Source organism: Macrotis lagotis, chromosome 1 (assembly GCF_037893015.1).
Source record: "Macrotis lagotis isolate mMagLag1 chromosome 1, bilby.v1.9.chrom.fasta, whole genome shotgun sequence".
In the NCBI taxonomy this organism is placed as follows: domain Eukaryota; kingdom Metazoa; phylum Chordata; class Mammalia; order Peramelemorphia; family Peramelidae; genus Macrotis; species Macrotis lagotis.
The window spans coordinates 253,240,181-253,528,538 of NC_133658.1; the positions used below are offsets into that span (position 1 = coordinate 253,240,181).

Here is a 288,358-nt window from a genome sequence, read left to right on the forward strand (position 1 = left end):
TGTGTGCAAAGAAAGCATTGTTTAGATGTTCAGAAAGTCTTCCATGTAAGGGCTGAGAGAAAGTTTACCCACTCTAGGTTTTTGATGTCTAACACTCATAGAGCCTGTGGAAGAGAGTAGTTCTGAGTGTAAGGGAAACACCCAAGGGAGTATATGGGAGAAGATGAACACTTTGGGAATGTGAGTGAATTGTCAACCTTAAAAACTCAGCCTAATTGAAGATGCTGTGAAGGTACTGGAGGATTGGGGTGGGAGCGCGTGGAAGAGGCGGAGCCAGAGGTGAGGAAGGTGGTAACCACAAACTGCTACTGGAGAGACAGGGCGAGGAGGGAAGGGTTAAAAAAGAAAGAGCAAAAAAGAGGAGGGAGGAGGAGCCAAGACTTTAGAGGGTAGGGAGGGCTGGGCGAAGTAGTCTAACATAAGAGGGAGGGGAAGTTGTAGGTGTGAGTAAATTTACAGGTTGTTAGAAGTTTGAATAGCCGAGGGAGCAAGATCCAAAAAGAGCGAAGGAGAAACTTGAGACCCGGCCGCCAGAGCTTAGCTGGTTGGTGAGAAAAAGTTCCTAGGATTGCGAAGACCGGACCTAGGGCCAGGGCAGCCGGTAAGAAGGGGTATCTGGCTCATCTTGGGCCGGGGCGAAGGGAAGAAATCAAAGACTTCTCACAAATTTTAAAATGTAATCTGTGGATTTCTGTCCCGCTTCCCTTTCATCCCAAGTGGATAACCAGGGATTATGCTTTCAAGGGGTGGGCCAGGATTCCCCATCTTATGTAGCCCAGACTCGGTAGTGGATGAGATGAAATAAGAAGGGGATGGAGATGGAGCCATTATTCCCAGAACCCGAGCCTCTGTTCTTAAGATTGTGGGATCTAGAGAACTTCCAAGTCTCGTTGAAGTTATTCTGATTCTCTAAGGGGGTCTTCTTATGTCGGTCTCCTGAGAAAAATATGTTAGGTTTGAGGAAAAATAATGTTACAATTACTTTGTTTCGTTAATTCTTTATCCACTCCTCCAGGAATCTTCAAAGCAAACAAACAAAATTCTCTTTTTAGGGGAAAAACTCAAAGACGCAATATTTCCAGGGCAAATAATCCTTCCTAGGAAAACTTAAGTGTTACTAGAGAGATATGGCAATCGTTTAGTAATAATTATCTGAGGTATGAAGTCCTCTTTATCCCTCCATTGATTTTTCTTGGTGTGTAATGGGGAGATCTGAGTGACTTGTGGACAAAAAGCTTTGAGTATGGATGTATTAATTGAATGTGTTGTCTTTGTTTTACTGATTACATTATCTCTATTTTTCACCGTGCAAACCTCAAGTGTCCTTCCAATTAGATCAATCAACAAAGACCATAGATTCAAAGCACTGTGCTAAGTATCAGTGATACTAAGAGGAAAAAAACAAGAGTTCACATCCTAATAGGGGAGAAAGAATAGGCCAACAACTTTTAACAAGTAAGATCTATATAAATTGGAGGTAATCCCAAAGGGGAGGCATTAGCATTAAGGGAGATCATGAAGGACTTCTTGCAGAAGATAACATTTAAGTTTAGACTTGAGGAAAGCAACTAAGAAAGAGCAGATTCCAGGTGTGAGGGACAGCTAGTGAAAATTAACCAAATTGGATGATGAAGTGTCTTGTTCTAAAAATAGCAAAGAAGACAGTGTCTGGATCATAGAATCCTTGGGAGTAAAGATTGACAAAATAGGAAGAAGTCAAGTTGTGAAAGGTTTTAAAGGCCAGAGAGTTTTATATTTAATCTTGGAGACAGAGAAGGGGAAATTCATGAGAGCTATTTCTTTTATTTATTTTCACATTACTACAATAGGCTTGTTGTAAAAATAAACATAATTCCCCCTCCCCCCACAAAAATAGAGGAACTCCAAGAAAAACAAAGTGAGAGAAAAAGAAAAAAAATGAACTTCAGTCTGTATTCAGATACCATCAGCTCTGTCTCTGGGATGGATCACATTCTTCATAAATCCAACAGAGAAGTTGCTTCAATGTTTCTTTTTCCCCACAGTTGCTATTGCTTCATTCTATTCCTTCCCACTCCCATTTATTCTGTACTCTCTCCTTTCACTTTGTATCCTTTCACTTTGTATCTTCTATGAGAGTTTAGCAACAGATTGTACAGAATTAGAAGCTTAGGAAAAAGACAATGAGTTGTTTTTTGAGTTTACAATGTCTATAGGACATCCAGTTCTGAGATAACTAATAAGAAACAAGATGTGATGTTGGAAGTTTGTAGAGAGATTAGGTAGGGAACATACTGGAGTAGAATAGAAGAGATAGGCTCAACAGTACATATTGTATGGTTTGCCATAGCAAAGAGTTGGGGCATCTCTTTATGAGAGACAGGGCATGAGAGGACAAAATAGTGGGAGATTTCTGAGTCGTGTGAGATAAGGAAGGGAGGAACTTCTAAATAGGTTCAAATGTTTTTTAGTGAAACATGGGACAATATTCTCAAGGGTGGGGGGGGACTGGGGATGAGGCAGGCAGGAAGGGAGGAGTGGGTAGGAGCATAAGGTCTCAGTTCTGGTGGCAGGATTAATAGCCACTGTGGCTATGCTAACCTAATGTAATGCACATATAGAGCTGTGCATCTGCTTAACAGAAGGGGGAAAAGGTTCTAGTTTGCCTGAGATAAGATTTATTTCTTTGAGATTTTGGTTCTAGTTTCTCCAAAGCTAGAATAATATTACTTCCCATTATAGATGAATCTGAAAAGAAAACTGACACACATCAAGTGAGTAAAGTGGGATTTAAAGAGACAAGAACATGGTTCTCTTGCTCATTTACTAGCCTATTCCCTGAGAATCTCCAAAGCTGTCTCACTTGCTTTTCTTCTCCATCAATGCTGATGCTCTCTCATTGACATGAGTAAGGATAAAGAGAGGAAGGACTGGTTGTAGTGAGGCCTGTATCCTCAGGCCAGCTGGACTGTCCTTATCTGCAGGTTCTTGAAGGTATGAACTTTTGATTCCTTTACCATGCCTCTCTACCTCTCTAATAGGAATCTTGTCTGGGAGTTGAGTGTATTAGTTCTGGAGTTCAATGGACTTGGGAAGATTTGAAAAGAGCCTGTTTCCTGGTTTATAGAATAAATTAAGTCTCTTAAGCCTTGGAGGATCAGAATGAAAATGGCATTGAAAATTAGTTCTCAGAGAAATCTTTGCATCAGGCTGCCAAGTCCCTTCAAAATCCTATTGGAGGTTTTAGGTCATGGTGATAGTGATGATAATAATGGTGGCGGTGATGATTTCTCCTGACTGGGGGCCAGCTTGGCACTCTGCATGTTGTAGCATTTCTTCTTTTAGTAAACTCTAGAAATTGGGGGGGGGGGGGAGGAATGGAAGAAAGGACTTGTGGGAGGGAGACTTTGTCCTTCTTCCTATCTTGAGCAGAGCTCTGTGTCTTCCAGTCTAATGGCCTTCTTGCTTCTCTAGGATAAAGTGGTGGCCATAAGATCCTCCCCTTCCACATCTCAAGCAGATTGTTCCATGAGCACCAATTCAAGAGACATTTTAAGTGTTGGGGGTAAGGAAGCATGTCCATAGGAGAGGCTGCCAAGAGTTTGTCCTTTGACTTTTAGAGATGGTTAAAAGAGAAAATTTATTTTCTTCAAGTTGGAAAAATACCCATACTTGCTCCAAAATGAACTTTTACATGAAACTTAGCCTTTCAATATTAACCTTGTCTACCTCTGATCATCTTGTCCTTATCATCATTCTAGCTACCTTATGTCCTATACCTAGAGCTGTAATTAGTTATTGATTTCCATGTTTCCCACTATAAATTGTAGAGTCCTGTGTGTCTTTAGTTTTAATTCCCTTCCATAGCAGGGATTTCCCCAAGGCAGGGCCATGTTTCTACTCTCCTTCTGATGGGCTCAGCATGGACTAAGAGAGAGCAGGAGATGGTTCCTACCTCAAAGGAGCCATCTTCCCTTCCCTACATCCCCTTCCAAATCCCTCTTCAGACATCTGACTAATCCTGTATCCTTAAGATTTTGATTCAGGAAAGAAACTGATCCTGAAGACCAGTCACCTGAAGGACCTTGCTCTACTGCCAGCTGATCCAATGTTTCTGGTGCCTGAAGGAGCTTTAGCTAGAAACTCTGGCTATTTCATTGCCAGCTCCACCAACTTGGGACGAGAGATATTGCCCAGACTAAAGGGACTACTAGATGAACTCCAGAGCCAGCTGGATCTTCTTGTGGGCTGCTCAGTCTGTGCCAAGCCATTGGATGAGAGCACATATTTATGGCAAATCATAGATCATCATTGTCCTGGTGAGATCCTCCTTGCAAGAGTCAAGGGAACTCCTCCATATCAAGGGTGGAGGAAGGTTCGACGTAGGCCCATCTTCCCCAAACCTAGACACTATGAAGAGTGCCACTACTACAGACGCGGGACAGGGTGCAGGAGACATGATCAATGTACATTTGCCAGCAGCCCAGAGGAAGCAGCGGTTTGGACTTTTGAGAGGCAGAACTATATCCCCCGATTGTGGTTAAAAGCTGAAGTACAGAACCGCTCCTACCACCAGACCCTAAGGAATCAGAGAACAGTTGAGAAAATTTGGGCAGAATTTGGAGGCTACTTTCAGGAAATCTGTAAGGCCTGCTTTGAGAATTGCCCTGCACAGGTGACTCGATGGGGTCCAAACCTGGTGTGCCGAGAGCATTGGTCTTCTAATTCCCTTCTAGTACATGTGACAAGTGAAAACCAGCTAGTAGTGATCAGACCCAAACCCACGAGGCAGTTCTTACTAGAATATTGTATGGTTGTATCTCGAGGCCAGCCATGCCAGTATGGAGCCAACAATTGCATATATGCTCACAGTGATGTTGAAATGGCAGTGTGGGAAGCTGAGGCTAGTGACTACCTATTTCGCCCTGAATTGATTCAAACCACCTTGGAGTCTGCAAGAAGAACCAGTGTCAGTGGGGAAGATGGTGATGGTGATGGGAGTCCAGCCTCTTCAACTCATATCCAGTTGTACTGCCAGGCCTGCCATGTGGACTTTGACTCTCAAGAAAGTTTTGAGAATCATTGCTCCTCCCTAGAGCACAAATTGAGGGTGTCCTATGACCAGGGGGTCCTATGGAAACATCGGCCCCCCAATATTGGAGTCAGCGAATTCAAGTTGTGCCCCAGGTAAGGCACCAAAGGTAGGAAAAGAAGAGGAGTTAGAAGTTTTCTACTTTTCCTCTTGTTCTTCTTTATTTATTAACCAATATGAAGTTTCTATGTGCAGTACTGACTGGACTTAGATTCATAACAGCAAACCAAAAAATTCTGCAGTGCATAATTTACTTACACTCAGTCAATCGACAAGCCACCCTTCTGAGTATGGGGGTGGGGGGATAGGGGAGTTGACCAGTGTTGGAGATACAAAGGAAGACAAAACCACAAGGGTCTCACATTCTACCTTTTAAAAAAAATATAAACACCTATATGTGAACAAAATGTAAATATATATATATATATATATATATATATATATGAAGGTAAATGCATGATGTAAATGAAAGCTAATTCAGAGAGGAGTCACTGGGATGAGGGGGTGGGGTTGGTGCAAGGACATGCAATGAGGGGTGACAGGTGAGGGAGAATTGAGTCTCATCTCTGATTGCAAAAAGGAGAGGCACAGCTCTGCCTCACCTGCTATCCCCTCACCACACAACCCTGGGGGGGGGGGGGGCATGGAAGGAAGGGGAAGTAGGAGAGACCAGAAAATGCCTCTTGTATTGCTAAAGATGGGGGTTTGTAGTTTCACGGTGTATCTCATCAGAACAACTCTAGGAAGTAAGTAGGACAAATATTTTCCCTAATTTTCAGCTAAAGAAATAGACACAGAAAGGCTTCAATGACCTCAGAGTGCTTTCAGATGAAAGTCATCTTAAGGAGTCAGAAAGAGATGTGAAATTCAGCATGCTTTCTATTATATCACACGTGGAATCAGGCCACCCTGTAGTGCTGTTCCCTCAACCTCCAAGGTTCAGCTCTCCGGGGACAGACTGGATATCTTACCCACTTTTTTTCCTCCTCCCTCATCAAATCCTAGATTTTATATAATTAAGTGGACCAGCCCCCTCACCCCAAGCTCAGAGATCAATCCTGAGGGGAAACTCTACACTAATCATTCCTTATACTCGTTCCTCTTCAAACCAGAACATTAAGATAATAGATTTAGAGTTATAAGAGATTTCATAGGTCATCTAATTCAGTCCTCTCATTTTCCAGATGAGGCAACTGGGAGAAAATGATGGGAATTGCTCAAGGTCACATAGATAATAAGTCTCTGAGTTAGGATTTGACACCCTAGTTTTTCTGATTCTAAATCCAGTATGCTTCCATCTGACTGTTCTATGGAGCAACATGGGAGAAAGACTAGAGCAAGACGTTTGCTGCCCTCAACCCCCAGTTGACTATTCTCTTTGGGTTTTCCATTCTGTCAGACAAGATATCTGTCTTTATGGAGATGGATGCACCAAAGCACACTCCCTGGAAGAACTTCAAGAATGGATTCTTCGAACACTGACCCTCCAGATGAGGGAGGATTCGGCCTGGAAGCATGGACTCCTCTTCTTCCAGGACCAGTTTTTCCATGAATATCAGGACAGTGGCAATGAAGTGCTGGTGGTGAGTAGGGCTCAAGTAAGAAACTATGAGGAAGGATTTCAGAAGAGGGTTGAAAAACAAGAAGCATCTGAATTTGATTCCATGTACAGTTGGAGTAATGATCAGTCAATAGTATCTCTTCTACTAACAACTCCCTATGTCTGCTTCTCATCAGAAATCTAGGTCTGTGCGTGATATAGCCATTCACTGTGGCCAGCCCCTACAGAGCCAGGAAGACCACAAGAAATCACGACGCAGTTGGAAATTTATCATTCATTCCAAGGTTTGTGGCAAAGTTTGGGGGAAAGTATATGTGAAGTTTTAATCCTTGTCCTAGAATTTCAGGGGCTAATCTAACTCTGTCCTTTTAGTACCAGAGTTAATCACTCAAGATGTGAGGTTGCAGGGTAACCCTTGAAGGTATGACTGGAGAATTAGGGGTCTAGAAGATGTGGATCCTGACCTCGGGGGGGCAGACAGTAAAGGAGAAGCTATGGTGTGAGATCCTGTCCAGATTTTTGAGAGAAAGAAGGGGATGAGGAGAAAGGAAGGGCAAGAAAGAGAAGGTTATGGGGTGATGGATCATACTGCTGAAGTCACACCATCTTTTTCCCTACCCTCTCTGTAGGGCCGACGACCACTGAGACATGTGGCCCTCCTCAAACAACAAATAGGAGCAATGTTTTCCTTGGTGGGTCCTGGACTTCCACCAGGACAGCTTTATGCTCAAGGCTCAAAGTTCCGGGTGCATGGTGCTGCAGTGATGACCTTCCATGTGGAGGTGCATGTGGAGTGCATTGCCATTGGCCAGTATGATCAGTGGGTAGCCTTTGACTTTGGACGCCGGCCTGTCCTAGTCCAGAAGCTACATGTTCAAGTGGACCAAAAGGAGGCCCCTGAAATCCTGCCCTCCTATATTCAGGACCACAATTGTCTCCTGGAGATGACCCACTGGCACAGTGGGAATCGTTGTGTGGTGCCCTATGTGACCAGGACGGCTGAGCAGGTTAAGCTGCTAGCTAAGTACAATGTGAGCTCCCTGGAATTGGACAGCTACAAGTCGATGGCTTCAGCCAAGATCCCTATTACTCTGGTCAACTATCGGGAAAGGATGCACCAATTTTTGTATGTGGAAGAGGAGGCTCAGCAACAGCTGGTGGCCAGGTAAAAAATGGAATAGATAAATGATGGGGAGGGAACCAGAAGCAGAGAACCCAAGAAGGGGACAATGACAGATTTGTTAGCCAGAGACTTAGTTCTACCACTAGTTAACTATATGACCTTAGAAAAACCATGTCACTAGGGGCAGCTAGGTGGTGCAGTGGATAAAGCACCGGCCCTGGAGTCAGGAGTACCTGGGTTCAAATCTGGTCTCAGACACTTAATAATTACCTAGCTGTGTGGCCTTGGGCAAGCCACTTAACCCCATTTTCCTTGCAAAAACCTAAAAAAAAATATGTCACTGCTAGGTCATTTTGCTCATCTGTTAAGTGGGTATAATAATACCCAATCCATGTAGCTAAGAGAATTTATGAAATTCAAATGAATTAATGTATGTAATAAAAGAAAATGCATTAAAAATCCCTCCTGAATTCAAGAATTAAGATTTGACATTAGAGTATGGAGGGAGGGAGGGAGGGAGACAACCTATGGTGAGCAATAGCTGTCTTGAATCAGTTTTTCTACTGTTTCTTTATGATGGCCTTAGCTGTCTAGGATAATAAGTTACAGGAGATAAAAAGATGATACCAGACCAGAAATGTAGTGATGCTTGAGGGAGTTAGATGGGTTAGAAGAGGGCCAGAGAGGTGCAGCTCATTGTTCCCTTTTCTACAGGCTCAACCTTCAGGTGCAAGGTACATTGTCCTCCAAGATGCAGACTTTGGCAATGGGCTTGAGGTTTGAAGCACAAGGAAAGTCACTTATCAAGGGGAAGATTCCTTGCTCTCTGACCCCAGACACAGACCATGGCTCTTTGCTAAGCAGGGCTGTTAGCACTGCTTATGTGGCACCCATTCCTGCCCATGACAACTGTGTATATGAAGTTCAGGTGAAGATCAAGATCACTTCAGAACTAAACGTGTGGATCCTGATGCCAGCCCACTGCTGCTCTGCCTTGGGGCTTAAGGATGGAGATTCTCAGCTTATGGAAATACAGTTCCAAATCGACAGGATGGTATTTGGAATGTGGCATCAAGCCATTGATGCACTTTATGATGAGAGAGTAGTGTTACCTAACATATCTGCCTGTTCTTTGCCTTCTTTGATGCTGCCTAGCCAGGGAATCTTCTGTAATGCCAAACAGAAGCAGGCAATCTCCTACATCACAGGCACAGCCAGTGGGAAGAGACAAGTGCCTCCTCTGCTGATTTATGGTCCATTTGGGACAGGCAAGACTCACACCCTGGCCTGGGCTGCACTGGAGGTGATCAAGCAGCCAAACACCAAGGTGTTGATCTGTACCCACACTGATAGGTGAGTTGGACAGGGACTGGGGCAGGGACTGCCTTTTGATTATAGGTCAATTCAGTTCACATTTGTTAAGTGCCCACTAGGTAGTGTGCATACCCACAAATATAGTCTAATCTAAAGGAGTCAAGGACATTGTAATGTACTTTATGATACATTAGATATACAAATATTAAATCCAACATAGCTTTCTTATAGTCAATATATATACACAGATTCAGAATCACAGAATTTTAGAGGTAGAAGGGACCTCAGTGGCCATCTAGTCTTGCCAATAAATACAAAGGAATCCCAATGTGACATCTCTGCCTATAGCCACTGAAGACCTCCAAAGAAGACCTCTTCCAGGCTTTATAACTCATTTTTTAAATTCCATTCAAACCAATAAACATGTATTTAGCACCTACTACTGAGCTAAGCTCTGGGGGACTAATAAGGAAAGACAGTATTTGCCTTCAGGGGTTTTTCCCCAATCTAATGGGGAAGAAAACACACAAAAAGAAACTGAAAAGTATGTAGGGATGCTAGGGGGTACCCTGTTGTGTGGAGGTGAAACCAAGCAAAGCTGCTGATGAAAAGTGGAGTGGCTGAAAGTTAAAATCCTGTACTCTGTAAATAACATTTTGGTAGAGTTTAGTGCTGCACTCTCTAGTCTTACCATCAGAGATGAGAAGAGGCTGAAAGAGGGAGGAACATGTGGAATATCCATGGCTATGTTAACACTAAAGTGATGGGAACTGAAGTGCTCAGCTTTAAGAAAAAAAAATTTCCAACTCCCCTTCCCCATGGGACTGCAATTTCTGGACTTTGAGAACAAGCAATCCCTCCTCCTTTTGGCAACTTTTCAAATATTCAAAAATAACTATCATGGGGGCACAGTGGATAAAGCACCGACCCTGAAGTCAGGAGTACCTGAGTTCAAATTTAGCTTCAGACACTTAATTACCTAGTTGTGTGGCCTTTGGCAAGCCACTTTAACCCCATTTGTCTTGCAAAAAAAAGAAAGAACCCCCCCCAAATAAAAAAAAATAACCATCATGAAGTCCATTTGTTTTCATTTCCCCAGGTTATACAAATAAGGTTGATACAAGATAGATTGTGATTAGGGCAAAGGATAGCCATGAAAAATGGGAAAAGAAACATTCGTTTTTGGATATAGGTGTGAACAGGAGGTAGAATAGTCTTGTTGGAGTTAGAACCTAAAGAGGATCTTGAAGTGAGGGATGTTACCAGTTAATTGATTGATTTGATGATAGTAAAAAGCTCTTCAGGAGTGTGTTGGAGCCAGCTAAAACTAGACCAGCTTTCTAATTATTAAAAATTTCATTGTGAGTATGTATATACACATACATACACACACTCATACAAACATGTACATCCACACACACATCGCCCAGAAATAAGCAAAGCCTATGATGAATCAGGGCTTAGTTTTTTATTTGGTTTACCTAGATTTAAGAAAGATTTAAATGTTAACAATGCAGATTTAAAAATGTGTTGTATGTAATTCCTGCCTCCTCCCCAAAACTGTCTACCAGCAAAATCCAAATAAGTTTCTGATTGCTGGAGGTGTCTGAGTAGATTGATGACCACTTATAGAGAACCCTGAGAAGAAAAGTTTTTCTTGGTGCCTTTTCTTTTTACAGCCTTGCTATTCATGAGGGCTAGCCATTTGTCAACTGATCAGTGGCTCTATTCTATGTAGGGAACAGAGATAGGAGATGTTAGAGTGAAAACATGAAACAAAGTAATCTTAATAAAACTTGGAATACATGAAGATGAATAATAGGCTCATTTGATAGGGACAGGACAGATTGTGAAGAGCCTTCCTTGAATAACAAGATCAAGAATTGAAACCTAATTCAATGTGGAATGGGCAACTACTGGAGATTTATAAGCAGAGAAGTAATATGATCCTAGCTTTGCATTGGGAAGATTACCCAGCATGTGGCATAGAGAATGGATGGGAAAGGGGCCAGACTCTACCATCTGTAAATTCATATCAACACACAAAGTCTAGTTTGGAAGTTATTGCAGTAATCTGGAGAAATGAAAGAGAGCTAAATGAAGGGGAAGTGGTAGTAGAGAAAAGTTGGATTAGAAACATGGAGGAGGTAGAAGTTATATAGAACTTGACAACTGGTAGAGTCAAAGATGACTTCAAACTGGGAATAAGATGTTGGTGCTGTCAGTGCAAGAGATAATTTATGAAGAAGGGTAAAAAGGAGGAAATGATGGGTTCATTGTTAGAAATGTTCAGTTTGAGATGCCAGTGGGAAATACAGTGTGTCCATTGGATAGTGTCTCTGAAAAGTAGTTGGAGAGAACAGGTTTGCCACAAGGATTAGTATTATTATGCTTCAATTGAGACTGGGCTTAAGGTTATGGTCAGTGTAGACAAAGACAAGGGGATATGTTTACGTAGGAAATTAATTCCAAATTCTTTAGGGTATTGGGTTCTGAACTCCTAGCTCTATTCTAGGAAAGGAGTGTAGATGTTGCTGTTGGCATCGGATGATTGGTTTATGATCATTAATACTACTTTTCATGAAGTAGACATTTGCACAGAAGGTCACTTTTTTCTGCTTTTGTTTTCAATTGCTTATTTCCCTTTTCCTCTGGTCTAGTTTGTGATTTTTTTTTTAGAATATCACACAATCTAGTCACTGGGGTTTCCTAATCTTCATGGCCTTGGAACAGTGTGCCAGCTTCTATGTCCTTCTATGCTGATTGGCTAATTCTCTGACAAGAACAGGGACTTCCTGTAAATAAATCACTTTTTTACTTGTTTACTGCCCCTCTCTGTTTTTGAGCCATGCTTCTTGCCAAAGTCCATGTGACATGTTCTAAAAGGCTCTGGATTTAGACTCATATAAATTAAAAATCATCCACACTTTTTCAAGCCTCCATCCCCATGTTGGGTGATAGAGAGGGGGGTGTAAATGAAAATAAATTGGAGTCCTCTGCTGTACCTATACCAGATTGGACCTGGCCTGGATGAGGGTTGGACCAGAATTAGACCTTGCTCATTTTGACTGAGTTTAGACCAGCATTAATCCAGGTTTAGTCCAAGATTGGTTGGACAGAGGTAGAACCAGGATTAAATCATGATTAGACCATCCCTTAAACCAAGATTAGATCAAAGATGGACTGGTATAGAACAAGGATTTGTTCATCATTGGCTACAATTAGAATAGATGAGACTTAGTATAGGGCAAGGTCAAACCAGGATTAGACCAAGATTTGACTAGACCTGAACCAGAATTTAACCATGCTACCAGAAACAGACAAAACAAAATCCTTTCTTCTTTGTTTTTATTAGTTCTTTGTTCTAGGTAAAATAGCTTTTTATTTTAAAGGCCCTGATTTCTTTGAATAAGAGAAAAAAGGAAATTTTCTTTTTTCTTTTTTTAGGTTTAAGTTTTTTTTGCAAGGCAGTGGGGTTAAGTAGCTTGCCCAAAGTCACACAGCTAGGTAATTATTAAGTGTATGAATTCAGATTTGAACTCAGGTACTCCTGACTCCAGGGGCTGGTGCTCTATCCACTGCTCCACCTAGCCGCCCCAAAAGGAGATTTTCTTACTAGTATGGTCAAGAATGCCAGAAAACTTTGAATAACTTGTCCTCTAGACCTAGAAAGAGTTGATGACATCCATTTTCCCAACCTACCCCAGTAAAGGTGGTTCTAGAAGGAGAATATGACTCAAAAAGAGGAGTCTTTTCAGATCCAGTTGTTTCAGCCATTCCTTTCCACTTGGGGCAGGTCTTGTTAGCCCAGTTTTCCCAGGTGGTTCTGTATTATCAGTTCTTAATTTTCTACATCAGTAGACAGAGCCAGTGACACAGAAAATTCAAACTGTGGCTAATATACAGACTTGTTTGGAACCTATTGTCAAACTGATAGATAGGGGGTTCACCTTTCTCACAATGTTTGTTCCCCCCCAAGTCTGAGTCTGCTGTCCTGGAGTTCACCTAGACAGTATGTTGGAGATATCCTGGGATACAGTTTTTATTAGGGATAACCAACAAATTGGATAATTGACACTTGACTAATCAGAAGCAATAAAATTTCTAAGCAGTTCTGAGAGTGGGATTCCTCAGAATTCTTTTTCTGTCTCTGTCTCACCCCTTCTCTTGTCTCCTCTTCTTTCCCTAAACAGAGTACTTAGCACTGTGTGTAATAAATGTTTCTTGTCAGATGATCAAATTTCTCTCAACCACTTTGGACCTCTCCTTTGCCTCTCTGACCATCTATTTTGCATGATACAGTTTGTACTTCTTGGTTAAATATAATCTTCTTGAGGGAGGGGTTTTTTCTTTGTATTCTGAGTATTAATTTGCTTAGTCCCTTGAACATAGGAAGCAAAAAATATCTGTTTAATTGAATTGAAGGAATCCTGTGGCCTTACTCCTAAACTTCTTTTGTTTTTCCTCTGCAGTGCTGCTGATGTCTACATTCGGGAGTACTTTCACGTCTATGCCACAGCTGGACACCCTGAAGCCATACCCCTGAGGGTCAAGCACATTGAGAGTTTTTTCCATGAGACAGACCCAACCACACTACAGTATTGCTGTCTCTCAGAAGATGGGTGCTCCTTCCGCTTCCCAACACAGTATGAGCTTGAACAGCACCCCATTATTGTCACTACCACCACCTCATCCCAAAACCTTCATGTGCTACCTGGTTTTTTTTCCCACATTCTCATTGATGAGGCTGCTCAGATGTTAGAGTGTGAAGCCATAATGCCACTGGCTTATGCTACCCAAGATACACGCATTGCCCTGGCTGGGGACCACATGCAAAGTACTCCCAAACTCTTCAGTGTGGAGGCCAAGAAGTCTGCTGATCATTCACTCTTCAGTCGGCTATTCCAGTACTACCAGCAGGAGACTCATCAATTGACCTCCCAGTGCAGGATCACCTTCCATGAAAACTACCGTACCACCAAAGCCATCATTCACTTTGTGTTTCACAATTTCTATGGGGCTAGCAAAATCCCTATTGAGGATAGTGGAATCCCTGAACATCCCTGGCAATATCCACTTCTGTTTTGCTATGTGTCTGGTACTCCTGAGAAAGATATCTCAATGGCATCATGGTTAAACAATGCTGAAATAGTGGAGGTCATTAAGAGGGTGCAGGAATTCTATCAGGGTTGGGTCTATCAATGGGGCAACCCTGATCAGAAGCAAATTTGTGTTGTGTCTTATGGCTCTCAGGTAAGTGGCACCTCTTTTCTTCTCTGTCTTCTCTCTCCCAAAGGGATCATAGAATTTTGGTTTGCAAACAGACTTGCATTTGTCAATGTGTTCAAAATTTATATTGATATAATTTGTTACATTGCCTAATTTCTTCTAGTACACCTCTCCCTTCATGAGAGTCACTTCCTATAACAGACATTTTTTAAAGGGGGGGAAAAGATGAAGAAGAAAAAACCTCTGATAAAGCTAAGAAACAGATATGGGGTTTTTTATCTATAAATTCTCACTTCCAAATCACGATTGTTCAAATGTCCCCTGGGTACTCTGGGAGCCCCATAGTACTTCACAGGATTCTGGAGCTGTATGCATGTATAGGGATGAGGACAGAGGTAAGAGGAATATAGGGGAAGAAGTAATAATCTTTGAATCCTTTCTCCTTTGAAGAAAAGAAGAGAAATTTGAGGCCCTTCATCATAGTCAATGATTTGTTTTGATGTATGTTTCCAAATAAACATGCTCAAAAAGCATCATGTTCTAATTAAAGGCAGTATAAGAGTTCAAGACTTGTTCCTATCTATACTGGCTGTATAACCTTGGGAAAATAACTTAATCTCTCAGAGCTCTCTAGGTAACTAAGAGGAAATGCTAACCTGTTTTGGTAGAGGGCTCCTTCAATTGAGAGTTTCCAATACTAATGGAATCACAGGTCTAGTCCTTATTTTTTATAGACAAACACAGAAACACAGATAGTAGTAGAATGATTGTCCTTAGCAAATGCCTCAATAGGTCTTGTTCTTTATGATCACAAGTACCATTGTTTCTTAGGTGAGATTAAAAATACTGGGAGTTTGGTGGGGAAATCCCATGGCTCAGTAAACTGAAACTGGTGGAAACTTAGACCTTTTCTCTGATTAATTAGAGGAGATGGGATTTGTAAACTTTGAAATTCTCTGAAGAAGGTAACAGTCTTTTTATTGTACTGGGTAAGACTGAATAGGGAGGCAAAGTATATCATGATGGATTCTTCCCCTAGGAGAAGGCCCCAGCCACTGGCATGTGGTTCTGATGGAGTTGATATGGAGGCTGAAGTCTGGGTTTGGTCATGAAGGGTAGAGAGTCTTGAGAAAGGAGCTTATTCTGGGTTGAGTTCCCTGCTTGATCCCTATCATCCTGTTGGTCTGTTTCCCAGGTAAAAAGACTGAGGGAGGAACTGAGGAAGAAGCAACTGGGAGAAGTGGTAGTGGAGAATTTTGAAAATGTGCCAGGTGAGTATTTTGTAGCAGATTCATAAAATTGGAAGGTGATGTGTCTATGTCCCATGGAGGGGAGATGATGAGGTGTCTATTTAGCTATCCATTTAGACCCTCATTCAATGGCTGGTTCCTCTAGCTAGGCTCCTGAGCAATGTATGATGGGGGAACTATTTTCTAAGGCTTGGAATATTAAATCAGAAGACCTATTAAGGAAATGAAAAGAGAGGAGATAAAGCATTTATATGCGTCAGGCACATCAGGGTTTTTACAAATGTTATCTCATTTGATGATGAAGGATGGCCCAAGAGTCACTCTATTTGTATGTTTGGGGTGTTGGAGATCATCAGGATCCCTTCGCAGACCCTCTAAGACTGAGTCTGGCATTAGTTGCCACACCTCAGGTAAAGAGACTTGGTTGTGTTCTTTTATAACCACAGCAGGGACTTTTTGCCTTTCCTGATTGGAGAGATGTACACGTGTGTGTGTGTGTGTGTGTGTGTGTGTGTGTGTGTGTGTGTGTTTTCCACTTTAGCTAGAAGCTGAACATCGAGAGGCAGGGGATAAGAAATAGGAAGCAAGGAAACTCTGTTGGATCACACAATCTAGATAGCTCTCTAGATAGCTAGATATCTAGCCACCTTAATAACCTTTATTCTATAACAAGTAAGGACAAAACTTCTTTGGCACTATTTGGAGGACTTCCAGGGGTCAATCCAAGATGGTGGAGTAGAGAAAATACTCAGCTAACCTCTCTCAGTATTCTCCTCCAAGAAACTTTAAATAAATATCTCAAATCAAAATTTGGAGTGGCAGAACCAAAGAAAAAAGTCAGGGTGAGACATTTTTCCAGTCCCAAGACAACTTAGGCTGGAAAGAGAGATATGTGACATGAGAGATCATATGGATACAACATTGGTGGTGGGACTAACTGAAACAACAATAGCAGCAGGAGTTTTGAGAGATCTCAAGTCAGAAAAGGCAACCAGCAACTGGTCAGAAAAAAATGAAAGGGGATCCTTGTGGTAGTACTTGATGCAGGATTTGAAGTCCTATTGCCTATACCCACTTTTAGGTCACAGTTCAAAGTCAGAAAAGAACATTTTTGGTCAAGGTAGAACAGGGATTCTGAGGAACAGGATCACTTTCAGTAACAAAGGAGCAAGGAATCTGAGGAACTGTGTCTCTTGTATCCCAAGGAAGCAAAATCCCTGAGTAGTATTGAATGCAATCTCAAAATATCAGGGGCCCTTCCTGGGTAAGGATTAGAGGATAGACCAGGAAAGCAGTGACCACACCTCTCCCCAAATCGTATTACCGTGGAAACCCCCAAAACTCTCATGTTCTCAGAACTAGCTCTGAAAATAACAGTGTGAAAAATCTTGAAATTTGGTACAGTGACCCTCCGCTTTCCACACCAGGATCAGAGCCCAAATTTAATATGAATTCAAAGTCAAGAACTAGGCTGGAAAATGAGAAGAAGAAAATAACCTGATCAAAAAAATTACTATGGTGACAGGGAAGACTGGCATAAAAACTTGGAAGAAGTCAATGAAGTAAAGGAGCTATAAGCAAAAGCCTGAGAGGGAAAAAATGGGGAAATTGGATTCAAGCTGAAAAAAAATTTCCTAAAAGAGCTAAAAAAAAATTAAATTCAAAATGAAATAAGATTTGTAGAGGAAAATTTAGGTAAAGAAATAAAAATGAGAAAAAAATTTTGAAAATGCAATAGCAGCAAAAAATAAAGTGAAATTCCATTTAAAACAACTGCATACAATACACAATATTTGAAAGTCTACATACCAAGACAAATAGGGACTATATGAACACAATTACAGAATACTTCACACAGATAAAGATATATCTAAACAATTAGAGCCAGTCCCCAATTGATAAATGGTCAAAGTATATGAACAGGCAGTTTCTAAGAGAAGAAATAGTCACATGAAAAATTATTTAAATCATTATTGAGTCAAGAAATTAAAATTAAAACAATTTTCAGATAAAATTTCATACCTATCAGATTAAGTAACATGACATAAAAGAAAAAAGGACAAAAGCTAGAGGGAATGTGGAAAATTGGTTCATTAATGCTGTGAACTTATTCAACCATTCTGGAGAACAATTTGGAATTATACCCAAAGGGCTATAAAAATATTACAGATGCAGAAATACCACTACTAAGTCTGTATCCCAAATTGATCAAAGAAATGGGAAAAGGATTTATTTGTCCTTTATTTATAGCAGCTCTTTTCTATGTTGGCAAATAATTGGAAATTGAGGGGTTCTCATTGTTTGAGTAATGGCTTAACAAGTTGTATTTGATTATGATAGAATATCATTATGCTATACGAAATGATGAGCAAAATGGTTTCAGAAAAATCTAGGATAACCTATGAGTTGATTCAAAGACAAGTGAGCCAGAACCAAGGGAATATTATATACAGTGACAGCAATATTTTAAATATGATCATTTGTGAAAGACTTAGCTACTTTGATCAAGACTATGATGGACAATTCCAAAGGACACGATGAAAAATGCTGTCCTCTAGAAAGAGAACTGATGAATTCTGAGTATAGATTGAAGTATAGCTTTTTTAAAACCATATTTTAGAACTCAAAATTTTAGAAAGTGAATATTAAATTTCTTTGCACATATTTGGGAAATAATTTGGAAAATTTGCCTCTTGTAAAAATATTTCCCAAACATATGCAAAGAAATTTAATATTCATTTTCTAAAATTTTGAGGTCCAAATTCTCTCCTTTTCTCTCTTCTCCCAAAACTTGTGGTGAAGAAATATGATTATGATTAGACATGTGAACTAATGGAAAATATTTTCATAGCTGCCATGCTGCAAAAGAAAACACACACACACACACACACACACGCAAAAAACCCCCCAAAATACAGTATTTTATTTTTTCCCAATTATATATCAAAAGAATTTTAAGCATTCATTTTATAAGATTTTGAGTTCCAAATTTAGAATTCTCAATAAATTTAGAATTTGGAATTCTCTCTCCCTCCCCTCTTCCTAAAATAGTAATCAAGATAGCATTTTATTTTTCCCCCAATTATATTCTATTAAAATAAAAAATAAAATATATTAAAAAAAAAAAAAAAGGAAGTGGGCATATGTGAGAAGACTCTAGTTGTGGCCCAAAGCCAAATGTCTAAGAATTCTGGCTTTGGCTACTTCTTTTCCCTACAACAGGAAATGGTTCCCAGGGTAGTTTTCCCTACCTCTTCCATCCCCACTCTACTTGCCTTCCTAGAGTAATCTGGCTCCTCTACTTGTAGAAGTTCCTACCTAATCTAACAATGTTCTGATTTGGCTCTTCACCTAGGTCGTGAGTTCCGAGTAGTTATTCTCAGTACAGTACATACCCAGGACAGCCTTCTCAGCAACTCGGCCACCCACCTGGAATTCTTCAATGAACCTTGTATACTTAAGACAGTGATGACCAGGGCCCAATCACAGTTGGTTGTTGTGGGTGATCCCACTGCCCTTTGTACCTATGGACATTGCAGGGAGATATGGAAGAACTTTATCCAAAAGACATTTGAGCAAAACAATGTGCTTCCTGCACACCTTAAAATGAAAGATGTGGAACAAAGTTCCTTGCTGAACTTGGCTTGGCAAAATAGACAGACCCCTGGGGCAACAGTCAGGGAAAACTTCTTAGAAGAGGAGGATAACCAGCATACCATTACCTCCCAGGTGTCCGATGCTGGACGTAGTGGTGATGTCCCTATCCTGCAGGAGTTATTGAATAAAGGAAAAAATGTGGCAGGGAAAGTACCTGAGAAATAGTAGAATTAGGGGTGACTAGGTGGCGCTGTGGATAGAGCACCAGCCTTGGAGTCAGGAGTACCTGAGTTCAAATTCGGCCTTAGACACTTAATAATAATGACCTAGCTGTGTGGCCTTGGGCAAGCCACTTAACCCCATTGCCTTTCTAAAAAGAAAAAGAAAAAAAAAGGAATAATGAAATTGGCTGCTGGATTTGATATTCCCTCCATTATAAAATGTGTCAGTGTTGCAGGAATACTTATCGATTGAGCCCAAGATAGAACCTGTAGGAACTGTGTACTGATTAAGTAGACCTTACATGTTCCCAGAAACATAACTTAAAGGTTTCAATAATGGCAAGAAATTTGCCTCTTTGTAAATCTAGGGATTAGACACATATAGCATAACTAATGTTTACTAGATTATAACATACTCAGACTTAAAGCAGTCATCACTAAATACCCTCTCATGGGTTTCTCTCATACCTTCACACAGGTGACTTTACTAGTCTTGATTTCTTCAATGTAGCTGCCACTACAGCCACTTGCAGTTATATTTGATCTGGCTATGTCTGCCTGCTGAAACTTTAACAAAAGTGTCCATGTGTAAAAAATACTGCATATTTAAAAAAAATGGATTGTATAAGCAACGGTTTTCCCTGGTCTCAGAACACTACTGTACCAATGGATGTACCAATAATATCTAAATCATGAATACTCTGAAACCATGTACAAACCAGGTTTGTAATAAAATGTAAACAGTAAATAAAGACAGACCAGTTTGACCCATTTTCTGAAAGAGCTGTGATTCAGTTGCCTTTCCACAAGGAATACTGTATTTATTTCCCATCAGTGCTTACTCATAGTTCTTGTTACATTTTTTAATATCGTATCATAGAATATTGTACCAGTATCTTATAGTTTTATAAATATCTGCTGCTTTATAGTATCTGCTGAGTCTTTCAATTTAAAATAAAAGTTTTCATAACCAATGTCTCTTGGTTATTGAGGATCTCAAAAATCATCAGGTTTAATTGAAAATTCACTACCATATACTGTCAGTCTGTGCACTGCAGAACCTTTGAGATATATTAGAAATTCATTCATTAGACTCATTTTTCCAATTCAATTTCAGGCAATAAATAAATTTCACTGTATTTCCAGGCACTGACTGCAGTAAGGATACAAACAAAAACACATCTCTGCTTAGTGTAGCCCATATTCATGTAGAGTAAGGAAACAGAGAACTAACAGGGGATTCAGGAAAGATCTGTTGTACAGGTGGCCCTGGAAAAGAATTTTGAAGGAAGTGAGGAAAGGGAGCAATTCAGGTGTTTGAGACCAGTACCATACCATCTATACAGTTACAGAGGCAGAAGATGGACTATGGCAAATGGAGAACAACATCAATCAATACAATGAACCGTGACATTCAAAGGAATTATGATGAAAGATGTATCCCACCCCAAAGAGAACTGATGGATTATGAGTGAAAACTGAAATCTATTTTCTTTCACCTTATTTTTCTTGCTTTTTTTGGAAGCAAGGCTCATATGGAAATATGGCACACATGACTTCATACATATAAAGGATATAATATTTTCTCAATGGGTATGGTTCTTATTCTTTGTTATCAAAGAAGACCAAAATGATAAACACTATGTTTGAGACAAATATCAGTGTATCCAACTGTGGCTGATCAGACCAATACAAGCTTGGAAGGCACTACCACAGGTTGGGCACAAATAGTCCATGTGAACACCTGGGATGGGTACTCTAAACTTATTGATGTCATGTTTCCTTTGAGCTGCTTCAATTCTGCCTTCCTCAAAGAGTACAGCACCTTCTCTGATGAGGGCATACCATGCTAGATGGTCCTGTGCCAGTATCTCCCATGCTATACAATCAATTCTAAAGTTCTTCAATGAGACCTTCAGAGTATCTCAGTATCACTTCTTCTGACCCCCTTGTGAGCACTTGCCCAAGTGTACATCTGGCATTCTAACATTGTGTTCAACCCATCATAGTTGCACTCTTCATAGTAACTCTGGAATGCTAGGTAGTTTAGCTTAAGAAAGGACCTCAGTATCTGGTATCTTCTGCCAGGTGATCTTCAGAATCTTCCTAAGACAATTTAAATGGAAGCAAATCAATTTCCTGACATGACACTGGTAGGCTGTCCAGGTTTCATAAGCATATAGCAGCAATGAGGTCACGCATGGCTCTCTAGACCTTTAATTTGGTAGTCAGTAGAGTACAAGTTCTGCCCCATACTTTCTTTTGGAGCCTCGTAAATACTGAGCTAGCTCTGGCAATGCAAGTGTCAACCTCATTGTCAATGTGTACCTCCTTAAAAAAGGACACTGTGAACTTATCCATAGTACTCAAAACTTCTCCATTTGCTGTAATCAATGGTTCCACATATGGGCACCTTTGTTTTCTCAGTGTTAATTGTTAGACCAAAACACAAACACAAGCAGCAGAGAATCAATCTATACTTTGTTACATCTCAGCTTCAGAGGGTGCATTGAGTGCACAGTCATCTGTAAACGAAAGGTTGTGCACCAATGCTCCACCCATGTTGGTCTTGCCTTGTAGCCTTTTCAAGTTAAAGAAATTGCCATCAGTGCGGTAGCTGACCTTGAGGCCATGGGCATACTCATTGAAGGTGTTTGATAACATGACTGAAAACAACATGCTAGAAAGTATGGGAGCAAGGACACATCCTTGTTTTACTCCATTGGTGACTGGGAAATCATGAGAGCATCATCCATTATCCCAGGCATGCATACCATTATGGAACTGATGTACAATACTGATGAACTTCTACAGGTAACCAAAGTTTTGACATAATTTTCCATAAACCCTCATGACTTATGGTATCAGAGGCCTTAGTCAGATCTACAAATGTTGTATACAGATCTCTGCATTTTACCTGGAGTTGTCAGGCAGCAAACACCATATCAATGGTTCCTCTACCCTTTCTAAAGCCACACTTGCTCTCAGGAAGGTGACAAACATCCAGGTTTTAAGAATTACACTGGTTAATTCCTAATTCAAGGAAGGGGCTAGAAATGGTACCCTAAAAATTGTCTGCTTACCCAATGGCCTGATTACCATGGCAGGCAAGTGCAGTCAAGACAAAAAAAAATCTATGAAAACTCCTTCAAAGATTCCATTTGCCATCAGTGCATGGAACATACACACACTCATAGACAACACAAGATCCAACAGACATAAACGACAAACAGCAGATATGGTATCCAAATAGCAGCCCTGAGTGAAACAAGGTTGGCAAATGAAGGCCAGATTACTGAAGTTGGAACTAGATATACATTTTTCTGGAGTGGTTGAAGTGAAAATGAATACTGTGAAGCTGGGGTAGATTTTCAATAAAAACTAATCTAGTCAACATTCTGGAATGCCTACCAAAGAGAGTGAATGTCAGACTCATGACAATGAGATTGCCATTTCCAAGAAAGTTCCATGCCATCAGCATCATTGCCTATGACAAACCATGACAAACACTGATGAAATTAAAGAAAAATTTTATAAAGACCTGGAGACCCTTATCATCAATGTACCAAAAGAAGATAAGCTTATAATTCTGGGTGACTTTAATGCTAGAGTAGGCTCAGATTACCAAACCTGGAAGGAAGTCCTTGGGAGGAATGGAGTTGGAAACTGCAACAGCAATGGTCATCTTCTACTGCAGACTTGTGCATCTCATGACCTTCTCATCATAAACATTGTCTTCTGCTTACCTAAATGCAATAAAACTTCCTGGATGCACCCTCGTAGCAAACACTGACACCTTTTAGACTATGTGATTGTAAAGAGAAGAGACAAAGAGGCTGTGAGAGTGACAAGGTCAATGTGTGGTGCAGAGTGCTGGACTGATCACAAGCTCATCCTCTCTAAGCTAAATATTCACATTCAACTAAAATGGTGGCCCCAAGGCAAAGTGACTACTAGAAGAATTAATGTCAAGAGAATAAAAATGTTTCTCTGAGCAGGAACAGTTTATTACTAACTTGGAGGGAAAACTGAGCCAACGTACAGTTGACAACAGTGGAACAGAAAAGGAGTGTGCCACTTTCAGAGGTCTGGTATACAGCACTGCATTTACTCATTTGGGCCAGAACACTCACAAACACCAAGACCAGTTTGATGAAAATGATGGGGAAATACAGAGGCTGCTAAAAAAAAAAAATCTAAGAACTCCATGAGGTTTACCAGCAGGATAGTTCATCCATTTCTAGGAAGGAAGCATTTAATTCCATTAAAAGTAAAGTCCAAGTGAAGCTGAGAGATGCAAGACTCTTGGTTCAGTAAGAAGGCAGATGAAATTCAATTTTATGCAGATAGTGACAAACTAAAATGCTTTAATGTTGCCCTGAAGGCTACAGACATATAGTGCATCTCAATTCTTCAGTGCTAATGGATCCACATTGATTAACGATAAGGACTTGATCCTAGAAAGATAGGTTGAACACTTCTATAGTGTTCTTAACAATCCATCATCAATCAATGTAGAAGCCATTGACTGCTTCCTCAAGTTGAAGTCAATCAGTCTCTAGCTGAAGCTCTATCTGAAGAAGAGGTTTTGAATGCTATAAGGCTCCTTTCTAATGGCAAAGCACCTGGTGCTGATTCTATTTCAGATGAGATCTACAAGGTGGAGGGTCCATTGCTCATCCAAAAACTGACCGAAATTTTCCATGTCATGTGACACGAAGAGGTTATCCCCCAGGAATTCAAAGATGCCTCCATCATTCATTTCTTTAAAGGTAAAGGGAATAGATTGTCCTATGACAATCACAGAGGTATTTCTCCTTTAGTCCTTGCTGGTAAGATTCTTGCCAGAGTACTTCTCACTAGACTTGATCCTTCACCCTCAATGGATAGTGACTGGAGGAAGGGAGATGATTCAGAATTCAAAAATTTTAAATGTATGTTGGCATAAATTTTGATCAGGCAGAGAAAATCACCATTTTAAGGGCTCTCTTCCATAGATAACATCTAAGTTCCATCTCAGCTCAAAAGTAAAGAATCTATGTTTCTATTCAATTCTATTTAATTTAAATTTCTAATTTAATTCATATAGAATGTTTTGCAGTTCATCCTCCATTTGTTTTTTTTTTTTAGGTTTTTTTGCAAGGCAATGGGGTTAAGTGGCTTGCCCAAGGCCACACAGCTAGGTAATTTATTAAGTGTCTGAGGTCAGATTTGAACTCAGGTACTCCTGACTCCAGGGTCAGTGCTCTATCCATTAGCTGCCCCAATTCAACCCCTATTTGAAAAGAAATAGCCATCCCTCAAGGAAGGAAGTAAAGACAAGAGAAAAAAAAATCCAATCCAATACAGTCAATGAACATTTCTTAAAAAAAATTTACCTAATAGGGGCAGCTAGGTGGCGTAGTGGATAAAGCACCAGCCTTGGAGTCAGCAGTACCTCGGTTCAAGTCCAGTCTCAGACACTTAATAATTACATAGCTGTGTGGCCTTGGGCAAGCCACTTAATCCCGTTTGCCTTGCAAAAACCTAAAAAAAAAAATTTACCTAATATATGTGGATATATAAATATATATACATATATATATATGTATATATATACATACACACACACACATACACACACATATATGGCTCTGGACTCAGCAAAAGGAACACCAAGACAAAATGAAAAATAAATACTGCTCTCAAGGAGGGATACTGCACAGATACAAACTTACTTATCCATCAAATTGGCTTAGTTATCATTCTCCATATAGGAAATCCTATCTCCTGCCTCCATATCCTTTGTACAGACTTCCCTTCCTACCTCCATCATTTTGTATTGATCTTTTATATATTATATGAGCATGAATTTAGAAGGCATTTCAGAAGTCATTTGGTTCAACTTCCTCCTTTTACAGGTTAGGAAATTGAGACCCAAAGACATCAAGTAATTTACCCAAGGACAGATAGGTAAAATAGGTGCAGTGGATAGAGCTCCAGGGCAAAAGTCAGGAAGATTCATCTATAAGAGTTCAAATCTAGTCTCAGACACTTACTTGCTATATGATCCCGAGCAATTCATTTAACCCTGTTTGCCTCAGTTTCCTCATCTATAAAATAAAATAGAGAAATAAATGATAATCTACTCCAGTGTCTTTGCCAAGAAAACACAGATCACCTAAAGTCAGAAATTACCTAAATGCAATAACTTCTCTGGACCATGAATTTCTCCAACACAAATTGGGAATTATCATTCTGGGCCTGTCACCTCAGAGGATTTTTGTCTTGATTAAATATCTATCTTATCTATAAATACATACATATACAGATCTCTGTTTTGTTCCTAGCAGATAGAAAAATAAAAAAACTTGAGATTTAAATCAAAGGTCTCTGATTCCCAATCTAACACTCTTTGCATTGCACCACTCAGGACTTTGAACATCTATTTACTACACACACACAAACACACACACCTCACTAAGGAAGATTATTTTGACAGCTATATATATGGACATTAGAGATGTGAAGGAGTAGAATCTAAAAGTCCAACTAGGAGCCTGCTGCAATAATTCAAGTAAGAGAAGATAAAGGTGAAATAAAGATGATGGCAATGTAAATGGAAAGAAGTGGCCAGACACAAGAGATACACTATAAAGGGAAAATTAACGAGACCTGGAAAATGAATAATAATGATCACTCACATTTATACTGTGCGGTAGGAGGAGTATTATTATTCCCATTTTAAAGATAAGGACACTGAAGTCCAGAGAATGAAGTAAGTTGACAAAGATCACACAGCTGGTCAGTGGCAGAGTCAGAATTCAGAGTTACAACTAGAAGGAATCTTAGAGCTCATCTCATCCAATATTCTCATTTTACAGAGAAAGAAACTGAAGCCCCAAAAAAGAACTGTGTCCAGCATAATACAGAGTTAATGACAAATTTGGGAGAAGGGGGAGTTGAAGAGCAGGGCACTTAATTTATCAGTCTCTTCCCTCCTACTCCAATGCCAACTCTACTGCATGATTCTAAGGTCCTGAATCCCAGTCTGGTGCTCTTGCTACTCCAGTGAAGAGCAGCCCCATGGCCATGCTAAGGCTGGAGAACTCAGCTCTTTGTCAGCTCCTCTTACATTTGGCTATCAGTGAGGTTCTATCTGGGAGACTTGATTCTGACTGACTTGGACTCTGACTGAACTTCCCTCCCTCCCTATTCTTCTTTCTAATTACCACCATTGCCTTTGCTTCACATTTTTATTAGATTGGCACAAGAAGAGGCTTTCTCTGGGTCACGGACAGTAGCCACCACTTTGTGACAGATAGCTGTTGACCTATTCTACTCTGTCCAGACAAGCAGGGAGAAGAGGTGATAACAAGACTACAAGTGCACACCTAGGAAGACCCAGGATCAAATCCAGCCTTTTCCATCCTCCACACTGCTCTTCATTCTCAGGGGGACTGTGGACAATTACTGCTTTGGATCTCAGAATTCTTGTGAGCATAATAATAAGGTTGGACTAGATTGTAAGACTATAGATACAGAACTTTGTAATATGATCTCTAAAAGCTCTTTCAGTTTACAATCCTATGGTTTGATATTCCCTGACTCCTAATGACTTCATTACTTTATTGCCAACAACAGGTTTGGTTTTTTAAATCATAATTAAAATATATATCTACTGCACTTGGGTCACTGGCATAATATCAATAATTACTCTTGAAAAACACCAATAGTATATCATCTAGGGCATACAGAATGACAGTGATAACCTGAAGCACTCAGTGTAAGCAATCACAAGATAATAATACCAAGAGGGTTTTCCCTTTTGGAATGGAAATATCTTTTAGCCAAGGGTGAGATAACTGGAACAGAAAATTGGGCACTTTCTACCCATTAGGGACAACTTTGGTTCTATTCTTTGGTCAGGAAGACCTGAATTCAAATCTGATCTCACCCAGGGCAAGCAATTTAACCTCCGTCAGCCTCAGATAGGGCAGTTAAGTGGCACAGAATAGAGAGCACTGGTCCTGAGTTCAAATTCAAACTCTTGACACTTCTCAGTTGTGTGACTCAGGACAAGTCATCTAACTCTGTTAACCTCAGTTTCCCCAACTATAAAATGGAGGTAATAATAGTACCCATCTCCCAGGATTTTTCTAGGATAATGTTTATAAAGTATTTAGTACAATGGCTGAAACATATATGAAGTCTAACTTTTAGCTATTTGTTATTATTATTATTATTATTATTATTATTATTATTACATCCAGCCAACTCTCCTAGGAAGAATTTTCTTTTAAAACTTGAAGAGAGTGACACCATGTGGTTGAAGCCAATACTAAGTGACTTCTTATTAAACTTCTAGTTCCTGGTTCCCAAGTCTTTTTCACCTTAATTCCGCATTTCTCTTCCACAAACAGTTATTATATTCAAGACATTATACTCAGCATTGTAGACACAAAGCAGAAAAACTGTAAAACATATACCCAGATGAAAATCAGACAAGACAGAGAGTGATGAGGACAAAGGAGAGATGTTAAGCAAAAATTAAGACAGATGTGACAAGGTGAGACTACTTCTAGATGGGAAGTTGAAAGAATAATGACTCATTTATGTAGAATTAATGTATATGTTCACATAAATTTACATTATATGTATAAATATATGTATGCATATAGATGTATGTGAGAATGTATGCATGCAAATACATACATATATATGTATATGTATGTATTTATAGATAGATAGTTATTTAATCAAGACAAAAATCCTCTGAGGTGATGGGCCCAGTATGATAATTCCCAATTTGTGTTGGAGAAATTCATAGTCCAGAGAAGCTGAGATTCATCTAGGGTTTCAGAGTTGGAATTCAAACCTATGTCTCTATTGTCTCCAAGTTCATTAACTCTTTCCACTATGTCACCTTGCTTCTCAGAGTTTTTTTGAGAATGACATCTAGGGATTTTGTCGACAGGAATGGAAGTCCTCGATGACTTCAAGCTCTAAAGGTCTGAGATGCATCTAGATAGTCTAGATTTAGAGATTTAAGAGAATGTAAGAGTTAGATGGCTCCTTTGAATCTAGACCACAGAATGTCACAGCTAGAAAGCCCTTCAGAATTATCTAATCCAAATGCTTCCTTTGTTAGATTCAGAAACTAGAATCCTAAAGTCAATAGTGACAGAACTTGAACTAGAATTCAAATCTCTAACCTGATTTTAATAAGCAATTATAGTTACTTTGTCATTGGAAGACCTATTGAACTAAGACTGCCATCATCCATTTTACAATATCTGGGGCTTTTTCCTAACCAAAGTGTCTCATTTTTAGTCTGTTCTCATATAAAAGATCCTTTTTTTGCTTTATTTTAATTATCAGATCCTGAATATCTTCTCAATAGGATAACCAAAGTTGAATGAAGGCTCTTAAACAAGAGTTCACATAGTTTCTGTAGAGAAAGTAAGAGATAAAAGATATTTTCTGTTTTAGTTACAATTTAAATTCCATCTTTGACATTAAAACCTGAGACAAGTCACATTACCCTTCCTAGATATACTTTGATTCTCTGTGTATGAAGTTCACAGATCAAATTCATCAGTTTATAGTGAGGTAAACCTTTGTTTGAGGCTTTACATCTCCCTGTAAAGAATGTGGATTTACCCATCTGACCTCTTCTGTACTCCAAAAGGGAGATACTAGGTAGCAAAATCTTCATGGGAAAAAGATCATGTGGTCCCTGGAACCAGCAACAGACTAAAGTAATAACATGGGAGAAAAAGAGTCATACTTTACTTTTTTCTCCTAGTATAAATTATTTGGACAATTAGGTCCAATGAAAAGATGTCTACATTTCTAGAAACTATAAGTATATTTCCCTTCCATGCAAGCCCTCAGTGTAGTACCATAAAGCACAATGTTTACCTAGGTCTCTGAGATGAAAGTGAGACACATCAGAAAGTCAAAATTTGCCTCTCTAGAACCCCCAATACATTTTCCTTCTGGTGGAGTCCAAACCACAGGTGATTCTATGAGTCTGGAGAATTGCATGGGTCCTGGGAAGATAGGTGAGACTCACTTGAAAAGGGAAAAAAGTCAAGCAAACTATAAATGGACTGTTGTGAAACCTTTTTGTAGAGTTTTTTTGCATTCCCTATTGGATGAAAGACTGTGTTGTACCCATAGACATCATTAACTTGGAATACTTCTACAGGAGCTGGGAACCCTTTGACTCTCATCCATGAAGACCTAGACATGAACTATTCAGACTTCAGTCAGAGATTTCTCAAAGAGAATTCTGGGTTGAGGCAACATGAGCCAAGGAAAGGTATTCTTTGGGCTAACCTCAAGTGAATCAAATCTAAGAAAGTTAGTTTGCAATGCTTGGCTATGTGTAAATTGGGGAATAAAAATATACTTCCTACTTTTTTCTGAATTAAGTACTTTGTAAACTAAAAAAAAATCTATGTTGAAAACTGTCATTATTATGACCAGCACGACCAGCATATCTTCAGATAATAATCTACAATGCTTTCTTTTCCAGGTTATAGCCAATGGTTAGGAGTCTGTTATCCCATAATTATAGCTTAAAATGCTATTCCCTAAATGATTACCTTTCAATAACTCACAAGGTAGCTCAATTTACTTTTGCCTGCTCAAATCCTATCCTAGGATGCTAATCTTAGTAAGATTAGTCTAGTATACAAGGCTCTCCATTCTCTGACCATACTCAAACTTTTCAGTTTTATCACCTGTTACCATACAAGGGAAGTCAAAGTTTATGGGATTAGTTAGTAGCAGAGGCTGGCAATAGTCAACAATTAATGCATTTACTAGCATACTATGGGCAACAATCTTTCTCCTAGTCTAAGGCAGTTTGCTAGATATAATCTTGCTAAGCTGGAATTTCTGGGCTAGCATTTACAGGTTTAACCATTGCATTTCTGTTTATAATGTGATGGTTCACGGAAAAGGCAAAGAGAAAGACAAAGTCATATGAGAGTTCTTTGAGACTGACTGAGAGAACAGTTTACATAGATCTGACATTTGTAGATAGATTTCCCATAATGTCTGTATTTCTGCTCAAGGAAAAGTCATATATTGGGCTGACATAAGGTTTCCTAGATATTAGACAAAAAAAAATACCAAGGATTTGGGGATTGATGACTTTGTCACAAAGTCAATGATAGCTGCATCTTTTCCAACATTTTATCAGTATTTTCCTCATCTTTTGGGTGTACCTATGTCAGACAATGCAGATACTAATAATTCCCATTTTTCCTTAGCACAAATCCTCTGAGCTGGATGACTTTATATTGTCTATCCCCCCCCCCCCCAGTCACTATTTTGTAATCCCAATACAAACATTTTTCTTCCTCAGCTCTTGATCAGTTTTTTTTCCATTACCTGGAATGTCCTACTCTAAATAGTGACATGCCTACTTTTTGTTCAAGGATCATATTGTTTCCCCTTTCTTCCATGAAGCCTTCCTCTGACTAGCAATAATTATTCCTGTCCCTGAGCACCTAGGACTCATTATCTATATTAAGCAATCCATCATATGATACGATACAAAATTCTTGTATACATACTTTGTATTGTGACTTAATAATCTGTCATTTGACATTTTTATGTATTTACGCTTTATCTTAATAACTAGATTGCAAATTCCTTAAAAGTTTAGCACTTTCAACCTAAAAATTTACTTTCAACCTAAGACTCTTCAATTTAAAAATAGGGGCTGCTGAGATTTTAGTCCATAAGAAGGGAAACAAGCATTTATTAAGTGTTGATATATGTCAGGCACCATGCTAAGCATTCTACAAATATTATCTCATTTGATCCTCATAACTCTGGAATCTCCACTTTATATTGAAACTGAGACAAACAGATATTAAAGTGACTTTCTAGGGCCACACAACTAGTAAGTATCTAAGGCTGGATTTGAATTCTGAACCTCTCGATTCTGGGTACAGTGGCTTTGTCTAGTGTACCACCTAGTTGCTTGTTTCCTGGAAAGCCTAAAGTTGCTGGGCAATGTGTTTAAAATATAGTCCTAGACTAGAAATAATGAGTAGACATTTCAGAGTGATGAAGTTAGGCTTAACTTATGGGGGGAAATCATAATCAGAGCTATATAAAAACAGAACATGCTGTCTTGAGAAGTAGTAGGTTCACCTTTATTGGATATCTTTAAGAAAAGAATGGATGGGGGCAGTCAGGAGGCACAGTGGTTCAGTGGATAGAGTACTGGCCTTGGAGTCAAGCGGACCTGAGTTCAAATCCAGACTCAGAAACTTAATAATTGCCTAGTTGTCTGACCTTGGGCAAGTCACTTAACCCCATTGCCTTAAATGAATAATTTTTTTTTTTAAAAAGCCTATCCTGAAAAAAAGGGTAAAAAACATCACTTGTACAAAAATATTCACAGCAGCCCTGTTTGTGGTGGCAAAGAATTGGAAATCAAGTAAATGTCCTTCAATTGGGGAATGGCTTAGCAAACTGTGGTATATGCATGTCATGGAAAACTATTGTTCTATTAGAAACCAGGAGGGATAGGAATTCAGGGAACCCTGGAGGGATTTGCATGAACTGATGCTGAGTGAGATGAGCAGAACCAGAAAAACACTGTACACCCTAACAGCAACATGGGGGTGATGATCAACCTTGATGGACTAGCTCATTCCAACAGTGCAACAATCAGGAACAATTTGGGACTGTCTGCAATGGAGAATACCATTTGTATCCAGAGAAATAACTGGAGTTTGAAGAAAGACCAAGGACTATTCCCTTTAATTTAGAAAAAAATTTGATATCTTATTGTCTGATCTTGCTCTTATACTTTATGTTTCTTCCTTAAGGATATGATTTCTCTCTCATCACATTCAATTTGGATCCGTGTATACCACGGAAACAATGTAAAGACTGGCAAATTGCCTTCTGTGGAGGGTGGGGGGAGGGAAGTAAGATTAGGGGAAAAATTGTAAAACTCAAAATAAATAAAATCTTTATAATTCAAAAAAAAAAATTTTTTAAAAAAAGAAAAGGCTAGCCCTGCCTGTGGAGCAGACCAGTGTACATATAGCTCTTAGAGACCTTAGACAAATTATTTTTAATTATTATTTTAAATTATTATTTAAGAATTTATATATAATAAAAATATATTTATAATAATTAAATAAATTGTTGTTAAATAATTTTAAGTATTATTAATATTACTAAGACTCAGTTGTTTCATGCATGAAATGGAGATAAATTGATGCTAAGTAATTTCAGTAATTTTCTCTGGGATGGAAGAAGAATCAATAAAATTTCCTCCTTTTTACTTTTCCAGGGTTCTTTTCCTAGGAGACAAGAAGATCACCATCCATATTAGCAATATTTTACTCAAACTTCACTTAACAGAAGCACCAGAGACTGAAGATAAACTATAGCAAAAGGTTAACGTTTGCAAGCTTCTCAAAGGCAAAGAATTAGTCTATAATGTTTTATTTGTCAAGACTGAACCTTCACTAAATATTAGCTGCTGCACTCAGACCTTAAATGCCTCAGTAGAGGGTAGAGTTGATATTGAGTTCTCTAAAACTTTCCTAGTAAAATGCAACATCTGTCAGATTCTACCAATCTGAAAAGGTTTCAAGTATGGCTTGGTAATAGATATGTGTTTGTTGTTTGTGGATCAACCAAGCTAAGTTGAAGAAAAAGTTCATTGTCAGAAGATGAAATTTCTTTTCATCCTTCTAAAGAGAAGGTATGGAATAGTAAATAGAGTATAAGACTTGGAGACAGGAAGATCTGGATTCAAATCCCACCTCAGACCATTACTGTGATGCTGGGCAAGTCACTTAACATCTCTGTGCCTGAGCTTCCTCATCTATGGAACTTGAGGTGGGATTTGAAGAATTCTAATGTCCCTTCCACTTCTAAATCTATAATCCTATGATCTTATGAATTCATGATAATAGTTGTCTACTAATTTATGGAGGGTAGCTCCACAATGACTAAATCACAGATTCTTCAAAGTATGGAAGTCAAATGATATAGTGAAAGTTGATAGAGAGGGGTGGCTAGGTGGCGCAGTGGATAAAGCACCGGCCCTGGAGTCAGGAGTACCTGGGTTCAAATCTGGTCTCAGACACCTAATAATTACCTAGCTGTGTGGCCTTGGGCAAGCCACTTAACCCCATTTGCCTTGCAAAAACCTAAAAAAAAAAAAAAAAACCAAGAACGAAAGTTGATAGAGATTGTGAAGAGAATGCTAGATTTGGAGACAGGAAGAGCTGAGTTCGAACTATGCCTCAGGCATTTCTAAACAGTGCAACACTGAATAAATCACTTAACCTCTTTCAGCATCAATTTTCTTTCTTTCTTTTTATTTTTTTGGTTTTTGCAAGACAATGGGGTTAAGTGACTTGCCCAAAGAGACACAGCTAGGTAATTATTAAATGTCTGAGGTCATATTTGAACTCAGGTCCTCCAGACTCCAGGGTTGGTGCTCTATCCACTTTGCCACTTAGCTGCCCCCGGTATCAGGTTCTAATCCATAAAATGGGAGAAATAATAGTACCTACCACACTGGTTCATTGTGAAAATAAAATGCCATAATATCTATATTGTGCTTTACAAACCTTAAAGTGATATATATGAAAGTTAGCTAATATTATTGTGGCTTTAGAATCATAAGGGATCACAGGATAATATTCTTGGGGTTGGGAAGTTCTCCAGTCTCATTTTTTTTTACAGTTGAAAACTAAGGACCAGAGAAGAAATGTGGCTTGCCTAGAGTCAAAGAGCCAGTTGAAGGCAAAATCAAAAGAAGAACCTAGGCTTCCAGATTCCCAGCCCATTATTCTTTCTACTACAGCATGTCTCTTATCTACAGAAATTGACAGAAATAGTGAAGTTTCATGATCTAAGATCTGAAAATGTTTCCCAGTGACACCATATTTTTTCAGAAATATGTGTTTCTTTTTGTTTTATTATCAAGTGATCCAGGAAATATTTAACAATATTTCATTTCAAAAAAGCATGAGATCTGAGTTCAACCAATTATTCACTGAACATCATAGTTCTGTTCTGTATTTGTAACTGTCCTGATCTCCCACATTCCTTCTTATTTATCATATCTAGTGAAAACAAGGGGAGGAAGAAGCTGGAGTCAGGAACTGAGAGAAATAAAGTGTAACAATCTGATGCCATAAAGGTCTTGAAACAAGAAGTTTTTCAAGGAGAAAGGTTACACAAAATGAAATATGGGTAGTATCACCTGACTAGGCTTCTTTTTCTATGAGATGGAAATACTGATATTAGCTATACATTATCGAGCCATACCATGGGTGTCTACAGTTTTCACTGGAGCCAAGGATCCAAGATGATCTTGATGAAATAGTGACTAGTCAGATCAGTAAGCATCAACTCAAAACATAAGCAGGATTCAATTGGAGACAGAGTGAAAAAACATGAGAAGGACCTTTAGTCAAGATGACCAGGAGAAGAATCCAACTTACACACATTTTTACATAATAAGAACAAAAAAAAAGCAAAAAACATGCAATGATTAAGAAATACAAAAGGAAATTACAATAAGTACATTCATGAGGGGGGCAAAAAACAGGGACTCAGCATTAGAGTCAAGTGTGTTAGAACTGCCAGAATGAGATCCTAACATAAAGTCCCAATTCTGAAAGACTGAAAACATGAGTAAACAACCAAAGATAAAGAAATCCAATGGATCTAAATACTCAAACACAGAGGAAGATTACAGACAGGATCTTTAATAGAGTTATAAGATTTCTTAAAATTCTTGGAAAAGATAAAAACTTACTTTATATTTAGAGTTATTTACCTTATATTTAAGGTAATTCTAGTTAAGCCTATATTTAAGGTTTGTAAAGCACATTACAAATGTTATCTCATTTTATTCTCACTACAATTCTGGGAGGTAAACATTACTATTCCTTTTTTACAGATAAGGTAACTGAAGCAGATATAGATTAAGTGAACTGCCCAGGGTCATCTGAAATGGATTTGAATTTAAAACCTTCCTAACTCCAGGTACAGTGCTCTATTCCCTGTGCCATTTAGTTGATCATCAAAGAATTATCAGTCTACCTGAAAACCACAATCCCTCCCCTCAAAAGCCAAAACATTGTATTTCAAGAAAACATAAATGAGAACTCCTCAGACTTGTTAGAAGCAGAAAGTAAAGTAGAATGAATACACTAAAAGAAAGTTCCAAATGAAAACTCTCAGGAACATCGTAACCAAAATCCAGAGCTTCCAGGTCAAGGGGGAAAAAACTACAAACAGCCAAAAATAGAGTTCAAATACCAAGAAACCACAGTCAGAATATTATAAGACTTTCCCATCTTAACCATAAATAAGATGTTGTTGGTCATTTTAAGTTATGTACAATTCTTCATGACCCATTTTGGAGTTTTCTTGACAAAGATACTAAAAGTGACTTGCCATTTCCTTCTACAGTTTATTTTACAGATGAGGAACTGAGACAAACAGGCTAGTTTTTGCTAGGGTCACAGAGCTAATAAGTATTGGAGGTCATATTTGAACTCATAAGGATAAGTCTTCCCAATTCCAAGTGCTATATTCCCAGTGCCACCTAGTTGCCCAAATAAGAAGATACCTTGGAATATAATATAAAAGGCAAAAAATGAAAAGATCACAACCAAAAATAATCAGAATTGATTATAATACCACACAATGAGGGTGAGGAAAAAAATGGATTTTTAATGAAATAGAGGATTTCCAAGCAAGGAGAGGGGAGGGAGGGGAAGGGAGGGAAGGGGAGAAGAGCAGGTGAGGGAGGGGAGAGGAGGGGAGGGCTTAGGAGGGTTGGATTGGGGAAGAAAAGAAAGAAAGAAAACAGGAAAAGAGAAGAGAGGAAAGAAGAAAGGGAAGAAGGGAAAAGGAAAAGGTAAAAGGGAACAGGAAAAGGGGAGAATGGAAAAGGGAAAAGGAAAAGAAACTTGCAATTGAACTCTGGGCAAGACAAAGAGAACTAGTGGAACAGAAGCAGATTATTTCAATTATAGATAGTAGTGCTGATCACAGTTCACTTTCACTATTTCTTCCTCTCTGCAAAGGAGGAAAAAAAGAAAAAGTAAAGGAAAATACAATAGACAGAAAAACAAGATGAATAGTCATAACCATGCACGTGAATAATACAATCTCATCTATAAAGTGGAAGAATATAGCAGAATGGATTATAAACCAGAATCCAATAATATGCTGTTAACAATAAACACAGTCAAAACATAACCATTTATACAAAATTAAAATGAAAGACTAGAACAGAATTTATCATTCTTCAGATGAATTTCAAAAATTGGGAGCAGAAATTATGAACTCAGACAATATAACAGATAAAATAGATATGATTAAAAAGAAATATTCATGGTAACTACATTAAAGTTAGAGGAATAATTGAAAATAAAGTAATATAAATACTTAGTATTTATGCAAAGTATTTATCAAAATACTTGAAAAGTTCATTGATTTACAGGAAGTAATAAATAGGAAAACTATAAAAGGATTTGGCAAAGTACTTCTTCCAGTTTTGTATAATAAACTAGAATGAGTTTAAGTATCTAAATAGAATTTTAGAAATGTTAATGAAATTCTTGGTGATTACTCAATGGGAATAAAAAGAATATACTTATTCTCAAATGTGCATAGCACTTTTGTATAAATTGATAAAGTTTTGGAGGACTATAAAGATTTCACAAACCAAAACAGAAAGGCATAGATATTAAAATATCTATATAATAAATGTGGCCAGATTTACTGATGGCAATGTGTTAAAGTTATATTCAATAAAATGTCTTTGAAGAAATTATTAAAAAATTAGAGATTAAATCATTTAATTCTAAAGAATCAGTGGGTCAAAAAAGCAAATTTTTTTAAAAAATTGAAAAATTATTAAAGAAAATAACAAAGAACCAACATAGCAAAAGTTTTGACATATATCCAAAGCAATTACTTAGGGGGAAATGCATATCCCCAAATGTTAGCATGTGTGTTTGTGTGTGTGTGTGAAAGTTTGAAAGAGAGAGACAGTAGGAGACAGCTAGGTGGCACAATGGATAGAGCACCAGCCCTGGAGTCAGGAGGACCTGAGTTCAAATTTGACTTCATACACTTAATAATTTACCTATTTTTGTGATCTTGGGCAAGTCACTTAATCCCATTGCCTTAAATGAAAAATAAATGAATAAATAAACAAACAAATAAATAAATAAATAATGAGAAAAAGAAAGAGGTAGTGACACACACACATACACAGAGACAGACAGAGAAACAAAGAGAGAGAATAGATCAATGAATTGTGTATGTAGCTAAAAAAGTTAGAAAAGCGACAAATCAAGGAATCTCAAACACAAAACAGTTCAATTCTAATAATTAAAGATTTAAAAAAATTGAAAGCAAAAATATCCATTGAATTATAAATTAAACTAGGAACTTTAAAAAATACATAAAAAGTAAATTAATGAATTTGAATTCTTAAGAACAAAGCAAAATTGCTATTATCAAAAATAAGAATTCACAATAAAAGAAGATAAAGGAAAGGAAATTATCTAAAATCAATTTGCCCCACAGAGTGGATGGCTTAAAAATAGCTAAATGTTTCTATAAATATAAAATGTCCAAATTAAAAAACAAGAGAGTTCAAATGACCTACTTCAGAAAAAACTCAATGAGTCATAAATTAACTTTCAAAGAAAAAACTTACAGAATGAGATGGATTTACAAGTAAAATCCATTCAAAAATTCAAGAATATTAATTTCAATATTATTTAAGCTATTCATAAAAATAGTGAATTAATGGATTCTACCAAACTCCTTCTGTGATACAAATATGATCCTGACAAACTAAACTAAAAGATAAAGACCATAGATCAATATCCCTAATATATATTTTTGCAAAAAAGTTGAATGGAATATTTAAGAACATATTCATAAGATTATACTTTATAGCCAGATAGAATTTATATGTGGAAATCACCATATTAATTAAAAAACAATAAAAATCACATAATTATATCAGTAGATACTGAAAAATGTTTGACTAAATATAACAAACTATTTCTGTTTTATAAAATGCCAAAAAAGTTAGGAATAAATGGAACTATAATAAAGAAATGCTAGAATCATTTCTAACTAAAACAAGAGCAAAAATAAAGTTTCCCAGACAACTCCAGAAAAATACAATAAATAGAAATTGAAGCTTTAACTAGAGGCAGAGAAAAAACTATCTCTTTTCAGATCATATGATAATCTATTTAAAGAATTCCAAAGATTCAAATAGAAATTAAGCAAGAACTTCACAAAACTTTCAGAATTTAAAGTAAACCAACATAAATCAACAATTTTTCTGTAAAATATCAACAAAATCTATTCAGGAGAAATAGAAATTCCATTGTAAATAACTACAGAGTTTATAAAATATTGAAGAGTTTAACTACTAAAGCACAGCAGGAACTATCTGAATAGAACCACAAAACACTCTTTACAGAAGTAAAAACAGATCTAAATAGTTGGGACACCTAAATTATTAGCAGTTAGACCAATATAATAAGATAATATTACCTATGTTAATTTACTTATTCAGTGTTAAACTAATTAAATTATCTAAGAATTATTTTATAGAGGCACAAAAAATAAAAACAAAATTCATGTGGAGAAACAAAAGGTGAAAAACCTCGAGACATAATGAAAATAATTGAGAAAGAAGGGAAGTCAGTGATATCAAATCTCAAACTATACTAAAAAGCAATATTTATATAAACTAATTGGCATTGATTGAAAGAACAGAAAAAGTTGTTCAAAGGAACAAGTTGAGTACATAGGATGAAAGAGTAAATGAACACAGTAACATGGCATTTTGAAATTCAAAGACCCCAGTCAATTGGGCAATGACTTACTTTTCAATAAAATGCAGGAAAACTGGAAAGCAGACTGACAGAAATTAGACTTAGGTCAGCATTTCACACCATATACTGTAATAAACTTCAAACATATTACCAGGATTAAAAAGATTACATCATAAACAAACCAGAAGAAGACAACTTTCACAACTATGAATAGAGAAAGGATTCTTGACCAAATGAAGGATAAATTAGTAGAAGATAAAACAATCTATAGTAAGGTAAATTTTTAAGAATTTCTACATAAAATCTAGGTAAAATTAGTAAGGAAACAGTAAACTTGGAGAAAATGTTTACAGGACGTTTCTCTGATAAAGATTTAATGTTCAGGCTGTATAGAGAACTGATTTAAATTTATTAAGAACAAGAGTCATTACCCAAAAAGACTGCTATCCTTTGATCTTGAAGACACCCATATCAATCTCCTTAGTGGTGATGTAACTTGCACATTATGTTTACTATAGTGAGGACTATGTTGTACAAAGTCATCTCACTTGACTTTTACACAACCATATCACTCCATGGCCTAATTTGATAGGAAACAAGACTTCAAATGAGGATTTGAATGCTTCAGTAGTCTCTTGGCCTTGTTATGGTTTCCTCTCCTGTATCAGCAAGACACCTCAGCACTACTACAAGCACCAGAATATGAAATCTGACCACAGAATGGTGACACCATGGTATATCCAAACCTGTTTTTCAATGGACTAATCATGAGTGTTATCTTTCCTCACATTGATGAGCAAGGCACCTTGACATTTCAGCCACATTGGACTGTGACAACATGGAACATCCAAGTCTGACTCTCTTGGCTCGTTGTCAGTGTAGCCTTTCCTCTCAGACCTTCAACCATACTGCCCCCCAGAACCCAAAGATTTAGGTTTCCTAGAAGCTGCCTGGAGGATTATGAGAATAATCCAGCTAAGTGGAGCAGTGGATAGAGTACCGGCCCTGGAGTCCAGGGGACCTGAGTTCAAATCCTGCCCCAAACACTTGATATGTATTAGGTGTGTGACCTTGGGCAAGTCACTGAACTTCATTGCCTTGAAAAAAAAGGCAAAAAAAAGAATTAAAGTAAACTTAAGCAAGAAGAATCAGGAGAACAATTTATCTACTTCCTGGCTCAAGGTGATCAAACCAGCTCTTCTGATACAAATTTAGGAGCTGCTTCCACTTGTGAGGACTTGTAAGAGAGTAAAGATAACATGAGTAACACATTCTTTTTTTCTTTTTTTTTTCTTTGTTTTAGATTTTTGCAAGGTAGTGTGGTTAAGTGGCTTGCCCAAGGCCACACAGCTAGGTAATTATTAAGTGTCTGAGGTCAGATTTGAACCCAGGTACTCCTGACTCCAGGGCCAGTGCTCTATTCACTGCACCACCTAACGGCCCCTGAGTAACACATTCTAAACCTTTAAATGAATAAGACTAGTATTGCCATGCACAAAAGAAAAGGAGCAAGGGAATAAAGATAGCCAGCTCTGAGAGACATCAAGAGCTTGACATTTTACCAGTCCTCTTATCTTATGAGCATATAAATCCTGATCCTGAGTAGTATCACTGAATAATGTCAGGTAGTTGATCAATAATGTCCTCTTGCAGTTTAATAATAATAATAATAATAATAATAATAATAATAATAATAAATAATTTATATTTGCAAGGGACTTTGTAGTTTTCAAAGCATTTTTTAATCTCATTTATCAAATCCAATCTTGCAGTTTTGAAAGTTGGGCAGGATAGGAATGTTCATCACTCTCAGTTTTCTGAGATAGGGAAAACTGATGTGACTTGCTCTAATAAACTTCAGATAATAATTTACAGATTTGAGTGTAAAAGACATCTTCTGTTACCTTCTCTTAAGTTATCTTCTGCAGGGTTCTTTCAATTACATCATGATATTTCTCATATACTATTCTGTGTCTCATCCTAAGGGAGGATAAATACATAAAATATATGTGTTATTCTTTAAACTTCCCAGAACATAGTGTTATAAAATCCCATTGAATAATTGTAACTATTTCTCCTACATAATAGGAGAATATCAGAGCATAAGATAGCTAACTTGATAGCCTCAAGAGGGAGTAATGAAGATTGTATACTTTCCCATCTCTAGGAATCTTCTTCCCCCAGTGCCACAGAAAAGACCTGGGGTCAATGAAAATTGTAACAGAAACAATAATTCACATTTTCGAAACACTTTAGGGTTTACAAAACACTTCTCTCACTAAAATGTAATGAGTGATGACAGATATTATCATATTCCTTCAAAGAGTAAGAAACTAAAGCTCAGAGGAAGCAAATGATTTTTTTACAAATCATTCCACAACTGGTGCCAGAGTCAAGTTTTGGGATGCTAAATTCTATGTTCTTTTCACTTTCTCATGGCATTTCTCTTGTTTTAATTCTTTGAGAACCAGGAGGGAACTTCTTTAGTCCAGATGTTTAGGAATGAAGCATACTGGCAAAAAAAGTAGTTATATGTGATTAAATTATCATTTGCTGAGAAAAGAGCAAATCCTCTGGGGGCAACTAGGTGGCACCTTGGAGTCCAGAAGACCTGAGTTCAAATCCAATCTCAGATAAGAGATACTATGTGACTTAGGGCAAGTCACTTAACCTCATTGCCTTGCAAAAAATTCAAAATAAAAGAGCAAATCCCCCCCCCCTTTCATTTCTAGAGTTCAACAAAAAATGAATTCATTAGAAGAGACATCATCAAGTGAAAGGGTTGGTGATTTTTTTTTTTACCCACACCATGCTAATGGAGACCCCCTTGTTTTTGTGCTACCTGTGGTCTTTAGCAGAAGAGTTTACAAACAACCTGAAAATCAGGACAACTAATCTTCCTGAGTTCAAATCTGACCTCAGACACTTACTAGCCATGTGACCCTGGGAAAGTCATTTAACCCTGTTTGTTTCAGTTCCTCATCTATAAAATGGGATAGAGAAGGAACTAGCAAACCACTCCCAGTCTTTAACAAGAAAACCAAAAATGGGGTCACAAAGAGTCAGACACAACTGAAAATAACTAAACAACAACAAAGCATGAAAATGGGAATAAATAAGTGATATGAGATGCCAGATGACTCTAGATATAAACAAGCTATGTATTCCAGGGAATGGTTAGAGGAAGGATCATCAAAATAATAGTTATTTACAGATTACAAATAGATCACCAGCCATGTTCTGGGCTTTGGGACTATGAATGATGACTTCTAAGATTTGAGGGGAGAGCAACAGTGTGGTGGAAAAAACATCATACAGTAGAAAATGACCTTACTTAGCCTCAGAGTTGAACAGGACAGGTTTAAAAGTTATATGTTGAATTTATTGTATAATTAAAAAGAAAAGCAAGCTTTACATAACAGAGATTCTCAGTAAAATGTTTGTAAAATTCTCTCTATCTGTTCTATTACATAAATACAAATATATATATAATTATATATCATATGTATACAATAATATATATTATATACAAATGTTCATTTTATTTGAACTACTTGTTTTAGTTGGTGTTAAGTTCAGGTTGTTTTGTTTTTTTCAATTTAAACAGTGAAAAAAATGAGAAGGAGAAAGCACTGACTGACTTTGGATTTAGAGGACCTATGTCCCATGGGTCTCAGTTCCTCATCTCTAAAATGAGGACTATATAACCTCTAAGATCATTTCTAGTTCTATGATCCATTAGCAAGTAGCTCTGCTTGGCTTTGACTCCACAGCTTGTGCAGAGTACCCCTTGATGATGGCATCCTTTAAATTTCTCCCTTTAAGCTTCACGTATTAACTTCCACCTTTAGACTGTATGCTGGTTGAAAGATGGAACTATCTCCTTTTTTATGTGTGTCCCCATCACTTAGTGCTTAGGAGAGAGTAGATGTTTAATAAATATTTATTGAACTGAAATGATCGTGTAATCCAATAAACATTAGACTGAGCATCGAGATATCTGACCCTTTTTATGATTTACCACTAAGTAGTCAATAAATTCACATTTAGTACCCACTTTTTATGGTAATAACTGGTAAGCAGATGTGTGACCTTGAGCAATTAATTCCCCCTCTTTGGATCTCACTTTTTAATTTTCAAATGATGATATTGGGCTAGATGATCATTACATTTCTTCCAACTCTGTCATTCTCTGCTCTATAGATATGTAATAGAACCTGGTGGGAGGAGATCTCTTCTGTCCCACAGCACAGATAGTGTAATTGAGCTTGTTCAGATGGCTAGGTTATATATAGGGGCTAAAATTATGTGATTTGAGGGGAGCCAAAAATGTCTCTGTATCTCAATGACTTTCTACCACCTCAAAACTCACTAAAATATGTAGTTTCCATGTTACTTGAAAATCTATAATCTACATTATAGATTCATCCTTACCCAATTGACTAATTCTTCTCCAAAACTTCAAATATCCTGAAAGGAGTAACTTTAACTCGAAATTTTCTAATTTTTATCAAATTTCAATTTTCTTCAGACAGTAAGAACCTGAGGCAGCAAGAAATAACTGAACTGGGAGAGGAAGAGTAGAGCAATTCAAATTCACATACCAAATAAAAATGTCTTTGTATTGATCTCTTGATGTTGCCCTTCCCAATCCTATAACTAGAATTTCAATTAAAACAATCAGAGAGGAATCTACCTTCCAACTCCACAAATACCTGAATAAAAAGATACTCATTTCAGTGTCTGTCAGATATTAAGCACTGGGAATAGCTGTTAAGCAGATTTGTGACATTGATCTCAGCTTTTTCACTTGTCAAATGATGGTATTCATCTCAGTTGATCTCCAACATCCCTTCTAACTTTAAGCTTTAGTTGAAAGCAGCATTAAGACTTTTGGGTTAATACTTAATCCTATGTTGCAAGCAAATTTATGCCTATTCATCCTTTTGTCTCTTTACCACTCCAAGTAAGACTATAGAGTAATAGTCAGGTAAGAAGGAAAATAAGCAAGGAAAACAAACGAGGTGAAGGTTAAGCAAAGGATATCTTTTGACAAACTATGATTAAACCAAATAAAAAGAAAGCAAATTTTTTATTTACTCAAATCTATAAACCAATATTTCTATTGACTTCAAAAACAATTTTCCATAAAAAAATAACTTCACCAACAAAATGATCTGATATAGATTAGAACATTATTGGTCTTAAAAGAAAATTATTAAAATATATATTAATGGTTTCTAATCATTCTCAGATAGTGTCTGACTTCTGATATTACATTTCTGCTTAATTCTTCAAATGTCATCTTGAGCTCCCTAAACATGGATTTGGCAGACTTTTTACCTCTAAGAGGAAAGCCCAAGTTGAAAAGGAAGCTGAAAAAAAAATCAGTTTATCACTACAGCTATGTTCTCCCCAAAGTTCCTAATGCTATATTCCAATTTCACATTTTATTCAGACCCAAAAGTAACCTTAAAGAAAACAATAGTTCATTAATTTGACACTAAGTAGAGCCCAAGGGATAGCACTATTCCAGCTGGTTCAGAGAGAGGCAGGAATGTTATATGGGGGAGGAGAGGGTGACTAAAAGCCAACCTATAAACCAAACCTCAAAAATAGTATCCATCCTCTTCATATTTTGGGAGTGCCTATGAAATCTCTCCTGCAGGGCATGACTGGATGGCAGAAAGCCTGCTTTAACATCTCATCCAAAGGACACACCTTAAAGAATGCAGCACCCAGATCTCCATTCTATTCCAAACCCCACCCTGGACTTACAGCAGTGTCAGCAGTGGATATAAATGACTGAGATGAGGGCTGAAGAGTGATATTTAAAAAGCAAGATATCATCTTCGAATTTAGCAACGAAGCTGCAAAATATTTTTTTGTCTTCATAGCTAGATTTGGAGGTTTGGATTCAGAACCTCCACTGCTGGTTCAATATACAATCAGAGAACACAACTGAGGATCCAAAAAATCATGACTCTGGTTAATCAAAAATTATTAAAAGTTAAAAGAATAAGACAATTAACCTATCTTTCCTTAAGGTATCTGTTTACTGGATACATTCCACTCATCTTGGACCACAATACAGTCATTAGAGTGAAATTTACTGCCAGAATTACTATCTCTCATCATCGCTATTGTTATTATTAACCACTTTACATTTGCAAAGGGATGTGTAATAACTATAATTAAATTATTCCCTGAAACAGTCTCATGAGACAAGTTGGAATTGTGAGCTCTGTTTCACAGATAAGAGAAGGAAAGCATAGGCAGATGAGCTAACTTGTTGTGACAGATAGTAGAGGTCATCTCCTCTAACTCCGATTCTTTTAGAAAGGAAGAAATTGAAGCCCAGGGAAAGGTTCAATGACTTGCCCAAAATAATTTGAATAAAAAAAAAAAAGACAGGATTGAAATTCAAGTCTTCTAAATCCATATCTTGCAGTGTATCTATACTATAAGTGGAGATTAGGACTCACTGTCATTTTAATTCTAACTCATTTCAAAATTTTGCAGTCCAAATGAAAATTTTGTTACCAATGAAAAACCACTTTACAGATTTTTGAACATTGAACTCAACGGTCCTTATGATATCTAAAGCAATCTCTTCAACTTTATTGAGGAGAAAACTGAGACTCAGAGAGAAAAGGGGTCTTGATTAAGGTTAGAAAGTGACTAATTAAAATTGCAAAAAAAGGTAAATTTAGGCTCAGAGTCAAAACTTCTTTTTTTTTGTTTCTTAGAGTCAAAATTTAAAATGGGAGTGAGTGGTCCAGAAGTAAAATGAACTACCTTTAGAGGTGGTGATTTCCTTCTTCTTGAAGGTCTTCAAGAAGGGAAGATGATATCTTAGAATCATCAACATAACCACAACTTACATTTTTCTATTCCTTAAAGTTTACAAAGCATTCTCCTAACCCTAACCATAGGTAAATAAGATCTTATAATTCCCACGTTGTTGATCAACAAGCATTTATTAACTGCTTACATTGTGCCAGAGACTGTACCAGTCTGTGGACCTATAAAGGTAATGGTGAGTAGTTCCTGTTCTCAAGGAGTTTACATTTAATAGTGGGAGATAATGAAGGTACATATATAAGTATATATATACAAAACATAAAATAAATATAAGGCAATTTAAGAAGAGGGACTGGTATTTGAGAGGATCAAGAAAGGTTTCATGTAGGAGTAGCATTTAAACTGAACTTTGAGGAAAACTGGAAATTTTGAGAGATGAGAGGTGAGAGGCTTCTCTAGTCACAGAGAGCAGAGACAGAATTTCATGTGTAAGGAATGGTAGTTTGCTTATCGGAAGATTGCACAAAGGGAAATAATGTACAAAGATCCTGTGGTTCTAGGTTGTGAAGGACTTCAAATGTCAAACAAAAGAGTTTATTTTTGATTCTAGAAAAAAAATAGGAAGCCCAGAGGAGGAAACTATGACTCAGAGAAATTAAGTGATTTACTCAGTGTCATACAGTTTGGAAGTTGGAAGAGATCTCAACCCTTTAAGATCTGACAGCTCATAGAACACAAAATATGAGAATTGGGAAAATCTTTAGAAATCACCCAGATCTATCCTTTCAAATTATAGCTGAAGATATTGTGGCTCAGAAAGGTGAAAAGTATCTTATCCCAAGTCACAAAGTGATAATGTTCCTCTTGGTCCTACTCAGATAGGGATCATGGAATGAGAGTTTAAAGGAGCTCCTGAAGATGAGGATACCAAGGTCCAGAGAGAACAAGTGTTAATCAGGTAGTGTCAGAGGTCAAGCAAGTAGTAATGCCCAAGGTCTAACAGGTAGTTTGTGTCAGAAGTAGGATTTGAACTAAGGGTCTCTGAATCCAACTCTTACCAGATCTTGTGAAAGAGGCTGAAAGTTTCCCATGATGGGATTTGAAGTATCTCAATAGGGAAACAAGAAAAAAGCCACCGAGAATGTTACTGCTCAAAGGTGGATGGTATATAATGAATCAGTCATGTAAAGAAATGGGTTAGTTATTAAGGGCAAAGTCAATGGAGCCAGAGGCAAGATGCAAGGTCTGGATCAGGAATGAGTGAATAATGAGATTCAGCATTTAAGAACCAGTTCAAGGATTCAGAGAATCATGGAACCTCAGAATTGAAGGATATCTCAGCAGTCATCTATCTAGTTCATGCCATTTAAAGAAGAATCCCTCAAAAATATACCCCAGTAATTTTACCACCTTCATTTAAAGACTTCCAGTGTCAGGAAAACCAATAATTGGAGGTAATCCATTCTACTCTTGGTCAACTCTAATTGTTAGATATTTTTCCTGTATCAAATCCATATTTGTCTCTCTGTCACTTCTGCCCATTGTTTCTAGTTCTGCCCCTCAGGAGACAAGAGGACCAAATTCAATTACATAACACATGATAACCTTTAAGACAACTACCATCCCCCTTCCTGTCTTCTCTAACTAAATTTCACCCATTCCTTTACCCAGTCCTCATACAGCAGTCTCAAGGCCTCTTGCTATTCTGACACTGCTATTTATTAAAGTCTTTCATAAAATGTGCTGGAAGAAGTCAACACAATACTTCAAAAATGAACTGACAGGAACAGAAGAAAGTATAGTTGTCACCTAGATAGTTCTGAACACACAGATTTTCTTAATTTTATTTCTTAATTTTCTTGGCTGCCATGTCACATTGTTAATTTATATTGAGCTCACAATATATTAAACCTCCAGATTTTTTAAGTTAAAATACTCTCTGGACACATATCCCTTATCCAATATTTATAAAATTGATTTTTAAACAAGTATAATATTTTTATTTTCTCTACTAAATTTCATCTTTGTGTGAAATAGTATTTACAAGTCAGTATGCAAGTCAATAAAATGCAGCATGTTGTAATGGACAGAATATAGGACTTTGTGGAAGGAAGATATGAGTTCAAATCTAATTTAGATACTTTGGCTATAAGACACCCCCCCACAAGTCACAAAATTCTCTAAGATTCAGTTTCCTTATCTACAAAATGGAGATAATAATAGTATCTATCCTAGGAGGAGCAAATGAGATTGTATATGTAAAGGATTTTGCAAACCTTGAAATAGTATATGTGTCATCTATTATTAAAGTAATCATTATAGTCCATAATTCTAAACCAAGGAACTGAGAAGTATCCATTGATACCAAGAGAAGGATATCTCTATGAGGCATGTGGACTTCTGAATAAGATATATTTCCAACTTATGCTTATTTTATTCAAAAATCTTTCTTTGCTCAAATTTAACACAGTTCTAAGCAATTAATTTTTTATTTGGCTGAACAGTTAGTCATTTAACTTCAGGGCAATATATTGTATTTCAGATGAAAGAACAGAGACTCCCCTAATAATTGTTTAATAGCTCCAGGGGACAGAATAGATTCTGAGTTTTGGTTGTACTGGCACAAGAACCAGCATAAAGGAAGGCAAAACTGGGGTTAGATCCCACTACCCATTTTACACTCAGAGAGCAGCTTATTCTAAAAAAGATTTGATTCATACCAACTAAAGTAAAACACACTGAACTCCCTCTCTCTCTGCCACCTCAAAGTCTTTTTATATCCTGCCATCCAACATATTAGTTATCCTTTCTAGCTTTCTATCACATGCAAATTTGCCACCTCTGACTAATCACCCAAGTGATTAATAAAAATGTTAAATAGTACAAGGGTAAGGATCTCTGAGACACTACTAGATATTTCTCACCAAGCTTTAAGCAAGCACTTGTGAAGAGAAAAGCATAATTAAGTCATGAACAGCTAGTTAAGAAGTTAGTGTTTAATAATACAGTGATTTGACTTTTTAAACTACTGATTAAAATATAAGAATGACAAGTCCATGACCAGGGATGAGGGGTAGGTAGCTGAATATGATTGCCTGGAATTTTGCAAGTCTAGTCAAAAGAATTTTAAGCTGAAAAGAAACGGGCAAGATGAACACTGTCTATATATGCTCATTAAGAAAAATTCCACAGGGAATAGCAACAATGTAAGAATAGCAAAAATTCACAGGAAACAGCCCAAAAAAGGAGTGAACAATAAAAACCAATGACCTCAGTTGTTTAAACATTAATATCCAAAATATAGACAACAAGCAAAGAGAACTAGAAATTTCACTTCGAGGTGGCAAATTGATCTATACAGATATTAATAGTGGGTTAAAATTCATGACTAGAATATGGGTCTGGAAGGATTTAATCCATTTACAAGAAGTAGTCTTTGAGAAAATACAAGATCCAAGAAATAGAAACATTTGAGTAAAGTTCAATAGAAACCAAAAAACTTTTTTGAAGAGGAAGTAGATGAGTTGCAGAAATAGATCACAAATCTGAAATGCAGACATAGCATAAAATTGATAAGAGACTTCATTTATCCAGATATTTTCAAGAACTTTGTTCCAGGGGCAGCTAGGTGGCACAGTGGATAAAGCACCGGCCTTGGAGTCAAGAGTACCTGGGTTCAAATCCGGTCTCAGACACTTAATAATTACCTAGCTGTGTGGCCTTGGGCAAGCCAATTAACTCCATTTGCCTTGCAAAAACCCTAAAAAAAAAAAAAAACTTTGTTCCATTGACCAGCTGATAATTTCTTGATTTGGCTTGATTATAATTTTATACTTTTTCTATACCTAGTCACTATCATGGAAGAATTAGATGCTAAGTTCAGAATATGGGGAGTCTTAAGAAGAAATGGATGGGGATAGCTAGAAGGTGCGGTGAATAGAGCACCAGCTCTGGAGTCAGGATGACCTGAGTTCAAATCTAGCCTCAGATACATAATATTTGCCTAGTCACTTAACCCCATTGCCTTAAATAAACAAAAAAAATTTTTATTAAAAAAAGAAGAAATTTCAGAATTTATAACAAGGAAAGAGAAGAAAGTTAACATTTTCACAGATGTGCCCTAGATTTTGAGAGAAGTTCAAAGTGTTCAGAAACAGGATATGAAAGACCCTGTCATCATCTAAATTCTATAGAAGAGGGCAACCCAGGAGGGATAGGAAGTTCTCAGAATGAATTTCTGAAGACACCAAGAGAAATGACTCCTTGATGAGAAAAAGAATTGTCAAAAGAGGCTGATATTTGTACACAGAAAGCTCATCAACAAACTTAAATCTTTAAAAAAGACTTGTATAGAAGACACAAGTAAATATACAAGTAACAGAGGATGAACACAAAAGTGCATCTGTTCTTGTAATAATATCAGAATTGCTAAAACTTGTCATGAGTTGAATATAGCAAAGAAGACTAAGAATAAAAAGAGATTCTTTTAAATATATTGGGGAAGAGATCATCAAAGAAAGGTTAAGATGGTTGAGATGAGGATAAGCTCGATAAGAGAAAGCAGAGTTTCTATTCTAAATTCTAAATTTCCCTTCTTTAGATAATATGCCCAAGAAGATCATGCATAAGTTTAACAATGTTGAAGGATATTGATATTGTTGAGGATGCCTTCCTCCACAGGTTTAGGGTTTTGTTTTGTTTTTTTTTTAGGTTTTTGTAAGGCAAATGAGGTTAAGTGGCTTGCCCAAGGCCACACAGCTAGGTAATTATTAAGTGTCTGAGACTGGATTTGAACCCAGGTACTCCTGACTCCAAGGTTGGTGCTTTATCCACTACGCCACATAGCCACCCCCCACAGGTTTAATAGACTCCAGTTATATCATATATGAGAGTTTAATACAAATAAATACAAACTATTTGTTTCAAGGTTTAAAACTAAGGCAGTTGAAATGGATGCAAGCCAGTTTTATAGTGAGAACAAGAGATAATCTAAAGGTCAGACACCCATGAGATTTTAAAGAGATCTTTCTAGAGGAAGGGAATCTGAAGATTTACAAGAAAAAAAAATGGCCAAGGAGTGGCACAGGATAAGAAGGTTTGGATAGGCTGTGATTTGTATTTTTAGAAAAAATAACCACATGGGCAAGGTGCTATTGGAACTTAGAAAGTCAGTATGTAAAAAAAAAATTAAAATTAAATTTCTTTTTAAAAGTCAGTATGTGAGAACAAGGTATCAGATTATTAGAATTAAATTATAATAAGGAAGGAACCAAAGATCGTTTAGAGCAACCTATACCTAATGAATGAGTCCTATCTACTTCATTTTTGACAAGTAATTTTGCAGTCTTTCCTTGATTGCAAAATATAGATTGTAGAATTTTTAGAGCTGGAAAGGCTTTCAAAGATCATGTAATCTAGTGTTTCACAAACTGTGTACTGGAGAGTATTGAGGTCTCACACAATGAAAACAAGGGGAAGGAGATAAAACATTTTGCCCCTTTAATCATTAAATATGAATTTACATATATATATCAAAATGCTTATTATGTATAACAATGTTTTGGTATGAAAAAATACCTTAATTTCTTCTATTTTATTATATAATTTCACTAATTAGTCTTTCTCCTGGTAGGTACAATGGACTAACATTTAGAGATAACAGTGATTTGAAGGGAAAAGCATTGAACTAGGATAAAGAACAACCATGTTTGAGCCTCTGCCTCTGCCACTTTACTAAGCAGCTTGGGTCAAGAGTCAGAGAAACCAGTGTTCAAATCTGGCCTCAGGCATTTGTTAGCTATGTGACCATCAGCAAGTTATTTAACCTCAAATTCCACAACTGTAAAAATGAGGATCATAAAGAGCACTTGTCTCCCAGGGTGGCTGTGAAAATAAAATGAGATAATATTTATAAAGTACTAATTAGTAAATACTTAATGATTGTTTGTTCTTTACCCTTCCCTCTGTTATTACTGTTGTTCAGTATTGTTCAACTCTTTGTAACCCCATTTGGGCTTCTTTTGGGCAAAGATACTGGAATCATTTGCCATTTCCTTTAACAGTACATTTAACAGATGAGGAAACTGAGGCAAACAGGGCTAAGTGACTTGTCCAAAGTCACACAGCTAGTAAATGCCTGAGGTTAGATTTGAACTCAGGAAACTGAGTTTGGGTGCTCTATGCACTATGGCATCACCTAGCTGCCCTACCATTCTCTGAACCTCAGTTTTTGTATAATAAAGATAGTTATGACTGTGCTACCCACCAGACAAGGAAAGTGATTTGCAAATAAGCCAGGGAGATAACTTCCCAAACCACATTAATTTAGGAAATGATTATTAATCTTAAGTTCCTTGTTTCATACATGAGGATAACTGAGATCAAGAGAAGTTATATGACTTATCCATGAAAGCCAATTCTTATTCCCCAGAGGACATTTCAACAAAAGCTGCCAACAAAGCTTCATCTGTACTTAATACAAAGTATTTTTCTGTTGAGAAAAACAAAGATGCTCAAGCAAAACAATGAAGCATTTATGTTTGATTTAATGATATCAGAGAATTTCCTGGGAATAACAGCTATCCCTATCATGAATCTGCTGCAACTTTTGGTGGTCCTCCAAAGATAATTACAGAAATGTATTCAAATGTGAATTGGACAACAACATGTTTTACTCTATTCTTTAGAGAGAGTGAAAACATGCCTGCTTGAAAATGGTTCCTTCTGGTAGTAAGATGCTAAATCTTTCAAATCAGGTAAATATCTCAAGGACTAGCAATAGACAGAAGAGAGGAGGAGGTAAAGGCAATGATGACTTAAGGCAGTGATGAAAAATTCAAATTTGAATTTGGAGTGAGGGAACTAAACCATATATAAGCATCCCTATGGCCACATATTGACTTAGAAAACTACAAAATTACAATATCTACATTTTATTGTATTCTTATTTATTTTGTTAAATATTTCCAAATTACATTTTAATCTGGTCTGAATTGTACTCAGGAGTGCTATAGGCCTTGTGTTTATTACTTTTAGCTTAAGACATCTTCTGCCCTGGGACCATCAGGCACAAAAATCTCTATTCTATTCTCTCTCTCTCTCTCTCTCTCTCTCTCTCTCTCTCTCTCTCTCTCTCTCTCCCCCTCTCCTTCTTCCTCTCCCTCTCCCTCTCCCTCTCTTTCTTTCTCACTCTGTCTTTGTCTGTCTGTCTCTGTCTGTCACACACACAATACACATACACACACACACACACACACACACACACACACACACACACACACGCACTTGATTGTACTTACTGGAAGGACCAGCATGTCCTCCTTATTTGTAGAAAGTTACAAAAGTTACTCATCAGTGAACACTGAAATGGAGTATTGCTGCCTTCTTTTACCTATATCTTCATATTAAGTTTTATCTCTAAATAACATTATAGAGGCTCCAAGGCCCCCTTCTAGACCTGTATGTAAACTTTTAGTAATTGGTCAAACTTTCTCTGTTGCAAGGTAGGTGGACGCAAGCTCCAGATTTAAAACAGAAGAGGTCTGTCATCCTAGTTCCCACAATTCTGCCTGAAAGTCTCTTTTGCTCATAAAAGAGCAAAATTCTCTACTTAGAAGAGACCCAGGCTAACTAATTCCATTCTGCATTTAACTGAGGAGAAGATGATGGGAATTAGACTATGTAAGAAGCCCTTATTTCTTTCCACATTTATTAAGTGCCTTCTATATGCCAGACATTGTTCTAGTGCCAGGAATACCAATACAGAGAATGGAATGCCAGTTTTGATGATTACTATTTTAAAATATAATTTAAGATCTGAAAATGCCATTTCTCCTTCATTCTTACTGCTTTTCATTATTTCCCTTGATATTCTAGTTTTTTTGGTTTTTCTAAATAAATTTAATTATTATTTTATCAAACTCTGTAAAGTATTCCCTTAGTAGTATTATTGGTATAGCATTAAAAGTGTATATTAATTTTGCTAGTATTATCATTTTTATAATATTGGCATAACATGACCTTAAGCACTTAATATTCCTCTAACTACTTAAGTTGTTTTTATTTCTTTAATGAGGACTTTGTAATTTAATCTACACAAGAATTTTCTGTGTTTTGGGAAGTTGTTCCCCAGATATTTAATGCATTTTGTAGTTGTTTGTAGTGAAATTTCCCTTTCTTTTTTTCTTATGTTTATTATTTTCTAGAAATGCTTTTGATTTTTAAGGGTTTGTTTTGTAGCCTGAGGTTTTGCTGAAGCTATTGTCTCAATATCTTTGCTGATTCTGGGGATTTTCCAAGCAAACCTTTATATCATCTGAAAAAAAAAGGATAGATGAATTCTTCTTTACCTATCTTTATTCCTTTAATTTCTTTCTTTTGTCTAATTCTTTCAGAATTCATTTTCAGAATTTCCAGAAAAATATGCTTCACTCATTTATTTATTTGGAAAAGGTTGCACTATGTCCTCATTGCATATTTATTTGGGGTTTTAGAAAATTGTTCCTTATGGTCTCAAAAAAAAGTCTCTCTATGCGTATGCTTTTTAGGATTTTTTAGTACAAAGGTGTTGCACTTTGTCAAAGGTCTTTTCTGCAGTATTGAGATGATCACATCATTTTGGATGGTTAATGAATGATTTCTTGGATAAATCACTTCAATTTGATAGTATTTTGTTTAAAATTTTTGATAATATTAAACTAAAATTGTCTTTCTGTGCTTCCCCTCCCCCCCATTAGGCACTAAAACTACATTTGTCTCATAAAAGAATTCTGCTAAGTTTCTTTCTTTCTTGATTTGTGAGAATACTTTGTGAAGTACTCTGTTCTTTAAAAGTTCGAAAATTCTCTTGTGAATTCATCAGTCCCAGAAGTTCCTCCCTGTCCCCTTTGGTAGTTCTTTTAAAATTAGATCTATTTCTTTTTCTGAGATTGAATTATTTAAGATCTCTATTCAGTCTTCTGATACTTTTGAAGATATTCCTCTTTTTTTTAATTTTGCTATGTAATGTTCTGTATATTCTTCTGCTTTTACTGTGCTTTTTATCTTGTACATTTATTATTTTATTGATGTGCTTTTTCTGCTCTCTTCTTTTTAGTCAGATTGGATAAGGGTTGTATTTGAAGATTTTTCACTAATGGCTTGCAGAACTTGTTCTTTCTGAATTGAATTGTTAAATTTAACCACCATGAGTTTTGGAGTTTTCAGTCCTGGGTTGATTTGTTGGTGGGGTTTTTTTTCTGGAAGCAAATGGCAAATTTTTTCAATTGGAATTTTATTTCCTATGTTTAAAAGTTCTGAATAGTTTACTTCTATTATTTCCTTCATTATGTATGGTGTTATTTTTTTAATCATGTGATTCTGGGAAACTTTCTGGGAAATCCTTGGGCTGTCTCTATGCCTCCTGCTTTTGAGATCTATATGTTTTGCTTGCAAAGTAAACATATTTTCTCTCAATGCTATTGGGTTTTGTTTCTTTTCTAGGTTGTCCTTCTCATCTGTCAATTTGCATTCCCAATCTCTGGTTTTCTGTTTTGTATCTTTAGTGAAGCTTGCCATTGCAGATACAAGTTTTTTCTATTCTGCTCATTATTTTTGCTGTGCAGGAGAAAAATTTGCCAGCTCTCATAATTCTCCTTTCTCTTTTAAGTCACTCAGGAATATATATATTGTATTCCACATTCTCCTCATCATTTTCTTTTATTTTTCAGTATTTATTCATAAATGCATGAATTCATTTATTAGATCTAAAGACCATATTTACTTCTTTGTTACTGTTTTTTCTTGTTGATTTATCTTTTTATGTTCAAGGTTCTGACATTTTTTCTTCCTGAAATATTTGGTTCTTTCAGTCTTCTTTTCACCTTTATTTTTCTTATCACTTGCTTTATGATTCCTTCTGCTCTGATTGTGGTTTCCTTAGAGGCTAGATCTCAGTGTCTCAGCTTCCTCCTACAATGGCAGTTAATTCATAGTTCACCCCCAGATCACAGTCCCAACTGACTTTTGGGTGGTCAGATCTGACCCTAGGTGAATACTATACTTTTTCCCTCAGGTTTGGTAGAATGCTGCACAGTTCCCCACAAATAAAATGTCCTGTGCTGGCAATCTGTTCCACTCTTCTTCTCTTAGGTTCTCTGGCAGGCACCAGCAGTTTGGAGCTTATGTTCCTTGGCACCAGCAGTTCAGAGTTTTGCAATGCTGTGCTTCCAGGTTCCAGACCCTGACAGGTCTTTGTTTCTGAAGGACCTGGCTATCAAGGTCCAAGCAAACTTCTGCAACCTGGAGCCAAGGTCTCTCTGGACCTGGAAAGAGGGAAGTAGGAATGGGAAGCAGGAGTTAGTTTTGATTAAGTCTGTATCTCATCACTGCTCTGATAGTATAGCCTCTCTGTTGAGTGGGAGTAATGGGGGAGGTAGGGGAGGGGAGTTGAATGAGCTCAGAGTCAGTGATTATCAGTTATAAGATTTGAATTTTTTTTCCAATCTTCTTTTTAATTCTGCATGTCCTTGATCATGGAAACCACTATTGTTGCCTTATCTTTGGTTCATAGAAATAGAAATCTGTTCAGAAGATGTTTGAAAGGTCATAGAGATCCAAGAAAGTGTCTAGTCCACCATTTTGTTCCTTGCATGACCAGAACTTCCTTCTGATACATTATTATAGAAAACTCAAATGCAAATATAATAAAAAGCATTTAGCTTTTATATAGCATTTTAAGGTGTACGAAGCATTTACAAATTCTAATTTTATTTTCCCAACAGCACTGTAAGGTATGTGTCAATACCATTTTGCCTACAAGATAAAGACAGTGGTTTAGTGATTTGCCCAGGGTCAAACAGTAACTGGGGTTGAATTTGAACTCAGGGTCTGACTCTAGGTCCAGCACTCTATCCATAGTTCCACCTTGGAAGAATACTGGATTTAGAAACAAGTGCTCCATGTATGAGGCTTAGTTCAAGCTCTTAATTGCTTTGAAATGTTGAACAAGTCACTTCTATTTAAATTTCCATTTCTGTCCTATAAAATGGGAGTATTATTAATAATACTTGCACTTTTTTACTTTACAAATGTTATCTCATTTTTATACTTACAACAACTCCAGGAAGTGGTTGATCTAATTATCCCATTTTATAAATAATGAATATGAGGCAAAGGGGGGGCTATAGGACTAACCCAGGGTCCAGAGCCACTAAGATCTGAGGTAAAATTGTAAAGTCAGGTTTTACTGACTCCAAGTCCTACCTGACTCTAGCACTTTATCCATTGTACTACTGTCAATAGACATGCCATAGTGAATATTTTATATGACCAAATTTATAGTTATTACAAGAATATATGATAATATACAGAAGTATATGATTGCACATGAATAACTTTGCAAAGTGCCTTCATAAATGCAATATTTATTGAAACTGTAAAATATCTCACTGATAATTGTTTTATAGTAATTGACACCAATTATATATATATATATATGTATATATGTATATATACACACACACACACACATCCATACATCCATACATTAATATATCAATGCTGATGTCGGTGATCAGATGTCTCAGGTTAAAGTCAATCCCTCTCTAGCCAACTTCCAATTGAAGAAAAGCAAGGCAAAGGACCTGATTGAAATTTACAAGGCCAGGGTTCATTGCCCATATAAAAGCAAACTGAAATTTTCCAGTTTATATGGCAAGTGGAGGTAATTCCCCAGGATTTTAAGTCTGTCTTCATTCTCCATTGCTATAAAGGAAAAAGGAAATGGATTATCCTGTGACTATCACAGGAGTGTTTCTCTCTTAGTCATTGCCAGCTAGATTCTTGCCAGAGTCCCCCTTAATAGGCTGATCCTTCACCTGGAACATGATCATCTACCTAAGAGCCAGTGTGGCTTGGAAATAAATGGTCAAGGAATGATCAATATGATGTTTGTTGCCTGATAATTCCAGGAGAAATGTCAGGAACAGAACGGAGGTCAGATTAATGTTTATTGAGCTGAACAAGGCCTTTGATACTCTTAGTCATGAGGGCTTGAGAAGGCTTGTAGAAGATCATGGCAAAATTCGGTGACACAAAGAAGTTCATCAATATTGTACTCCAGTTCCACAATGACATACTTGCACAGGGTTTGGGACAATAGACAATGCTCTCTCTCTTTTCTAGTCAGCAATAGAGTGAAACCAAGACTGGATACTCACTCCTGTGCTTTTCAGCATGATATTTTCAACAATGTTGTTGGATGTCTTCAATGAGGACAAAAATGGAATCAAGATGATCTGCCATCCCTACAATAAATTATTTATCTTGAAAAGGCTAAAAGCCAAGAATAAAGTGGAGGGAGAGTTGATGCATGACTTTTTGTTTGCAGATGATCATGCACTTAATGCTGCCTCTGAGGCTTAGAAGCAACAGGGTATGGATCAGTTCTCTGCTACTTGTACTAAGTTTGGCCTATCAGTAAAACACAGGTTCTCCACCAGCCAGAAGCCCAATATTCATACATGGAAACTTGGGTTATAGCAATTGTAGATATATTGAATTCTGTGGATAAGTTCACTTATTTTGGCAGTATACTTTCCAAGGATGAACACATAGGTGATGAGGTAATATTCACATTGCCAGAACTAGCTCAGTATTTGGGAAGCTCTGAAGAAAAGTGTGGGAGAGAAAAGAAATTAGAATACCTACCAAATTGAAGGTCTAAAGAGCTATTATACTAACCTCATTGTTGTATGCCTATGAAACCTAGACTATATACCAGCACCATGCCAAGAAACTGAATTGCTTCCATTTTAATTATCTTAAGAAGATTCTGATGATTACCTGGCAAGATAAGGTACCAAACACTGAGGTCTTTTCTTGAGCTGAACTGCCAAGCATTCAAACTCTACTGCAAAGAGCACAGTTCTCATGAACTAGCCATAGCAGTTTGTTCAGATACAAACATGCATTTGCCTAAAAACAATTTTATAGAAAACTCACATAATGCAAGAATTCACATGGAAGTTAGAAGAAGTGATACAATGATACTCTGATGGTCTCTCCAAAGAATTCTGGAATTGATTGCATGACATGGGAGACATTAGCACATAACCATCCAACATGACATACCCTCAATTAAGAAAGCACTGTACTCTATAAGCAAAACAGGAATTGCACTAGCTCAAAGGAAATGTGAGATACACAAATTTAGAGACATCTCTAAATGTTCATAAGGACTCCTTGTGCCCAAACTGTGATAGAGTCTTTCAAGTTCATATTAGTCTGATCAGCTATATTTGGACGCACTGTACCTTGACTCTAATATAGTGATTTCATTTGGTCCTCTAGAGAATGAAGGACAACACAATTATATATAAATTTGTATAGACCTATGATTTTATTGCTATAGGGAGCTCATATTATGAGAAAATCCCTCCAGCAATTTATTTATCACTTGTGTTAGGTTTGCCTGGGGACTCCGAGAAGTTAAGAAATTGTTCAGAGTCACATAATCAGTGGGTGTCAGAGGGAGTATTTGAAACATACCTTTGTATATATATATATATATATATATATATATATATATATATATATATGCATCAAAATAACCCTGAGCATTATTAAAGGGTAGGAAAAAACCAAACCCTTTGTGAAAACTAGAATTGAACTTCAAGTAAAACTGTTTACTAATCTATGAAAAGCATTTGATATCTTTTAGGGGAGGCAATGACAGCAGACACTGATGAACTGCCAGTCATCTATAATTGTTTAGGGTCTGAACATGGGGTTTTATATTCTATATCCAATGCTCTTTCACTACCCTATGCTGCCTTTTAAATTTTACTTATTGGAGTATCTTTTGCAAAAATAATGGGAAAGGGCAGCTAGGTGGCGCAGTGCATAGAGCACCAGCCCTGGAGTCAGGAGCACATGAGTTCAAATACGGCCTCAGACAATAATTTCCTAGCTGTGTGGTCTTGAGCAAGCCACTTAACCCCATTTGCCTTGCAAAAAAAAAGAGAAAATAATGGGAAGAAGAGTGAATTTGAGGTCAGAAGATCTGTACTCCTTCCTATCTGTGTTGTAAGAATCTCTTGGAAAAGTAACATATCTCTCTAGACCTCATTCCCCTCATTTGTCAAAAAGGGGGGGGGATTGTTTTAAATGATCTCTTAAGGTATCTTCCAGATCTAAATGTTATGATATAAAGAAGCATCTCTTTCTTTTCTCCTCTGCAAAAATGAAATTATTCATTCTTTCTAGGCAAGACCTTGATCAAGGAATTTCTCTGATTCTCAGTTTTCTTACCTGAGAAGTAATGATAAGAATACTTATTCCTCTCAGCCAACATAAAATCACATATGTCAATGGTGGAAAAAAAATGAACAGAGAGAGAAGCATGACTATATGTTCAGAGATCTGGAAATAAAGTAATTAAAAAAGAGTTTAATTTGGAGTTTGTTTTGGATATTTTCAGGGTTCAGCAACTCTTCCTTGGATGTGTTTTTGGAATCTAATTCAGTCTATTCTCAAACATGTATAAGCTTACCTATAGCACTAGAAGGCTACTACTGTAATAGTAGTTAAAACACAGGCATATCTTCGAAAGTATATTATGGGTCTCCAAAGATATGCATTTTTGAAAATGAAACTCTATGGTGTCAATACTAGGAAAAGATCTATAGTAAACACTGACCCTAGCATTTTCAAAACAGTGGTTTTTATCAAGTAATAGCAAATGGTCTTCAACAGAATTCACCGTGTAAAACCCCTATGCAAACTTTGACAAGATGGTTAAGTCAGTGCGGTGAACTAACCTTTTTTGTGGTATAAATGTGGCAAACAAATGCTATCTTTTTCTTCCTCCTCTTCCTCTCTGCCCTCCCCAACCCCCCCAATCATTTTGATATGTCACACATTAGGTTCCCTTTTCTGTCTTCCTCTTCTTAAGGCCTCATTTCTGGAGAACTTCTTGGTTTCACTGCACTATCAGTTTTTATGAGAAATATTTATAACCTGCAGCAAGTTACAGCTGGCACCTCAACTGCTCAAATCTATCAACTTTCAGCAAAAGATTCTTTATATTAGTGATGCCAGGAGGTTCTTGTCTAGTCATAGATGTTCTGACATCGTACTGCTACTTGCTACTATTGCTCCCAATCCTATACAAAACAACTTAAAAGTCTTAGTGCTGTTTTAAGTTTTTAAGAACTTAATAATAAAAGTTTAAGCTTCTAATATCTTGGAAGTTGTACTAAGGCTGTTGATTAGCACTGTATAAGGAGAACAAGCATATAGATAGACCTTTGGTCGAGCCTTTTATTTGAACCTCATAACAATCCTATAAACTCATTGTTTATGAAATAGGGATAATAGTTCCTATAATATCTCGTATGAGGACAGATATTATAGGACCTATTATCCCTATTTCAAAAACAATGAGTCTATGGGTCACAGAAATTAAATGACTTGCCCTTTGGTTATATAACCAGTAAGTTTCAGAGGTAGGTTTTGAATCTAGGCCTTTTTGACTACAAGTCCAACTCTTTATTCACTATATCATCCTGTGTCTCATTACTATGATTATATTAGGAGACAGTTGATAGAGCCCTGAATTCAAATGTTTCCTGAGAAACTTACTAGCTGTGTGATCCCTGGCAAGTCTCATCTTCTATATGCCTCAGTTTCCTTATCCAGGAAATAATAATAATAATAATAATAATGGAGATATTATCCTTATGTCTCAGGGTTATTGAGGATCAAGTAAATTGACATCAATATTATCATCATCACCAATGTCAGGGAATATGAGGGGATAGGGAGACTTAAAAACAGGGAAGATCTAAAAACTATATATTAGGAAAATCATCAGATTGTGGTATGATGGAAAAATTTGAAGTGTGGAATAAGATCTAGTAAGATCTAATCCCAGGATTTATATTGATCGTAAGCAAATTACCTCAGTTATAAAATTAGAAGTTTGTTCTTGATGACCTCTGAGGTCTTTTTTACTCTAAATCTGTAATTCTATTGTCTTTCTGCTCAGTTTCCTCATCTATTAATTTAGGTTGTTGGACTATAGTATCTCTAAGATCTTTTGAAGCACTATTCTATGACTCAAGTTTCTACAGTCTATCAGGGATACCTACCAAAGGACCAATTACAATTGTACCTAGTATGGAAAGAGTTCATTCTTCAGTTCTTTTACTTGCAACTTTAGGTCCGGGAATACTTAGGTTTGGAGGGTGAAGGGAGAAGAGTAGAGCAAGGGATTTTGATAAAAATTTATTAACAATGTCTTCAGATATTGAAACAGAAAAACCCAGAATGAATTACATGGTGCCAAGAGCCAGATTCCTGCTGGCATTGATTAAGGAGAGGAAGGATGCTATAAGTGACTGCCAGAAGACTAGGTGGACTGCCATCATTCTAGAATGTCAACTACTCAAAGAATTTTTTTTAAGTTTTGACAGCTGGATCAATGAGATAGTGTTCAATAATCTGCCAGAGACCTGTTTCTCTAACATGCTATTAGAAAACCTTTTACTCTAAAACTGTAAATCTATTGTCTTTTTGCTCAGTTTCCTCATCCATTAATTTAGGTTGTTGGACTATAATATCTCTAAGGTCCTTTTCGTTTTTTTAGGTTTTTGCAAGTCAACTGGGTTAAGTGACTTGCCCAAAGCCACACAACTAGGTAATTATTAAGTGTCTGAGGCTGAATTTGAACTCAGGTACTCCTGACTCCAGGGCTGGTGCTCTATCCACTGCCACCTAGTCGCCCTCTAAGGTCCTTTGAAGCATTATTGTATGACAAGTTTCTGCAGTCTGTCAGGGACACCTACAAAAGAACGAATTACAGTTGTACTCAATATGGAAAGAGTTCATTCTTCAGTCTTTTTCACTTGCAACTTGAAATTTAAGTCCAGGAATGTTTTGAAACCATTCTTTTGTCTTTTAACTGACGCCAAATTACCTATCAGAAAATATCTTGACTGTGACAAGATAAAGTTGACTTGGTTTGAGAACGAACTGTTGATGAACAAGGCTCTTTGATTTGCTGCAAGCATGAGGTGGAAATAAGGGGAGGAAGGACCTAGCCAGTTAGGATGCTCCTGGAGTTCCAGGATTTGTTTTGTTTTTTTCTTTGAGGAAGCCTAATCTGAGAGGAGCAAATGCTGACTAAAGTAAGACACTACAATCCTCTGACCATTTCTCATCAATAAGAGGGGAATAATGCTTGTGCTATCTACCTCAGTGTGGGCAGGAGGATCAGATAATGTAGGTTAAGAGCTTGGTCAACCCTTATTAACAAATCCTCCCAACCCCTTCATTAGACATCTGTAAACAGATGCAGAGAGGTGGGTGACCTAGAGTCACACAGCTAGTTGGCAGCCAGGATATAACTAGAAAGCAGGTCTTCTGGGTCTCGCCCCTCCAAATTCGCTGCTTAGCAACCTACATCCAGTTTCTCTTCTCTTTTAAAAAAAAATAACTTAGCAATAGTTGACGGGTATATGACCTAATTTTCCCGCAGATGCTCTTGGAGGAATGGGTCTGGGGGCCGATCTCTCTTTTACACCTTGGGAAACTGAGGCTGGGAGAGTGGGAGGGCACGTGACTCACGTCAAGGTCACCCCGTGAGTCAGGGGGCTGTGCCAGGGCTTGAACCTTGGCTTCCATGTTTGGCACCCAGTCCCTCAGCCCACACGCTGGGGCCCGCGCCAAGATCAGACTGGGGCCAGAAGGCCCCCGGGGGGTCGTCTAGGCAACAGAGCGCGCGATCAGAAGCCAGCAGGCGAGCCGAGGACCACGGCGTGGGGAGCGGGCGCTGGAACGCGACGTCTCGCGGGACCTGGCGGAAGCGCCGCCCGGAGGCAGGAAGGGAAGCGCTCCCCCCACCCTCCGGGCCCTGCTCAGGCCCCGCCTCCCTCGGAAGTCCCCCGCGAGGATTGGCCAAAGGCCCGGGGCGGGGCCTGAGGCAGGCGCGGTGCGTACTTCCGGCTGCCGGGTTGACATGAGAAGATTCCACAGCGGTGGTTGAGGAGGCGGCGGCGGCGGCCGGTTCCCGGGGGCCGAGGGCTGAGGAGGGACTGAGGTGGCGGGGAGGGCGGCACCAGAGCTGGAGGAGGCGGTGGAGGGCGGCGGCGCCAGCGGCGGGGAAGACGGACCGGCGGGAAAGAAGGGCCAAGCCACACCCGCCAGCCTGGACGTCCTGGAGATGGAGAAGGAGTTCAACCAGATCGACGAGGCCGGCAGCTGGGCGGCCATTTACCAGGTGCGGGAGCGCCGACCCCGGGGCACTGGCTCCTCGGGCTCCGTTAGGCCTCGGTAGCCTCCTCGCCCGCTCTCGGCCCGGGGATGCTGCGGGGAGCAGACACGGACCCCGGAAGGGCTTCCCCCGTTCCCTTCTCCCCCAGCTCCTTACTTTTTCCGGCTTCACATCGGACTAGAGAGAATTTCATTTCCCCCCCCCCCAGCAAACCCTGACAGGGCCACCCCGGCGCCCCATCCCCCTTTTTTTGTTCTTGGAGGCAAGCGCTCTCTTCCCCCCACCAGGACCTAGCCAGCCTCGTGAGGCGCCCCTTTGTCCCTAAGGTTAACCTTCCAGATCCGCTCTCTTTAACTGTAAAATAGGGTTCTGTGTGGCCCCTCACTCCTCTTTGGGGTGGCTACGTACAATCTTTACGAAAAGCCCCTTTAGGCCTCGGATTTCTCATCGGTAGAAAATGATCTCCACCTTCAAATCTCATCTTCCCCGACCCCATGTTCTAGACACTCATTCTTTGTCCCCCGGGATTGATTCACCCCCAGTTTCAGGAAAAGGTTTGGATGCCAGGGTGCTTTTTCCATTATTGTCTTCCGGAAATAAGATAAATCATCAGTTTTCTCTTTACCTCCCCTTTTCACCATCTCTTCAAAGATTTGACTCAAAGATGACAGAACTCTTTCCTATTAGGGTACATAGAGGTGGCCTGTTGGTGCCGTAATTTTTGACATCACTTGCCTTAACAGACAAGGATGATAAAGGAGGAAAAAGAAAAATAGAAATTACTCTAATCTACACCAAATGAGGATGAGTTACACATCTGTAAGGCTCGGTATCTTATAATTGGTTAGTTCTGCTGAGATCTTGTCTTGTATGACCCGCTTCGGATATGGTGGTATATCAGTGAAATTGTGAGAAATTGTATTAGGTTAAGAATATAAAAAGAGATAGTTTTACCACTAAATGTGTGCTTATTATTTAATGTAATCATGTATTATATGCTAAAATAACATTTTGTTAATATTCAAAATGTTATCCTAGCATGATACAAAGTAAAGAGGGGTTTTGACCCTTTTTGTAAAGGAGGAAACTGAGGTTCAGTTAATCTTTATTTATTTGAACTTAAATTTTAAAAAAAATTTATATTCCACTGCTAGGGTTTTAAAATCTATTTTGAAATCCTCTTTTTGAAAAAAATTTTTAAGCTGTTAGTGACTGATAAAAAAAGCTTTTGGGCAGTGTAGAGCTTTTATTCTGATTTGTTTCAGCTGTCTTATTTGATATATTTTTTTTGTTTGGTCCTTGAAATATACAGTATTCATGAACTTGAGTTTATATTTTGCCAAGCTGTTGTAATCTCTGATATTCAACATGTCAAATTTAGATTTCTTTGTCTATTATATTTGTAAGATAACAAAATTCATTTTTATTGACAATTTCTGGAGGATGTTTTTAATAAGAGGAGGACTACAGTAAAACTCTTGCTTCTAAAAAGTAACTAAAGTTTGTAGTTGCATGTATGAATACAAGTGAATTTGTTTTTATAGTTGAACTCTTCCTGTCTCAGACCATAGTATCTTAAATTCCAAATTTTCCCCTGAAGTTTAAGTAGAGATGCTAGCTAGCTAACTTAGAAGGAAAGCTTGACTTTATATACCCCAAAGTGGAAATATTAAAGATTAACCATGCTAGCCCCTTAAAAAAGTGTTGTCATATTTCTTCTAGCAGAATTACATATGATTGCTTTAAAATCAAGATTGTCCAGCCAGTTTGCATTGCTGGGGATGGTTTCTATGCTCTTAAAAAAGCAGTCTCCTCTCTTACATTTACTTTTACTGTCCTGAAAATTTGAAATTTTTCTCCACTGCAAACTGTTAAGTTGTTTTTTTATTATAAAACCAAGCCTTTAAAGTGTTGTTTTAGGAAATGCTAGGATGTTTCCAAAAGAAGATGGAGCTGATCTTTTGAATCTTAACTGAGTCGGCAATTTTTTGTCTTTATATATTTACTGACTTTGATTATTTTCCCAAGAAAAGAGCATTTGCTAACAGTTATTGGAGAATCAAGGGATTTCAGATTTTTGTGGCAGTATATTCTTATTCTATAATGCTCATTAGTGCATGTGAAAGGCAGTCTGGCATATTAGTGAAGCTGGGCTTTTGAGTCAGGAAGATTAAATCTGACCTTACACATACTAATTGTGTAAAACCCCAAACAAATCACTATGCACCAGAAATCATTTTAGCCCACAAATTGCAGGTGGATGCTTATCTATACTGGTGGAAGAAATTTTCATGATGGAAGTTCCCTAATCTAATGAAATTATGGGTCTGAACAAAGCAGCATGCTTCTGTTGGTTTTTGAAAAGGTGTTTGGTTAATTTTTAGTTTTATAAGTAAGTACACTATCTTACTGTTAAGATTTGGTAACATTGTTGTATTCCTCACCAAAAAACAAAACAGATTTTCTACTAAAGAACAAAAACAGAGAACGGAAAAAAGGACTAACAGTAAAATAGGAAGTAGTTTTTCTTTGGATTCAGACTAATGTGACAGAGAACTCTTGCTTTGGCTATATTCAAGCAACAATCTTGTGCTAGTTCAATTTGGTAGAGTGTAAATAGTGCTTTGGAATTTTAAAAGTTGAACAACAGTACAGATAATCGATAAGCATTCACACTAAACAATTACCTTGTTGATAACTAGCATATTTAGGCAATGTTTAAAATTGATTCTTTAGCATTTAAGGAATTATATCACATTCAGAAAATACTATGCATTTTGTTCCATCCCTAGGGTGATTGAATTGGCAAGACTAGGGAAGTTCAAATAGGAAAAGAAACATTGGTCTTGGAATATGAGTTGAAGAAAGGTAGAGAAGGTCTTGAAGGAATAAACAATTAGTAAAAAAGATATCCAGTAAGATATAGTGCATATACACCTTGTAGAGTAATGAAATGGTTATTTCAGTTTAGTGTTTTTTTAAAAAATAACAAGTGTCTTAAAGACAGAATTTATTGCACATTCTAGGCAAGGTCATCCAGATAGCAGACTAACTATGTGTAGGAGAGTCAATGACTGATTTTCAGTTCAAAATCTTTATCTTAGTTGTGTCCACTTCTTCATGATCCCATTTGGGGTTTTCTTGGCAAAGATCCTGTTTTGCCATTTTCTTCTCCAAGTCATTTTACAGATGAGGAAACTGAGACAAACAGGTCACTTGACTTGCTCAGGATCACACAGCTAGTATGTATCTGAGGTCATATATGAACTCAGAGAAATAAGCCAGCCTTACTTTAGTCCAAGTACACTCTATCCACTGCGCCACCTAGCTGCCCTTATGACTGATTTAACTGTTAACAAAACCATATGTTAGTGTCTCACTAAAATTTCTTGATGCTATTATGTGCATCTGGCATGTGAAACTCCAGTGGAATGAGATATTAAAACTTTATGATACTGTTTGTTTAAAGAAAAGAAAGTAGTATTTTGGGGAGTGAACAGAAAAGAGTCTACACAATATGACATTTGTCATTCTATTAAAAAAAGAAATAAAAAGAAAATGAATAAAATAGGATGTTCTAATCATCTTCAGTGACTTATGAATTCTAAATGATATTTAGACTAGAACAAAATAAGAATTTTAGTTGTCCCTAACTTTGAAGATGGCATCAACACTTCTAATCAACAGAATTTGAGCTAACTGGAAGCACCAGCAGATACAGTGGAGGGGAGAATAACTTAGTGCCTTTATTCAGTTGACATCATTGGCATATTTATAGGAATGAATGCCTTGGTACATTTGAAAGTAAGCAACTTCTGCCGGTGGCTCCTTAGAAGCATTCAGAGGACAATGTTTATGAAAATCATTTTCAGTTATGATGTTGTCCTACTTTCCCTAACCCCCCTCACCCATGTTTTTCTTTTTAATATGAAGCCTCTTAAGCCCCATAATAATGCTCTTGACTTATTTGACTGCATATTTAAAAGCAAAGAAACAGAAACGTCCATTAAAGGTTTTAGATATATAAAGTGCTTTCCTGTCTAATATAGTATATGAGATTTTCCCTTTCCTATTTTGACACTACTCACTATAGGCTACAAAAGATATGACACAAGTAAGTGTGTGTATTGAGTCATTTCTGTTTTTGTGGAAACATAAACCTCTGGCATTCTCCTTATAATCCTGTTAAATTGCTTCAGAGTTTACACTAATTAGTTTCAGCAAGTAGGTTGCACAAATTCCATTACTGTGATATGTTCAGTGATGTTGGTAATAAGAGTTGATTTGATTTTAAGAAAAAAATGTACTTTATAATATCAAATTTAAGATTTTCAGGCAACATCTGTACAGTCTTTAGCAGTATTAGAGCCTGAATGTTAGATCTTCACCCTGGTAAAGAAGTAGTGACACAATGTAACGTGTTCCTACATCCTAATTTATTATGAGTTCAGAGCTAGCAGAGATATTAGAGTTCTAGATTTAGAACTAATGTAGACATATAGGTTCTCTTGTTCAGCCCTTCATTTTTACAGATGGAAAAAACTCAAACCTAGAGAGATTAAGTAACTTGGCAGAGGTTGTGTCAGCATTGTCAGCAGCAATCTAGTTCTCAGCCCCACTTCTTTAGTACTTTGGATCAGGAAACAGGCCCAGAAAGAGAAGTGGGTAACCACCCATAATATTGGCAGAGTCAATACTAGAACTCAGAACCTCTTATTTTTTGCAATTGTATTTTTCTAGGAGGGTTATTTCACAGAGTAACTTTTTTTTTTCCTCTTTGGGTGAAAAAGAAAATCTCATGTCCTATTTTTCATTTAGCATTCACAAATTTAATGGGCACTTATATTGTGTGAGATTCTGTGGAGGATACAAAAATATATAATGTTGATTTTTTTTTTAAAGAACTTTTGTATATGCAGTAGAGATTGAAAATTTGAATTGCTTGTTTTGTTTCATAGAAACCATCAGCAAATTTATACTTGGCTTGTGATGAATTTAACTGTCACATGGGAAGTGGAACATCTCAGTCTTTTTTATCAACTTCTGAATCATGCTGTGACTTTATGATGTTATTTTTAGATTTGGTCTCAATGTGCTACAGGGCTATGCACATAGTAGACTTAAAATATTTATTGAATTACTGGTGTTAAATCTATCTGTATCTCCAAAAAGTAGATATACCTTAACATTCCAAAGCCTGTGCTTTCACAAAACAATGATTTGAGAAACATTTCTGGATCCTTAGAATAAATAACCTTATGAATCAGTAGAGGAGTACAATCTTAAGTATATTCAAGATGATAATGTAAAAAGAATAACTGAAATTGGACTTCAGGAAGCACTTTGTAGCTTTCTTAGGCACCTGTGTAATATTATCTATTAAAGCAATTTGTGTTTGTTTCTTTGATGTACAATGGGAAACAGAGACTGGGTTCCATTCCATCTTATTTCCCCCAGCAGGTAGCATAGTGATGTATTTAAAATATTCACTGGAATGAATCAATGAAAAGGACACTGGATTTGGAATTGGGAAGCTTGACTTCTAGTTCTATCCCTGCCGGTAATTAACATGTGAACTTGGGGTAACTAACTTCCTTTCTTGAGGCCCCATTTCCTTATTTGTAAAGTGAGGTGTTAGATTACTTTGCCCAGAACTGAGCTCTTAAGTTCCTCTGTTTAGGGATATATGGTACACTGTAAGGGCCCTGAAACAATCCTTGCAGAATTGAAACCGTATTTGTCTTCTTTAGGAGGTGCTTAGGTTTATTCTAGTACTCAGAACTTATTTTTTATATTTTTTTATTTTTGCAAAAAGTTTCTAAACAAATATGGTTCATTATCCCTTTCAGTAAATTAGTTTTAGTAACATGAGCAAGCAGCATCACTTAGATAAACTTGTATGCATGACCTGTGTCTGTGTAGAATCTGAGTGGCTTTTCCTGTAAAAGATTGAGGAACTGATTCTTCAGAATTTACCAAAGACATCTGCTAGGTACTTAAAGAACAGTAAATTTACTTTGTAATTTTGGGAAAAGCTGTCATTTGACGTAAAATTAATCTGAAGAACATATTTTTGCAAATAAAGATCAGTTCCTAATAAGTGCCTATTAAAGATCATTCTCTTGGATTGTTCTGGTAGTAGAGCAAGTTATTCCCCATGGAAAGCCTTTACTTCTAATGTCACTTAAAAATCCAAAGTTTTTTGGTTGTCAGGGAGTAACTGCACAAGGCTCACTGCAGTTATTATAATGAGTCTCTTTGCATGAAAGCAATTCTGTTTTCAATTCCATGTGATTGTGATATTTGGTAAAAATCTAACCTACAAAAATGAGAGTTTGATTTTCCAGTCATCCAGTGATAGATAATATGGATAAAATTTAATTCTTCAGAAAAATCTCATCTAATAGATTAAGGCCTACAGGGTAAAGAATCTCCTGGCATATGAAGTTCACCAGTTCTTAGGATTTGATAGGAGGTCAATAATACCCCACTGTTTAGTCAGGGGTATAAACTTTTAAGTCTCTTATTTATATATCAGTTTGTTAATGTTCCTGATATACAGTAACTGAGGATGTAGATAGGTCCTTAACTTACTATGAAGTAAAGAAATTCAGTAGTACAGTGCATAGAGAACTGTTAAAGATCCATTTCTGTCATAATTATTGTCCTGGCAAGGACCTCAGCATTTTATGCAAATGTAATAGAAATGCAAAGAAGGTGCTGACTTAATGTTGGTAAAGGGAATTAGCTCACTGAGAGTATCGGTAAAATCAGAAAATACCTTTCTTGAAATAAAGCTGAGATTCTGTGTATTTCTATATTATATATGCTTTCTCATTTCAGTTGATGTCTCTTTCAAAGAAGAGAAATTTCTTATCTATGGTGTAGAAGGAAAGACATCTATTTTTAAGGACAAGTTAATAGGTTGTATCTTCAGTGGGTGACTTCCACTGGGTTTCCAGAACCAGTGACTTTAAAATTTTTAACTGCTACTTAGGGGCCAGCTAGGTGGCAGCTTGGTGGTGCAGGAGATAGAGCAAAGGCTCTGGAGTCAGGAGGACTTGAGTTCAAATATAGCATCAGACACTTAATAATTACCTAGGTATGTGACCTTGGGCAAGTCATTTAACCCCATTGCCTTAAATAAATAAAATTTTAAGAAAAGAATTTAAATGGTTTTTAGAATGTCAATTTCTTTAATTGATATATTAATTTATGAATTTTTACTACCTTTTTATAATATTAATGCTAAAATTTTGACCAGAATTTCTGTTTTACTGCTAATGTCCTTATTTTGTATTGCTTATGAATTATAGAGTATTAAATTCAGTCTTTTAATAGCTTCTGCTAAAGTTTTGGGGATTTTATTTTTCTCAAATTTTACATGAGGTATATCCTGTCTTACATCGCTTAAAAGAAAGTAGATATATTATTCTAAATATCTACAGTATTCTTGAGGCCAAAAAAATCATTTTTAATTATTGGGAGAGTAAATCAGCTCTTAATGTATCTTCACAGAATCAGAAAGTATGTTAGTTGTTAGCAATATTTGGCTTTTTTTTGTTAGGTTTTTTTTTTTTTTTTGCAAGGCAAATGGGGTTAAGTGGCTTGCCGAAGGCCACACAGCTAGGTAATTATTAAGTGTCTGAGACCTGATTTGAACTCAGGTACTCCTGACTCCAGGGCCGGTGCTTTATCCACTACGCCACCTAGCTGCCCCTCATGTAACTTTTAAGAAGCAAAAAACTTTTTTAAAAATTTTATTTATTTAAGGCAGTGGGCTTAAGAGTGATTTGCCCAGGTTCATTAAGTGTCTGAGGGTAGATTTGAACTCAGGTCCTCCTGATTCCAGGGCCAGTGCTCTAAAGACTGTGCCACCTAGCTGCCCTAAAGCAAAAGCTTTTATGATGATCTTAACCCCATGGAGTAGGGCTTCTGGAATGTGATGTTTCCTCCAACCAGACCCAAGGCAGATTTGTAGGTTCTTCCATGCTAGGATGGAGATTTTAATCATAGCAGGCCCAATGGATAAGCTATTATAGAATCAAACAAGATTTCTGTTGTGGACTAGGGATACCAAGTAGTTTGCTCATGGTTGCCTAGTACTCAATTGTTCCACAGCTACTTTGGCAATATTCTAGAATTTGTCAACACTTAGCAATATTAAGCTATGTTGTTGTGCAGTCATTTCAGTTGTATTCAACTCTTTATGATTCCATTTGGGGTTTTCTTGGTAAAGATACTGGAGAGGTTTGCCATTTTTTTGTCCAGATCATTTTACAATGAAGGAACTGAGGGTTAAGTGACTTACCCTGAGTCACACCATCTAATAAGTGTCTGAGACCAGTTTTGAACTCATTAAGATAAATCTTCCTGGGGGCAGCTAGGTGGCGCAGTGGATGGAGCACCGGCCCTGGAGTCAGGAGTACCTGTGTTCAAATCTGGCCTCAGACACTTAATAATAATTATCTAGCTGTGTGGCCTTGGGCAAGCCACTTAACCCCATTTGCCTTGCAAAACCCTAAAAAAAAATATAAATAAATAAATAAACAAATAAATAAATCTTCCTGACCCTGGGTCCAGTGCTTTCCTCTACTACATCATCTAGCTGCCCCATGTTAAGTTGTAACATGTAGCTTATTTGGGGGGGGGGGGGCTATAATATTATCCTTTTCCAAATTTTTCTGTGTGGTTCCTCATATCTCATCTAGTTTAACTTTTTTACTAATAGTACCAAGGACTATACACTTTATTATGTTTATATTACAAATTACCTTTTTTTTTTTTTGTATTGTATAGTGGCTTAGAGAGCTGACTCAGCAAGAATTGGCCTTTAAGACCCACCTTTGCCTTGCTGACTTCATGACCCTGGCAAGTCACTTAACCTCTCAGTGTTCTGGGCAACTCTCATTTTTGCCAGGAAATTTCAGGCACTTTGCCAGCCTGCAATGGTAAAGGGAATTTCCTCATCTAGGAGTTCCCCATATTGATGAAATCACAGGTTCAGTTCTTATCCATATTACTATTCCACATGCTTCTTTCCCTAATAATAATTCATTGTTCTCCTTCCATTGCTTTCTTAACTTCCAATAATACTTTTACCACTTATATCTTAGGACTCTCCTGAAGACCCTTTTATGAAAAAAGTTTATGACCTTGATTCTTTAAAATATGCACACAATTCTTGTTAATTCAGAGAACTGATAATTTTGTAGGTCTCTACAATAATAGTCATAATACTCATTTGCTACAATTTATAAACTAATCACCAGAGGATAGGTTACATACAGGTGTAATGACTTTTCAGAGTACAGTGATTTATAAAACTCTTCTGTGATCTGCCTTAGTAGGAGTGCCTACACAGAGGAAGTTGAAGGTCTTTGAAGTCTAATTAAATATTTCCTGAGATAATTCAAGTTTATGAAAGACAATTAAAGCTTAATTTTCTCCTGTAAGTTATTCCATGGTTGTTAACAATAGACTTATATATTTACACATTAGAGTTGAGAGTAGAGAATAAGGGGGAAAAAGAAAAATAAATTGATTTGAAAAAGAATTGGGGCAAAAATAAGTTATCAATTTTTATGGGTCTTGTTGAACAACTAAAATTACCAGAAATAGTTAATATTCTCACTACTTAAGTTTTACACAGGACATACTTTTTTTGGCTTATGAGCCAAAACAACTGTTCTCTTCTACATTTTTTTGATGTAGAGTAAGCTTTAGTCACATTAGTGCCAATCTCTTTCTAAAAACAAAAGTGGTAGAACTAGAGATAACTAAAAAGTTAAGCTTTCATCTCACCTTTATGTAAGTTACTTTAATGTGTGAGTTTGTAGGCTGATTTTTAGGTAGTAATGAATGTATTTGATTATGATTTGAGCTAATTTTAGCTTCAATTAGGTTGTAACATTTTAAAAAACACTGAAACTTAACATAGAGCATAAAAATCTCCACAATTCCTTGCCCAAGTTAAAAATTATTTTTGCTATATGTTATAAATTGGGCAAATATGCAGTCTGAGGAGCTTTAGCAACTTGCTACTTCTAAAAGATAGAAAAACTTCTTGTAGCCTTTGAAAAATGCACTTTTACTTAGGCATATAAAGACACCCTAACCATCTAACTCAGGTATCCCGAAATACTGATTCTAGTTGCTCTGCTTCTGACCTGAGGGTATTTCCTTGGTGAGAAAGGAATGGTGAAAGAAATCTAATGTTAAACTCCTTGCTCAGGATTTTGTCAAGGATTGTCATCATTCTTTATCCATTCCCACCACTTTTACTTTTTAAACAAGCAAAGACCACTCATAACCCCCACCCTTACCACCACCCTTCCCCCCATTCTAAGTTATGGTTGCATGGCACAATCTGTTGCTGTCTCTATAAATAAATGTTGAAGTTAGAAACCAGATAAAATTAAATTGTGTAAGGTTGCAAGAAGATTCAGTGTTCAGAGTGTAATAAAACATTTATACAGTAATTCTAAATGTATAATGTACAGCTGATTAAAGCATATTATCTGTGAGGCCAAAGATATGTCCCCTTTCCCTTTATTGTATATTTTTACATAAAGACCAGTTGTACTACACTGCTCCAATCACAAAGTTATTTTGCTAACATTCTACTAGCCATCTTGAACAAATATGCTAGTTGGTCACAGGAAGAATCAGGTCATTCATCACAACTCATTACCAGTAGGGTGAGGGCTTGGGGCTTGGGGGGAATGACTCTATATGCCCTAATTCTGGATAAATAGAAACATAATGTATTACATTATGATTACTCTGATCTAAAAAGTAGGACACATTTAAATTATTTCACATGACTTGCCTCAGTTAAATTACATTGTTGTTGCCTAGTTCTTTTTATCTTGGAAAGGTGTAAATTTTCAGATTCTGCATAATAAAAACTATCTTATATATGTTTGTGTATGCATAATTTTTATTACTTTTAAAATTAATTTTTTTATTCTAAATACTTAAGAATAAATGTTTAGTAATTTTGTGGCAACACCTCTCATTCTCATACTAGATTATGTTATATTCTCTACCCACCAACCCCATTCCCTTTCCATCTAATTTGTATTTGTTTACAACCATAAATTGGTCTATAGTAGGGCATTCAATAGTGTTTAGTAGAATATTGAAGCGATACATGATACTATTCATTTTTCTCAGTTCATTCAAATAACTATAATAAACTTCAACATAGCTTAGAGAGATACTATTGCCTTTATTTGTGGTAATTTCTACAATTTGGAAGAGATTAGAATTTCCTCTCAGGTTGTAGCTCTTGACCATGATTTAGTTTTCTGTTTCCTTTCACAACTTAATATTTTAAAATCAAAGATGCCAAAAAAATATCTCAAATATATTAGTGGTTAATCCTCTTTGTACAGCTTATTTGATGAAATTGAATGAAAGGATTTGGTTGGGAACCAGGAATCAGAAAGGAGGGGATAGAGTTGATGTAGAAAAAGGAAACATGGGAAAGTGGGATCTTGACAACAAAATCCAGGGAAAATAAATATGCAGGTGTTTATTTATCTTCTTTACATTGCCCCCTTAAGGATGTTTTGAAAGGGTTGCTATAATATTTTCCACCATAGGCAGCTTACTGTAATTGTATTTTGTCTTATGTTAATTTATTTCCATGAGCTGTTTTTGGATGGCTAATTTGAAAATTAAATTGGTCGTTTTATAAGTGAACTGGTAAAAGAAATTGAAAGACACTAAATAGGAGTGGTCCCCCCCCCATAATTTATTTATCTTTTGCTCAAAAATAATAAATGAAAGAGTATTTACTAATTACTGACTGATAGTCTCAGTCCTCAAGGAGTTTATATTCTATTGGAGAAGGAGGACAAAATAAATAGAGGAGTGGTGGCCAAGAGAAAATATTTTTGTCTTTTGTCTTTTCACTGCCATTGAACATTCATTTATTATGCCCTTTCCAGAAGCAGTAGTACTATTGATTAGATTACTGTTCCTAGTAAAAGAGATAGAAAACTCGAGTTGTCATCAGACAGAACTGTGGAGAATTTATATGAATGTTCTGTATAGTCGGGAATAGACCTAAAATTATTAAATTATTAGACATTATCACTAAGTTGTATTTAGGGTCAAAACTGGGATATACTGTTTCATTTATTCTTTATGACAGTTTTCTAAAGTACATAGAAGTAGGTTTATCTTAGTTAAGAACAGGAAGTTAGAATGAATAATAGATAAGGAAGAGTCTGTTGACACATCAGGTTGTATATTCTAGTTTGGCTTCACAAAATTGGAATTTTGTGCATCATTCTTCCCCAAAGTGGTGTCAGAAGCCCATAATGTTTTTGGTACTTTGAAGTGTGTAGTAAAATATTTTCCATATACATGTGAAATAGAAGAATTGAATCTGACTCAAAACTCCCCAGATCAGAGCCTCATAGGTAGGGTGCCTAGTCAATACAGCATCCTATTTTTTTTTTTTTGGTTTTTGCGAGGCAATGGGGTTAAGTGACTTGCCCAAGGTCACACAGCTAGGTTAAGTGCTTGTGGCCAAATTTGAACTCAGGTCCTCTGGTCTCCAGGGTCAGTGCTGTATCCCCCTGTGCCACCTAGCTGCCCCCAATACAGTATCCTATTAATAATCAGTACTAAAAGGTAAATGTTCTTAAGATCTGAGAATACATCCGACGTGTATTTATAATTTTCTTTCAGAAAATACTGTCTAGGGGCGGCTAGGTGGCGCCGTGGATAAAGCACTGGTCCTGGAGTCAGGAGTACCTGGGTTCAGATTACCTAGCTGTGTGGCCTTGGGCAAGCCACTTAACCCCATTTGCCTTGCAAAAAAAAAAAACCCTTAAAAAAAATAGTGTCTGACAGTAGTCACTTATATAGATCCTGTTATAGAAAAGCCATGAAGATTTGACAAAATGCATGTGTACTGGAGTAGAGGGCTTTTATTTGCTTTTGATTCAAGTTAGCTTAAGCTTCTTTTTTCCTTTATTTACTCTGAACTTGAGAAATAAAACAAGCATTTCCATAACAAAAATGGGATATAGAAAAACAAGATTGCACCTGAATCTCAGATCCATTATGTACAACTTGCTATTCCTTTCAGATGTACAACAGTCATTGTGTAACTTTTTTCCTTTCTCCCCCCCCCCCAACAAACTTTGAGATGGCTACAATTAGACATCTGTGTATATGTGTAAATACATATTATGTCATTTCTTCTTCTGGATTCAAACTGTAACATCCTTTATAGGGTCTTTGTGGTTAATTTAAGTACTTACAATAGTCAGAATAACTTGGTTGCTCCAAGTTCTTAAAATAATACCGTTATTTCTGCATACAATGTTCTTTTGTTTCTGCTCATTTTTTTTTCATTATTTCAAGGAGTTCTCTCCATGATTTTCTAAAATCACTGAGCTCATCATTTCTTATATCGGAGTAATATATTCCACCACAAACATAATATCACAATTTATTTAATCATTTCACATTTCACGGGTATCCCCATAATTTTCAGTTCTTTGCCACCACAAAGAGAACTGCTATAAATAATTTAAAACATGTAGGTTCTTTTCCATTTTCCCCAGTCATTTTGAGAAATAGACGTAATAGTGGTATTGCTGGGTCAAAGGGTATACACAGGTTAATAACTTTTGGGGCATAATTCCAAATCTCTCTCCAGAATGATTATTTCGGCTCACAGATCCCACCAACAATGAATTAAGGTCCCAATTTTTCCACATCCCCTCCAATATTTGCCACTTTCTCTATCTTATTATTTTAGACAATCTGATAGGTGTAAAATGATATTTCATTTAATTTTCATTTCCCAAATAATGATTTAGTGCATTATTTTCAATGACAATAAATTGCTTTGATTTCTTCATCAAAAAACTGTTCACATACTTTGACCATTTACCAATTGGGGAATGACGTTCTTTTTTTTATTTATTTTTATTAAAGATATTGAGTTTTACAATTTTCCCCCCCAATCTTGCTTCCCCCCCCCCCACGGAAAGCACTCTGTCTGTCTTTACTTTGTTTCCATGTTGTACCTTGATCCAAATTGGGTGTGGTGAGAGAGAAATCATATCCTTAAAGAAGAGAAGTCTAAGAGGTAACAAAATCAGACAATAAGATATCTGTTTTTTTCTAAACTTCATTTTTTTTCTCTTGGTTTATTTATCAGTATCATATTTGTTTCACAAAAGGAGTTTGGTGGGACCTCCTCTTTGCCCATTATTCCAAATAATTTATTTAATGTTAGAATTCGTTTGTCTTTTTAGTGTTTGATGGAATTCACTTGAAAATCCATCTGCTTTGTTGTGCTTTTTTCTTAGGAAAAAAGCCTGTTCAATTTCTTTTTCTAAAATACATCTATTTAGATGTTGTTTCCTTTTTTGATAATTTAGGCAGTTTGTAATCTTTGTAAATATTTTTCTATTTCACTTAAGTTGTTAAATTTATTGGCATATAATTGGGCAAAATAACTCTTTACAATTGCTTTGATTTCATTTTCTTTAGTGTTATATTCACCATATTCATTTTTGATACTAGAAATTTGGTTTCTTCTCATTTTTTAAATCATATTAACCAATGGTTTATCTATTTTATTGATTTTTTTCATAATACAAACTCCTAGTTTTATTTATTAAGTCACAGGTTTTCTTACACTGCTGCCCAGGGACTAGCGATGTTTGCCACTTCACTTGGACCTTAACTTTCTTCCCTGGGATCTTTCCTTAAGTCTCCTCCATTGGCCTAGAAAGACTACTGTTCTGTCTCAACTCTTGCTTATTCTTACCTGCTCTGAGGTCACCCTGAGGCTTTATTTTGTCTTGTTTGTAGAGGAAATCTGAAGAACTTGGAATTTTCTGATCTACTCAGCCATCTTCCCAGAATCCCCTTCAGCTTTTCTATAAAAATGTTTGTTCTTCTACAAAAAATATATGAAAGCTTCCAGGAGAGAAGCATCTTGATAGAATTAGGGACAGATTTTCATTTGTCACCAATTAAATCATTTAATTACAATTATTTAATAAATTCTTTTTTGTGTTATTCCTTATTTGTTTTCTTTTTTAAAATTTTTTAAATTTTTATTAAAGATATTATTTGAGTTTTACAATTTTCCCCCATCTTGCTTCCCTCCCCCCACCCCCACCCCACAGATAGCACTCCGTCAGTCTTTACTTTGTTTCCATGTTGTACCTTGATCCAAATTGGGTGTGATGAGAGAGAAATCATATCCTTAAAGAGAACAGAATTCTCAGAGGTAACAAGATCAGACAATAAGATACCTGTTTTTGTTTCCAAATTAAAGGGAATAGTCCTTGTACTTTGTTCAAACTCCACAGCTCCTTATCTGGATACAGATGGTACTCTCCTTTGCAGACAGCCCAAAACTGTTCCCAATTGTTGCACTGATGGAATGAGCAGGGTTGAACATCACTCCCATGTTGCTGTTAGGGTGTACAGTGTTTCTGGTTCTGCTCATCTCACTCAGCATCAGTTCATGCAAATCCCTCCAGGTTTCCCTGAAATCCTGTCCCTCCTGGTTTCTAATAGAACAATAGTGTTCCATGACATACATATACCACAGTTTGCTAAGCCATTCCCCAATTGAAGGACATTTACTGGATTTCCAATTCTTTGCCACCACAAACAGGGCTACTATAAATATTTTTGTACAAGTAATGTTTTTTACCCTTTTTCCTCATCTCTTCAGGGTATAGACCCAGTAGTGGTATTGCTGGGTCAAAGGGTATGTACATTTTTGTTGCCCTTTGGGCATAGTTCCAAATAGCTCTCCAGAAGGGTTGGATGAGTTCACAGCTCCACCAACATAATAAATTCTTAAAAAGGAATTATGAAATTAATAAAGTAGTAATAAGATATGGGTCATAGATCTAAATAACTGAAAGGGACTACAGAGATTGAGAAGGTTTGCAGTTTGAACCTTATGAAAGTCTTGCTCAATAGAGAAATGTACATTTATTGTAATGATTTTTGTAATGGCTATTACATAACCACATTGATAACTGTGTTTTTAATGATTCCTTCTGTCCAGTAGCTTGTGAAATACTTTTAAGGTCATATTTAAGCAATAAATGTGTCAAACCTAGGCGTTTTAAATTTTCAAATCAAGTTTATAAATTCTGTAGACTTGTTTAGAATTTTTAAAATTGTAAGGAACCTTAGAAGACCAACCATCTCAATTTTTTTTTATAAATGAAAATATTAAGGTAGAAAAGTTAAGTGACTCTTACAAGTTATATAACTGGTTAGTGGCAGAATGGGACTAGAACCAATGGTTCTTGACTTTCAGATCTGTTCCTTCTACTACATTGTATCTTGTTAACATTTTAATGTAGGCACCAAACCTGGCAGTTTTAAAGACCATGTGGGCAAATTTGGACAAACTTTTAGGATTCTTTAAGCTTTTTAAACTTTTCTTTGCCCCATAATCAAAAATTGAGAAAAAAATGTCACTTTTGTTTCTATTAATATTGCAAGTGAAGCACCTGTGTATACATTTGCTTCATTTTTTTGTGTATGTGTTTTTTTAAATCAATATCACCAAACCTTTCCTGTTTTTTCATTTAGATAAGGGTATAGTGGCTAAAAAAGATGTTCTGAAATTCTTTTATTAGGAAAATTGTCTTTTTTTTCTGTTTTTGTATTGATATAGTCATTTAAATATTGCAAGTATCTTTAAACTTATATAATTGGAAATAGATACTATGAAACAGAGGGCTAATGTCAAGATATTACATGATAGAAGAAATTAACATTGTAAGAAGGGAATGAAAAATGAATTTATTGCAAAATGACAACCTTTTAAAAACCTTTAACTTTAAATGAGAATTCTGGGTTTACCTTTGCCTTCAGATAGTTGACTCAAGGGTGTGAAAACCCATATAGGGGTTGGGAATGAAGAGTAGGTGATTTCATTGAGCTTTAGTATCTGATAAATAGTTAAGCAAAAAAAATGAGAATCCTTGAATTATTAAGTTTTATGGTAATTATGCTAGGTGTTAGACATTTTTAAAATGCTTATAAACTGAAAGATTTAATTTTAGGCAACTCTTAGTAGACAGAAGATGACTTTGTATGTCAAATTGATAAGTAATCATTAAAAAGGCATTACATTTTGAGTTTTATTAAATTTTTTATTTGCGTTGTATTAATGGTGTCATTTTCCCAAATCATTTGTAAGCTACTTGAAGGCAAGGACTATGTCTTCTATTTTATGTATCCATAGTACTCTTGAATGCTACATTCATGACTTTCAATAAATTTTGATTGGTTTTGTAGTGCAGGTATGTGTGTTTATAAACACTGATCCATTTACTACATTGAAGTTGTATGGGATTTTGTAGCCTCTATAAGTTATTCTTATTCTGATCAAATAAAATTTTAATTGTCTATTTAGACCCTATTACTCTTTCTGGATGTGCAGTTTATTAGGTGGTTTATTGGGTCTTATGTTCCAACCTGTTTTCCAAGTAAGAGAAATAGTAGTAGTGTGAAGTAATCTCATTGGTAGAAGCTTTTAAATTAGATATGAATTTTCTTTCATACTTATAGGAAGTTGAGAAATCTATAATAAGCAAGAGAGTGGTCAAGTACAAGAAGTAAAGATCTTGTCAGTATGTTATTTTGTGGTCAGTTTTGTGGTCTATTATAAAAATAAAAAATTGGACTAGAATGAAAGTTACATGTTTGCAGCTCTTAAGTTAGATCATTACTAATCTAGAAGGACTAAGTCCTCTGTTTTTAGAGTTTTGGAGTTTCCTAAAATTTGTGCCAGAGAGATTCTCCTGGCCATTTCCTACATACCTTAGCTTTTCCCCATCCCCTGACTTTTATATAATGTGAATGATACAATTACAGTTATACTTAACAGAATAAGCAAATGAAGGGGGCGGGAATATCTGATCTTCTTTTACTTAGTCTTTGGTATCACCCTGGTAAGAGATTGTTCATATGACCCAGGGGGTGTTTTCCTAGATTGCAACCAAAGACCATTGGTTAGAGATTGTGTTCCTTTTTTACTGTTGGAATATTTTTGTTACTTCTTTTTTTTTTTTAATTAAATTTCCAGTGCCAAGCACTAGAAGGTACATGAGTAATTTAATATCAAGGTTAATGAGTTTAAGTTTAAATGGAATAGATTCAGTTCCTCCTTATCCAGGACACAGGGCAACTCAGTTCAATTGTTCCCCCTCCCACTGGTTAGTATTCTCTGGCACCATCATAACTATGTGGTCATAATTGAATCTAGGTTGGTAAATATACACATACTTTATTTTAACTTTTTTAATTTGAATTCCAAATTTTCTCCTTCCTTCCAGCCCCTCCCCTACTCATTGAAAAGACAAGCATTATATTGGTTATACTTGTGAAGTCATACAAAACCTATTTCCATATTTGTTGTTGAATCATTTTAGTTGTGTCCAACTAAAGTCATTTTAGTTGTGGTTTTCTTCAAAAAGATACTGAAGTGTTTTTCCATTTCCTTCACCAGCTTCTCTTATTGATGAGGAAACTGAGGCAAAGAGGGTTAAGTGACTTGCCCAGGGTCACACAGCTGGTAAGTGTCTGAGGCTGGATTTGAACTCACAAAGATGAATCTTCCTGGCTCTAGACCCAGCACTTCTATCTACCATTGCCACCTGGCTGCCTCCATTTCCATATTTGCCCTATCTGAATGTATATTATTAATGGAGTCTTGATTTCTATTGTTAGATCATTATCTATCCTCTTTAAATGAGAATGTCTCCAGATTTGTCTCACTCTACATTCTGGCTTATTCCCATTGACTATTATGAGTTTACTTATTTCTGCATAAATGACTCTCCTCTCTGTTCTCCAACCACCTGCTGGTTGTCAACATCTCAAACCCATTTCTAAAACTGATACTGTTATCTTGCCCCCCCTCTCTTACATTTCTCTGTTTCTGTTGAGGGAACCACCATCCTTTCATGTACCCATGGATAAAATTTAGACAAATATGACCTTTTTCTATGCCTCCTGGCCCATGAATTCTGCTGGACTCCCCCACTCTGCCTGCCTTGATGTGCCTCCCTTTCCTCTTGCACAGCCAATAAGTAAGTTGCTTTGGATGTAAACTGATCTCTTCCAATCCAGTGGCCTCCATTGAATTCCAAATTTACTGGCATATTGAGTGCAGAGTGCAGAACTTTAATAGCATCATTTTTTAAATAGCTCACCTGAAATTCTAATATCTCTACTAGCTTCATTTTTAACTAATTTTTTTTTCTTTTACTTCACTTTCTAGAATGTCTAGCTCTGGATCAATAACCACACCATCATAGTTAGCGATGATACTAGTTCTTCTGTATATTCTTGCCACCTCTTTTCTACTTCTGCTAAGTCCCTATAATTTTTGTCTTTCATCATGCCCATTTTTTGCATGAAAATTCTAATTTTTTTGCTCTAATTTGCTTGAAGAAATCTCGTCTTCCCTAGTCTTTTGTTTTATTCTATACCTTTACATTTAAGAAAACCTTGTTACGTTGAGTATATCTTTCCCCTTCATTCCATTTTACTTTTCTTTTTCCTCAGCTATTTTTAAAGCCTAATTAAACAACCTTTTTGCTTTCATGGCCTTTTTTCCCCCACTGGAATACTTCTGTTGCTGTCTCCTGTAAAAATATTGTAAACCTCTGTCCATATCTACTATCTACTAGATCTAATCCCTTAAATCACTTTGAATTCATATTCATAAGGAATGTTATTTAGGTTTACCTAAATATATTTACCTAAACATTTACCTATACATTCTGTTGGTTTTTCCTACTTTCTTCAGTTTAAGCCTGAATTTTGCAATAAGAAGTTCTTGTTCTGAGCCACAATCAGCTCCAGATCTTATTTTAGCTGATTGTATACTATAGAACTTCATCTTTGACTTCAAAATATATAATCAATCTTATTTCAATATTGACATCTGGTAATGTTCACACGTAGAGTTGTCTTTCAGATTGTTGAAAAAAAGACTATACCACCTAACTGAAATAAAATTATCAACCAGATTTCCGTTTTCTTTCCAGGCTTAATTTATATTCTTCTTTTTCATTCATTCTGCTTTTCCAGTCAACCTGATTTACTGTTTTCCAGATTGAGCTTGATAATCTTCAGTCTTTGTACCTTTATACCAGGTGACTCTACCATCACCAGCTTCCTGATTCCAGAAATATGCTTCCTTCAAGTCTCAGATCAGGGGCAACTTCTAGCTTTTCTAGTTCCCCACCCCACTTTATTAATCTCTCCTTTCTCATATTGTCTTTAATTTACTCATGTGTGTACTTGTTATAACCCTCTCAAACTGTAAACTCTCTGAAGGAACTGGCCAGTTTTGTAGTCATTTATATCCTCAAAGAAAGTGCTTAATTTTTTGTTTTGAGCTGTAATGCACATTAGCACCAGAAAATTGAATGGTTGATGACAATTTCATCGAGTAAACTTGTATACTTGTAGGAGAAAGACACTCCTTCTTGAATAACTTTAGGGTTGGCCAGAAATACTTTTATGAAGAGATTTTGTTTGGCAGATTGTGAATTAAAGAAAATATCTGCTTAGTTGAACCCTAAACCATGCTCCCTCTGCCCACAACATGGGTTACATAAATAAACAAAAATTCCATTGGTTATCTTGAGATTCTTCCAATAAAGACATTGCTGTCATATAGTGTCATAATTTATAATTAAACCCTATCAACTTTAGGCTTAGTGGCAAAGAGATGAGAAGCGGGGTGGCATAATGGGTAGAATGTTGAATTTGCAGATGAATGTCTGTCCTTGATTTTTGGAATAGGCTACAGCATCAGGTAGGTGATACCATGACAAGCACATGAATTGGATTTGAGTGAGGCAGTGCTGTGCTAAGACACCAGTCTCACTTTCTCCTCCAGAGCCATCTGGGTTCAGTGGCCAGATCAGGACAGCTGGAGATGACCCTGTATAGAATGCAATCAGGGTTAAGTGACTTGCCCAAGGTCACACAATTAATAAAAGTCAAATGTCTGAGATCGCATTTGAACTCCAGTTATTCTGACTTGAAGGCCAGTGCTCTATACACTGCACCACCTAACTGTCCTTGGATTTGGAGAATGGAAATCTGATCTTGTAACTAGCTTTGTGGCTTTAGTGTAGTCCTTTCACCTTTAACCTCAGTTCCATCATTTGTAAAATAAGATTGTCCATAGTTCTGTTTTTGTGAATCTCATGAAATAATACATATAAACTGCTTTGCTTTAAGGCATGACATAAATATTGGCCTGTTGTCTCATCTATCAACAAACTTAACCTCTCATTTACCATCTGTTTGAATTATTCAGGATATATCCATATCTCCTAGCATACAACTCTGTGCCCTATATAACTTCTACTCTGTTATCAGTAGACTCTCTTGATAATCTGGAACTTTGAACATTGCTGCTTCTGCTCTTAACTTTAGTGGAAACTCTGTTCTCTCCTGAAGCCACATCCTATACAACTGCCTCTACTACAAATTCTTCTTGTTCACCCTCACTCATAGCAGTTTTAGGTGGGCCTGTGCCTTAGTCTCCCCATTATTGTTTCTAGACCAGTCTTTTGTCATTATATCTAGAAATAACCTTCCATCTTCACATTCTTAGTAGACTTTCCTCTCCCCTATTCTTTTTGTCTATATCTGAACTTCCAGGTCACTTTCCCAAATCTCCCAGTGATTTTAGAGACTGTCTTGTGGTCTTCATCTCCCCGTCCCCTGTTCTACTGTTTTAAATACCTTGCTTCAGTTTCTTGACTCTATCAATCTTCTGTATCCTTCTCTAATCACCTGTATGGCCACATATTAAATACCACCTTTCTTTGAGTCACTTTCAACAGTTGAAACTTTGAAATTCCAGTCTCAAACCACAATCTCTATCCTTTCATCCTTCCCATTTTCACACTTATTGTGTAATATTGTTTCCTTTCTTGTACATGGTCTTCAATATATTGACTCCTCCTTATTGTTATGGTCCCTCTCATGCATTCTGGCTTTTACCATTCAGCTATCAAAGTGATCTTCCTAAAGCACGGATCTGGCAATGTTACACCAACACTCCCCTGCAGTAAACTATCTTGGCTCCCCATTACCTCCAAGATCAAGTACAAAAATTCTCTGTTTGGCTTTTTAAACTATTCATAAACTGATCCTTTTAATTTTTTAGTCTTCTTACTCCTTATTCCCATTCACACATTCTACATTCCAATGCTGTTTCTCCTATATGAAACTCTACCTGCCAGTTCTTGCTTTTTTACCAACTGTCCCTGTGCCTGGAATTCTCTCCTTCATCTCAGCCTGCTGGTTTCCTCAAGTCTCAACTAAAATCTCACCTTCTATAAGAAACTTTTTTCCAGTTTCCTTCAATGCTAGTGCCTTTCATATGAGATTATCTCAAATTTAGTTGTGTCTGTACATGTGTATCTACAGTGCTTAGGATAATCCTTAGCACATACTTAATAAATGATTATTAACTTCCTGACTAACTTTGCTTCTCTTCATAACTGATCTTTGATGTCATGGGTGGCCAGTATAGTTTATGAAAAACTCCTTTTTTCCCTGATCTTTTCCTTCCCCCAAAACTCTAGTCATCTGTCATTTTGACCTGCAAATCTTCATTTCTTTGTTATCTCCACCATCTGATAATCTTGACTACTACATTTAGGACCTCTGAGGACAAATGTAGAAAAATTATGAAAATGAGCTAACTTTGCCAAAAGAAGCTTAAGTTACATTTAATTCAGTAAACAATTATTGAATGCCTACTTTAAGCACACCTTACTGTTGCTGAATTAGTCCTATTCTACCCTGCCTCCCTATTTCATTCCCTGACTTCTCCATTCTTAAGTGATCCCTCTAGACCTTCACATTTACTTCAGATGACCTTGGTTCCAACTATTTCATTGGGAAAATTAAGAACTTATCTTGTAGAAAGTTGGATTTGAGCTGTGGCTTGATGAAATCCTTGAAAAAACATTCCAAGCATGAGAACACCATTGCAAAACCAGAATGGAAAGATGGAGTGTCATGTTGGAAAGAGCAAGAAGTCTCATATTTAGGTTTATCTTTGTCTTCCCTCATTCCTCATTTAATCAAATTTTACTGTTTCTGCTTCTACAACAGCCTCCAGATCTGTGCCCCTCTTCCATTTTTGCAATTGCCACCTTAATATAGACCCTTCTTGTATGGGCTCAAAGAAAAAGCAAGATTCTAGACATCATCTGACCACCTGACCTAGTGGACTGGGCTCATATTGTTCGTTATGCTGGGAGTGCCCTTTGTGCCCCTCTTCACTTGTTGATTCCTACCTATGCCTTAAAGCCAAGCTCAAGTGTTCTTTCTTCTATAAAGGATTCACCAGTCCCTTAGCCCCCACATACCATTTATTTATACCTCTCTAAAAGTGCTTTGTCATGTAATGTGGTGTCCTATAAGTGTTTGCTTCTTTTCTCCCCAGTATAATGTCAGTTCTGTGAGGTAGAGAGATAAAACAGTTATACACCAGCTACTGTGTGAATCCCTGAGAACATACAAACAAGCAAGATGATCCTTGTCTTCAAAGTGTTTACATTCTAATGGAAAAGACAACAACACACTGAAGCTGGCGGATGGAAAGTGGTGGATTGGGAGGTGACCTGGCAGCTGACACTGAGGGGCAGAGTCCAAGACTTTGGGGATAGGGAGACAAATATATTGTTTGGAGTACAAACACTATCTTGAGGAAGTGGATAAGATAGTGTCTTATGTAAATATTGAATCTCCCCTAATTTTTTAGCACAGAAAAAATATACTTTTGCATTTGAGAAATTGAGAAAATAAATAATCCCAAGCTACTCTGACACATAAATCCATCATTTCGGCATCACTGATTTTTTCAGTTGTATAGCATCATTGGGAGAACACAGTCCTTGAAGAATAATCTCTTCTGGACTATTGTAAAAGTGCTGCAATTGATTTCCCAACTTCTGTTTTCTTTTCTCTTATCCATCCTTTCACATAGCTGCTAAAGTATGAGTCTGGTCATACAAATCCTCTGTTTAAGAATCTTTGAGTTTCCTATTGCATCAAACATAAATAAACTTAACTGGCCATTTAAAGTTATTCATTCTGTCTCCAGTCTACCATTCAAGATTTATTTCACATTCCTTTGCTTCACCCACTTTCTCTTCCAGTCAAATTGACCTACTTGCTGCTCTGATACTTCTACTTTATCTCCTCTATAAGAAGGCCTTTGTCATCCCAGTTTTTTTAGTACTTAGTCTTGAGCTGGCTGAATCAGCCAATGAGTTCAGGTTCCATAAGAAACAAAAAACAACTAGAAAACTGGTCACCACAAGTAGTCCTGCAGGGGAAGTTACAGACTTGGAACTCTAGCATGTGTACATGTGCATGCACGCGCACGCACACACACACACACACACACACAGAGTAATCAATGAGAGCGAGAGGGGAGTGGTCTGCATAGGAGGACAGATAATATCCACCCCCACTCTGTGACAAGGAGCGTTCTTCTCATCAGTGTTGGACCGTTCTTAATTACAGAATGGTGCTGTGCTGTTGAAGTCAAGGCATTTTATTCTCTCATAGGATCTTAATAAGAGAGGGGCTGCTCTAAGCTCTCACTTGTGGGTTTTTCTAATGATGCCAACATTCCCTTTAGAAAGCTGTTTAAATGATGCCATTTTCCTGCTGGCAAGACTCTTTCAATAGGAGTTAGATCTGAGCTTAACTGCCTGATCACTCCCTTCTCATCATCCTGTATTTACTTATTTATTCAAGTAAATATCATGTGCTATGTAGTAAAACTTGAAAGCAGGGGATTTTTTTGTCTTGTATCCTAATTCCTGTCATATTACTTTACACATAGCAAGAATGTATTAAGTGATTGTTAAATCAAAATTATGGGTGACCCAGAGAATAGTAAAGAGATACTTAAGTGGATTGTATCATACTAACAATGATGAGGCATGGACAAAATGGAATAAAATTAGACACCCCCCACCCCCACTGTTACTAAATGACATGGCCACCTCTTTCTTCTGGTATAACCCTTGAACGTGCTTTGGTATCCATGAACCAAGATTCAAACTCAGGTTGCCTTATTTAAGTTCTGTTGTTCTTCCTGCTATAGTAAATAGTTTTAGCATATTCTGTCTTTCCATGTATAACAACTTATAAACTGTCAAAATTAAAATTTATTTTTATTACCAAGTATGATGTGATTGGTATTTTTTCCTCTCACAGATTTCTGATATTTAAACTTCTGATTTGCTGAAGAATTGCAAAGATTAAATATAGCCTCCTATCTAAGGGCTTACAAGGATGTATTATAATAATGGCTTTTGCAAATCTTTTTTTCTGTAGGTAGTTCTTTAGAGTAGGTTTGCTCATAAAGAAAATTTTTAGATTTTTATTAGAAAAGAATCCAAAAAATAAAAGAATCCATAGTCACACAGAAGTTTATTCTTTGGTTTCTACTGATATTGAAACAGCCAGCAAAACTCAAAGAGTAAGAATTTCACCTTTATGATTCATTTTCAGAGGTAATTCTCAGAAATATATTGCAAGTAAACAGTTTGGGTTTTTGTTAGTACTACTTGTAGGAAAAATGAAAGGTCAAAACCATGAGTCTAAGAGTCTATCTATTGGAAGTGTCAAAATAAAAATGTAGGTCCTTCAGTTGTGATCTTATTGGTGGATGTGATACTCTCCCTAAAAGACTAGATCACAACTGTTTTCCTATTTCAACCTATGTCATCTTTAAGTCCTTCATAGGGTTTTCGTCATTTTGTGATTATAATGTAAGTCTGACAGGGCATCTATTAAGCATTTTTTAATGATACATTTCCTAGATGTGAAAAATATAAAAAAATAGAATAAGAATTAATATATAATTTTTTGCTCCTATTTGAAAATAACATTGTCTTACTTGCATCAGAATCTAGAATACTGTAGTCTCCTCAATAAGCTGATCTTTATTCCTAGTCACTTCAAATATTGATTTAAAAATCTTCATGGAGAAACAAAGGGATGATTTGCTATCTGAAATGGAATTAAAGTAATTCAATGAGTGTCCCCCACCAAGATATGTATGTTAAATGGGCAAGGCAAGTAGGCAAGAACATTAAGCTGGACTCAAAATTAAACTTGAGGAGGACTAGATTTAATTGCATTTGAGAAATTGTACGGTACTCTCATTGATTCCAAACTGCATAATAACATGACTAATCTTTATAACACTCTGTCCTCCATTTAGTATAAATTGATGAAAGGGGGTGGCTAGGTGGTGTAGTGGATAAAGCACCGGCCTTGGAGTCAGGAGTACCTGGGTTCAAATCCGGTCTCAGACACTTAATAATTACCTAGCTGTGTGGCCTTGGGCAAGCCACTTAACCCCATTTGCCTTGCAGATAGATAGATAGATAGATAGATAGATAGATAGATAGATAGATAGATAGATAGATAGATGGATGGATGGATGGAAGAAAATTTTAATTACTATTTTTTCCTAAATATTTTAATTCTGTAAAAGAGTAGATTGAACAATTCTGTGAAAATTCTTAAAATCCTGTACGTCAAATGGCAAGCTTGCTGTTCCTCATATGGCTTAAAACTTGTTTTTAAAGAAAGCTGTCATGTAGTAATATTGTAGCTCAAAATGGAATGTGTAATTTTTTAAAAATAATATCCCTTAAAGCACTGAAATTCTTAACCCTCTTTTGTGTCATCTTGGTACTCAGGGTAAGCACATGTACTCCTAACTCCTTATAAATGTATAAATATTATATGTATATACACATGTACACATTTAATTCTTGGACATCTGGTTTAAAAACCCCTGCCTTAAAGCTACACTATTGCATGGTATCCATCTTACTTGTTCCTGTAATAAGTGACCTCATAAATTTGCAGAAATAAGTATATGGATTTTTTTCTTTAAGTAGTTTTATTGGATCATTAAAGAATTGAAGCAGATTCTTTCAAGGGGAATATTTGACATCTTGTCATCAAGTCTTCAACAACTTCTGAAAATTGATCTTTTTTTTTTTTACAAAGCTTTTGCCATACTTTCCATTCTGTAAGAGGGTGTGTTTGTGTTTGTGTGTGTGTGCATGTGCACATGCATGCAACGTGCGCCAAGAGGATAAAATGATTAAAGAGGAAAGTTATTTAGAGATTGTGAATTTGTAGGGGAGCTTCCTGTAATCCCATTTTTCATAATTTGTCTTGGGTCTTTTATCTAATTTGTCTTACTCAAAAATTGCTATTTAAAAATTAGTATTTCTTGGAGTAATATATTTTATTTTACTAATATTACTTTTAGAAGATTTTTTTTATTTAATAAGATAAAGAGGTATAGATATTTATTTTCCATAACTTATAAGTTTGTTGATCTCAAGTTTTTCAAGTTAGAAGCGACCTAAGAAGCCATCTGATTCCCTCCTTCATTTTACAAGTAAGGAAATTGAGAGGGCAGCTAGGTGGCACAGTGAATAGAGTACTGGCCTTAGAGTTCAAAGTATCGGCATTCAAATCCTGCCTCATATCCTTGACACGAGTTGTGTGATCTTGGGCAAATCAATTAATCCTGATTTATATCTGGCCCCAGATGCTTCTGGAGAAGAAAGTGAGGCTGGTGACTTAGCACATCACCCTCTCACTCAAATCCAATTCATGTGCTTGTCTTGGCATCATCTGACATCATGATCTTCCTTGAGATCCAAGGACAAACATCATCAAGGAAACTGAGACATTGGGAGGTGATTTATCCAAGGTCAGACAGGTAGTAACAAGGGGCGAATTTTAACCCATGTTGTATGACTCAGAACAGCTCTTTCTACTGTATTATATTGTTTATTTTTATAAACATGTTAAAAGCAAATTATGATGTTGTTAAACTTTACTTTTGTAGTTCAATAATAAGAAATACTTGTTTAAAACTCTATATTTTATAAAGTTCTTCCCTCACCAGGCTGATTTGGGTAGTTAAAAATCATTATCCCCATTTTGCTGATTATTCTAAGTATTAAGGAGTTTAAATGATTTGATCATAACTTTAGGTCTGCTAATCAATATAACAAGGACTCAATCTCAGGTTGCCTTACTTATGTTCCATTGTTCTTCCTGCTATAATAAATAGTTTTAGTATATTTTGTTTTTTCCATGTAAAACAACATATAAACCTCCCAAATTCATTCATTTTAACTACAACTAAGGTTATTTGCTTAAACTGATTTGCTGAGGAATTGCAGTTAATAAAGATAGTCTTCTATCTAAGGGCTTAAAATGCTGTGATGTAATAATCACTTTTGAAAATCTTTTCCATTTTTTTTTTCTGTAGGTAGTTCTTCCATTTTCATCTATAATGCCTTGGGGGACAATTTTGTTTATTTGGATATCTTGCCAATCTTCTTTAAACCGGTTTTACCCTCCACTTCTTTCTGCTTTATGACATTATACTAACTCATAGTTATCCATCCTGTCAGATTTTACAAATGAGTTTATAGTCTAACCTATTTTCGCCTTTGGCAGCCATCTCTCTCCATTTGGCAGAGATTTGCTACTTGCCATTAGGTAAACATGACTAAACTGGGTTTTTGGTTGCCCAGTTGTGGCAGTTAATTTACAATGCAAGACAAGTGGAGGTAGAAATGGAAAGATTTGTCTACCAATTGTTTATGTTGGCTGAAGAGCCTGGGATAATGCCAAGGTTACAAGCCTGGGAGCCTGAAAGGATGTTTTTTTTTTGTTGGTTTTTTTTTTTTACCTTTGACAGAAATAGGGAAATTTGGAAGAGAGGAGGGTTTGGAGCAGGAAATAAGAACTGGATTAAAGTTCAAGATGTCTCTAAGAGATTGAAGCTCAGGGGAGAAACTGGAACTGAATATGTCTATCTAGACATAAACGTGTATATGTATATCTGTCAGATAATAGTTAAACCCATGGTAGCTGATTTGATTACCAAGAGTATGTAATTGAAGAAAATGAAAAGGCTTAAAATCACAGTTTGTGGACACAATATGTATGATTAAAGCAGTTTGGATCAGGTGATATCATTTCAAGGTCTGGTATAAGGGAAGACTTTCCCAGTAGTAGTGATAAACTTTTTCTAGGGTGTTTACATCATTTTTATTAAATCTACTTTGCAGCTTATGATACAGTCTATTATAGAAAGGCACAGAATTTAACCCAGAGAGAGGAGAGTATCCAGAAAGAGTAAGTAGTAAAAAAAGTGCTAATTCCTTTCTTTTTCTCACCATGAAGTACCTGTGAGTAACTTTTCCACTTAACTAAAACTACCTTGTTTTTTCTGGTTTGGTTTATAGTAGAATGTCAAGATCAATATGATTCAGCTCCTCTAGCAATCTGTCTAGTCAATCATTAGATAAGAATCTCGATTTTAGAATTTCATTTGTCAAATTAAAGTATATTTTGGTCATCATTGGAGGGTTTGTGAAAAGATAGGTACACTAGCATGTTGATAGAAGAAGCTGCAAATTCATATAACCATTCTGAAGGGCATTTTGAATACCCTTTGTCCCACAGATACCCATGTTAGGTATATTCCTCAAGAGCTTTGACCAAAAAAAAAGGCTCTCTATATATTAAAATAAATATAGTAGGGGCAGCTAGGTGGCATGGTGGTTAGAACACCAGCCCTGAAGTTAGGAGGACCTGAGTTCAAATGTGACCTCAGACACATAAAAAATACCTAGCTGTATGATCACAGGCAAGTCACTTGACCCCACTGCCTTCGAAAAAAATTAAAATAAATAAAATATATATAGTAGCATTTCTCGTGGTGAAAAAAATTTTTAAAGTAATAAATGCTCATCTTGTGGTACTCAGATTTAATGGAATATTTTTTCTGTAAAAAACAATTAGCATGGGGAATACAGAGAAACTTGGAGAGACTTTACAAGAACTGATACAGGGTGAAGTAAGAAAAGTCAGAAAAAAATATATGCTAATGACTACACCAATGTGTCTATAGAAAACAACTATCAAAAACAACACTTAGTGTAGTGTTGTGAAATTTAAGGAAGAATCATGAGCCCTTTCAGAATGGTTATTGTTCTGTTTGCTTAATTCATTCTGTATCAATTCACATGAGTCTTGTATAATCAAACAATTTTAAAAATATTTCCCCCAATAAAAACAATTTTTAATGTTCTTTTATTTTAAATTTTGAGTTCCAAATTTTATCCCTTTCTTTCCCCCTCTCTGGGAACAAGAAACAGTCTGATAAAGGCGCTCTCTCTCTCTCTCTCTCTCTCTCTCTCTCTCTCTCTCTGTACACACACACACACACACTTTATCAATTTTTACAAGTTGTTAAAGACTTGGCAAGTCACATATTTCCCTTGAAAGGATTTTCTTCATTCTTTAATGATCCTATAAACCACTTGTAGAAAAAAAATAATCCATATACTTATTACATGAGCAAGTCAAATGGGTATTCAACCATTCAACAGTGTAGCTTTAAGACAGAGGCTTTTAACGTGTGTGTGTGTGTGTGTGTGTGTGTGTGTGTGTGTATACACACATATATGTGTATATGTATATGTATAGAACACATGCACGTATATATGAGTGTGTGTATACATTATACATTTATAAATATTATTAGGAATACATGTGCTTATCCCGACTACCAAGGTGCCCATGACAGAAAAAAAAAGGGTTAAGAACTCCAGTGCTTTAAGGGGTATTATTTTAAAACAAACAAAAAAAAAGAACTATACACAACATTTCATTCTGAGTATCACTGCATGAGCATTTTTTAAAAAAAATAATAAGCACAGTATGCTTGCCATTTGACAAAAAGGATTCTTTAAGATCGGAGAACAATTATCAACATTAGTAATTGTTGCAACTTGAAGACAGTACAGTAGATAGGAATAAATTCCAAAGCCCTGGGTCTTCATCTTCAGCCAGAAGAGAAGTTCCACCACTAGGAAGTCCACATCACTAACTTATTCTTTGATTTCAAGCCCCATCAATAAAGCCAGGATATTTGGGAGAAGGGGGGGAAGGGCAGGTGAGAAAGATAAAATATAGGAGGTAATGAACACAGCATGATAGATCCAAGGTAGGACTCACTTGTATGAGGGATAAGAATTCAAAGACAGAGGACATCGATTTTGCCTACACCATTCAAGGTCCTGAATAACAGGAATTGGGGGAGTAGTACATTGGGAGATAAATTTTGATGGATATATTAGGCTTGCAATTAGGGAAAGACTGAGCAAGGGTATCAAATAAGCCTCTAAGGTTCTAATTAGAGGTAACATGATATGGTAGCTTCAATACAGGACTGGTTGCTAAGACAACTCTATTTTGGATCTCAGGTCTATTTCTCATCTCTGTCATTTTGAACTAGCGTAGTCCACCCTAAGCCCAGTTTCTTCATCTTTAAAATGAGGGGATTGAACTAGATCATTTGTAGTCTTTTCCAGTTTTGAATCCTATGATAAATACCATTCCAAAGGTTTTAAAGAATTTGGCATCAGTGCAAAGAGGCCAAAAGAAGAATCTCTTTTCCTCTGGTAATGCAAAGACTTTTGACTTAGAGTAGCATCCTTTAATTTTGTTGACCTTATGATTCCGGCAGACATTCTGTATAGCCATTCCTATAATTTTCTATTTACCTCCACTCTCACTTTTTGCTTATATGAGTTGAATCTTAGGTAGAAATAGTAAAGTCTGAAAAGTTAGGTATCTAAAGTGATGAAGAGCAAAATGAGCAAAATCTCGAGAACAACTTATATAATGATCAAATAATTTTTATAAAAAGAACATTGAAGGACGGAGCCAAGATGGCGACAGGAGAAGAACCTCTCTTAGGTGCTGTCTCTCTATATATAAAATTTCAAAACCTAACTAAATTTTCAAGAGACAGAACCCACAGAGGGATCCAGTGAGGCAGTTCTTCAGTTCAAGGTAACCTGGTAAATGGTGGAAAGGCTCCACTCCACAGGGTTAGAAGGGCAACTCGTCAGAGTGAAGGAACTTCAGCCTCCCAGAGGCATCCCCAGGGAGCCTGGGAGCTGCAACTCATGGCAGCAGGGGCAGTTTTCCGATCTACACCCCAGGGAACACTGGGCACAACTTGGAAGATCAGTTGGGGGGACCTCTGCCAGAGCAAGCCCGTGAAGCCCAACCCTCAGGGCACTCAGCGAACAGCTTGGTCATGGCAGCCCAGATCCAGGAAATGGAAGCAGGCAGAACTGGTAAGCAGGAGCCCCCCAGGCAACTGAGCCTTGAGTGCTTAGCCTACCTAAATTAGGGGAGTGGAGAAAGACTTCTGAGGTCTGTCCTCTGTACCTGGAACAGGACTCTGGTGCTCTGACCACATTCAGATCCTGATCATAGTATAGGCCCCACATAGAACAGGAGCCCCCCCCCCACCTCAGCCCCATGGTAGAGGGGTACACTTGTGGTCATTCATGGACCAGGAGGGAAGGCAGAACCTCACACATGGAGATACTTATGGGGGGGTCCCAATAATACTCAAAAGCTCAGGAAGCACCCCAAAACCAGGCACAGGCTGGGGAAATGAGTAAACAGAAAAAAAAAAAGGATCACTATTGAGAAATACATTGTCTATGATCCCAAGAAGAATCAAAATACTCAATCTGAAGATGAGGAAGTACAAACTCCTGCATCTAAAGACTGGAAGAAAAACATAAATTGGGCTCAGGCTATGACAGCTCAAAATAGATTTTGAAAATCAAGTGAGGGATATAGAAGAAAAATTGGGAAAAGAAATGAGAGAGATGCAGGAAAAAAACATGAAAAAGAAGTCAGAAGCTTATTAGTTAAGGAGATCCAAAAAAATGCTGAAGAAAATAACATGTTAAAAACCAGCATAGGTCAGATGGATAAAACAGTTCAAAAAGTTATTAATAGAGGAGAAGAATGCTTTAAAAAGCAGAATTGACCAGATGGAAAAACAAATAAGAAAGCTCTCTGAGGAAAACAAATCCTTCAGATGTAGAATGGAACTAAAGGAAGCTGCTGACTTTACAAGAAGTCAAGACATAATACTTCAGAAACCAAATAATGAAAAATTAGAAGAAACTGAGAAACATCTCATTGAAAAAACAACTGATCTGGAAAACAGATTTAGAAAAGATAATTTAAAAATTATTGGGATACCTGAAAGTCATGATCAGGAAAAGAGCCTTGACATCATTTTTAAAGAATTCCTTCAGGAAAGTTGCCCAGATATCCTAGAAGCAGAGGGCAAAATAGAAATTGAGAGAATCTACCCATCTCCCCCAGAAAGAAATCCAAAAAAACCAACCCCCAGGAATATTATAGCCAAGTTCCAGAACTCCCAAGTTAAAGAGAAAATATTACAAGCAGCCAGAAGGACACAATTCAAATATCGTGGCGCTGCAGTCAGGATCACATAGGACTTAGCAGTAACTACATTAATGACTAATAGGGCTTGGAATATAATATTCCAGAAGGCAAGAGAGCTCGGAATGCAACCAAGAATCAACTACCCAGAAAAACTGAACATCCTCTTCCAGGGAAAAAGATGGACTTTCAATGAACCAGGGGTATTTCAAATGTTCCTGTTAAAATGGCCAGAGCTGAACAGAAAGTTTGATCTTCAAATATAGGACTCAGGGGAAACAGAGAGTGGAGAAGAAGGGGAAAATATGAGGGACTTGATGATGATGAACTACATGTATTCCTATATAGAAAAATGATACTGATAATACTCATAAGAAATATCTCATTTAATAGAGCAGGTAGAAGGAGCTTTTATAGATGAAGCACAGGAGAGAGCTGAATTTGAAGATATAATATATATTGTAAAAATGGAGTCAGTGACTGAAAGGGAAATGTAATGGGAGTAAGAGAAAGGAGAGGTGGAATAGGCTAAGATATTTCATATAATAAGATTTTTTTTTATTACAATGAGCTATTGCAATGATATGGAAGAGGGGAAGGTGAGGGGAATAAGGGAACCTTTGCTCTCATCAGAGGTGGCTCGGAGAGGAAACAGCATATATACTCAATGACCGGGTATAGACGTCTAAAGTAAGAAGAAGAGAAGGGGGACAGGGGGAAGGTGGGGGGTGTGAGTGATGGAGGAGAGGGTGGACCATGGAGGAGAGTGGTCAGATAAAACACATTTTCTTTTTTACTTCTTGCAAGGGGCTGGGATAGGATGGCCTGTCTGGGACCACAGGGCTGGATGGTTTCTGTACCTTAGGGGTGGTAGGTGGACTCTGGGTCTCTTGGCCCCAGGGCCGGTAATCAGACTGCTGTGCCACTCAGCTACCCTACAGCACATTTAAGAAGAGGGACAGAATGAAAGGAGAGAGAAAATATAGTATGTGGTAGTAGGAAGGTATGAATGGAGGGAATTGCGATCAGCAATGGCACAGTGGAAAAATATGGAAGTAGCTTTTGTGATGGACTTACCATAAAGAATGTGATCCACCTGCGACAGAGCTGGTGGCATTGGAACACAGACCGAAGCACATTTGTTATTATTGTTGTTGTTGTTGTTGTTTGGGGGGAGTGCAGGGCAAATGGGTTGAGTCGCTTGCCCAGGGCCACACAGCTGGGTGATTATTGGGTGTCTGATGTCGGATTTGGTCTCAGGTGCTCCTGACTCCAGGGTTGGTTCTCTGTCCACTGTGCCACCTAGCTGCCCCATTATTATTTTTTAATTTTAATTTTAATTTTAATTTTTTTCCTTTATCGCTCATGAGGGTCTATATTTTTTTGGGGGGGAGTGTATATTATGTTTACTCTTAAGTAATATATAAAAAATCATTTGTATAAAAATAAATATAGAAATTTTTTTAAAAAAGAACATTGAAATATTTCAAAACTCTGATCAATAAATGATGTGATTACTCACCTTTCAACAAATAGTTGATAAAGAATGAGACATAAATTTTTAAATATTGGCATGAGATGAATACTTAATTTGTTACAAGGGAGGGTTGGGATATTAAAAGGGAAGGGAGGGGAAGGATGATAGCATTGGAAAGTGATAGGTTTTTTTTCCAAAATAAAAAAAATCAAAGCATTTAGAAAGTGCACTAATTAAGTTTATCTGTAATGAATGACATAACATGTCTTTTCTAATAGTTTTTAAGTCCCTTGAGGGTGAGTATTCTAACATTTTTTTCATCATCTCATCTTTAAAGGTACATAATATATTTAATATAATAAATATGTAAGCTTTTCTTGTCTTTTTTTTTAAAGGTTTTTGCAAGGCAAATGGGGTTAAGTGGCTTGCCCAAGGCCACACAGCTAGGTAATTATTAAGTGTCTGAGGCCAGATTTGAACTTAGGTACTCCTGACTCCAAGGCTGGTGCTCTATCCACTGTGCCACCTAGCCTCCCCTTCTCTTGTTGTCTTAAACATTCCAGAATATATTCTAATTTTCTTTCCCTGTAAACTTATTTGTTTTTGTATCAAATAGTTTTTAATTTAGTTTATAGTTTCAATTGGTACTTGCTTTATGGCAGACACTGGAGATTCAAAAACAAAATGAGTTCACCTCTGGGAACCTACATTCAGTGTTTTTGTAATTATAATCTGTGCATGTGTTTGCATGTATGTATTCAACATTAATCATTACTATTACCCTCTTTACCTCTAAGTAAATGGGGCTGGAAGGGACCTTAGAGGCTAATTTCTGAAATTCTCAATTTGTCTATAAGTGAAAGATAAAACAGAAGTGAAAGTAGTTTTAATTTTTAAGACCAGTTCACTTACAGGAACAATTCTGTGCTTCACTGCATTTAAATAATATTGGTTGCAATAAGTTTTATTGCCATCAATTACTGTAAATCACCGATTCATTTTATGCATATTGATTTCTTCCCAAGGTGAAATTTGTGCCAATAATGAAGTATAAATGATTTATTTCCTTATTTTTCACTTAAAATTCTTATGTTTTTCAAAAAAAAGAGTAACCTTGATAAAAGGTAACTTTTACAAAGTTATTTATCAATAACTTTTTTATTTGCTTTGTACAGAATCAGAAGATAATTAAAGCCTATCTCAAATTATCAAATGATCTTATACCACCATTTCACTTATTTTCCAGACTCTTAGTTCAAGACTCAACTTCATTTCACATTCTTTAAAGTTTCTGTGTAGGAGTGCTTCTCAGTAAGTTGCTTTCGTTACCATACATCATCAGTGTAAGATGATCTGTTTTCAAGTGAATCATATCACTATTTGCCATTGAAAAATTTGGTTCTAAAGCTGTACAAAGACCTCTGAGGAATTGAAAGTAGCTATTCACCACAAATACTGTACATGAAGTGGCTTTTATTCTTATAAATGTTTTGAGGTCACAACAATGGCTATAATTCCTTTGTTAGTATTTTTAAAAGTTTTAAAATCTTAAAATGACTAAGCATTATGGTTCTTTAAATCTAACTTCTTAAGTAAATTACAAATTGTAATGCTTAGTGTTCATATTTTATTAAAAATTGTAGCTTAAATTTTATTTCTTGGTATGAAAAAAAGACTCCAAAAATTTTCTTTCTCATCTTCTACTATAGTAAAGAAAAACCACTTTTCAAGATGGTCATCTATAAAGAAATCTGTGCATTTCTTACAGTCATTTTTAAAATGAGTTATGGTACCAATATTAATCATTTTAGCTTATGAATCATTGGTTTAGAGTTAAAAGGGACCTCAAAGTCTAGTCTAACCTTTTGTTTTCTATAAGAAGAAACTGAGGCCCAGGGAGGTTAAATGACATGTTAGAGGCCAGACAGGTAACAAGTGTCGATGTCAGGGAGTGATTTCAGAGCCTGAACATAAATTTCTTCTTTTAAACTTGAACTTTGTATAAAAGATTGGGTTGTCTCTATATCTGTACTGTTAAAAATTAAACTATGCCTGTGTCCTAAGGATGTCAGCTATGGAAAGAAAGGTCCCATATCCATCCATAATATTCCTAGCACAATTGGGGTATTAGAAATCTAGAAACAAAGCAAGTACCCATCATTTGGTACCTCCAGTGTCTAAATAATTGTGATATATAAATGCCCTAAGTAATAATGCATATGAACAATTCTCAGAACATTATATGAAATGATAGAATAAAGTAAGCAAAACCAAAACAAATATATACATAACAACTCTAACCAATGTAAATGAAAAGTTTATTTTTCTCATCACCCCCAAAGGAGATGGTAATCAACCAATAAAAAAGTAATAAGCACCTGTTATGTTGCAGGTACTGCAATGGGTGAGAAAAGAAAAACATCTAATTCATATAGTGCCATACTATAGAGGTATTTCAGGTTCAGTTCCATATCACCACAATAAAGTGAACCATATGGATTTTTTTATTTTTGTATATAAAATTTATGTTTATTATACTGTCATCTATTAAGTGTACAAAAGTATTATGTCTGAAAAAAGTACATACATAAATTTAAAAATACTTCATTGCTAAAAATGCCAGCCTATCTTCTGAGCCTTGGGTTACTTGTAATCTTTTTGCTGTTAAAGGATCTCATCTTCATGTTAATGGCTGTAAACTGATCCAGGTGGTGATTGCTTCTGAAGTTGGGGTGTTTGTGGCAATTTCTTAAAATAAGATAACAATGAACTTTGCCACAATAATTGACTCTCCCTTTCACAACACTTAGAAACCATTGTAGGGTTGTCAGTTGACCTGATTTCATTATTGTTCCCCATTAAGACACTTTTTTGAAAACTTTGGGAGCATCTTATTAAAAAAACTGGGAGCATCTTATACAATGAGTATAGATTTTTTTTGTATTTCCTACTTTCTTTGTGCTTGTCTTTGCGCTCATTGTTTTTCATTTGTTATATATTAGTTTATGTTTTGCCATGTTCTGCCCAGAAATGGCTCAGAATTCAAATTTTAAAATGATCCAGTTTGCAAGTGAATGGAAATCATGCTGCTAAACATCAATTTGGTCCTCCAACTGAGAAAGCAATCTGAGACTGGTTACTGGAAGAAGAAACCCCACTGAAAATGCCATGGCAGAAGAAGGCCATGAGAGGCAAGTCAGCAAAATGGCCTGATTTAGAGGGGGAATTGAAGATACGAATTGAAGAGCAAAGGGCATTTGGAATTCCTGTATCCACAAAGATGGTCCAACATGAGGCAAGAAGAATTTTCTGTTGAAAAAGAAGTTAGCGATTTCAAAGGAGAACACAGCAGGTGCTTCAGGTTCATCAAACGGAATGGACTAAACATGTGTATATACACCAGACTTGCCCAAAAGATGTCTGAAAGCTATGAGCAGAAGGTCCTTGAATTTCATGATAAATCAAACTTGATTTCATTAACTTTATATAATACATTTTTTTTTTCAAATTTAGGGCCCCCAAATTAAGGTGCATCCTATACATGGGGAAATATGGTATGTCAGGAAATGACATACCTGTCAGTGGAGCAGTCAGAACACAAGCATTTATCAGTTAAGTTTGACATGATTTGAGCATGGTTTGTGACACTCAAAACAATTACAGAAGCCACATCAAAAACCACTAATCACAGATTACTATAACAGGATAATAATATTGGAAAAGTTTGAAATGTTCCAAGAATTAGCAAAATGTGCATAATCATTTTAAAGTTTTTTTAGTAAGTAACATTAGTTATTTAATAGTAACTCACATTTATAAGCACTTGCAAAGTGCTTTATGTTTTTATTATTTCATTAGATTCCCACCACAATCCTTGGAGGGAGGTGCTCTTATTTCTCATTTAAAAATGAGGAAACTGGAGCTTGACAGTCACATGACTGTCCCAGGGTCATATAGCTATAGTTTCTGAATCAAAATTTGAATTCAAGTCTTTGTCACTCCATATTCAGCACTAAACTCAAATGGAAATGGATCTCTGCAGGTCACATTGTCAGAGAAAAAAAAATACAAATTGACATTTATGTAGAACATTTCCCAATTGCATTTTAATGTGGTTTGACCTGCACTCTGGAGTTTTGTGGAACCATGAGATTGACAGCTCTGCTCTAGTCACTAAACTTCCCCACTTTAATTATTCAGTAAATTGCCGCCTGATAAATAAATTTTTTTGTGCTCCAAACTGGGAGAAGATAAAAAGATAAATTAAAAGATAAATTAAGATACCATTCCAGTGTTTGAGTCAGTCTTAAAAGCCAAATATTATGTCCATGACTTTATATACAGGAATACAGAAGGAATTGTGATTTCTCAACATATGGTGAACTTTTTCAATTAGGTGTGACTTGGTGTCTCCTAGAACAAGTAAAGGTTAGATGTCTTACCCAAAATCACATGACTAATAAAAACCTGAAGCTCCCAAAGCATTAAAGGAATCAAATTAAGAGCCCAGCTCTTCCACTTAAATCAAGCTTGACCTTGTGAAATCACATCATCTGTCTGAATCTCTTTGTTCCTCTGTAAAATAAGGCATTTCAACTAGCTGACTGTAGGAACTTTAGGTCTAAATTGTGACTGTAATGAGTGTAAGTCCAGCCTTCTATCTATCATGCCATTATTCTTCTGGTTCCTTTCATATTTTTTAACTTTTTTGAAATAGAAATGAACTTATTCTGTATGTTCCAGATTTTTTTTCCAGTAGAAAACAAATTGTTTTATTCACTTTGTAAGGATTATGATATATGACAGGCTTGATGATTTCATATTTATGTTCTTCTCAGAGTACTATAATATGCTGTATCATATAAAAGCAAAAAATAAACTGGCAGAATTGATTTAGTATATATTTATTATCTATGTTCACCTTAAATAATTTTTAGGATTCCTCAGCCATTTATTTTGAAAAATATTCTACAATTATTCACATATTGAAATAGATCTGTGTTTACCTATTGAGTACTTCCTCCAGTAACACATATTTCAATACATTCATTCTTTTTCATCCTGAATAATTCTTGACCATGACCTCCACAGTTTCATCTTGGGAGGTTCACTTAATGTACTGGTATCCTTTCTCACTTTAATCTTGACATCCCAAGAATGATATATTCAGACTGTTTCACTGCTCCTGGATTGTTTGCATGTATTCAGGAATCTGAACCCTTTTGTTCAGCACTACATTCTAAAAGATTGTCTTTATTGTGTTTCTGCCTCTCTTCTTCCCTTGAGCCTTTTAGAAAAGGGGTTCTTTGTGCTATGGACCCCCTTTCCGAGACTGGTAAAGCCTATGGATGAGCCCCTTCTCAGAAGAATAATTTATTGCCTATATTCATAATGGAAAGAAATGCTAAGTTTCAGTTTGAAATTAGTGAAAATAAAGATGCAATTTCCCTTCCCCTCCCTATCCAAGTTCATATACTCCCTGAAATGTATTCAAGTACTCCTGAGGGAAGGAGGGGGAGGTCTGGACTTCAGTTAAAGTGCTTGGGGCCTGGATGAACTTATTTACTTATTTACTTCTAAGATTCAGTAGATTCCATAATATTGAGAAGAGCACTGAGAGAGGAACTAAACCCAGTGTATTCTCTTTGGTTTGCCTTGTTTTTTTCTTCAGATCTTCAAGCTAGAGTGTTGTATATTAATAGAACCCTAATCCTATTTTGGAATCTCTGTTTTGTTACACATTTTAGAACTATTAATTTTTTTTAAAGATTTTTTCAAGGCAATGGGGTTAAGTGGCTTGCCCAAGGCCACACAACTAGGTAATTATTAAGTGTCTGAGGTCTGATTTGAACTCAGGTACTCCTGACTCCAGGGTCCTCCACTGCACCACCTAGCTGCCCCATGAATTTTTTTTTTTTAGGTTTTTGCAAGGCAAATGGGGATAAGTGGCTTGCCCAAGGCCACACAGCTAGGTAATTATTAAGAACTATTAATATCTTATGTCAAAAATAAATATTGTTCCTTTTAGATGTGGTATAAAGACTTTTATTATTGGGAAGAAGGAAAGCAACAGTTGTGTGAATTACATGTTAACCAAAACTTTCTAGAGAAATATGGCTCCATTTTGTAATAAATTATACAAGAAAAAAAGAATTTTGTTAGAGGGTATGCTACTTGTCAGGAATACATCCTTACCATTTGAATAGATATGAATTTATGTAATGACAAAGAATTAGAACTGGGAGGGATCTGTAGAGATTATAAAATTCAGGAACTTTTACAGATAAGGAGATGGAGACCCCTTGAGGTTATGTAATTTGTTAATTTGGTTAGTAAGTTTCAAAGCTGCAGTGTACTTACCTCCTTGTTGAGTTGGATAGCTTTCAAATAAGTGTCTCACGATCGAGGCAGTAAAATATTCCACTGAATTTTAGAATAAGTAGACACAGAGAAATAGATTTAAATTAAAATTAAGAAATTTTTAGAGCTGTATATAGGACATTTTACCAGATTCAATTGTTCTTTCCCTCACCCTGCAAAAAAATAGCAAACAGCAATAAAAAGGAATCAGAAGTTTGAAATGTTAAGCTTTCTTCATTACTTAATTATATTGGGATACATTTGAATTATAGATAATGAATTACATTAATAACACATTAACTAAATTATAGGGCAGCTAGATGATACAGTGGGCAGAACACTGGCCCTGAGGTCAGAAGGACCTGAGTTCAAATGTGATCTCAGACATTAATAGCTGTGTGACTTTAAGCAAGTTACTTACTTAATCCTGCTTGCCTCGTATCTAGGGCAATTTCCAGTCATCCTAATTCATATTTGGTCACTGGTCTCTAGAAGAGTTACTTATTTTTATTTGGGCTTTTATCAGATAGGTTTATGTCTCTCTTACAGCAAAATCATAATTTGATGACAACCTGTTTTTAAGGAAAGAAAAAACATTACACATAGACATGGTTAGGATCATTTTGTCCATTTAGTAGTTTTAAAGTATTTTTATATTATAAGCTGTCATAAAACTCAAAGGACAATAATTTAAGAAAAATTTATTAAATGACATGTTCTACACTGCTGAGAACACAAACCTCTAAAGAGCTTATAGAGTAGAAAAGGATTAATGACCATAAAGCAAATTCTAATGCAAGTTAAAATAATATTTGAAGGTCTAAACAGCATAGTATATCCTCTTTATAACACATTGTAAATTTAGAATGTCATATAGTTCTATCATTTGCTTTTCTGTTTTATTTGTTTCTGATACCTTTAGCAAGTAGGGCAGTTAGGTGGCGCAGTAAATAGAGCACCGGGCTTGGAGTCAGGAGTACCTGGGTTCAAATCCGACCTCAGACACTAATAACTACCTAGCCACTTGGCCTTGGGCAAGCCACTTAACCCCATTGCCTTGAAAAATCTTAAAAACAAAAAAAAGAATAGAAAGTAGAAACTGAAAACAAGCAACTTAGACAAGTAAGGATTCTGGTTTTGTTTCAGTATGTGTGAGTATCCTTTTTAAAAAAATTTTAAATACCCCACATTTACCTGCAAAATTACATAGTATTGAATTAGAGATTAATAATCCTAAAACTTCAGGGTGTTTTTTTTTTTTTTTGACAGGAGGAGGTAGAGGTGTGGTGGAAGTAAAGGGTTATATACATATTTTCAACTTTTACCTTCACATTTCTTTGTTTTCATTTTCTTAGTTCAGACCTAGACCTCGGCATGAAGTTGAAGTCTTTGTAATATGAATAATTAGACTTTATGGTGCTATCCACTTCTTAACAGACAAGTAATGTAATTAAGACAAACCTTTTCAGACAGAAAATTTGTTTTGTTTCACTGTTTGCACGTTTGTTACGTGGGTGTTGTTTTTCTTTTTTCCCAGTTGGAGAGAAGGGTAAAGGAATGTTAGTCTCTCTCACTCCCAGAATCTCAGACAAGCAACTTGAAGGCCACAGATTAGATTTATTCTATTTTAAAAGAAAGCAATCTGGGTATAATAGAGGTCTACAATTTTGTGCACAGTCTCTTTTTTCTGTTCCTTCTGTATAGAAATGCACATTTTATTTGGTGCTTAAGTTCAAAATAAGCATGGATTTTTAAAAAATTAAATTTTACTTTAAAACATGTAGATATTTTGTTATAGAAATAATTTTAGGAAAAGAAATGAATATGTGTGTATTTGTTTCAATGTTCAAAATTAGGCAGATTATATCTTTTAAAATTAAAATCTCTGAACCAGTAGATATTTGCATATATTGATAGCATGACAATCTTGTATGTAAATTTATTGTATACATATGCATAGATACAAATGATAGCATACATTTTGATTTTCTTTTAAAATAAATTGAAAAAATTTGATGAGACTTTTGAAATTGTATGTTGACAGACTGAAATATCTTTTGTCTCGATAATTAATGAAAATATAAGTGAAAAAATTATTTTCTGATTATTACTCATGAAATTTAAATATCATGTAATGACTGATCTTAGATACCCTTAAAGGTTACTTCTAACTATAATTTTCTATAATTCTATGAACTGACAGTTCTGCACTTTACAGAAAAGTATTTTTGCTTTAATAAGTCACTTCAATTCCAGAAACATTTATTAAGTGCTTTTTATGCACAAGACAACTTCATGATCACCATGCTTTTTCCTTAAAAATTGTGACAGGGGCATCTAGGTGGTGCAGTGGATAGAACACTGGCCCTGGAGTCAGGAGTACCTGAGTTCAAATCCAGCCTCAGACACTTAATAATTGCCTAGCGGTGTGATCTTGGGCAAGTCACTTAACCCCATTGCCTTAAATAAAAATTTTAAAAAAAATTTGGATAACCATTTCACAGAACATGATAATGACTTTTCACAAATCATCTTTGCGATTCTCATAGTACTACCTAGATTTTTCCTTTGCCTTTCTTTATGCCTTGTATTATGGTTATTTGCATAACTGTTTTTACATCTGTTAGATTTTTCAGTACCTTGAAAAGTGATTCTGTTATCCATCTTTTTTATTTATCCTCTTATACAATGCTTTACAGTTTGTTAAATTTAATTGCATTTAGGTCTTGATTTGTAGTTATCCTAGTGACTTAACTACATTAATAATCTCTTGATATGAAGAAATATGCTTCAGATGAGAATAATACTTGTCATGTTAGCATCATATAACCTTTAGTACATTTTCCAAATAGGATTATGCTTAACCTCATCGTTTTTAAGATATAAATTTTATTCTTTCTAATTCTTCCCTTTCTGAATTCTTATATAGTCCCTCATGGAAATGATGCACACACTATAATATCACCATGCTAATTTTTTTGTAACTACACAAGCTTTTTTAAATTATTAAATTGTCTTTGGAGTAATTCATCATAAACTTCAGATTTTTCCCTCAATGTCTTATATTTTTATGCCCAAGTAGAGTAAGTAGCAAGCAACTTAGAAATTACTTGGGTACTGATAATTATTTACAAAGATTCAACAGTTTTATTAATTTATACAGGTCTTATTTTTTTCTGTAGCAATTCAGCACATCAGAACTTGTTTACCATCTGTTTAGAGGAAGTGGTCAGTTATTTAGGCATTTTTGTGTATTCATTGTAAAGAATGGTATAGTAGATAGCTGGCTTCTGAGCCAGGAGGATGTTGTTTTAAGTCCTGACTGTCACATATTGGCCTTTCGGCCCTCAACAACTCCCTTAACTTCTCTGTGCATCAGGGAACTCTCTAAGATTATAAATTGAAATGAAATGGCTGATCTACATGAATAGAAAAAATTCATTATGATTGTTCCTTATACCAGTGAATCACAAGTATAATCCTTGTACCCAATAGGGAGGGTACCAATTTAATAATTACTTTTTTGAGCTAGAAAACTTAGACATTTCAACTAGATGAAGCAATTTAATAATAGTTTATTGCAATATTTTAAAAAGTATATTTAATATGTTCTGAGTATATGTATATATAACTCATGTAATGTCAAAGATTTCAAATGCTGTTTGTTCTGTTTTGTAGGATATTAGACATGAAGCCAGTGACTTTCCCTGTAAAGTGGCCAAACTTCCTAAAAACAAAAGTCGAAATAGGTACAGAGATGTCAGTCCCTGTAAGTATTCATATCTTAGTTATTTTTCTTACTGCTTTACAGTTTTTTGAGTTTTTCCTCTTTAATATTGAATAGATAATGCATCCAACTACTACATTTATTAATATTCATCTTTTTTATAAAGTGATGACAACAACAGTAAGAATAGCTAGCATTTATATAGTATTTTAAGCTTTGCAGAGCATTTTATAAATGTTATCTCAATTTACCCTCACAGCAACCCTAGAAGGTAGATGCTATTTTTATTCCAAATTTACAATGAAGAAATTGAGTCTTAAAAAGATTAAATGGTCTTCCTGAATCTGGATCTACTTAACTGCATGAGCAGTTGCCTGTAGTAGCAGCACTCAGACATAATTTACTGCATGATAACTCATTTCTAATTGGGGAGTAAGCTAGTGCACATAAGTATTGAAGACAAACTGAAGACTGCTACCTTATGTCCTTAAAAACTTTATTTCGATTTTGATGAAAATTTCATATAACATTACTTTGCCAATTTTAGTTCTGTTGCTATTTTATCCTCAGTATGTGAATAAAGAGAAAGAATTAGAATGAACATATCCTAATGGTTGTTTTTGAAAAAATTTACTCATATCCCTATCCATTTTTTGCTGCCAACAAATATTTTGTCCATTGCAACTTAATTTATTTTAAATAAATCAATGATTTTTTTTCTTTGTGAGTACTCTTCACACAGGATTAGTCTATAAGGTCATTTTCCTCTGGTTAGCCTAATAAAAAAATCTTTCAGAATTTAACTAAAGCAAAAGACATATTTAGTCACTTGACCATACACAAACCATTCCAGTTTGGTAAGATTTGTGAAAGCCTGCACTTCATGGCAAGAACTTAGGGTCACAGATTCAGTTGAAAAACTAAATAAAATAATTAACAACTTTAGTAGAATTTCAGGATATAAAATAAAACCACATAAATCAGCAAACCAACAAAACCCAGCAGCAAAGATAGTGAGATTCCATTTAAAATAATTGCAAACACCTGTGAGTCTCCCTGCCAAGACAAACCCAGAAATTAACATGAACACAATTACAAAACACTTTTCACTTTTCACACAAATAAAGTCAGGTACAAGCAATTTGGAAAATCTTAATTGTTCATGGATAGCCAATATAATCAAAATGACAATTTTACTTAGTAAAATTCAGTGCCACACCAAACTACCAAAAAATTATTTATTAGAGTTAGAAAAAAAATGACAAAATTCATCCAAAAGAACTAAAGGTTAAGAATATCAAGGGAATCAATGAAAAAAAATGTGAAAGAAGATGACCTAACCAAAGCAGATCTCAAACTATTGCAGTCTGATACTGACTAAGAAAATAAGAGTGGTGGATCAGTGGAGTAGATTAGGTACACATTATAGTATATAGTATATGCATACAAAACTAGTAATCTAGTGTTAAATGCAAAGATCCAAGGGGCAGCTGGGTGGCACAGTGGATAGAGCACTGGCCCTGGAGTTAGGAGTACCTGAGTTCAAATTCAGCCTCAGACTCTAAATAATTGCCTGTGTGGCCTTGGGCAAGCCACTTAACCCCATTGCCTTGAAAAAAAAAATGCAAAGATCCAAACTTTGGGACAAGAGCTCACTATTAGACAAAAACTGCTGGGGGAAAAGGGGAAAACCATTTGGCAGAAATTAGATATAGATTATTTGATTATTTCACAACATATACCAAAGGTAAAGTCAAAATGGGTACCTGACTTAGACATAAAGGGTAATACCGTAAGCAAATTAGGAGGGCAAAGACTATCTTACCTGTCAGATCTATGGATAAGGGAAGAATTTATGACCAGATGAGATAAAGAATGTTACACAATGTAAAATGAATCATTTTGATTACATTACATTTAAAAGTTTTTTGCACAAACATAACCAAAGCAGTCAAGTTTAGAAGGAAAACAGAAAACTGGGGAAAATGTTTATAGCAAGTTTTTCTGATAAAGTCTCATTTCTCAAAAATTTCTCTAATAGAAGTTATTCCCCAACAGATGAATGCTCAAAGGATATGAAAAGGCAGTTTTCAAACAAAAGCACTTGCCCATATGCATACATATTTACATGTGTGTGTATGTAAATATGTGTATACATATATAGTGTATCTATACATATATGCTAGTTCCTAATCAGACATTTGAATCTGCTTCACTCTCTGTCTAAGTTTCTCCTTGACAGGAGATAAGAGTTTTAGGGACAACAAAATTGACTCTTTCATATCTTCTTAGGGACAATTTGAGGAATTGCTTGGGGCACAGATTTTCCTATTACTTGGAAAGATCAATTTTATAAGAAATCAAGGGGTCACCATCATAGCCTGGTGAGCATCAGAGGAGAACTAATTAGGTTGTATTGTATACAAGTCTCATTTTAATACAGTAGTAACTCTGAAAGGCTCTAGGAAAATACTTGGGTATTTTATCCTTTTTTTTCTGCCACTGATTGAGATTTGCAAAATGTTCAATGTTAAGACACAGAAAATTACTTCAAGGTTTTAGATCCTACTATGCACTAGTCTGAATTTGGGAATAATATTGGTTAGTTCTTCATAGTTGTATTTTAGTCAGTTTTCTCTCTTATCTTATTGATGTACATGCTCTATATTATACAATTTGACTCAGATAACTGTCCACATGTGAAGTAACCTTTTCAAATTGTCGCTCTCAAATTTATTTGTTTCCAGAACCTTTGTTTTGTTTCCCTCCCAAACTCATTCTTATTTTCTGAGTCAGGTGTTTCTTCTCCTCTCTCAAAAATAATAATTCTATTCTAAAGTGCTGTAAGATTTATAAAACCTTTTCCTCTTCACAAACCTGAGAAATAGTGAATATAGGTATTGACTCTTTATTTGCAGATGAGAAGGCTGAAATTTAGAGGTGTGAAGAGAATATCTTATATTCATGTCATCTGATTCTGAATCCAGTCTGCTATTTCATCTCACTGTCATTGCAGAGCTAATAAGTACATAGCTTCTTTCTCCTTTGCCTAGTAGTAGATCTTAAACATTGAAAAGAGCAATTAATTAGGGTTAGAAGGCCATTCACCTGAATTTGCCACAATTCCTGAAAAAGAACTCCAAGAAACCAGAAGGGGGGTCCTGCAGGTCCCTAGGCCAACCCCTTCATTTTACAATTGAATAAACAAACTGAGGTCCAGAGAGGTCTAGTATTTTGACCAACATCATATAAGAAGTGGCTGCCAGTATTTGAAGGCAAGGCCTTTGATTCCAAATCCAAATCCCCACACCATTCTGTCTCCAGGTGTTTGTGACTAGTAGGATCTAATAAATATTTATTGAAGTATGTTATGTATAGATTTATTATTTCTATATTCTTATTCTTCTTGAATTAACTTTCCTGTGTTCTGATTGCTTTTTACAGTTGATCATAGTCGAATTAAGCTACACCATGAAGATAATGATTATATAAATGCTAGTTTGATAAAAATGGAAGAGGCCCAAAGAAGCTATATTCTCACTCAGGTAATAAATGAAAACATAGTAGAAAAACAATTGTCCATTTGTTTGTTTTTCCCCTCCCTTGTTGTCCTTAACCATTCTGAGTCTGAATTTCATCATCAGTAAAATTATGGGATTGAACTAGATGAGTCCTAATGTTACTTCTAGCTCTGCTGTACCATGGTTCTTAGTGTTAGAATATAATCTTAACTACTTAGGGTATCCAGGTGACAAGGGTTAGGGGCTAGGAGTTTGAGTCAGAAAGACCTCTTGACCTTTACTTGACTGTGTGACTTCAAGCAAGTTACTTAACTCCTGTCTGACTCATTTTCCTTAGCTGTAAGATGAAGCTATATTAATACCTGCCTCCCCTGATTATTGTGAGATATTTGTAAAACAGCACAGTACCTTGTACAAAATGAATGCTTACTAGATTTTGGTTAAAAAATATTTAAATGATAATGAAAACATCATTAATAATTTTTTCTTAATGAAAATCACTTTAAGTTCCATTTCATTTTGGAGTTTTGGGATATTTATTTAAAATAATTGATTTCCTGGAATAACAGTACTTCTTTATGCAAGTGTATTAAAAAGAGCAAAGCAGAATTGCAATAACTCAAAGGAGATGTGAGATATGCACATTTAGAGACGTCTGCACTCTAAATGTTCCCAAGCACTATTATGCCTAACCTGGAGTAGAGCCTTCCAAGCGCATATTGGTCTAATAAGCCACAGTTAAGACACATTGTACCTTAACCCCAACTTAGTGTTATCATTTTGGTCCTCTTTAAGAATGAAGGTCAGGGGGCGGCTAGGTGGCGTAGTGGATAAAGCACTGGCCTTGGAGTCAGGAGTACCTGGGTTCAAATCCAGTCTCAGACACTTAATAATTACCTAGCCGTGTGGCCTTGGGCAAGCCACTTAAACCCATTTGCCTTGCAAACCCCCCCCCCAAAGAAAGAATGAAGGTTAACAACTACCTAGGTTGTAGACACAACCCAGAAAATCCACTAAAATATTGCTGTTATTAAGTGATAACTAACATAAGAATTTGATTATAGAACTTAATACAACCTTGCGATTTTGTGGAAGAGTAAACTGAGACTCAGTAAAAGACAATGGTTTGGTTAAAGTCACAAAGTAAATAATAAAACTGGATTAGAGTTTTGTTTCCCTAACATAGTCTAGCACTGTAATATACGATTCTTTTTCCCTTTATTTTATTCTTATGTAAAGTTACTATACACTCTGAAACTTTTGCCCTTTTAATTATATTACTTTATTCATTCTAAGTTCTTGATTCAATTTAGCAATCTCATTTTTTTAAAATGGTACTTATGCATAGATTCCATTATCTGAGAACTCACTTTTCTTTTTTTTTTTTTTTTTTTTTTTTAGATTTTTCAAGGCAATTGGGGTTAAGTGGCTTGCCCAAGGCCACACGGCTAGGTAATTATTAAGTGTCTGAGGTCAGATTTGAACCCAGGTACTCCTGACTCCATGTGCTATTCACTGTGCCACCTAGCCACCCCTTGAGAACTCACATTCTTAAAGAAGAAAAAATGTTATGTACAGAATATCCCAAAAGTCTAAGTGTAGTTTTAAGCTACTGAGACTTAAAGGATGATGATTTAAGCATTAGTATAAAAGATAAATTCAAGAGATTGGATGGAAGGCAGGAAAACCAATTAGGAAACAATTATAAATAGTGGAATGAAGACTACTGAGAGTGGAAGGAAGGGGAGGAGTATGAGATATGGCAATATTAATAGGACTTTGTACCTGATAGATTCTTACATTTTCTCATGCTACCACATTCCACTGAGATTATGTCTCTGGGAGTTAAGATAATACAATTAACACAAAGTTGAGAAGAGGAAAGAAGGCAGTGAATTTGATTTTAGCTATTTTGAATTTGAATGCCAATTAGACATCTTCAGAGAGAGAGCCAGAAGCATATTTCTTCCTTCAAGGCCACCTAAGGTACTACATCTCTGTAATCCTAACCACCTCTACCTCAACTGAAATATGGAACTCCAGTTCTGAGGAGAGTTTGAAAGTAGATAGATTTAGAGATCATCTTTAATAGAACTAATTGAAACTGTAGGAGTAAGATGGCCAAGAGTAACCATTTAGGAAGGAAGGAAACCCAAAATGAGAACTCTGATTCATTCATTTTAAAGAGGAAGAAGTATCAAAGAAGACAGATAGCAATGACCATACCAGTAAAAGGAGAGTCTTCACTGAAAGTGCTTTTTCCCACAAAAGCTAAGGAAAAACAATATCAGGAAGGATCTCATGATCAGGCTTCACATGCCGAGTTTGCAAGTTGAGGAAGGTGACAACAAAAGAGTCCATTTGATTTAATGGAAAGAAAGTTATTTGTAACCCTGAAGAGAGATGTTTTATTAGCCTGGGGATGGAAATTGCATTGCCAGGAAGTGAGTAAGTGGGTATTGAGAAAGTAAAGTCAGAAAAGGGGCCTATCCATTGAGGGCAAAAGGGGATATTTTTGTAGTATAAGAGAGACCAAGGATGTTTGAAGGTTGCAGAAAAAAGAGCCTGTTGAGAGAAAACAATAGAGGATACAAGAGAAAAAAAAATGGTGATTAATGGGATGTGATGAAGTATAGGACAAGAGTTAGCTTTGATAAAGAGAGCTACCCTTTCCTCTGAAAGCAGAGAACAACAGAAGAGAATGAATGAGGATGGTGAGAATTTTACAGAAGTAAAAGGGGAAAATGAGGAAAATCATTATGAATGGTTTTAATCTTTTGTGGAAAATAAGAGGCAGGTCCATGTGCTGTTAGATAACAAATTTTTAATGAATCAAATCATGATGTTTTCAGGACTTTCTTTAATAATGTTTAGCCATTTAGATGTAGGCATGGAAGAGATGGATAATAATAACTGATGTTTAGCAGGACAGGAATAACAAATTGAAGAGCTGCAGTAAGAACTTGTGCCTAGAACAGGACATCCGGACAGGAGTTAGGACAATAGAAATTTGAGAAGCGAACTAAGAGGGATAGGTTATCCCTTGGAAAGAAAACAGAATTGGTGAATTAGTGGAGGTTGTTGATTCTTTTTAGGATAAAAATAGAAAATTAAGTAGTTTGAAACAAGAGTGTCTCAGAGTCATTACTCCTTTCTTCTCTCCTTACCTTCTAGTAACAGAAGAGATCTAGACCTTGCTTTATTAGACCTTACCTCTCCTTAATGTTTACTGATCCTCTTCCTCCAAATATGTACTATAATGTCTCCTTTGCCTATGTGGTTTTCTGTGCATAGGATGCCCTCTCCTTCCTTCCCGAGCTTCAGTTCTTGAATATCTACCCATCTTTTTAAAATCAAATTCACAAACCATCTAGGTGAATTTTTTCCCCATCCTTTCTGTCTCCCCTTTGTCCCAGCTGATAATAACCAACTCCCTTCAGTTACCTATGGTATTTTATGTCCTTCCAATCTATTTATTATGTAATATTATGCAAGATAAGCATCTGTATTGGAACGTTCTCCTTAATTGTACTCTTTTAAGTTCCATGGAATAGGAATTATGCATCTTGCTCATTACTCTGTACTCTGCTCGTACAGAATGCACTTAATACTTTTTTTTATTAATTAATACTTGTGTGTGGTGTTGCCTTCATGAACTAGTCCCTTCCAAATAAAAAGCTTCCTTTTATTTTCTGTGTTGTCTTACTGTAAAGATAACTGTGGGACTCTGTTCCTTCTCAGATTTCTCCTAACATTTTAACTGAATCTTTTCTCAATTTTGGATACATATCTAACTCTTCCTTATTATAGTTGTTTGAATTTTCCTCCTCTATCCCTCACCTTCCTCTAGAAGCCCTACTCTTGATGTACAATTTTTTTTTCATTCTAAATAACTTTATAGAAGAATCACAGTACTTGAGAATTCTCGGTGGCCTTCTAGTCCACATATGAAAGGAATATCTACTAAAATTTACCCAATCTTCTTAAACTCATTCCTCCTTCTTGCCTTCATGAAAAACTTTTTGTTTAGAAGATAACTCATACCTGGCCACTAGCTCTAGTGTTGATTCCTCCTCTCTCATGTCCCCAAAGACCTAGGGCCTATAAAAGTTGCCATATTTTCCCTTTGCCAGCTTCTCAGCAGTCTTCTCCCTCCTCTCCTTTTAAGTTCAGTTTATATCATTCTATCCAGATCTTTTTATTGCTGCAGTCTGCTACCTTCCAGGTTTTTCTCCCTCTCTCACAGGGGTCAGTACTTGGCTCAGTTATTTACTTTGCAAACTTGAAAGCATTATATAGATGCTAGCTATCATCATCATCATCATCATTATACACTAACCCTTGATTTCACACTTGAGAATTTCAAAATTTACCTTGATATTCTCTCAACACCCCTAGAGTCTTAGTAACTCAATCTCCAATTCCTTGACATGCTTTTTTCACTACATGTGAACCACCTACAGGGTAGTCATAAATAGGTATTATCACCCTTCAAACTGAACCACTTCCTGAAACCCGAAATTCCCCTTTCATCAACTCTCCTTTTTTACAGTTGCCTGCTTCACTCATCTTAACCTGTTCAGGTTTTCTTTAAACTGCTCAGGATTTTATTATGGCAAAATATTGTTACACAGTACAGTATAAAATTAGTAAGAAAAGCCCATACAAACCAGGTGAAGTCTGAGAGAGACAGACAGAAAGAAGAAAAGGGCAGGCAGCCATGAGGCTTGGCTTAACCAGGCCACATGATAAGGCCCATGATGCTCCACATGGATTAATGAAGAGCCAGAGAAAGCCCCATCCTTCTGGATGGGAGCCCAGAAGAAGCAGAAGAGCTTGAAGGACTGACACTTCCTATTAAATACCCTACTATGGTGGGTTGGACAGAGGGTGGCACTTGGGGAATGGTCTTACACCTTGGGTCAGGTATCTTCCAATGGCAAGCTACATACTGGCCCTTCCTGTCCCAAGATGCCCGACCCCAAGTTCAACATGTCATTTCCTATCACGCTAGCATCTAGGCCAGGTTAACCTGTTTTTTATCCCCATCATAATCTTTAGTTCCTCCATTCCTCTAGGCTCTACCCTCACTCTTTTTCCTTCAAAGTTTTGTTTCACCTGATAGCTAATTCTTTCAGCTATGTACTTTCACTTTTGAACCCCTTGCTTCTTTGACCCACCTACTTCAGCTTTCTCATTTCTTACCCTGGATCAAGACCTCCAGTCATCTCTCTTCATCACTTCTATGCCTGTGCTACTGAATGCCATTTGAGGTCATACATATACATGCATATAATTGAACACAGCTGGGTCCAGTATGATATAATGTTCTCATTTCATCTGGGCCCTCATTGTTACATTGTAGTCCTTTTTTTCTTCCTTAATTGACAAACTATCACATGCTTATAGAAGCTATTTGAAATCTCGGCCCTCAGGCTCCTAGTACCACCCACTCTCTTCTGTCTCCCAGTAGATAACATTGCCTCATATCCCCCATCTCAGAATATACTACATCTTAACCCCTTCTCTTTTCTGCCTCTACTCTGAAGAAGTAGCTTTTTTTTCCTTGTCAGGGCTAACACTTTCCTTGTACTTTGATCCTATCCCTATCCCTGCCTCATTGTTGAACCTTAAATATGCCAACTGCTTCTTTGTCCCTAAACTTTTAATCAATTCTACTATCCCCCTCAATCAGTTGTCCTGTAACTGTTCTCTTCCCTTTCATTGCTGAACTCCTGGGAAGAATTGTCTGAACTTGCTACCTCTGTTTTCCTCACTTCATGCCACTGATCTCTTAAGTCTTAAGTGAAATGGGCCTTAGAATCCTTAGCATAGAAAATAGGTGCCATTTCTTCAAGGAGGAAAGGCAAAGCAGTTGGAGATAAAAAGAAACAGGATAGTATACTGTTACAAAGCCAAGGGAAAAGAATTTAAGAATTTTTTGATCAACATTGTCAAGTGCAAGAGAAAACTCCAGGATAATGAAAAGGGAGGAAACAGTTCATTTCAGTGATAAAGATATCATTAATATTCAGAAAAGTAACTTAAATAGAATATTAGGGAAAGATGTCAGATTGGAGAATTTAAGAAAGGGTAGGACACAAGGTTCTATTATATTAAACTTCTCTTAATGGGTTGGAGGCTGTCAAGCTATATATATATATGCTATATTGGGCCCAGAGCCATGCTGCACAATATAGAAAATTGTGGTGATTATTATGCTTTGTACAGAGATCCTATACTGGATAGGGACCAAGTAGCTATAATTGCCTAGCTACCTAAAAGTAGCCAATAGAGAAAGAGCTAGTCTTGGCAACTATCACTAAAAAGGGGCATAAAGATTTTTAATTCATCTTCCCTGCTCATTTGTTATCACCAGAGCATTTGGGGTGAGATTAGCTGCTTATGGACAATAACTATTTTCTCTTCTTGTCCTTAGCTCCTGAAATCTACTTTTATCCCTTTTAATATCGTAAAAGGTTCTATATTGTGAATTTTGTGATTTCCACCAGACTTTTTAGACTTTTTTTTTCTCTGCAACATATCTAGTGCTAGTTTATATTTATATCCTCAATTTAATACTCAGTGAGTATAATGAACAGGCCTGAAGTCAAGAAGACCTTGAGTTCAAATCCAGCTACAGACTCTTCTTATTCCTAGCCGAGCAGGTCACTTTAACCTCAGTTTGCTTCAGTTTCTTAAGCTACAATAAGGAGCTAATAATAGCTAGCACCTACCTCCCAGTGTTGTTGTGATGATCAAATAAAATAATATTTATAAAGTGCTATGTAAATTTAGCTAGCTATTATTATCATTAACAACAATAAATGTCACATAGTTGATGTTTGTATTTCTTTCTCAAAGAAGACCATGACTTCAGGGAGGTGATGTCATGACACACAAGTGAGTTTGAATACAAAGTCACCAACCTCACTCTGTCCTCCAGAGCTCTCAGGGTCTCATGGCCAAATATGCATCAGGACAACTGCAGATGGCCCTAGATGAGGTGGGAGACTTGACCTTTCAAAGCTAGATCCTCCCCAGGTCACAGTTGGTCTGAGGCAATATCCATTCAGTGATCTAGGTTAAATTAGAGAGAGAGGAGAGGAGAGGAGAGGAGAGGAGAGGAGAGGAGGAAGAAGAGAGGCCAAGAATGACCATTTCCTCCCTCCCCAAAAAAATTAAGCTGGAAGGTTAAGACCCTTAGGATTTCTCTGATTTAGGCAGATAAGAAAAGAAGCAAGAAGAGCATCTTTTGTATAGTTAAAAAAATCAATCAATCTGGAAGGGGAAGATTTTCAGGGTTTCTTGCCAAAATAAAGACAATCACTATTTACATTCTCTCTGAACCTATCTGGGCACAAACAGTGACCAACTGGGTTTAGCCTGAGATCCATTGTTGACCAATCTAGGAGAGCCAGGGTGATTTGGGAACTATAAACCCCAAGAAATCTTTTGAGCCCTTTGAGCAGAGCACCCACAAGAATGAGAAGAAAAGGAGGGAATAAGATAGGAGCTGTATTGCCCAAGTTGCCAGCAATGGAGCTGCTACTTTTAATCCCAGAAATTGATGTTTTCCTTTGTTCTCAAAGAAGACCTTGACATCAGGGAAGTGATGCCATGACATGCAAGTGAACTGGATTTAAGTGAAGGAGTACTAACATGACTCATAATAGACAAAAATAAATGCTGATGTTTTATGGAGGTCTAAGTAAGGCTTGGTTTCATTGATGAAGATTATCTTGTCTGTTGTTACATTTCATATTTGTAAAAATACCAAGAGCCTACTGCCATCCATATGGTGGCCCATATACATAAAGGACTGGTCCTATTGAGAGAACATTCAGTATCGACTAGCATTTCCAAACAGGAAATCAAAAAAAGTGGTTTCTTTATTAAATTAATTATCTCTAAATAAGTGCTATGATAACTTTTTTTTCTATATTATTGAAATTAAAAATAGAATAATAGATTGTGAATTCTGGGCCTTGAAAGGGCAATTTTATCTCTGACTCTGGATGGTGTTATATTGAAATCATTGTTTAATAGTAAAATATTAAAATAAGCTATTAATTTTCAAAGATGAAATTAATTTTTCAAGTCTGTATCTTTACACAGGGCCCTCTACCTAACACATGTGGTCACTTTTGGGAGATGGTTTGGGAACAGAAAAGCCGAGGAGTAGTCATGCTTAACAGAGTGATGGAAAAGGGATCAGTAAGTATGGATTTTACTTCTCTTCTGTAGTTGACATGCATACATAACAATAAAGTTTGTTACTACCATAATATTGTTCACTGGAACAGAAACTTTTGAAATCTTTGAACTCAATCAATTCTGAATCAAAAAAATATATACATCTCATTGAGTTATAAAATAGTACAGGCTTTTAAAATATAATCCAGGCTTCCTTTTTGTGATGATTAAGTAGTTTGCTTGTTATAAAGTGTTTTCTGATATCAGTGTACTGAAGTCTGAAATGGTGGAGAACCAGTTGAATTCCGGCAATTACCTTATCTAAACCAAACACCTACCTATATTCTGATGACATCTTTAATGTTGTTGTTAGTTATGAACAATTGATCTTCATTTATATTTTTAGTGGGTTTTTTTTTTTTTGCGAGGCAATGGGATTAAGTGACTTGCCCAAGGCCACACAGCTAGGTAATTATTAAGAGTCTGAGGCTAGATTTGAACTCAGGTACTCCTGACTCCAGGGCTGGTGCTTTATCGACTGCGCCACCTAGTTGCTTCCATTTGTATTTTAGAACAGAAATTTCTTCTACCTCCATCTTTTCCAACAGATTATCATCCTCACTCTAATCCCTACTTTTTTCCTAATCTTCAATCTCTTTACTATCTAGTAGCTTCTTCCCTGTCAGCTACATACAAGACCATGTCTCCCTCATTCTTAAACTTGTTAATAGCATCCTTAATAGCCATCATCCTATATGTTGCCTCCCTTTCTTGGCTTAACTACTTGAGAAAATAATCTATGCTAGCTGTCTCCAATTCCTCTCTTCTCACTCAATTCTAAACCCTCTGCAGGGGGTTTAAAATTCAACTGAAACTGCTCTCCAGAATTGTTAGTGATGTCTTAACTTACAAATCTAATGGCCTTTTCTCAGTCTTCATCCTTGAATTCTCTGCAAACTTTGACACTGTCAGTCACTGGCAACTTGGGTTACACAGCTCCTCTCTTTTCCCTTCCTTCCTTCTTTTATTTGTGGGTGTTTTGCCCAAAGGGTTCATAAGATTTCTTGGAGTTTACAGATCCCAAATCACCCTGGCTCTCCTATAAACTCTTTTCTTTCATGTGCTTTATGATAGTGCTTTCTTCTTACTTTTCTGACTGTTCTTTCTCAGTGTCCCCTAAAGTTCTTTCCTGGGCCTTCTTTTCCCCTCCATATTGTCTCACTTGATGCATCAACTTACATGAACTCAATGATTTCTGTGCAGATGATTCCCAGATCTGTATACCCAACCTAATCTCTTTTCTGAGCTCAAATCTCAAATCACTTTTTTGAGATATGCCACACACAGGTCAAACCCAACATGTTCAAAACAGAACCTTATTACCTTTCTCAGAAACCCTTCCCTTTTTTAAATTTGCCTGTCACTTAAGGGTGCTGCCACTTGAGTCTCCCTGCTTCACAACTGTGTCACCTTTACCACCTTACTCTAGTTTATCCTATATATCCCATCTGTTACCAAATTTCATCATTTCTTTCCCTGTAACATCTCTGCTATAGGTCCCCCTTCTCTCTGCTCACACAACCACCATCTCAGTTTAGGACCTCATCACCTTTTCCCCCACACAGATTACACTAATGGTCTTCCTGCGGTGATTTTTTCCAAAGTGCATGTGATTCCACCACTTAAGAACCTTCACTGGCTCTCTTTAGAACTGTTCATAACCTAACCCTTATACCTTTCTAGTCATCTTCTACTTGTTCCCACTTATCCTTAATACCACATGTTCTGTGATTCAGAGACACTGACTTTATTATTCTTCAAGTCTGACATTCCATCTCCCATGACTTTGCATTGGTTGTCCCTTGTCCAGCCTACTCTCTCATCTCATCTCTATTTCTGAGTTTCTCTTCTTTTAAGACCAAACTCAAATTCCACCTTTTATAGAGAACTTTCCAGGTTCCTACACCTGCTGATACCTTCCTTCACACTGTCTGTATCTTGAATGTACCTACTTATTCACATATCTTTCCCTGCAAATTGTGAACTCCTTGGGCCCAGGAACTTTGCCATTTTTTGTATTCCAGCACTTTACCACAATGCCCGATAGAGGCATGTTAAATATTTTTTTTGATTGACTAATAGTTCTGTAAAATTATTTGTTAAATAATTAAAATTTTTGGAGATGAACTATAGCATATCAAAGAGTATAGAGTGGAGCAATAGATAATTTAGTTATAATAGACTATAAGTGATATTTCATCCATCTCTGCACTTTTATGAAATAAAGAACAAAATCATGCATAAAACCCTAAATGTGATACCATACATTTTAACATAGTAGAATCAAATTAAGAAATAAGATACATATTTTCAAGCTGTGGATTTTTTTACTTTTTGTTTTGTTATTTAAAAGTAAGGTTGTAGCCTGTTCTGGTTCAGTGATTCTTATTTTACTTACTTCATATGTAAGTCTTCATATGATGCCTTAATGTCTTATTATGTTAATATATTTTAATTTATTCAGTTATTTATATTATCTGCAAGTCATTCTTTACATTCATTTCAGTGAAATGATCTTGGTCTACATTCTGACTGGATGAGGTTGAAGTTAAATAGTAATTGGATTAATCTTCAGGTTCTCTACTGTCTCTCTGACTTGAGAGCCCAACACCCAAGTTAAAGTAAGCTACAGAACAACCACAACTAATGGAACCATCATGACTCTAGGACTAAAGAGACAATATCTAGATGCATTTTCAAATACAGTAGTTTCTATAAGACCACAATTTTTCTTTGAGAAAAGCCCTATGGACTTAACAATTCAACTGGCAGCATCCTATTATGGTGTGATAATAGTGGGAGGACTAACTTAAAAAATGACTTTTAGGAGAAAGGGGTCCTGAAAGACTAATGTAAGGGGGAAAAAATGCACAAAAAGAAATTTAAATGTTAAAAATTTTAACACTGACACCAGATAACAGCAAAATACTGAGTATCATACTTCTTTTTGATAGTGCATATTTTTAATCTTTGCTTCTATCCACCTTTTATAGTAAAGTATTTATTTGTTGAAAAACATGTTTTTAGTTTTGGTTTTTTGGGCTTTTTTATTTGAGCAGTATGTCCTTGAAACAATTCTTCCTGTCAGGCAATTTTACCATTTGTCTTAAATTTTATTTTATTTGTCAAGTCCCAAAACCAGAGAGGGGAATAACAAATTTCAAATGTGATATAACTATTTGAATAAAAGCCCCTGAGGCAGCTAGGTGGCACAGTGGATAGAGCACCAGCCCTGGAGTTAGGAGAAACTGAGTTCAAATGCAGCCTCAGACACAATAATTACCTAGCTGTGTGGCCTTTGACCAATAACTTAACCCTGTTGCTTTGAGGGGGAAAGGGGGGGGGGAGGAATAAAAGCCCTTAATCTGCTTTATGATCAAAGCAAGTTGAATTTCCAGCTACTTTTGAAACAATCAGTAATAGCAAGCTCAAAACAAAACTAATTAAAATATTCTGATTTTCAGAAACATTTAGTTTGAAAATTATATTTCAATTTCCCAGTTGTCCTTTTAAATTGTAACTAAAGTAATTTAAGATTTGTAAATATGTTGGATTACTCATCTCTTGCTGAAGATTCAAGTAGAATATTTACTATTCTATGTTAAAATAGAATATTTACTATTCTATGTTAAAAAGCTATAAACAAATAGCAATTGGGGAATGACTGAACATATTATGTTATATGATATTATAATACCATACTTAAGAATTATTCATGAAAACATGGGAAGATATGTAAACTGATGAGAAACAAAACAGTCAAGAGAAAATACACAATGACTACAACAATGTATATAAATAAAACCAATAAAACTCAGAGAAAGGAGAATGTACAATGTTTGTTCTACATTATTTTAAAAAAAATTAAAACCTCATTGTTTCTGCCCAAAAGAAAATTAGAAAAATGAAAAGTGAGGTATAGTCAATCAGAATCATTCCATTAGTTGATTTTTCTTAACTATTTTTATGAACAGATATTATAGAGGGGGAAATAATCTTTATCAATAAGATATGTTACAAAAATAATATTTATTAGAAATGTATTTCAGTATCTTTTCAGTGTTTTTTCCTAAACAAATCTTCCAAAAGACAATAATGTAGTAGAGATTATTCTCGCTTTGTCTTTAGTCCCATCTCTCTCTCTCTCTTATACTTTGTTCAGTATTTAAAAGCCATGCACCTTATTGTTTCCTCTTCATATCTATTTTGGTTTGAATCAACCCTACATTCAAATGGCTAGATAGAAAAATTATATAGCTTAGAATTGGAATTTCTGGGTCAAAGACTATGAACAATTTTGTTGATCTTTGGGCATAGTTCCATATTGCACTCCAGAATGGTTGGATCTGTTCATATCACCACCAGCAATATATCAATGTCCCAATCCTCCCACATCCTCTCCAGCATTATTTTCCCTTTTTCTCATCTTAACCAATCTGATAGGTTTGAGGAGATATCTCAAGAGTTACTTGAATTTGAGTTTCCCTAATCAGTAATGATTTGGAGCATTTTTTCATATGATTATATATAACTTTAATTTCTTCATTTGAAAGCTGTTCATATCCTTTGATCATTTATCAATTGGGGAATGACTTGTAACCTTAGAAGTTTGATGCAATTCTCTATATATTTTAGAAATGAAATCTTTATTAGAACTCCTAGTTGTGAAGATTGTTTCCCAGCTTTCTGCTTTCCTTCTAATTTTGGCAACATTGATTTTATTAGTGCAAAAAGTTATGTAAGTTCAATAGTCCTTTTCATTCTCCTTGACTTCTTTGTGGCCTTTGACACCATGGATCACTCTCTCCTCCTTGATACTCTCTTCTCTCTAGGTTTTCAGGACTTCCAATCTCTCCTGGTTTTTCACCTAACTGCTCCTTCTCTGTCTCCTTTGCTGGGTCCTCCTTCAGATCACGCCCTCTAATCATAGGTGTCTCTCTAGGAGTTCTGACCTGGGCCTTCTTCTTCTTCTTTTTTTTTTTTTTTTTTTTTTTAGGCTTTTGCAAGGCAAATGGGGTTAAGTGGCTTGCCCAAGGCCACACAGCTAGGTAATTATTAAGTGTCTGAGACCGGATTTGAACCCAGGTACTCCTGACTCCAGGGCCAGTGCTTTATCCACTGCGCCACCTAGCCACCCCCTGGGCCTTCTTTTCTCCCTCTATACTAATTCCCTAGTTGGTCTTATCACCTATGGATTACCATCCCTGTGCTGATGATTGTCAGATCTACGTATCCTGCCCCAATCTCTCTGCCAACTTCCAGACTCACCACTCCAACTGCCTTTCTTTGTTAAAATTAAATCTTGTTCTGGTCCCCTGACAGTCCTCCCCCCACCCTCCTCTAGTCAATATAGGAAGTTTGTAAGTAACCAGTATAATGGGGTCAATAGCAGGAAGGAAGATTGCAAGGACAAACCTAGAAGTCATGTACAAACTGTCCCAGAGATCAAAGGAGAAAAATTTTTTAATTATATTTTATATCAACCAAAAATTACATACCAGTAATATTTGTTAAATCAGGGGAAGCCATCTAGGCTTTATTGTCAGGTCCTATGATATGTAATTCTCAGATAAACTCCAGCAGTCAACTGTAAAGATCACCAGATCACCAGATCACCAGATGGTGCTGATCATTTTGAGATGATGTGAAAAAATGTGTTAGCTTTAAAATTTTATTGACAATTTTTAAATGATTTGGATAAGTTATTGAAATAACTAATAGAGATCTCAAACTCTTGATCACACTGAGAACTCTTCCATCTCCAGCGGGTCCATGGTTACATAAATGATTATATACAAGGGTCTTATCTTCCCAGCTCCCTATCCCTTCCCCTATCACTACATGCTTTCCTTCACTCTCATCCCCATGCTGTTTGCCTTTCCTTTACCACTTGTCTCTGTACTTTCTGTGCCATTTTCCCCCTATACCCCCTGTGCCTTATTAAAGTGTAATTGCAGCCTCACTTCTTGCTGTTATCAATGTCTTTCCCAGCATCATCCAAAAAAACCAGACATGCCTGCCTGTCCTGTTCCCCAATTTCATAAATATCTTTTTTAAAATTTAATACTTTTTTCCATAATCTTGTCTCTATATAACTTATATCATTCACCTTTATTCCTCTGACCTTCCTCTTCCTTTATTTTTTTTTTTTAGGTTTTTGCAAGGCAAATGGGGTTAAGTGGCTTGCCCAAGGCCACACAGCTAGGTAATTATTAAGTGTCTGAGACCAGATTTGAACCCAGGTACTCCTGACTCCAAGGCCAGTGCTTTATCTACTACGCCACCTAGCTGTTCCCCTTCCTTTACTTCTGCTAGAATCTTATCTCAATAACAAAAATCCCTTCATGCTTGATCTCTTCTTTTCACATGTTTCATAATATGCTTATGGAAACTGTTCTGCAAAAGAGAGTGCAACCCTGACAGGCCTCTTCAGTATCCCTTGGACACATTGGATCAAATGGTAGAATTGGTATACTCTTTGCTTACCACTACCATTTCCAGAGCCTTCCACTATCACCATTATTTAACAATCTCTGTTCTTCTGGGATTCATTTTTTTTTCTGTGTATATAATCTTTATATTATAGAAGAGATTCCTGGGGCAGCTAGGTAAGTGGTGCAGTGGTTAGAGCACTGGCCCTGGAGTCAGGAGGACCTGAGTTCAAATCAGACCTCAGACACTTAGTAATTACCTACCTATGTGACTTCAGGCAAGTCATTCTTAACCCCATTGCCTTAAATAAAATAAAATAAAAAGTACAAAAAAGAAATTCCTTTATGTATTGGTTGCTCTAGATGGCCCCTCTTCCATTTTCTTCATTACTGTTGAAGGCGCAGAACAATCCAGGCTCACAAGCTTGTATCATCCTTGATTCTTCATTCACATTCACCCATTTATATCCATTCTCAGATTTCAACATTTCTACCTTCACAATATCTCAAGTAGACCCCCTTCTCTTCATTCATACAGCCATTAGCTACTCTAGTTCAGGCCTTCATCACCTTCTCAACTGGTCCCCTTGATTCAATCCATCTTCCATCCTGCTCCAAAGTGATTGCCCATTGCTTGTAAGACAAAATGAAGAATTATTAGCCTGATATTAAAGCTAAATAAATCTAGTGGTTCTGTTATATGTCTAAATACAAGCTGTCCCAAAACTCTTGGTGGTGTTTTAGGCCATAACTTATGTAAAATTTTCTGTCATTTAAAGCTCTTCAAAACCTGACTCATTTTAACTTTTCCAGTCTCACATTTTACTCCCCTTCAAAACTTCATGCCCTCAATCACCTCCACCATCTGCTTTCACTTTACACAATCTCGAACCTAGTGTTGTTTAAGGTAGCCACACCACCATGCTGCCTAAATCTGCTACAAATCTGTGTTGTTTAGTATCAGCTGGGCCTTCAGGGCTACATCTGCAAAACTTTTATTCATCTTCATTGATTCTCAGTACTATTCGCCTCTGAGACTATTTCAAACCTTCCCTTTGTTTCCTCATGCCCTCAGACTTTCCCTTCTTTATTATTCTTAGCAGATGTCCTTCCTACTTTACTTAGGAAATAGAGGCCACCTAATATGAGTGCCCTCTTCTACTGTGCTTTCTCAGACCCCTTTTCTTAGCTTCTCTTTCTTTATCCCTTCTCCAAAGAAGAGTTGACCCTTTTTACCTAGACCTGTCTCTTGATCCCATCCCCTTCCATTTCTTCCATGAGCTTGATCCCAGTGATCATTACTTCTCTGATCATCAGTCTGCCCTCATATATTGACTCTTTTCCACCTTGCCCCTCAGAATATACTGAGGTCTTTAATCTTCTTTGAACGCCATTGCCTCAGTTGGTCATCTAAAATCCTTACTTACTTTTCACTGTCACATAGTTAGAATGAATTCTCTATATTTGCTGCCTTTGCTTCCTTAACCCCTAATAATCACTTCCTTTTTTTGTTGTCTTTCTTATTGCAAGGCAATGGGGTTTAAGTGCCTTGCCCAAGGTCACACAGCTAGGTAATTAAGTATCTGAAGTCGGATTTGAATTCAGGTCCTTCTTACTCCAGGGCCAGTACTCTATCCACTGCACTACCTAACTGCCCCTAATGATCATTTCTCAACCCTTTCCATTTATTTTCTGAATCACCACATAACTGACATTACTCTCTCCAGGGTTACCAGTTATTTAACTATTAAAATCCAAACCAGCCTTCCTGAAGCTTCATCCTCCCAGACCTTTCTGCTTTTTGTGAGGGAATGGAGTAGGTGCCATCACCTCTCTCTTCCTGGATATTCTTCTCTTTTTTTCTCAGTTAATGTGACTCTGGTAGGATGATTATCTATTCCCTTGACATGAATGTTCCCCAAAGCTCTGTTCTGAACTTTATTTTCTTCTCTCTTTACACATATCAGCTTCCATGGATTCAAAAATATCATTCACACACACACACACACACACACAGAGAGAGAGAGAGAGAGAGAGAGATACATATATCCCTCTTCTCATTGCTGAGCTTTAGTTACACTTGGCTACACATTGCTAATCCCCAGCTATTTTTCTCTCTTGAATGTCCTGAAAGCATACTAGACTCATTATCTTGCCCCTAAATTAGCTCTTTGTTTCTTTTGAAGGATCACCATTCTTCCCAGTCATAGTCTTTAACCTCAAAGTCATTCTTGACCCTTTCCTCATCTTTATTTCCCATTATTCTATTAGCTGTCATCTCTTAGAAATTTACCTCCATTATATGGCTCACTTATATTCACTTAGTCACGTGATTATCACTTTAGTTCACTCAGCTAGCATAATAATCTTCACAAGACACTGTTGACTTTTGCTATGCTTAAAAACATTTTGTGATTTTTCTCATTTCCAGTAAGATAAAATGAAAATTCATTAACCTGACATTTAAGGCTCTTGTGTCTTCCCAATTTTATTTTTACAACTCCCCTTCAAGATTTTCTTGTGACACATTTATTGTCATTGACAATTGTCACATGGAAATACTATCACATGGATATCCACTCATTTATTTCTTAGAGGACAAGGTTCAGTTTCATCTACAATACATGTCTGCCCTTTTTTTCTTTCCTTAATATATAGTTATCAAAATCAAGAAGCAGTAATCATGTGAGATGTTTTTTTGAAGTAGTTTTTGTAACTAGTGAATTAGAGCAAGAAGAGCATTCCATGCTATTATGGATTTGAAAGTGTTCTCAGAAATATATATCATTTCTTAATACTAACAGTTGTTCCCAAACTCTAAATGATAGACTTCACAAGTTTTAATGTCACTTTACTCAGATGAGTACATTTACTGTCCTTCATATTTGGTACAGACAATGATCGTTATCTCTGCGGGGGCCTGTCTAAAAAACACTAACATGATTATAAGAGAGTTGTTGTTTTTCTTTTATCTTTTTGGTTGCAGCCTCTCTGAATTTCTGCATCTTCTACATTACTATAACTCCTCAGTGCCTTTCTCAAAAGAACTTTCCCATCTCATATTATTTCATCAAGTTGATGTTTTTGCCTAAAGTTGGGCCTGAATGCAGTCATAGCATGATGTATAGATTACAGAGTTTGAGACCCATTATTTACCAGTTACAATTTCAAATCCCTAACCTGTCCAACTTCTTACCTTGTAAAATGTGTAAAATCCATCATAGGGTTGATATGAGGATCAAAACAGATGTATGTAAAGAACTTTATTGTTACATAACTTCTTTACTTTTTAACATTTCTACCATCTTACTTTCAGTTGCCTTGGTTTGCTCACCTTGGCAGACCTCTTATGCTCATCTATTCTTTATTTGGGCTTCTTGGTTTTCTTTTTCCTTATCAGTTAATCAGCCATTTAACTGTGTCTTGTTGCAGTAATAGAATGTTTTATGTTTTATGTTTTCCGCTTACTTTTGGTCCATGTTTACTTCAGTGATCTTGCAACACAGTCAACTTCTTTTCATATTTACTTCAGGAACAAAATCTGCAGAAAAGCTCTGATAACTCTTGAAATTATACTGATCCAGGAACAAAAAGAAACAAGCAAATGTAATAATTTGCTAAATTCTAAAGTGAACTATTTGTATCTTTAAAAACCTAAATATAACCAAAATAATTGAAAGGCGGTAGAAGAAAATCTAGCAATCTGGTTCTAATCAGTATTTTCCATATTTTCCAAAACTGTTGATCAGAGTGCTCCAAGAAAGTCATGCACAACTGCATCATTGTGGTATGCAGAAATTTTGTATTCTTAAAGGTTTTGATAGTACCAGCTTTGACAAGACCCAAGACTAAGTTAGAAAGGCTTTGTGAACAAAATAATGATGGATTGTGTCATCCAAATTTATTTGGAAAGGTTCATCACCTGAACATGGGGAAGCAGGTGATTAATTTATTCAAGCACAGCAACCCATGGAGACTTATTAAGATATAGAAATGTTCCAATTTATATTGGGGTAGAGGGGCAATTCTCATTCATATTAAGTCATGAACTAAAGAAATAGGTTTTGACCAGTATGTGATAATCATTTTCTAGATTGAGCCAAAACACTTAAATTCTTTGTTATATTTAACGCCATGGTGTTTTTAACATATTCAAAACTACTTTCATATATCTTTGCTTTTTTATCCTAATCTTAACCTATTTCTCTGAGTAGAAATATTTTAACAAGAAAATCTGAAGCCTTTGTTTCCTTCGTATAACTGTAGACTAAAAACACATCTCTAAGATTCATTCAATAAGCCTATGTGTATAAATCATATATGTTTTGTGTATAAAATATCATGTGCATCAAGTGTATTAATCAAGAACAAAAGATTATGAAATCTGGATCCTGAAAATCATTGATCTTTGGGTTTAACTTAGGAGAGAGCTAAGACAATTCATATTGTACCTTTTTTATTTTAAAAAACAAATCAACAAAAAAAGAGCTTAATTGCAGTAATGTAATGCTGTTTTCTCTTCTTCTCAGTTAAAGTGTGCTCAATATTGGCCACAAAAAGAAGAAAAGGAAATGATCTTTGAAGATACAAATTTGAAATTAACATTGATTTCTGAAGATATAAAATCATATTATACAGTACGCCAGTTAGAATTGGAAAACCTCACAGTGAGTATGAAATAGTACTTAAGTACTCAACAAGAATTTATTAAGCCCCTACTGTTAGGTGCTCAAGTACATTCCTGTCCTCAGGAGACTTATGCCTCCTAAACATCTTCAGCAGAGACAAGGTGTACAAATAATGGTGTCTCTAAAATATATACAAAGCAAATTCAAGATAATTTTGAGGAGAAAGGCACCATCAACTGAGAGGACCAGTCAGTTACCAGGCATTTATTAAATGCATATGTCATGTACTGTTAAGCACTGTTGAGAATATAAGGATGGACAAAACTTCATTCTCCTTACCTCCAAGGACCTCATGTTTTAATAAGGGAGACATATAAATACAATTATGTTTGATATATTTCCACTTGATCTGCAGACATTGTACCTGTGAGCTTTAAGTCATCATCTGTTAATTTGTATTAAATAAATTTTTCACATTAAAAATAAAATTTAAGTAGAGAAAAGAAATGAAGGAAAAATAAAGAAAATGAGGATCAAAGCAAAAATGGTCATGATTTCAGTTACTTTCAGTCAAACTCTCAAGCTCCTGTATGTGCAAAATATTGTTAACAGGATTGTAGGGGAAACAGGAGTTAAGATGTAGTCCCTACCCTGGGAAGACAAGTTCTAAATTCAATAAAAGTTAAATGATGATACAGTAATTAATAGCTGTTGGAGAGAATTCCAAGGATGAATCTTAAATTCTATTACTCACTGAGTAACCTTGGACAAATCACTTAACATTTCAGCTTCCCTCCCCTTAAAATGAGGTACTTGAACTGAAAAAGGTCTAAAGTTATTTACAGTTTAAAGCTATGATTTCATGATCTAAATTAAAGTTCAATTTGGAATACTTAGTTTGAGAAAAGTTTATGGAGAAAGAAAAGCTTGATCTGGGCCTCAAAGGATTGTTAAAATTTGGACAGATAAAGAAAAAGGAAGAAATAGTGTTGGGAAACATATGTAATGTACACCAGAGTTTTGGTATCATACTTGTTTTTCTTCAAATTATTATTGTGTATATTTTCTTGGTTCTGTTCATTTTGCTATGCTCTTAGAAATTGAAGTGACTTTCCCAAGGTCATGCAGCATGTTACTAATAGAACTACAACCTAAGTACTCTAACTTTTGAGTCTAGTGCTCCAAGTATCAGGGGAAAAAATGAGAGTGAAATGAAATTTGCACCTGTTAAAGTGAAATTTTTTTATTTACTCTGATGTTCCAAGCCATGATAATTAAAAACTATACAAAAGTTAATATTTCTTCTGAGAATTAAAGCTGGTCTGAAACTGGAATTAAATAATTGGAATTAAATAGAAATTGTTTTATATTTACCACTTATTCTATTGGAAAGACTTTCTGTTCTGAGTATCTCTGCCTAAGTCGTAGCCACAGCTCACATTACTTAACCTTTAAGCATCCAACTTTGCCTCCAAACTGAACTGGACTTCTATTTACCATCTCATAGTTCCATGGGTCATAGCTTGTGTGTGGACTGCATCCCTTCATATCTCTGCCTTTCAGAATTCTTATTTTCCTACAAGGTTTAACTCAGATGTTGCCTCCTCCATGGGGTCTTGCCTGATTCTTCCAGATGAAAATACCCACTCCCTCATCATATATTCTAAAAGCACTTTGTATGGACCTCTTTGCCTTCATTATTACCTACTCTGCATTGTATTTATCTGTGTAGATGTTATATTCCCTGCCCTAATTATAACAACAATAAAAACTATATTTAAAATGCCTTAAGCTTAAAAAGTATTTCTCCTGGCATATAAACTCCTCTAGAACAAGATTGTTTTTATTTTTTATTTTTATCTTTGTATTCTCTAGCACCCAACACATAATAATCCCTTAATAGATGTTCGTTGAATTGAATAGTGCTAAGAATTTGACATTTTATTTTCCAGACTCAAGAAACTAGAGAAATCCTCCACTTTCACTATACCACATGGCCTGATTTTGGAGTCCCTGAATCTCCTGCTTCCTTCCTAAACTTTTTGTTTAAAGTTCGAGAATCAGGATCCTTAAGCCCTGAATATGGACCTATTGTTGTACACTGCAGTGCTGGGATTGGGAGATCAGGAACATTTTGTCTAGCTGACACATGTCTCTTGCTGGTAAGAGATCTTTTGCTCAACTTATTGTGAGTGTCTTAAATACTTAATTATTGGATACTCTTCTCCAAGCACTTTTCCTTTTTGTGTCTGTTGTCTTCTTGGTTTGGTGGTTTGGTGGTTTTTTAAACTGTGTTAAAAAGCACATTTTTTTTTCCATGTAAGCTTTTTACTGAAAGCATCCTGTTCGTTTCCCATAACAGAACAGCATCTCATCTCAGTCACATAAATTTGATGTCATTCCCCAACTGCTGAACATCCCCTTCAATCTCCAACTTCTGCTCCCAGGAAAGAGTTGCTTTAAATATCCCTATACATATAGATTCTTATACAGGCATACCATATGTGGCACAGAACCTTATAAGTCACTTAATGATTATTAAATTATATTTATAATATTTCTTCTGAATAATAGTTATTTTAAGAGAGTATGATTTTGGCAGTTTTTATTTTTCTTAAAGACATCATATTCTTAGCCACATGGATAAGTAGATTAATTTTGGTCTCTGTTCTCATATTTGTAATTTTAAAAAATACTCAGTTTTTAAAGATTAATTCACTTTCCCATTTTTATGCCACCTAATTTTCTGTGTTCTTTCTATTTTGATACTGAGACACTTAATTCATAAACTATAGTTAAATTATCATTGCATACAATAAGTCATTTGAGAGTTTGTATGGGGCAGATCATTACTCCCATTTTGACTTTTAGATGGACAAGAGGAAAGATCCGTCTTCTGTAGACATTAAGCAGGTGCTTCTAGAAATGCGGAAGTACAGAATGGGGTTAATCCAAACAGCAGACCAGCTGCGTTTCTCTTATCTGGCTGTTATTGAAGGAGCCAAATATATTATGGGAGACTCTTCTGTTCAGGTAAACACCTTCTGACCTTTGGAAGAATTTTGAGAGATTATAGATCTTTTTCTCCATTTGCTGTCTGCCATTAATACAGTGAAAAAGAATTTACTTTGGCAAAAAGGTTTATTGCTGTAAAGCTTGAAATGACTCTGAACTTGACATTAAAAGGTTTATTTAAAATAGTCAACTAAAAAGACAAAAGCTGCTCCTAGGAGAGCTTATGGGCAGTCATCACAAATAGATCTACCCTTTGTATAAAAGAATCTTAAATACACTGAGTTTCACTAGATAAGAAACCTTCATTTATGTAAGTCATATGGGAGCTATTGGCCAGGAAAAGAAGCTTCCATTTCGAAAGATAAATTTTATTTTCAATTTGCTTAAGTGGTATTATGAAACATTGAGACAAGGGTTTATTTTTAAGCCCAAATGAAAAAATCTAATCTTAACATAACTTTTAATTACCGATTAAGGAGCAATGGAAAGAACTCTCCAATGAGGATCTGGAGCCACCTCCAGAGCATACCCCCCCTCCACCCAGACCACCAAAACGGATTTTGGAACCACACAACGGAAAATGCAAAGAATTCTTCCCAAACCATCAGTGGAAAATAAATGAGATGGAAGCTAAGGAACAAGATGGCCCTGTTATAGAAGAAAGCATAACTTCCTTAACTGTACCACTGACTGCAGAAAGGTAATTGAGCATGAGGGACCTTTGGGAAGGAAATATTTAAGAACCACAGTGAAGTGAAGGTTGGGGAGAATTTTTCTTCAGTCCAGTAAGGTGTGCAGGAAGAGTGGCTGATCAAACAGAGCCATTCAGAAGTTATTACTCCCCTGCTCATAAAACATAAATTCACTTTAGGTACTGCTTTATGCTTTTCTGAAGCTAAATTCCTAGTAGCAGTACTGTAGATACTCTTTCCAACTGATAACATTGTTTGAAGTCAGAAGCCTGGGAATCATATTCCAGCTTTGCCAGTTACTGCCTGTGTGATTTTTTTTCCCTCTCTGGGCCTCCAGTTCCTTTGCCTATAAAGTAGCAGGTTTGGACTAGTTGGTCTCTTAGGCCCCTTACAGCTTTAAACAAGTTGGAAGATCTGAGTGTAAATCTTGAGCACCACCTTCAGTCTCATAAATAAATGAAATAGTATTATTGGTTATACTATTGATTATAGGTTTCCTATTAGGTTCAGCTCACCAAAGGATTGACCTTCATTTGACACTTTGAGAAACCTTGAAAAGTTTAGCACTTACTAAGAATGCTAGGTGTGAGCTGCACATAATTGAGGCATTCATACCTGATTACATAATCAAACTATATTAATCCTCTGATATTACAGAATTCCACTAACCTATGTTAGAACTTAGAGATTTATGATAGATAGAATACCAGATTGGCACAGTAAGAAAATCCTAGAAAAAATATTGGATTGAGGATTTTTGGACTAGTTATGTATCTACTGGGTCTCAGTTTCACTCTCTGTAAAATGATGAATTTGGATGAAATCCTCTCATTTCTATTCAGTTTCTGAAATTTAAGATTCTTCTGAAATATATTCTTGACTCCTTTGGACCTAAGGGGAATACATTTGATAACCATAATTCCCAGGTGTCAGTATCACTGTAATATAGCTACTAATTATCTCTCTGGAACAAGGTAATAGAATTTGGTTAAGGAACAAAGGATCATTACTAGCTAGATATTTACTTATTTATTCCAAAGTTGTAATGAGTGCCTGCTTCTAAATTTCTCTTCACTAGTCAAGACACTGGAGTTAGAAGGAGAACTGTTAGTGAACATCAGAATGCCGCATCCACCAAAGAAGAGCTATCGCCTGAAGAGGATGAAGACAACATGGCAACTACCTGGAAGCCCTTTCTAGTCAATATCTGTTTGTTCACTGTCCTCACAGCTGGAGCTTACCTCTGTTATAGAGTATGTTTTCATTGATGGACCTGTTGGCAAGATGGGAGTGTACAGAAAAAAACATCAGTTGGACTGGTTTCTAATTCAGTTCTACGAAATTAACTGAGTCATGTCTCAGAATAAACAGATCTAAGGTTAAAAGTCTGGAACTTTGGTAGGGCTAAAAGAGAAAATTAATTGATGCACTAGGGTTTAAATAAGCCCTGTGGTCCCAAGAATAAAATAGTTGAATCTCAGGGCCTTAAAATATTCAGGACTAAGCAGAGAAAATGCCAAATAAGTCTCTCCTGTTTTTGTTTCTTTGTTCATTTTGTTTTTTAAAAGAATAATAGAATTACAACACATTGTTGTTTTTAACCTTTTTGAAAGACAGTTCTTTGTTTTTTTGTTCTATTTCTGAAAAAGACTTTGCAAAAGTAAAACTTGCTTGTACTCTCCAAGTGTTGTAACCGAATCTGCGATTTCTATTTGATTTCCCAGAAGAACCTGAATCTTTTTAAGAATGTCATTTGCTAAGTGGATGGGAGGAATTCAGTCACACATGTTCATACTGAGTGGTAGGCAGTGCCTGTGCTGGTTATCTGTTGAAACATAACATTCATTCCCTTTTTACAGGATCTTGACTAAAAATGAAGAAGAAAAAAGTCACAAACCCAGGTTCTGCATTTGCTCAGGGTATTCCTCACCACTTCCTTTTCCCCCCTGCCCCCACCCCTAATTAGAAATAGTTAAATTTCTCAATTGGTACTGTTAAACTCAACCTGCACATGCACCTGCCTGGATTATTCCATCCCCTGTTTGTTTGTTTACCTTTTTTCCTTGCAGGGGTTCAGGGAGACATGTCCACCAGCATTTTAAAAACCTCTATTAGTATTTAGAAAGACAAGTCTTCACCTGATTTGGAATATAGATTGCAGTTTTCTTATAAATACACATTGCAATGTTGGCTGCTGTTTAAAAAAAAGAAAAAGGGACAGAAAAATGCTCTAGGATTCACCTCCAACACCACAAACTATCATAAAACAGTTAAATGAATGTAGAGCCTGTTCCACAGCAGCCATTGGAAAGAGTTTTAAGAGGTCATCAGCTTCTAGACCTCTCTAAAGGAGTCAGATCAGTGACTGAGCAAGATGCAAGCAGTTTTGCTTTGACTTTGGGGTTGTTTTTCTTTGCTTTAGAAAACAGATTTCAGTAATGGCTTTATTTTGGCTCGACTCTTTTTGCTGTGAATGTTGTCAGGTGGCAAAGGTGGGTGGGTGGTGAGTCTTGCATCTCCACAGACACCTAGGTTTTGGGCTTAGTTCATTTGATAAAGAATGATTTCATTCTACTTCCTCTTCTACAGCAACTCAGAAATTTGATTCTGCTCTACCCAAATGGCAGTCTCTGCTTGTAGAGCCAGCAGCAGAATAGCAAGAATAAAGGGTTAGTAAGAGCCATGAGTTAGGAGAAGTTTGCTCTCCCTCATGGTCTTTGTTTTTTTTTGTTGTTGTTGTTGTTGTTGTTCTGCCCAGGCCCCAGCCATCTCTCTCTTTTCCCCCATATGTACAAGAGTCCAGTTTCTCAAGGAGAATGAAAGTAAGTACTATGTGGTGGTGCAGATAAGGGGAAGGGGCAGGATAGAGTACTTATAGTTAGTTGCAGTAGCCAGTCCAAGACAATAGATCTTGATCTGCAATGGTGCCACTGATTGGTGCTTTTTAATGCATCCTAGTCATGCAAGCACTTAAACACCATTTTCAGCCAACCTTTTATGGAGTATATTGTGTAATGAATCTTTTCACTCCATATTTATTTTCCCCCAAAAGGTATCCATAGCTCTAGCATTTTCCTAAACTAATAATGTGTTTAAAAATTTTTTTTAACATCAGCCTTGCCTCAAGGGCTTATCAGAAGTACAATAATAAATCTTCAGGTAGAGCTGGGAACATAAGACATACCTGATAGGCTATGGAATCCATCCAGTACTTGAAAGGAGGAAGATTGTGAGCAGTCATTATTGAGTAATAATTGTGATTTTCATTAAAAGAGATATTGGGATATGTTTATAGAACAATGGTATCATAATATATAATGAACATTTGTGTATTTAAGAGACAGTATGTGATTACTTTGTCCCAGTTACTTTCCCTATCATCTGGTAGAGTGTTGTTCTCAAGCAACATTTTCCCCATTTGTATTAGAATGCATGTAAGATCGTCTTGTGTCCTGATTAAATACCATGTGCTTGAAGGTGAAAGAACTTATATTTCTGCTTACTCATGTGCCCACACATACAGTCAAATTTATATTTGCATGATCTGGTTGTTAAGTGACTGTGGTTCACAAGGCTATTGCTGTATATGTCTTCATTCAGCAATAGATTGATAGATATTTATCCAATAACAGATAGTTGCCTAATTATTAGGCTTGACTTTCTATTCAGTTTCACTCAGTAATCCAGTTTATCAAACTTTACAATTTACGTCAACTGAGTAGCAACTATACTACAGACATTCCAAGTGTATGATAAGCCCTAATCACACCTCATCCACTAATCATCTCAGGCAGGCAGTCTTCCTGCTGACCTTTGACAATATCATTTACTGTTCCAAATTCAAAAACACATCTTAAGCAAACCAATATTTGGAATAAAAGCTAGGGAAAGAACTGAGCATTTGATGTTTGCTGTGGAGCACTCTAGCAAACCAAATCATTTAATATGGGTGGTCTGTATACAGTTAACTGCAGTATCTTTCATGTTGGAAAGTATTAATTCTAGTCTTGGTAAGAATATCCCATCCCACCTCACCCTTCTCTCTCTTTCTCTTACATACACACATACTCTCTTCTCTCTCTCTCTCTCTCTCTCTCTCTCTCACACACACAGACAAACACTCTCACCTGTATTAACCCTTTACATTGATTCAATTATACTTGGTTATTTCTTTGAAGGAAATCATAAGGTCTTCATGTTATGACTTTAATTTTGTTAAATGGGGGAAGGGGGAGAAGGGAGGGGGAGGCGGCTGCAGCTATTCTGCTGGTCTTTGCCAGCCATTTCACATTTTGCCTTTGACCTGTTGGAGGATTTCTACTGAAATGAGAACAGCATAAAATAGCCCTACAAAACATTGGTGAGGTGTGTCTAAGGCTTATGATGCCAAACTGTAAGCATCTTTTTCTCAAGTCCTGTATATGTATGTAGTAGTTCAGGTGTGTATATACAGCAAGTAGAACTTCAAAATGGGTGTATTGGTTAACCGCCTCTTCTTGGAAAATGGACAGTTATCCATTTTGTTAAACGTATGTTAGAAAGTTAGTGAGCTGCTAATGCTATATGCCTTAAGCAAATATTTACTCATCAGGTCTTTCTTTTTTTACCAATGGCCATAGAATAATACCATTTTTACAAAAATAAAAATCAACAAAAAAGCAAAATGTTTTGGTATAATACATTTTAATGTATCTCTCTGCCTCTGTGTGCATGCGTGTGTGTTTGGGGGTGGGGGTGGGGGTGAGTGTGTGAAAGATTCTACAATGACTACAGGTTTAAGTAAAATTGTACAGTTTTACAACTTCCCATGCAAATAAATGATGGGTTCTCATTTTAGTTGCAACAATAAAAGTTTTTTTTAAAGAACATGCATTTGGGCTGCTTCACATTTCTTTGTTAAGGGAAGGGCACCTTGCTGATCTTCTATGTCGAAGTGAAGCACATTCTTCTCTTAGGTACAGCTATGGTTGCCTAAAAGTTCATCTCTACAGGCTACTGCAAATGCTAAGGTGAGTTCAAGCTGTTTTGTGGACCTTTTTTTAAAGGACTGCTTGGTGGGAATGTTTTTGGCTTTATCCTATAGACAAGTTAGAGGTAGAAAGGACCTTTGAAACAATTTAGTTCATTCATTCATTCATTTAAAAAATATTGTGTGTGTGTGTGTGTGTGTGTGTGTGTGTGTGTATGTGTGCCTACTGTCCTGGGACAAGTCTGGACATAATCTGGTCTCATCTTCCAAGGAAATGTTGCCCAAAAACATTAAGTGACTTGCCCAACATTTCAAAAGCAAGCAGTATCAGAGCCTCATTCAAATATTGACCTTCTGAAATGTAGGTTTTTTTCTCTACATTATAACAATAAAGAATAATATATATATATATACACCTTCTTTTCTCAATGTATGAAACAGCCAGTAAAGCTCAAGCTCTACTATCTTAAAAGGGCAGATCCCTTCTAAGTATCAGTTTATTATCTGTAAAATGAAGATTTTGGACTAAAGCTCAAGCTTCCTTCTAGATTTAATATTTGGCCCTCTGTAAAATGGAAATGGATATACAAACAGTGCTTTTACAGTTTGGTTATTTTGAAAATACAGTAAATATGTATTTAGTTGATAGAAAAGAGAGCTTGCTGAGCCAATGAAACTTTTCCCCCCATGAGGAAACAGCTGGTGTTAGTGTTTTTCTCTGCCTTGCTTTCTAGGAAAAAAATTAATTGAATAACCACTTTAGGATTTTTATTTTTTTAATGAAAAACTTTACAGAATTGAATATGTAAAATCACAAAAATAAATATCCAATGAAAATAAAATCACAAAGTATATACAGTGAGATTAACTGAGGTTCCAAATGCTTCTGTTGTGGAGTTTCCAAGAGCCACTGTTCCTTGGAGGCATTTACCAATACACATTAGTTCTAGGTATCAAATTTATTTGGATTTGGAGGGGATTTTTTTTTAAATACAAAAAGTTTTCTTCTTTGTCTTTCTTCAAGAAGCCTATGCTACCTCTCTCAAGACAACCAAACAAACTTGTAGGTTCAAAACCAATTCAACTAACAGCTTGACTGATCCCTATTGGAATTGTTTTATGGAAATTTCCCTTGACATTTTTCTTTTGGCCTTGTATCTTTAATGATATAATTAATATAGCAAGAATATGCTTTATAAATAATCTATATAACTATTGCAGTTAAGATTCTACTCCGGGACGGCTAGGTGGTACAGTGGATAGAGCACCAGCCCTGGAATCAGGAGTACCTCAGTTCAAATCTGGCCTCAGACACTTAATAATTACCTAGCTGTGTGGCCTTGGGCAAGCCACTTAACCCCAATTGTCTTGCAGAAACATTTAAAAAAAAATTCTACTCCAGCATCTAGCAAAAAGGAAAGCAGTCAAACATCTTTGGAAATGATTTTCTGTTTTTCAGTATTAGATTGCTATCAAATCAACAGTTTCTACCATGCCAGCTGTACCAAGACATACCCTGTCTCCCCTACTCCTTTGCTTGTCAAGGTCAGATTGACTACTGCTCAGCACCTAACAATTCACCATCCTCTCAGCTTTTTACTGTACTACTCTTTTGGACTTGCATTTTGAGGCTTTGAATTTGCTGTAGGTCAGAAGCATCCTTTGCATCCTCAAACCAAGAGAGCTTTTGAGAAAGGTCATTCAGGTTCTTTACCAAAGGGTGCATTCCATATCTGTGTGCTGATTTTTCTCTATTCCTGATCAAAATTTTGAGCTTAAGTTTTTGTATGTCATTGGCCATATTCCTGCAAGAAGCAGGAGTATACATTCCTGGACTCTTCTAAGAAGGTTTGTGCTGCAAAAACCAGAGGCCCAACTGCCCAGCAGTGCCAATACTCAATCTTCACGTGATGGGACATGAAAGAACAGATTCGGAATCTGGGCTCAGCCTGTGGGGCTATTTAAAATACTGTAATTTCAATATCTGCCTCCTGGTATAAGGTTTCTCTGACTTCAGAACAAATTCTATCCATCTTCTCAAAAGCCAAACGTCCTTTTTCACCTGCATATATAAGATGATGTGTCACTGATAAAAACTTCAGTACTCCCATCCTCAGTCTTGTTTTGTTTCACCCTCACCACCCCCAAAAAAACCATGTTCATCTATAACAAGTTAGGGGTTTTGATGTCTCTACACCACATACATAGGACAGGGATTGAGAAGCTTTTGAGTCTTAATCCTTATCTCAAAATGACTTTGAAGGACAATTAAATTTTATGGGGAGAGTAAAGCATATTCCTTAATCTGATAACTTCAAAACAGTTGCCTTAGTAAAAATACTAATAATAGTTAAAAAGTCATCACTGCAACTACATTATTCCCATTACCTAGTTGGTATTTTTTAGCAACCAAATCATAAGAAACTTGTGGTGAAATTCAACAGTTGAAAGGTAAATGGGTGTAGATTACACCTGTGTGGCTTTCTACTATCTCCCTGCCCCCCACCCCACCCCAAGAGCTCTTGGTACCCTTAAGCAGAATGGAAAAGCTTTAAGCCTCCAAAATCATCTACTTAGTAGATTAGTTTTACCAAATGATAATGTTGTCTCCCGGGCTGCTGTCCTCACATCTTCCAAGTCAGACTGACATAAACTTGCAATCTGATCGATACTTTCCATTCCCTAGGTGAACAAAAGAAACTTATAAAAAATAGAATCAGTTTTTAAAAAAATACACAGGCTATAGATTACTTTCTGTTGGAAAGCAGGGAGGAGACAAATGTAAAACAAAACCTTGAATACTACCATTGTATGTTGTTAGAAAAATATATTAATTAAAAATATATTTATACAGGCTTCTGTGTAATTTGAGGTGTAGATTCAGGTAAGTCCAGCAATCCTCCTCTATGAGGGCTTTTGAGGACAATTACTATTGAAAATTTCTACAACACTGTCTTAAGAACTGAGCTGATACCAGGGCTGTTAATGGTGACAAAAGCTCAGTGTTTCTTCTTTATCAGACCTTTGGAAGTGTCTAGTCAGTTGAAGCTTTACCTGTATGTCCTTGGCTATATTAATTTCTGAACATCTAATGAAAACCCCCATGAGACAGGCAAATCTCTCCTACAGATATTCCCTAGGATTCCTCCCTGTTCACCTAATGACCAATTTAAGGCTACAAGATTCTTCAGCTTTGTCATCTGCCTTCTTGTTAACCAATTTTAGATAATAAGGTGGTGAGAATTAAATGTGAACATTGTAAAGCACTTCCCAAATAGTAAGCACTATAAAAATATTAGTTATTATAATCCTGGGTTGTAGAGAAAACAATGGCATCATAAGATGCCCCTCAACTCTGGGCCCCTATTTTCTCCTCTCTAAGAACACTGACATCAAAAGATGCCCCTCAACTCTGGGCCCCTATTTTCTCCTCTCTAAAATAACATAATCCTGTCTTTCTCCTAAGTCTAGGAGGATCCAAGGACAAGGCAGATCTCAAAGTGTTTTCTGTCATGTAAAAATGTAAACATCAGCCTCATTACCATCTCTCTATTACTATTACAACAGGGAAGCAAGTAACCAAGATCATTTCCAGGGAAGCTGTTTTTCTGTTGGTGTATGATTTAATTACTTTGGCATCATCTCATTCACATTCTCTGTCAGCTGTGTGAGATTCAGGCCATCCCAGTGCCAGAAACTCCATGGTATCTGCTCCCTCTGCTGGTTAACATATAATAATAGATTTGTACAAGGTCAAGAATCTTCCATCTTTTGGTTCCTTCAGAATCTGGATCTCCTAGAATTTAGTATTTATTCATGTTCCCAAATTCAACGGGTTAAGTTCTTAATGAGATAAGAAAAGAGCTTGAAGTGAACCTTAGAGGGACCTTGGTCCCCTTCTTAAAGAACTCTGGGATACTTTGCTCAAGTATTTGTTGTATCCCAACCACTTTGCTAGGCAAGTCCTTGCCCTGGAGAAACTTCAAGTATGATAACAGTCACTATTGTTACTAATAACAAGAACTGTGGTTTATATGACACTTTGAAGTTTTGTCCAGTGCTTTACAAATATCTCATTTTATCCTCACAATAACCTTGGGAGGTAGATGCTAGGCAAATTACTTTCCCTGATCTCAGCTAATGTTTGCGACTTCCCAATTCAAGATCCAGTTCTTAATCCACTGAGCCATTTAGATGCCTAGAATCAGGAGGTTGCATATTCATCTATAGATAAGAGATTTGTGCAGGAAGGCATAGCAGCTGAGGGGAACCTAGTCAGGAAAATGTAGGATGGAACTGACCTGTGAAAGTCAGGTGAGGAGAACCAAGGGAAGGAGGGAGAACAGAGCTTTCCAGGCCCTGAGCAGCTAATGCAAAGGCCAGGAGAGGGAGGGGTAGAATACCAAGGAAGAACCAGTTCTAATGAAATAATGTATCTTCAGTCCTTAAAATGCTATTGATTACCACAGAGAATACTCCCAAAAACGGAGCCATTTTTCCTTCTGACTTCTGACAATCCCCAAGCAGTAAAGAAACTAGATTTACTTACTTTGAGATATTTTAGAGCCAAACATGATGCTTGCTGAAGTTTTGCATCATTGTCTGAGAGAGTACTAGTGTAGAAAAGGAGTGCCTAAAAAAATAAAGAAAAAGAGTGCCTAGAAAAAAAGTAGGATTTTTGTTGGACTACCAAAAGAAAATCCACTATTGTTTCACTATCAAATACCTGGTCTAGAGCTTTATCAGTTGGGTACAGTAGATAAGAAAATAGTTTATCCAAACCTTTTAGAGTAAGTCAATCCTTCCCCCCTCACCCAGAAACCATGATCTAGAATCTTTGAGCCAGTGACACATAACACATGTTCATTAATATGTTCAAGGTTTCCTTGAAATTCTTGCCCCTGGGAGATCTTGCAGTGCTGAGTCAGACAGATTGTCTCTAAGAGTCCAATTTCATTTTTGTGGTGGTGAAATTCTGTTAATCCTTTAGCCCACTCAATAAGAACATCAAGAAGTATTTCTAATTGTTACTGAAAGTTATTGAAAGACCAGAGGAGTCAAGATTTTAGCTCCTGAGTATGGTGTATACAGACTATAAAAAGTCTCTCAGCAAACCTCCTTAACAGCCGAGCCACCACTAAGAACTGATAGGGCCTGCAGTGGTTAGAATACAAAGGAGAAATCTTTGCAACTGGGAGTTGATGTGGAGCTTTTCATTGGAAAAAATTTGTTTTTGTTTTTGCAAGGCAGTGGGGTTAAGTGACTTGCCCAAGGTCACACAGCTAGGTAATTATTAAATATCTGAGGGCATATTTGAACTCAGGTCCTCCTGACTCCAGGCTGGTGTTCTATCCACTGCACCATCTACCTGCCCCTATTGGAAATATTTTCAATAGAAATAGCCTCCTAGCTCTTTCTCATCATTCCCACCCAAATTCCTGCTTCCCAATTAGGGAGAAGCATCAGAGAGAAGGGAGTTAACCCAGAGGAAACAAACTGCTCTCTGCAAAAAAAAAAAAATTGGCCTGAGTCCATAGATACCTTTACACCAATCATCAATTACCCCTTAACAATGGAAGGAGCAAGAAGTTAAATTCATGTTTAGAAACATAAACCACAGCTTCCCATGACCTACCAAAGAAATTTAGTTCCCTGACAGGCCTTCAAGAACCTCTACAATATGACTAACTTAAATTTCACTGTAACTCATGCTCAGAATAAACTCATTTTCACCTTCAAAACCTAAGCCCCTATCTCCCCTCATCCAATTTCTCATAGCATGTTGCCTGGAGGGCTCTCTTGCCTCTATCAAAATCTATACCTTGCATCATACTAATTGTTTACACATCATATCTTCCTCTTACTCCATTGGGCAATGAAAAGGGTTTGTGCTATTTTTCATCCTTTTATCTCTAGCCTCCTAGCGCAGTGCCTTTCATGAAGCTGACATTTAATAAATGTCTGAAATCAATTAAATGAAACTAAACATAGCTTACAGGAAAGATGAACACCAAGAAATAGTATTGTTTCTATGTATCATGACATTTGTCCTGTTTTCAAGGAAGTCCATGACATTGGGGCTTTGCATGAGGGGGAGACTGAGCTAAGTCATCAGTCTCACTTTTTCCTCCAGAAATATTTAGTGGCCAGATATGAATCCATATGACTGGGAAATGGCTATGAATGCAAGGGTTAAGAGACTTGCCCAGGGTCTCACAGCTAGTAAGTGCCTGAGGTCAGATTTGAATTCAGGTCCTCCTGACTCCAGTGCCAGTAGAGTGGCACCATCTAGGCTGGACCTAGTAACAGCCAGACAGGTAGCAAGGTTGAACCCTGAGGATAAATCTTGATGGCTAATTTTCCTCTGAGTCATGATTTGCCATTCCACTATTAGTCCTCCCCACTAATATTTAGAGTCCAAGATAATAAAAAATCATTCTGCTTTATTTCATTCTCCACCCAAATAGCCCACTTCTTCCTACTTCAAATCTAATGCAAGGTAGCACCCATTTTTTTAATAAGAGGCAGAGCCACAATTCAAATCCAAGGTGTGAACTTGGACAAACAACTTTTGAGCTTTTTTCTCCACTTAACAAACAGTTGATTATTCTCCACATGCCCTCAATCTTCTGTGCCCCCTCCCCAGAAAAAAAAGGAAAAACAAAACTCTCATAACAAATAGTGTCAAGGAAAACCAATTCCCATGTTATCTATTGGACAAGTCACTCAACTTTTCTAGGTCTCAGTTTCCTAATTCTTTAAAATGTAGGAATTGGACTACCTCTAAAGTATGAATTGAAGGTCCCTCTACCTGGAAAGTATATGAATATGCCTCTGAGGTCCCAGCCACTTCTAGTGTTATGACTGCCTGTGAGCAACCGTCTTAATATCTTCCTCATGAACATGAGTACCTTTTCCCGAAAGCTCCTATTTCCAGCTGCATCACAGAGACGAGCAACTGCTGCTTTTCGAACCCGGTGGTTATCATCTAGCTGCAACAGGGCCCATGTCTTTAAGGTCTGGGGCAGTGGCTGGAGCTGACCCAATCTCTTTCCCTTCAGCTTTTTTATTTTCTTTAGTCGTCCCGAACACTGCAGGTCCTCAAGGAGTGTGACTAGGGACAGGGAGTGGAAAAGTAAATAAATGTTCATAATTCCATGAAGTCAAGATAACAAAACTGCACTTTTATGTTATGTGATTGTTTGCCTACTAATAATTAGGAACCATTTCCAGAAATAATTCATTCTAGAAACAAGCTTCTTATCACTGCTGCATACTGTGTCTAGGGTTTGAAAAGCAGCAACATTTTATCAATGGTTATTTCAAAAATGGTTATTTCAAAAGTCAAGTGCACTGGGATGGCTCTTAACTGCAAAGATGATGACCAACCCACCCACCCACCCACTCTCAACCTACCCCAGCACTCAGACTAATTTTGAAGAATTGTTGGACTAAAGATGAACTTTATTTGAATTCCTCTCTGTATTCTAGAGACTAATGACAACATGTGGCAAAGAGCCGGAAACATCGGTTCAAGTAACTTCATTTCTCTGAATTTACCTTCTCCATAAAAGAATATAGTATCAGGAAAAACTGTTGTTATAAATTTGAAGTGCTCCTATGGTCTTTGAACTTGGTTCAAGATCTAATTAGAGGTGATCTTTCAGAAAGAATGCTAGAGAGGAAGGAAAGGACCTTTTGGGATTTAGTGAAATATTCATTGTTTCCTAATTATTAAGAAATGTGACCAAACTCAAGGGTCAAGGCTTTTCAGAGAAAGTTCTCCATTGTTAATGTATTTCTTTAATAATGAGGTGGATGGTAATTGCTAGCCACTGTATAGTACCTTCTTTGGTGAGTTGAGCAAAGTGTTTCTCCAGATCAGTAACATTTTGCTTTTGTAAGTATCTCTGAAACTGGAACCAAGTGAGGAGTTCTTCTGAGAGGCCCCCAGAGGAGAGCAGCCCACTGCAGCAGATCACCTGCTCCAGTAACCTGTGACACACTTGCCCACCAACAGCAGAAAAACAAAAGAAATAAACTTAGGTTCGAAATGCTTAAATCTAGAAATCTAAGGGAACACCCACTTTCTGAACTCAGGATCATCAAATATTGGAGCACCAAGAACACCTCCAATATTGGTCTTCCTAGCCTTTGAATATAGGTGATCATGGAAGAGGGAAGGAAGTGGGGCAAAGGAGGGATGGGGAGAGGCGGGGGGAACCCAGACAAAATGGAATCACCTAAAACTTCTAACGAATCAGCTCAGTTCCTATTTACTTCTATTCACAACTTGATAATACCTCTTTGGTTTCCCAGCCCCGGAAAGAACAAAATGGAATCATAGAATTCCAGAATCAGATAGTACCAATACAGTTCAGATAATCCAACCACTCCTTCCCAGTCAGGAATTCTTTCTATAAACATCTAACAAAAGTTTCTGTTTGAATAGTTTCTGTGATATAATGGATCCTACTTGACAAGGCATCTCATTCCATTTCTGGATATTCTCCCTCAGAGGTAGGGAACTGTTTTGTTTTTTTTGGCCAAGGGTCATTTGGATATTTGATACCATTCATCTGCTATTTCATTGTCACCCCTAACAAGCTCCTAGATTTATTGGATTTCAAGTCCTGCCTGCGGTTGCTGTGAGTGGACTTTCCTGCCCCTGTTCTATTTGTTAGGAAAGATTTTCTCTATCTGGTGCCAAAATCTATTTCCTTATAACCTCATGAAGAAAAAAATTCAGTCCTTCTCTGATCTGATAGCCTTTCCCATATTTGAACACCAGAATTATGCCCTTATTATAAGTAAGAAGGCATGCAGAATGGAATACTAAATATCTTCAGCTGTCCTTCAAAATAGGTATGCTTTATGGTTATTCATGTACAGTTTATATTAGATTACTTTCTGCCAGGGGAAGAGAGGGAAGGAGGAAAAGGTGAAATTCAAAACCTTGCAAAAAAAAATGATTGTTGAAAACTACCCATGCATGTAGCTAGAAAAATAAAATATTTTAAAAAGGAAAAAAATATGCTATATACACTCCTCCTGTCCCTTTCTCCATGCCATATTCATTTTGATGCCAGACACTCCTGGATGATCCGTGTACTTTAAAACCCTCCATCTCTTGTCTTTGGACATTTTCTCTAGCTGTCCCCCATACCTGAGATGCCATCCCTCCCCATCTGTCTAATGATTTTCTTGGTTTCCTTTAAAAGCCAAGCTAAAATCTCATCTTCTAGGGGAAGCCCTTCCTCAACCCCTCTTAATTCTATTGCCTTTCCCTTTTTTAATTATTTCTTATTTAATCTTGCTTAAATCTTGGTGTATTTGTTTGCTTGTTGTCTCCCCCATGAGACTATGAGCTCCTAGAACATGGCTATCTATTGCTCCTTTTTGTATGCCCCATATACAAGTAGGTGCTTAATAAATGTTTACTGACTGATGATGATGATTCTTGTCCTTCATTCTTGAAGAAGACCATGATATCAGGGAGGTGGTGCCATGACAAGCAACATAAATTGGATTTGAATGAGGAGGGAGTGCTTTGCTAAGTTACCAGGCTCACTTTCTCCTCTAGAGCCATCTGCAGTGGCCATATATAGATTAGTATGACTGGAGATGGCCCTGGATACAAGACAGTCCAGGTCAAGTGACTTGCCCAGGGTCACACAACTAGTATGGGGCAAGTGTCTAAGGTCACATTCGAACTCGGGTCTCCTGATTCCTGAGCCAGTGCTCTACCCACTGTGTCAGCTAACTACCTTTCTAACTTAAGAATTCCACGTACTTCCAAAAGGTGACTTTTCTAGCTAAGTAGGGAAAGCTATCTCCATTCATCACTCTCTGAAAATATTTTACACATAGATTAAAAAGGAAACAAGATAAGTCTTTGGTCTATAAATTTCATGACCACAAGTTTTGTTCCTTGGAATGGCCTTGCTAATAAATACAATGAATTTCTCAGTAGTGATAGTGTCTAGATTAAATTCTATACTCTGAGATACAGGGAGGTAATACAGTCCTGAGAGATGGTGGCACTTTGGCAAAGGCTTGTACTCAAAAGTCAAAGAGTTCAAGTCCAGTCCAGCCATTTACCAGCCATGTGAACTAAGCAAATCATTTTAATCTCCCTAGGTCTCAGAGCTGGAAATCCCTGCCCTGCCTAGCCCACAAGATTGGGATAGGACATAAATGTGATTATATGGGCAAAAAGCACTTTGTAATCTAAAAAGTGCAATTCAAATCATTGACAAGCCTTCTGGTTACCTACCTCATCCAGGGACCTCACTCTTTCTATACCTAGATGAATTTTTTTTGGAGACAATTGGGCATAAGTGACTTGCCCAAGATTGTACTGGATTTGAACTCAGGTCCTCCTGACTCCTGGACCAGTGTTCTATCCTCTGCACTACCTACTCTATCTAAGTTAATTTACCAATGGTTAGCATACTTTCATTTCCAACTACTCTTCTTTCTTTGTAATAACTGCAACTGCTAAAGAACATATGTCCTCCCTAAAATCAACTAGTCACTTCTGTATTCCCATCCTATACTACTAATGTCTAACTCCAGATCTTCCTGCCCCTGCCCCTGTTCCCTCTGGAATCCTGGTTCCATAATTAACAAACTTGTCTTCAAGGTGTGTCACTCTTTCCATCTTCTTGTACCAATTATAACCCAACTCTCTCTTGAAGACTGTTTTTCTTTATATCTTTTTGAACATTATTGCATTTATATTCAGACCCCCTAAATCACTAGTCTTCATCAGAATACTTCTTGTTCCCCATTGCTACTTTCAAACTTTCTTTTATAACCTTCATTCAGCAACATCCCTTTTTTTTGTTTTTTGCAAGGCAATGGGGTTAAGTGACTTACCCAAGGTCACACAACTAAAGTAATTATTAAGTGTTTGAGGCTGGATTTGAACTCAGGTCCTCCTGACTCGAGGGCCAGTGCTCTATCCACTGTGCCACCTAGTCACTCACTAGCAATATCCCTTCTTTTAAGATTCATTTAATCCAAATTTATTACCCAAGTCAAATCCTAATAACTCTATTACCCTCTAGATCTACCCCCTCCTTTCTCAATGAGATAAGTGACTAGTTCATAGTCTTCCTATCCTTCTCAACTTTGTCCTTCATTCTATGGCAGAGGTGTCAAACATGTGGCCACATTGTGATGTGCAACATTCTGAAGTACAATTCAAGCGAGAATAAATTGTCTAACAATTTATAATTTTAACAAATTTAACGATTTAACAAAATAGATAAAAACACATAAGAACATAGATAATGTTAATAAATGGTTTTAATCTGTTATTTCATATAGTTTTCAGTCAATATACTGCCCATGGGGATTTTTATGTGTGGTCATTGGCCCCAGTTTCTATTGAGTTTGATTCTATTGTTCTGGGGCATTTTAACACAAACATTGTTGTTCCCTCTAATATATTACCTTCCCAGTTCCTCAATCTATTCAGCTCCCACAGCCTACTCCTATGTTCCATCTCAGGTATAAACAGGAATGGTCATACCCTCCTTTTGGTTATGTTACATTCATGGTCCAATTTCATTTTCAAGAACTCATAATCTTTTCATCTTTCCATTATACCTTATTCACAGTGACATCAAATCCCTCTGTCTCTCAGCACTATCCCATACCATCACCACTACTCTGACCAAATATGACTCCTCAGTAAATCATTTCAATTCTACACTGTACTCTTGAATCTTTTGCTCTATTTCCCTATCGCTGATCACACCTTATCAAACTCCAACTTTGGATTACTCCCACCATCTTTCCAGATTGAATCAGCTTTGGTACTTTCACTTTATCAGAACCCTCTGTCCCTCTTATTGGAGGGCTGGAGGGTGGTGCAAGAACTCCTCTTAAAGCATCCAAAGCCAAACTAACTTCATCTCTCACCAACTATACTTTCTTGACTGGACTTCATCATAATCAAAATTCATCATCCCTTGAGGTAAATCAGTTTTGGTTCTCACACCTCATCAGTATCCTCAGGACCCACTGACCCTCTAAAAAAAGTTTACAATTCTAGAACAGAATGGGAGAAAATCATATAATTGCATTGATTGGGTTTATTATAAATTTATATGAAGTCATCTCAACTGAACCTTGATTATAATAAGACAAACCCTACCACTCTTCTTTGATTGGTTCCCTAACCCATGCAACAGAGCAATTGTTCCAAACTTTTCCATCTCTCCTCAAATACCTTATAATATTACCCTGACCCCCACCAAATTTCTCTGCTGAGAACCTCATATCTCATATTTTATGGAAACAATTCCAGTCATTACTCAAAAGTTCCTCCCTTTCTCACCTTGTAATTAATCTCTCTTATATCCCACTATCTCTTCCTATACTCCAGTCTGAGGAGGAGAAAGCCTTCTGTTTGCCAAAGTCAAGAGGATCCCATCCTCTCCCTTTTCTCTGGCAGATTACCTCACTATTATTCTCTCTCTCTCTCTCTCTCTCTCTCTCTCTCTCTCTCTCTCTCTCTCTCTCTCTCATCCTCACTCCCTTTCCATCTACCAGATCCCTCCCTTCTTTCTACAAACATCACCAGATCTGCTGCATCCTTAAAAGCAACAACAAAAAATGGTCCTCAATACCATGCTCTCCAACTGGCATCCTTTATATCTTTTTAGCTAAATTCCTTTAAAAAGTTGTCTGTGATTGTTGTCTCCACTTCTTTCACTCTCTTAAATTCTCTCTAATCTGACTTCAGAGCTTATCATTTATCTTTAACTGCTTTCTCCAAAGTTACCAATGATCTCTTAATTGCCGATTCTAAAGGTCTCTTCTCTATCTACATCCTTCTTGACTTCTCTTAGCATCTGATACTATTAGCCACCTTCTCTTTGGGTATTCTGCATCTGTGACTCTATCTTCTCTTGGTTCTCCTCCTCCTGTCTGGCCACCCACTCATTCTCCTTTGCCCATTCTTCATATCATGCCAACTAACCTGGGGATGGCTGCCAATGCTTTGTTCATTTTGGCTTCTCTTTTTATCTCACTTAGTGAGTTTATCAGTCTCTGAGCATTTAATAATCATCTCCATGCAGATGATTTCCAGGTTTGTATATCAAACCCTGATCTTTCTCCTGACTTCTCAAATTCAACATTTCAAAAACAGAACTTATTATCTTTCCTTCAACCCAAACATCCTCTCTTACCCATTTCCCGTTGCTGTTAAGGGTGCTATCATCCTCTGTCATCTAGGCTCAGAACCTCAGCATCCTTGACTCCTCCTTCTCACTCCACATAGACAATCTATTGACAAATCTTATAGTTTCCTTCTCTACTACAATTCTTGTATACAGCTCCTTTTCTCTATTAAAACAACCTCTACCATAGTTCAAGCTCATATCACCCTCTGCCTGTATTATTACAATAGCCTTCCCTTTGGTCTTTACTGTCTCAAGTTTCTCCCTACTTCAATCTAGCCTCTATTCAGCTGCCAAAGTGATTTTCCTAAAACAAAGATCTAACAATGTTACCACCCCCATACTCAATTAGTATCAGTGGTTCCGTATTCCCACCAGGATCAATGACAAAGTCTTCTGCTGGCATCCACTACCAAAACCTTTCCTGTCATACTTTTTTTACATTTTAATCCCTTTCACATATTCTCCAATCTAATCATTCTGGCCTGGTTGCTATTCCTTACATAGGACATTCCATCTGTCACCACTGACTCTTCCCCATGCCTGGAAGGTTTTCCCTCCCAAATTCCAACTCTTAGATTCTTGGTCTTCATTAAGACTTAGCTCAGTTATGACCAAGGAAGAGATGGTGAACATCATTAAAAACAAACTAGACAATTTTGATTACATTAAATAAAAAAAGCTTTTGGACAGACAAAACCACTGTAACCAAGATCAAAAAACTGTAGTAAATTGGGAAACAATTTTTACAACTAGTATTTCTGACAAAGGACTCATTTCTAAAATACACAGAGAATTGAATCAAATTAAAAAAAAAAACCCAAGCCATTCCCAAATGACAAAAGGTCAAAGGATATGCAAAGGTAATTTACAGATAAGGAAATCAAAGCAACCCATAATCATCTGAAAAATTGCTCTAAATCACTACTTTTAGAGAAATGCAAAACACCACCTCACACCTCTCAGACTGGCCAATATGGCCAGAAAGGACAATGATCAATGTTGGAAGGGATGTGGGAAATCTGGGACACTAATGCATTATTGGTCAAGCTGTGAACTCATTCAACCTTTCTGGAAAGCAATTTAGAATTATGCCCAAAGGGCAACAAAAATGTGCATACCCTTTGACCCAGCATTACCACTACTGGATCTATACCTTGAAGAGATGATGAAAAAGGGCAAAAACACCACTTGTACAAAAAATATTCATAGCAACCCTGTTTGTAGTGGCAAAGAATTGGAAATTAAGTGAATGTCCATCAATTGGGGAATGGCTTAATAAACTGTGGTATATGTATGTCTTGTAACACTATTGTTCTATTAGAAACCAGGAGGGATGGGGATTCAGGGAAGCCTGGAAGTATTTGCATGAACTGATGCTGAGTAAGGTGAGCAGAACCAGAAGAACATTGTACACCCTAACAGCAACATGTGGGTGATCAACCTTGATGGACTTGCTCATTCCACCAGTGCAATCAGGGACAATTTTGGGCTGTCTGCAATGGAGAGTACCATCTGTATCCAGAGAAAGAATTGTGGAGTTTGAACAAAAAAACAAGAACTATTACCTTTAATTTAAAAAAAAGGTATCTTACTATGTAATTCTGCTATCTCTTATACTTTATTTTTCTTCCTTAAGGATATGATTTCTTTCTCATCGCGTTCAACTTAGCACAATGTATACCATGGAAACAATGAAAAGACTAACAGACTGCCTTCTGTCAGGGTGGAGGGAGGGTGGAGGGAGGGAAGCAAGATGGGGGGGGGATTGTAAAATTCAAAGTAAAATCTTTCTTTTATAAAAAAAAATAACAAAATAAACAAACAAAATAAAAATACTACCTCCAGAAAGTGACCTTTCTTGGACCCCTCAGTTGCTATTTGTGTTTCCCTTAAAGGTTTCCTTCCATCTGTTCTATTATTTACCAAGTATATTTTCATTAAAATATGCTATCTCCCCATTAAAATGTAAGCTCCTTGAAGGCAGGGGCTATTTTTGCTTTCTTATTTTGGTATCCTTAGTGCTTAGCACATGATAAGTGCTTAATAAAAGATTATTGCTTGATTGAAATACAAAGAATTACCTATCTCAAGCTGTCCAGGATATTTCCCTTTAATTTTGTGCACAAACATTTTTTTTAGTTGATTTTGGAATTTTTTTGCTGAGCAGAATAGGATTCCTCCTGATTCAGTGCATTCACTCCACATCTTCAGATACCTCTTCTTCTTCTTGGCTTGGGGAATAACTGTAAAACCAGATTTGGAATCATTAATTGCTTGGAACTCTGGCATTACTTGAGGATAATGTTCAGGAAAATACCCCTGAAATCAGTCCTCACTGGGGCCAACCCCTACTATCCACATAAATATCCTGCAAGCTCTATTGATCACTCGTGGGAGAACTTTCTGAGAGCATCCTCCAAGGACAGGGCAGCCTCTGACCTCTTCTCCATGTCAATAACTTAGCCTTATAGGTTTTTAAAGTCTGGGGAGAAATAATTATCAGTTCTCAAAGATGAATAAAGATAAGGCTTCTTTCTCTAACTTCATTATATTCCCTAGTTCTTATAATATCCCAAGTTCTCTAAAATCAAAAGGGGACAGTGGAAACTGTCTAGATCTATTATCTGAAGACTTGGGCTTGAGTCCCCACTCCATCATTTACAATCATTTCTCTAAGACTACATATATATGTACCTCGTACATCCCCTTGGGTGATGAAGGAAGTGATTTGTAAATCTAAATGCACAATGTAAAGCCAAGTTTGTTCTGAACTTCTCAAATACTTTCTCCCTCTGACTAGAGTTTTTCTACTCAAAATGAGCACTTAAGTATGTGATTTCTTGGGCTTTTGAAATTTTATGGACAAAGGGCAAATTGAGATTTATTTAATTTGGACATGTCCAATGGGGGGAATCTGTTTTTCTTGACTGTACTATATTTGTTAATAGGGGTTTTGCTCTTTTTTTTCTTTCCCAAGGGAGAAAGGGGGAGTAAGAAAAGGCAGACTTTTACTGATTGAAAGAAATGCAAATTTAATTTTTTTAAAAAGTTAAATACAAAAGAAATTCTATGAATTATAAGATCTTTTTTCAAAGTGTCTTATTTACTACAGATATAGCTCCCTTGCAGAACACATTAGAGGCATCAAAAACAAGCAGCCAGCTACAACACTCCTAAGTGCTGCCCAAACCAGATTAAAATGTCATTGGGAAATACTGAACAAAATAAATAAAAATATAGTTGAACATAGATAAACTTAACACGTGGTTTTCCAAATCAGTATATAGATAGCATCAAGGGATTTGAATGCACATTTTTAGTGGCCCTATTTCTATTTGAGTATGACACCACTGATTCATATCATGCTCTCTGATAGGATTAAATAAATTTTTCTTATTATTACATATAAGACCAATAACACTAACATTACCACCACTCTAGATCTAGAAGGTTAAGGTGGCAAAACAGTAGCTTCAGAGTCAGAAAGCCTGTCTTTGTGGCATCATTTAGCATAAGACCTTAGGCAAGTTACACAAGAATAACAGCTTATATTTACACAGCATTTTACTGTGTACAAAGTATTTTCACAAGTGACAAGCTCCAAGGTCACCCAGATAGTAAACAGTTGAACTATGCTTCCAGTATAGACCAACAGGCCTGGTGATTTTACTACTATGCCCCTGGATTTAAAAGATGAGCCCTTCCACATCACCCCGTATCCCCCACAGTTTGTGAGCAGGCAAAGAATCTGAGGCTACATACGCTCATCAGCAGACGTAGCATTCCTGACCTTCTCCACATCGAGAACAGATAGCTTCTCCAGAACCTCTTTCTGCTGTAACACTTCTTCTAGAAGGCTCTCTTGGACCAGTCTTGACAAGTTGGGGCACAGCAGTTTCTAAAAAAAAAAGGCACAGGTTGCCTCATGAACAGAGCTAGTAGAAACCCATTTGAAATCCTTCATAGTCATTCTTTGAGAGACCTGGATTTACCCTGCTAAAGTAATCAAACTGATCTTATTCCTTAGGGTAGGCTGGCTTGACTTTTTAATCATGAATAACAGTAATAATAATAATAATTAAAAGTATATAGGATTTGTGTAACACTTTAAGGTTTATAAATGTTATCTCATTTTATTCTCCCATCAGCCCTAACAGTAGGTGCCATTATTATCCTCATTTTACAGATGAGGGACTAGAGGTAGGCAAAGGCTAAGTGATTTTCCCAGCTAGGAACATCTGTGACAGATCCAGGTCCATTGCTCTGGCCACCTGCTGCCATTTTAGATATGAAATGATCAGTACAAACTGAAGAAGGAAATTTTACATTGTCCTCAAAGGAATCTGGCACAACCTTGGAAGTCATCTAATATGCCTCTGTCTTTGTACAGATGAGGAATCAGGTCCAGAAAGGTGACTTGGTCAGGGTGCAGAGGCAGTTAAGTGGGACCACAATCTGGGTAATACAGACCTCTCATTTCTTGAGTACCAAACCAAACCTCTCCCCTTCCCCTCTAAATGATAGAACTGTGTCATTTGTTGTCCAAGTACCCCCTGATAATCCTTTTTATTCTTGACTGTACTATAATGCAATAAAGCAACAATCCTTTATTAAGCACTTACTATGTGCTAGCTAATGTGTTAAACACTAAGCCCATTGTACGTGTTTCATAAACGCTTGTGACTAGGGATCCTTCCCATTCTACCCACTTGGTATTAATAGTTGGTGGCCCTGAGTCTGTAAAAAAGATCTTTACCTGTAAAAGAGCTTTGCAGACATGGAGATGAACCACCAAAAGCACATCTAGCTCATGAATTCCTGCTGTAAGTTCTTTGGTAGATGCTTTCAGAGACTGAGAAGTGCCATCATTACTGAATTGGATTGTGAGAAACTGGTTATTATTTGAACCATCCCTCCCCTCCCCTATATTGTTTGTATTACAGAATCCAAATCTGGGCCCCAAGGGTCTAAACTGTCTTTGTAGATATGTGTTTACTAAATATAGAATACTATCTTGGGTTTTGAGAGAGAGAGAGAGAGAGAGAGAGAGAGAGAGATTTTCAGTTGGGAAGCTAGAAGTTGATAGGTGAACCTATATAATATGGAGGTCTCAAGGGGCCACATAGTATGATGAGAAGAGAAGTAAACTTAAATTCAGAAGACTTCAGGTCAAGTGCTAGTCCTGCCCCTTACTACCTCTGAAGCTTGGATAGTCATTTCTCTTTGGGCATCAATGTCCTTATTACATGAATGTCAGATACTAATATTCTGTGAGTTTAAGATTCAAACCTAACCAGATTCTGGCTGTTTCAAAAAAAAAGGCAAAAGAAATAAACACATTGTACTGGGCCTTATACATAGCTGCTTAATAAGAATTTAGATTGGGGGCAGCCAGGTGGCACAGTGAGTAGAGCACTTGTGCTGTAGTCAGAAAGACTGGAGTTCAAAACTGATCTCAGATGCTCGATACTTAATAGCTGTGTGTCCTTGGACAAGTCACCTAACACCACTGTCCAACAACAAAAAAAGAATTTAGTTGTATGTTATAAACTCAAAAGCAGAATACTAAATGAGTAAAGACCTTAGAATTCATGTACTCTATTACATTCTACAGAAGGAGGAAAGAGGTCCAAAGAGAAGTGGTTTGCCACACACTGAGGGAGGGATGAACCACCAAAAATCAAAACATGGACAATCACTGCTTTGAACTTCAACACCTTTATCTCCTGGACACATTGTTCTGAAGCTTGGTCATGGAAGAGGCTGATGTCAATTGGGCAACAGATAGATTAGACAACAGAAAGAAAATCAATTAGAAATGAAGTTCTAAGACAGGAGAAGTCTTCCCTGGGGTTGGGATCTACTCACTTTATGCTGTGGGCTTGGCCACTGCCAAACAGAGAAAGCTCATCTGGGTTGAAGTCAGCATTTAAAAAGTCAAAACTTTCCAATATGGTCTCCATCAAACTCTCCATGGATGAATGTTCCTGGTTAGTGACCTTGGGCTATCAGGAAATGGGCAGGAAGAAAAGACTTAAGAGCAGTATCTACGTAGTAGACCAGTAACATTATCTGGCAAGCAGACTGAAATGAGGGGGGCCAAAAATCTCCCTATGCAAAGTACAGTGAGCAAGATCTACTGGCTAGAGCCCTAACAATGAAAGGACCCTTAATGATTCCTTCCATGAAGAACTGTACTTGTCTGCCTAGGATGGTTGAATTGCAAAGAAAAATACACAATAGGAATGGATTTCTAATAATGCTTTATAAGGCACCAGATTTACAAAAGACCCAGAAGACAGTCCTGATATTTATCATCCCTACTTTACTGATGATGAAACAGAGACTCAGTGAGGTATCCTGCCCATGACCACACAGCTAGTAAGGGCCAGGGTCAGCATTTGAACCCAGCTGGCTGTGATGCCACTTCACCTCTAAGAAAATAAGTTGTACTGGATGGATGCAGCTCCTCTCAGCATTTCAGAGAGCTAGGGACTGGCCATGGACAATGCTATCTCCATAAAGAGGGAAAAAAACAAAACAAAACAAAAACCCCTATGGAATCCAAACGAACACTACATTCATTTTTAAATTCCTCTTATATATTTCTTTTCCATCTCAAGGTTTTCTTTCTTTTTCCTTAATCCTAATTCCTCCTTCAAAAATTACTAATCTATAAACATGTTAAACACAAACAGGTATATATAATATTCACCTGACTGCTGCTGCTAAAGGGAGGGGAGTAGGAAGGCAGGGTGAAAGGAAATTATGTAAGTTAAAAATATGCATAAAAACTTTTGTAATATGTAATTGGAAAACTAAAATAAAATATCAATGGAAAAAAAAATAAGTTACAGAGGAGCATCAAATTGGCAGAGGAAGGGCTACTCCCTCTCCCAATAATATCATGATCTGGTCCCTATTTCTTACAGTTTATTGAATGCTTTCACAGCATTTCCTTCAGGGCAGGGGCTGTCTTTTGTCTCCTTTTGTATCCCCAGTGCTGAGCAGCTGGTTGAGAGTAGGTGTTTAATGTTTATTGCCTGATGCTCATTTAATCTTTATAACAATCCTATGAGATAGATAAGGAAGAAATTATCATCCCCATTTTACAGACAGTGAAACTGAGGGGAAAAAACGACTTGCTCAAGCCAGTAAGTGGCAAAGGCAAAGCTAAAACTTAAATCTCCAAAACTGGTGTTATTTATAAAACCAGGAGTTAATCTGAAGTTATCTTTGAGAGTTAGTGTAACTTAGGAGAAATGGCCCAGTTAGAATGATAATGATGATGGTGATGATAAAGATGAAGATGATAAAAAAAAAGACAGGGTAAAAGAAAGGGTCCTAAATTTGGAGTCAGAAGACCCCGGATTGAATCCCCAGGAATCTTAAATCAATTACTTCCCTTCTCTTCTGCAAAATGGAGATGTCACTACTTAGCTCAACTCCATCATAGGACATTTAGGAAAACAAATGAGCTTCACTACTTATTCCTTGGGTTGGAAAGCCTTCCTCTTGCCTTGTGTCCTCATCCTTTAAGGATTAACTCAACTTTCTCCAGGAAGCCTTCTTTGTCTGCCATGGATTGTCGCTTCACGCTGCATTTTTTTTCTGCATCTCTCTAAAATACTTTCCTTTTTAAATTTTTTTTACTTTCTATTCTCAATTCCAAATCCCCTCCTCCCCCATTCCTCTATCACTTTCCCACTGAGAAGGCAAGAAACTGGAGACCCACCTTTTGGACTTTCTGTGCACTAGTTAAACCCACTTACATCCTATCTCCCAACAGACCATAAGCTTCATGATGACAGAGCTGCTTTAAGGGCTGACTGCCGTAGTCCCTGCTCTCCCCTTCAATCATGAGCACAGTGTCCTATATGCAGTCGGTGTTTAATAAGCGTTTGTTGTTGAAAGGAATGAGATAATTGAAATGAAAATTCTATGTGCCCCTAAAGCACATATAAATATGTTGCCTTTATTGTTACCATCAGTAAAACAAGTTATACCTTTAATCGATCCCTGAGGCAGAGAACCTGGTACTCTAGTTCCCGAAGCTGCGTCTGCCTGGGATTCATCAGTTTAAGTAAATCTAAGACCTCCTGCAGGGGTTTCTCCACAGACTGGATTGTGCCATCCCTTGTGTCTTCAGGCTTCGCTTTCCCCAGCTTCCCCAGGTTTTGCTGGCTGTCAAACATCACACCTTCTTGGTGCAAGGAGTTCTGCAGCAGGCTGGAGCTGAGCAGCTCCATTGGGTCATTGGTTCCAAAGGTGAGTTGGCTAGGGCCCACCACGTGCCAGTCTCCAGCCCCTGGAGATGTCTTTGGCAGGACCCCCTCTGAGCATGGAGCTGAGGGTACCTGTTGCTCCTCTCCTACAGAAACATCAGGACAAGGAACCAAGAGAGGAAGCCCTGCATCTGAGGTAGAAGCTGAGGTCCCCATTTCTGTCTCTCTGGGGTCATCTGAACTGAAAGAATCCACCTCAGTCATCTCTGGTTGCTCAGTGCTCTTCCCCTGAAGATGCATACTCAAGTCACTATCGGACAGGTAGTTCAACAAAGAGTGAGTGGGGGGTCTATTCTTCTGGCCTTCTTGGCCTTGCTGTGGCTGCTGGAAGAGAGACTGGGAAAGGGTGAATACAGGCTTCAGGAACCAGAGAAATGCATCATCATTGCTACTTAATCCCAATACCAATAAATACATAAAGGTAGAATATCCAATATACTCCTTGAGAGGGTAACATTATGACCCAAAATGTGTAAATGGGTTCTAACTGATTAAAAAAAAGTTCTGTCCTTTATAAAGTTTATATGCTTGTCATATTTAGGTCAAAGATCTGTGATTACATCAGAGTAGGTACCCCCATGATAGATGACAAACCTCTTTGATTTAGGAGATAACATGATTGTTGAGGGTTCTGCCAGCTGACAAATTTGTCATTCTGCAACAATGCTGGTGATGGAGGGAGCTTCTCTGGGCTTTAGAGGAGACACAGTCCCTCCTCAGACTAATGCTTGAGCCTTTGTTCTTGATATGGGAGTTTTGCATTCTTCTGGCAAGGGTTTATAGATACCACAACAAGGTAGTGGGTGAAGAGGAGTGTCTTATGGGAGTTCCAAAGGCTCCCTCTCTAATAAGCAGAATATCCGGCTAACCAGAACATTCTATATTGTGCCTCTATGTGCTTTGCTCATGGTAGATAATAAATGTTTGTTTAATTAACTCTCAACTCTCCCAGGTAATTTATTTCAATTTATGTAGCTTGCAATTCATTTCCCAATCTACCATCTTAGGATAAGGAATCTATAGTAACACACCCTCCTCAATTAATGTCTCCTGTTCCTTTAATTGGGAGGTGGGTAGAAATTCCCCCCAAAATTATTTTCTGCTTGTGTCTCCATAGTTTGTCCAAGTTTAAATTTCTCCAGGCTTTTTTCTTCCCACAAAGAAACACATTACCTATTTCTGGCAAGGTTTCTCAGTAAACATTTAATCAGAAAGAGTGGATTAACTTTAAATCTGGCAGATTGGTGGGTGAGTTTGAAGCAGGACAATCCAAAATGAAAGTAGAGGCAATATTATCATTGGAAATAGTTTTCTACTATAGCAGTTTTATTATTGTCCCCCAAAAGTAAAAGGAACCTAACTAATGAAGGAACTAATTAAGGAATCAGTTATTAACTTTTGGTCTGAGTCCAACAAAGGTAGAAGGTAAAAGAAAAAGACTGAATCACAGAATCTGAGTAGGATAGGTACTTCAGGGTCACCTGGTCCAACTTCCCAGTTAGTGTGTAGAAAGACCCCACCCCAGATAATCCTCCGGCTTCCACTTTAACACCACTAATGACTGGTAATGAATTTCCTTTGTGAGACAACCCATTCTACTGACCGACAGTTCTAATTATGAGGTTCTTCCTTATATTAAATCAAAATTTGACTAGCTGTAACTTCACTACATTAATCTTATCTCTGCCCTCAGGGATGAAGCTCAACAGCAACAGGGTTCAGTAAAAATAACAGCAGGTCCAGACCTAGAGTCAGGAATTCAAATCTGACCCCAGGCAAGCTGTATGACCCTGAGCAAGTCACTTAACCCCAATGGCCTCCAAAAAATAGGGTTTTTTTTAAACGAAGGAAAGAAAACAGTACTAGATTTTAAGTCAGAGGACTTTGATTCAAATTAGCCAGTTCTGCCACTTACTATTTGGGCAATTCACTCCATCATGCCAGGTCTGTTTTTTCTGTCTGAAAAGTGATGATGTTGGACTAGACAAGAGGTGTCCATCTTTTAAGCTTTTCTGGGCCTCATCTCCCAACAAAAACTTGTCAATGGTCACATATAGAATTGCTTCCACTGGGTGATGTGGCCCAGAAGAGCTAAAAAAGTTGGACATCCCTGGACTAGAGGGTCTCAAAGGATCTTTTCAACTATAAATCTATTGTTCTATAAGACTGTTTTCTTTTTTTCCATTGTGATGGAAAACAGCAGTAAGAATTGTGCTGGTTTAAAAAATGTGGAGTAGGGAAATGCTAGGCTGGCAACATTCTGAACTCTGATCTTTTCCATCCTCAGGGTTCGGATGACCACAGCTGCCTCACTGTTAGGAGGATTGGAACTGGATTAAACTGCTTCATCACCAGCCAGTACTGGGAAGGTGTTAGATAAGGGTACTAGGCTAAATTGGGAGGGGAAGGGGGGAGATGAAGGTTAAGGGGAGGAGAGAAATAGTCTCAAATACTCACAAGATAATACTTTTCCCTGAAGCTTGGAGTATTTGGAGGTGTCCAAGTATACAAGGAGCCTTTTCTGCTTCCCACTGAAAACCTGCAGATTCCAGGGGACATCAAGAAGCTCTCTGTGTCAAAGGGGCTGGGAAGGCAGAAGAGAGAGGTCTGGGTGTTAGCCAAGCCTCAGGGACATCTCCCTTTGCAAAAAATGAAATAAAATAAAGATATTACTGGGATTTTAATGTTTCACAGAAAACCACAACAGGCCCTTTTGTGCTTGTTTACCTGTGTTCTACTGGGGCCTTCCTCTGACACCACTGTTGGAGTACTGGTCTACCTTGGAGGTACAATTTCCAGATAATTAGGTTTCTTGACAGCACCACTGAGTGATAGGTGAATAGAGTGCCAGGTGTAGAATGAGACACAAATGAAGAAATGTGTGTGTACTTGACTGTATATTTATTAGGTTGTTTTCTTTTTTCAGTAGTGATAAGAGCTTGAAAGAAAAATCTATTTTTAAAAATTCATTAAAAATGAAATTTAATTACTTTTAAAAGAAAGAAAAACTGCTCTTTTGTGGTAACAAAGTAGATATTCATAAACTGAGTAATAGATAAATAAACTATGGCACATGAAGTGAAAGGAATATTACCTTACTATAACAATGACTATGATGACTATAGAGAAACATGAGAGGACCTATATAAACTGATGCAAAGTACAGAAGAGCCAAGAAAATACAATACACAACTACTTTAACTATGAAAATAGATTGCTTGCCTTTTTAAGGAGGGGGAGGGGTGGGAAGGAGGTAGAGAATTTGGAATTCAAATTTTTTTTAAATGGCTGTTAAAAATTTGTTTTACATGTACTTGGGAAATATTTAATGAAGCAAATGTAAGTATGTGAAAATGAATACTACAAAATTTCAAAAAAATAGTTTAGCCCAAAGAGGAAACATAAGAAAACATTTCTTCTCTCTCCTTTACAGAGGTGGGGAAAGGAGTCATCCCATGGGTAAAGAATATTATATAATAGTCAGGGTTTTTAAGAATGGATTGGTTGGATTTTAAAAAACATATAATAATGAAATTCTTCATTATATGGGATGGTTGTCTGGGAAAGTAGAAAGGGAAAATAAAAGGAGGAAATATAGGTGATGTAAAAACAAATTAATAAAAATATTTTTTAAAGAAAAATGTATGCAAGGCAATGGAAGTTGGTGGCTCCGTGAACATACTATGCTCAGACCTTTCAGTTTTGTGGTAACCCACACTTTCCCATGCCAGCTCTTGGGTCAAATTCATATCAGTTCCAATATCCAGGTCTTGGGTGGAAGAAAAAATGCTCAACTATGAGACTATGGTCCTAAGCTGACAAGAACCTGAAGAATCTAGACATGATGGGGCAATTAATTGGCACAGTAGTTAGAGCACCAGCCTGGGCAAGTCACTTAACCTTGGATGCCTTAAAAGAAAAAAATAATAATCTAGACATGAGGAAGAGACTATCGAGCCCTTACCAGTGGGATCTGGGAAGAGGATAAAGCTAAACAAGTCTCTGCCAGCTAACTTGGGATGGTGGAAATCTTTTAGATTGAATAAATGTATCATAGTGGAACATAGGCAGCCCTGAGTTCAAGAGCTGAGACCACTAGTGGAAAAGTATAGAAATAGGAGACCAGAGAGCAAGCAGTCAATTTTGTCATTTCCTTCTCTTCGGTAAAATCAAGGGGTTGAATTAGATCAAGAGTTCTGGTGAAGAAGTAGGGACAAATCTTTGAACCTGGATAGGAAAAATTTATATCTTTATTTTCACTAACCTTTGGTTTCCTTTTTAATCTCATATGTTTTATTTTGTGCATTTAAGAACTTTAATTCTTAAGAGGCCTTAGGCTTCACTAGAATACCAATGGACATTTTGTCCAAGAATGAACCCAAAAAAGGTTAAGAAAGATGATCATTGGGGCAGCTAGGTGGTACAGTGGATAGAGCACCAGCCCTGGAGTCAGGAGGACCTGAGTTCAAATCTAGCCTCAGATACTTTAATAATTGCCTAGCCATGTAACTTTGGGCAAGTCACTTAATCCCATTTCCTAAAATAAATAAAAATTTTAAAAAAGTAAGATGATCATTTCTCTGAGCCTCACTTTCTCAGTCTTCCAATTTCCCTGGTTTCTTTTGAGATTCAGCTAAAGGACTCTGGTACTCTAGTTTCAACTATAGGGCCAGCTCTAGGTATTTGCCTCTGTGCCTCAAAGCACCAGCTCTGACCCAGAAGACTACTCCCCCCACATTCTTTTTTTTGTTTGTTTTTTTTAGGTTTTTACAAGGCAATGGGGTTAAGTGGCTTGCCCAAGGCCACACAGCTAAGTAATTATTAAGTGTCTGAGGCTGGATTTGAACTCAGAGACTCCAGGGCTGGTGCTCTATCCACTGCACCACCTAGCCGCCGCACCCCCCACACACACACACACTTTTTTAAAGGTATTGTTGCTTTTGGGGTCCCCTGCAATCCTGCTCTGGGGATTAGCTTTACAGAACCAGATTTGTTTCAAAGACAGATAAACAGTTTACTGAGTGACCTAGGCCAAGCCACTTAAAATGAATTGAAGAAAATGGTAAACCACTCCAGTATCTTTGCAAAACAAAGATGTGACTAAAAACAATTGAATTGAATGATTATTGAGTGACAGGAGAATGGACAGGCATCACGCCCTCCAAGAAAGGGCTTCTGATGTCATGGAGCCCATCCCCACAGCCTCATAAGAACACCCTCTGCAACAGACTTGGGAAAGCATCTTCAACTGAAAGCAGCCCAGGACCACGTTCTGCTTTGCCAGAGCCCTCTAAGGGTTGGAGGCTTTTACATCAAACCCAGATCAGCATCTGTGGCTCCAAGGGCTGCTGGTTTCTAGTTAGACTTTCTACCACCAGGCAGACCAAGTGTCAGGGGGTATGCCAGGAACTATGCCTGGGGTTATGGGGGGGCATGGTGTCAGGGCACCGTGGAGGGTGGGGAGAGTGCTTTGCTTGGCTCAGAACAGATGTTGCCAGCCGCTGAGACACACCAACCGTAACTGAGACTAAAGAGTGCCTATCAATCCAGGAGCCTGGGCACCAGGGCTGCTCTGCTTCTCTCCTCCCTGATGAGCCTCCTCCAGCCCTGAACCACTCCTCAGGGTTCCAACTCAAAGTCCAGCTCCTCAGGAAGCCTTCCTGGACACTGCAGTCCACATCCATCTCTATCTATCTTGTCTGCATCCTTCAGAGTCAGCCTTGCAAATCAAATAACAAGTAAACAACTGTTCATTTTTCAAATACCTATCACTCTACTGAGCAGTGGGGTTATAGAAACAAAAATGAAACCCATCCCTGCCCTCAAGGGGCTCATGGTCTAAGGGGGAGACAACACAAAGTAGATATCATTGGAAGTATAGTGGTACCTGGGGTGAGAGGTGGGGGGGGTACAGGAAAGGACTCTCTCGGAAGGTAATTGATGGAGTGAAAACCTGAGGGAAACCGGGGGATTCCAAGAGTGAAATTGTGGAAATGAGGAAGAACACCACATTCCAGGTCACTGTAGATGGGACACAGATCATATGTGAACAAGGCTCGAATCTCAGTGCCAAGAGATGAGGAATGTGCAAGAAAATTAAGCAAAAGAAAATGAATGGGAATATGAAGCAAAAAAAAAATGTGTGGGGGTGGGGTGGGGTAGATGCCATTAAATATAATGGTGCTTTAAAAAGAATGCAGGATAATGAAAAGCTTCCCAGACCACTTTTACCTGTGATGGGAAATAAAGGGAAAGAAGAAGAGGTCAGAGCCACAACTGCTCCAGGGTAGGGAGGAACAAATATTGAGTGTGAGTGGGGAAGGGGCAACATCCAAAAGCAGAATAAGCAATATATGCAGCTACCTTTTGGGCAGTTCATCTCTTAAACCAGTTTACTCTTCTATGAAATGAGAGGGTGCATGGAGGTAGGCTCTTTGGGTCCCTTCTAGCTCCAAAGTAATATGTCTTTTTGGTCCAGACCTTTGATTTTATTTGTGTCAGAATTCCCCCGATTTGGAAACTCCCTGAACTAATGAAGATCTTCAGTTGTTCTTCAACTTCAAGTCCTAGAGAGCTGCCTCTATGTGAGTTGAAGGAACTTGCAGTGATGGCGGCAGCATGTTGGAAGGAGGGCCAGGACCCAGGGATTCCTCACTTCAAGGCTAGCTCACCTACCTAGCTATCAAGCTCTTATCGTTCTTTGAGCTTACCAGCTGAAAATCTATACAAAACAGCCCCAGCTTTCAGAGATCTAGACATATAAGACACGGAGATCCTTACACTCATGGATCTATATAGAGTCGATCCTCAATGTTCATGCAATTAACCTCTGCAACTTCAAATTTACATGCTTTTATTAGCAACTTCATTTTTGATTTCTTGTGGGTAAGCACACATAATCTTGGCTATGCTCAGAAAAGAAAACAAAATAAGAGGCACCATGTACAAGTTTGTAGTGGCAAAAAGGAGGAAAGTCTTCATAAAAGTATTTGTGAATCCACTCCAGAAAGTGCTAAAGTAACCTCTCAAGTGGGTGTGATGACTGAATTGGAAAAAAGAAAATGGAAAAGCGGCTAGGTTTGTGGGTAAATGGATGGTGGTCAGGGGCCTCGTGGGGAAGAACTGACCCAAAGAGAGTTCCTGCTGACAGATGAATGGGGGAGTCCTTCCAACATGCAACCCCTGGCCCTCTTGTTGCTTCCCCTCTCCCCTGCAGTGTATGGGTTAGTTTTTGCTTACTGTTTTAGGAAAAGCACATACCAGAATTAACATTTTGTTATGAGAAGTTACATGCAAAAAGAGCATTTTCATCAGCCTCTAACAAAAGAATATACTTGGTGGTTGCAGGAACCCAAGTCCCTATTTCCTATAAGTTTAACATAAACATTCTCTTTTACTTTCCTACCATTATCTAGTATCTAGTACTCACACAAAGTTAAGGACTAGTTATATATACACACACAGACACACACACACACACCACAGACATAGACATTTGCCATTTCCTTCTCCATGGATTAAGGCAAACCCAAAGGTCCCAGTTCCTAAGTGTCTGAGGCTGGATTTGAACTCAGTTCTTCCTGATTCCAGGCCCAGCCTTTATTCACTATATCACCTCTTCAGAATAGAAACAGCAGTTAGGAGACAAGAGCTCCCTGGGGGGAGGAGGAACTGTTTCTAGAAGAGAGAAACTGTTTCTAGCCCTTTTTCCCCTAAGAAGGAATAAATACAGTAAAGAATCACCTGCTGCTCAGGAGTAAATGCAAGGTGTGACCACTCCTGGCCATCCCAGAATCAGCCCTAGGGTCATGTCCCTGTCCACTGTAGCAGTGTAGCTGCTTGGCAGGGGGCCAAGACTAGGCCCCAGCCATGCCCAAGAAAGAAGGCTGAGGTCAGGGATGATGCCTTCTTCAACCCACCCCTCCTGCTGCTGTCTCATGTGAACTGTAGAGCCAGGGATCAGGGCCCAGCATGGCCCTCCAGCTCTTAATCTGGCTAGATGCTTTTGAGATTTTATTAAATATTATGATCATAACAACTAGATTTTAGATCCAATGAATACCCACTTCAATTAGACAACTTCTCAGCCCTAGTTCCCTCAACTGTGAAATGAAATCAAATTAAATAACCACTTGTATTTATATAGTACTTTAAGGTTTGTGAAGTGCTTTTCATACTCTCAATTGATCCTCACAACACCATGGGAAGGAGGTGTTATCATCATTTTACAGATGAGGAAACTAAGGTAGACAGATCAAGTGACTTGCTCAGGATCACCCAGCCAGTCAGTGTCTGAGACCAGATTTGAGTCCAGGTTTTCCCAAATTTCTTCCTGAACACCTAATTACCAATAACCAATTTCTCTCTAAGGTCCTGGCCAGCTCTAAATTCCATGATTCCCCAAGCCTTTTCTTGCCCTGGGGAGTTCACCTTGAATCACCAACTCAGAATGCTCTGGCAAAGTCTCCCTGCCCTGCTCTGTGGGGTATTCCCCTTTGATAATCCTGAGATGGTGTCAAAACTAGTCCTGTGGGCATGAGTAAGTTCTAGAAATCACAGTCTGCCCCTGTCATTGAGGAAAATGTAGCTTAAGGAGAGAGAGGGAATAAAAACAACCAACCCTGAGATGGATGTAAGAGATCTTGGTTTAGGTCCTGGACAAGTCATTTTTTACCTCTGGGGCGTTAGTTTCTTTGTCAAGTGATAACTGAATTTCCAGCCTTGTAAGTCTTATGCTATTTGATTTAATCACTGCAATCTAATTCTCTCTAAAACCCCAATCACCTATAAATTATTATTTGGAAACTTTCTCTTGTCCAGGACTGGGTCCTTTTCACTTTTTAACTCTTTTAGGTTTGGAGAGCACTTTAAATGTTATTTGATCTTGACAACAACCATGTGACATAGGGGTTTTTATTTGTCTCCATTTTACAGATGAGAAAACTGGAAAGAGGTTAATGCTAGAAGGACCAGATACATCTATTAACCTAAAAACTTGCTTAGTCCTATAAGTGTCAGAGACAGGATTTGAATTCAGGTCTTTCCAACTTCAAGTGTAACACTCTATCCACTGTACCATTTAGTACAAGGGAAAAGCACAAGCAAAATGCTTCAAGAAGCATTAGGTAGTACAATAGATAAAGCACTTGTCCTGGAGTCAGGAAGACCTGAGTTCAAATCCAGCCTCAGATGCTTAATAATTACTTTGCTGTGTGACCTTGGGCAAGTCAATTAACCCCATTGCCTTGCCAACAAAAAAAAAAAGCATTAGGTTTTTTAAGTAAGAGAAGCTAGCATACAATCTTGGTAAGGGACCTGAGAAGAGAAAGATGGTCATAGACCTGTTAATAACTTCATGATGTGACCTTGAGCAAGTAGCAACTTTTCTCCACACTTCAGTTTCTTCATCTCCAAAATGACAGGGTTAGATTAAAATGATCACAGTGGATGCCTACTCTAACCCATTCTCAAGTAGGAATCTTTTATACAGCAAAATAGTGGTCATCTACCCTCTACTGAGAGCTGCAGGGATGGAGAGCCACTACCTCCCAACACAGATCTTTTTTAGGAATTTTCTCCTTCCATGGAGCCAAAAACAAAGCAAAACAAACAAACAAAAGCAAACAAAAAATACCCAATTCATTTCCACCCCTTGAGACTAGTTCCATTTATAACCAAGCAGACTGATCCCTCCCTCCTCATACCTGCCCTTCAAATACTTGGAGGAACAACCTCACATGTCTGGGACTGAAACGTCCCCAACCACAAAAGGTTTGTCTGTCCTGGCCTCTAGTCCCTTCATTGGCCTGGGTGCCTGTCCCAGGACAAGGTCCAGTTTACCAATGACCCTTCTAAAATATGTCACCCCAAAATGAAAAGCAAGTGCAATAGGACTCTGGTGGGTACAGAGGAAAAGGACATTACCTCTCAGTACAAGCCACAATCACATTTGTGCTGGATGCTCTTTCACCCTTGACTACAACTGATCTTGCAGTCTGCTAGATTTCCAGATTTTCCTCACATTTATCTAACTTCATCCAGCCAGAAGCCTGTAAAACAGAGGCTAAAAGCACTGGGTCCCTTTATCTGCTCTTAGACAGTTTAACTAGGCCCAAACTGAGACATGCACTTTCACCAGATGAATGTCTTTACCTAGGGGAATTGATCCAGGCCTGGTTAGAAATAGGAGGGCTAGCTTCATGTAGGGGAAAAAACTAAATTTTCTCTGCAGAAGGAAACTGAGCCACAAATTACCAAAAAGACACCAAAATGAGACACCAGGATATCTTTTTTGTATTGTTTTAAAAAGTATATTGGGCGGGGTGGCTAGGTGGCATACTGGATAAAACACTGGCCCTGTAGTCAGGAGTACCTGGGTTCAGATCTGATCTCAGACACCTAATAATTACCTAGCTGTGTGGCCTTGGGCAAGCCACTTAACCCTGTTTGCCTTGCAAAAAACCTAAAAAAAAAAAAAAAAAAAAGTATATTGGGGGCGGCTAGGTGGTGCAATGGATAGAGTACCAGCCTTGGAGTCAGGAGTACCTGGGTTCAAATCAGACCTCAGACATTTAATAATTACCTAATTGTGTGGCCTTGGGCAAGCCACTTAACCCCATTGCCTTGGAAAAAAAATCTAAAACAAAAAAAGAAGTATATTGGTCAGGTCTAGCCTGACCTTTGACTTTCCATATGTGAAAAAGCAACTAAAACTTTGAGGACAGGAGTGGAGGGAGAATAAAAGAAATTTTCATGCTTTCATTCTATCCCTTTTACCCCATTCCTGCAAGTTCTTGCCCCTGCCCAGGTGTTACTATTCCAATAGTCTTTCAATTGGAGCAGATGAGGTTGAGGCTAGTCAGCCAAGGCTGGAATCCTTTGCTCTTCTGCCCAAAGTAAAGCAGTCTGGAAGCTGGGGGGGGGGGGTGGTTGGGAGAATGTGCCACCCACCCACCCACCCATCCCCATCATCGCAGCCATTTAGATGTAAGTTGTCTCTCCCCAGAGTGAACAGCAGATGAGGCTGCCATGTGTTAGAGGGCCACAGGAGGGAGCCACCAAACCCCATCAGAGACCCAAGGCTGAAAGCTTTCAGAGCCTGGAGGCTGGTACCTTGGGGTCCAAGGAAGGCCAGGCAGGAAGATTTTAGTCCAGGGAGTCCATTCTGTGGACAGATAGAGCTTTCAGGGTCCTACCTGGGGCCAGGGAGCATTTTAATTCCCTTTTGTGGGGATGATGGGGTACAGGTTGGGAGAAGCTATACTCACTTCCAGGTAACTTCCAGTTGCAGCTTAATAGTCCCCAGTTCAGTGATATCCACAATGACGGTCTGGGGCCGAGTAGTGAAGAAGTCCTCGAGCTCACAGGTCACTGTGCCAACCAGCAGCGTGGACAGGCCTCGAAGCTCCATGACCTGAGGGGAGATCCACCAGCCCTAGTCCCCAGCATCCTCCCAGAGAGGGCTGGGATGCAGAGAGAATCAAGGACCCACATGCCAGAGAGAAGGAAGGGTGATCTGGACCAGCACTTGGGGATCCACTCCCAACAACATGGAAAGTTTCCTCTGCCCAACCAGGTCAGAGTAGTAGAGAAATCAATCAATGTTTATTAAGGGCCTACTATATACCAGGCCCTGTGCTAAGTACTGGTGAGACTAAAGGAATCAAAAAAAAATCATCCTTACTCTTAAGGAGCTTACAGTCTAATGGGCGAGACAGTATAAACAGAAATAGAAATAGAAATATATATGTATATATATATATATATGCAAAGAAAGTTACAAATAGGAGAAATGGGAAATACTTAACAGAATGAAGGTACTTAGAGACTAGTCAGCTCAATCTCTTTATTCTACAAGACTGAGAAATAGAGGTCTAGTAGATTAAGTAACTTGCCCAATGTCTCAAGTAACAGTTAACAGAACAAGGATTTAAATCTAAGCCATAGGATCATAGATTTAGTGCTGAAAGGGGATGTAAGGGACCAGCCAGTAAAACTCATTTTCATAGATTTTACTGGAAATTGAGTTATCCCAGGGAAGCCAAGGGTTAAAGAGGTAAGAGGCAAGACTTGAACACACATCCTCTGAATCTGTGCTCTCTTTCTCCCCCTTACTATAGTGCCTTTTGGGTTTTTTTTTTTTTGGCAAGGCAATGGGGTTAAGTGACTTGCCCAAGGCCATACAGCTAGGTAATTGTTAAGTGTCTGAGGCTGGATTTGAACTCAGGTCCTCCTGACTCCAAGGCCAGTATACTCTATCCACTTTGACACCTAACTGCCCCACCAAGCTGCTTTTTGACATCAAATCCAGTGATGCTTTAAAAAAAACCAAACATGTAGGTTGGTTTTTGTTTGATTATAATGCATAATATTTGTGTTTTGTAACACAACTTTTCATTTGTTTGCTTATTTCTTCAAGTATTGTTTTGTTTTTAAAAACCTGTAGATACTTGGTAGTTCTGACTTTTTGGATTTTCTAGGCCTGTTTCTGGGAAGAATACTGGGGAAATCGGCTCCCTTATGGTATCTCCCTCCTCCATCTTTCTGTAACTCCATTGAAAGAACTCTGAATTGACCAGTAGTCTTGCCTATTTAATGTTTAACAGAATCTAGCCCATTATCATGTTTTCATCAGGGCTCAGCACAGGAGGAAGAGAAGAGAAGGCAAAATGGGCAGGTGGCCTATAGGAAGGCTAGAATATTTAATTTTCTTTGACCCTTCTCCTATGAGACAGTTTCTCTAGTGTTCATGATAGCAGGCAACATTTAGTTAGCACTTACAGGTATTCAAACGTACTTTACACTTTTTGCAAAAATTGTGAGTAAGGCAATATTGTTAGGCTAATTGATGATGAAGAAACTGAGCCTGAGAAAATTCAGTGACTGCTGAGAGTCAGAGGGTTACAGAGCATCTGTGGTAGAATTCAAATTCTGGTCTTGATTCTAAGCCTAGCATCTGACTGCTAAACTTAGTTAACTTTAAGGTTTTACATATTTTATCCCATCTGATCCTTACAACCACAATTCCTTAATCAGCCAAAGTCCTCTTACCAGTCTGGAATTTCTTCTTGTGTCTTTGTGACGACCAGAAAGATAATCCAACTCAGCTTTCTGGGCACAGAGGTATTCCCTGAGAGGCAGAACATAGAAGAGAAACAAGATTTAATCCTCTAAATGAAATGGTCAGAAAGAATTTTAACAAGTGAACAAACTATGGGAAAACAGTCACCCCTCCCCTTGCCCCTCAGCCCACCTCCCACCCCAGTCTTACTTAAGGCCTCTTTTCAAAGCTTCAAATATCCTCTTCACTTGCTGAGGCTTGGGGTCCAGGCATGGGGTCCCCTTACGCAACGTGGCATACACCTTGGAAGATTTCACAGGTATTTTTGATCTCATCGAGTTTTTGTTGAGAGACTTCCTATAGGAGGAAAGGATACCAGCCACACAGAAAGGTCAGCGCTTACAGCCAAAGCCACAACAGGCTTTCCTCAGCTCTGTGCTCCTGAGGGGCCAGGGTGACAGGGAAGGAAGCAGATGTGGAGGCAGCCAGTGGGCTAGCCACCAGGGACCGGGGAATTCTCAGGTCCAGCTTTCAGAGCACTTTGACACACATCACCCTCAAATGAGATGACAGATCCCGTGAGATAGATGCTATCTCTATTTTGCAGATGAGGAAACAATCTCAGAGAGGGTAAGTTATTGATCTCAGCAAAAGATACGGGGCAGGAAGAACCCATAGAGATCAGCTAATCTGTTGTGGAAGAAACAGAGGCCTAGATAGTTTGAGTGACTTGCTCAAAGTCACACAAGTAGAGAATAGCAAGGCCAGCATTCATATCCTGGTCTGCTGGTTCCAAATGCAATATACTTAACACTAGCACCTTCTTTCTTGTTGTTTTGTTGTTTTTCAGTTGTGCCCAACTCTTTGTGATATCATTTGGAGTTTTCTTGGCAAAGATACTGGAGTGACTTGTTATTTCCTTCTCCAGCTCATTTTACAGATGAGGAAACTAAGGCAAACAGGTGAGTTGCCCGGGGTCAACCAGCTAGTGACTGAGGACAGAGTTGAACTTGGGTCTTCCTGAATCCAGGCCCAGTATGCTATCCAGGTACTGATTAGCTGCCCTATACCTCTATAGATTCAATAACCACTATGGACCTAATACATCGACTAAAGAAACCCTAACCAACAAGCAAAGACATATTTCTTAAGCCCCTCAATATTCCTAGACCTAGGCTGAGAGCTCCCAAAAATGAGTAAAACATTGTCTCTGTCTTCAAGGAGTTCACTAGCTAGTAGGGAGAAAGAAGACAGAAGTAATTACCAAAGAAGACAGGGTAAAAAATAAGGAGGTATCAACAAAAAAGTCAAAGAAAGTTAGCGAAGGAGGAGCTCAAGGCAGACTAATATCCCATAGGAAGATTTCCTAGAAGATGTGATACTGAGATGAGCCTTGAAGGATTTGGGGGGAGGGGGCAGGAGAGACTCTTTCACTCACACTCTCCTCAAATTCAACCCCCCCCCCACACACACACACACATCTGAGGATTTTCTTGATAGGGAAACAAAATTAAGTGGAACCAACTATGGTGGTCTCAATGTGGAGTCTGACCTTTTAGAGTAAATGATCATGAAAACTTTTGAATGTTGGAAGGGGCAGAAATGGGAGAGAAAGTAGTAAATGTGTATTGGCTCTTCTAACTTTAGGGATCTGGTGCAGAACAGGAAACAGAAATTCAATTTTCATCTGAAGTGATTATAAAGCAAATCACACTGCAAAGAAAAATCATAGGATTATCGATTGAGAGTTGGAAGGGTCCCAAGAAGTCATCTAATCATTTTATAGATGAGGAGTCAGTTTCAGAAAAATTAAGTGATTTGCTCCAGGTCACTCCAATAGACAGCATTAAAGCTGAATTTGAACCCAGGACTTAGCACTTTTTTCCACAAAATCTCTAAGAAATAATCAACAGCAGTAGCAGCTTCAAAGACCCAACTGCTGACTTGCTTAAAAGCCCATTGCTACAACATTCAAGCTCAGCCAAAGAACTAGAATGGTCTGTTGTGATTAGTGGTAATGAGATCTGACCTATAAAAAAAAAATCTAAATTTCTTCAATAATTCAAGACCCTGGGGAAAGCAGTTAGATATTTATATTTTATTTCAGCATCTTCCACTAGCTATAATAGACACAGCCAAGTTTCATGAGATCATAACAAGAAGGGACTTTGGGAATTATCCAGAGACCCAAAAGTCTAACCCCCTCATTTTAAAGGTAAGAAAACTGAGTCCTAGAAAGAGAAGTAACTTGGTCAAGGTCTCACAGGTAGTAAATAGTAAAACTGGGATATATGAACCTGGGTGTCTGAGCTAACAATCTAGTACTCTTTCCAATGTAATAATTTTCTCTTTCTCCTAATGCAGTGTATGTGTGTACATAAATGCTTTTTTTTTACATGTGGAAGACAAGAGATTATGAGTTTCACAGTTTACATACCTCAGCACCCCCTTAAGAGGCTATCCACCCTCTTCCTGTCAATATGTACCTAAGAAGTTTAAAAGTCAAAATAGCTGGGCTATTCACATTTCCAGATTAGCAAGATACTAGGCATACCACAGGCATAAATTTTCTATTTGCTCAATAGACTGGAACTGATCTAATCTAGAGGAGAGCAAGTCAGACCACAACTCAGCCAGCCAGAGACTGCTCTGAAAGCCCTTCAGAAAGGGCCCAGCCAGTTCTTAGGCTCCACAGTCACTTTGAAAGTCCTTGGGCTGTTTTGGTACAGGTGGGAGGATAAGAATCACACACACATACAGACAGGCACCCTCCTACTGGGGTCATGGTCACTGGCCTTCAAGTGGTCATTTCCAAAGATTTCCCCCTTGAAACAAATTTCCTGGCTTGAGGGAGGGGATAGACCTAGCAAATATTACACACACACACACACACACACACACACACCAGAGAATGCAAACTTCGACCAACCTTTTGGAGCGAGATCTCCGCAAAGTAGCCATCTTAATTGAGAGACTGAAGGCTCCAGTAGCTGCAGAAGGTGGCAGTTTCCTCCCCAACCCAGACACGAACGGAGAGGCTGAATCCCAAGTAGGCCCAGCTAGGGCACCTTTAAGTTCAGAGGCATGAGAGGCTAAAAGTCCCCACCGCTGTTGTTCCTCAACTATAGGCACTTGGTACTAATGATCAACAGCTGGCTGCCCAGTGCCTAGCCATCCTTTCTCTTCACCAAAGACATCCTTCAGTCTCCTTCCCCAGCTTGGATGCTGAGCTCTGGAGGAAGAATCAATCCTGCCCCTGCCTCCACCAGTGTGGGAACTCCAAAGACTGAGCTTGTCCTGTTGCAAGAAATGGTACCCACTGCTCTTCTGAGCAGTCACAGGAACCAACCCAGCCCATGATCAATATGTATTTGTGGGATAATTACATGTTGGGAGACAGGCTGCATGTCTAATATGTGTGTCATGCCATCTTGTATTGTAAGCAAGCTACTGGAGGGTGTGGATGTTCCAAGGAGAATCTAGCTTCAGTAAATATTAAACAACAGACTGCCAGGCTCAGGGAAAAAAGCCAGATAGAAGCAGACAGAGAGACAGATCCACATACAGACATACATGCTTGCACACTTCCCACCCACTCATCACAACTTCTGCCCCTTGAATGGTCCCTGTACTTCTGAGCCCAAATATTTTGGAAAGTCTCATTACTGCAGGTCCCCACTGCGTAACAGACATCTTTAGAGTGAGGGAGGTGCTCTCTTTTGTCACTGCCCTCACCCTGTGAAATTCAGGAGCTGCTTGGGCAGGTTTTATACCAATACCTAGTCTCTCCCTCCCCTTAAAAAAAAAAATCCATATCAAGTAAAAAATGAGCAAAGTGACTGCTAATATCTCCAACCACTACTTGTGTCTATGCTATCCACATGATGAGTTGCTATTTTGCTGGGGAATGACAATGAAGAGATTAAAGGCAGCCTTGTCAATTGACCCAGGTGAGATCTCTTATTAGTATCATCAGAGATTTAGAGATAGAAGGAATCCCAGAGTTCACTGAGTCAGTCTGCCCCCCCCCCTTATTTTACAAAAGAAGAAACTATAGCTCAAGAATTCCCTAGGGTCACACAGCTAGTACATATGTGTGTGGCAAGATTCAAATTCAGCTCTTGTTGAATGAATTCCTCTATTAACTATCCCATGGAAAAAAAACTTCATTCTATCAAAATCTGTATCTATGTTTTGGGAAACCTTAGCTCCCCTTTCTAAATTCTTGCTTCTAATACTGTCTTCCTAGATCTCATAGCTCTCCAGCATTATAATTCATCATCAGTCCTGGAGAAACAAGTTGGTTTCAGTCACTTACAACTTTAATAATAATGGAAGGGAGGGAAAATATTTATTAAGTTATTACTATATACCAGATACTATGCTAAGTGATATACAAATCTTATCTCATTTGACCCTCATAACAACTCATTTTACAGTTGAGCATACTGAGGCAGCTAGGTGTCACAGTGCAAAGATGGCTGGGCCTGAAGTCAGGAAGACTCATCTTTCTGAGTTCAACTCTGGCCTCAGACACTCACCAGCTATGTGACCCCAGGCAAGTCACTTAACCCTGTTTGCCTCGTTTCCTCATCTGTAAAATGAGCTGGAGAACAAAGTGGAAAACCATTCCAGTAAGTCTGCCAAGGAAACCCAAATCGGATTATGGAGAGACAGACATGTGAAAAACAAATTACCAACAACAACAAACTGAGGCAGACAGAGGTTAAAAGTAACAAGCTCAGGATCACACAGCTAATAAGCATCTGAGGTGAGATTTGAACTCAGGTCACCCCGAGTGCAGAGTTTTACTAACAATGTCACCCACCTACCTCTGTAAGCAGATTAGAGAGTTAATTTCTAAGGCAAGAAGACTTCAGTTAGGGCTCATTTCTTACATGTAAACTTTACATGTAATAAATAAGAAACCTGGGTAAGTGACTTAAACCTTTCAGTGTCCCCAAGAAAATGAAGGATCTGCATTGGTTGAGGGAATTTCCTTATTTTGAGTTCCCTGTACTCATGAGATCACAAATCTGGACTAATGATATAACAATAATTGGTATTTAAGTCAAACTAGAAAGTTTGCACATCTCAGTCAGCTTCCTGTGAACCCCTAAGATATTCTTCTGATGCTTCATGGAAGTGACCATGGCCTCTAATAGGTCTATCATGGAGGGCAACTCCAGTATGTCTAACCAAGCTAGCTGGACCTTAACTCTTTTCCAAGGTTGCCAACCATGCTAAGTGCAAAATGGCAGGCTATCCAGGCTAAAGTTAGCAATGAATTTTTTTCAGTCATAATAATTCACGAACAACTATTTAATTAGGGGTGAAGAGAGTTGAGTTCTTGACCCTGGGTAGCGAGGGGAAAGCTCACACTCAGGAAATTAGAAATTCTTAACAATATTAAAGAAAAAAGTGAAAGTAATTCTGGGGGCTCCCACTTTCAAGAGAATTTGCAATTTTAAAAGTCTTATATTTGATAGGGCCTGGAACTCCTTTAGTGCAGAGCAGAAAAGGGAAGGATTAGAGGAGAAGGAATATAAGGAGACCCAGAAGCCTTCACAGTGACTACTTCCTCACCCTGCCTATCTCTCTCCTGACCCACAATCAATTCTCTAAGTTGGCTTTGGCAGCAGGAGTCCATTTCAGCCAGGTTAGGTTACCTGGTGAAAGAGAAGCTGAAGGCAAGGTCTGTAATTGAATGCTTAGATCATTCCTGCCCTCCCAGGAGAGGCAGAAGTGCCAAACCAGAGGGTCTCCGGGAAGCAGAAGACCTATAAAAACAAGCCATCTCTTCCCCACTCTGTTTCCTGTTTCACTGCTGAGGAGGTTAATGAGCAGCTCTTGCTGGTCAAATAGCTCCATAACCTTCAAGGAGTAAAACAAAATGATCTTGGGGAAGAGACTAACTGGAGAGTGACAAGGTCATTCAGGAACCTAAAGATCCCTCACATGAATGAGGGAATTTTTTTTTTTAACAAATATTCTCTCATTTGATCCTCAGGATATCCCTGGGAAACTGATGTTGTTATAATCCCCATTTTAGTTGGGGAACTGAGGCAGAGATGAAATGACTTGTCCAAAGTCACATAACTATTAAGTGTCTGAGGCTGGATTTGAACTCAGGAAGATGAGTCTTCCTAACTCCAGGCAAGGCTTCACCTAGCTGTCTTCTTAACAAAAATGGAATGAACAGCTCAGGAGATAGTAACTTGGTTAGCTGTCACCAGAGGTCTTATAGGCAGAAGGTAAATGAACACTTTTAGGGATGCTAGAGCAGAGATATTTTTGTTCAATTATGGTTGCATCAGGCATCGTCTAAGATCCCTTACAACTCTGTGTATCTGGGACCCCTGGCTCACCTAACCCAGCCCAGTAATCTGGGAGAGCCCTGGTTTGTCCTAGAGGTCTGATCTGAGACAGCCCCACAGCAGCTACCCTCTGGCATCATCCTTATTTCTGCCCTTCCCCAGCCCCAACATCTTGGACTTACTATGCATACACACACCACACACACACACTCACATATATTCCACACATACCTCTCTACACACACTCAAATACACTCATAATCACTACACACACCACACATACCCTACACTGACACACACACACTCACACACTCCACACTTATACATACACATACTATATATATATATATATATATATACCAATATACCACACACACTCACCACACACATATCAGACAAACACATACTTATACACAGCCCATGCTCAAACACACACACCATACACGCACACTCACATACACATATCACACACACACACACACACACACACACACACACACACCTCACTCTCACAATTCCAGTTTTATAAACTTCTGCCTCATCTTACCTACAATTTCCCTGCCAAACTTTCCATACCTGGTTACTAACTAGTTATCGCCATGTCCCTCTTTCAGCTCCTTGTTATGCATTGTCTTTCTCCATTAAAATGCAATTAACTTGCAGGCAAGGACAGTCATGTTTTCTGGTATTTGTATTCCTAGAGTTTTATATAGTGCCTGGCATAAACTGCTGAAGAAAGCAATCTTTGTCTCTGACTCTGTCTCTGTCTCTGTTTTTCTCTCTCTGTCCCTCTCTCACTGTCTTTCATTCTCTCTTATCTTACCAGGAAACTCTAAACTTCTTCATCCAGTTCTAAAGGTGAGGAAGTTGTTCCCAACTTCCATATTCAAATGTGCCTATCCAGAATTTTGACATATCCATCAACTGAGGCCAAATGAAACAAGTTTAAGCCAAAGGGTATTTAAATATGCTTGCATATATCTGCCATAAACTACACAAAAAATGTCAATCCATTTTCATGATCCCTGTTTCCCAAGAAGTCATCAAGAAATTATGGGTTGTTATTTTTTTCCCCTCTCTCTTCTCTGTGCCCCGCACCACCACCTATTATCACTGGAAACAATGGCAAGAAAGTACAATCAACAGGTAATGGGAGAAGTTATCCACAAACCTTGTGGCTTTCAAGCAAGGAGGATCATTATCAGGAATGATCAGGTTTGTACACAGACTACCATTTCCCTTGGTCTTCAGGGAAGCTTTCCAAGGTCCTGGAAGCACAGAGAACTCTGGAGTTCATGGATGGAAGAGGTCCATATGGCTCTTTAGTCAACAGTAATTGCATTGACCCTCTCAAAAGTCTGAAGACCTGTACAAGCTGCAAGTCTCCTATTTGCACCAGATCCACAGTCAGACATTGACTTCAGAGGTTAAGTCTTGAGGCTTATTTCCTGGCCATCATCCACTCTGGTCTCCCAGTCTAAATACCAATTTCCCTATCTTCCTTGGTATATACCAAGTGGTATGATGACTTCTAGAAGTCAAGAAACATGAGTTCTATCTTGGCCAGGTTGCTTCTATTCTCTGTTCATCATATGTAGATCTGAGGGCTGGTCTCTAAGGTGACTTAACAGAAAGACTTGGAAGCAGGAAGACCTGGGTTTGAATCCCAAGTTCTTGAGTCTCAGTCTCTTCATCTTTGAAGCACCTATCTCACAGGTCTATTTTTTTAGATTTTTCAAGGCAATGGGGTTAAGTGGCTTGCCCAAGGCCACACGGCTAGGTAATTATTAAGTGTCTGAGGCCAGATTTGAACTCAGGTAGTCCTGACTCCAGGGCCGGTGCTCTATCCACTGCACCACCTAGCTGCCCCCATCACAGGTCTATTTTGAGGACTGAGTGAGATAATATATATTGTTTTATAAAGCTTAAAACACTAAATATATATATATACACATAAGCATATACATACATATATATAGATATATATAAATACAAGTACACACACACACACATGCACAGGGAAAATGTAGGAATTATTGAGGTCCCTCCCAGCTCCAACATTCCAGATCTTAAATCCAAAGGTCACTTTTAACTCAAGAGATTTCTAAGTCCACACAAGCTTTCAAATTATATTTGCCTAAGCCTTGTGATCAACTCTTCCAAACCACATCACCCAAGGCCCATGAACAAGTCAATAGAGCAGAGGCAGCCTCAGATTCCTCACTCCATCCCAGTCCCATAAGCTAGCCCCTGAATATTATTGATCTATAGGTCAGCCTTCCAGGAAACAAGAGGAAGGAATGATTTCTTTGGCAACTCTTTCTAGGCAACTGGATTTCAGTTCTTGAGGTCTGAATTCATTTGCATCAGGGCCTGGAATTCTTCTCAGTAGTAAACAAAAAAGCCTCATTTCTGTATAGCACTTTATAGTTTATGAAATGTCTTCCTCACAATAACCCTAGGAGATAGGTAGTACAAGCCTTACTAACCTCACTTAACAAATGAGGAAATTGAGACTCAGATAGGGAAATGAATTATCCACAATCATAAGTGAGGGGCCGGGGCGGCTAGGTGGTACAGTAGATAAAGCACCCGCCTTGGAGTCAGGAGTACCTGGGTTCAAATCTGGTTTCAGACACTTAATAATTACCTAGCCGTGTGGCCTTGGGCAAGCCACTTAACCCCGTTTGCCTTGCAAAAAAAAAAAACCTAAAAAAAAACAAGCGAGGGGCCCAGTCAGGACTCAAATTTAGGTTTTCTAATTCAGTGTGGTTGAACTTCAGCTTCACTTGATTCCCCCAGATTCTTTTCAGTAAGGCCTGGAGGGTTTAATGAAAAACCATACTTGTTTCTTCTCAACCCCCAATCTCCAGTGGAGCTTCTGAATTTTGAAAATGGAGATCACACTGATCAGACTTTGAGAAATGAGACCTATCCATAAAGAATCTTGGAGATCGGGGAAAGAAATTTTTTCCCAAAGATTGCTTCTCTCACCCTAAAGGATATAACTAGGATAACAGCTTCTGAGCCTCTTTTGCTTACCAGACTTTCTAGAAATGCTTTGTTCTGAGTGTCCATTGACTTGATTTTTTTTTGTCTCCCACTGACACTCTGAACCTTCTCCAGGCTGGCCAGCTAATGACTGATCTGGAGAAGAAGGGGCTGCTCTTTCCTCTGATAAGGAGATATGCAAACATCTGTGAGGATGGAACTCTTTGGGTTCCACATGTGTGTTCATTGTCTTGTAATAAGCCTGGTTCCTCAGAGGACATGGCAATTGCTTGCTGATACCTCTATCCTAATCTTCCCATAAATTTCATAAAGATGGCTCCCCTTCTCTGTGTTCTTACTCCCCTCCAGTGGTAAAAAGGAATAATTTTATCCTACTGTTAAGTCCCTTCTCACCCTGACCCCAGCCCCATCCCTAGAAGATCAAACTGAACTGGAAGTCAGAGACTTGGGATTGAGTCCTAGCTTTGCCACCAATTTGTTACATGATTTTGGACAAGTTTGGGGAGGGGGGGTAATAGTTTTCTCATCTGTAAAATGGGGATAATAATCTCTGCATTATCTTATTGAGCTATAATAAAAAAAAAAAAAGAAAGGCATGGGGGAAGCTAGGTGGTTCAGTGGCTAGAGCACTAGTCCTGGAGTCAGGAGGACTTAAGTTCAAATCCAGCCTCAGACACTTAATTATTACCTAGCTGTGTGACCTTGGGCAAGCCACTTAACCCCATTGCCTTATAAAAAGCAAAACCAAAAGAAAGTCAAAGAGGTCTAAAAACTTTAAAAACATTTATTACAAATTTAAGGAATAAAAATCTGAGAAATTGTAGATTAAATTAAAATTACTGGGATGGGGATGGGGGTAGAGGGTGAGGTATGTGATATAGACCCAGTGATTGGTGCTTGGCTCTGGCTAGGAGGTCAGGAGAGGTGAAAATGGCAGCTGGATGACATTCCTCAAACATCTGGAGGGTGAGGAAGGGGAGAAAGACTACCCATTTTAAGAGGCCTTGCACAAGCTCCCAGCCTGGAGTATTGCTCAGGGAGCTGAACTATGTGAGTGGGTGGGACTTACGAAATCTTCCTGCTTTGCACGCTGCTGAACCCGGCAAAGGAGGAGCTCCTGCCCATGGTGCCGACATCCCCAGAGGAGAGGAACCTCACCTTCACCGACATAATCTCCAGCTTGGAGTACTGTCACCTGGAGGGAGGGGGGAGGGAGGAAAGAAGAAAAGGGGAATGTGAGGACCAGGCAGGACTGAACCTTCTAGATCTTGGAGACTGTGAAGACTCTAGGTCTATTTCTGAGATTTCAGTATAACAGTCACCACTGCAACCACCATCTGACCAGGGTGGGGGTGGGGGACCTCTGAGCAAGGGCATTGTCTCTCCTATGCAGCAGACCAGCTAGACCCCTCAATCTGCTTCCAGCTGCCCTCCTAACCATAGTTTTCTACCTCTCCTTCTCCTCTAGTTATCCCTCCTTGTCCCTCAGCTGACTCCCTGCCCAGCAAATGGCCACATCCTTTGGGATATCTTTGAAAAGGTCTGAACAGAAGGCAAATTCCAAGTGAGAGTTCATCCTCATAAAGTGGACAGTCAGGTCTCAAGTCCTCAAGTCACTAAGCTTGAAGAGGCCTTTAACAATCATCTTATTCCCCACCTTCCTACCCCATCACCTCTGAAGCAACATAGTATAATAGATGAAGAACTTGACTTGGATCAGGAAGACCTGGATTCTAATCCTAACTCCAACATTTACTAATTGTGTAACCCTGAGCAAGTCACATCCTCTGTTTGCTTCAGTTTTTTTCATCTATAAAATAAAGGGATTGGACTCAGTATCCTCCAAAGTCCTTTTTGCCTCAAAATCTAGGATCCTTTCACCATTGTGGAGGTGGTTAGACAGCACAGCAGATAGAGCCCTGGACCTGGGGTCAGGAAGACCTGAATTAAAAGCCTTCCTCACTTACTTGGTGTTTTACTCTGGCAGGTCACTTAAAACCTGTTTACCTCAGTTTCCTCATCTGTAAATGGATGGGAGAAAGAAATGACAAACCATTCCATTATCTTTGCCAAGAAAACTCTAAATGGGGTCACAAAAGTCAGACAGGACTAAATCAACTAAACAACAATAATGAAATCACCAGCAAGGCATTGAAACCATTCTAGCATGAGAATGATCTTCTCTCTGGATCAACAATTTGGACATACCATTGCTTCCCCTGGGAACAAATCCCAATGTCTGTAGCATTTACAAAGGGAAAGTTATTTTGAATATTAAACACAAATCTTTCTGTTTTCATACCTTTGCCCCAGTCTCTACTTACTATGTCAAAAGTTGTCATCAGAACAAGCAAAATAGATTCCATCTTTCCTTACAGCTCCATTGCCCCAAATGTTATGCTCTATAAATTACTCCCATGTTAGACTAATATTGATGCCAACATGCCATTATCCACATGTACAATATGCTGATTCACAGTATGCTTCATTAGATCAGAGATAAGATGATACATATTAGAGAATCTAAGAGGTCATCCAGCCTAAAAGTCTCATTTTTACAGATGAGGAAACTGAGACCCAGTCAAGTGACTTATCCAAAGTCACTTATGTTAAGGTCAAAGATTTTTTTTAGGTTTTTTTTTTTTTGCAAGGCAAACGGGGTTAAGTGGCTTGCCCAAGGCCACACAGCTAGGTAATTATTAAATGTATGAGACCAGATTTAAACCCAGGTACTCCTGACTCCAGGGCCAGTGCTTTATCCACTATGCCACCTAGCTGCCCCTAAGGTCAAGATTTTAACTCAGGTGCTCAGACTCCAAAGCCAGTGATCTTTCTACCAAGCTTTTATTCATTCACTCATGTGTCTGTCCTAGTCTTCGACTTCTACCTATCCACCATCCTTCCAAACTCCATTAAACTATTCACCTTCTCTATAAAATAATAATGATGATGATGACAATAGTTCAGTTATAGAGTGCTTTAAGGTTTGCACAGTATTTTACAAATATTATCTCATTTGGTCTTCACAACAACCTTGGGAAAAAGAGATTATTATGATCCTCATTTTACAGATGAGGAAACTGAGGCAGACTGACTCCAGATCCAGGTGCTAACCTCTTCTCCTCCTGGGCTGCTTCAATGTATCTTCAGGGACAGAGTCAATGTTGCAATGAAATATGATATGTGTGTGTCTATGTGTCTGTGTGTGTGTGACAGACATGTCAGGAATTATTCAACTAAAAGGACAAGAGAAGTTGGACATCAGGGCCTGCCAGAGGAGCTTGAAAACTTGTTTGTCCAGACAAAATAGCAAATTTAGCAAACTGAGATGTTAGGACAAGTGACAACAGAAAAAGTGCTGGACCGGAGTCCACTTGACCTCTGCCTCAGTTTCTTTAACTATAAAATGAGGATCATAATGGCAAGTCGAGCAACCTGAGATGGCAAGGGCACCACAGTGGAAAAAGCACTGGAGGCAGAAAGACCTGAATTCACATACAGCCTCAGACCACTTGCTAGCCTATGTGGGAGTCACTTAACGTTTGCCTCAGTTGCCTGAATTGTAAAATGAAGATCATAATAACACCTCACAGTACTGTGTGGATCAAATAAAGTGTTAATTGTAAAGTATTTGGGGCAGACTAGGCAGGTAGTAGATAGAGTAAGGGGCCTGGAGTCAAGAAGACATCTTCTGAGCTCAAATTCAGCCTCTGACACTAGCTGTATGACCCTGGGCAAGTCATTTCACCCTGTTTGCCTTAGTTTTCTCTTCTGTAAAATGACAAACCACTCCAATATCTCTGCCAAGAAAACTCCAAATAGAAACATGAAGAGTTGGACACTAACAAATATCAGAAATAAAAAAGCACTTGGCATAATGGCTTGTTCCCTTCTCATTCCCTTGTTCCTTTCTTGGGTCAGTTCCACAGCCTGATGGTAGTTCACATTTGACCCCCAAATTCCTAGCCTCCTACTAGCCCTCAGGATAGGGTTGTGCAGACTAAAGTCTTGGCTCTAGCCATGAAAGGCTCCAGACCCATATCACTGACCCCCCCAACACCTGCATTCTTGTACAATTCTCTTCTTTGCCTCCTTCTTACCCAGGAAAGCCCCAACTGGACCTCCTTCCCCTGTCTAGAAGGCTTTGATCAGCAACATGGAACCCCCTACACCACAGCACCCCCCAGCTTCCATCAGTAAGACCACTGTAACTTTAAAGCCCAAGGGATGTTGTCAAGTAGTTCAGTCACTTCATTTTAGAGAGCAAGGAACTGAAGCCCAGAGTGGGGAAATGACAACCAAGTACACTTAGGAGCAACATTGGCCTTTCTAAACTTCCACACTACCCCCACATTTATACTATACAACACAGTGCTATCATCTTTTTCTATTTTCTTCTATTCCACATGTTCTAGAGCCCTAGGTCTGGAGTCAGGAAGACCTGAAATCAGAGGCCTCAGACATTTTCTAGCTCTGTGACCTGGAGCAAGTCATTTAGCTTCTATTTGCCTTAGTTTACTCATCTGTAAAATGAGGATAATATAGCACCTACTTCTCAGAATTGTTGTGAGGATCAAATGACAATATTTGTAAAATGCTTAGGACAGTGTCTGGCATATAAGCAGACCATGTAAATATGAACTATTATTTTTATTTGGTGCTCAACTAAATTTATTTAACCCCATGCAGGCCTGGAACTACATCTTTTCCTTTTCTTTTCTCTATAATAGTACTTGGTATTATGCTAGATAATAATAATAACAGTATTATTAATCAATAATAATGTGAATGACAAGCTGCCATAAGCCCTTTAAAAAATTTGAAAGTTCTTTACACATACCCATAAAATTTTATATTGTTTCATTGGAGACTCATAATAATCCTCTAAGGTAAGTATGTGGTAGGAACACAACAAATGATGACTGAGTTTCTCTACTTAGAGCAGTGACCACACTGAGTAGGCCAGGCCTTATGCGTAAAAAGGCAAACATGAAATAATCTCTGTCCTCTGAGAGTTCCTATTTCTTATCCACTCCAGTAACCTAACAAGATAGTGAAGAAGGCTCAGACATGGTCATGTCTACTAATGTGTTTTCAAACCAATAGCTTAGGGGGATGGGAGAAAAAGAATAACCTAATAGTATCTTCTTGTACTCCTGCTATTCCCTCTGGCCTGGCCCCCTTCTGCTAAGAGAACTAGCTATCAGTCAATATCAGGCCAACCATCAATTAAAGCAGTCACTGGTTAGCCTAAGGCTGATTGACATTTCAGTCAACTAGTGACCAAGAAGGGAGGTGTCTCCTTCCTCTAAATTTGTATGTGCCCAAAACTATTTCTGGGCATCACAGTATAAAATTCTTATTTATGATCCTGTGGCAGTAGCTTCAAATATTATACATGGGAGATGTACACGGTCCATCCTTTTCAATTCAACATATATGTGTAAAGGCTAAACAGTTGGCCCTGAAGCCAGGAAGACCTTGGTTCAAGTCTCATTTCTGACATCTATTAGCTATATGACCCAGGATAAATCACTTATCTAGGTTTGACTATGTCACACTTCCTTCCACAGCTCCCCCCTATCCCCTCCCCATCTTCAATAAACTCAAGTAGCTTCCTATCACTTCCAGGATCAAATATAAATTCTAGTTCCCTCCTTCCTTTCCAGTCTTCTTATACCTGCTTACTTCCACATATTTTCCTGCTATCCAGTGACAGTGACCTCTTTGCTATTTCTCACATTAAGATACTCCATCTTTGCACTCCAGTTTTCATTGGCTGTCCCTCATACCTGAAATTCCCACCTCATTTCCACCTCTTGAACTTCCTAGTTTTCCTATAGTCGCATCTAAAATCCTATCTTATGCAAGAAGTCTTTCTAGACCTCCTTCCCCAGTTCCTTATTTTCTCTGGAGCCAGAAATATAGTCCATGGCAAAGAACTCAGTTATAGAATTAATGGATGGTAGATTGGGACAGTTTCACTTGATACTGTAAAGACATAAGAATCCCCTCTGTGATTTAGGGGCTGAATTTCAAAGCCTCCGGACTTTGTCCTTCAATAGGTGGTTCTTACTTCTCTAGCCTAAGTCTCTGCCCCAATTGACTTCTGAGTGGTCAGACCTGTCGCCAACTGTGTCTGTGCTCTTTCCCTTAGTGGAGGAACCCCCTCACCCTATGAACAGATGTAGGGGTGGGTTTGATGTCAGAGGAGGGTTATGTCCTTGGATCTACTAGTGCAGCCTCCAGTGGAAGGTGAGGAAGGGGTGCTAAGAGAACTCAGGGTCAGTGTCAATTCCTGGATTTCCTTTTTTTTGAAACCTTTTGAATTCTTGAAAACAGCTGAGGTTGCTTTATCTTTGCTACATAAATTCTGTTTTGGAGAGTCTTGAGAGGTTGTGAGGATCAGAAAAAATGTCTGGTCTGTCATCTTGTTGTTCATGTAACCCATAAATCTTCCAATATCTCTTTAAGCTAATATCTTTTCTTGTTTGATTATCTCCAATTTAATATATACATTAGGCATATGTATTACATCATGTTATTTATATACAATATAGGATAAACAATATATTATTTATATGACAAATATATTTCTTGTATAACAATAAATCTTTTGAACCTAATTGCTTGCATATTATCTCGCCCTATTAGACTGTAAACTCCATGAGAGCAGGAACTGTTTTTTGCCTTGCTTTGGCAAAAAGGTGCTTTTTGGTTTTGTTTTTTTGGCTTTTTGGTTCTATGATTTCTGTCAACTGATTGATAACCTTTCAGTGACTCAAGCAATTCAATGACTGTAGAAATATAAATTGCAGAACTGCAGGTTTGTATTGAAGAGAATTTCCTCATAGGAAGCTCCTCGTATTAGTGAAAGCACAGTGAACAAAAACAAATTATTAGACATCTAAATTTCAGGTACTTCTCTTCCTTGTCTTTGCTCTATCTCATTCCCTTGAGTGTCTGAGATATGAAAAGGCCTACATTCTTTGGGGCTTATCTTTGTCCTCCACTGGTTCAGCAGCTCTGCTAAGAGAGCTAGGTACAAGGCTGCTCTAAAAAGCTGTTGCAAATTTTCTCAATTTTCCATCCTCTGGAGAGGGTTTATTTGATTTCCTCTTGGGGAAGGAGAGATTAGTTGGATTGAATGATTTTTCCTCTGATATCATTTCTGTTTTGACCTGTGGGTCCAACCCAAACTCTTTCACTTTAAAAAACAAAATGGTTCCTCAGGCTTTGGCCCCAAAGTACCTTTTCACCCCTGGAAGGAGGCCTAGGCAGTCTGTGAGGGTGGGAACCAGTTGGGAAGGGAAAGTCATTTGCAAAACAGGTTCAGGGCACTCCCTGCCCTCGGCCTTCCCTTTTTGGATGACTTTCAGGGGAGTTTTTGATAGCATCCTTTTAGCCTATTCTGCTGCACAAAGGTTTTTTAAGGCTTCAAGGAAGATTTGAGGGAGAAGAGGTTTCCTTGACTGATGAAAATCTCTCCTTCCTCCTTCCCCAGCAGTTACTAAAGAAGAAACATCAAACCATTGCCAAATGAGCCTTTGGCCCCAAAACAAAAGTTTTAGGGGAAGCTGAGTCCTGATGGCAAGTTTTGAGGGGAATCGGGGTCTTGTATCTCAAGGGAAAAAGGGGCAGTTGACCCTACTTCCCAGAGACTGAATGAACATCACTTTGCTGTGGCCATCTAGCCAAGGGTGAATATGAGCCATAACTGACTGAAAAACACTCAATGGTCCAGCTAAGGTATAGTACTGGGGGAAAGAGGAGAAAGAGGAGAGAGAATCTTCTGAAGTGGACCCTCCCCAATTCTTAGTTGGGGAGGGGACAAGTTGGGAGCTCCTTAGGTTGGAAACGTGGTGGAGTAGGGAAAACATGCTGCTGCCCAATCCCACAGCCGGGCCTCCGTGCTGCATGCGTTTCTAGTTTACGAACTTTTGCATGTGTTGGAAACTTTAGGCCTGGCGCCCACGGGCTCTTGGAGAGCTAAAACACTTCCTGAAGTTCAGCTGCTTGGCAAGAAAGCACCCCCTTAGTCTCCCCCTCCTCCTGCTTTGGAAGGAGAAGCTGGCCTGGAGCAGCCTAAGCTCCAGCTGATTCCCCCCCACACACCCCATTAACTGTTGCAATCAAACCCCTGGCAGGCAAAGCTGACAAAAAAAGGTTTCTCACTGTAGCCTTGGGTCCTTAAAAATCTAGTATTCAATGAAAGCTGGGGCAAGGAGGCAAGGGTGCAGGCTTGATGAAAAGAGTCAGTTAAGAGCCAGACTCCATCACTTAAAGCCATCTAGGAGCCATAGAAATTCAGAGTTGACAGAAATCGTAGAACCAGCAGGCTGGATCATCAGAACTGGGAAGAACAGCAAGACCCAGAATGCCAGAGATAGAAGAGACTTTAAGATAGGTGATATTTGAAACAAGGAACACAGAATGTCAGGGCTGAGGGGAACTCTCGAACATAGAGTGGAACAGAGCATAGGATGCAGAATTTCAGAGCTGATACAGAACTTAAAACATAGAAATTAAGAGTTGTTTGGAAGCAGAATGGTTCAATGGAGAAAAATAAAGAATGGATTAGGAGTCAGAAGACCCAGGGTCAAATCTCACCTCTACTCCTTCTAACCAATGTGACTTTGGCCAGTGCTTCATCCCTCTGGAACCTTGGGTTTCCCATCTTTAAAATGGGGGGAGGGGTGGACTAAGTGGTCTCTCATACCCCTTCTATCTCTAACCTGTGATCCTATGAAAGAAACCTTAGGCCATGGAATATATAATTTCAGACATGATAAAGCCTGTGGAGTACAGAATAGTCAGAACTAGAAAGATTTTACAAACCCTGATCTTTTTTTACAAACAAAGAATCTAGAGCTGAGAGAAGGGAATTGAACTGGAAGAACATCTCAGGGCTGCTACACCCCTATTTTTTTCTACTATAACACACTAACTTTAGAGAAAAGGGCATCTCCATAGTTTTCTATTCAGCATCCCTGAATTGAGAGAAACATTAACATGCCTCCTATCTTCCCCACTGTCCTGAACAGCAAAAGGGTATAAAACATGCAGCTTCCCAAACCTTGACCCGGTGGCTGGAGCAGAGCCAGCTCAGCATTGATTTCCTGATGTCAGCCGGCTTACTTGATGCTTCCTCTCTGGCCTCTGCTTGGTGGGGGAGCAGGGGCTCTAACTGAGGCAGGCTTTGGAAAGCACGCTTGTGACCAGTCCAGAATAACCTCAGAGGGGGGCTGGGGAGGGGGGGAGGTTACATCAACTGCACGTGCTCCTAAAAGAGAAAGCATCAGCTGAATGCATGAGGCTTCTGGCCCATTCTCTTGGGCCAGATCTGCAAGGGAGTCAAGGGAAGGAAAACAAGCTTCTTGCTGACCCAGCCAGGGACCTCTGCAAATAAAGAACCCTGCAGAGTCTGTGGAAGAGCCATACAAAGCATTTGCTGGCTGCTTCTTCCCCAAAGTCACTGTCCTGAACTCCTCTGAGATGCCACCTGGGGAAGGAGGTTGGCCCAGCTCAGCTGTGGCTGGCACCACTCCCTTACAGACCCGTCTGGGCCTCGGTCTCCAAGTCTTCAGCTCTTTCCTTCCTCCTGCCAGATAACCTGCAATTTCAGAGGTGGTGATGTTTCTAAGTTTAACACTGCCTCCTGGGTCTGGGTGGCTCTGCTGCCTGATTCCCTCATTTAGGGTTTGTTTTAGAAGTTCAAATACAACCACAGCTGAATTTACTTGCAAGTCTTTCCAAAATAACTTTTCAGTTTAGAACAAAAGGAAACTGTAAAATAACCCAAGATGAAGAATGTGAGTCTGGGAATGGTATTATGGTCCTTACTTCAAGGCTGCTCTTGGAGAATCACTGAGTTGAAGAGGTCTATTAAAGATCAGGGAGGCCAAGCCCCTCATTTCATAGATGAGGAACCTGAGACCTGGAGCTTGGGAAGTGGCCACAAAACTAATGATTAGCAGAGCAAGTCTTAGAGTCCAGATTTATTGACTCTAAAGGTTCAGAGTTCTTTCTCCAAGGACCTGCAAAGTCTTGGCTTATACTTGACTCTAAAGGGAAAAATACTAAAGAGCTCAAAGACATCTTAAAGGTCACAGAATCTACCCACCATCCTCATTTTATAAATGAAGAAACTGAAGCTCGGATGAGGGGTAATGAGGCTTATCCAAAGTTCACAAAGAGAAAGAATCAGGATTCAAACCCCCTAAATCCTCTTATTCCAAATGCATTGCTCTTTTTACTACACCTCACTGGTTTGAAGCCCATTAATCTAGTAATGACCAAGTTTACAAGAGGGACACTTGGATGAGTTTACCTTATTAGCACTGCTATGTCAAATTCAATTACAACTAGGTTGAAGCCACCTCCATTCTGTTTACTTAATCCAAAACTAGTAACAGTACATATTAAAGAGAGTTCAGGTTTCTAGGGACTTCTAGAAAATAATACCTCACATTTCTAGAGGAATTTTAGGCTTCCATAGCCTCTTCCTCCCCAGTAAGGAGAATCAGGAAAGTCTGTGTCCCTATTTTATGGATGAGGAAGCTAAGACAGTCTGAGGAGGACAAATCTGGCACTGGAAGGGAATCAGGATTCAAATCCAATACACTATTATATTTTTTTGAGTTAAAAAAAATCTTCATTTATACAATAAAGTAGACTACAATAATTGCAAAGGTCTTTTCCAGCTTTAAAGTCTTGGGCAGTTTCTTGGGCAGCTAAAGGGTGCAGTGGATAGAATGGCTTAGAATCAGGAAGACTTGTTTTCCTGAGTTTAAATCTGACCTCAGACATGTACTAACTGTATGACCCTGGGCAAGTCACTTAACCCTGTTTGCCTCAGTTTCCTCATCTGCAAAATGAACTGGAGAAGGAAATGACAAACCACTCTAATATTCCTGCCAAGAAAACCCAGAATGGGATATGAAGACTGTCGCAACTGAAATGACTGAACAACAAAAATCCTATGATTTTCTATTTTGGAGCCTTAAGTCTAACCAAGGTCTCTGGATTCCAAGCCCAAGGCCCTTTCCACTATCCAGGAGAAGTTCTATGATTTAGACCAGAGGAGACCCCCAGATCTTGACTAATCCAGATCCCTCATTTTTCAGATAAAAAAACTAATTCAGCTCAGAATTCCTGAATTTAAGTGATTCATTGACCTCAGCCTTCCCCAATATCAAGGGATTGCAGAGGAGCAAGTACTCTCCAAACCCAAAATTTCAAGACTCTCCAAAGTATTAAAAATTACTATCTTAAAGGAGGTAATAAAGAGGTGTATGGTGGTTGTGAGCAGGCTGCATTATAAAACAAATAAGAAAATAGGGTGAAAAATATCACACAAAGAGATGCAGATGGGCTGGTCATGTGAGCAAGAGGGAAGGATAAGAGGTGGAAGCAGATGTGTTTCAATGATGTCCTTGAAACATCAGGAAAAATAGAAGAAACCTTCCAGCATGTTGGGTGGATTCCCAAGGATTATGGGAGGAAATATCTAAGAGCCACACATAATGGTCAAGAAAAGGTGTGTAAAAATCCATATCATTGGGAGAAACATACAAATATGTATATTTGTGATTTAAAGAGGAAACTCACCCAAGAGTTTTTATATTTTAAATTGTTAATATTTTACATTCAAGTTTTGTTAGGCTCCCTGAGGGCAGAGACTGTGTCTTTTTTTTTTCCAGTCTCTCATCCCTAGGACCACACTTTGCAGTTCTTTTTTAGATCTATGATTTCATCAGTTTAAGGAGCCCACCCACTAGAGAATTCATCTCACTGATGCAAATGAATAATTGCTTTGTGATTTAATATCTTAGAAATCTGGCCAGGGTACTGAGAGGTTGCTCCTTCATATTGATCCCACAATTAGTATTCCTAAGAGTTGAATTTGTACCCTAGTCTTCCTGACTCCAAAACCCTTCCTCTCATCTTACCTATATTAGATGCTTAATAAAAGTATGTCACATTTGGAAATAGAACTAGGAAGAAGCTCTTGCTTAAGGCAAGTAAGTTAATGACCATTGATGGAAATCCAAGGCAAGTTATCCCTTCAGTGAAGGAAACATTTGAGGGTAGAGGGATGAACATCCTATGCTCTTCAAATTGGACCTATACATATAAGTAATCCCCTACTTTACTCTTGTTGAGGGTCATTAGGTCAGGGGTAGGGCTGAAGATGTTGGCTGAGACAGAGCAAATGAATCACATTTTCTGCCCCTTGGAAAAACTTGTGGTTTCCTGAGGATTGCCAGTTAGTTCTCTACCCCCACCACTATTATCCAGGAACTGAAAGTCTTGTTGGGACTTAACTTCAAACTCCCTGAAAACCAGATTGTGGAAGTGAGGGATTGTGAGAGAATGCACCTCTTACCTTTCATTTACTAAAAAACATAAACAAACCTCCAACAGAGATGGTGGCCCACTTTATCTATAGCCCCCCCCACAGTAGCAAAGGTTTAAAATTCATGACTGACCTTTGACACCTATCCTCTACAAAGTAAATAATGATTAAAAACAACAAGAACAAAAACAAGAATTCCTTACATATCGATAGTACTTTCACATATATACTCATGCAGTTCTTAGAGAAATCTGTAATGTATAGAACTCTACAAGGTTAGATCCAAAACAGACTTTAAATCATAGAACACAACAAGCATGTCGGAGCTGGAAGGGACTTAAGAACATTGATAGGCCCTTAGGACAAGGAATATTGGAGTTAAAAGAAGATAAGAACTTAGGATGTTAGAACACAAAATGTTTTTAAATATCATGTAATAAAGGTAGCTAGGTGGTGTAGTGGATAAAGCACCGGCCTTGGAGTCAGGAGTACCTGGGTTCAAATCCAGTCTCAGACACTTAATAATTACCTAGCTGTAGCCACTTAACCCCATTTGCCTTGCCAAAAACCTAAATAAATAAATAAATATCATGTAATATGGCACTCTCATTTTCAGATGAGGAAATCAATTTTCAGAGAAGGGAAGTCACTTGTCTAAGATAATATAGCTAGTTCAATAACAAAGTTGGGTCTCAAAGCCAGGTCTCCTGATTCCCAATTTCAGTGTTTCTTCCTAAAGTCTGAATGAATTTTTCAATTCCTTTTCTTTTTTTCCTTTTTTTTTTTTTGGTTTTTGCGAGGCAGTGGGATTAGGTGACTTGCCTAAGGTCACACAGCTAGGCAATTATTAAGTGTCTGAAGCTGGATTTGAACTCAGATCCTCCTGACTCTATCTACCTAGCTGCTCCCAATTCCTTTTCAGAGTATTACTAGTACATATGGAGGAAGGGAGGAAGAGTTCTCTTCTAAAAAAAACTTAAGGATGAAGGAAGGAGAGAATAAAGGAGGAAAGAAGACAGGAAAAGAAAGAAAGAATAGAAAGGAAAAAGAGAGAAACAAAGGAGAAACAAAGAAGAAGGACAGAAGAAATAAAGAAGAAAAGAAGGAAGGTTAATGTGAAGGAATATACTAGGTACATAGGAAGAAATTGCTAGGTAAAAGTGACATTGATTTTTCTAAATTATTTGGGACATTTTAAAAAACTATATATGAATGTCCTGATAATTATTCCTAAGGAAAGTAACTTACACTTATCCTACCACTAATTGAAGCCTAGGTGTTTTCCTTCAAGAGAATTGAAAGAAAGGAAGTTTTTTATGAAGACGAGTCTGATTGTCCTGCCTATATTCTCCCCCTGACTTGAGAGAGAGAGAGAGAGAGAGTGTGTGTGTGTTGCAATTGGTGAGGGGCTAGAAGGACAGGCATCTGATGGTCTCTCCACTAAATTTGCCTAGGAATTGTTTTGGAAGGTTTCCATCCATGAGTTGTCTTTATAGGCTGTATATCTGGAGGAAAGCTGGCCTGAACAATTCTAGATCCCTAGCAATATATGAGGCCCCTCCGGTCAATTTTTATTGACCAGATTGTAGTAAGAATTCATGAAATTAGTCTATTCCTCTTCTACTAATTGACCTCAGTTTCTTCCTCTATAAAGTGAGGGGTTTGGTCTAGATGATCTCTAACTTCTCTTTCAGCTTTATGATCTCATGACTCACTGATTCTGCCCCAGATCCTAAAATGAGCCCTTGTCCTGATGCCAATCTGGTACAAAGATGCCAACAAGTCCTGAGCTCCAATGGAGAGTGTGGTCCAGAGCCAGACTGTGTGTCTGTGTCCTGGGGACCAAATAGCTAAGAACACAAAGGCTCATTAGCAGAAAATGGGTCAGAAGGTGATCATTTTTTTTTCATCCATAGTAACTCATAAAGATCATCTAAGCCCCAGAGGAGCTGTAGTATGTGTCAAAAAAGAGACTGATGCTGAATTATGGATCCTTGAAGTAATGAAGCAAATGACCGGGGAAGCACTCCTATCCTAGGCTTTCTGTATTTTAATGATAGAACTGCCCCATGAGACCCAAATGGGATTTATAATGTTAGAATGGAATGATCACAGCTTATCCAATCAGAGATTTAGAGCTGGAAAAGACCTTCAAGGTTATCCTGGCCAATTCCCTCAGTTCCAGATGAGGAAATTCATGAGATGTTAAGTGACTTGCCCAAGGTTAACCAGTAATTAGTCAGAAATAATATTCATACTCATGTCCAGGGTCTCTTCTCACTGTACCACACTGACCTCCAGTTCCCTTTAGGCCTCTAAGTTAAGTCTCCTGACTCAATGTCACACTAGTTATAGAGAATACAGGTGTAAAAGAGAAGGATAAGACATGGTCCCTGCCCCTCAGAGAACGCAGTCCAGTTAAGGAAATAAGACTTATATACAAAAAAAAAAAAAAAAAAAAACAGAAAGCAATACCAGTTAGCATGCAATTAGTACTATAATATACCATATAAAGAGGGTATGTGCTGGAGGTGAAGGTCAGAGAATCAGAGCTGTGTGGGGAAAACTTCATTGAGATGGACCTTGAAGGAAGCATAAACAGGATAAGGTATTCAGGCACTGAAAGGGTGATGAACAAAAGCACATAGATCAGCATGAACTAGGTATGTGTGGAGAGGACAAAGAGAAAGGACAGACAGCTCCAATCCCCATTCCTGCCAGCCACCAGGTCTGGATCTAATTAATGCCCTCTCTACCCTGCCTCTTTTTGTTCTGGAATCTTTCTCTGTGGGGTCTTTCTATAGCAGGAGGAGGAGGGAAGCTCCAGACTGTTTTCTTGCTTTAAGTCCAATACAGACAAGCCACCAGCAGAATCTTGAGGTGGTTTTAATTATATTTCTGGCATATTTAGTACAGCTTCCCTTAACTTCATCCCGGAGGAGTAATGCCATCCGATTCCTAGGGAATGGGTAGCAAGGGGTTTGAGGGGATCATGAGCCATAAACATCAGTCCTCTGAGGTACCTAAGGACTTAACCTCACCAACAGACCACAAGGAATCTCTGGCACATGGTTGGTGTTGACAGAGTAGCTACCAGCCAGGAGGAAAGCTAGAGGGGAGACCCAGATAACAACAGCAGCAGAAAGGGTAGCATACCTCTCTTTTACACAGTAATTGATACTTTTCAAAGCATTTTCACATTTATTATTTCAAAATGTTAACAGCCCATATGGAGAATGTGGACTGGCACAATTAGTCCTATTTTACAGATTGGGAAACTGAGGCTCAGAGAATAGGAAGCAGTACAACAGTCTGTTCAGGGAAAAGGGTTGAGTTTTTTGGGAAAATGGAGTTTAGTTTAAATTCTATTACCTGTGCTCCTTTGGGCAAATTCTATCTACATTTTATGCCTCAATTTCCTCAACAGAAAATGAAGGGATTATTCTTGGAGATCTCTTAGCTCTCCAGTTTTGTAATTCTATTACTTTCCTAATAGTAGCAAGGAAGTGGAAGACAAGACTAGAATCCAAGTCTCTAGAACTAGGCTTGATATTAATTCTATTGCTACTATACCACCCTGCCTCCTTACCCCAAATGCTGGGGAAAGAAGGGAGGGGGAGGGGAAAGCATCCACTCACACACCTAGGGTACATTCCAGAGATGAAGAAGGGAGGGCCCTTCCTCCTCATCCTCTTTCATCCTCTATTCTTCTATCATATGTGATCTCCAACTACACTCTGGGCAGGTGATAAGGTAATGCTCATCTCTCGTGCTTCCCTCTTAGCTCTGCTTGTGGCTATTCTGGTCCAATGATGGGGAAGCAGGCAGACCACAGTTAACAAAGGGGCTCTTTTCTTCTCACGGAGGGTGTGCCTGCCCATGAGAGGAATGATGTGTGGACTTTCTCCAGCCCCTGCCCCAGATGATCATCTCCAATTTCTCCTATATACAGCTTGGTTATTCATTGCTGTTTGCACATTGTCTCTCCCATTGAACAGACTGTAAGGTCCTGGAGGACAGGGATTGTCTCTTACCTTTCTTTTTATTTCAAGTGCTTAGCACAGGCTAACACAAAACAAGCATTTTTTTAATCAATCCATATTGATTTAAACAAACTAGACTTTGCTAATGTGATCTTCATCCACACACACATACACACACACACACACACACACACACACACACACACACACACACAAATCTGGCACCCTGAACTTTTAGAATCAAGCCCTGGGCAATAGAATATGGCAGGCTCCCCACACCAACCTCTCTTAAGATTTCTCTGGCCCGGGTGTCTATAACTGCCAAGCTAGTTCCTGTTAACTAACAGAGTTTTTTAATGAGGGAGGAAAAATGCAAAGACTCAAGGAGAGATAAACCATCTGTTATTCCCAATGTAAATTATTTACAAGTGACAAATCAGTCCAGCTTGCTCTCCTCATTTCTTTTTCCTCTAGCAAGATGTGCTTGGTCACATTCTGCATGATTTCCTTTCTCTCCATTTATCTTTTAGAAATGGCGGCCTACCCTTAATCTGAGTGTACAAGTCCCCTTTTCAGGCAGAAGGGTTTCTATTCATTGTAGCTAGGAAATTTAACTCTTTACAATATTTCGCTCCATACTCAGCAACTCCTATACCAAGCTATACTGTCTGGGAATCCCACCTTTACACTAAGCTGGACATATGGAATTTTCAACTTGTAGCATTGATCAAAAAGGGAGATGGTTGATTTTACGTAAGCTAAAGCTTTGAATTTAAATGATTTTTGGATTAAAAATATGAAATATGTGAGGAAATGTGATCCACTAGCAAAGTGATATTTCAAGCCTGGCTTTGTCATTCATTGAAAGTATCTTAACAAAAGGAGGTTCTCAAACAAAATTCTTAAGAGTTTGGACTGTGAACTCAGGATACTCAGGATTGAAAATCCCTCTGTCCTAGAAGTATGAAAGAGGTAGTCTATAATGAAAGGGAAATCATAGGATCATTGACTCAGCACACAGTTCCTAGCATAATAGGTATTAAATAAATGTTTATTGATGAATTGATTTAAAGTCAGAAGGGATCTTATATGTAATCAGACTGAATCCTCTTATTATATCCATTGGAAACAGAGGCACAGTGAGATCAAGTGTCTTTTTCAGTTTCACCTAGCTAGTTCATATTTCAGGTGGGTTTCAAATTCCTTCCTTCCAGGGCAATTTGGGTGGCATAGTAGATAAAATACTGGCCAAGAAATCAGGAAGATCTAAGTCCAAATCCAACTTCATACTCTTATTATAGCTGTGTGACCCTGGGCAGTCACTTAACCCCAAATGCCCCAAACAAATTCCTCCCTTCCAGACTCCAAGTCCCAGTGCTATCTAGAGGTCAAAGAATTTCAGTGAAGTACCTTGGGCAAGTCATTTCCCTTCCCCTGTGCCTCCGTTTCCCCATTTATAAAATGATGGAATTGGACTAACTAACCTCTAATGTTCTTTGTACCTCTAAATTATAGTATTGTATTATCTCTTTAGGAGAATCTATCAAACTCTGCAGACAAGTATATTCTCTTCTGTCCATAACTTTGAGGAGAAGATAGGGCAGGGTATAACCAAGCCTCCACAGCATATGTGGTATTATAATTCAGCTCTCCTTGCATTTTACTGTTTTGGGTTGTTGTTTTTTTTTTTGCTTAATAAGGTGACCTTTCACACAGACCCAGTGGCAAATCCCTGTAAATGTTCCTTTTAAATGACCTGATTTGGAGAACTTGCAGGGAAGCAGTCCCTGGTGACTGGGTCTTGTTGGAAACAGATGGCTGCCCCATATAAGTGAAGTAACAAAGGCCAGCCACAAGTTTGAGATCAAGATCTAGACAATCCTGAGGGCAGAAGGCTTGGGAAGGAGATCAAAGTTTTAGTTCTTTGCATTAAAGGGAAAAGTTCATCCATTATCAGTTAACAAATTATAATTATTAAGCACATGCCCTGCAATAAGGCACTGTGACAGTGCCAAGGATGATACAAAAGAAATTAATCAATGAGACCTGATCCTTACCAGCTAAGGACATTATAGTCTAACTAGAGACAAGACATATATATATATATATATATATATATATATATATATATATATATATATATACAGCTAATCAAACATACCATCTCTGCAGGAGTGTATTCCTTCTTTAAGCATTTAAATTTCCAATACTGTATCTCATCTGAATCTTGTCATAATTGTGAGTGTAATGATAAGAACTCATTGAAATATTGTTTGGGGGAGGGCAGCTAGGTGGTGCAGTGGATAGAGCACCAGCCCTGGAGTCAGGATGACTGAGTTCAAATCCGACCTCAGACACTTAATAATTACCTAGCTGTGTGACCTTGAGCAAGTCATTTAACCCCATTGCCTTGCAAAACCCAAAAAACTTTAATTTAATTTAAAAAAAGAAATATTATTTTTTCTTGACAAATGTAATACACAGAAATATTTGTAGCATAGTGAATAGTGAGCTGGCATCAGAGCCAGGATGACCTGGATTCAAATCCAGTCCCTGGACTAGATATGTGATCCTGAGTAAGTCACAGACATGAGGAAACAGGCTCAGAGTTTTTGGTCTAGTTCCTCCTGCCCAAAACCTCTTGGGTTTAATTCTCTAGGGAAAGGATTAATAAGGAATTCTGAAATGACTTTGTCATCTCCCTTTACTTCACCTGTTCAATCAAAGACTTGAACTATATATGTTTTTGTTTTCACTATCAGAACAGGAAGTCTAGATGGCATAGAAGATAGAACTCATTACTTAGAAGTCAGTCAACAATAATTATTGAGTATTAATTATGTGTCAGACCCTATGGAAACAAAGGCAAAAGCATAGTCCTTGATCTCCTCCTCAATGAGTGGATACAATGTAAAAATAATGATGTACATACAAAATAAATTATTTGCAAATGGAAGATTATCTCAGACAGGGGATTTGGGGAGATATTAAGAAAGATCTATTATGCAAGGGGATCTGAACTAAATCTTGAAGGATGTCAGGAAAGCCAGGAAGCAGAGAGGGAAAGGAGAAGGTAAGAGGAATAGCCAGTGAAAAGGCACAGAACCAGAAAATTGAGTGTCCTGCTTGAGGAACAATAAGGAGACTAGAGGAGCCAGATCAAAGAGTTTAAGTAAGGAAGTATAGTATAAGATGATGAGAGTTAGGAAGGGACCTAGGAAGGGACCTAGGTTAAATGTCATTTTTATAATGAGTCCTGGAGGGCAAAGGGAATCACTAGAATTTACTGAATAATCGATAGCATGATCCAACCTGCCCTTTGGGGAGATCACTATGGTAGCTAAGTGGAAATTGAATTGGAATTGATAGAAACTTAAAGCAAAAAGACCCAACAGAAGGTTATTTCAGTAGTCTAGCCATGAGGTATGAGGGCCTGAACTAGGCTTATGTCTATATGAAGAGAGAAGGAGTATATATGAAAGATGTTGTGAAGGTAGAAACACCAAGATGAGAACAGATATAAGGGGATGAGTGAGGTCAAGGAATCAAAGATGACACCAATGTTGTGAAAATTGGGTGATCAGGAAAATGGCACTTCCTTCAATAGTAATAGGAATATAGAAAAATGTGGAACTCATAAATTTGCAAATAGATGAATGTTGAAAAACTACCATTGCATGTAATTGGAAAAATAAAATAAAATTTCAATTAAAAAATAGTAATAGGGATGGTAGGAAGAGGGGAGAGTTTGGAAATAAAGATAATGTCTTTCTTGAACATGTTGAATTTAAGATGTCTAGGTGACATTAAAGTCTAAGATGTCTAAAAAATAGTTGGAAATGTAGAACTGGAAATAAGGAGAGATGAGGGCTGGATATATAGCTCTGGGAATCATTTGCAAAGAAATGATGTTTGAACTTATGGGAACCTATGGGCTCATTAAGCATCAAAGTATAGAAGAAGAAGAAGAAGAAGAAGAAGAAGAAGAAGAAGAAGAAGAAGAAGAAGAAAGAAGGAGAAGGAGAAGGAGAAGGAGAAGGAGACAGGACAAAAATCAAAGTTAATAGTCATGCCTTGAAGTTGAGAAAGAGCAGTGGCAGAGAGAGGTAGGAAACTGGGAAAGAGCAATGTCTCTAAAACCTACAGAGGAGGAACATCTAGGAGAAGAGGGTGGTCAAGCATTAAAGACTGCAGAGAAGACAAAAAGGATAAAGACTGAGAAAGCCATTAGATTTGCCAATGAAAGATCCCTGGTAACAGTAATCAGAAGGACTGAGTTAAATCATTGAAAAATATGGATAATGATAAAATACCTATTTCAATGGGCTATTGTGAGAACTAAACGAGAAAACTTGTAAAACATTTTATAAACCTTAAAGTGCTATGTAAATGTTATTCATTCTTGGTATAAGGAAGTAAAATTGGACACTGAGGCAAAGGAATGTAAACTAAGAAGGTAAAATTATCCTGGTTTTCCCTGCCCAAGTAACCCTGGAGTCCTGGTTTACATATATTTGCATACTTCATTTTAAGTCTTGAGCAACATTCACAATCTTCTTTGTAATGTTCTCAAGGCCCAGAAAAATTTAACCAGGCAGGAAGTGAAGTTCTGTCCTTAAAGTGGAGTCAGAAAAGAGTTAGATTTGTTTACTTTCTAAGGTGTGTGGCTCTAGACAAGTCACTCTTTGACTTTCCTTTTCCTCATTTATCAAAAAGGGATGATAATCCTTGCACTGTTGTCTCACTGGGTGATTGTGGAAAAAAAAGTGCCTTATAAATTTTAAAACATCATCAACTATTGCAATTAGTAAAGCTCAGAAAAAGCAAGCTTGGGGCAGCTAGGTGGCACAATAGTTAGAGCACCAGCTCTGGAGTCAGGAGGACCTAAGTTCAAATCTAGCCTCAGACACTTAATAATCACCTAGCTGTGTGACCTTGGGCAAGTCATGTAACACCATTGCCTTGCCCCCCTAAAAAAACCCACCAAAGAAAAAGTAAAAAACTTAAGAAAAAGTAAACTTGCAAACTTCTTAGGGAAGCATACCAAGAAGATGCATTCCATCTTCTTCCCTTCCCTCTGGATTTTGTAAAATGGCAAAAAACAGACACACTCAGGAAAAAGACTGAAGTTATTCAGTGTTCTTAAAAACATCAAGATGGATTAGGCAGCCCCAGATGCTCCATCTGAAATGGATTGGGTGAGACTGCCAAAGTAAGTGTCTTCTCACAGCAAAATGTTTATTTCAGTTCTTGGAAAGTCATTTCTTTGACAGTCTGTATATGTCTTGAGTAGCTTTCTGGATCTCTCTAGATATAATAATTTTTTTAAATCAACTTTATGTTGCATATACACACCCTGACCAATGTTTAACACATAATTGGTGCTGTCAGATTATTACAACAGAGGAATAGATGAATTAGTGCTTAAAGGGAACTGAGAGATTATCTGATCCAACCCCATTATTTTATAAAAGAGGAAAATGAGGCTTAGGAAGATGAGGTGATTTGCCTAACCAAGAGATCTCAAAGCCAAATGTCTCTTTTTTTGTTCACTACATGAATAAAAATAACTGAGTCTGTGGAAAGCCTGGTGTTAGAGGCCACATGACAAAGAATGAAGAATGCCAGTCTTAGGCTCCTAGATTTAGAGTACTCTAGTCCAGGGCTTCTTACATTCTTTTGTTTTAATCATGGGTTCCTTTGCCAATCCAAAGAGAATAATGGATCCCTTCTCAGAAATTTTTTTTAAAAATCCATAATCGAAAGAAATGCTAATTTTCATTAGAGTTAGTGAAAATAAAGATATAATTTTTCCCCTATTAATTCACACAGATTTCTTGATCCATGATCCATAGATCATGTATACTACAAGTCAATTCCCTCAATTTATAGATGAAGGACTGAGACCCAGGGAGATTAAGTGATTTACTCAAGAAAAGTGAGTAAGGACTGATATTCAAATCAAGGCTTAGAGTTAAAACAGGTTTCTCTGACTCCAAATCTGGCCTCTTTGCCCTTGTACAAACTGCTCCCTAGTCAGAAGAATTGAATTCAGTCTTGGTTCCAATTATAAACTGTGTGACCTTGAGCAAATAATTTTGCCTCTCCAAGTTTCTTCAACTGAAAAATGGGAATATTTATCTCTAAGTCTAGGGGAAAAGTTAAAGAAAGTATGTTTCAAACCTTAAATAGACAAATTTAAGGGGTTTTTTTTTTGATTACTGCATTTTTCACAAGAAGCATATATTTTGAGAGGCCCTTCCCACAAAAGGAAACATTCTTTTTTCCCTTACTACCTCTGGTATTTAAAACTCCTGTGTATCCTGATTGCATAGTGGCTAACACCACAAGCAAGAAGTTTTTGGGTCAAGAGTCCTCCTTGCCCCTCCAGAGCTACCAGCATAATTAAAACAGACAGCACCTGAGATCTGGCCAAAGTCAAAAAGAGCTCAGGACCATGAGTTCAGAATTCAATTCTAAATATAACTTCTGCTAACTTTTCTGTGGTTTTAAATATGATGAAACAAGTTCTTCCAGCTGAGGTGATACTGTGGCTGCATTGTCTAGAAGATGATACATTTATCCTGGTTACAAAGGGTTGAAATAATGCAGCACCTATTCAAAGAAATGTTGCTACATGTTAGTATCAGCTTATCCAGGAAAGATTCTGGACTTTCCTAGCTTCCTACTGGTGCCAGTTACCCAATACAGGACTTAACTAGCAGCAGGGAATTTCTCAGGGGAAATTAAACTTAGTCTTGCCTCAAACTTCACTAGGTGACAAGGCTGCCACAGATGACATTTTCTTTTTCCTTCCTCCTTTCCTCCTTCCCTCCTTTCCTTCCGATCCTTCTTTCCTTCCTTCCTTCCTTCCTGAAATCCCAGATAAGAGATTTCCTCTATCAGTTCCAAGTGACACGTGTTCTACAATTTGTTATCTTAGAAACTGAGCACCTAGGACCACATAGCTAATCTCTTTTGGATGGGAGACCTGAATCCAAGTCTCCTTGACTCAGATTAACTGTCTAGGGCAGTTCAAATAAACAAATAGCTAGCCAGATAGTTAGAGAGCACTCAGAATTTGTAATCAGGGAAGTCTTGAGTTAAAATCCTGTCTCAGACTCTTAGTATGTGACCTTGGGCAAGTGATAACTACCATAATACCTATTATACCCCAGGTATTGTAATAAGTACTTTTAAAAAATATGACTTCATCTGATCCTCAGAACAACCTTGGGAGGTGGGTGCTATTATTATCTCCATTTTAAGAAAGGGGAAAACTGAGGCAGGCAGAGGTTAAGAGACTGTCTAAGGACCCATGGCTAGTTAGTATTGGAGGCTAGATTTAGACTCAATTTTCCTTCCTCCGAGGCTAGCACTTTCTCCACTGTGTGGACCTATCTGCCTCAAACCATGTAACCTCTGTAAAATGGGAATAATAACAGCACCTACCTCCCAGGGTTGTTGTATGGATCAAGAAAATTAACAAATCTTAAAGAATTAAATAAGCTTTAGCTATTTTCATGCTGAATTATCAATATCTACTACATTACATTTTATTACATATCATATCACTATCTCACAATAATATATTATTGAATAATAGGCAATATATTTTATTATAATATGCTGTCAAATAGTATAATAATATATTTTCATATAATATATTATTATATAATAGACCATATATATTTATTGCATTCTTTTAATGGACATCTCATGTCAACATGCAAGATGATTGCCCTATTGTATTCTGTCCTGATAAGACCACATCAAGTGTTGTGTTTTCAGTTCATATTAGAAAGTATACTGTTACGTTGGAATGTATACAAAACTGCCTAACAAGAATATCATATACAAGCAACAGTTGAAATGATTGGGGGTAATTAGGTTAAAGAAAATTAGACTTATGGGTACATGATAACTGTATTTAAATATCCAAAGAGCTGCCCTATGAAAATGGGATCAGGGGCAGGTAGGTGGTACAGTGGATGGAGCACTGGCCCTTGAGTCAGGAGGACCTGAGTTCAAATCCAACTTCAGACTTAATAATTGCCTAGCTGTGTGACCTTGGGAAAGTCACTTGACCCCCATTGCCTTAAATAATTAAAAAAATTTTAAGAAAAGAAAAAGAAAATGGGATCAGATTTATTTCATTGGCTCTAGAGATCAGGACCACGGCCATACCAGCCTGAACACATCTGATCTCAGAAGCCAAGCAACATCAGTTAGGGCTGGTTACTTGCATGAGAGACCACCAGAGAATGCCAAATGTTGAACGCTTTACCTTAAAAGGTAGCATGGTAGAGTGGGAGACAATATGCACAATGTAAAGAGTACTGGATTTGGAGTCAGAGAAGATGAGTTTGAATTCTTGCTCTGTCATTTATTATTAATTAAGCAGGCTTGGGTAAGTCATTTAACCTCAATTTCTTCATTTGTAAAATGAGAGGATGGGAAGTCTTATATGAACTGCTGCAAAGTGAAGTGAGCAGAACTAGGAGGACATTGTACACAAAACCAACAATATTGTAATGAGAAACAACTATGAAAAATTTAGCTATTCTAATTAATATAATTGTCCAAGATACTTGCAAAGGAGCCAAAATGAAAAATGCTATTATCCACTTCCAGAGAGAGAAGTCCAGATAACTCTGACTGCTGACTGAAGCATCCTTTTTTTGGTCACTTTATTTTTCATTTCTGTGTGTGTGTGTGTGTGTGTGTGTGTGTGTGTGTGTGTGTGTGTGTGTGCATGCTTTCTTTTGCAAAGTATCTAATATGTAAATAATTTTACATTAATTTTATTCCTTAATGTATAATTAATATTATATTGTTTGCCTTCTCAAGGGGCAGGTGAAGAGTTCAGGTAGGAAGAGAATTTAGGATTCAAATTTTTTAAAAAATGAATATGGGGCAGCTAGGTGGTGCGCTAGGATAGAGCACTAGCCCTGGAAGCAAGAAGACCTGAGCTCAAATCCTATCTCAGACGCTTAATATTTCTGTAGTTGTGTGATTTGGGGTAACTCATTTAACCCCATTGCCTTGCAAAAACAAAAAAAATGAATATAAATCCACCTGAAAGAAATCTCAGGATGAAAACTTATAGGAATATCATAGTCAAGTTTCAAAGCTCCTAGGTTAAGAAGAAAATATTACAAGCAACAAGAAAAAAAATGCAATTTAAATACCACAGAGCTACAATCAGGATCCACAAATCCTAGCAACCTTTACATTAAAAGACTGTGGGTCTTGGAACATATTTCATAAAGCAAAAGAACTGGGGTTGCAACCAAAAATAACTTATCCAATAAAGTTGAATATAATCCTGAAAAAAAAAGGATATTCAATGAACTGAAAGACTTTCAGGTATTGGGGAAAAAAGAGTAAAATTCAATGGCAAGTTTGACACAAGATTTAGGAGGAAAGTAAGGTAAACATCAAAGACCCATTTAAAGGACTTAATATGGTTAAATTGTTTATTTCTTATAAATAAAATTTTCAGTACTTGTAAAACTTCCATCATTAGTAGGGTAGTTTGAAAAAAAGACTTGGGCTGAACCAAGTATGATGAGTTGATTTTAAAAAATAAAACTGAGTAGGGAGAGGTAAAAAAAAATGCAATTTTCTCATACAGGTGAGAACTTAAAAGAAGAATGGAAGTGGAGGGCTTAATTGGGTTAAAGAAGGAACAATATAAACATCTAGAAGAGTATGATAGTCTTCTAAATTTATTAAGAAATAAAGGGCCTGGGAATAGGATAAGGGAGGGACTTTTGAAAGGGTTTGTAGATTAGGAATTCAGGGGTGGGCATAGGAGGTTAAGGGAGGAACTTTTCACAACAATAATAACTAAACAACAAGAAGATAGATTAAGGAATAGGAGGGGCAAGGAAGTGGTTAGAAGTAAACCAGATGAGTAAGGAGGGATAAGCTATCCACAAAATAGAAAATGATAGCAGAATGGATTAAAAAAATCTGAATTTGACAATAAGTAATTTTCAATAAATACAATTAAACATGAGAGATACAAAGTTAAAATAAAGGACTAGAGTAGAATTTATTATGCTTGAGTTGATGTAATAAAAAGTAAGGGAAGCAATCAGGATCTCAGACAAAGTTAAAACCAAAATCAATATAATTAAAAGAGATAAACAGAGAACATACACAATGTGTTACCAATTTTATTCAATATTACTTTTAAAATGCTATCATTAGCAATAAGAAAAAAGAAATTGAAGGAATCAGAATAGGAAATGAAGTAATAAAGTATTTCTTTTTGCATCATTAAGGATTCAACTAAAAAAATTAGTTGAAACAATATTTTTAGCAAGGTAAAAACAAACCCACATAAAACTATCAGCATTTTTATATATTACCAACAAAATACTGCAAAAATAGAAAGCAAGAAATAATTCATTTAAAATAACTGTAACAGTATAAAATATCTGACAGTATACCTGTCAAACAAGACCAAGGAACTCCATGAACTTAATTGTAAAACATTTTATATAAATAAATATATATTTTATATAATTTGTTTATATATATAAAATATATAATAATATAATTTATATAAATATATATTTTATATAAATATGTTGATAGAGTCAACATAATAAAAATGACAATTTCACCTAACCAATCTATTTATTCATCCCAATTACTAAAAAATTAATTTAACTGAGTTAGAAAAATAAAAACATGGAATATATTACCTATCAGATTCATGGATGGGAGAACAAATTATGAATAACAAAAGAGAGCACTGCGAAGTATAAAATAGTTTTTATAATATTAAATTGAAAAGTTCTTGTACAAATAATTGTATCCAAGACTAGAAGGAAAGGTGAAAATGGGGGGGGGTTTCATAGACAATTTCTTAGAAAAAGGTCTCATTTCTCAAATATATAAGAACACAAGTCATTCTCCAATTAATAAATGTCAAGGATATAAACAGGCAGTTTTTCATTGAAGAAATAAAAACTATATATAATCATATGAAAATACTGTAAATCATTATTGATGAGAGAAATGGAACTGAATATAACATATTAAAATAAGAAATGCCCTTCAATTGAGTAATGGCTAATTGGTATATGAGGAATAGTGTATGATTATGATGGAATGCTTTTGTGCTATTAGAAATGATGGGCTGGATTTTAGAAAAATATGGAAAGACTGTCATATGGAGAAGATGCTCTCTACCTCCAAAAAAACCTGTATAATTAGAAGTTTATAGTATATATATATATATATATGAGAGAGAGTGTGTGTTTATAACCTTCTTGGGAAGGAGAAAAGAAATTTAATAGTGCATGGCAAAGAACAAAAGCATACAAAATCTGCATAGATTTGAAAATAGCATATAGTATTTATTACACCATTATTTAAGGAAATAATCTGAATTGGAATTTATGGTTTTATAGTGAATCCTTTGTGATCTGCTTTACACATGAAAATTTTTTCCCCTTGTTTTATATTAAAGTTTAAAATGAATAATTTTTTTTAAAAAAAAAAGAGGAGCAGCTAGATGGTGAGTATAGATTAATGGACCTGGAGTCAAGAAGAGCTGAATTCAAATCTAGCTTCAGATACTTGCTAGCTATGTAACCCTGGACAAATCATTTAATTCCTATTTACCTTAGTTCCTCATCGGTAAAATTGAGACAGTAGAGAAGGAAATGACAAAGCACTATAGTATCTTTGCTAAGAAAACCCCATGAACAAAGTCCATGCAGTCATGTAGAATTAGACATGACTGAACAAGAAAATATCTTAAAATGTAATTGGGAAACCTTTATATATATAAATGTGTGTAAACATATGTATGTATGTATAGATACATATATATGCATATGCACACACATATATAAAATTATGAGGTTTGACTAGATGGCCCCTGAGCTCCCTTAGAGCTTTATATTTGGAGTCCTATGAACTAGGAGCAATGGGTAGAAAGTTTGCAAGGAGGCAGGGTCCAAACAAAACTTTGTGACACCTAGATCTGCCAAAATGGTTACATGTATCATTTTCCTTGTACTGAAAGTATTCCCATGGAATTTGAAGAAGTGTTATAGAAGAGATTCTCTCTTTGGGGATGATGCTGAGTAAGGCTTAAGTGTTTTGTAATTAAAATATTATGGGAGTAATTATGAATAAGGCTAAAGTGTAGCTCCAATGAAATGGGTTTAGAGGGTATTAAACAAGGTCACGACCACCTAGCTGCGAGCCAAACCTATACTTTAAAAAAAAAAAAAACTGCTAACCTAGGGGCGGCTAGGTGGTGTAGTGGATAGAGCACCAGCCCTGGAGTCAGGAGTACCTGAGTTCAAATCTGACCTCAGAAATACCTAGCTGTGTGGCCTTGGGCAAGCCATTTAACCCCATTGCCTTGCAAAAACCTAAAAATAAAACTGCTAACCTGTCACCAGACAGGAACTTCCAAATTTTGGGTCCATCTTTAAACATTTTATTAGGGGCCACCAACCTAACTCTATCCAAAGAAAGAATTTAGGATCTGAAGTTCCACAGTGCCCTACCCCCTGCTTCATCCATCCCCAATGACATGCTCTTTTTTTTTTTTTGACATGCTCTTTTTTTTAATGAGGGCAGAAGGGTTTGTTTTTAGCCACAGGAACACACTGTCCCCCGGACGAACTCTTCTTAGTTTTAGAACTACTGTTATCAGACTCATTCAATGACATCCGGGCCAGAGTATCTGTACAAAGTTATCCCCATAGCCAAGTGACACTGAGGTTGAATGCAGGATGATGAGAAAAATGGAAGGGGAGGTTGGGGTGGTGAGGAAGGGAGAGAAGGTTGAGCAGAAGCCATGTCTGGTATTTCCCTTGTATTTCTATGGCACAGTTTGACTAGAACACTAATTAGACCAAGCATCTTCTCATGGTCTAGGTCAGTTCTAAACACAGACAGAATCATCTACACAGTGAGAGGGGACAGGCAGATTCCTCCTTAAAAACTCTAGCCCCAAATGCTGTAGCATCTAACATTCTGCCTTTAGAGAATTATTCTTTTGGGTTAAGTATTTCCTTTCCTAGAGCACAATTTGCAAGTATTTTAGGGATTACCGACTAGGTGCTCAGCTCAGGAGGGAGAGCGAGACTTCTTGGAGAACACAGTCCCTACTCTCATTCATTTATTCACAAAACATTAATTAGGTGCCTACTGTATGCAGATCATTGGGCTAAATACTGAGGAGAGTACAACAGTTCTGGAAGCTTATAGTCTAATATCCACAAATAAAGTAGATCCATAAAGGGCTGGATTTGGAGTCAAGAAGACCTCAGTTCAAATCCTGTCTTGGATACTAGCTGTGTGACTGAGTAAATCATTGAATTGCCACCTTCCTCAGTTTCCTCATCTGTAAAATGGGGATGATAATATCATCCCTGTGGCGATCAAATGAGATAACTTGTGCAAAGTGCTTTGCAAACCTTAAAATACCACATAAATAACATCAATATTTATTATTATATTGCAAAATAAGTACATGATTCATAAACTAAGGTGCTATGTGAGGTTAGAAGGGAAAGCTTAGAGAAGGGAGCGATGAGTGAGGGCTGGAGTAATCAGGAAAGGCTTCATGGAAGAGGTATTCACATAAGGCTTTGAAGGATAGATGTACATAAGCCAAGAAGGTAATATTTTTATTTTAAAATAATAATAATAATGATGGCTATAGTTGAACAATGATGGTTAATTAAACACAATGAAATAAGACTGTCATAAGAAAGAACACATGAACATTCCAAAGAAAGAAAAACAATGCAGAATAAAGAATGCAGAACAAGAAAAACAATACACAACTAAGGCTAAATTTAAAAAAAATATTTTCAAAAATAAGGATAAGAATTGCATCTGTGATTTCATTTGTAAGGAGGGCAAGGTAATGAGTATTTTTTAAAGCAGTTATTTATATTGCCAGCTACTGTGCTAAGTGCTTTATACATTTCTTCCCAATTCTCTTTACTAAAGTCGGATAGCACTTTTTCTTCAATTTGTCATTTTACAAGGTTGCCCTGAGTACCAAGAAGTGACTCTTCCAGGGTCACTCAGTAGTATATGTCTAACGAGAGTCTTAAGCCAAGGTCCTTCTGACTTTGAGACCAGCTATTATACCACAATGCCTCAAAAAAAAAAAAAAGGACAAAATTAGGGTAAAAACATACAGAAGAGAGTACAAAAGGGGGTATAGAAACAATGTTATTATTCTGTTAAAATTTATTTTTGGGGGGGGGCAGCTAGGTGGCACAGTGGATAGAGCACTGGCCCTGGAGTCAGGAGTACCTGAGTTCAAATTAAATCTCAGACCTCAGACCTCAGATAATTATCTAGCTGTGTGGCCTTGAGTAAGCCACTTAACCCCAACTGCCTTGCAAAAACCTTAAAAAAAAAAAGAAGAAAAATTTATTATTTTGGGGGGCAACTAGGTAGTGCAGTGGTAGTGCACTGACCCTGGAGTCAGGAGGACCTGAGTTCAAATCCGGTCTCAGACATTTAATAATTACCTAACTGAGTGGCCTTGGGCAAATCACTTAACCCCATTGCCTCAAATAAAAACAAAAAAATTAAAATTTTATTTTTAAAATTAACAAATGTTTGTACTGTTTCCTATTTATTTTTATTTTTCTCTCACATGTTAACAAAAAATTTTTTGAAGTCAAGGATTTTTTGAAGTCAGGGTTAAATGATTTGCCCAGGGTCACATACCTAGTAAGTGTATGAGACTGTATTTGAACTTTGGTATCCTAACTTAAGGAGCAGTGCTCAATCCAGGGAATCATCTAACTGCCAGAAACAAAAATTTTTAGCATTCTTTTTTCCAAAAATTTGGGTTACAAATTCTCTCCTTCTCTCCCCACCCCTCCTTGAGAAGGCAAACAATTTGATATCGATTATGCAAGTGCAGCTATGCAAAATATTTCCATATAAGCCATTAACAAAATTTTTTAAAAAAATGAATATGCTTTTTAAAAGAGAAAGGAAGAGGTAGAAAAGGGGTCAGATTTTTTAGAGACTTTCAAGCAGCTTGGAGAAGGTATAGCAAGGCATTTTGATCACTGTAAGTTAACTAGATATCTAGAGGTTTACAGGTCTCAAATCACTCTGGCTCTCAATGATTGGTCAACTATGGGTCTCTGATCAAATCCTACTAGGCCTTCTCTGGATCTTAATTGGCTCAGAGTGATTGTAAATAGTAATTGTTTCTGTTGTGACCAGAAACCCTGAGGGTTTTCCCTCCAAGATTTTTTTTAACTAAATAAAAAAGGCTATTCTTTGCTTCACTTCTTTCTTAACTTCCTTTAATCACTGAATGGCCATTACCTCAGTCAAATTGAGACCTTTTAAATACAGCCCAAAAAGGTCAAGATCTTCCACTGCATCCAAGTCCATGTCCAGTCATTCTGATCCACATCTGGTCACTGGACCCAGATGACTCAGAGGAGAAAGTGAGTCTGGTGACTTTACCTAATCCTTTCTCTCTTAAATCCAGTTCACTTACATGTCATAGCTTCACCTCCCTGATGTCATGGTCCTGTTTGAGAACCAAAAAACAAAAAGCATGCAGGAAGGTATGATGGGAAAAAGTTCTGGACTGGTATCAAAGGGCCTAGCTTCAAATCACAGCTTTTGCTCCTTAGTACCTCTGTGACCTTGGAGTAACTCACTTAATCTCTTAGGTTCTCATTTCCTGCCTTTGCAAAATGAGGAGGTTAGACTAAAATCCTGTTTTCTTAATCTTCTGTGTGTGTCATGGACCCTTCTGGCAGTCTGGTTAAGACTATGGACCTTCTCGGTATAATATTTTAAAATAATTGATGGAATGCTAAATTTCAGTTAGAAATTGTGGAAAATAATGATGTAATGTTTTGGGATCCCAATTAAGAGACATTCTGAAATCTATCCAAGGATACCAGATTAAGAATGCCTAGACTAAATTATCTGTAAAGTCCTTTCTAGTCCAAATCTATGATGCTATGAAATTTGATCCCATGAAAATAAATATGTTTGTCTTCTGAGACCCTTCCCCTCTCAACCTCAGACCCTAACAGGGATTTTTCAGGGTTCTATATATTCCCAAAGGCTTCTAACTTTCTAAATCTGCTGGCTTCATCAACATATCCAACCCTGGAATCTTGAATGAGTGTCACTAAAGGCAGATAGTACATAGAGCAGTAGAAAAAACTCAGGTTAAATTGGAGACCTCTGTGGCTTATTTATTCAATAACACTGTACAAGTCATTTAAACACTTTGAATCAAGCAAACCAGTACAGGCAATGAAATAATCTGTACTTGAAAATGTTGTATTTTAATGGAGAGAAAAAGTATATAAAAATTTATACAGAATAAATATAAAGTGAATAAATAAAAATATATAAAGTAGGTAAATTCAAGGTATTTGGAGGGAGGGCATTAGAATTTGGGGAACTTTGAAAGGTCCTAATGCAGGAGGTGGTGCTTGACCTGGATTGTAAATAAAAAGAGGGACTCTATGAGGCAGAGGTAAGGAAGCTATTCCAAACATGTAGGATGACCAGTGCAAAGGCATAGAGGCACAGGGGATAGATTGACTGTGTATGAGAAACAGAGAGAAGGCCAATTTGGCTGATTTGCAGGGTGTGGGAGGAACAGTAATATCCAATATGTCTGGAAAGATAGGTTGGGGCCAAATTATATAGGGTTTTATATTTCAACTGTGTTTCTGGTAAACAACATATTGTATTTTGCTTCCTATCCTGTTATTCTTTTCTATTTAATGAATGCTAATCTTTTTCACATTCATAGCTATGATAATTATGTATCATCTCTCCATCCTGATCTTTTATACTTTCTCCATTATTTGCTTCCTCTCTCTTTTTTATTCAGAAGAGGCTAAGGATAGAAGAATGTGTTCAGTTCCTTCACTCTATGCTTGATGCAATCTGCTTCTGTTCTTTTCTTTTTATCTTCCCTGCCCTAGGTGGCTATACACTTTTCTTTCATTCTCTTTAAACCCCTTTTTGTGATCTCTGCTCCAGGTTAAGATTTGCTAGCTTATCTCACTTGTAATTAATCTTTCACTAAATCAAGCCTACCTCTTAAATTGCCCTTTCCTCTCTCCCCATTCCTCCCTTTTGAGCCGAATGTGTTTCTATATCAAACTATTTGGGTAACAGGGACATATGGTGAGGAGGTAGCAGGTGAGGCAGAACTGAGACTACATATGCTCAACTCTTCCAATCAGAGGTAAGGCTTAGCTTTGCCTCACCTACCACCCCATCATTGCAGTTCCCTGGAGATTAGATAGATAGATAGATAGATAGATAGATAGATAGATAGATAGATAGATAGACAGATAAATAGATGTATATAATATTTATATAACATATATGTATATTCAAGTGATGCCTGTTTCCACCATCCCTTCCTTTCTCCTTATCTGTAATATTAATCATAGCTATTATTGTTCTGTATACTTGTATTCCTTCATTATATGAGATAACAAGTTCCTCCCATTACTTCCCCTTTCCCCCCAATATATTCCTTTCTCCCTTCCTTTCCTTTGTTCTTTTAAGGTCATCAAAATATAACAAGAGGGGCAGCTAGGTGGCCCAGTGGATAGAGCACAAGCCCTGGAGTCAGGAGTACCTGAGTTCAAATCCGGCCCCAGACACTTAATAATTACCTAGCTGTGTGGCCTTGGGCAAGCCACTTAACCCCATTGCCTTCCAAAAAAAAAAAACAACTAAAAAAAATAGACAAAAAAACACAACAGGAGCATCTCCCAGGACTTTTGTCTTATTTAAATCCCTCTTTTTAAAAGCACTGCTTCTCCATTAGAATGTCAACATTTTATCCTTGAATAGTTCCTCTCAACACACATTTACATTTTTTTATGTTCTTCTTGATTCCTATGTTTATAGTTCAAAGTTTTTAATGTAGCTTTGGTCCTTTCATCAGGAATCCTTAGAAGTCTTCTATTCCATTAAAGATCCATTTTCCTTCCTGCACTCAATTTTGATGACTAAGTTATTATTGTGGGTGAGCTTATATCCTTTGTCTTCTAGAATATCATATTCCACGCTTTTAGCTCAGAATGCTAAATTTTATATGATCTTGACTGTAATTCCTTGATATATGAACTCTTTTTTCTTACTACTTAAAAGATTTTTTCTTTGACCAGGAAGTTTGGAATTTTTGTTATGATTCCTGGAAATTTTTATTTTGGAGTTTCTTTTAGGATGTAATTGGCAGACTCTTTCTATTTTTACTTTGCCCTCTGGTTCTAACAGATCTGGGCAGTCTTCCTTCATAATTCCTTAAAATACAATATCCAGGACCTCTTTTTTTGGTCATGACTTTTATTTAGTTCAGAGAATTCTAAATTATATCACCTTAATTTGTTTTCTAGGACAGCTTTTTTTTTAGGGTTTTTTTTTTTGCAAGGCAATGGGGTTAAGTGGCTTGCCCAAGGCCACACAGCTGGGTAATTATTAAGTGTCTGAGGCCGGATTTGAACTCAGGTACTCCTGACTTCAGGGCTGGTGCTCTATCCACTGTGCCACCTAGCTGCCCCATAGGACAGCTTTTTAAAATACAAAATGTTTTACATTTTCTTCTATTTTTTCAGTCTTTTGACTTTGTTTGAATGTTTCTTATAACAAACTTTTGCTTGTTCCATTCAGATTTTCAAGGAGATAGTTAAATGGTTAATATTGAATGCCTTATGCCAAACTAATAATTCCTTCCAAGTCTTTCCTCAAAACTCTCATATGTTTTGCTTTGAAGTTTTAATTGTAGACGTTTTGGAGCTTTACTATTTTCTTTGGGATTTATGTCTTGGACATCCCTGGTATCATGATAACTCTTTATGGTGGGATTCCTTCTTGTTTATTCATTTTTCCATCCCTATTTTTCAGATTGGTACTATACTCTGAGCACTTCTGAAAGGAAGTTCAGGAGCTTGTTTAGTTCTAATTGTTAGTGTTTTGTTTTTAAAAGATTTTAGGGCCAACTCAGAACAGGAAATTGTAATCATTCAGTGAGTCCTAAAAAGTCTAATCCAGGGTGAAGTCTATCACTCCCCCCTTGATCTGAGTTTTATATGATACTAGCCCTGGTTTGGGTCTAGGAGACAAAACTACATATTTGCCCCTGGTTGGAAGACTAATGATGTAACTGGCTCAACTCAGCTCATTAACTAACTGGAAGGCTTGGTAAGTCTATAGCAACAAAACTGCAGGCTCCCCCTTGGTTTGAACTCTCTTTCCTGGTCACTCAGCTGGAGGCCTCAGTTGATGTTCATGTTTACTGTATGACTCCATGATCCCACCCCAATGTCACTGCCACATAACTGCTGCTCACTTCCATTCCTGATCCTGACTCAACATAGAGCCTCAAGTCATGTCTGAGCTCCCTTTTACCTGGAACATAATTGTAGGTCAGTCCTATACGTATTCACAGGTCCCCTCTTAATTCACACCGGATCCTCAACCTAGCTCTGAGTCAGAGGCATAAGGGCTGGAGGGTCCCTATTTCTGGCCAAGCCTAGTACCTGATGAATCTATGACTATTCCTTGGCCTGACCCAGAGCCACACATCAACCCCACACTTAGCCACAGATCCCCTCATTAATTCTTATTGGACTGGATCGACAGCCCATCTCCTGATGACTACTTTGGGCTGGAGCTTTCTTCAGATCGCTGCTGGGAGGGCGAGTTCATAGGAAGAGCTAGGCTCTACTGCTTTTCTCTTCTCCATTCTCTTGGCCAGTCTCCTTGTTTGGGGATTTAAAAGTTAAACACAGGAGTTTACATTTTATCCTAGAGGCATTAAAGCTGAGGGCTGATTAAGTAGGGAAGTCACAAGGTTAGATCTGTGTTTAAGGAAAATGACTTTGGCAGGAATGCGTAGGATGGCCTGGACTGGAGAAGCAGGAAAACCCACTCGGAGACTGTTGCAATAATCCAAGCAAGAGGTGATAAGGGCTTGAACCAAGGTGGGTGCTGAGTGAGCAGAGCAGTCTCAGAGGCAATGGATGTTGTAAAGGCAGAAATGGCAATATTTGGAAAATGATTTGAATTGTGGAGTGAGGATGAGGGAGGGAAGGATAATGCTGAGGATGCAAATCTGGAAGACCAGAAGGAGGTTGTGCTCTTGATAGAAATCAGGAAATCTGGAAAAGGAAAAGTTTTTTTTTTAATTTTTTGGAGGGATGTCTGTGTGTGTGTGTGTGTGTGTGTGTGTGTGTGTGTGTGTGTGTGTGTGTGTGTGTGAAGAAAAGGGAGAAGAATGAGTTCAGGTTTGAACACATTTAGATGAAGCTGTCTCTAGGAGATCCAGTTTGAAGCATTCAATAAGATAAGGAATAAATGATGCCAGGCTGAAGAGAAACACCACTCCATCTCTGTTCGCCAGGCTTTTTTCCCTGGCTGTCTTCCATAATTCAGAGGCCCTCATTTCTCATCTCCTGGCTTCCCTGGTTTACTTTAAGTCTCAGCCCAAATCCCACCTTCTGAAAGAAGAATTTCATAGTGTCCCCTCCCTTCCCTCCAGGATCCTTCCTATTGCAATATAGAGGTCTAGCTACAGCTTTTTGCACACTTTCCTCTGTTCATGACAAGAGTTGTATTTTTCCCTTTCTTTGCAACCACAGTGCCAGCACATGGTGAGCTTTTAATAAGAATTTATTTAAGAAGTCATCATTTGGCACAATAAAGATATCTAACCTAGTTGCATGATCCTGAGCAAGTTACTTAACCCATCTGCCTCAGTTTCCTTAGCTATAAAATAAGGACAAAAATAGGACCCATCTCTAAGGGTTGTTGTGAAGATAAAATGAGAGAATAGTTGTAAAATGCTCTGGAAACCTTAAAGCACTATATGAAAGTCGACTTAATTATCATTGCTGAATAACTGATGAGCCAGGGCTATACCAGGATTTATACAGAATATTGATCTGGTAGTCATCTGCATTGAGATAGTGTTATACCCATGGGAGTTGATAAGGTTTATATGAGATTGTAGCAGAAAAAAGAGCCTAAGACAGAGCATTGGGGAACAATCATAATTAGGAGCAAAGTACTTCAATTTCTTCTTATGAATAATGGGAAAAAATAATGGGGAAAAATAGTATCCACCAAGTCTAAAGTGCTCATATTGAAGGTTTACAGAGCACTTTACAAATAAAATCTCCTTAGCCTCACAATAATCCCCTTCTCCCTTCCCCAAGGGAGATGCTATTATTCCCTTTCCCTTGACTCAGAAACCAAGTCAGAAGCAGAATTGAAGTGACTTGCTGGAGTAACATAGCAAGTATATGTCTGAGGACAGATTTGAATTCAGTTCTTCCAGATTTCAGGTCCAACACTCTAACTACTTGACCATTATTAAATCAACTAATGAATATGACCCTGAACATCCTAGTCTACAGTAGCTTCTTTCTATCTTCTCAACTCTTGAAGTAATACTGTCCCCTAATATTTACTCAAAAATTATAAACTGCTTTATAATCTACCTTTTTTTGCTGCACACTGCCATGTATTTTCTATTACTTGTATATTTAATTTTTTATGCTTGTCTCTTGTCACCCCAACCAATCTGTAAGAACCTCAATTTATTCTTCATTCTTTAAGATCCTCCACTATTTCTAGCACAGAACTATATATATATATATATATATATATATATATATATATAGAGAGAGAGAGAGAGAGAGAGAGAGAGAGAATAAGCATTCAATAACATTTTTTCTTCTTTTTTGCAGGGCAGTAGGGTTCAGTGACTTGCCCAAGGTCACACAGCTAGGTAATTATTAAGTGTCTGAGGCTGGATTTGAACTCAGGTCCTCCTGACACTAAGGCTGGTCTGCCCCTCAATATTTATTAAATGGAGGGATGATATGACACTATGCTTATTCTGTTTCTATTGTATATATTATTATGATATTATATTTATTTTCTTTCTGTTATGTGTATACTAAAGCAATTTCACCAGACATTCTACCCACTATGCCCTAGATAAAGTAGGCATTTACTAAACAGTATGAAGACTCTTTGAGGTCAGAGAAAGGCAATAAAAGCATGTAATGGAACAATATTGGACTTGGAATCAGAAGACCTATATATTTGAGTCCTGTGAGCTATGAGTCCAGGAAGTCACTTCCCCTTTCCAATTCCTCATCTGTAAAATAAGAGGGCTATACTAGATAATCTCTAAGATTCCTTCCTGCTCTCACATTCTATGTTCTAAGGTCTCTTCCTACTCTATATTCTTTAGTCTAAAGTTCTTTCAGTTCTGACATCTATATTCTAAGATTATTTTCTGCTTTGAATTTTTCTCAGTAATTTTCTAAGGTGACAAACTATTGGTCTCAAGTTTGAGTTCCAGATGCTGCAAATTGTATGGAACTTACACTTGCCTTTGTTTGCACATAAAGAAATTATTCAACTCTTCTATCCTGTTAATGTATCCTCCATGGGAAAGAATAATATTGTAAGCAAAAAAAAAAAAAGTTTGAGAACCACTGAATCCACTCTACCTTCCCAAGGACCTTTCTTGCTCTGTCACTCTAATGTGAACTATAAGGACAAAAAGATGCTGCCTCTTCTTTCTAGATTGTCTCTGTTACTATCCTCAGGCCAGGGTTCTGGACCTAGTAAGTACTAAAGAAATCCTTCCAACCCATTTTCACCAATTGCTTTCTTGAAGAGAAAGGACCTAGACTTTTGACTTCTCTCAGGCTCCAAGTATGTTATGAAAAGTAGCAGCTGTCTACAGTGGAATCTCTACTGTGAGCTTAGACCAACTGATCAGAGTCTGAATTATACAAAATTCCATATCTAGAGATATGATTTCTCTCTCATTACATTCAACTGAGATCAATGTATACCATGGAAACAATGTAAAGACTAACAGAATGCTTTCTGTGGGGTGTGGGAGGAGGGAAGCAAGAATGGGGGGAAAATTGTAAAACTCAAAAATAAATAAAATTTTTCTAAAAAAAAAAGATATTGCAGGGTTAAGACTTAAAAAGATTCATCTAACCCAATCCCATGATTTTACAGAAGAGGAAATTGAGGAGGCTTAGGAAATTAACTTGTCCAAAATCACTGGCCTATTTAGAAGCAGAGCTGAGATTGAAACAGGCCTTCTATTGCTATTCCAATATTCTTCATTATATTTTATATTTTTTATATAATATAATGTTTTTTTAATTAAAGGTCTTTGGTCTTTGTTCAAATTCCACACCCCATGTTGCTGTTAGGGTGTACAGTGTTCTTCTGGTTCTGCTCATCTCGCTTAGCATCAGTTCATGCAAATCCTTCCAGGCTTCCCTAAATTCCCCTCCCTCCTAGTTTATAATAGAACAATAATGTTCCATAACATACATTTCATTATACTTTAAACTCCCTTTAGAATTTTAATTCTAAATTCTCTAAGTTTCCACAGAAATCACAAACAACTTTACTGGACACTGCCCTCTCCTAGTCCTTGTCTTAACCTATCTGTCAGTTTCTTTTTAGTCTCTTTGCTTAATGTTTGTTAGCTTGCGGGTGTCTCATTGGTTTCTGTCCTGTTCTCCTATTCTTTTAGACTTGGTGATATTAACGCCAATGAATTCAATTTTCATTTCTATACTATTAATTCCCTAATTTACCTATTCATCCCTAACCTTTATACTGAACTCAAATTTTGCATCTCCAAGTACCTATTGAGCATAATGAACTAGGGCTTCCCAGACATATTAAATTCAAGGTCCAAAACAAAACACATTATTTCCCCCCCAAAAGCCTCATCTCTTCTTAACAATCCTATTACTGCCAAGGGGACCATCATCCTCCCAGTCACCCACACTTGCAACCTAGATATATATGCTCTCTTCTCTCTTCTGGCACTGCCACCATCTCAGGAGCAAAGCATCCTATGCCCAGCCTATTGAAATAGCCTTCTGGTTAGTCTCCCTGACACAAGTCACTTCTGATCCCAATCACTCCATCATTCACTTATCAAAGTAATTTTCCTAAAACTCAGATCTGCCTACATTACCTCAGTAAACTCCAGAAGTTCCATATCATCTCCAGGATCAAATATAGCATTCTTTGCTGTTCAAAGATATTCATAATTTGTCCCATACCTTTCCAGTCTTTTATATGTTACACCACCCCCTACATAGCTGAGTCCTATGACACTGAACTTCTTACTGTTCCTCAGAAACAAAGAAACAAAAATTAATGTATTTAGCTCCAGTCAATTTCTTTTCTTTGTTTAAATTTTGATCAGCAGAGATCTCCTTTCTTACCCTTCTATCTCAATTGCCCAAAACTTGAGAACTAAAGAAAGTTAAATCCTTTTATTAATAGGTGTCATCAATCAAAACATTAATCATATTAAATTTTTTTTGTTTCATTCTGTACTCTTACATTCTTCATCTACGATGAAGTGGTTCTGTATCATCATTAGGACTAATGTATCATCATTAGTCCTCTGGAATCATGATTTATCATTACACTGATAAGAGTTCCTAATTTGTTCAAAATTATTTGCTTTTACCATATTGCTATCATTTCATAAGCTGTTTTCCTGAGTCTGTTCAATTTGTTCAGTTTCAGATTATATAAATTTTCCTAGGTTTCTTTGAAACCATCATCTTTATCATTTCTTATTATTTAATAATATTCTGTTACACTTATATAGCATTATTTGTCATTCATTACTCATTTACAAGCACTCAGATTTTCATTCTTAATCATCTCAGAAAAGCTATAAATATATTTGAACATCCTAAGAATCTGATTTGCTGGAGACTAATATGCCCTTAATCTACCTTCTCTTTAATTCCCCATCCTCCATTTTCTCCCATTATTCTATTTCTTTATTAAATATATTTCTGTACCTATTTAATGTGCCAACTGTATTTATTCTTCTTTTAACTAGTTCAAATGAAAGAAAAGTTAAAGTGTCAGCTCCTTCCTCATCCCCTTCCTCCTTGTTTGAATAGATGTCTTTTTCTATTTCCAATTATATGCCATATTTTCCCCCAATTTTCCTTTCCTTCCCATCCTCTAGCAATATATCACTCTTCCTTTCTCTTTACACTCTTCTCTCAAGATCATCAATGATCATCATTCTCAGCCTTGTATAATTACCTCTATGATCCCTGATAATAGGGCTCAGAGTTGATGCATGTGTCATCCCCCTATATTACATTGTAAGCTATTTATTCTTATTTAGTTCATTGTCATTGTTTTCCTTTTTATGTCTTTTAACTCTTGTGTCAAAACTTGAAACTTTCTCCAAAGTTCTGTTCTTCTCATCAGGAAAACTTGGAAGTTCTCTATTTAATTAAATATTCATTTTTTTACCCTGGGGCACAGTTTTGCTGGCCAAGTTATTCTTTGCTGTAAGCCTATATCCTTTGCCTTCTAAAATATCATATTTCAGGTTTTCTGTTTCTTTATAGTGGTGGCTGCTATCCTGTGTGCAATACTGACTGTTCCTCCTCAATATTTGAATTCTTTCTTTCTGACTTGTATTTTTTTTTAACCTAGAAGCTCTAGATTTTGGCTGTGATATTCTGAAGAGTTTTAATTTTGAGATTTCTTTCAGGAGATGACTAATAGTTTTTTTTTTTCTATTTCCATTTTGCCCTTTGGTTCTAAAATATCTGGCCAATTTCCTTTTTATATTTCTTGAAATGTGAAACCTAGGCTCTTTCTTTGATCATGGCATTCAATCTCTCTTCAATCTATTTTTAGCTTACTTTTTTTGTTATAAGATACTTTCCATTTTTTTTTTACTTTTTAAGTCTTGATTTTTAAAACATATTTCTTATTGTCTCCTGGAGTCACTGGCTTCCATTTGGTCCATTCAAATTTTCAAGGAGTTTGTTGTTTGGGTGAGGTTTTGTACCTCTTCTGCCAAACTATTAATTCATTTTCCATTTCCTTCTTCTATTGCTGTCATTTTTTCACTTTTTTCTTCAAGCACTCCTATTTGATTTGTAAAATAGTTTAAAAAAATCTTTTTTAAAGTTCTTACTTCATCTCTTCCTGAAAATCTGGTTGAACTTGACCCAAGCTGATAGATGACATAGTGATGTTTTGGAGTCATTTTCTTGTTCTGCATTTATGTCTTAAGCATCCTGCCACCATAACAACTCATTATAGCTCCTTTTTTTGTCTGCCTATTCTTCCAGACTATTTCTTGACTTTGGTTTTGATATTAGAATTTGATTCTGCAATACTTCTGGAGGATAGGTCTGAAATGAACTTGTTGATGCTTTTTTTGGATATCAAGTGTTATATTATTTCAAGAACTCAAAGCTAGGTTGGAGATCTACTACAAGTTTTAATGTTTCTACTTCCAGGACTAAGTGCGATTTCTGCCCTCTTAGTCTAAGCTCTGCAAGTTCTTGAGTTGGGACTTGATTAAAAAGCAAAATGAGAATACTGCTGGATCAATCCCCTATCAGTTAACTAGGACTACTGAGTCAGGGTGATAGACCTGCAGACTCCAATTCCTGCCTTGGTTATTCTTCTCCAGGCTGGATTCAATCCTAGAACTACATCTGTAAGAGGTGTTAGAGCCTCAGGTTGGTATCTGTCAGAAGTTGAGGTCAGTTCTGAAAACTTTCAGAGTACATACAAAGTAAATATATAAATATATATATATATATATATATATATATATATAAACATATATATATAATCTAATCAAACATTAGATTAATAGCTAAAATCAGAGTGGGAGTCTTGATGGCTTCCATACCAATCTAAAGTTAGAGAGGCTCTGAGGTACCATCTAACACCCCTCAGACTGGCCAATATGACCAGAAAGGATAATGATCATTGTTGGAAGGGTTGTGGGAAATCTGGGACACTATTACACTGTTGGTGGAGCTGTGAACTCAACCAACCTTTCTGGAGAGCAATTTGGAACTATACCCAAAGGGTAACAAAAATGAGCATACTGATCCAGCAATACCACTACTGGGTCTATACCCAGAAGAGATGATGAAAAAGGGTAAAAACATTATTTGCACAAAAAATATTTATAGCAGCCCTGTTTATGGTGGCAAAAAATTGGAAATCAAGTAAATGTCCTTCAATTGGGGAATGACTTAGCAAACTGTGGTATGTGTATGTCATGGGACACTATTATTCTATTAGAAACCAGGAGGGACGGGAATTCAGAGAAGCCTGGAGGGATTTGCATGGACTGATGCTGAGTGAGATGAACAGAACCAGAAGAACATTGTACACCCTAACAGCAACATGGGGATGATGTTCAACCTTGATGAACTTGCTCGTTCCATTAGTGCAACAATCAGGGACAATTTGGGGCTGTCTGCAATGGAGAATACCATCTGTATCCAGAGAAAGAGCCGTGGAGTTTGAACAAAGTTCAAGGACTATTCCCTTTAATTTAGGAAAAAAAACAGATATCTTATTGTCTGATCTTGTTATCTCATATACTTTTTGTTTCTTCCTTAAGGATATGATTTCTCTCTCATCACACTCAATTTGGATCAAGGTACAACATGGAAACAAAGTAAAGATTGACAGATTGCTTTCGGGGGGGGAGAGTAAGATTGGGGAAAAATTGTAAAACTCAAATAAAATCTTTAATAAAAAAATAAAAAATAAAGTTAGAGAGGCTGATTACTCTAGGGCTTTTTTGCCCTCTAGGAATACTATGATCCAGCCAAACTGGCCTTCTTACTTATCCTAATAGATGTTTCCATGTTTGGAATGCACTCTCTTCTCACCTCTGGCTTTTACATTCCCTTGTTTCTTTCAAAACTCAGATCAGATACCAACTTTCCTGATCCATACAGCTGTTTTTGCCATTTCCACTCTCTAATCCTCCCAAAAAAGTATCTTGTGGAGATTTGATGGATTTATTTTGTATATTCCTACATGTATATATATGATGTCTCCCCTGAAAGAATGTAAGCTCCTTGAGGAAAAGAACTTTGTATCCCTAGCAACTAGTACAGTGTTTGGTTACAGTAGTCATTTAGTAAATATCTGTTGATTTATTAGGATTTGAGAATGAATTCACCCTTCCCGGGCATTTTCCAGAGCTCAGAATACCTCTCCAGTCTTCAAAGGGCTCAAAACAACCAGAAAATTCTAAGTGACCTCAATTTTTCAGTCCAAATTCATTTAATCTTTCTAAAGAAATATCCCCATCTAAGACCCAACATGGACAATTAAACATTCTGACAAATATTCCTTTCTGTTTTCCATGGACCCACATCTTAGAATTCAAGTCTTAAGATCACAGAATCATTGATTGAGGACTAGCATGGACCTTAGGAATCTTAGTTCTATACCACCACTATCACCCATTTCACATATTGGAAAATGAGACTCAGAGAAAAGAAATAATACATAGTGAATAAGTAGCACAATCTTGCAACTCAACCAATGGCAGGATGAAACTTAGTTCCTACACCATGCTGTCTATATTGAGGAGAGTGCCTAGGAGAGGAAAAGACTCAAATAAGTCTTTAACTGGAGGCATAATGAATAGGATAGATTTTATTCTGTCTTTCTGTCTCCATCTGTTTCTCTCTCTCCTCTCTCTTAGAGACTCTCTTGTTCATTTTTTCAAAGGACAAAGTTATTAGTCTAATACCATACACATATAGCATTTACTTGGAGATAAAAATCCATGAAGTCTGATTCCAAATCAGATGATCTTTTCCAGTGTATATTGGAATTATATAATGTGTACATTATCTGTATGATGGATTAGGTATGATTTCTACCTTCTTTGCATAGATCAAAGTACCACAGATCATTGATTTAGAGCAAGAAGGAACCTAATGACCTATCTTTCCAAACACTTAATTTACAGATGAGTAAAATGAAACCCAGAGAGAAATGAAATGTATTAGATTACAGAGATAGTCATAGTAGAACTAGGATTCAAGTTCAAGCCCTCTTTTTTCAAATCCCATATTCCACTGTGCCATGCTAGACTCTTTAAAACATGGTAAGTAAATGTCGCCCAGAATTTTATTGCTTCAAGACTAGCTTCAAAGTGAGCCTCAAACTTAAGCTTGCTAATAACAGTTATTGGGCCTTTCCATCTGAGTAAGACCTATCAGTGCTTATGTTCCTTTGTCATAATCTTCAAAACTTCTGATCCAAGGATGATGCCCTAGATTTGGGCTTTACTTGAAGAAGGTAATATTATTATGTTATTATTAAATTATTAAGATCATGGGAGAGATTAAATTGCCTAATAAAAGGACAGCCCAAGAAGGTGGAATAGGAGTCATATTCACTGGTTCAGAATTATACTGGGACAAAGATGAGAGGCTAGTGATATTCTGCCTTCCCTCCACTACTTTTCCATTACTCCCTTGGACTCTGGTCTGTTAAAATTCAGGTCAGGTAAGGCAGCCAGTGCAGAAGGATACATGAGATCTGGCACTTAACCTTTCCAGGAGTTGCTAAAGTATTTAGCTAGAATAAACTTAAGTTCTTTTCTAAGGCCTACCACAAATATGTTCAGGGATTTTTTTAAAAACTCCCTGCTAAATTGGGCATATTTAACAAATAAATGGGCAAAAATAAAATAACCTCAGATGAAATGGCATTAAATCATAATTCAAAGGAACATTAGAAGTCATCCAGCCTAATTCCAATCTAAGCAGAAATCCCCAGTATGTGATCATAAATGTAAGAGCAACATAAAATGAGCAACCTGAATTAAATAAATGAAGAAACTGGTCTTAATTCTGTTAAAATATAAAAATTCAGTAGAATAATTAAAAATAATATCTCTGGGGCAGCTAGGTGGCGCAGAGGATAGAGCACTGATCCTGGAGTCAGGAGGACCTGAGTTCAAATTTGATTTCAGAACTTAATGATTATCTGTGTGACCTTGGGCAAGTCACTTAACCCTATTGCCTTAAATAAATAAAAAAAATAATATCTTATAGAAGTAAATGGAGGTATATTCCGAGGGTGGACACGGGATAGCTATTAGACTTAAAAGAAGAACTGAAAAAGATACCCTCAGATCTGTTCCCTTCCTCTTCAGCTGACATGTAGAAGACTATTGCTACAAAATGAGACATTTACAGACAGGATGTCCCTTTACCATTCTGATTAGCTTCCTCTAGACATTCTCCAGCATGTGAATGTGCTCCCTAAATCATTGCAGAATGAAACTAAGTAGGGGTGGCTAGGTGGTGCAGTGGATAGAGCACCAGCCCTGGAGTCAGAAGTACCTCAGTTCAAATCTGGCCTCAGACACTTAACCTTGGGCAGACCACTTAACCCTGTTTGCCATTGTAAAAACCTAAAAGAAAAAAAGAATGGAACTAAGTATTGCAGATATGATCAGAAAAAGTGAAATATAACAGAATTTTCATCTCCTTGTTCTAAGCTGTTATACTTTTCTTAATGCAATCCAAGCCTGAATTCACCATTTTAGTGGCTATATCACACTATTGGTTCACATTGAATCTGTAGTCTACCAAAACTCTCAGATCTATTTCTCACAAACTACTATTTAACCACATTTCTCTCATCTAGTACCTGTGAAGGCAATTTTTGAACCTAAAATCAGTCCAATCATGCCAAGATAACTAATCTATAATATTAAACATTCTCAGAAACTTCAGAAAATTAACCCCTCAGCTATCTGTATTGTCAGACTAGAGGTTGAGGGTGGAAAAGATATAAGATTTTAGCCATCTTAAAATATGATAAAATATTTAAAAAATGGAAGAGATGTTCTAACCCTACATGTACCTGCATAAGAAGAAGTCCCTGCTGAAAATTTCCCCACAATCTCTTTCCCATATATAGAATGCTCCTCCACTTTTACTTTGTAGTAGGTCCTTAGCCTCCTACAAAGTTCAATTAATATTCTTCTATGATGGGCGGGGTGGGGGGGATGTAGCTGACTAAAGGTTTGAGTGGAACATAAAAGAATTCATGTAAAAGATCAACTCTGACCCAGAAGAAATTGCAAACAAAAAAAAAGTTTATTTAAGTATTGCTGTGATTAGCAGAAGTTAAGGAAAAGAAAATCTAAAAGCAGGAAACCACTGATCCCTAAGCAATCCAAACAACCTAAACAACTTAAGCAGCTATGAGAAGATGAGCACTAAGGAAAAATATAGAAGCAAGAGAGGTTATGTGGGGAATCATGCTCCCCCAGAGCCAGCAGCCTCCCAAAGGAAGAGGAGCAATGGGGATAAGTAAAGAAGGATATAGGGGAATTAGAGATTATTTGGGGGAATCATGATTCCCCCAGAGCAAGATACCTTTCAAAGAAAATACTTCAATGGAGGACTGAGTGAGAGAACTTTTAAAGAGGCAGGAAGATAAGGGCAGTAATGCAAAGAGTAGAGATGAGGTAATTAGAGATATATAGATGAGTTATAATAGGTTAAAGACTTAATCCTTTCAGGCTAAGGAAGGGATCCATTGTTTTATTGAAAGGGGCTTGTTTTGTACGAAAGAGCTAGGGATTTACCGGGAGTCCTTGGAAGGAGGGGCAAGACATTTTACTAAAATTTCTTCTCAAAGCTTGGACAATGGGATGGGGAGGGGGGAGGGGATCAGTGCTAATATAAGGTACATGGTCAGTGCTGAAGGAATAAATTATAAAACATATTTTTCCATCCAATATTTCCTCTACTTCAATGAGAAGTCTGTTTTTATACCCCTGTTGCTGATGCCCTCTCCTATTTCATACTTCACATTATCTTAACTGTTTACTATTCCAATAGAATATGATTCCATTGAGGACAGGCACCATTTGTTTTTTCATGTCTAACTTTGTATTTCTATAGTCCAGCCTAAGACCTTTCACATAATAGGCACTTAATAAATGTTTGTTGAATTGTATTGGAAAGTTACTGTCTTCCAAGATAACCCATTCTTCTTTTTTGGCTACTTTTAATTGTTAGGAAAATTTTCCCCTACTGTAGTAAGAACTGACATCCTTGAAATTTTTGTATGTTGCTCTTAGTTCTTCCCCTCCTCCTGCCCTGGCAGGGTGAAGCAGAACCTGACTATGCTCTCCCTAAATTTTCTTCCTCTAAAACTGAAAAAGGGACCTCACAGATCATATAGTACAACCCTCTCATTTTACAAATGAGAGAATTCAGGGCCCAAGGGAATTAAATGACTTACCCAAAATCATATAGCAAGTGCCAAAGACAAAATCTGAAACTAGATCCTCTGAATCTAAAGCAATCCCCTTTTTACTGCCCCACCCTGCTGGATCTAAGTTTTTTTTGAGCTCCCTTAATACAGAGGTCTATCTCTTTTGGACACATGCCAGTTTGTCAGTGTCTTTTATAAAATGAATTAATCACAATACTTAATATCTGACCTGACCAAGAGATAGTTTACTGAGACCATCACCACCCTCATTATGGGCATAATTCTTCTACCAAGACAGTCTAAGATCATATTAGTACTCATAGCTACTGTGTTATACTATTAACATATTGAGCTATAGATCAGTTAGATCACCAGGTTCTCTTGGTGTTGTCTAGCCACAAAAAAACATGTACTTATGCAGTCAATTATTTGAATCTAAGTGTAGAATTTTCCATTTATCCCTAATAAATTCCGCAGTAAAGATCTCTTGTAAAGAAACTCTGCTTTGAAAGTCTAATCAAATCCGAACTAACCAATCTCCAAAAGTTTGATAAAGCATATTACCCATTTCTTGAGAGGTGATGTTTACAATGTTTAAAAGCATGTATTTTTAGTCACAGTCATTATATGGAATCAGTTTGTTAGAATATATTCTAGGGTTTTCCCACCTTTTTTTTCTCTCTAAAGTGCATAAGGGGAAAGTGGAATTAGCAAAGGTTATATCAGAGAGAGTGCAAGCACCATGGAAAGATTTTTTTTTTAAATGCATGGAAGAAAAATGGGGAAAATAGGAAAGAAACACCAATATGTAGGATAGCTTTGAAAGTAACATGCAGAATTTAATCTGAATTTTTTAAAAAAAGCAAATGAAATGAAATAGAGACCCAGTTTTACAATAGAATTCTCTTTTTTTATACTCTTCTATGTTTATGTTCAAAATAAAAATATTACAGAAAAATAGAACAAAAAAAGTTTGTTAAATTAAATTGTATTGGACTTTCTCCATAGAAAAAATATTTCCAGGTCTATAATACACAATTAAAATGTGCAACATTGTAAATTATCAAAGATGACCTCTTTTTCTTTAATTGGCTCTTCTTTCTCCAAAGAAACTGCTTCACTGAAATGGTTTTTACCAATTTGTCCTGAGTGAATCACTTTTCAAGGGGGGAAAAAGTTTTTAAAGATTTAATGGTCTCTTGGTGGTGAATAAATCACATCTCAGTAGAGTATTTTTCCAATGTGTTGTCTCAAGTAGAGACTCCTAAAATGCTAGCAGATGTAGGGAGTGAAATGTGCAACCACCAACACACACACTCACACATGCACACGCATATGCATACACAGAAACACATGCAAGTCAGCTAACCACATATGTGAGAGATGTACAAGGAGAATGATTCAGGGCTCAAAATATGAGCACAATTTCAAATTTGCCACTATGAAGATAGTGACTTTTTAACAATGCTCCAAATTGCAGATGTTCTCTAGGGGAAACATCTGTGGGTGTGTGTTGGGGAAAGAACATTATCTTGGAGACCAAGATACTTTTCTTATCATCTACCAGGATTCAAAGTACAGTCAATTTTCAATGAACTCATGATGTAATCTGAGATTATTCACAACCTCTGCCTCACCATATCACAGTTAACTTGCTTACCTACCAGAAGGTGAGCAGGGAAACAATTGCTAAAGTTCAATAATCTGATTTCCTTGCCAATATTGAGCAACTCTGATCATAGTTCTAGTGAGGACGACTGAAGAAAGGAATCTTGCTGTTGCAGAAAAAGTCCTTTGAATCAGGACCTAAGTTTAACCTGAATTCTGTCACTATGTGGCCATCAACAAGATACCTTAACTTCTTTTGTGCCTCAGTTTCCTCATCTGTAAAATGAAGCTAATATTACTTGCAGTACTAATCTCATGGGATTGTTGTGAACAAAGTACTTTATAAAATGGAAAGAACCCTCCATTTCTCCTTTTTAAAATGTGAATCATTACAAATAGTGTAGGTTTCAGTATTACTGCATTCTTTTTATTTTCTTTCTTTTTAATGATTTATTATAAAATAAAGTATAATGAAGTAAGAGAAGAGAGATAAATTTATTTTTTTTTAGGTTTTTGCAAGGCAAATGGGGTTAAGTAGCTTGCCCAAGGCCACACAGCTAGGTAATTATTAAGTGTCTGAGGCCAGATTTGAACTCAGGTACTCCTGACTTCAGGGCCAGTGCTCTATCTACTGCACCACCTAGCCACCCTGAGAGATATATTTAGAAATGAATATCATATGAAAGTAAAAAATTGTAAATTTTTTTAAAAAATTAAGCACCACAGAAATGTGAAATGTATTTAAGGAAACCCATGCCCTTCCATAACAGAAATCAGGATAGAAATGCTTGCCAAAATGCTCATACATTTAAAGGTAATTATTTCCCAATTTCCCCATATGAAAGATCTACTATGACCATTGTATGAAAAAAAGAGGGGCTAGAATGAGTTTCAGTGCAAAGAGTGCTGGACCTGGAATTAGGAGAACCTGAATACAAATCCAGCTTCAAACACTTAGTAGTTATGTGATCCTAGGCAAGTCATTTAAACCTCTGTTTGCTTTAATCCACTGGAGAAAGAAATGAAAAACTCTAGTATCTTTGCCAAGAAAACATCAATCAACAGTATTGGTGGCCCACAGTCCAACAGAATCACAAAAGAGTTGGGTATGCTTGCATGACTGAATAACAAGGATGAAGGATGGGAATGCAATAGAAGTTAGTGTGGTATATGGGAGTGGAGAGGACTCTCAAAAACTCAATGCTAAGCATTCAACCAAATAGCAGCAATAGTCATACTGGATAGTGTGAGTAACAGCAATAACTGTAGTTGTAGTCAGCATCATCGTCATCATAGACAAGAAGGTAGCAGGGTATAGTGATTAGGGAACTGCCAAGATTTGGGACATATATTTGCTAATTACTAACATCTCAGTATTTTAGGACAGAGAGGCCCAACTCAAATAGAGTTCGAGTCAGATCTATGAAAAGGGGAAGCATTTATGATCAAACAAGAGATAGAGAACTTTCATAAAATTCAAAATGGATAATTTTGATTAAATTAAACTAAAAAAGGTTTTGCAGATGTAAAATCAATGCAACCAAGATTAGAAGGAAAGCAGCAAGCTAGGAAAGAATTTTTGCAATGTTTCTGATAAAGCATTCATTTTCAAAATATAGAGAACTGCATCAAATCTATAAAAATACAATTCATTCTCCAATTGACAAAAGGTCAAAGGATATGAACAGGCAGTTTTCAGATAAAGAAATTAAAACTATGTGAATCTAAATCTCTTTGATTAGCAAAATGCAAATTAAGACAACTCTGAGGAACCACCCTCACCTATCAGATTGGTTAATAAGACAGAAAAGGAAAATGATAAATGTTAGAGGGGATGTGGGAAAACTGGAATACTGATGCTGGTGGAGTTGTGAACTGATTCAACAATTATGGAGAGCAATTCGGAACTATGCCCAAAGGGCTATAAAACTGGGCATACCCTTTGATCCAGCAATACAAACTACTAGGTCTGTATCCCAAAGAGATCATGATTAAGGGGAAAGGATCCTCATTGACAAAAATATTTATAGTAGCCCTCTTTATGGTGGCAAAGAATTAGAAACTGAGGGGGATGCCCATCAATTGTGGAATGGCTAAATAAGTTATGGTATATGAATGTTATGGAGTACTATTGTTCTCAAAGAACTCACAAGTGGCCAGGTTTCAGAAAAGCATAGAGACCTGCAAGAAATGATGCTGAGTGAAGTGAGCAGAACCAGGAGAATATTGTATACATTAACAACATTGTGAGATGATCAGTTATGATGGTAAAAGCATCACAACCTGCATTGGTGGAGGGATTCCCAACCTGAGAGTTCTTTAGAATAGTGAAATAACTGATCAAGTCTCTCTCATTTCTGTGTCAGGATTTACAAAGTACTTTCCTCTCCTACTAAGAGGTAGATAAATTTACACATAACATAACTGAGGTTCAGAGAGGTTAAATAACATTTAAGAGTCATAGGTCAGGATTAGAACTAGATCTAAAAACTCTAATTATAGAACTCTTTCACCTACCACACACAAAGTAGAAAACAGACTGAATCTGGAATCAAATAAGCATAAAAGAAAGTATTCCTCTTCCTTCTACAAGAAGATTCACAAATAAGAATTCAAAAGCCTATGGACTCCATTTCTGGGCAAGTAGACCAACCAACCTCCAGGTGTGGATACAAATATATCACCTATGAGGCAGTCAGACCACACCATTTTTACCTTAATAGATGTTTTTCTTTTTAAGGATAAGGATCCATTAATAAAGTTTTTCTACAGTTAATTTCTACAATTATAGGACACATTAACAATGAGAATTATCAAAAAGTAGAATAGGGTGCTTTGAAAGGGCTCTCCATCCTTGAAGGTCATGAAGCAGTGGTTAAAGAATAAATTACTATGGATGCTCTACTACAGATTCTTTTCATGTATAGGTTGGACTAGAGGGCCACTGAAGCACTTCCAATTCTCAAATTCTAGAAGGGACCTGAAAATATGGAATGGCAGATCTGGAAGATATCTGTAGAATATAAAATATAGAAAGTTAGAGCCTGAAAAAACTTACAGATCACTGTGTCCAACACCTTTTTTAGAGATAAGGAAAATAAGACTCAAGAAGCTTAAATGACTAACCCAGAGTCATATAACTTAGTTAATAGGGGAAATCAGACTTGGATCCAGGTCTCCTGGATCCCAAGATAGTGGTCTTTCACCATACCACAGAAAAATGTCCACAATCCCTTAGCTTTCTACTCCTCTCCAATCATAGTTAGGAGCCACTAGACTGGAGCCTGTGTTCAAAACAGAGCTCAAGATGGAGCATTCTGCAGTAGTCAACTTCTCTCCACAGTCAATTACGGTGAGCAGGCCTCCCAGATCATTTTTATAGCATTTCCTGGAGTAATGACAAGGCAAATGGAATGATCCACAGGACCCTTTCATCACTAACAAGCATGTCCAAAGGGCAAGGAATGGGGGGAAGGGAGGAGGGAGAAAAGATAAATCATGTGGGTTTTTTCCTTAAGATTTTTATCCTTGAGATAATCAACAAAATTCACAACTCCACTCATGACATGTTGGTGTTGAGAACACTGTACTAAAGCTGAACTAATTGGCAACAGAAATGGAATTTTTTTCCAGAAGTGTAAATATTTTTTCTTATCCCAGGGAATTACCCTTTGGATTAGGTATTCCAGACATGTTCGTGTATAGCTATATACTACAGACAATCTCACAAAGAGGAAGCCAAAGAAAGCTCTGCATAGTTATGAAAAGAATGAGAGTTCTTTCTATAACATCTTCCTTATAGTATCAAAGGGCATATGTTCTTATTCCCATGTCACCAACAAGATAGCTGAGGTTCAGAGGGTTGAAATTTGATTCCACTAGTAAGTTCTATCTTCTACCTGTGTAACCTCAGGCCATTCTTTTCTTGTTTTCTGTAAAATGAAGAGGGTTGGACTAGATAACCTCTAAGGGCCCTTCCAGACCTCAATCTATGACTTTGCAGGCACAGAGCACAAACACTGGTTCTTTCCAGTACAATACTCCTTCTCTAAAAGTCTTTTATTTATTTGTTTGTTTGATTGTTTTTATAAGAGGAAGGTCTTTCAGTCAAATACCTAAAAGACTTCTAGTGCTTTAAAATACTTGTTCTTTTTGAATAGTTGGTAAATAGAAACAAAACTCCACCCCTGAAACAGCAGCATGATGATGATGATGATGATGAAGAGGAGGAGGAGGATGTAGTTTCTCATGCTTTGTGTTCCATCAGGCCTCAGAATGTGTGAACAGATATATCAAATACTTGGGATATAGCATAGAGGCTTTTAGTATCATATTCTTTCTTATGGATTGAAAGGAAATACTGGTCTAGAAATCAGGAAATCTGATGAAGAGTTCCTGTTTAGCTATGATCACAGAATCTCAGAGTTGGCCTGGGGTCATCTGGTCCAACATGCCTCCAGGAATATTCTCTACAATAAGTGGTTATCCAGCTTTCAGTTTAAAACTTTCATTGATGGGGAACTCAGTATACCCCAAGGCAGTTTGGTCTATTTTGGGACCTCTCTAATTGCTAAGGAAGTTGGATTTTTTTCACATTGAGCTGAAATTTGCTTCTGTTGGTGTGTTATACTGGTACATTGTTCCTCACGGCAAGCCACACACACACACACACACACACACAGACGCACGCGCATGCGATACATATGCTTCCCTTGGAATACTTTATCTGCCTTTGGTCACGTTCAAACACCATTACAGAGTTTGTAGACAGCTTCCACCAGTTTCTGATGACACAACATTAAAACTACATTTATTCACTATTTGAGGCTACTCTTACTTTGAGGAAGCTCCCATTAGGGTCCTACAGCAGGACAGCACCTAGCACAGTGTCCCACTCATTGTGGGTGCTTAACAACTGCCGAAGGACTGATTTGATTGTTTGTGAATTCTTTGAGTCAGTTATCACATCTGTTCTCATTTATCAAATAAATGTTGTGGGTTTGAGGGACCAGAAATGTAGACTGGATAATGGAAAGGGCTAACTAAAAGAAAGAGTTAAGGGCAAGCTGCTGAAATTGCTATGCTCAAGGTGAGTCACGTAACTAATGTATTGCTCTGAGAAGTCAGAGAACATCTAGCACTAAATTAATCTACCAATCCACTCGAATAAAGAACTTTCTCTATGTTGGGGACAAGAGAAGAAAGTACCAGGAACTGAGAAAAAATACAGACTTTTAAATCTTTTCAGTGGACAAGACTGAAATTACATTGTCCCTAAATTAACATTAGTACCCACTCATTAATATTCTTGAAATTATACCACTGCATCCCAATGAAGTCTCCCAGAAAAATATTCTCTTCCTCTAAGTATTCAATGGCGCTTTGAGAGTAATACAGTGTTATAATCTACATTTTACAGCAGTAGAAACTGAGACTCAGAGAGATAAAATTGCTTGCCTATAGTTTTAATGCTAATAAGTGATCAAGCTGGAACTTTTACCATGGTGATAGATTTCAATTGATAGAATGCTGGAAAAACAATATATATACCATAGATTCTTGACCATTCTGAGATGTGGACCTCCCAATTGCAACTCTGTTTACTGATCTATAATGCCTCTCTAAAGGTATTCTAATTCCCAAAGACCATGTACCTTTCTTTGAGGGATAGTTAGGTGCTGAAGTGAATAGAACCCAGGCCTAGGAGTCAGGAGGACCTGAGTTTAAATTTGACCTCAAGATACTTAATAATTACCTACCTATGTGACCTTGGGCAAGTCACTTAACCCTATTGCCTCCCCAAACAGAACAAACAAAATTTCACATGCCTTTAAACCTGATTTTGATTAGATCTGATGAGCACAGAGAGAGAGAGAGAGAGAGAGAGAGTGTGTGTTCTCCAAAAAGCAAACAGGCCTTTGGTTTGCCACCTGGCTGAGGGAGGGAAAGGGAAGTAAATTAACTTATACCTCCCCACAGGAGGCATCCAATAAATATCAGTATAAATGATAGGAATAGGGCCCAGAAAATTCTCCTAAAGCCCGAGATTTATCCAATTAGTCATTTAACCTTTCTGAGTCTTGATTTTTCTCATCTATAGGACAAGGGTAAGAAGTGAACCCTAAAATCCTGATCCCATTTCTCATCCTCTCCTGTTTAATAGGTACATATGTCTTATTCCTTACTGGTAGCCATGGACTACCTTGTTTTAGAAGTTCATTGAAAACCGTTGAAGCTAGAAGATATATTGCTCTGAGCCCAATGAATTGAAGTCCAGAGAAAAGAAACCATTTGTCAAAAGTCACAAAGTGAAGCAGTAAATCCAAGTCACCTAACTCCTTCCCTCCCTTACCATACTGCCCCTTCAGTCACCTGACTTCAGAATCTCATTCTATCTCTGTAAAGTGAGAGGGCTCGTTCAAATACACTCTTTAGGTCCCTTTCAGTTCTATTTCTTCACACCTAAAATATGATTCTTCTGTCTTTGGAACTATAGATATCACATGTAGGATCATGAAAACTCATGTTAATGCATGGATTCCAGAAAGATCAAGATATGGAAGTTACCTAAAATATTTTACAATTCAGTTTTGTCCAGAGGATCATTTAGGACCAAGATGATTTAAAACAGATTTCTGAAAGCACTAAACTGAAGTGGAACAAAATTCAATAGAGGCATGTGCCACTCCCCTCACCCACCCTGCCTCCTCCCCTATCCATTAAAAGCCTGCCCCAACTCAACAGTAAATTCCAGCAGTCCCTAATCCCAAACCCAGTGGATGAGTCCTCTACTCCCTCCTTTTGATTCATCATCTGCATAGGCAAAAGTCAAAGGAAGATCTGGTTGCAGGTTTTCCTTTAAGTGCTCACCCGTTGGAGAAAATGTTTACCCCCTCTCCTTGGTGATACTCCTGGAGCATGACTATTCACCCTAAGCCCCAAGTCAGGGCCTTTCACCTTTAGAACTCCAGACAGATAAATGTTCTAGAGCTACTCCTTAGCCCATCTAGAGGTTCCTTAACAAACGCCTTCCCCCACCTCCTACCCAGCGCTGTATATGAACATGCATCGATAGGCAAACAAATCCATATTCACCATTGAGCAAGTCTGGCCTTTCAGGAAAATGTCAATCTCTTTTTTCTTCTTGTTTTCCCCCCTATTGTTGCAATTAGGTGTCAAGTTTCATCTTCACAGCGCTCCCGGGGATTGGTGATGACTGTAAAAAACTGCCTAAAAACCAAAGCAACGGTCCGTCTAGGTTGGACTGCCGGTCTCTTGGCCAGCCGGAAGCCGGGTCCCCCCTCCCCGAGCCCCAACACCCCGCCACAAAGCCGTCTCCCTGATGTAGGAGCAGCCGGAGCTCTGCAGGGCGCTGATAGCGGCCGCGAGCGGGCTTATCTGCGCGGGCGTCGGGGCGGCCAGCGCGGAGCCGGGGGGGCTCGCCCTGCCGGGGGCCCTGGCTCTGATGCCGCTAGCCTGCCGCCTGCCCCGTCAGTGTCCCGACCAACCTCTGCCAGGGAGAATTCCACGCTGCTCCCCGGGCAGGCCCCCCACCCCCTTCACTTCCCATCCTCCCCCCCCCCATCCCCACCTCCCACCCTCCACCCCTCATTCTGGCAATGGGACTGGGAAAATTCAGCTAATTTAAAGTACACGCAGAGTTTGTGGTCATGTCCTGAACCCTCCACTATTAATCACAGAGCATCTGATTTCTGCTTTGCCTCAGAGGGGGGGACTTGTAACTTTCTGTTTACTTGATTCTGCACCAGGCTGCAAGCTAATCACAAACAGACTTGTGCACAGCCTTCCCCTCCTGGTCCTGGTCTCCTCCTCCCACCCCCACTGAAAACCCCCTCCCCTCCCTCTCTCATCCAGCTCCTTTCCTTTTTCTCTTTGCCTTACCACTTTCTTTGATCCCTCTTATTCCTCCCTCTCCCCCATCCTTCACCCTTCCTGCTGCCCTATTCTTTGTCCTTACATCTTTCAGTTTCCCCTCCGTGATCCTCTTTGCTTTCTTCTTTCTCCTCTTATCTTAAAACTTTACTTCATTCCCCAGTCTAATCCCATTTCTATTTTCCCCTTATTCCCCCTTTCCTCAACTTGAGTTGTTTGTATGCCCACCTGAGTCATACTTTTATACCTTTTCCTTTCCCTGTTCTTTCTCCCCACCCTCCCCCACTCTCCAGCTTCCCCTTTATACCTCTCACATATCCCAGGGCCTCAATTTAGACTAAAGCATTCTCTTTATTTCTGTTTTTCTTAAAAGTTCAATTATTTTGAGTTTTGTTGTTGTTGTTTTTCTCATGCCTCTGTCACATTCTTTGGGCAGCTCCTGAAAATTTAATCTGGGTTTCTGAGTTGAGATCCAATTCATGCATTATTAGGCTTATGTCCCCTTTTGTTCCCTTGCCTGAACCTCTCTGTATCTCAGCTTTCTGATTTAGTTAAAAGATGGAGCCACCAAGAAACAAAGCTCTCATTTACTCCCTGGGAAGTTGGACCCTGTTGATTCAAGAGCCTTATGCTTCTAGAAATGAATTCCCCTTTCCATTAGGCCCCTGCATCTCCAGTCACTTTAGAAATATGATCAGGTACAAGTCAAAACATGGTAATAACTAACACCACTACCCTTTCTCCCCCTAACTCTTTTTCTCTAAGAATACTGTGCACCCCACACAATGAAAGCCTCATTTCCTAGATTATGCCTCCTTAGGCCAATTTGAGCAGCTTATATACATATACATACACATATATGGTAAGTCAACTCAGAGATAAACAGACATCCCATGTAACTTACAGCATGAATAACAAAACAGGGAAGTGTTACTGTAAACATGCTATCTGTTTATATTACTTCTTTGTCTTATACATAAGATTGGGCATATGCTTTGCTCTGGGAGTGCCTATACCAATGTAATTCTTAGAGAGAAAGGTAGAATGATGTAGCAGAAACAGTTTGGAGATCTGAGTTTTAGCCATGTCAGTCCCTAACTATTAATTGTGTCACCCTGAGTAAGTCATTTCCTCTAAATAAATAGTATTTCCTATAAAAAGAAGGAATTTAACAACCTCAGTGATTCTGTAAACCTAGGAATTTGACAAGGGCAGGGAAAGTGAGTTGTTTTATAGGTGACTTATCAGAACCCTGCTGACATAGGAGAGTATGTTTTATATTCAGCTGTAGAGGGGTAGAGATGAGGAGAAAAGAATGAAAAAATGAAAGTTGACATTGACAAATTTCTCAGGTTGAAATGTGGTTTCAGGGGAAAATACCAACTGCCCCCTAATTAGCTATGTGACTTTGAGTAAGTCTTTTCTTTTTTTCTTTAATTGTTTAAAAATGTTTTAGAATTATTTTTTTCCAGCTACATGCAAAAACAGTTTTCAACATTCTTTTTTTGGTAAGATTTTGAGTTCCACATTTTTCATCTATTCTCCCTTCCCTCCTCTTGATAGTAAGTAATCTGATATGTTATACATATATCTGTTAAACAAATTTCCATATCAGTCATGTTAGAAAAGAAGAATCAGAACAAAAGAGAAAAAAAAAACATGAGAGGGGGAAAAAAATAAAACAAATTTTTAAAAGTTGAAAATTGCATGCTTTGGTCTACAGGTTCCATAGTTCTTTCTCTGAATGTTGATAGTATTTTCTATTACAAGTCCTTTAAAATTGTCTTTGATCATTATACTGCTGAGAAGAGCTAAATCTATCATAGTTGTTTATCAGAAATTATTGTTAATTGAGTGAGTCCTTTCTAATGTAAAAGAGAGTATAGTATATTAGAGTTAGAAAAGAACTTAGAGGTCTTCCAGTCCAACCACCACATTTTATAAATGAGAAAACTGAGGGAAGAGAAGTGACTACTTTCCCAAAGTCACATAATTATTATGAAGAAATCCAGAAATATACCCCAAGGCTCTTGACTTAACAAACAATATTCTTTCTACTTTGTAGTTTTCACTTTCCATCACAACTGCTTTTTTGGACATTTCCATAAGCATCTCAAACTCAGCATACCTAAAATGGAAGTCAGTCTCTTTTCCCCAAATCCATTCCTTTATATTACAATTTTTTTATTTTTGCAAGGCAACCAGGATTAAATACCTTGTCCAGGGGGCGGCTGGGTGATGAAGTGGATAGAGCACAGGAGTCAGGAGTACCTGAGTTTAAATCTGGCCTCAGACACTTAATGTTTACCTTGCCTTGGGCAAGCCACTTAACCCTATTGCCTTGCAAAAACTAAAATAAAAAAATTAACTTGACCAGGGTCACACAGCTTATAAGTATCAAGTGTCTGAAGCTATATTTGAACACACATCCTTGTGACTCTAGGGCCAGTGCTCTATCCACTGTGCCACCAAGCTGCCCCACAGTGCTGGATTTGAATGAGGCAAAATTGGGTTCAAACCTTATCTCTGATACTTTTCTTCGTAAGCCTAGACAAGTAGCTTAACTTCTTTCCACAATACTACTCTCTAGATTTCAGTTTCCATCACCTTTCAGACATTTCCTTCTGGAGATCCTGCAGGCAATCCAAACTTAACATTTTCAAAACAAACTTATTCTTTATTGTCAACATTCAATCCATTTCCAAACTTTCCTATTACTGTCATGACACCATTGCCCTCTGAATCACCCAGCTATCATCACAGCTCCTCACTCATACTCATCCCACATTTCAAATCAGTTCCCAAATCTTATCTATTCTACCTTTATACCATCTCTCACATGCATCCCCTTCGCTCCATGTACACTGCTACCCACCTAGTTCAGGCCTTCATTGCCTCTAGTCTAGCCTATTAAAATCATCCCCTTTTTTTTAAAGGAAGATTTTATTTATTTTGAGTTTTGCAATTTTCCCCCTATTCTTGCTTCCCTCCTCCCACCCCCCACAGAAGGCAATTTGTTAGTCTTTACATGGTTTCCATGGTATATATTGATCTAAATTGAATGTGATGAGAGAGAAATCATATCCTTAAGGAAGAAAAATAAACTATAAGGGATAGCAAAATTACATAATAAGATAATGTTCCCCCCCCCCCCAAATTGAAGGTAATAGTCTTTGGTCTTTGTTCAAACTCCACAATTATTTCTCTGGATACAGATGGTTTTCTCCATAGCAGATAGCCCAAAATTGTCCCTGATTGTTGAACTGATGGAATGAGCAAGTCCATCAAGGTTGATCATCACCCCCCTGTTGCTGTTAGGGTGTACAATGTTCTTCTGGTTCTGCTCATCTTGCTCAGCATCAGTTCATGCAAATCCCTCCAATCTTCCCTGAATTCCCATCCATCCTGGTTTCTAATAGAACAATAGTGTTCCATGACATACATATACCACAGTTTATTAAGCCATTCCCCAATTGAAGGACATTCACTCAATTTCCAATTCTTTGGCACCACAAACAGGGCTGCTATGAATATTTTTGTACAAGTGATGTTTTTACCCTTTTTCCATGATCTCTTCAGAGTATAGACCCAGTAGTGGTATTGCTGGATCAAAGGCTATGCACATGAAATCACTCTTAACTGTACTCCCTGGCTCATCTGTTTCCCCAATTCATTCTCCCTTCCATTAAAACTACCAGAGTCATTTCACCAGAGATAACATAGTTTAATACAATGGTAGACTGGGTCTGGAAGAGTTACATTCACATCAGACTTCTGATAGTTACTAATGGCATGACATAAGTCAAATTGTTTTTAGTTTCTGCATATGTAAAATGAAAGGATTGAACTCAGTGACTTTTAATGTCTTTTTAGCTGCAAATGTTTGCTCCTATAATGCAGATCTGTTCATGTCACTCCCCAATTCAGTAAACTTCAATGAGTCAGCATGGCACTGACTCTAGAAACCTTATTATTCTTTATACACAGGACTTCTTTCCTGATTCCTCTCTGTGCTTTGCACTCACCATACCCCAAGCTTAGCACTTATTCTCCCCTCACTACTGCCATTGAAATATCTCGTTTCTTTTTAAGAATTATCTAAAGTGCCACTTTCTATTTTCTGAAGTCTTCCCTGACCTCTTATCTGCTAGAACTCCAAACCACCTTGTACATATTTTGTATATGCCTGGATATGTACATGTTGTCTTTCCCAAGAGAATATATGTTCCTTTAATGCAGTGACTATTTCATTTTTTCTTTTTATTTCCAACATCTAACACAGTGCTTGGTACCCAGTTAGTGCTTTTAAAAAGTGCTTGGTTACTGAAAAATTGATTGATTGATAAAATTAGAGTATTAGATGAGATGCTCTCTAAGGTCTCCATAATTCTATATTTTAGATCTTTTTTCAGATCTGATATTTGATAATAATACATGAAGAAAAATCAAAAAGAGAATTTTAATATTTTTCATAGGCATCTCTAGGAATCATTGAGCAGCAATATAGTGAAAAGTACAAATGGACTTGTAAACAGAAGATTTATATTCAAGTACTGGTTCTTACCCTTACTACCTATATCTGATCTAAAGTCATTGAATCTAAGTCTCCTCATTAAATAAATGTGTGTACAATCTTCCCCTAAGGAATATTCTATGGAAAATTCTTGGTAAACCTTAAAATGATACAAAAATATGAGCTGTAATTACTCTAGCTCCAACCCTTCATTTCATAGATGAAGAAATAGAGGAAATTCATTGAGGGGGAAGCATTTTTCCCAAGGTCATACAAAAAATAAGAAGCATTTACCTTTAACATATGTAGTGGGGTTTGGGGAGATCAAATATAATTATATATCACTTAGGTAAATGGTCACCTCCCCCCACCCCATTCTTATCCCAGGACCTTAAATAACCAAGGAGGTATGTTCTGATAATTCCCAACTAATATAAAAATTGCAACATTCTTCCCATTAATTAAACAATTAATTCTAAGATCCCTACTTCATTTTATTAAACATTATTTATTTAATAAATTGGAGAAAATGTTTTCTCCATAAGCATTTGATCATCTTTTTCTCCTTATCAAACCTTCAAACTGCTGAGGCTTAAACATCATCATTATTGACTAAGCTATTTATTAACAGTATAAAAAAAAAGGTAACAAAGAAGTAAATAATTACTTAAAATATATTTGCTACAAGAAAAAAATAACAGTTAAAGTTGTCTTTAACTACTTAATTTTAACCACTTATCTCTCAAATCTGGAAACAGGGTCTCACAATTCTATTCTTTCAGTTTAGCAATTTAAATCTTTTCTCAAGAAGTCAGAAGAAATAATTCTCTTGGGGCAGCTAGGTGGCTCAGTGGATAGAGCACCGGCCCTGGAGTCAGGAGTACTAAAAAAAAAAAAAAGAGAAATAATTCTCTTCATGCTTCTTTGAAAGATAAAAAAGTTAAATGTAGTTCTTTTACTCTTTAGTCATAGTATTACATTCAATCTTTCTTCTGTCATGACAAGTTTTTTCTCCAATATTTCTCTAGAATATCAGTTAAAGTGCCAGTTACTCAAGATTCTATTGCTTCTTGAAGATACAGTAACAATTATCTTTTATCTCTGGGGAGAGTTTATTGATGCTGCTATTACATATGCATTACTACATACTCTTGTTACTATATCTGAATACATCATAATATTTATAGTTTCTGCAAAAGAATGTTAGCAACAGTTTGGTTCACAAATTATATTTTTTATAAGTTATTAAGAATATAGGCTTCAATTTGCCTTGTCTCTCCATTATACAAATGGCATGGCTGTTTTCAGCATTTTAAAGCATATAGAAGATTTATAAGAAGGTGGTAAGGAGGGTGGTACAGTGAATAGAGCATTGATCCTAGAGTCAAGAAGACCTGAGTTCAAATTTGACCTCAGACACAATAATTATCTAGCTATGTGACCTTGGACAAGTCACTAAACCCCATTGCCTTAATAAAAGAAAGAAAATTTTAAAAAGTGGTAAGAAAAAAATTAGGTTTAAATCAAATTTTCTTTATTATGGTTTTAGAGTTGAAAGGGCCCTTTGAAATCATTTTACATATTGAGGAAATTGAGACCCAGAATGGAGGAGTGCCTTATCCAACATCACACAGATGGTAAATGTTAGTGTTTGGATTCAAACCCAATTTCTCTGATTCCAGAACCTATAATCTTTCTACCATATTACATGCCACAAAGAACAGTAATTCAGTAGTTGGAATTTAAATAATCTCTCACATCATTACCTACAATTTCATGGACTGTACTTCTATTAGTTTATATATAAATAATCTCTTAGTTTGTTATCTACCATTTCATGAACTGTACTTCTATTAGCTCATATGGATCACTTTGTAGTTCTTCCTCTCAAGTTCTTCCTACTCAAGACGCTTGTTTAAAGAGCACAGACAGGATTATTATCTTGAGCAAATGATAACTTCTAGTATCCACAAACCAATAAGGGAGAGCAGCCAAACACACAATAATCAAATGTCTGAGGCAGGATTCAAAAATCACATATTCCAAATTTAGATCCAATATTCCATCTGCTACATCGCCTAATTATACTGCTCCATCAGTTGTGACCTTGGACAAATCACAATACTTCATAGAACTGGAAGGAGCTTCAGAGAACACCTAGTTAAACCTCTTCATTTTACTGATGAAGAAACTGAGGCTTGAGAATCTGCCTAAAGTCATAGAAATAATAAAGATGAGAGGCAGGTTTGAATCCAGAGCATTCTTCCCACCATTCTTCTCTGCTTCTTAGAACCTCAGCATTCTCATCTGTAAAATTATTAGCTGGAATAGGCAAGCCCAAGTCTAAATCCTTTGATCCTTAATGTTCAGGCAAGGATTCAAATGCAGATCTCCTGACTCCAGATCCAGCAATCTTTGGACTCCAGAGTAAAGCCTCTTATAATCCTATGGAATCTCATGGTCCCATTTTGGAGAAATACGGACTTGATATCAGAGGGTGTGGAGCCTGTGCTGGTATGTCTACTTCCATTTGATTAAATGCAGTTCTTGAACTTCTATGAGAAGGAATGATTAGTCAAGAAGCCCCTGCAGTATATTGCACATCCCTTAAAGGGGTGAGCCCTGAGGGGCACAGTGAAGATGTAGGCTGGTACTACATGTGTATTAGAGAGGTTTAGAACCCTATAAAGAGAAAAATGAATGAAGCTATTATTATTATTCTATTATAATTTTTATCCATAGGTACACAAGATACAGTCTCTGAGATCTGTTTACTTAACGGCTGTTGTATTGCCCTGGAAGATTAACTATTCACATGTGTAAGATATTTCAAAATTTACAAAACACTTTCCTCATGATCTAGTTAAGTGATGAAGCTGAGTCTCAGACCCAGGTTTTGTGTTTTTTCCTATATTGCGCTGCTTCTTTAGCAGGAGAGATAAGAGTTCTAGTCAAAGTGGCTCCCTCCAAAATCCATTCTCTTCCTTTCCATTCCTCAATTCTTTTTACATGCTCCTTTTACATTTTCAAAACACTGACTCATTTCTTATTGCATCTTAATCTTGAAGTACCCATGAAGGAAAATGATTTGGCAATGGAAAAATGGAGGTCTGAGGTAAATTGTCTTACCTAGGGTCACCTAGGTGAATCAGAAAGAATTCAGGTCTCCTGACCCCCTCATTTCTTTCCATTATTCCTCAATGCTAAAACTTCTGTACCTTGGAGGCATTAGATATAGTGGGCAAAGGGATACAAGGCTAGACCAGAAGAATCCTTGACCTAAACTCATTATTACAAACAAGAGGAAGCAGCCTGCTGTAGTAGTCAGAGTACCAAACTTAGGGTCAGAAAACCCGGGCTCAAGTTTCAGCTTCAACACTTTTAATTTTGTTAATCAAAGTCAAGTCAGTGGTCCTCTTTAAGCCTTCATTTCTTCATTTATTAAAAAAAAAATGGGATAATAATATTTGTACACCCTGTCTCATGGGCTTGTTCTAAAGAAAACACTGTGTAATCTTTCAGCATATGTGTATGTATCTCGATAGACAGAAACAGAGATAAAGCATTAGATGACAGCAGATGGATAGAGATAGCTAGATAGATGATAGATAGAAAGAGAGAGAGAGAGAGAGAGAGAGAGACAGTTGCCATAACTGGTCCTCTATTTCTCTAAGGAGTCACCTGACTCTTCCTTAATCTCCTCCACTGTCAATCTTATTAGCTTTCACTAGTGACAAGAAAAACCAGATTTCTGGATTCTGCCCATAGACAACAATTTAAGTGGCTGGGTTTCTCTCTTGCCTCAACCCTCTATTCTCCCACCCAACACAATTACATTTTGGTAATTTATGACAAACCTCAAGGTTATCATGAAATCTGCTTGGTTCAAATGGGAAAGTCTTAGTAATGGCAAGTGTCCAAATGTCCCCCTCCTACTTCCCAGGACTGAGGCAGTACCATAAATCTTGAATGAGTAGAGGAATGAGTCTGTTCTGAAATTTTTAGCATTATCAGTTTGGGGAATTAGTAAAGGGCAAGTACTGACCTGGAAGAGACTCTCAGATACCCACAAGGCTTCCATAGGGGTCAGCCAGAGCCACATTGTTTTAGAACAAATTCCACACATGCAAGCTTAAACAAACAGAAGTGTGCATGTGAGCATGCCACAGAGTCTCCTTTCAGACCCAGCAAGATCAGGTTGGTTCCTATCATTTCCTTTCAGACATATTTCTGAATGAGACCTTTGCATTCTCATTCTAACTCTAACCATGGAGGAATTCTGTTTGGTTTCCTTGCTAAGATGGGGCTTAGGTTTTTAAATCCACAATTTGCCTAGGGTCTCTCTTTCCAAGTTGGCAAATACCTAGTAAATCATTCAAATGTCTATTGCTCAAATTGAACACTGATGTTGGGAGTACTAATGGGGCATTCTCTTCAAAGCTTTCTTCAGCAACACAGTTTACATTTCACTGAAAACAATGGACATACGTGTATAATTTATTTTTGTTGGCTGATTTTGATGGAATCTACTTCGTGGGGGGTTAGGGAGGGGGGAAGGACAAACAATCTCGCATATGTTTAGACTTATGAGTTTTATTGAAAACAACAAATACCTCATAATAGGGCTTGGTTTGAGATGGGACTAGAGAAGAGTGTGGAGTGGCATTTTTCTGCATGAATGTATTTTGCACAAAACTAACCTGTTTCCTTTCAAGAAAAACACTAGTAGAAAGAGCCATATAACTCACATTCAAATTCACAGTGATAGAATACTTTATAGCTACAAAATTGATAGAGTAGTGAACTTAAAGTCAGGAAAACCTGAGTTTGAACCTATTAATGAGCCTGGGTAAGGCATTTAACCTCATAATTCATTTCTGGAAGATGGGGATAATAACAGCATTTATTACACATGAGTGTTGTGAGGGTCAAGAGAATTAATGTAAGGAAAGTCCTTCACAAACCTTAAAGCAGTATTAAAATGGGAGTTATTATTATTTTAATTCCATGAAAGTAGTTCTGTGATATAGTAGAATGAGTGCTGGACTTCAAATCAGAAACATGTTTGATGATTTAGATATAAAGGATATTTTAAGTAAATTAGAAGAATAAGGAACAGTCTACCTGTCAAAACTATAGAGAAAGGAAGAATTTATGACCAAACAAGAAAGAGAAAGAGCATTACAAAATATGATATATAATTTTTATTTTATTAAATTTTTAAAGTTTTGCATAGGCAGATTTCAGAAAAACCTGAAAAGACTTATATGAACTGATGCTGAGTGAAATGAACAGAACCAGGAGAACACTGTACACATTAACAGCAGCATTGTATAAGGACCAACTATTATGTATGTATAGAGCTCTTCCCAGCAGTACAATGATCAAAGACAATTCTAAAAGACTTGTGATGAAAATATCATCCAAATCAGAGAAAGAACTACGATGTCTGCCAAATGTAAACCAAATCATATGCTTTTAAAAACATTTTATGTTTTTCTTTTTTGTTCTGATTTGTCTTTCTTTTTTTCTGATTCTTCTTTGTCAACTTGACTAATATGAAAATGTTTGATATAGTTGTACAAATTTAACCTAGTTCAAATTACTCATTGGCAAGGGGAGGAGAGAGGGAAGGAAGGGAGGAAAATATGGAACTCGAAATCTTACAAAAAAATGAATATTGGAAACTAGCATGTAGTTGAAAAAATAAAAAAAGAATAAATTGTTAAAAAGAGAAAAAAAGTTTTGCATATTCAAAATTAATACTACCAAGATTAGAAGGAATGCAGAAATCTAGGAAACAATTTTTATATCAAGTATCTCTACTAAAGGTCTAGTTTCTCAAATATATGGAAAATTAAATCAAATTCTTAAGAATAAAAGTCATGGGGCAGCTAGGTGGTGCAGTGGATAGAGCACCGGCCCTGGAGTCAGGAGTACCTGAGTTCAAATCTGGCCTCAGACACTTAATAATTACCTAGCTGTGTGGCCTTGGGCAAGCCACTTAACCCCATTGCCTTGCAAAAACTAAAAAAATAAAATAAAAGTCATTCTCCAACTGGTAAATGGTGAAAGGATATGAACAGGCAGTTTTCAGATATATATTTATAATCATATGAAGAAGTACTCTAAATCACTTTAGATTAGAGAATGCAAATTAAAGCAACTCTGAGGCACCATCTCACATCTATCAGATTGGCCAATAGAAAAGAAAAATGATAAATGTTGGAGAGGATGTAGAAAAATTGAGATGCTAATGCATGGAGTGCATGAACTCATGGTGTAATTGTGAACTCATCCAACCATTCTGGAGAACAATTTGAAATGATACCAAATGGGATACTAAACTATATATACCCTTTGATCCAGCAATACTACTACTAGGTCTATATCTCAAAGAGCTCATAAAAAAAGGTGAAAGGATCTATATGTTCAAAGATATTTATAGCATCTCTTTTTATGGTTGTAAAAAAATTGGAAACTGAGCATATGCGCATCAATTGGGAAATGGTCAAAAAAGTTGTGGCATATGAATGTAGTGGAATACAATTGTGCAATAAGAAATGTTGAGCAGGCAGATTTCAGAAAAATCTGGAGAGACTTGTATGAACTGAAGCCAAGTGAAATAAGCAGAACCAGGAGAAGATTATATACAATAATAGCAACATTGTGTGAAGATTAACTATGATTTAGCTCTTCTCAGCAATTGATACAATACAATTACAAAGGACTCATGATGGAAAATGCTGTCCATGTTCAGAAAAAAGAACTTATGAAGTCTGAAAGCAGATTGAAGCATATACTATTTTCACTTTATTTTTTTTCAGTAGTTTTTTCCTTTTGTTCTGTTTCTTCTTTCAAAAGTATTACTAATACAGAAATGTGTTTTACATGATTATACATGAATAACTTTTATCAGCATGTCACTTAATTCACTGGATCTCAGTTTCCTCAACTGTGAAATGAGGGAGTTGGATCTAAAGACTTCTAAGGTCCCTTTCAGGTTGAAATACAAGATCTTGGGACCACAGAGCTAGTATCAGAAGGGACATCAAAGATCACTGAGTCCAACCTCATCATTTTATACAAAAAACTAAGGCCCAAAAAAGTGAGGTGATTTGATGTCAGAAAATTTATCTCTAAGTAAAAGGTGAAAAGGTAGTGGGGAAGAAGGAAGGGAAGAAACTGCAACACAATCTGGTCTTTAGATTGAAGTTCTAAGGATCTTTCCACACTAAGCAATTAAACTAATGTGGTGTTTGAAAAGAAGTGCAAAAACCATTAGTTTAGAGTTAGAAGACCTGAGTTCAAAAATCTGACTTCGCCATTTATTAGATGTGTTATTCTAGACAAGTCATTTGAATTCTCTGAATCTCAGGTTCTTTATCTCTAATATTTATTTCAGTCACCTCTAGTTTTTCTTAACTAAACACTTGCACTCCCTATGTCACAGGTTTATTGTGGGGAAAAAGTCTTTGAAAAGAGTTACTATCTGCAGGTTATCCATCCTTGGAACCCCATTATTCTGATTTTGCTTGTTTCTAAATGTGAAGATTATTCTTTCCTGAGTCTCAGTTTTATATCACACTTTTTAGTCTCTCATACCTTTAGATCACAACTTCCTTTGAAAGAGAAATTTAATTCATTATTTCCACCACTGGGGAGATGGGTAGTAGATTAAATCCATTCAACACTAAAGAATATGCATACCTTGAGTGCCACAGTAATCCTACCTAGTTAGCTGTGGCTATACCAGTTTAGGCATGACAGCTAGCCAAAAATAAATAGAATACTTGTGTTTATTCTGTCCACTTAAATTCTCTGGTTTTGCTCTGAACCCTATGTACTAAAAACAAATACATATTTGTTGAATTTGTCTTTCATCTGTCTAGATTCCATCTGTTAAGATACAATCAGAGCTTTAATGTAATGCATTTTAAAAATTTACTTGAATCCTCATGGTTTAAAACAGCCACAGATAAAATCTTCAAGGACTTGAAGGATAGGGAAAAAAAAAATTTGCATTACTGAAACTTAAAAACTGATCCAAACATATACCATCAAGTTTCCTGAAGATGTAGGATATACATTTTCTGAATATACATTTTCTGTCTCTTTTCATTTCTAAAAGTTAGACTGGTTCTGAGTCAACTTAAAAAAAATTAGGTCAAAACTGATGATAATAAGAGGTCACACTTCAATAATACTTTAGGGTTTACAAGATACTTTCTTTACTAAAAATTTCATGAGATAGATGATGCAAATATAATATTATTATCTCCATTCCATAGAAAAGAAACTGAGGATCAGAGAGGAGAGTTTTTATATTTACCCATGATCGAAGGCTAATAAAGTAGCCAACTAGGATTTTGATTGAAGGCCTTGGGACAAATGCTCTTTCTATCTTGGGAAATGGAGTTAGAGGTCTTGATCATCCTTAATCAAGACCAAGGGTAGTGTCTGGCAGGCAAGGTTATGTAAAGATTCAGGGCAAAACCTAAGTACATCAGAACTGTCATTCTGAGAGAGGGAGATTGTGTTGTTGATCTAATTCAACATAACAGGGAATCATAAGGTCATAGATTTAGATCATGATAGATGTAGAGATAATTAAATCCAACCCCTTCATTTTATAGATGAAAGTAATAAAATATATCCAACAGTACAAAGGGAGCAAAAGGTGTATTTGGGATCTCTGATCAGGGCACAACAGCTTATTTGCTGAAGAGGACTGCTATCTTCCACAGTGCCACTCTCAAAAGACTGGATATTTATTTCAGTCACCTCTAGTTTTTCTTAAATAAACACTTCTTAAACTAACTGATATAGTTGGAAAAGCCAAGATTAGGAACCATGAGACCTGGGTTTAACAAGGTCTGAATTCTAGCTTTGTCATGGTATGATATTGTCATATCACTTCCCTAGGCCCTCAATTTAATTTTCTAAAATTAATTATTAAATGAGAATTATATGATTTCTAATAATTCCCTAGGTAGCATAGTAGATAGAATACTGGACTTGGAGACAGGAAGGATAGGAGTTCAATTTACATGCTTGTAAGACTCTGAAGTCACTTCCACCTCAGTTTCTTCATCTGTAAAATGGGGGTAAAAAAATAGTACCTATTCCTACCCAGAGTTGTTTTGAGGATCAAATGAGAATAGAAATAAAGCACTCTGCATTCAGCAAGCTCTAGGTTAGCTATTATTATTATTTCATTTCTGACACCTTATTTTATTTCCTGCCTATGCCATATCTAGGGCATATTCCAGTCTAATACATTATATCTCCTGCCTAAAAATATACTATATGAACTTTTATTTGTCATAAATTTACCTCTTTGAAATTTTGAGGGGTTCCCTCTAGTTCTAAAATTCTGGGACCTGAAGTTCTCACCTGATCCATCCCTATATTTCAATAGATACACATCATTTATCTGACTGTCTGCTCCAATAACAAAAATCACAGCCCCCTCCACATCTGAGAAGATAATTTCATGAGTGATTAGGTTTTAGATTTATTACACCAAATGTCAGGAAAGAATTACTTATAACTTCAGCCAAAACTTTCTTCTATGAAAAAATTAGAAGCCAAATAAGCCAGCTTCACTTAATGTCTAAACTAGTTTCATGTAATAGAGTGCCCTCTGTTGGACATCCTTTCTCCATTTCCAAACTTTTCAATCAGCTTGCTTGAGAAGACTTTTGCATGACAGCTCACACAGAGAGATAATTTTAACAAATGGACACAAGAAAATATTTCAGAAGAGTTCAAACAGCCTACAAAACTCTAATACTTAGTTGAGACAACAGAAGATTAAACAGGTAAAACTAATAATGACAACCAAAATCATTCAATAGGGGAGTTCCACATGATTTTATGCCAGACATTATACCATCAGGTGAAAAAAGCACTGCCCCTCAATTTTAAAATCATTGAATTCCAGAGGAGAGGGTGTCTGAGAAGTCAAATAATTCAAAGGGCACCCAATTTAGAATCATAAACTGCATATTCAAATCCCAATTCTGCCATTTTTTTTTTCTCTTAATGTTAACCAAATCATTGAATAAAATGTCAATTATTTTTATTTTCTTCTTTTGCTGCTGCTGCTGCTGCTGCTAACATCACCACCAACACTGCTGCTATTATTACTACACTACTAACCACCACTACTGCTACTACTATTACTACACTAATACTACTTTTACCAATACTAATATTAATACTCTCACCACTCCTAATGCTGCTACTACAACCACCATCATTACTGCTGCTACTTCAACTACTACTACCACAACTAATATTACTATTCCCACCCACTACTTCCACTCCTACTACCACCATGAACCAGTTTTAGGAGTTTTACACTGATGAATCTCACTGTATCTTCTCACCAAACATAGGAGTCAGCAGACCTATGTTCTAAACTAATGTTTACTATTAACTTGGTTGTAATTTGTAATTTTTTTTAAAGTTTTTGCAAGGCAATGGGGTTAAGTGGCTTGCCCAAGGCCACACAGCTAGGTAATTGTTAAGTGTCTGAGGCCAAATTTGAACTCAGGTACTCTTGACTCCAGGGCCAGTGCTCTAGCTACTGTGCCACCTAGCCACCCTGTAATTTGTAACTTTGGGCAAGTTATTTTACCTCTAAGAGCCTCAGTTTTTCCTCTTAGAGAATTTGACCTACCATAATCCTCAAGCTATTTATTTAAATCCCTTTCCTTACCTACTCAAAGTCCTTGGGAGAGGAAAGGGAGAAGGGGAAGGGGAAGAATTCCACACTTATTTCCAATTGCCTGAATCCCATTTAATACAAACCAAATAGTCTTCTGGGCAATATCTAAACTGCCTTATGATATAGTTTAAAATCTAGTACTGCTGAATCTCCTTCCTTTACATTTTTTTCATTTATTTCTTTAAAACTCTTGAATTTTTGTTCTTCTACAAAAATTTTATTATTTTTCTTAATTCAGTAAAAGAATTTTTAGAATTTAATTGGGAAGGCATTAAAAAGATTAGCTAGGTAAAATTGTCATTTTTACTAAATTGACTTTACCTACCACTGAACAATTAATATTTCTCCAATTATTTAAATCTGAATTCATGTGTAAAAAGTGTTTTATAGGGGTGGCTAGGTGGCGCAGTGGATAAAGCACTGGCCCTGGAGTCAGGAGTACCTGGGTTCAAATCCGGTCTCAGACATTTAATAATTACCTAGCTGTGTGGCCTTGGGCAAGCCACTTAACCCCATTTGCCTTGAAAAAAACAAAAAAAAAGTGTTTTATAATTATGTCCATTTAGTTCCTTGGTTTGTTTTGGCAAGGATACTCTCAGGCATTTTATATTGTCTATAGTTACTTTAAATAATCTAAAACAATATTGAATAATATTGGTTTCACATAGTGTGAGATCTTAATATGATTAAGGAACTCATACAATTTATCCTTAAAGTCATCAGTTCCCCATTTTTAATTTTAGCTAGATAGGGCTCTCAACCACTGCAAGAGTCGAAAGATTCTATGAACATAATGAAAAACTCCAAAAGTAGCTAATAAGTCACATCTTGCTTTTGCTTTGAAAAATTCCCACTGGTAGTTTTCAATAGATTTGGGAATTTCCCAACATATTGTAAAGTTTGAAGTTAAGGATGCATTTTCAAATGTTTTGCTCCTTTGAAAATACAAATTTTACTGACAGATCTGGAGGATACAGAATGAGGATTAGGGATACTTGGTAGGACCCTAGAAGAGTTCACCACTTTGAATTTGTTGTAGATTTATCAAGCAATCATTTTTCTTATTTAGTGAGATGAAAAAGGTTTTTTAATGTTATTAACAACAACTTGAGTTTGCTGAGAAATTATTTCCTCAACAACTCTTTTTTTTAGGGTTTTTTTTGCAAGGCAATGGGGTTAAATGACTTGCCTAAGGTCACACAGCTAGGTAGTTATTAAGTTTCTGGGGTCAGATTTGAACTCAGGTCCTCCTGACTCCAGGGACAGTGCTCTATTCACTGAGCCACCTCGTTGCCTCTCCTCAATAACTCTTTTTTTTTTAAGATTTTTGCAAGGCAAATGGGGTTAAGAGTCTTGCCCAAGTCCACACAGCTAGGTAATTATTAAGTGTCTGAGACCGGATTTGAACCCAGGTACTCCTGACTCTAGGGCAGGTGCTTTATCTGCTGCGCCACCTAGCCGCTCCTCCTCAATAACTCTTAAAGGTAGATAGTACAAGTCCCATTTTTCCTATTTTAAAAGTTGAGAAAATTGAGGTTTAGAAGGATGAAGTGACTTTTTCAAGGTCATACAGTGAACAGTGGGAGTGCAGCAAATTGTAATACTATTGTTCTTATGCTATAAGTAATAAAAATGACAATAAAATAGTCATAATAATAACTAGTATTTATGTCATACATTAAGGTTTACAAAATGGTTTACATAAATTAACTCATTTGGTCTTTAAAACAACCAGTGGGGGAGGGGGTGAGAGTCAAGATGGAAGAGTAAAAACAGGAACTCCCACAAACTCTCCCCCAGATCATTCCTAATACCTTTAAATAATGACTCTAATCATATTCTAGAGTGACAGAACCCACAGAAAGACTGAGGGAAACACTTTTCCAGTCCAACTTGGAAGATCCATGGGAAGTGTCTATTAAAATGGATTTAGAAAGGACTTGCAGCACAGGCTGGGTGTCCAAGAAGGAACTGGCTCCAGCCATCCAGGAACAAACTGTGGGGTACCTGGGTCCATGGCAGCAGTGGTGGTTTCTAGACCTCTCAGCCCAGGGATTGCCAAGAACAACATGGAAGGTTAGTGGAAAACTCTGCTGCACCAGAGTGAGAGTGGAGCCCAGGTCAGCACAGACCTGGCCCAGGGACAAGGAACAGGCCCGGGGAGCCACCTAGCAGTTGCTTCCAGAATGCTCAGCCCCCGGGAGATAAAGAGGTTGGGGGAGATTGCAGATTTCTCTTTATATCCTTGAGCCAAGACTCTGTTGCTCAGATCCAGGTTACAGTCTGGGGCCCCAGTCTCAGGAAAAGGAACTTTACTGCCATGGCTCCAGGGCATAAAGGAATGCTTGTGGTCATCCACAGACCAGAGCACAGGCCAGGAGAGCAGTCATAGTTTCTCAAAAGACCTTGGAGGAATTGAGGTCATTGAGAAGTATCCCTGAAAACAGCTCAAAAAACCCCTCAAAAACTTAGGACTGTGCAATTTCCATCCTGGAAGCAAAACCCCACATTTACATAGTTAAATTCAGCCATAGGCTGGTCCCCCAGCAAATAACAGAAGGGGAAAAAAAATCCAACCACAGACAATTACTTTGGTCCTATGAAGGATCAAAATATACTCTCAGAAGATAACAAAATCAAAGCTTCTAAATCCAAAGTCTCCAAGAAAAATATGAATTGGTCTCAGGCTATGGAAGAGCTCAAAAAAGATTTTTGAAAACCAAGTAAGGAAAGTTGAGGAAAAATTGGAAAGAGAAATGAGAGCAATGAGAGAAAAAATCACGAAATCAAAGTCAGTAGCTTGGTGGATCACAAAAGAAAATTGAAGAAAATAACATCTTAAAAACCAGTTTGGGTCAAATAGGAAAAAAAGTTCAAAAGGCCAATGAGAAGAAAGCCTTAAAAAGCCGAATTGACCAGATAGAAAAGGAGATATAAAAGTTCTCTGAAGAAAATAATCCCTTTAAAAGTAGAATGTGAGGGCAGCTAGGTGGCATAGTGGATAAAGCACTGGCCTTGGAGTCAGGAGTACCCGGGTTCAAATCTGGTCTCAGACACTTAATAATTATCTAGCTGTGTGGCTTTGGGCAAGCCACTTAACCCCATTTGCCTTGCAAAAAAAAAAAAAAAGTAGAATGTGTGCATGGGGAGCAGCAGCTAGGTGGCATAAGAGATAGAGCAGCAGCCCTGGAGTCAGGAGGACCTGATTTCAAATTTGGCCTTAGACACTTAATAATTACCTAGCTGTGTGGCCTTGGGTAAATAACTTAATCCCATTGCCTTACAAAAAAAAATAAACAAAAAAAAAGTAGAATGGAACTAAGGAAAGCTGATGACTGTGAGAAATCAAGAAACCATAAAACAAAACCAAAAGAATGAAAAACTAGAAGAAAATGTGAACTATCTTATTGGAAAAAATAACTGACCTGGAAAACAGATCCAGAAGAGATAATTTAAAAATTATTGGACTACCTGAAAGTCATAACAAAAAAAAACAAACCTAGAAGTCATTTTTCAAGAAATAATACAGGAGGGGGCGGCTAGGTGGCATAGTGGATAAAGCACCGGCCTTGGAGTCAGGAGTACCTGGGTTCAAATCCGGTCTCAGACACTTAATAATTACCTAGCTGTGTGGCCTTGGGCAAGCCACTTAACCCCATTTGCCTTGCAAAAACCTAAGAAAGAAAGAAAGAAAGAAAGAAAGAAAGAAAGAAAGAAAGAAAGAAAGAAAGAAAGAAAGAAAGAAAGAAAGAAAGAAAGAAAGAAAGAAAGAAATAATACAGGAAAACTTCCTTGATATCCTAGAAGCAGAGGGTAAAATAGAAATTGAAAGAATCTACCATTCACCTCCTAAAGAGATCCCAAAACTAAAACTGCCAGGAATATTATAGCTAAATTCCAGAACTCCTAAGTCAAGGAGCAAATTTTACAAGCAGCCAGAAAGAAACAATTCAAATATTGTGGAGCCAGTCAGGATAACACAAGATTTAGCAGCTTCTACAAAAAGGGCTCATGGAGTTGAAATATGATAACCCAGACAATCGAGAATCAACTAACCAGCAAAACTGAACAAACTCTTTCGAAGGAAAAGCTATACATTCAATAAAAAGGTGACTTTCCAACTTTCCTGATGAAACAACCAGAGGAGAACAGAAAGTTTGATCTTCAAGTACAGGACTCAGATGAAGCATAGAGAAAGCAAGCAAGCAAATGCAACACACTTTTGGAGAAGGACAGATTGAAAAGAGAGAGAGAACAGAATAAATGCAGGTGGGGGGAAATAGGATGTAGGGAAATACTGTGGGGGGGGGGGGAAATTGAAGCAATTTCTCTGAAGGACTTATGATAAAGAATGATATCCATCCCAAAGAAAAAAGCTGATGGTGTCTAAATACCATCTGAAGTACACTTTTCCCCCCTCCCTTTATTTTTTCTTTGGGTTTCTCTTTCTCTGGGGGGGGGGGTATTTACTTTTACAACATGACTATTGTAGTAATGTGTTTCATGGCTACATGTTTTTAACCTACACCAAGTAACTTACTTTGTCATTGTGGGGTATAGGGTGGGAGTAAGGAAGTTAATTTGAAACTCAAAGTTTTGGAAGTAAATGTTGAAACTTATATTTACATGTAGTTGAGTAAAATAAAAATTAAAAATAAAAAGAATTAAGACTTAAAAAAATAACAACCCTGGAAGGTAGATAATGTTAGGCTCTCTATTTTTATAGATGAGAAAACTGAGGCTGAGAAGTGTGAGTTGACTTATTCAGAGTCACAGAGTCACAATATAATTTGAACTCAGGTCTTTCAGGAATACTGTGTTCAGGAAGTCAGCCCTTCATGAGTTCAGATCTGTCCTTAGGCACCTATGAGGTATTATCCTAGGCAATTCGCTTAACCCTATTTGCCACAATTTCCTAATCTGTAAAAATGAACTAAATAAAGAAATGGCAAATCATTACAATATCTTTACCAAGAAAACCAGAGACAGAAATAGCTGAAACTACTCAACAACGTTCCTACCTCAAACTCTTCTACTTTGTCCATTGTACTATATTATTGCCTAGGTAATAATTGAACATTTATTATAGACAGCTTACCTTACTTAATAAAAATGAGTGTTCTCATTAAGGATAAGTGTTCCATTCAATTTAGATCAATGTATAGCATGGAAACAACGTAGACTATCAGACTGCGGGGGGGTGGGGTGAGATTAGGAGAAAAATTGTAAAATTCACAAATAAATAAATTAAAGTAAAAAAAAAAAGAATAAGAGGGGCAGCTAGGTGGTGCAGTGGATAGAGCACCAGCCCTGGAGTCAGGAGTACCTGAGTTCAAATATGGCCTCAGACACTTAATAATTACCTAACTGTGTGGCCTTGGGCAAGCCACTTAATCTCATTTGCCTTTCAAAAAAAAAACCAACCTAAAAAAAAAGAATAAGAGTGTTCTCATAAGTTTCAGGGTTTAGTGAGGAAAATTAGGCCTCCAATAACTAGAAAGTGAAGTAAAATAGAGACAGAAGAACAAAATGCAGTAGGAGTTCACAGTTGGAAGAGACCATTTCTGGTTAGGGAAAAAATAAGGGAAGACTTCTTTAGCATTATTATTGTAACACCTGTTAATGTTAATACTTTGCATTTATATAATGATTTATATATAGTTGAATAGTTTGGAAAGGTTTATTATATCCATTATTTTATTTGATCTCCATAATGATTCTGTGAGATAGACATGGATGGATGGGAGAGATTTTAGTACTCTCTTACCCTCTTAAAAATTTTTGAGGATCCCTTCCCAAAGAATTCTTGTTTATGTAAGTTATACCTATTGATAATTATTGTACTTCAAATTAAAACTGAAAAAATTTTATACATATTTTAAATTCAATAAAAATAACAATAATAATAGGGACAGCTAGGTGGCACAGTGGATAGAATACCCACCCTGGAATCAGGAGGACCTGAGTTCAAATCCACCCTCAGATGATACTTAATATTTACTTAGCTGTGTGACCTTGGACAAGTCACTTGATCCCATTGACTTACAAAAAAATCCAGAAAGTTGAAAAAATTAATAAATCTAATATATGCTAACTTATTTTATGAAAAAATCTATTATTTTCCAACTCCAAAAAATAAATGAAAAGAGTGATTTTTTTTATATTTTTCCTTTCAAATCCCTTTTATGCCTGACTTAATGAAAAAAACAGCTTACTTCTCTTATCTCCTTCTGCATACAATCTGTCAGAATACATTGTTCTGGTTGAAGCTTATGAAGAAAATCTGCCCTCACACTACATACAGTTGGAAATGGTAATGTTTTAATAGGCAAATAATGTTAGTATTTTATTTTAAAGAGTTTTAATGTTGTAGATCACTTGAAGCAGTCCTATGGGATCCCAGGTGTCTGTGTACTACAATTTGAGAACTGTTGTGAAATGAGGTTTATAAAAGTTACCTGAAAGGTAGGAACAGGTGACACTGAAGGCAAACAATGAATAAAACTTCATTTTTTTCTTCTTTATTCTCTTTCTCCCCTTCATTCTCTTTAGAGTATAAAACCATGTGAAATTTATGTTGATTGAATTTGATTTCTTTATTTCTATCATCCTTAAAAAGTGAAATTCTTTAATTATATATGCCGTGTTGCAGCCACCATGCCATATGGCATAATAACTAGAAAACTGGCTCAGATTTAAGAAGCTTCTTCAGTCTTTTAAGTCCACTGGAAGTTTGAACCTGAGCAATTCATTATCACTCAGTCTTAGATGATTCTAAGCCTGTATATTTTGCAGAACTGTTCCCTATCTACATTGGTAGAGGCATTTTCCCCATTGGGAGGTCCTAAAGTCAATTAAATCTCAGGTCTGGACTATTATTGTTATTTTTGTTCTTGTGATTTCTTCGATTTTCCCTAAAAAAATAATTCTTGGATTTTTCTTAATAGTGTAGGTTTATTTGTTTTTCTTTTGGAGTCTCCTCCCATGAGGAATTCTAGTCAAATGCTCTGCCCTGCTATGGTAGATTCAGAAGAAAGTATCATATTTACAGTAGGCAATGGGGTCAAGCAGCCTAACTCCAACTGACACTTTACTCTGCAGTATGGGGTCTCTCAGGGGAAAAGGAAGGAACAATCATTGCTTTCCTTTCTTCTTTCTTCTTTTTCCTTTCTTTCTTTTAACTAGGGAAAAACACTATATAAGAAATTATGATTGTAATATGCAACATTTTTTGAGAATTTTAATAAAATTATATCTCTTCTAAACTGTTTTAAAAGATTAAAAAAAGTTGTATTGATTCTTTATTATGATTATCCCTGCCCACTAACCTATCACCAATAAAAGCCATCCTTGATGACAAGTAGGTAGAGTCAAGTAAAACATATCAATACACTGACCATATCTGAGAATGTATAGTTATTGTTATACCTCTAATCCAGGAGTTCTTAAATTAATTTTTATTTTGATATTTTATTTTTTTAGTTGTGTATTATGAAAGTTTTTCAACATTCATCCACTTGCATATTTATAAATTACATAATTTTCTCCCCCCCCGCAATGGCAAACAGTCTAGTGAATGCTGTACATGTTCATTTATGTTAAACATATTTACATGATAGTCATTTTGTGCATGAGGAATTAGGACTAAAGGAAAAGAAAGAAAACCAGAGGATAGGAAGGGAAAACATAAGAGAAATTTTAAAAAATAAGCAGTGTTCATTCAGATTCTGTGGAGCCTTTTGGGTTTGTTTGTTTTTCCTCTCTAGATGTGAATCGTGTAGTCCGTAACAGGTCTCCCAAGGCTGTCCTATCTCTCTGAACTGTTGAGAGGAGCTGCATCCATCCTAGTTGATCAACTCACAATATTGTTGTTAATATGTACAATGTTCTCTTGGTCCTTCTCCCTTTGCTCCTATAATTCCTTCCATTCATGGTTTCTTATAGAACAATAGTACTCCATTACATGCATATACTATAACTTGTTCAGCTATTCCCCAGTTAATGGGCATCCCCTTAATTTCCAATTCTTTGACACTACAAAAAGGAGCTGCTACAAAAATTTTGAAACAAATGGGACTTTTCCCATTTTTTATGATTTCTTTTGGCTACAGGCTTAGTATTGGTGTTGCTGGGTCAAAGGATATGATCAGCTTTATTGCTCTTTGAGAATGGGTTCCATACTGCTCTTCAGAATGGGTGGATTGGTTAACAATTCCATAAACAATGCACTGATATCCCAATCCTCCCACAACCTCTTCAATATTGATTGTTTTCCCTTTTGTCATCTTAGCCAATTTGATACATGTAAGAGAGTACCTCATAGTTGTTTTAATTTGCATTTCTCTAATCAATAATGATTTGGAGCATTTTTTCATGTGATTATATATAACTTTAATGTCTTCATTTGAAAACTGCCTGTTCATATCTTTAACCATTAATCAATTGGGGAATCACTTATAATCTTATAAATTTGATTCAATTCTTTATATTTTTTTATAAATGAGACTTTTATCAAAATCCCTAACTGAAAAATTGTTTTCCAGCTTTCTGTTTCCTTCTAATCTTGACAGCATTGGTTTTATTAGTGCAATTTTTTTTAATTTAATATAGTCAAAATTATCCATTTTGCATTTTATAATGTACTCTAGTTTTTGTTAGGTCATAAATTTCTCCCCTTTCCATAGATCTATCAGAGTCTTTTCTTGATCTGTTACTTGATCTATGGTATCACCCTTTATGTCTAAGTCCTAGACCATTTTGATCTTATTTTGGTATAGGTGTTAAATGTGGGTCCATGCCTAGTTTTTGCCAGTTTTCCCAGTAGTTTTTGTCAAATAGTGAGTTCTTATCCTAGAAGTTAATGTTTTTGGGTTTGTCAAACAATAAATAAATATAGTCATTTACTGCCATTTCTTTTGAACCTATACTAATCCACTAGTCCATTACTCTATTTCTTAACCAGCGCCAGGCAGTTTTGATGACTGCCACTTCATAGTATTTTTTGATCAGTTCCCTTGATATTCTTGACTGTTGCTCCAGATGAATTTTGTTATTATTTTTCTAGCTCTGTAAAATAGTTATTTGGTAGTTTGATTGGAATGGCATTGAATAAGTAACTTAATTTGGGTAGAATTATATGATCTTTGTTTTTTAAAAAAAAATTGGGAGCAGTTAGTAGTACAGTGCATAGGGTACCACCTCTGGAGTCAGGAAGACTTGAGTTTAAATTAGGCCTTACTTAGCTATGTGAACCTGGGCAAGGCACTCAACCCCATTGTCTTGAAAAAAAAATGTAAGTGTATTTCAAATCAATTGGTTTCCTTAGTAATCCTAATATATTTTCTTTGATGCCTTAAAGCATTATTCTGAGAAGGGGTTTACTGGTTTTCCCAGATTGTCAAAGGAGTCAACAACCTCTGCATCTAATTAATCACCTCTCAGCCAAGAGAAACAAGTTTCATTATCAATCTTTGGAGGCTATTAGTTGTTGTTTTGTTCAGAGTTCTAAAATTTAGAGCTATTTCTCCTCATTGTAAATTGTTCTCCTATACTATTTCACTCTTTTCATGAGTTCCAATAGATTCATTTATCATCTTTGAATCCATCATATTCTTGTTTAATATAAATTCCAAATGATTCAATAAAATTCTATTGTCTTCACACATCACACATCACAACTGTGATAGCTATTCCCCAATTAATAGGCACCAATTTAGTTTCCAGTTCTTTCCAACATTAAAAGGTGTTATATGATTCTTTTTCATATGGGCCTTTTCCCCCTATCCTTTACTTCCTTAGGGTACTTGCCAGATAGTAGTATTGCTGGGTCAAAATTTCATACCAAAATGGGAAATTGATTTCTAAATTGACCGTACTCTCATTTCTACCAAAAGCTCACCAGTGGCAGACAGTACATTCAGCTGCTAGACATAAATACACAATATATATGCTTTTCTAAATTTATTTTTTATTTATTTGAGGCAACAGGATTAACCCAAGGCCACACAGCTAGGCAATTATTAAGTGTCTCAGGCCAGATTTGAATTCAGGTACTCCTGACTCCAAGGTTGGTGCTCTATCCACTACACCATCTATCTAGCTGCCCCTATGCTTTTTTTTTTTTTTTTTTTTAGTTTTTGCAAGGCAATGGGGTTAAGTGGTTTCCCCAAGGCTACATAGCTAGGTAATTATTAAGTATCTGAGGTTGGATTTGAACTCAGCTACTCCTGACTCCAGGGCCAGTGCTCTATCTACTGCAACACCTAGCTGCCCTCCCTTATGCTTTTTAAAAAAAAAATTTAAATTTATTTTAAGACAATGGGGGTTAAGTGACTTGCCCAAGGTCACACAGCTAGGCAATTATTATTAAGTGTCTGAGGCAGGATTTGACCCAAGGTCCTCCTGATTCCAGGGCCTGTGCTCTATCCATTGCAATGCCTAGCTGCCCCACAGGCCAAATTGTTTAAAAATTTTATTTATTTATTTATTTAGAATTTTACAATTTTCTTCCTAATCTCACTTCCCTCCCTCCCACCCACCTCAGAAGGGGTATTAGCCTTTACATTGTTAGCCTTTACATTGCTTCCATGGTATACATTGATCTAAGTTGAATGGGATGAGAGAGAAATCATATCCTTAAGGAAAAAGAATAAAGTATGAGATAGCAAAATTATATAATAAGATAACATTTTTTTAAATTGGCCTTTGTTTAAACTCCACAATTCTTTCTCTGGATATAGATGGTATTCTCAATTGCAGATACCCCAAAATTGTGCTTGACTGTTGCATTGATGGAATGAGCAAGTCCATCAAGGTTGATCATCACCCCCATGTAGCTGTTAGGGTGTTCTTCTGGTTCTGCTCATCTCACTCAGCATCAGTTCATGTAAATCCTTCCAGGCTTCCCTGAATTCCCATCCCTGCTGGTTTCTAATAGAACAATAGTGTTCCATGACATACATAGTTTGTTAAGCCATTCCCCAATTGAAGGCCATTCCCCAATTGAAAGACATTCACTTAATTTCCAGTTTTTTGCCACCACAAACAGATTTGCTATGAATATTTTGGTACAAGTGATGTTTTTACCCTTTTTCATGATCTCTTCAGGGTATAGACCCAGTAGTAGTATTGCTGGATCAAAGAGTATACACATTTTTGTTGCCCTTTGGGCATAATTCCAAATTGATCTTGAGAAATGTTGGATGAGTTCATGGCTCCACCAACAATGTATTAATGTCCCAGATTTCTCACAACCCTTCCAACATTGATCATTGTCCTTTCTGGTCATATCCAGGTCGTATCCTTTTAAAGAAAAACCTTCAGAAATTTTCTCTCTCCCCTATTTTTCTCCATACCTCTTGCCAGTTCTCTTCTGTTTCCTTACTATCCATTCGCCAACTGTAATCTGGTCTCTGCCCTCAACATACAATAAAATTCAATTTTCAAAATCTATATTTGGATTTTTGCCAATTTTATTGAGTTTTTAGTAAGGTTTTCCTGATCTCCCTACAGTATTTGATGATGCTAATAACTCTGACAATAACCTCCTATTAAATTCTACCCACCCATTAAGGTTTACCTTCTCAACAATTCCTTTCTGAATTTCCCCATCCCACAATAATTTGCCTTTTCATTGAAACTCTTATGATTCCTATTGTCTGTAGTTTTAGCACTTAATCATATATTGTAATTAACCATTTCAAATTTGAATTAGAATATAAAAATCTAAGAGAAGAAGGAGGAATTATATAAAATGCTGAAAAGAACATGGGATTTGAAGCCTTAAGGTAGAAGTTCAAATAAGGCTTAGAGATTTAGTTTTCTCCTTTTAAAAGACAGATTATAATAGATATATGTTATTTTATATGATTATTAAAAATAAAAGTAGGCAATGGCATTTAATCATTATACAGGATTGTATTATACAGGATTGTAACCTACCACTTTATATGTCATTACTCTGGTCATTTTGCATTCTCTTGGATGGAAGAGCCTGCATATAATGTACAGAAATTTAACAGAATCCTAGGATGTGACCACAGGGATTATCTAGTCCAATACCTTCATTTTCTGAAACTTAATTTTGTTTTTTTCAATTAACAAAAATCTACCTTCTCCTTCCTATCCACTCCCTCATTAAAAAAGAAAAACAAAACCCTAGTAACAAATATGCATAGTCAAACAAAACAAGTTTTCATTAACCATGTTAAAAAAAATTCTCATTTTGAGTCCATCATCTTTGCCCAAAGGGGGTAGCATGCTTCATCATGAATCCTAATATCATAGTTCCTCAACTTGTTCATTTCTTATGACCAATTCTGCTATCCTATTTTAGTCACACACAAAGATAGCCACACCTCTGACCTTTTGATCATCCACGAATGTACTACTTCTATGTTCATGAACTCTGAAATTATCTTATCATAGTCTTTAAGCATTCTACCTCTCCTTCCTTCAAATACAAAAACTTGTTCTTCTTATATATCCTAAACCCTCAAATTTTCTCCAAGACCATCATCCCAGACTAGCTACCCTTCTCCTTTCTTTCATCTTGACCTCTTGGTCAACCAGTTCAACTCTACACTGTCTTCTTTTTTTGAGTTCCTTGCCCTTTATCATATCTTCATTATTCGTTGCCAAGTCAAAACCTTAGATCCCTGACATCAATCTATCTACCTATCATTCCTACATATGTGCTACTAAATGACAGTGGGGGAAAAATCATGAAATTGTTCTATTTGGGTCTACTACAAATTTATATTATATAATCTGAATTGTGCTGTCATTTTACACTTCCCTAATTAACTCATTATATCAGCACAGTATCTCTTTTAAAACCTTTCATCCCTCATCATTTCTCCCAAAGTGAAAGTGACTTCAGGTAAAGCTTGCTTCCATACAAGTTCCTTACTCAGAATATAGCCTAGGTCCTCCGACCATTCCTTGTTCTGAATCATCACCCCTAGTCACAGGTTCTCTATTTATTTGTGAACAACAAAGCTGTCAGTCAGCTCATTTTCCTGTTCCCTATACAAAGTTTGTCCCCTCTGTGCCATAATTGGGTGGAATCTTTTCTTGACCAAGTGTGCAGCAGTTCATATTGGAAGGCTCTGTAAGTGAGCTGTTAGCTGGACCGGATCCCCAGTTGCAGTAGACTTCTCTATCTTGTTAAGCTGACCTGAGCTAGATAAATGGTTCACTGAATTTTTTTCTTAGAATCCCAATCAGAATTCAGTCAAGGATATTTTCAAGAACTTTTTAGATCTAGAGTTTGTGAGAAAGAACTTGACAGTGCTACTTTCTTTTACTTTGCTGTCTTGGCTGGACTCCCAGCCCTTTCATTTTTCAAATCAGGCAACTGATTTATAAAAGGTTAAAGTTATTTTCAAAGGATTTAATTCAATTCAATAACCATTTATTAAATGCCTAAGTATAAAATATTGCTAAGCAGAGGGAGTACAAAATCAGAAACAAAATAGCACCTTGTCTCAGGAGCTGTGGTTTTAATAACTTTCTCTTGAGATCATGAGATGATGACTATAATAGTGAGGCAGGACCTTAGGTGACATAGTAGAAAAGTTTGGAATCAGGAAGGTTCATCTTGGTTCAAATCTGGCTTCAAATACATATTAGCTCTGTGAGCCTGGACAAGTCACTTAAGCCTGTATGCCTCAGTTCCTCATATGTAAAATGAGCTGGCAAAGGAAATGGAAAACCATTTCAGCATCTCTACCAAGAAAATCCCAATGTGATCAAGAAGAGTTGGACATAACTGAAACAATTAAACAATTGTCATCTCAATAACTGACAGGTGACAAGCCTATTGTCTTTTTCAATCATATATTTCTTTGATAACTTTAATTCCATTTTTCCTAAGTAAATATAAGTTGTCATAGCCTGTTCATACCTAAATATGTCTCTCTATTGACTTCCATTGACAATGTTGTTGTTCAGTCATTTCAAATGAGTCCAACTCCTCATGTCCCCATTTGGAATTTTCTAAGAAATGATACTAAAGTGGTTTGCCACTTCTTTGTTTAGCTCATTTTTATAGATGAGGAAACTAAGGCAAATAAATTTAAGTGATTTGCCCAGGGTCACATAGCTAAAAAACATATGAGGCTAGATTTGAACTCAGATCTTCCTGACTCCAGGCCCAGTGGTCCATCCACTAAGCCACCTAGCTACCCAAATTTAATTCTTTGGAAACTATAAGGTTCATATTTTAGTTAAATATCAACAAAAAATAAATGATGCTAGAAAGATAAGCCTTTGTCTTAGAGGGAAACTCAGGGTCATTAAAAGAACTTTATATGCTTTCTCAAGGATAATTCAGTTTGCTCTTCTCTTCCTGTTCAGTCCTTGTCCCAATTCATTATTCCTTTGTGGTCTGTCCAAAAATATAAATGGTATAATGGAAATAGTACTTAATCTAGAATCAGAGAATGTGGATTCAAATCCTGGTTCTACAGATTACTACCTATATGATCTTGACCAAATTGTTTAACCTCTATAGTTGGGACAATGATAGATTTAGAAGAAAAGACCTTGAAGTTGCTTTTCATCTCTACAAGTTGTCCATTCAATTGCATATCAAGGTCCAGAAAATAAGGCATTCTTCATCTACTTTGGTTTTTTTGGTATGAATAATTAAGTCAACTATCAAAATAATAGATTTTACAGAAATGAAAAGTAGAGTCAGATTTGATCACTGAAAAACATATTATGTGACTTGTTAATGATCTATAACTATTTGTTGAATGAATTCTTTAGCCATTCTATCAATTTAGAGCTGGAAGAGACTGCAGAAGGTATTTAAAAATCTTTTTTACAAATACAAAAAATAAGTTCCAGGGAGATGAAATAATTTATCCACATTCACACTGATAATTAAGTGTCATAACTGTTGCTAGAACATGATTCTCCTACTTCGTATTCTATTATAAATTCCACTACAAATAGGAGATTCAAATTTTTTAAAGAAAAATCCAAAATAGTTATATTACAATTTCTCTAATTCTGAACACTGCCCCTGCCCCCACACACAAAGTAGTAAAGCAGTGTAGGTTATTAACCAGGAAAAAGCAAATAAACATGTGATTGAATTCCACCTCTACTGAAGGATTTCAAATACTTTGGTTATGTGTTTGAGATTCATAATGTACACATGAACTCCTTTAAAAAGAATTATTAACCAGTCTGCCCTGAACTGCAACCAGAGAAGTATGAAGGCTGGCACTGAAAACTTTTCAAAAAAATCTGTCACAACTTTTTTTGTATATTCTCTAAACTCCATACAACCACCACTTTTTCTTTCCCTAAGGGTTGGAAGAGTCAGAAGGTGAAGAGAAAGGTATAGGAGACAACAAATGAATTATTTAAACCAATTGTGGAAAACTGCAAACTTTCTATTCAAATCTGCACTGGGTGGATTCTAAATGTCAATATAATTTGGGTGTCTTCGAAGCACTTTACTATGCAATTCATGTCTATAGAATGATACTGCAAATTCAGGACCTTGTCACTTAGACATTTCAGTGGGGGTGGGACAGAGAAGGGAAAGAGACTGTGCACATTGCATGAGACTGAAATGACTCACACCTTAGCAGTTTATGATCTTCTGATTTGAGGCTCTTAGGAAGTACAATTACTCAGACACATAAACAAGTTTGTATTCATTTGGCTAGATATGGAACTAAGCCTTAGGTATGGCAACTGCCTATCATGTCAGTCAATGCACAAGCATTCTATTAAGATATTTTTTACACCCACTAAGTACAATATGCAATGCAATTAGTTGAGGAACTAAATGATAGGAGAAATATTATCATGAATATATAATTTCACATATTATGTTGCATAGTATAGTAAATGTAAATTATAGTAAATGAAATTAATTCAATGTTTTATAAAATAAAATGACATTACTGACCTTCTATCAGAAGGTAAATTCATTACAAGGGGATATTGTTCCATTCCTGGAACAATCTCTTTCATCAAGCAATTTACATTCTAATGAGAGGACTTTAAAGGGATGCTCCACCCTCTATCAGTTCCCAAGGACATGAGCTTCTTAACATTGAATTTCCTGGGACCTAGCATCTTCATCTTAACTTAAGTCATTTTCTGCTTTGTTGCTACTTGGGTAAATTTCCCCACCCCTAATCCTCTAGCTTCCAAGAACTATAATCAAATCAACTTTAAGTTAGCCTCTGGGAAGGGCTTGTCAATAGACTACTCTATTGTTCCATATACCACCTCATTAACTTCCAGATCTAAAACACCCTTCATATATATATGTATATATGTGTATATATACATATATATATGTATATATATGCATAAATGCATTATATGTGTGTATGTATGTATCTGATATTTTCCCCTTCTCTGATCCCCCAGAAGAATATAAGCTCTTGGAGGACAGGGGTTGCCTCACTATAGAATGTTTTTATCTCCAAATCTTAAACACAGTGAGGCTTATAGGAAATGATTAATGCATTATTTTTTTAAATTTTTTTTTTAGGTTTTTGCAAGGCAAATGGGGTCAAGTGGCTTGCCCAAGGCCACACAGTTAGGTAATTATTAAGTGCTTGAGACTGGATTTGAAAGCAGGTACTCCTGACTCCAAGGCTGGTGCTTTATCCACTAAGCCACCTAGCTGCCCCTTAATGCATGATTTTAAACTCTTTTATATAGCTCTTTACTGATCACAAAACCCTTTGGATTCTCACAATAACTTTATGATAATGCCAATTATCCACATTTTACAAACTAGTTAACTAGCTCAGAAAGTCAGTTGCCCAATGTTGTTGTGGGTCAGTCATGTCTGATTCTCTGTGACTTCTGTCATGACCCCTATGACTCCTGTCACAATGCCCATGGGGTTTTCTTGTCAAAGATACTGGAGTACCTTGACATTTCTTTCTCCAGTGGCACACAGAAGTTAAGTGACTTGACTTAAACTCAGGTCTTCCTACCTTCAAGCCTTGTACTCTATCCCCTGTGCTCTTGACTTGCCTAAGTTCATAGTCCTTATTGCGTCTAGGACAAAATACAAACTACTTAGCTTATTATTTAAAGCTTTCTCAGTTCAGCTCCTGCCAACTTTCTAGACTTATTCTACCTTCTCTCCTTTATGCACCTCCCATGAATTCAGAGTTCTTGTCAAATAGTTACTTGGAGTAACGTCCCACCTTAGATACTTATTAACTGAATGTCCTGGGATAAGCAATCCCCTGAGGTCCAGCTTTAGCAACTGTAAAACAAAAGATTTTGAGTTGATGAGTCAAAGATTCCCTTACTAGCCCAATATGCTGAAGATTCCCACTTTCCTATCTAATCCCCTTCTCAATTCAATAACAATTTACAGAATTCCAACTAAGCTTTAAGCACAGAGGATACCAAACAAAACAGCGCTTGCCTTTAAAGAGTTTAGTTTCCACTTGGGGTAAACAAAGTATATTGTTAATACAAGTAATATAAGTAATAAATACAAAGTGATAATTTTCTGGCATGAAGATGAATATTGAGAAGATGACATAAAGGATGATGATACCTGAGACAGAAATCAGGAAGTTAGGAAGAAGGGTGGGGAAAGTTAGAGAGTTCTAATTTGGACATTGTATTTGAGATGTTTATGTAAAGTTCCAGGAAACACTCTCTCCCCAGATGGTGAAAGTTTACCACATCTAGATTATGCAGATGCACCTTCTTAAAGGCACTCTGCCTTCTCCCTCTATCAAGATACCCTATTCCCAAGCAACAATCCCTGGAACAATAATCACAGGATTTTATGATTCCTAGAATGGATATCTCATTTAATTAATTTTTGAGCTCACTCATCATCTTTAAGCCCAGGTCGATGGCCTATAATTCTGTTTCTGCTTCTTGAGGGCAGGAATTGTTTTGAATTTTTTTTTTGAATTTGTATATCCAGGGCTTAATATAAATTAAACACTTACTAAATTATTTTTATTGATTTATTCCGGCCAGGGAAAGACTTTCCAGAGAGAAAAGAGGATTAGATATTGAAGTCTCTGCATATAGGTGATAATTAGTCCCATAGGAGAAGAGTGCCCTGGCTATGTCACACATAGGAAGCAGGATATGAGGATATGAATGAAAATTTAGCAAAGAAGACTAAGAAAGAATCTTCAGACAAGTAGAACTAATAGAGAGTGGAAATCCATTGCAATCCCAGAGAAGAGAGAATATTCAGAAAGAAGAGGTTAAATGTTTCAAAAACTGAAAAAAAAGGGGACAGCTAGGTGGCCCAATGGATAGAGCACCGGCCCTGGAGTCAGGAGTACCTGAGTTCAAATCCGACCTCAGACATTTAATAATTACCTAGCTGTGTGGCCTTGGGCAAGCCACTTAATCCCATTTGCCTTGCAAAAACATAAAAAAAACTGCAAAAAAAAGTTGAGAACTGAGAAAAGGCCATAAAATTTAGCAGTTAAAGTGTTGACAATATGCCTTAATTTGAACAAATTGGTGGTTCAGAATTTATATTACATATCTGTGTAATTATAATATCTCCTGATAGAATATAAATTCCTTAAGGTCAAAGTTTATTTTCCATCATTCTCTTGTGTCTCTGATACCCAGAGTAGGCCCTTAATATATATTTGTTGAGTTTAAATTCACCAAAGATAAATTTCTTTCATTTACTCATTTAGAGTAACCTACAATACAATAGCTGTACTGTAGAGAAGAACAGGATAAGATTTCTGCTTTAGAGGTGAATGAGGATTTGGGGGAGGATAGGATGAAGGTAGATTAGTGTCAGTCTCATAACTTCAAGAGCTTCTGAATAGCTTGGGAAAGGCCAAATCACAGACTGAAGCTATAAAGGGAAAAGGACCTAGAAGGAGGTCACCTCCTTCCCTTTATCAAATTTAAAACTACTTTTTAAAATCTCTAATTACACAGTGATGCAAATCTTTCAGTGAATTCCTCTTTAGAGAACAAGGAAGCTTATGCCTTGCCTTTATAACCAGAAAGGAAAGTCCAAGTAAGGGAAACCACACCCTGAGGGGGGCATGACAATACCTTCAGGAATGCAGTGCCCATGCTGGAGGCTGGCTTATGTGCATTCCGTCTGAAGAGCTCTGATAAATCTGTATTGATAACATGAAGTTCCAAAACAGTTGTAAACCACTATCCATACTTCCTGGACAAACAGGCTTTCTCAAAAGATTTGCTCCTGGATCTGTTGGCCTGGGGTACACTTTTGTGAGTGTAACTAGAGAAGAGGGTTTCTACAAAGCTTAATATGTATTTTCCAGGGTATCAGGCTAAATGAGTAGTATTTCTAAGAAGCCCAGGTATCTCATCACCCCACCTCCAAATCAATCAGTGAATGAATAAACAAGTATTCATTAAGCCTCTCTATATGCTAGACACAGTGCAAGGTATGGGGTATAAAAATACAAAGAATGAAACAAATTCTATTTATATTCAGGTGAGAAGGGTAGGTTATGAACTTGAGCCCTTATTACATAGAGGTCTCCTGTTCCCTTCCTCCTCATCTTCCTCTCCTAAGGTCTGAATTACTCTAACAGGAGTCCTCTGGGCAAGAAGAAATGTCATAGAAATAGAATTCTCTTAGTGATCCAAATACTTTCCTCCTCCCAAAGGAATGTAGAGTCCCTCCTAAGAACAGTTTTTTAAAAATCTTTTAAGAGTTTTTCAGGTGTCTTATCTCAAAAATCATAATAATGCTTGCACCTCAGAAATCTAGTGAAGAATCAACATTACATGAGTTGGAACTGTTTATGATTTAGAACTAGAAAGAAGAGAAAGTAAAGATCAGTACAACTCTCATTTTAAGGTTGAAGACAGAGTGGCAAGGACAACTTGATGGTATAGTGGATTACAGCCCAGATCTGGGAGTCAGGAAAGCTTAAATCCTGGAATTCAAATCTGGCCTCAGACACTAAATACCTGCCATGACCCGGGAAAATCACTTTAACCCTTTTGGGCCTCCTTCCAAAACCCCAAATGGGTTCATGAAAGTTAGTCTCAAAACAGGCCTCATCAGCCCAGCTGTAGAAAACACAAAGGTATACAAAGTAGTAGACTCAAGTTTCAAATTCTGAGTTCTTCTCTGGACTTCTGTATAGTAAGGGAAATCACAAAGTTGTGTGAGTTGTTTTTTTGTAACTTTCTCTGATTAACTGAGAATGAATAAGGTCAAGGGGTAAATTTCCTTCTTGTTCCTGTCTAGGTAAGGTCCCTACCCTCACTAGCTATCCAGCTAGAGAGAAGTAAGTCATCTGGAACTAAGGAAGAAATACCAAGTCAAAGCAAGTTAGTTTGATTTTGTCCTTTTCTCCTAAGCACTTAACAAGGAATGCCATGAATCTGGGCTTATCAGAATTTGTGCCTTATCCTTCCACCTCGGTATTAAGACTGTAAATACCTTTTAACCCTGGGACTTGCTTTTAGCTAAATTTGCTATTTCCTAATAGCTCTTTACATACAGTAATGGTAAGCAACATTTCTGTAGCTTTTGAAAGTTTATGAAATATTCCCCCCCCCATTAGATTTGTTAGGTGGCGGATGTATGATCGGCCCCGTTTTACAGTTGAGAAAATAATCTTCAAAGAGTAAAACTGATTTGTCCAAGGTCACAGCGCTGCTAGTATTTGAACCTGGACTCCCTAACTTCAAGTTGGACAGTTTCTATTCTGCAGGCATCTTTAATAAACTTTAAATAATAATTTGTTGGCCCAAATGCAAATGGAGACCTTTTGTCCTCCGGGATATCTCCTAGACTATCTTCTAGAAGCCTCCATTTTTTCTCCCCCCTCAAGAGTAGAGGTTAGGGTCAATTTGATAGGGAAACTTGGTACTATCTTAGCAGAAGACTGTGGACATTTCTGTCCCTAAGGGACATCTTCTGAAGGTCCACTGCAGAAAAGCGCAGGTTGGGACTGGCGGCCAGGGCAACTAAGAGGTAACAGTGTAGGATTGCCCCGGGAAAGGAGCTGAGGCTGGGCCGGCGGGCAGGGTCGCAGTCAACAGAGCCCACGCCCAGGCAGCCGGCGTGGAGTGAGGTCCTCCCGTGCCAGCCCCCTGCCAGCTGGAAACAGAAGGAGCCATGGTTTTGGTCACGGCGACTTTTGAACCACGGATGGGGGGAGAATTAAATTCATTTTCAAGTTCATCAAGGGGAGGGCGGCCCTAGAGGTGGAGGCGTGGGGCGCCCGGCAGCTCGGCCCTCGTTCCGCGCCTTCCACGCCGGCGCGGGTCCTCCCCGCCAGCCTCTGCCTCCCGCCCGGCAGGTGCGGCCGCGCCGCCGCTCCGGAACCGGAGGCGCGGAGGCGGGGGAGGGGCAGCGCGCCCCGCGGCCGGGCGGGCCTCCTCCAGGTGCGCTCCCGCTTCCGGCCCAGGCCCCCCCCCCGCTCCGCTCTCGGGCTTCTGCGGCGGAAGCGCCGCGGCCGCGCATGCGCCCCGGGCCGAGGCGGGGTTGGCTGCGGAGGGGGCGGAGCCCGCCCCCGCTCCTCAGGTGCTCCAGGGGCGCCCGCAGGCGGGCGCGGGGGTGGGAGGGGCGCGTGACGTCCCCTCCCTCTGGTGCTGTTCGCCTTCCCCGCCGCTCCATTCTGCGGGCCGCGCTTATCGCTCCCGGACGCCGGCGGCGGTCCCGTCCCGGTGCGACGCTTCCCCGCTGCGTCTCGGCCTCCCCTCCGGGGTCGGCCCGGGCCGCGGAGCTCGCGCACCCCCACCCTGCAGGTGCGAGGGGCGCGCGCCGGCGGGATCGCGGCCGCCCCTCCCCCTCCCCGGAGCGCGCCGGGCCGGGCTGAGCCGGAGGACCAGGAGCGGAAGCCTCGGGCGCCGCCGCCGCAGGTGGGCCGTGCGGGGCGCGCAGGCCGCGGCGCCGCGGGCCGGACCGCCGCCCCGCCCCCCGCCGCACCATGAACCGGGCTCAGCGGCACGGCACGGGCAGCGGCAGCGGCTGCCTGGGCACCATGGAGGTGAAGAGCAAGGTGGGTGCGGGGCGCGGGAGCCGCGGGGCGCGGGAGCCGCGGGGCGCGGGAGCCGCGGGGCGGGGCGGGGGGCGGCTTTGCCTGCATTCCTCCCCTCCCCCAGCGCCTCACCCGCAGGTGGGGGGGCAGCGATGGGGGGCTCTGATCTAGCCCAGGGAGTAGAAAACTTACTTCGCCAATTAGATTTCCTTCCTATTGTAGCAAAACATCAGAATTTCTTCTGTTAATAACCTTACCTGTTTACTCTTTGAAAGTACTAGCTCATCGCAGCAGAAATCTGAAATCTCATGAGAACTAAACGACAAAACTTTGATCTGTCGAGCAAAAGAAGCAAAACACAAACAAAGACGGCACGAACCAGTTAGATTACTGAGTGCCAAAGTAGTGGAGATAGCACTAAAAGCCGAGCGTGAAGGTGTGAGCAAACGCTGGGTGGGTAAGGCTTTCTTAAATGAGATTTAACTATGGATTGGAGGAGGACACACGCACAAGGGACAGTTTTATCCCAAACTTTTCTTGAATAAGGATAATAATTAGATGGAACCTTGTTCAGCCTCTTCTCCCACCCCACCTACATTCTGGAGTTTTGAGGGCCAAATACCTGCATAACATCACATAGCTGGTTGGTGAGAAACTACGGAACATTGCTTCAGGCTTTGGGAAATATAAATAGAAAACTGTATCTATCAAAAGTTTACATGGAGTACATCAGGGAAACCTAAAACTAATAAAGTACCGGGAAAATAGCTACGAAATAACGGACCAAATGCAACATAATATTACATAATTGAATTCATGAGTCTTGATGCTTTGCTGAGTAAGAGGAGTGATCTGTAGATTGACGGTATTAAGGAACGACTGCTTAAAAAGATGAATAGTATATTTTTAGGAGATGATGGTCATGCATTTACAAGTTTTTTGTGATTTTTTAAATGAGATAAAGGCTATCCACATTTGCTTTGTGGATAAATTTAATAATTGAAACTCCATTTCCTCTTTGTGTGTGTGTTATAGAATTTAATTAAACTTTATGTATTTTTTAATTAGAGCATACATGTAGTCATCATCAGATACCGTCCATCCTTCCCTGGAATTGTCATTGCAAGTTGAAATTGCTTGCATGAAATAATGTGATTCAAAATAAATCTTAGTAATGAACTAAAAGTAATGATTCCTTTCGAGATGATTGAGATGTCTTTCTGCAATTCTATAACCAGATTTGGTTCTGTGGGAACTTAGATTGACAAAAAATTTTCAGGTATGATTTGGGCCTCAGAACCATACCTGAAAATTTTTTATCTAAATGAATTAATATTTTAAACATATTTAATCTTTAATATGATGGAATTTTAAATTGTTCTAGATCACACAATTATGAGCATTTGTTTTGGTATCCCTCAATTAAATCATTTCTATGGAATTTTTGATAACTTAAAGTTTTTACAAACTTTTCCATTTCATACAGTCATTGGAATAGCTCTATTTGAGGTATACATGCTCAGGAAAGTTTTTTTTTTAAGCTGTAAAGAGTCGTGTATATAGCCTGCTGGTTTTTTTTTTTTAGCTCATAGTACATAGATAGACAAAGCAATAGGGCAAATAACATTTTTTTGGTTCATATTAACTTTTTAATTTTCTTTATTTAAGGCAGTAGGGTTAAGTGACTTGCCCAAGGTCAACAGCTAGGCCAGTCATTAAGTGTCTGAGGTCAGATTTGAACTTAGGCCCTCCTGACTCCAGGGCCAGTGCTTTATCCACTGTGCCACCTAGCTGCCCCCCATATTAATTTTAAAGTAGATTTTTAATAGTAAATTTTTTAGTGGTGAAAATGAATCATTTTTGAAACTTGGACAGATTTTTGAAATAATGAAAATGGTAACCATGCCCCCCCCCTTTTTTTTTTTTTTACTATTTTCACACAAATTAGATGAATTTGAAACTACTCTGTCATGTGCTTTATTAATGCCACAATGTTTTATGTAGCATTAATGTACCATGCCAAAATCATTCTAATTGATTTCTATAGAAATCAGTATTATTACTTGACTCTGAATTGATCTTGAAAATGTAAGGGAGTTGATATTCATTTCTTCCCATTAATAGGGATATTCTTTGATTTTGAAATGTATTTTTTCCTGTGTAGGACTTTTATCTAATTATCTCTTTAAGTGAGAGCTTTCACAGCCAGTTATCATTATGGTGCCTTGATAACCTTGGAAAATTGATTCTTTGAATTATAGACCTTCCTGATTTGATTACCTTTCTTGGGATAATCTTAAAATTGGCTATCCAATGACCTGGAAGAAGTTTGCTAACCAGGCATACATGCTGGAGGGTAGAAGTAAACCAAAACTAATACTCCACAATCTATGAGGTGAAGAATTCTCTTGGAGATAATGGTTGATTGTCTGTCTGCTTTTTGTCCTTATCCTAGTATCCTCATGGTTTAAAAAAGTTCCTTTTAATTCTGTTGTGGTGTTGTAAAATGCATAACAATATCTTTGTTATTCAGAACACTTTTTTTTTTGCCAGAAATTACAAAACAGCTTTTACTAAAGGGCACAAATTGCTGTGAAGTCATAAAAATTTCCATTGCCTTAAAATGTATCCATTTCCTATTAAGTAAAATGAAACCTGAAAGAGAATTTATTTAGCTAATGTTTAGCAAAATGACCTAAAAAATGTTAAGCTATTAAATATAAAATTTTAGGGATAATGATAATGTTGCTGGGAAATCCATCTGGCATAGACTGAGAGATTCTGTTTTTCTCCTAGATACTAGCAAATATGAAATTTTGATAGCATCAGAGTAATTAAAATAAGAAACTTGACTTGATGTCATCCTGGGACTAACACTGATATGAAAGGGTGTTTCTATTGAGTTTTATTTACTTTGTAATGTGTGGGTGTGTCTAAACTCCAGAGATAACTGTAGGTATGAATCACCTTATCTTCTTGACAAATGTGTTGTTTGTATTCCAGAAATGTATTTTAATTTATTGCCTGTTAAAACTGGGGTGTGTGTGTGTGTCTGTGTGTGTGTGTGTGTGTGTGTGTGTGTCTGTGTGTTTCTAATACTGGTTATAAGTAAGATATTTAAGTACCAAAAATAGTGATGCAGTTATCTCCATAAAAGATTGAAAAATGAATTGTGAACCTCTACATTTAAGAAGTTAGGAAATTCAGGGATTTAATATTTTCCCCAGTTAGGTGGTAGGTAAGGAATGACTGACTGAATCTCAAGCACTGGTTAGAAAGACCCAACTTTTAAATGTAAAAGGAAAACTTAAGGAATTTGTCCAAGACATCTGTCACGTCACCTCACCTTATTTTTTAGCACTTTGGAAGAAGTTCCTTTTGCAGAAAAATGTACAACAGGCATGAGAATTGAAAGTTAGATAAAAATGATGGGAGTATGAAGTTTGTTTTTAATCTTGTTAAGAGACTCATTTACTGTATTCAGTGAAGATACTTAGTCTCATCACATCTCCACTAAGGGATGCAGTGAGAGAAGTGTTGGTCTGAAGCCTTAGATTTTAATCCTTGACCTAGGGTATGTCACTTAACTTTCCTGGGCATTATTTTCATTATCTGTAAAATGAGAGAATTGGATTAAATAAACTAGGGTAACTTTTAGATCTAAATCTATCTTAATTGTGCTGAAGGATTCATCAGAAAATACCTGTGGTGAAGACAAAAAGCATTAAAATATTTCAACATTGAACATCATTTAACAATTTTCAAAGAAACTTCACATACGTGTCCTACATATCAACCCTGTGAGATAAGCCACATATACTCCCATTTCACAGATGAAGAAACAGGTTAAGTAACATGAGTAAGATCACTCATAACTATCAAGTGGTGGGATTAACACCTAGCCAAGGTTCTTTTTTCTTTCACTATGTCACATTGACAAAAAAGTAACAAAAGCTTTACTGAAGATAATGCAGTTTTTAAAAATCTTGTTTTATATTTCACTTAAAATTGTGTTAAGTTAAAAACCATTGGACATTTGGGGTGAGGTTTTATCCATTCAAGCTCAAAGCAATTCTATATCATTTTGTAGTTACTACAAGGGTATCATTTACATCTTTATTACTTTTGGGCCTTTTTCTAGTTTATTGGCCTAGAGTAGTTTGAAAACTCTTAGAAGGCAGAAATTTTCTTATCTCTGTGCTAGGAATTGAAAAGGAATTCAGTCAATATAAAAACAACTTTTAATTAGGTTGGAATAAGAAGGAGCGGATTGGCTGAAATTCTGGTCTCAACACAGGCTTCATGTAGTAGCAGAAAGCTTTTATGTCAGGACTTGAGTCTAGACCTGAGCTAAGAATCCCTAGTTGCTCAACAAGTGACTGTCCTGGTTGGCCATCAACAGATTAGGGGACAAAGACAGGTTCCCCAACCTTCTCAGAGGAGGAAATTGGATTTTAGAACTGGAATGGATCTTAGAAATCATTTTCCTCTTCATATTACAAGCCAGAAATGTGAAGTGACTCACCAGGTTGTGCATGGCAGAACCAGGATGTTGGAGGCCTCCTGCCTCAAAATCAGTATTCTGTCCACTGGACTAGAATGCTAATAATTTCTGTTATGAAATGTGTTTCTTTTTATTAATAGAGATATTTCATAGCTTTCCTATGTTTTGACTTGCTGAGATAACATCAGTATCTTGTTGACTTTTTTGTGTCCCCAGTGCTTAGCAGACAAGTACTGAATAAATACTTGTTGATATTGAAATTAAGACTTTTGATATTTTTCTTAAACGTGATTTATTATTATGTATGTTTTGTTTCTAGTTTGGAGCAGAATTTCGTCGGTTTTCTCTGGAACGGTCTAAACCTGGAAAATTTGAAGAGTTTTATGGATTACTACAACATGTTCATAAGATACCCAATGTTGAAGTTTTAGTAGGCTATACAGACATTCATGGAGACTTATTGCCTATAAATAATGATGATAATTATCATAAAGCTGTTTCAACAGCCAATCCACTGCTCAGGATTTTTATACAAAAAAAAGGTAAGAGTAACTTCAGAAAAATCATGTTACTATAATTAGAAATAAATGTTCTGCACAGTGTCATAGATGCTTAATAAATGTTGTTACTTGATTCTACTAAATTATTGTGTATTTAATGTTATTTGTCCTTCATATAAGTCAGAAATTAGTGGTTTTATCACTAGACTTGAAAATGAATTTATTTAGAAGACTTCTATTTCTAAGTTATTATCAGTGTTTTAAATATAATTGACTAGGTACAAAACTCATCTTGGACCTTCTGGGTCTTTCTCATAAAATGTGATGGTTGGACTAAATGATTTGAGCTCTTTTCCAACTCTAAATTTATGATCTGAGATTGCTTATTTTAAGTGGAATGGTTTTTCACTTGTTAGAATATTTTTATTCCTGTGATTAGTGAGGGACAGAAAAATGGTCTATGGATAGAATAGACAGAAAAAAATGGTTATTTCAGTCAGGGAATATTCTTTATTAGTTTTACAAGTTTGAAATCACAGCATTTTCTGTACTAAGCAATGTTACAGCATTGTGGAATTGAGGCAGTGACTTTGTTCATCTAGGTTCTGGCACACCAAATCATAATGTTATGTTACTGAATCCGCTTCAAACTATACCAGAGCATTAAAACTATGTTAAGAAAATAAAACCATCATTCAAGGCCCTTTCGTTTCAAAAAATTTCCCACATTTCTCATTTTAACCATTGTGCCTTAATTTTTACATAGTCTTTTGTAGTAATAAGCTTGTAGTGTTTTTCATAATATTCACTCATCAGATAGAGTGAATGTTCAGCTATTTCTATAACCACATGATAAAAGCTAATTAAACCAATTTATCTGAAATTTGTAGGTGGATTATAACACCCATCTATTTTTTGGCAAGGCAATGGGGTTAAGTGGCTTGCTCAAGGCCACACAGCTAGGTAATTATTAAGTGTCTGAGGTTGGATTTGAACTCAGGTACTCCTGAGTCCAGGGCCGGTGCTCTATCCACTGTGCCACCTAGCTGCTCCTAAAATTCAATGTTAACATCTTTTAAAGAATCTCTACCTTTATAAATTCCTTTAAAAGTATCTCAACAATCCTCAATATTACAAAGATTATTAGTTTCAACAAAGGTATCAAAGCAAGACACTTACAGCTTTTTTCTTATCAATTTCCTAAATAATTTTAAAAAAGTACACTTAGCATATATTGACATTAAGACTTTAGAATTTGTTTTTAGGATCTTGTAGAAATAAGCCAATATTTTAATGAAAAAAAAAGCTCTGTTCTAGTTTTATGCTTAATGCAAATGATGCCTTTTTTGTCAAGGAAAAAGCACAATTAGTCCATTTATAGCTGTACATTATCACACTTTATTTTGATACTTTTCTTGACAAGAGCCTAATGACTATTTATACAGCAGGTTATGTAAACATAACTGGGTACGAATTGGTCCATGTAAGTCATATTCTACTGCCACTGACTATCTTCTTCCTTAGTTGATAGTAAACTAATTTGTTTGCATAGACAGCAATTTCATACACCTTGGTAACAAATTGTTTTAATATCTGAATTTTGCAGTTGTGATTTTTATATAAGATTATTTTGTTATTCAGAGAAAATATTCCCAGATTATAAGGCTCTTCATAAATCATTTAGTGCAAGGATAGTTTTTGTTTGTGCGAATTTAGGATACCTTGCATCTTGAATCAGTTGTTTTCTAGTGCTGTTGCTGTGGAAATAATAGCAAAAAGAGAGGGAAAGAAAATTAAACCCTGAAAGTAATTTTTACAAATGAGATTCCTAGACTTCTATTTCTAGCTAGTTTTTTTTCTTCAACTGCATGAAAAGTATCCCAATTAAATTTATGGAAGATGCAAACTAGAACATGGAATAGTTTTCAGTTTGACTCTTAAAGGAATATTAGGTTTTTAATAATAAAATGAGTTCTATCTAATGGTTTTACTTCCCAATGCATCCTAATGTAGCTGAAATAAGTTTCACGATCTAGTTTTAAAACAAATTTATTTTTATTTGAAAATCTTCTGTGTACCTAGTGAGAATTTCTCATTATATGGTGAGAAAATTGAAATTGAACAGAAATAGGATAAAAATTAGTGGCATTTAAATATTTGGTTTCAGTTCCAATTTTTCAGATGCAAGATAATTACCATAGAACCATTCCTTAGGAAGAAGACACCCACATGTCTCAATGGTAATGCTATTCTTAAATCGAGGTATTAGTTGCTTAGTTTCTTAGTAATTCCGTATGATTTTTAGTTCTTACCAGACATCTTAGAAGCTATTATATTTTCTAGTAGTGGATAGGCATTAGAAATATACAAAAGCATAGAAAATAATACTTGTCCTCAAGGAGCTTTCATTCTTAGAGGAATTATTGTTGTAATTGCCTTCTTAGGTTTCCTTTTGGAACTTACTGCTTAACGCATTAAGAAAGAAGATACTACTAAAAAAAACATTCCTATGCTTCTGCCTCTTCTCTTTAAGCAACATAATTAAAGATCTGATAGGATGCCATTCTGGAAGATTTTATTCTATTTGACCCTAACTTTTTTGTGTAAGACATCTTCAGGCAGCATTCCTTTATGAAAGGCATTTTAAATAGTATTTGGTGCTATAATTTATTCCAGATACATGGAGCCTGGAGCCACCGTGATTTTTTGTCGTTGTTTTTAAAGTAAAAAAGCTAGTATTTAAATGTGTGTATGTAGTAGTAGTCTAATACAGCTAAACTCTAAAGGAAAAAAAACTCAGCTATAGACACATTTTAAAGACAAAAACCACATATGTGTTCATTGTTTAATTGACATTTAGGCTAATAGACCAACCATAGTGTTTGCCAAAGGAAAGTATTAAAGATGATAATGTTTTGTTTAATATCATTGACTGATAATTCTAATAGCTAAATCCCTTGTATGGTAACCTAGGTTATACAGAATTGTGGTTATTTATTATAGCAAGATTTAAGTGTATAACTACCTTTATAGTCATAGAACTTAAGATATAGTACTAAAAGAGGACCCTCATAGATCTACAATTCCCCTCATTTTAATGAGGAAACAAACTCAGAGAAAGAAAAAAAGTGACTTACCCTTCACATTGCTATTCTAGATTTTGACATCTGTGTCTCCTGCATTATTCATTTCTTTTCTCCTGGGCGGGGGTGGGGGGGGGAGCATGCTTTAATCTGGATTCAGGTACCATCAGCTATATCTTTAGGATAGTATTTTTTTTTTTTTATCATAAGTCCTTCAGAATTCTCTTGGGTCACAGAATTGCTGAGAAAAGACAGGTCATTTGAAGCTGATCATCCTGCTATATTGTTACTTTACAGTTTATTTCCCATTGCATCTGCTCATAAATAAGTTTTTACTGAGAATATCCTGTTTATCTAATGGGCACCTGTTAATTATTGCCTGTAACAAAATTGCATTTCATTTCA

At 37.3% G+C, this 288,358-nt stretch overlaps 4 protein-coding genes across 7 annotated transcripts in view; 3 read left to right on the forward strand and 1 right to left on the reverse strand.

Annotated features, from left to right (window-relative positions):
- The first annotated feature begins 408 nt into the window (after positions 1-408).
- Positions 409-20,340, forward strand: LOC141504876 (3'-5' exoribonuclease HELZ2-like). Of its 3 annotated transcripts, none has more exons than XM_074210240.1 (9): positions 409-601; positions 4,014-5,166; positions 6,471-6,654; positions 6,809-6,916; positions 7,262-7,797; positions 8,470-9,108; positions 13,542-14,322; positions 15,494-15,569; positions 18,904-20,340. In XM_074210240.1, exons 2-9 carry the CDS (start codon positions 4,088-4,090, stop codon positions 19,368-19,370), a joined length of 3,870 nt encoding a protein of 1,289 aa, XP_074066341.1. In that variant the 5' UTR covers positions 409-601; positions 4,014-4,087; the 3' UTR covers positions 19,371-20,340. The 3 variants fall into 3 exon arrangements, with proteins under 3 accessions (XP_074066341.1, XP_074066342.1, XP_074066343.1); XM_074210241.1 differs by lacking the exon at positions 409-601 and adding an exon at positions 2,541-2,753; XM_074210242.1 differs by lacking the exon at positions 409-601 and adding an exon at positions 2,868-2,973.
- Positions 20,341-64,020: 43,680 nt separating this feature from the next.
- Positions 64,021-143,210, forward strand: PTPN1 (protein tyrosine phosphatase non-receptor type 1). 2 transcript variants are annotated; one of them, XM_074210243.1, is made up of 10 exons: positions 64,021-64,297; positions 82,821-82,886; positions 109,227-109,317; positions 112,720-112,820; positions 120,915-121,013; positions 132,013-132,150; positions 134,064-134,273; positions 134,983-135,144; positions 135,603-135,826; positions 136,897-143,210. In XM_074210243.1, the coding sequence occupies exons 1-10, from the start codon at positions 64,241-64,243 to the stop codon at positions 137,084-137,086; spliced, it is 1,338 nt and encodes a 445-aa protein (XP_074066344.1). In that variant the 5' UTR covers positions 64,021-64,240; the 3' UTR covers positions 137,087-143,210. The 2 variants fall into 2 exon arrangements, with proteins under 2 accessions (XP_074066344.1, XP_074066345.1); XM_074210244.1 differs by lacking the exon at positions 82,821-82,886.
- On the reverse strand, positions 141,196-242,065 carry RIPOR3 (RIPOR family member 3). The gene is made up of 17 exons (XM_074190103.1): positions 241,850-242,065; positions 185,730-185,855; positions 175,542-175,688; positions 175,287-175,400; positions 174,721-174,814; positions 173,539-173,705; positions 164,729-164,855; positions 161,993-162,607; positions 159,855-159,991; positions 158,743-158,857; positions 157,749-157,884; positions 156,068-156,229; positions 148,634-148,792; positions 147,699-147,901; positions 145,337-145,420; positions 143,379-143,469; positions 141,196-142,849 (listed from the first exon to the last, which is right to left on the reverse strand). The coding sequence occupies exons 2-17, from the start codon at positions 185,828-185,830 to the stop codon at positions 142,749-142,751; spliced, it is 2,553 nt and encodes an 850-aa protein (XP_074046204.1). The 5' UTR covers positions 185,831-185,855; positions 241,850-242,065; the 3' UTR covers positions 141,196-142,748.
- A 37,732-nt stretch (positions 242,066-279,797) lies between these two features.
- PARD6B (par-6 family cell polarity regulator beta) overlaps positions 279,798-288,358 on the forward strand; it is a 15,267-nt gene continuing 6,706 nt past the window's right edge. The window contains exons 1-2 of the mRNA XM_074210245.1: positions 279,798-279,887; positions 284,690-284,912. Coding sequence (XP_074066346.1) covers positions 279,816-279,887; positions 284,690-284,912 — 295 coding nt within the window. The 5' untranslated portion in view covers positions 279,798-279,815. The remainder of the gene's footprint in view (positions 279,888-284,689; positions 284,913-288,358) is intronic.

Excerpts from the sequence above, each read along its gene's own strand:
- LOC141504876 (XM_074210240.1), top strand. The coding sequence starts at position 4,088 with ATGTTTCTGGTGCCTGAAGGAGCTTTAGCTAGAAACTCTGGCTATTTC. Across the intron at positions 5,167-6,470 it reads GAATTCAAGTTGTGCCCCAG|ACAAGATATCTGTCTTTATG; the intron begins GTAAGGCACCAA and ends CCATTCTGTCAG. Across the intron at positions 6,917-7,261 it reads AATTTATCATTCATTCCAAG|GGCCGACGACCACTGAGACA; the intron begins GTTTGTGGCAAA and ends CCCTCTCTGTAG.
- PTPN1 (XM_074210243.1), top strand. The coding sequence starts at position 64,241 with ATGGAGAAGGAGTTCAACCAGATCGACGAGGCCGGCAGCTGGGCGGCC. Across the intron at positions 121,014-132,012 it reads GAGTGATGGAAAAGGGATCA|TTAAAGTGTGCTCAATATTG; the intron begins GTAAGTATGGAT and ends TCTTCTTCTCAG. Across the intron at positions 135,145-135,602 it reads TGGGAGACTCTTCTGTTCAG|GAGCAATGGAAAGAACTCTC; the intron begins GTAAACACCTTC and ends TTACCGATTAAG.
- RIPOR3 (XM_074190103.1), bottom strand. The coding sequence starts at position 185,830 with ATGTCGGTGAAGGTGAGGTTCCTCTCCTCTGGGGATGTCGGCACCATG. Across the intron at positions 157,885-158,742 it reads TCTGCAAAGCTCTTTTACAG|AAACTGCTGTGCCCCAACTT; the intron begins GTAAAGATCTTT and ends TTTTTTTTTTAG. Across the intron at positions 143,470-145,336 it reads TGGCTCTAAAATATCTCAAA|GGAATGGAAAGTATCGATCA; the intron begins GTAAGTAAATCT and ends TTGTTCACCTAG.